Source organism: Ochotona princeps, chromosome 21, assembly GCF_030435755.1.
Source record: "Ochotona princeps isolate mOchPri1 chromosome 21, mOchPri1.hap1, whole genome shotgun sequence".
Taxonomy (NCBI): Eukaryota; Metazoa; Chordata; class Mammalia; order Lagomorpha; family Ochotonidae; genus Ochotona; species Ochotona princeps.
This window is the reverse complement of record NC_080852.1, coordinates 26,633,534-26,853,404: the sequence shown is the minus strand read 5'-3', so window position 1 is coordinate 26,853,404 and position 219,871 is coordinate 26,633,534. Positions and strand designations below refer to the sequence as shown.

The 219,871-nt window shown below is 50.1% G+C and overlaps 13 protein-coding genes, 1 long non-coding RNA gene and 2 pseudogenes across 29 annotated transcripts; 5 read left to right on the top strand and 11 right to left on the bottom strand.

Moving 5' to 3' along the window:
* Positions 1 to 5,636: 5,636 nt before the first annotated feature.
* USP19 (ubiquitin specific peptidase 19) lies at positions 5,637 to 16,539 on the bottom strand. 8 transcript variants are annotated; one of them, XM_058678670.1, is made up of 27 exons: positions 16,394 to 16,539; positions 14,826 to 15,085; positions 14,567 to 14,605; positions 14,338 to 14,466; positions 14,103 to 14,236; positions 13,726 to 14,028; positions 13,403 to 13,616; positions 13,103 to 13,259; positions 12,937 to 13,008; positions 12,725 to 12,840; positions 12,401 to 12,621; positions 12,121 to 12,316; positions 11,905 to 12,038; positions 11,647 to 11,805; positions 11,418 to 11,528; positions 10,842 to 10,952; positions 10,659 to 10,760; positions 9,952 to 10,092; positions 9,743 to 9,861; positions 9,378 to 9,515; positions 8,971 to 9,284; positions 8,751 to 8,861; positions 8,443 to 8,659; positions 8,202 to 8,354; positions 7,939 to 8,099; positions 7,680 to 7,858; positions 5,637 to 6,123 (listed from the first exon to the last, which is right to left on the bottom strand). In XM_058678670.1, exons 2-27 carry the CDS (start codon positions 14,947 to 14,949, stop codon positions 6,007 to 6,009), a joined length of 3,972 nt encoding a protein of 1,323 aa, XP_058534653.1. In that variant the 5' UTR covers positions 14,950 to 15,085; positions 16,394 to 16,539; the 3' UTR covers positions 5,637 to 6,006. The 8 variants fall into 8 exon arrangements, with proteins under 8 accessions (XP_058534653.1, XP_058534655.1, XP_058534654.1 ...); XM_058678672.1 differs by having other exon boundaries at positions 12,401 to 12,615; XM_058678671.1 differs by having other exon boundaries at positions 13,726 to 14,025.
* LOC131482839 (uncharacterized) lies at positions 15,849 to 16,738 on the top strand. Its single transcript, XR_009247344.1, has 2 exons — positions 15,849 to 16,101; positions 16,533 to 16,738. It is a non-coding gene; the product is annotated as an uncharacterized LOC131482839 (long non-coding RNA).
* Positions 16,739 to 16,741: 3 nt separating this feature from the next.
* Positions 16,742 to 27,057, bottom strand: LAMB2 (laminin subunit beta 2). Of its 2 annotated transcripts, XM_004581454.2 has the most exons (33): positions 26,929 to 27,057; positions 26,759 to 26,844; positions 26,482 to 26,660; positions 26,266 to 26,398; positions 26,108 to 26,181; positions 25,608 to 25,796; positions 25,445 to 25,508; positions 25,011 to 25,213; positions 24,801 to 24,921; positions 24,440 to 24,628; positions 24,034 to 24,213; positions 23,830 to 23,942; positions 23,447 to 23,526; positions 23,224 to 23,356; positions 22,900 to 23,055; positions 22,692 to 22,819; positions 22,017 to 22,143; positions 21,663 to 21,855; positions 21,437 to 21,580; positions 20,975 to 21,206; positions 20,709 to 20,872; positions 20,399 to 20,623; positions 20,087 to 20,304; positions 19,884 to 19,980; positions 19,409 to 19,781; positions 19,119 to 19,303; positions 18,799 to 19,040; positions 18,355 to 18,703; positions 17,827 to 18,034; positions 17,595 to 17,736; positions 17,317 to 17,493; positions 17,073 to 17,232; positions 16,742 to 16,971 (listed from the first exon to the last, which is right to left on the bottom strand). In XM_004581454.2, exons 2-33 carry the CDS (start codon positions 26,841 to 26,843, stop codon positions 16,835 to 16,837), a joined length of 5,400 nt encoding a protein of 1,799 aa, XP_004581511.2. In that variant the 5' UTR covers position 26,844; positions 26,929 to 27,057; the 3' UTR covers positions 16,742 to 16,834. The 2 variants fall into 2 exon arrangements, with proteins under 2 accessions (XP_004581511.2, XP_058534647.1); XM_058678664.1 differs by lacking the exon at positions 26,759 to 26,844 and having other exon boundaries at positions 26,929 to 26,949.
* A 17,093-nt stretch (positions 27,058 to 44,150) lies between these two features.
* On the bottom strand, positions 44,151 to 47,492 carry CCDC71 (coiled-coil domain containing 71). The gene is made up of 2 exons (XM_004581754.2): positions 47,403 to 47,492; positions 44,151 to 45,826 (listed from the first exon to the last, which is right to left on the bottom strand). Exon 2 carries the CDS (start codon positions 45,772 to 45,774, stop codon positions 44,428 to 44,430), a length of 1,347 nt encoding a protein of 448 aa, XP_004581811.2. The 5' UTR covers positions 45,775 to 45,826; positions 47,403 to 47,492; the 3' UTR covers positions 44,151 to 44,427.
* A 3,146-nt stretch (positions 47,493 to 50,638) lies between these two features.
* On the top strand, positions 50,639 to 55,486 carry KLHDC8B (kelch domain containing 8B). Its single transcript, XM_004581455.3, has 6 exons — positions 50,639 to 51,077; positions 51,964 to 52,479; positions 53,561 to 53,725; positions 54,034 to 54,258; positions 54,338 to 54,439; positions 54,637 to 55,486. Exons 2-6 carry the CDS (start codon positions 52,104 to 52,106, stop codon positions 54,831 to 54,833), a joined length of 1,065 nt encoding a protein of 354 aa, XP_004581512.2. The 5' UTR covers positions 50,639 to 51,077; positions 51,964 to 52,103; the 3' UTR covers positions 54,834 to 55,486.
* Positions 55,487 to 56,456: 970 nt separating this feature from the next.
* C21H3orf84 (chromosome 21 C3orf84 homolog) lies at positions 56,457 to 75,756 on the bottom strand. 3 transcript variants are annotated; one of them, XM_058678682.1, is made up of 5 exons: positions 75,606 to 75,756; positions 70,149 to 70,232; positions 68,190 to 68,303; positions 57,267 to 57,323; positions 56,457 to 56,877 (listed from the first exon to the last, which is right to left on the bottom strand). In XM_058678682.1, exons 2-5 carry the CDS (start codon positions 70,173 to 70,175, stop codon positions 56,464 to 56,466), a joined length of 612 nt encoding a protein of 203 aa, XP_058534665.1. In that variant the 5' UTR covers positions 70,176 to 70,232; positions 75,606 to 75,756; the 3' UTR covers positions 56,457 to 56,463. The 3 variants fall into 3 exon arrangements, with proteins under 3 accessions (XP_058534665.1, XP_058534666.1, XP_058534664.1); XM_058678683.1 differs by lacking the exon at positions 75,606 to 75,756 and adding an exon at positions 70,951 to 71,016; XM_058678681.1 differs by lacking the exon at positions 75,606 to 75,756 and having other exon boundaries at positions 70,149 to 70,333.
* Positions 61,953 to 62,247, bottom strand: LOC101524390 (10 kDa heat shock protein, mitochondrial-like; annotated as a pseudogene).
* Positions 75,757 to 75,934: 178 nt separating the features above from the next.
* Positions 75,935 to 93,174, top strand: IHO1 (interactor of HORMAD1 1). Its single transcript, XM_004581756.2, has 8 exons — positions 75,935 to 76,015; positions 79,617 to 79,688; positions 82,797 to 82,971; positions 83,709 to 83,872; positions 85,239 to 85,287; positions 85,877 to 85,964; positions 91,787 to 91,875; positions 92,092 to 93,174. The coding sequence occupies exons 2-8, from the start codon at positions 79,633 to 79,635 to the stop codon at positions 93,172 to 93,174; spliced, it is 1,704 nt and encodes a 567-aa protein (XP_004581813.2). The 5' UTR covers positions 75,935 to 76,015; positions 79,617 to 79,632.
* A 5,480-nt stretch (positions 93,175 to 98,654) lies between these two features.
* Positions 98,655 to 102,138, bottom strand: C21H3orf62 (chromosome 21 C3orf62 homolog). The gene is made up of 4 exons (XM_004581456.4): positions 101,738 to 102,138; positions 101,046 to 101,460; positions 100,206 to 100,297; positions 98,655 to 99,208 (listed from the first exon to the last, which is right to left on the bottom strand). Exons 2-4 carry the CDS (start codon positions 101,453 to 101,455, stop codon positions 98,961 to 98,963), a joined length of 750 nt encoding a protein of 249 aa, XP_004581513.2. The 5' UTR covers positions 101,456 to 101,460; positions 101,738 to 102,138; the 3' UTR covers positions 98,655 to 98,960.
* A 328-nt stretch (positions 102,139 to 102,466) lies between these two features.
* On the bottom strand, positions 102,467 to 138,318 carry USP4 (ubiquitin specific peptidase 4). Of its 2 annotated transcripts, XM_004581457.4 has the most exons (22): positions 138,136 to 138,318; positions 134,628 to 134,755; positions 131,028 to 131,158; positions 129,414 to 129,540; positions 128,854 to 128,999; positions 128,695 to 128,756; positions 123,711 to 123,851; positions 122,800 to 122,917; positions 121,302 to 121,475; positions 120,347 to 120,505; positions 116,323 to 116,547; positions 115,587 to 115,670; positions 115,042 to 115,136; positions 114,080 to 114,271; positions 112,525 to 112,613; positions 108,171 to 108,395; positions 105,864 to 105,934; positions 105,506 to 105,624; positions 105,159 to 105,308; positions 104,295 to 104,398; positions 103,433 to 103,521; positions 102,468 to 103,194 (listed from the first exon to the last, which is right to left on the bottom strand). In XM_004581457.4, exons 1-22 carry the CDS (start codon positions 138,234 to 138,236, stop codon positions 103,033 to 103,035), a joined length of 2,892 nt encoding a protein of 963 aa, XP_004581514.2. In that variant the 5' UTR covers positions 138,237 to 138,318; the 3' UTR covers positions 102,468 to 103,032. The 2 variants fall into 2 exon arrangements, with proteins under 2 accessions (XP_004581515.2, XP_004581514.2); XM_004581458.4 differs by lacking the exon at positions 123,711 to 123,851 and having other exon boundaries at positions 102,467 to 103,194.
* Positions 138,319 to 149,312: 10,994 nt separating this feature from the next.
* Positions 149,313 to 150,393, bottom strand: GPX1 (glutathione peroxidase 1). Its single transcript, XM_004581757.3, has 2 exons — positions 150,095 to 150,393; positions 149,313 to 149,859 (listed from the first exon to the last, which is right to left on the bottom strand). The coding sequence occupies exons 1-2, from the start codon at positions 150,335 to 150,337 to the stop codon at positions 149,500 to 149,502; spliced, it is 603 nt and encodes a 200-aa protein (XP_004581814.3). The 5' UTR covers positions 150,338 to 150,393; the 3' UTR covers positions 149,313 to 149,499.
* Positions 150,394 to 151,111: 718 nt separating this feature from the next.
* RHOA (ras homolog family member A) lies at positions 151,112 to 194,431 on the bottom strand. Of its 3 annotated transcripts, XM_012925960.2 has the most exons (6): positions 194,260 to 194,423; positions 188,883 to 188,960; positions 163,110 to 163,267; positions 159,553 to 159,673; positions 152,907 to 153,037; positions 151,112 to 152,347 (listed from the first exon to the last, which is right to left on the bottom strand). In XM_012925960.2, exons 3-6 carry the CDS (start codon positions 163,263 to 163,265, stop codon positions 152,174 to 152,176), a joined length of 582 nt encoding a protein of 193 aa, XP_012781414.1. In that variant the 5' UTR covers positions 163,266 to 163,267; positions 188,883 to 188,960; positions 194,260 to 194,423; the 3' UTR covers positions 151,112 to 152,173. The 3 variants fall into 3 exon arrangements, with proteins under 3 accessions (XP_012781414.1, XP_058534668.1, XP_058534667.1); XM_058678685.1 differs by lacking the exon at positions 151,112 to 152,347 and having other exon boundaries at positions 152,694 to 153,037; positions 194,260 to 194,430; XM_058678684.1 differs by lacking the exons at positions 151,112 to 152,347; positions 188,883 to 188,960 and having other exon boundaries at positions 152,694 to 153,037; positions 194,260 to 194,431.
* On the top strand, positions 179,736 to 179,863 carry LOC118760354 (small nucleolar RNA SNORA70; annotated as a pseudogene).
* Positions 194,432 to 194,634: 203 nt separating the features above from the next.
* Positions 194,635 to 196,862, top strand: TCTA (T cell leukemia translocation altered). Of its 2 annotated transcripts, none has more exons than XM_004581461.4 (3): positions 194,635 to 195,113; positions 195,435 to 195,489; positions 196,118 to 196,862. In XM_004581461.4, the coding sequence occupies exons 1-3, from the start codon at positions 194,891 to 194,893 to the stop codon at positions 196,158 to 196,160; spliced, it is 321 nt and encodes a 106-aa protein (XP_004581518.2). In that variant the 5' UTR covers positions 194,635 to 194,890; the 3' UTR covers positions 196,161 to 196,862. The 2 variants fall into 2 exon arrangements, with proteins under 2 accessions (XP_004581518.2, XP_058534669.1); XM_058678686.1 differs by having other exon boundaries at positions 194,635 to 195,135; positions 196,118 to 196,168.
* Positions 196,863 to 197,830: 968 nt separating this feature from the next.
* Positions 197,831 to 203,908, bottom strand: AMT (aminomethyltransferase). Of its 2 annotated transcripts, XM_004581462.3 has the most exons (9): positions 203,412 to 203,908; positions 203,129 to 203,296; positions 202,637 to 202,717; positions 201,667 to 201,798; positions 201,201 to 201,279; positions 200,748 to 200,893; positions 199,161 to 199,341; positions 198,739 to 198,894; positions 197,831 to 198,623 (listed from the first exon to the last, which is right to left on the bottom strand). In XM_004581462.3, exons 1-9 carry the CDS (start codon positions 203,502 to 203,504, stop codon positions 198,445 to 198,447), a joined length of 1,215 nt encoding a protein of 404 aa, XP_004581519.2. In that variant the 5' UTR covers positions 203,505 to 203,908; the 3' UTR covers positions 197,831 to 198,444. The 2 variants fall into 2 exon arrangements, with proteins under 2 accessions (XP_004581519.2, XP_058534662.1); XM_058678679.1 differs by lacking the exon at positions 201,667 to 201,798 and having other exon boundaries at positions 203,412 to 203,907.
* A 1,486-nt stretch (positions 203,909 to 205,394) lies between these two features.
* NICN1 (nicolin 1, tubulin polyglutamylase complex subunit) lies at positions 205,395 to 210,042 on the bottom strand. The gene is made up of 6 exons (XM_004581463.4): positions 209,785 to 210,042; positions 207,199 to 207,375; positions 206,835 to 206,948; positions 206,303 to 206,374; positions 206,014 to 206,118; positions 205,395 to 205,933 (listed from the first exon to the last, which is right to left on the bottom strand). The coding sequence occupies exons 1-6, from the start codon at positions 209,914 to 209,916 to the stop codon at positions 205,892 to 205,894; spliced, it is 642 nt and encodes a 213-aa protein (XP_004581520.2). The 5' UTR covers positions 209,917 to 210,042; the 3' UTR covers positions 205,395 to 205,891.
* Positions 210,043 to 219,871: the final 9,829 nt, after the last annotated feature.

Genomic DNA, 219,871 nt, shown 5'->3' with positions numbered 1-219,871 from the left:
CCCTCTCCTTGCCAAAGGGTGCATTCATGACAGACACTACAAGCTACGTAGACCTTCTGCGCCTTTTTGGAGGGTATTTGAATGAGGCTGAGACCAAGGAACTGAGGTTCTAAGGATGGCCATTGTGCTTGGAGGCATTTTCCAGTCTCCCTGGACTCAGGCCCTGCCAGCTAACCACAGCATAGAGCAGTGTCCTTTGCATATGGGGGCTGCTGGAATGATGGGCAGGGAAGCTCTCAGTCCGGAGGCGTGGGACTCTAGCTGTTGGAGGCTTTGGGGTCCCTCAGACTTCCAGACCTTCTTGAACAGGTTAGCATCCACATCCCTGTACTCTGCCTGGGACCCATCAGTGACTGAGCTTGTTGCCTGAGTGGTAAATTCTACCCATGGTCACATGTGGTGAACCTCATTGTTCTCATCTGCTCCTGTATCCTGTGGCTTCCCATTCCTCCATGGAGCCCTTCGGCTGGCCTGGACTATATCACATGAAAATAGCCAGGTGTGGGAGTTAAGCAAGGGATACCACATCCGGGCTGTGAGGATCACAGCCATGCCAGCCCTGTGCCAAGTCTGCTGCTGCTGCTGAAGCCCAACACCCATCCCCCCAAACGTGCCCATGATGAGCAGAGCCCCGTAGCATCCCTGCCACAGCTACCATCTTCTCAGCACTCAGTGCTACCAAAAGAGTTCTCTGCAGGACCTTCACCAACTCCTGTCAGCCTGGCATTGTTCCCCTTCCCTGTGAATGTTAAAGCCCAGCCCCCAACCCCCACCCCCCACAGTGCCACCAAGAATGGCATCAGTGGCAGTAGCAAGTACAAATGACTGGCCAGTCCTCTGAAGCCCTGAGATTTGCACAGAGCAGAAACATGATAGTGTATGGACTCAGCTGGTGGGAGGAGGGGGTGGCAGGTAGCCTGCCTCTGTGAGCTCCCGACACAGCCTTCAGAAAAACCCAGATGACCAAGGAGAAAAGCCTGACAGCAGCCAGCAACACCCACTGTAACAAAGAGGGAGAGCCCCAGGGGTACAGGTTTAACAGTCTAGAGACTGTTGAAGGGACAGTGCCGGTGGCCATAGCTGCCCCAGGCACAATGCCACCAAGGGGCTGAGTGTGGTGGGCTCAGGAACAGCCTGGCTGTGGAGCTGGACAGTCCTTTGAACTGTGCATGCAGCATGTGCAGACCATATCGGTCCCCCTCCCCCACCCTGCAGGCCCTGCTGCAGTAACCCCAGCTGCCAGCATCAACACATGGGTCAACAACTCCATGGCTTCCATCAAGGCCCACGCACAGTTCTCCAGGCCCTTGTCCAAAGTCAGCAGCTTGCTCCCTTAAGGGTGAATACTTCTGGAGAACAGGGCGGGGCCCAGGCCACACCCGCCACCATCATTGATTGCATGGTGGATGGGATTGGGGAGGGGCGACCTTGGGTTCTGGGGGTTAAAACTTCCAGCAGCCTGTTGGCTGCTGGTGGGTGCCAGGCCAGGATCGTCTTTATGCTTGCCACTGTATACACGCAGTGAGCTGTCCCCAGGCTTGCCTGAGCTCCAGAGGCTGCTCCGTTAATGGAGTACACTGAGAAGGGAAGTCTGGAGAACAGGCTCACCCACCACCAACACTGCAAGGTGGATGGGATTGGGGAGGGGCGACCTTGGGTTCTGGGAGTTAAAAATTCCAGCAGCCTATTGGCTGCTGGTGGGTGCCAGGCTGTGGCACCAAGCTCCGCCTGCTGGCTGCCTAGCAGCCAGTTCTGGGGTTTTGGGGCTTTGAATTGCTGCTTAGGTAGCTCCATGTTGAGCCCACTGTGCTTCTGTTTTTTTTCAAATCAATCCTGAAGACTCCAAACGACAAAGTAACTTTTCCTTTGAAGGTAAGCAAGAGTACTGAGGCCTGGTAGGTTGGAGGAGAGAGACCAGATGATCTTTCTGGATAAGACTGATATACCAGCCTCCTTTGAGTCATGTGTAGAACTTGTTATCACTGAACAATGCTGACCACCGAACATCAATCCATGCAAATGCTAAGGCTTGGGGCTTGTCTAGCAGGACCATATCCTATTACCTGACATAATGATGGATCAGGAGATGGGTTGTTAGTTATTTAAAAACAGTTTAGAGTTCTTTAAAACAGTTTGAGTTCTAGTTCATACGGTATTACGATATTATTACGCGCAGCTAATTCCAGCAACCTGGTTCTTTACCGTGAGCTGAAAACACCAGACGCAACGAGGTATCTTAGGAGGTTTATTCCAACTGGGCGGGAACGGGGTAGAGGTGGTGAAGAGGAGAAAAAAAGGGGAAGGAGAAGAGGGAAGAGGAGGCCGGAAGGGGAAGAGAAGAGAGAGAGAACTGTTGGAGAGGCTAGGAGGAAAAGGGGAAGGGGAGGGAGGCTGGGAGAGAGGAGAGCCGCACCTGGGGGCCCTTTTGTCTGCAATGTGTGGGGGGCAGGAATTGGGAGGGATTGAGGGCAGGCCCCAGGGGATTGGTGCCTGTAGGTGAATGCCTACAGGCATGATTGGTGAGTGGGTGGGGTTGGGGAAGGGGTTGAAAGATTGGGGGTGGGATTCTCAGGTGAAATGCTGGGTTACATCTGATTGGTGGATGGCTGGATTATGCTAACTTCGTGAACTGTGAGGAAGAAGAAATGGTGCTGGGTCCAGGGTGGGATATTCAGGGTGGGACATTCAAATAACTCCTTACATGGGTCATATCAGGCAGGGACATGACATCAACTAGCACATGAGAGAACCATTTCCAGGGATAGATACTGTAGGGTATGTGTGGGCCAAACCCTGTGGAAATACTAGCCCCACTGGTTAGCTCAAGAGTCGGGGTGGTGATGGACTAAGCTAGGTGTGACCAAGGAGCCTGCCATCACTCACGGGTAAAGGAACCGAACAGTCTGGATTAGTCAAGGCAGCAGTACCCATGTGCCCATCCTAAATAGGGTGTGGGGTGGGCCAGGCTGCAACGTTCACCAGCTCATACAAGGCCAATCGGAAGGCCAGACTATGCTGGACACTAGCCTAACATCCACTGGCATGTATGAGAACTGGGTTTGGGAGTGTGTCAAGTGGAGGAACTTGGGAAACTCCCCTGGTGGGTCATAGCTCCCGCTGGTGAACACATGGTCCAGACCTGGGGGTCAGACAAGCTGGGCAAAGTAGCTCCAATGGCTGGCTAAAGTGTGGGTTGGTAGTAGAATGGGATGGACTGGGCAGGAATGAACAAACCTTAGCTCACAAGCAAAATTAGAAACCAGGAAGGAGCGCAGGTCATGCCCGCACTAGGCTCTTACACATGCTGGTCTGCATGAGCCAGGGACAGCATCTAAGGCAGGGGCTGGGACAGGTGAGGGGCTGTGCCAAGCTGAGTCAGAGCAACCACTGGCATGCGCATGATCTATGGCTGGGAACAAGCCTGGCTGGGGAGTTAAGGGGACACCCTAGCTGGGTTGAAACTCCCACCAAGAAATGTGGGGGCTGGAATGGGGGCTGCGTTCTGATCTGGATATGGCTATAATCTCCCTTGGCACAAGAATTAGCTGGGACTGGACATATCAAGCCGGGCTAGACCATCTGGTGCTCTGGAGGACCAGGGGAGATGTGGGATGGACTAGGCTAGGTCTCGGCCCCTACCGAGCCGTGTGTGAGCTGTGTGTAGGTATGGAAGAGCCTTGGCTGGGCTGAAACATCCAACAGTAAGAATCAGATTGGAGGCCCGGTGGCGTGGCCTAGCAGCTAAAGTACTTGCCTTAAACATGCCCAGATCCCACATGGGCGCCGGTTCTAATCCCAGCAGCTCCACTTCCAATGCAGCTGCCTGCTTGTGGCCTGGGAAAGCAGTTGAGGACGGCCCAAAGCCTTGGGACCCTGCACCCGCGTTGGAGACCCGGAAAGAAGTTCCTGGTTGCTGGCTCCTGACTTCAGGTCGGCACAGCACTGGCCGTTGCAGCCACTTGGGGAGTGAGTCATCGGACAGAAGATCTTCCTCTCTTTGTCTCCTCCTCTCTGTACATCTGCCTTTCCAATAAAATAAATCAATCTTAAAAGAAAAAAAAAAGTCAGCTCCACCAGAAGAAGGCCAAGACCAGTCACGGGGCTAGCCTGTTCCAGTAACCCCTCTGCTCATAGTTATCTCTAACTCCACCTGGGGCCGAGTTATCTAATTCTCATGAGACTGACCCCATGAGCTTGGGAGTGTGCCTAAAGGGCTCCCCAGACCTTGCCCTACATCTGTTTCTGTCTCTTTCTCTCTCTGGCTTTTCATTTATTTGAGAGAGAAATCTCCAATCTGCTGATTCACTCGCAAGAAGCCCGCAACAGCCAGGCCTGGGTAGCTAGGCAGACATCAGGAGGCAGCTCTCCTGAGCAGTGGCAGAGCCAACTTCTTGAGCCATTACCTGCTGTCTCCTACAATGTGTATTAGCATGAAGCTGGGTGAGACGGGAGAGCCAGGACTCAAACTCAAGCATAGTAATATGAGGCCCAGGCCCACATTCCAAGATGATGTATTAACTGGCACACCCAACACCAGCCTTCTTGGAGTACATCTGCTGTCCATCTTCCTCCAGCTACAGCTGTGCACCCTACCCTCCAAGAAGTGCAGAGGGGGCAACACTGTCTGCCACAAAAGAAGGCAAGGCTGCTCAGTATCAGCCTTGTTGGCATAGTGGGTAAAGCTGCAGCTTTCATTTCTGCTATCCCATATGGCCATGGGTCCGAGTCTCAGCAGCTGCCCTTCTCACTGAGCCCTGTGCTAATGTGCCTGGGAAAACAGGGAAAGATGGCTCAAGTGCTTGGACCCCTACACCCATGTGGAAGACCCAGAAGAAGCTCCTAGATCCTGGCTTCAGGCTGACGCAGCCCTGGCCATTTTGTGGCCATTTAAGGAATGAACCAGTGGATGGAACATCTCTCTCTCCATCTGTGACTCCGCCTTTCAGATAAACAATTTTTAATTTTTTAAAGGCTTTTTGAAGATTGCCCTTGTTGTACGTACAAGATTCCAGAAGCTCTGAGGCTGGGACAGGCTACAGACGCCATGTAGGTGAATAATCTCAGGCAGTTTCCAGGAACCAGGATCTCAGAGACTTAGGCAGGAAGCAACAACCTGACAGGGCCCTGCACCCTCCCTGCAACAGGAAGTTGGACCAGACTGGCTTTGCCCCTGGTCTGCCTCTCCTGAGAAAAGCCTTCTGCTCTTCTCCCCTGAGGGAGGGAGACAGCATTAAAATACAGCTCAGACTAAAGGACTTGAGAGGAGGCGGCTCCCTGAGTCTGTGGCCAGGCCTCCAATGACCTGCTGTACAGCTGTCCGCCCACAGCTTGGGGGGGCACTGCTCCACCCCTCTGAGTGGACTGCACCTTACACTGGGCTTCACCTCAGCCCCCTCTCTCTGTTCGGGACTCAGCACCAGTGGAAACAAAGGACAGCCAGCAGCTTCCGGAGACATGACGGCACAAGAGACTGCAGGAGCCACAGTGCTGGAGCTCAGCCATTCCCCACCAGCCCTCCCAGCAGAGCATTCCAGAGCCTACCTCTCTCTCTCTCTCTCTCTCACACACACACACACACACAGTCCGAGGGTGGAAATGGGAGGGGTGGCCATAGCATGCGGTGATCAGTCACTAAGTCTGCTTATTTATTATTTATTTTTAAAATATATTTAAACAGCAGCAATCACTTCCAAAATGCAAAAAAAAATTACAGTTCTTAGAATAAAATTATAATGTTTATAATGCAGATCAGAAAGAACTGGAAGGTACAACTGAGAATCACATCACGCAGTACTTGAGGTGGCTGGAGAAGCCAAGGCCCACTGGGAGCCAAGCTGACAAGAGGTCCCAACCTGCTGAGGTGCCCACCCCCAAGTCATACCCCCAACTCCCACTGATGGAGCCAGTGTCCTCTGGGTTAAAGAAGCGACAAAAAGATGGCCCTCTGTGGAGGGGTAGGGGTGGGGGTGCCCCCAAACCCAGTCCCCCCCAATAGCCAGGGACCTGCTAATCGACCTCCTCCATGTTGCTGTAGGTGGGGGCTGGGCGGTCCACAGAGGGGGCGAAGCGTTCAGGGGCTGTCCGCGTGGGGGCCACCTCGGGAGCCTGGCCAGGGCCTAGTCCCTGCAACAGAATATGAGGACAGGGGTTGGGGGCTGCCCAGCATGCCGCCTGGCATCCCGCAGGTGCTGGCTCAGAGCCCCGGCACCCAAGGGAGGGGCCCAAGGCAGGCGCAAACAGCAGCGGCGTGGAGACAGAGAGACAAGATCGGGCCTGAACAGTCTCGCTTTATTAACACTTTAAATACAAGGAAGTAAGTTGGGGAGGGCCAAGCCCCAGGCCAAGGGTAGAGCAGCAGGAAGAGGGGACAGACAGCTCAATGGACACCCACCCTCGGATGCTGTGCCCCTGCAGGAGCCACTGTCCCCGCCCTCTCCCCCCAGGGCCCAGAGCTGGTCCCCAGCACAAAGGTGGGCTTGGTCTGCTGGGTGGGTAGGTGGGCCAGCTCCCTGCAGCTGCCCACAGAGGAGGTCATCTCCAGCGACTCTGGGACACCAGAGGGTAGAACACGTTGAGCACGAGGGCCACCAAAGCTGCCACGGTGCCCAGGACAAAGTACCGCAGGCACCCCTCATCTGCTGTGGGAGGGCCACGGGGTGGGGGGCCCACCCAGTCTTGAGGCCCCCAGGGGCCCAGGGACCCCGGTCCCTCGGGCACCGGCTCCTCCTCGGCCTCGAGCTCCTGCCAAATCCGGGAAGCCTATGGTATGCGGAAACAGCCATCAGCATCCCAGGGTGTGGGGAGGACTGAGTCCCTGACCCCTGGCCGCCACGACAGGCTTCACTGGGGAACTGAGGCTGGTCCAGACCAAGTACCAGGGAGGCAGGCAAGTGGCCAAGTGCAGGGCTGTCCAGTCCAAAGAGGACAGGGTAGAAGACTCCTGGTGGATTGTTAGACTCCCGACAGCTTGCCAATTCACATGTGGCCTCCTAGCTGGTCAGTTGGTCACTCCGGTTGTCTCACAGAGGAAAGTGACAGAGGATGCTACAGAGCTGCTAACCCCAGGTACCCTCCTAGCTTCTTGCCCACCCCCACCCATGTCTATATCCTTCCCTTGTCTTTCACCAGGATTTCTCAAGCAGGTAGAAGGAACGGAAAGGTGGCCAACAGAGAGGGGACAGTGCCCACCAACCAAGCCTGTGGGAAACTAAATCAGACAACGTGACCTCAGAGCCTATAGGCCAACAGGAATGGGTTGTGTGACCCAGCGAGTGTGACAGCCACCCAGGGCTGGAACCATCGAGACAGCCCAGGACACGGAGGTGATCACAAGTGTCCGCAGGCTGGCTTGCAGGCAATGTGCAGAGGAATGCTAGTAGAGTGTTAGGCACAGTTGGTTCACAACATGGTGCCCATTGAGGCCCACAGCAGCTGCTTGGCCTTTGCCAGGTGGGGTGACTGTGTGCCTACCAGTGGCAATATGGTGGTATACATGTCCCTTTGTGAGTGTCCTTCAGGCACAGGGATGCCTCTGAAAAAGGCTTCAATGTAAAGAAACCTATCTGCAACTCCCTTGAATCCCAACACTCAAAGGGGCTGTGGCTGGAGGACAGAAAGCTGTGTTCCCTCTCCAACCCTGCCCTCTGGTCCCAGCCTACAAAGCGCCCCCGACATCTCACCTGGCTGGCAGCAGCCTCAGCTGCAGGGCCTAGGTCTGGGTGATGCTCAGAATGCCCTGCTCTGGGGGGCCTCTCCACAGGAGAGTTCCGTCGGCGGTAGAAGAGGACATAAGCATAGCGCGTCACAACCTGGCTCTCATCTACCGTCGTCACCGTGCTGTCATCAAACAGGCGCCAGCCTAGAGCGAGGTGGGAAGAGTATGAGCACAGCCTGCACCACCAGCCCAGCACCTGTCCTGCTGGCTGTGTGTGCCCTCACCCACGTCACTGCGCTGGCTGCTACGGTCATTGGGCAGGCGGGCACAAGCAGTGTAGTGGCCGCCAATCATGCCTCCATAGTGGTTGATGACAGCGTACAGGTCATAGCTGGGCAGCTGCTCCTCCTTCTGACCAATGCAGAACTTGCTCAGGTCCAGGTTCCTGTGGTCCCCGTCGGGGAGTTGGGGAGACAATCAGTGGGGGCCCAGGATGCCCACCCTGGCCCCAATGCCCTGCCCATAGTTGCCAGGGTCCACTGCTCACCGAACAGGAAATTCCACCAAGTCGTTGATCTTGTCACGCCAGATGAAGCTGCGGAAGGAGAAGCGCTTGAGCTGCACAATGAGAACATTGGGCAGGCGCCACAGCAGCAGCTGCTTGGAGGCCTCGCGGTGCTGCTTGCACTGAGGGCAGTACCTGCCGAGAGATGGGGTGTAGAGGGGTCAAGACCAGCACATCTCCCCTCCACTCTACCCCAGCACCCTATCTGCTGCCCTGCTCTCACCAGGCCTCCTCAGGTGCCAGCACCTCAGGTCTGGTGAAGAGGTTGAGGCACTGGTCCAGGGTGAAGTGGCCAGCCCGGGCAGCCTCGCCTGCAGAGCCCGGATCCTCAGCGCATTCCAGTTCCTTGGAGGCTACCAAGACAAACTCCTGAAGGCGCTCATTGTTCCTCCAGACCAGGGCGAGGCTACAGTCGTCACCCAGCTCCAGTGGCGTGTCTCCTGGAGACAGGCACAATAGAGAGAGATCATGCATGTGTAGAGAGCAACTAGCCCAACCCACCCAATGGCGCCCACCCATAACCACAGCCACCTTTGTCCTCCAGCCGCTGCTCACGGTTGGCTGCATCAATTTTATAGATGAAAAACTGGGGGGTGTGGGCACTCATGGTTTCACTTGGGTGCTGGTAGCCAGGCACGGCAGCTGTGAGGAAGTACCATCATCAGAGTTCCTTTGTCCACTGGAGGCTACACAGGCATCACCAACCGCTCCTGTTGCCAACCCATTTCCACAGCTTCTCGCCATAACTCACCTTCAGGCCGAGACACCCTCTCTCCAGCAGGCAAAGGGCCCCCCTCCATGGGCCCACCAGCGAGCACCTCAGAAGCAATTCCACTGGTGCTAGGCCCAGGGCCCCGCTCAGGGGCTGCCCAGGCCCGGGGGACCTCTGTGTCCCCCTCAGCCACAGGGTTCACCAGCTGGAGCTCAGGCGGCTGAATGGGATCTCGCTCACTGTCCCCAGCCTCCAGGGGGCTGGGGGAGAGCAGCGTAGTACAGCCAGGCCCCTGGGATTCCAAGGCCATGCGGCCAGGCTGGAAGGGTGGCTGGAACACACTCACAGAGTACCTGGTGACGGACAAGGTAAGTAAGAATCTCTACCATCCCACTGGCACCTCAGCCCTTCCCTCTCCCTACCCTAGTCCAACCATGGGCACTCACCGGGCGTAGCCCTCTAACAGCTGAGCCAGACGGGCATACGTGAGCCGTGAGGCCGGGACACTGACAAGGAAGGGGTACCCAATGTTCTCAGGGCGACAGAGGCCTTTGTGATCAGGCCAGTGGTTTTTCTGGCAAAGCCTGGAGAGAAGGGGGACAGTAAGCATGGAGCTCTGGCTTCACCTCTTAGGACTCTGCTTTAGGGACTCTCAGGCCCTGGGAACTGAGGACACCAGCCATGCCTCCCCTTGGGGCCTGGTGAGCAGGGTGGCAGGTGGAAGGCTTAAGACCTGTTCCTCTGTGTGGAGGACAGGGTCGGGGTGCAGGTGGGTGGCCGGCAGATGGGGAGAGGTGGCGAGGATCCTCACTGGTTGCAGTAGCCCACACGGTAGCACCGGGTACAGCGCCTCAGCTTCTCCTCTTCTGACTGCTGTTTCCGCTGGCAGGCTGCGCACTTAGAGATGGGGATGCTGGGCACCTGGGGGCGCTGGGGTGGGTCAACTGGCTCAGCGAGGATAGGCATGAGAGCCTCAACCCCCCATCAGGGCCCGGGGCCTTCAGGCTAGCCTACACTCACCTGCTGCACCTCTAGCACCACTACCCTTTCCTTAGCCAGCTCGGGGGACAACAGCTCGAAGCAGAGGAGCACATCAGAGGGGGACACAGTGTCCAGTGAGTGGGAGGGCAGGAACACTCGGTGGAAGCGATTCTTAATCACCTGGGGACAGAACACCCAGATCCACGAATAGTGAGCCCCTCTCCCCAGCTCCCCCTCAGGGCACAGAGGGGACAACTGGCCTGGCCCCACCCTGGGGCTATGGTGGCGGCATATGCAGGCACCAGTCTCAATGCTCAGTACCTGGAGACCAGCCCCAAGCAGGCAGCTCCACACTGGCAATCTCCGAAGGCCTCTACACTGGTTCAAGCAGCAAGGCCCCGCTGAGATGATAACATACCAGCACAGATTTCCTCCCAATCTTGACCCCTCAGCAGAAGGGCCCTGCTACACTAGAGGTAGGAACCCTTGGGGATGTCCAGCACACAGACCCAACAAGACAGGAGAAACTTGGCAGACAGAAAAACAACCCTACCACCCAAGAACGACACGCAGTTGGGATTCTAGTAAGAGTTAATCCCGACGCTGGCCAGGAACCTGGAAGACCTGGAGTGACCCCACATCCACCAGGAGGGAGCATGCTGTCTGCTTCTGAGTGGTCAAATGTACTTGCGGGTCACACACCCAGAAACCAATGGCATACCTGGCAACGCCTCAGACAGACGTACCTCAGCCAACCGCAGGTTCTCGGGCTTCACATGGACGCTCTGAGACAGGGAGTCTAACACTTCACTCGCACTGGAGCTCTCCTTGCTAACGCTCACCAGGAACTATAGCAACGAGGCAAAGTCAGCAGGGGAGGAGGGACCAGAGTGCTGGGACAGACCCTGGCACAGGGGCCTTTGGCTCACCTTGACGGGCTTGCTGTGAGGCTCCCGGGCAAAATAAAAGACAGGGAGGACCTTCTGCTTTTGTGGCAAGGGCACCGGCAGATAGAGGAATGGGTCAAAAGTGATGGAGACCTGTGGACACAGAGGTGGCACCTGAGGGGCCGCAGGACAGGATGCTCACGTCCCTGATTCTCGGGGTCCACTCGGCTAGCCAGCTCACCCTCCAGTGCAAGGACACCGAGGGGGCAGGGAGACCTAACAAGGGAGAGTTAAGTTCTCTCTCCCTGACACTTCCCTGCTCGCCTAGCCTCTTTATGAACCTCCTCCTGTGCACCATTCCAACCACACCCATGGTCTGGCCCTACCTTCCACCTTTGCCACACCACACCTTCATGCCCAGCGATCCTTCGTTCAGTCAGGAAGCCTACCCTGCTTGACCTCCTCAGCCCATACGTAAGCCCAAGGACTCCCTGCCAACATCCTAGCTCAAACACTGCTCGCCTCACAGCATTCTGCGAGGCACAGGCCACCTGGTCCTGACCAGACCAGCAGAGCAAACTGCACCTGGGGAGGCGTCTCAAGGGGAACCCTTCCCACCTTGGCACACACAGGGCACACCAGCTTGGACTTGTACTGGCCCTGAAACAGGTCCACGATGAAGGAGTCGTTCCTCATCTTGTGTCGCTGCCAGGCTTCCTCAGCTACCACCTGAGGGGTGGTGGGCAGTGGTGAGAATGGAGATGCCCAGGGCAGGGATAGAGGGTAGGAGGTTGAGGGGGCCAAGGCAAGCGCCTGACAGACTTCCCTTCCACCTTCCCCCGCTGACCTCATCAGGCCGCCCGTCGGAGTCCACAGTCTCCGTGTAGGGCTTGTTCTGGATGCGATTCAGGTCCTCATGAAGCCCGTCTAGGAGGAAAGCCATGAACTCCTGGGCATCATGCTGTGCATAGCCTGTGAATTGGCTGGCCTTGCTTGCCACAATGGCCTGGATACAAGAGACCAAAGCGTACACCTGAGGCCTTACACACACAGCCAGCTGGCCCTTCCTGCCCTCCCCAGCCAATAGCAGTGGGCCACAGGTCACCTTCAGCTTAGAAGGCTGGAAAGCATGGTGGGTGCCCTTCCATAGCGCCCGGAGTAACACGGCAAAACCGATGGCCAGACGCCCACCAGTCCCCAGAGGGTTGTTGTAGTTGATCTCGGCCTCGAAGGAGCGGTCTAGAAATGGCAGACAGGCAAAGGCATAAGACACAAAGGCAGGCCTTCTGTCTGCAACCCAGGCCCCAGGTCCTGACCTCACCATGGAAGAAGTCCCGGAGTTCCCGAGTGTTGGAAAGAGACTGAATGACACTGTTCATGAAGCAGGTATTGCCTAAATTGACAAGGCCAGTGAAGCCGGGGAGGCAAACCTTCTTCTCCTCCTCCTCCTCCTCCTCCACGCTGTCTCCACTCACGGGGCTGTGGGGCATTGGAGGCACCATACATGTGGGTTTGGGCTGTGGGAGCAAAGGGGACATGAGAATCCAGGCCTGTGGCTCTCGGGCCTCTACTCTCAGCTGTTCCCACCACAGGATGCACACCGAGGCCAGATGAGGCTCTGGCTTTGGGGTCACGTGCTCCAAGGGAGTGCGGGCCGCCATGCCATCCAGCCCTGAGTCTTCGGATCGTGGCTTGGGTTTCTCCTTCTCCACAGCTCGGGCTTCCTCCTGGCCTGTCAGGGAATGGGGGGTACCTCCCGGCGGGGCTGAATCCAGAGGGGTTGGGCCTGTCGGCACGGCAACCTTTGCACCACCCACTGCACCTTAAAAAGGGGGAGGAAGAGGGCTGGTGGTTAGCAGCATGTGGCAGAAAAATCGGGTGCCGATCATGCAGGCCTGGACAGCGGAGGGAGCTCGTGGGCAGACCTCGTGCAGCAGGGGCCTCCAGGCCTCCCCAGCGCTGACTTTGCCGCTTTCGGAGGCAGATGTCGATTCGAGAGGCCGTGAAACAGAAAGTGCACTGCTCTGGCTCAATCAAGTTCCTGTGGGGAAAGGCAGGTGCCACAGGCGACTGGTCACATGGGCCAGGCAGAGCCCTGGGGAGAACAGGCACTCTGCGGGGGCCGGGCACCACCCACCTGAGCTTCACCTGCCAACGGAAGATGGTGTGCGGCCCACAGCCTGGGTGTAGCCTCAGGAAGTTTCCGTCCCTACACAGGCAGAGCAGGGTACGAGAAAGAGCATGAGGCCTTGCCGTCCTGCCTGGAACACACAGTCTGCCCTGCCCCCTGCCAGCTCACCCACCTGGTTTGGAAGATGAGTGTAAAGTCCTGCTCCCGGAAAAGCACCCGAGAAGTGTCCCTGCGGATCTCTTTCACATACACATGCACCACCACGGAATCCGGCCCTTTCTCATACGAGTCATTCTTGACAAATGCCAGACTCACCATGGATTCAGGCTCTATGTGGAGACCATAGCTCAGGAGTGCCACCACAGGATGGGGCCCAGGCTGCTGCTCTTCTACTCCCTAACCCCACTGCCCTCCAACCTTGCCACTAAACCCAGGTCTCTGCTTGGCTACACATCCCCAATCCCACCGTTACCATCCACCAAGGCTGCAGCATCTGCTGTAGCCATGTCCTCCTTGACATGATCGCCTTTCCCAGGGTCTCTGTTCCGTGCCACAGCCGGGGAGACCAGATCCTTTCCAGGTGAGACCATCTTCTCTCCTGCCAAAAGGGCTGAATTCTCCTCCGTGCCCAAAAGACAGGGTGGAGGGTTCAGCAGTGGTTTGTGGAGCTGCTCCTCAGTCTCAACCTGTTCATGGCAAGAACATGGGCAAGATTGGCCACTGAGTCCAGCAGGGGGCCCTGCAGCCCTTCCCCTCCCCCAGAGGGTAACACCCACAGAGGTACCCAGCTCTCACCTGGGTGGCCGGGTCAGCCAAGAAGGGTGGGGCATCACCCCGGGGTCCAGGGCCATCCCTGGGCCCCTCCCCCTCTGGCCCTCTGCAGAGATGCACAGCCCTCTTGGCGCTGGGCCCTGCCTGGGCCCCAGGGCCAGCCCCTGAGCCTACCTCACCACGGCCCTGGGCCCGCTTCTGGTTCCGGGCCTCCTGCTTAGCTCGGCGGGGCTCAGGGCCTGGCTCCAGGGGAATGGGAGACAGCTCCTGCCCATTCTCCTGGCACCTCAGCCCCGGCACCAGCTCCAGGGACCCTAGAGGTTTCTTCTGCCAAAGACACACCAATCAGATTCCATTGGTCCTTCTGGGCCCAGTCGCCCCTTCCCTGGGCCAATACTCACCAGGAGGGTAGGCCACATAAGCAGAGGAACCTTCTTGGGCAGCACCAGCTGCAGGAGGCCACCCTTACGGGGCTGGACTTTCGTGCGAGAACTTTCTATTTCAGCATAAAAGACACCACCCCACTGCCTACCACCTAGAAACAGAGCGAGCAGTAGTTGCATTGCAGGGAGGGGGTGAGGATGTATGGGGAGGTCAGACATGCCGCCATGTGGTCACCAGGGAGGTCCAACGCACCTGGCAGACGAACCACACAGTCCGTGTCTGTGAAAGCAGCATCCACCTCCTCCAGCCGCAGGGGCCCCGTACCCACACGCAGCTTGACAGTCACCTCATCGGCACTCTGCCTCCAGTCGAGCAACAGCCCTGTACGGGGAGTGGTGAAGGGGGGATCGCCAGGGGCTCAGCAAGTTCACAGACCCAGCCCTCCAGCACCCAGCACCTCGCGGCTCTATATGTCACCCACCCTCTTTGGACTGTTCCTCTCGAGCGGTGCACGGGGATCCTGTCAGCAGAGGAAAACGGGAAGACAGTGACGGGGGAGGCAGGCTCCGTGACCCCACCACCTCAACACAAAGCTCCATCAGTTCACCGATCTTGGCCAAGTACCCAGACCTCACAGCCAGGCTGCCTCCAAGCCTGCCCCAAGTCCAGCTCCAGACCCAGCCCTCAACTCCTGCGCCCAACGAGAGGGTATGGGAAGAGAGAAAGAAAGCCCCTCCCACCTCGCCTGGGGTCTCCATCCTTGCTCTCCTGATTGGCTCTATCCTTTAGCTTCTTTTTACTAGTGGCCTCCTCCAGTCCAGGGGGCCCTCTCCTCGGGCCTGTAGCACTGGCCCCGCCAGACATCTTGAGCCGCTTGGACGAAAGCCAGAGTGCCCCAGGGTCAGCAACAGCGTCCGGGTCAGCGCTGCGGCGCTTTCTTCCTGGCCCAGCTATCTTGGCAACTCTTTGTGGCCAAATTCTCCAGGAAGGAACCAACAACCTAACAGAAAGGGACTTGTGATTGCTGCGAAGGCCCCCCCACAAAATCTGCTCCCTGCCTACAGCCAGAGTTCAGCAACATGGAAAACTTTTAACCCTCCAGAGCAGGACCTCCCCACCCTCCCACATCCCTCCTTTCAAAAAAAAACAAAGTCCCCCGGCCATCCTGAGGCTACAGAGAAGAGGGCATAAAAACACGCCAAGTAGAAGACACCATTTCTGGCCAAGCCTGAGACACCTGCCGCCATGTACCCGCTGAGCTGGGAGGCTGCCAGAGGAAGGAGGCATCCTGTCTAGTGGCCTGGGACCAGGCTCCTCCTCCGGCTCCAGCCCAAGGAGTGGAGTCGGAGTGAAGCCGGCACTCACTTTTCCTCAACTCTCACTGGCTGCTTAGTCACCACCCAGGGAGAAGGAGGAGAAGAGAACTGGGCTGTGCTGGCTGCCAACAGGTCTAGCTGGGTGCTGCGTATGCTCTCGGGACTCAGGTGTCCCACCTGCCTCCGGCCACCTCGGTCATGAGCCAGTGCGGCCTTTCTTCACTCGGGATGGGTTCCTCACCCCAACTGCATACCCTCTGGGACTGGAACCTACATCCCACCTGCCTTTCCCAGACCCCCTTGCCACGCCTCCACTTGCAGCCACAGGGGGTCGCCCCTCCTAGTTTCCCACACACCTGCTGGGGGGATTCTGGCCTGTGTCTCCATCCAAAATGTTGTCAAGTGACTAGGTTGTTGTTGTTCTGAGAAAGAGTGTGTGTGTGTGCGCGCGCGCGTGGGCAGGGAACCCTTCTATGGATCAGATGTGACGCTGGGGGGGCTGGACCTTTAATGACGGCAAGTCCAGCGGGGAGGAGCAGAGACATCTGCCGTCTCCTCGAACCCTGCACCCAGCCGAAGGTCGCGATCCTCCCCCCCTGCTCCAGGGCCGCCGCCGCCCACGACGACGACGACGACGACAACGACGAGGATGACCAGGGGTGGCTTAGGGACCCGCACCGGCTTGATACCGCTGCGCGGGGTTAGTGACCACAGACCAGCGCCCCGGCTGTGACCCAGCTCCAGGCCCGCCACCACCTCCTCCAGGGAAGCGGCCCTCGCTCCACCGCCAGTCCTCCCTGAGGCGGGAGACCGGCCACGGGCGTAAGCGTAACGGCCCTGCCGGCATCGGTGGGCCCGACTCGCCACGGAGCTCGAGGGGTCGGCGCTGGCACGGCCCCCGTGACCTTGAACAGGCAGGCTGTTCTCAAGGGCCCGCGCCGCGGCCTCCCCCGCTCCGGCCGAACCGGCGAGCTGCGGCCCGCCCCACTCACCGAGCGAGACAGCCGCCGCCAGCCCCTCTGCAGGCCCTGGCAACCCGCTGTCGGTTCCGGTTCCGGCGTCAGGTCCGTTCCGGTTCCGGCACTCCCGCCACCAACCTTAGCGGCTTGTTTTGTTTCCACTTCTTCTTAGGGCCGCGCGGGAGGCGGAGCGCCAACATGGTGACGCACTTCCGGCGGGAGCCGGCCGCTTGGGGAGGACCCTCGCGTTGGAGGTGGAGCTGCAGGCCCTGGGCCTGGCTGGCCTGAGGCGCGCGGGGCTGGGGGGCCCCTGGAGACGCCCACATGTCTCACCCCCTACCCCCGCACCCCTGACGCAAATCGAGAGTCCAGACAGCACACTGGGGGTTCACACTGGTTTATTCCAAGGTCTGCCAAGATGAGAGCTCTTGGGTAATGCATGAGCAGACAGGTGTGTGGAGTGGGGGACAGGGGTCACTGGCACGTGTTGTAGATCTGGACCTGCAGGTTGATGGCTTGAAGCACGCTGCGCATTCTGGCTTCCAGCCCATCTAGCTGGGCCGCCTTGCCCTCCAGTGCCCGCTCGTTCTCTTCGTAGGTTCCCTCCAGTTCTAGGAGAGAGGTGGGGGCATCCATTGAGGTGTGTGGGTCGGATCGTTCCCACTGCCACTCTCCCCAGTGTCAGGGGCTCCCTACCAACCCTCCTGCTCACCCTGTAGCCGCTGCAGCTTGTCCTGAGCAGCCTGCAGCAGGCCTTGGGCCTCGTCCCGTAGTTGCTGTGCCCTTGCCTGAGCGGCCAGCACACCCTCTGCCTTGCGCTCTGCCAGGGCCTTCACTGTCTGGTACTGGTCACCCAGTGGGCCCTGCAGCAGCTGCAGATGCACAGGGCAGGGTTGGCTTAGGAGCCCAGGGGAAGGGGCTCAGCTGCCACACCTCCCTCTCCCATCTCTGCCTACCTGCTCAGCCTCCCGAGCCCGGCCCTGGGCACTGCCAGCTGTTTCTTCGGCTGTCGAGGCAGCGAGGCTGTTTCCTGCCCTTTTCAGTTTCAGAGCCTCCAACAGGGCATCCAGTTGCTGAGCCCGCTCACCGGCAGAGTTCAATGCCTGCTCTGTACCTGCCATCTTCTCTTGTACCTGCAGGAGAGAGTGGGGAAAGGGGAAGAGAGGTGCCCGGCGGTCAATATCTCCAGTGTGTGCCCATTACCCCACCCCACTCCTACCCTCAGACACCACACCTGGTGCAGAGTCTGCTGTGTGTCCTGTGTGTCAGCCACTGCCCCCCGGATGGCTCCCTGGGCAACACCCTGCGCCCGCTGAGCCTCCTCCAGTGCCGCTTGCACTGTCTCAGCCTTCTGTTTCTCACTCTCAGCCCGGCTCCTGGGGAAAAAAAAAAAAAAGGAGGGGTGGGTTGCAGAATCAGGGGCTTGTAGGTCTGAGGACCAGGGGCCAGGGTTGTTGGGGTCAGACCGTGCCCGCTGTGCATCCTGCAGTAGTTGCTCAGCCCGACGCACATCGCCCATGGTGCGTGCCAGGATCGTGTCCACATCTGCCAGGCTCCGGACTCGCTCGGCGATGGCACCTGCCAGGTGCTGGATCTGCTCAGGTGAAGCTGGGATGGAGAGCTCCAGCACCCGTGTGGCCACCATCTCAATGCTATCAGGATCAGCCCCCTCCTCTATGAGGACACAGGCAAGGGCTTAAGGATACAGATTGTCCAGCATGAACATGGGGACACAAATGTTGGGTTGTGGACCACACAGGGGATAGGGGGGTTGCTAACAGGAATAAGGATCTAACCACAGGGATAAGAGACTTTAGGCAAGAGGCACAGTCTCGGGGATATGGATTCAGGGGCCACATGGGGCAAGGATTCAGGGGGAGCCAGACATGGGATCATAAACACATGTCCAGGGTATGAACTATGGGAGACACAGACACAGGATGAGGACGTGGGGAGGAAACAAGCCCATGGCCTGGGCCACAGGGGAGGCTCACGGCTGAGGAAGTCCTTGACACTCTGGATGAGTTCTCGAAGTTCCTGGTTGGCTTGCTCCACCCGTCCCCTGGAGGCATTAGCCTTGTCCAGGGCTTCCTGGGCCCGCTGCTGTGCCTCGCCAGCTTGCCGACGGGTCTCAGCCACCTGGCTAAGAATGCCACCGCCTGCCACCAGTGCACGCTGCAGCTCAGCTTGGGTGTGCCGGGCCCGGCTCAGTGCCAAGTCAGCCGTGGCTGCTGCCCCACTGCAGCCGAGGCCCCCACAGCGGGGCTGCCCCTCCTCGTCCCGACAGCCTGCACCCCCGCAGGGGCTTGTAGAACAGGGAGCATCCCCGGGGGCTCCGCACACCTGCCAGGCACAAAACAGATCAGGAACCCACTGGAAAAATCTCAGTGTGCCCCCCCACACCCACCCCTTAAATGGGCTCCCAATTGCTGTCTTACCAGTTCATTGAGTCTGGTTAGGCTCAGGGCCTGGGCGCGAGAAGAGAGCTCGCCCAGGGCTTGCTGGTTAGCCAGGTATTTCCGATTGAAGTCTTCCCTCTGGGCTGCCATCAGTGTTTCTGTCCTTCGCCGGGTATCTGCCGAGTTGCTCACGGGACTGGGCACTAACAGGGCCGAGGCATTGGCACGACGCTCTGCCTCAGCAGACTGGCCATAGGCTTGGCGGATGCTGTCATAAGCACCTACATTGGGCAGAGGCGGGTGTTCAAGCTGAAGCTCCAGCCAGCCCTGCCTAAGGCTCCGTTGGGCAGTGGACTCACCCAGGAAGTTTGAGTGTTTGAGCAGGTCCAGATGCTGGTCAAGCTGCCGCAGAGTGAGATTCAAAGCAAGCCCATCGCGCTCCAGACCGCTCAGGGCATGATTAGCATTGAAGTTCTCATCCTGCACGTCAGTCAGCTCTGCCTCCAGCCGAGTAAGGTGTTCAGTGGCCTCCCCAATTTCACGCCTGTATCAGTGAAGTTGGGGTACGGGAGGGTTCTCAGAGAGGTTTCCACCCTAGTCTGCTGGGCTACTACCCCACCCCACCGCGCATCCTCAGGCCCATACTCACCGTAGCTCTTCCGTGGCCTCCACAAGTTGTGCAGCAGAAGCAGCTGAGGCATTGCGGGCACCCACAATAGTCTTCACGGTGTCCAGCTTCTCCTGCAGGTCCAAGAAGCTGCTCTCAAAGGCACCCAGCACACCCGTTTGCTGTAGCTCCTGGGCCCGCTGCTGCAGCCGCCGTGTGCGAGCAGCCAGGTCCTGTACTACACGGTCCCAGTCCCCGAAGCATGCGTGGCAGGGGTAACAGGCAGGAAAGACACCCGAGAAGCCACGGGCACACTGGTCACAGCGCACACCAGACACGCCAGGGCGGCAGCTGCAGTGGCCGGTGGAGCGGTGACACTGAGGCGTATCTATTCCCCGAGGGTCGCAATCGCAAGCTGCAGGAAAGAGCAGACCACATAATAAAAAGGCTGCCGTTAGGGAGGAAGGGAGTATCCTGGCTAGCCCATTGTCCACCATGGCCATGCTGGCTGCCTTACCACGACACTGCAGCCCGGGATCTCCCCAGTGAAGCTCTTGGCACTCTGAACAGGTCCGCCCACCAAAGCCAGGAAGGCAGTGGCACTGCCCTGTAAACTAGAGTGGGGACCGGGCAAGGCTCAGGGCCATTGCAGAGGCTGGGCCCTCAAGACCAGGCAGACAGCTAGCCCGTCACCCAGGAACACAAAGGTGGATTCCATACCTCATTACAGGTAGGACCTCTGGCCCGGCTTAAGTGGCAGGCACAAGGTTGGCAGCCATGGCCGCTGGTAAGGTTCCAAAAGTTGGGGGCACAGCGGTCGCAGCTAGGGCCCTGGACGTTGGGGAGGCATGGGCACTGCCCAGTGTTTGGGTCACAGTAACACTGGTCAGTGGACGGACACTGCCGGGGATCTGTGCCCAGCAAATTGCAGGTGCAGCCTATAGGCCAACCAAGATAGACATATAAGTCAGGAGGAGCCCCAGGCAACCGAGCCCCACCCAGACCATCCCCCTTGCACTCCCTGACACTCACGGCGACAGCTCTGCCGGGCAGCCTGCCCGTGGAAGCCAGGTTTGCAGTGGGCACAATGTGGCCCCTCTGTGTGGTGTAAACAGCGCAGGCACTGCCCCGTGCGTGGGTCACAGGCCTCAGGATCCGTGGGGTCAATGTTTCCGCTGCATTCACATGGCTGGCACTGGCCACCAGGCCTCGATGGGTCACCAAAGTGCCCAGGGGCACAAGCATCACACCGCGGTCCTGCCCACCATTAAGCGGAAAACCGTAAGAGTTCAGGCCAGCTACCTCACCCAATTCCCTACCTGCCTGCTGCCCTTGGGCTCACCTGTGTACCCAGCCTGGCAGTGGCACCTGATCTGTTGGGAGTGCCCGTCACGGTGGCAAGAAGTAGCAAAGTGCCGTTGGCTTCCAGGGCCTTCAGGGCAAGGACAGGGCCGGCACTGGCCCCCATAGGGGAGCCGGGGATCCCCGTGGAAGCCAGCCATGCACCTGCAGTGAGGAGAAAGAAGAGCTGTGTGTGTAATCTCCTAGAAAGCCTGCCACTTACCCCCTTCCCACCTTACCCCCCACCTCACAGTGCTGCAGGCCCACCTTTCACAGTGGTCACCCCCCGTGTGATCTCGGCAACCCAGGCAAGCTCCTGTGTGAGTGTCGCATTCATCTGCATGCCCATTGCAGACACACGGCCGGCAACTAGGGAATCCCCACTGGCCACGCTGGCAACGGTCACAGCGAAGTCCAAATGCACCAGTCCGGCAGGGACATTGCCCACTGGTTCCTTCACACAGGCCTCTGAGAGCTCCCTCGGGGCTGCACTGACATGCTGGGGACAGGGCAGAGGCTGAGCTGAGGGCTTGGAGCAGGGAGTTTCTGAAGGAAGTCCGGTTGGGGTCAGGAGAGGGAAGTTGGAGAGTAGAAGAGAACCCCAAGTGACTCAGCAGGGCTTAAGGCATGGGGTACCAGGCAGAGTTAGGAAGGACACAGAGCCAATGGGAGGAGGTAGAACAGGAGTAGAAAGGGGAGAGAATCAGAAGCCACAAAGCATACAGGTACCTTGACACCCAGAGGGGCCAAAGCCATAGTAGCCGGGGGCACAGTGGTCGCAGCGGCGCCCAGCCACTCCAGGTTTGCACAGACACTGGCCGCCATGTGGGTTGCACTCTGAACTCAGTGAACCTTGAGGATCACACTGACAGGCTGTGTGCAATGGCAGAGAAATCCACATCACACTGGGGTCCCCACCTCTGCTCTGCCAACCCACATGAAACCACATACTCACGCAGAGCACCATTGTAGATCAGGGAGGACAGACTGATGAGGAGGGGGCTACAGGCCTCAGAGGGGCGGCTCTTGCTGAGCATCAAGCCCTCCTCATGGCAGCGGTAGCGTTCAAAAGTGGCCCGGCGCTCCAGGGCAGCAGCGTCACCCCCACTAAACATCTCTAGCACTAGGACGCGAGGCAGCAGCACCAGCTGAAAGATGAATAAAGGACAGGGTGGCTCAGTCCCTGGAAGCCATGCTGACACTGCCACCAACCTCCCTCTGGCATCACAGATCCTTCCCTCCCACCACCACCACACGCCCAGCCCACAGGCCTGCTGTCTTGGTCAGTGTGGGCAAGGGGATTGCTCACCGAGTCAATCAGCAGGCCTGAGTAGGGGGTCTCAGGCTGGGCACTGCTTCCTGTCCGCACCAGCTTCAGAAGCAGCTTGTAGGAAATGCCAGGCTCAAGGCAGATGGGACTGGAGAACATCAGGTATCTGGGGAAAGTGGTGACAGTGTAGGGGGTCATCAGGATCTCTCTAATCCATCATTTTGGGCCTCTCCCAGCCCTTCCACAACAACTAAACTGTTGTCAAAAGCAGAGACTCCTGCTGGGTCAAGGAGAGGTGGGTCTTTATGAACATCACGGTCAGCTAAATGTTTATGGCAGGTATAGCCAGGACCGTTCTGCTATCTGCTTCCTGTGGATATAAAGAAATAGAGTGATGAAGAAGACACATGAAACAGCGCTACCTAAAATACACTAAAACATCCCTCTGGACCGGTCCCAGTCCTGCTCAGAGTGCTGTGACACAGCCATTCCCCAATGACGGACCCTCTACACAGTGATTGATGAGGGTTTCTCATTCCTTCCTGAGAGACCCCTGAGAGAGCAGGCCTTGTCCTGACTGCTTCCTCCCCATGACCAGAACCATCCGCAACAAGCCCTGACAAACAGCCATCAGGAGGAAACCTTTAAAGGAACAGGTGAGGTGCCCCACAATCCGACACCACTATGGGTGCTGCCATGAGCGAGTGAGCCCACCTGGCGTCTGGTTGCAGCATCCCTTTTATGTGATCGTCTCTGGGCAGCACATGCCCGCACATGCTTTGGGCAGACACAGGCCCTGGACGCTGCACGGTCACTTCCATCTCTGCCCACTGCTGTGGAACCTGGGGAAACAGGGTGACGATGAAGGAGAGGCTCCCACATTCAGGGATTCAGCTCTGGTTCAGTCATCACAGCATCTGACCTGGGGCTCCAAGCGTAGCAGCAGGTCATAGTCCATGGCCTTCGGCACAGAGGTCACCACAAACTCCAGCGTCTGGCCTTCTCGAAGCCGCACAAAGCCTGAGCCGGTCCAGGATGGAGTCTCCTGGGTAGTTACCAGGCGCTCCACCACATCAACCTGGGAGGCATTGAAGCCAGGGAGAGGGACTTGGGGAGGCATGGCCTTTGATATGGACAGCCCCCAACCCCTGCTGAGGCCTTGCCCAGGGCTCGAGAACACCACCCATAATCCCACCTCACTGGCCAATGTCCCCACCCACCCCCTGCCCTCTCCTGGGGTTCCCACCTGCCCTCGGATATCCTCAGCCTCCCAAGCCAGGTGATCTAGAAAGGGCCGGAAGTAGCCAGGCTGCACCTGCTCACAACGTCGCCCAATCATGTGTGGGCGGCAGCGGCACTGACCCGTGGCCTCGTCACATCTGGAGGAGGGTCATGGGTATTCAAGAAGGATCCCTGTTCCTGCCCAGGATCATTCCCCACCCTTCCAAGACCCCTCTCATGGCACTCACTGGGGGTCCAGGGCACCGCCCACATCGCAGTCACAGGGTCGGCAGCCGAGCAGGTCATGGCTGAGGCCCCAGTGGCCAGGCTGATGGACAGGAGTTGCTGAGGGCTGGACACAGATCCCCCAGCCACCCAAGAAGGAACCCAGCCATACCTCCCAGCCTCTACCATCCCTGGGTGAACACAACGCTCCCAGGTCACCCACCAGCCCCCACTCTTGGTCTTCTAAAGCTGAAGCCTTTCAGCTGGCACTGGCACCAAATGCTTAGCATCCATCCACCAGGGCATGGACATTGCTTCCTCCCCACACCACCCTCCCTAGCCCCCTGCAGCTTCCTGCTCTGAGGACGAGTCCATGACCTCAAACCCTAACCCCTTCCAGTCGCACCAGACAGCGATCACAGCCACGTCCAGTCACTAGCCGTTTGCAGAAACAGGATCCACTGTTGGGGTCACAGGGGGTGGATCCCGGCACTGTGCCCCGTGCATTACACTGACAACCTGCAGGCAAGGAGATGATCCATCAGGACTCTGGAAGGCAAGGGCAGTCGGGGTGAAAGGTCAGCCAACTATGAGGACAGGAGGCACGTACGCTGGCAGCCTTGAGGGTCACTGGTACTGAGCCCAAAGAAGCCATCCCGGCATCGCTGACAGCGAGGGCCCATCACATGTTCTTTGCAGCGACACTGGCCAGAAACCAGTCCCAGTGCAGGGTCATCATGGGAGTCACAGCGACCACCCTCTTGAGAACCCATAGGGTCACAATCACAGGCTGGGGATAAAGAAGAGGTGTAAGATTCGCTACCCAACCAGACTAGCCCCAGTCCTGGATCCCTGGTCCTCTCCTAAGTCCCAGCCCTGGATCCTGGTCCTCTCCTAAGCCCCAACCTTGGATCCCTGGTCTGGCTCTCCTCCAAGTCACCCAGCACAACCCCTGGCTCCCTAGTTCCTGCCCCTGGCTCAGCGTTCCCTCGTCCCATAGCGAATCCCATCCTCACGGCGGCACACGGCTGGGTCCCGCAGATCCTTGGTTGGGTCCCGATAGAAGAAGGGCCGGCAGAGTTCGCAGTGGTGCCCAGCTGTGTTGTGCTGACATCCATCACACACTCCTCCACTCATGTTGCCAGATGCCAGGTATATAGCCATATCAAAGTGGCATTTGTGGGCGTGCCCATGGCACTCACACTCTGGAGGGGGAGGAAGGACAAGGCAAAGGCTAGTTGTCTTGAGGGTAAGGGACCACAGGGAGCCCTTGTGCCACCTTGCATTCCTGCCTCAGGTCAGAATGTGTGGGTGGGAGCTCAGGGTCTCTGCCAGGCTACAGAATTCAGAACCTCTGTGGGCTGGGGTCTTACTCACTCCTACAAACATGACTGTGGCCATCCTCTGCCGGACGCCAGGGCAGGTCATGATAGAAATCCTGACACCGCTCACAGTTGAGGCCACGAGTGTTGTGTTTGCAGACGCAGGCCCCGTGCACCTGTGGAAGTGGGCCGGAAGGTTGTCAGCTCTGTTCATTCATACCCAGCCCTGCTGCTGGTTCTGCCCCAGCCCTCTGAAGCCCCTTACCATGCCCTCCACATGGGCTGGTGCCCCTGGTGCAGGTGCACACTCGGAGGCGTGTCCATAGCAGAAGCAGTTGCCGCGCACAACCAGCTCATACAGGGCATAATAGTATTTCTCTCGAATTTCCCGCCGTGGGTCGAGTAGGTTGTCCCCCAGTGTGTGTAGACGAGTGAGGTTCACCCGCAGGTTGGTAATCTTCAGTAAGTCTGAGTCAGGAGCAAGGGTTAGTGCCAACTGGCCAAGCAGGCCCTTGCCACCCCTAGGCCTACCTAGGGGCTGCAGTTGCCAAGGTCACCTTGAGAGACCTGTCTACTGCTACTCAAGCTAAACTGGGCTTGGCATCTGTCCCAGCAAGCACCCAAAATAGTTCCCGAGGCCCCAAATAGTTCTCAGCCGGACGCTGGGGCTGTGCCAAGCAAAAAGGGTGGGGCACTCACTCTGAACCCGAGAGCTATATGGGTCTGGGATGGGGATAGCAGGATCCAGCACACGATAAATGACCTAGAGGAGAAGGAAGCCAAGGTGGATGCTGGACCCTGATTCAAGTCCATCCTCCTCCCCTCCCCGCACCCTCTGCCCCTCTGGGACCCCAGCTCCTACCTCGCCTTCAGTGGACGGCTCAATTTCTGAATAGCGGGACTCACACACCACATCATCCCAATGCCGTGGTGGGGCTAGTGGGACTCCCGGGAAGTCAGCCCCACAGTCATAGGAGAAGTATCGGTACACACGCCAGGTGCGGCCGAAGTCGGTTGAGCGCTCCACCAGCATGGCAGCAGGGCGGAATGTCTGGGACGGCAGGACACAGCTGATCAGTGGACAACAGGACCCAAGCCCAGCCCAAGGCCATTGAGAGTCCTGCCTGCTCATCCTGGAACTGCCTCGCAAACAGGCTAATGGGGAGGACAAGGGAAAAGCCTGGGACACAGGGTGATAGCACCTGACCCCACCTGGGATGGAGACAGTAAGAAGAGCCTCTTCCCCAACCCTGTGCAACATGGGAACTGAGGGACAGTGACTTAAAGGGCTGGAGCTCTCTGTCCTCGGCAATAGGGAAACCAAGCAGGGGGATTTAGGCAGGTTCCTGGATGGGTTGGCACCTTGAAGGTCATAATCAGGTGTGTGAAATGGAACTCAGCCTCCAGGTCCAGCTGGATGGAGACCATGGAGATACCTGGCAACAGGAAGGGAAGGTCAAGGACCATAGGCGGGCAGTCCATCCCATGCCCGGCCCTGCTCACTCTGTCTGTGCCCTCACCATTCTCTGACTGCCACCAGGCTGTCCGCCGCTGTGGCGCAAAGCTGGTGACTACATTCTGGATGCGATGGCTATGCGGGTTGTCTCGAGAGAAGGGGCGCCGGGAGTCACACAGGAAACACTTCTTTTCATCCTGGGTCGGAGCGGCTATTAGGATCAGTGCTTGAGACAGGGCCAGCCCTGCCCTGTCCCCTGCACCTCCATCCTCAGCAGCACCTGCAGGTGACTGACAATGCAGTAGGGCTGGGGGCCATGCAGGCCACAGGTGGATGAGGCTGTCAGTCGGTCAGCACGGCCCACCAGCAGGTCACCGGTAGCTGGGTAGCAGCTTCCTTGAGAACAGCCAGGCATATCTGGGACCAGGGCTGGGGCCTGAGCCAGGGTGGAAGCCAGCACTGCATGGAATGGGTCACAATCAGTGCTTGCAAGGCTGTAACCTGGTTGTCCCCCTCGGTGAGGCAGAGACCCCAGCCCTCCCCAGGACCCCCCTCACCACACAGCAGCAGGCCCAGGCGAAGCTCCCAGGGTGCCCAAGGTCCCAGGCGGCCCCTCCCTTGTTCCCCAGAGGCCCACTCCATCCTGAAGAGGAAGGGAACAGAGATGGGGGGTGATGAAGCGGCCAGAGCCGGAGTCCGTCTCGTCTCTTCAGCGTCCCCTGCTGACCCTGCCGGTGTGGGTCCTGGACTGGTTCCCCTCCAGCCCCTCCGTTAGTGCCCAGGTCCGTCCAGTTGGTGTGGCTGCCGGCGGTCCCTACACCAGCCCGGACAGGGAGTCTGGCAACTTGGAGCAAAGTTGGGAAGTGGAGCAGGAAGAAAAGCCTGGAGTGGATCACAAGCAGGAGCACGACAGCGGCCAGAGGCTACCTTCAACCTGTTCCTGCCCTCCGGAAACAGCCCTCATCCTCGGAGCTCCCTCACCCACAAATGCTTATCGTGGGACCTCAGACCCAGACTTTTGCAGGGGGCAGGGAAACAGGAAAAGGTAGAAGGTTTGGTGTTTTAGGGCCCACCACGGGAAGGGGACGCAGGTTTTGGGAGTGGGGGATGGCATGGCAGGAGTAAATAAAAGGGATTTGGTCTTCGGGTGTGGAACGCAAAGCCAAGGAGTCTTTAAAAGCCACTGTCCCCTGCTTCGAAAAGCACCAAATCAAATGTTGGATACCAGGGCTCTGACATCCCGCGGGGAGGCGGACAGGGGCAGTAAAGTCTGCAGTTTGGAGCAGTTCGGATGGGGAAGAGGTGGGAAGGCCACACCCTGCCCGAGGCCAGGGTTCCCTCGATCTCCGCCGCCCCTAGTCACTCCAGCTCGCAGGCGCGAGTGCGATGCCTCCCTTTCTGGCTATGAAAATGGACTCTCGGCCACCAACCCAAAGCTTCGGCGAGCCAATCCTTATCTCGCGCTGGTCATCCGCTCCAGACCTTCCAGCCGACCGGGAGCACCGGGAGCCTTGGTTGGAATGCGGGGCCCAGAGCGCGTGCCCCACCCAGGCCCCTGGGACTGGAGTTGGGGCGGGGTCTGGTCCCTGGACCGTGTTGTGCTTGGGTCTTCTGGGCAGGGGGCCGGCTTGCTTTGGGCCGCCCCAGCTTTGAGCGTCCTGTCTGAAGGCACAGAGAAGCAGTCGAAGCTTCAGGTCCCTGAGAGAAAGCTGGGACGTGCCTGGATCTTCAGGGACTCGCCCGGTTTCACAAGCGACCAGTCAATTTGCAGGACTTATCCTTGTCTCAGTCTCCAGTAACCTTGATGGGAGCGGAGGCGTCTCAGGGATGACCCAAAACTTGAGACCAGTAAGCAATAACAGGCCCATCAGGATCAGGGACACTAGATGCCTTCAGGGAGACATCCTGGGGGTCACCTGGGGTCAGTCAGCGTCCTGGGACACTCAGTGGGGGTTCTCTGGGATCTTCAAGCCAGCAGGGTCTTCCTGAGGTCCCAGAGTCTTTCTTTGCAGACACCATGGATGGCAAGTCAGCAGGTGGAACATGCACTGGCACTCATGGACCCGTTCTCAGTTCACAGAGCTGGCAAGGTAATTTTGCCTTCTTGTCCAGTGCTAGCTCTTTCTGTGCCAGGGAATGCTCCAACCTGGGGAGCCAGGCTTGATGCCTAGACCTGACCCTCCACCCTTGCCTTAAATCTCAGTCACAATCCTGATCTCGACCCTGGTCTGAACCATAAATGAACCCTGACCCTCATCAACACTGAACACCCCCGTTCTGAATTTGATGAGCCCAGCCCTGATGCTGACATGAAACCAGAGTGCTGGGAACCCAGGTCTGACCCTTCATGACACCCCTGTTCTGACCCCAACCCAACTGCCTCCTCTCCCCTCCTCACACACACCTGCCCTGATTTGGTCCAACCATGAACCTTTGGAAGGCTTCAGATGCCCTGCGCCTGTCTTCTCTAGTGGTCCTGGGACCCTGTCATTGCCCAATCCCAGATAGCCAACAAACCTGGGCTTCCAGAGCAATTCATGCAGAAGTAGGATTGAAAGAGAATCTCTGTTCTTCTATTAATTTTTTGTTAAGTTTTAAAATTAAAGATTGGTTTAATTTATTGTCAAGGAAGATTTACAGCTTCCCGCTTGTGGCCTGAGAAAGCAGTAGAGGATGCCCCAAAACCTTGGGACCTTTCGCCCACTTGGGAGACCTGAAAGGAGTTCCTGGTTCCTGGTTCCTGGCTTTAAATCATCTCAACTCTGGCCATTGTAGCCACTTGGGGAGTGAACCAGTGGATGGAAGGTCTTTCTCTCTGTCTCTCCTTCTCTCTGTAAATCTGTCTTTCCAATAACAATAAACAAATCTTTTTTAAAAAATCCCACACCCTCTCTTCACATTTGCCACAGCTGCACCTTCCGCTCTGGGGAAGAGGATAAGGGTCTTGATGCTACGAACCTTGGGCCTGACGATCTTGCCTCTGACAACTACTGAATGGTGTATTAAGAATCACAAGAGCTGTCAAACTTTCAAGAATTTTGCAAATGAGGTAGTGAATGTCAGGTGGACTGAAATCACTCAAAGTAAGCCTACTTACACCATGGGGAACAGTCCTACAAATGATCTCCCCTAATAAATCAGACTCCCAGCCAGTTCAACACTCACCATCACACCTCAGCCCTTACAACTGTTCCTCCTCCTGGAGGAGTAACATGATAATGCCCATGATGTTCCCTGCACATACCATCAGCTCAGACCAGGCATGCCACAGACAGAGGTAGGGCCTGGAGAATGTGCTGGATGAGCTGCAACGTTGTTTACATAGGGACCAAGGCAGCCACGGCCCAGGGCCTCCTGCACTGTGTCACATCTCCTGGGTCTGGATTTGTAAGCCAGAAGGAGTGAGTCAGATGTACAATGTGTTTCCAGCAACCCCATGTCCAAGCTATGGCTTCCTGCCCCCACCCATTGTTCCTGTGGCTCTGTACCCACTCATGCTTCACTGGGGCTGGGACTGCCATATCCAGGATACAGAAGTTGCAGGAGGCAACCAGAACTCACTAATCCATGGGCAGAATTCCAGGGCAAGGAGAAATCCCACAGGGCATGGGAAGACAGGCCAGTGCAACTCCCTGACCCGTACATTCCTACAGACAAGATAGAGAACCTAGCATTTCTGATCTCTTATCACCCTGCACCCAGTCTCCCTGTAAGAGAAATTCCTTGCCTAGGAAAAATCCCCCTACTATGGCCCACATCTCCACCCACCACTCCACCTCTGACTGGACATGCCAGAAACTGTGGGTACACTAGGCAGACCCCATTGATCAATTTCTTAAGTTTCAGTTCACATGCAGGTGTCCCCTTGGGCTGGCCTATTCCCCCATCACTGCTGTTCCATCCACTGCTATGCCTAGTGTAGATATGACCTGGGCTCTATGCCTGGCCTCCTGGAAAAGCAGGGAAGCCAAGCAGGCCTGGGCCTCTGCACCTACAAATTGGTCCAGATGGGTACAGACGCATCCACACCTCCTTTCCCTGTAACAACATCTGTCTGTTTCCTGGAGCCTCCAGACACACAAGGCACCTGGTCCCTTCCTCCTGTCACAGCTTAGCCAATGCCCTCCCCTACTGCCCCTCACCTGCCATGGTCCTAGCTTAAGTTCTGCTTGCCCTCTTAGGCCAAGGCAAGACCATGACATATTCTCATTTGCAGGATGACACTTCCAGATGTTCCTGTCACAGCTGGCCCACAGCTTTCTTTCTGCTATGATCTTCTCAGTGGTCCATGGTGTCTGGACAAATGAAGTCCTTTTCTTCCTGTGAGGAGATGGAACATTAGCCCTCCATGGAGATGCTCATGGCTCCATAATTACCCAGAGAAACTTACCTGATTGGTGCCTAGACCCATTTTCAGCCAGGCCAGTATGTGACTCTGAATCTCTGACCCCAAGGAAGCTGGCTGGAGGCACCTGTGTTTTTTTTCTTTAAAACTGATTTATTTCTGGAACCAACTCAATGGCTCAACAGGCTAGGAATATTCTACCTTCTCTCCTCCTCTCTGTAAATCTACCTTTCAAGTAAAATCAATTAATTATTTTTAAAAAGATTGGTTTATGGGCCCGGCGGCGTGGCCTAGCGGCTAAAGTCCTCGCCTTGAAAGCCCTGGGATCCCATATGGGCGACGGTTCTAATCCCGGCAGCTCCACTTCCCATCCAGCTCCCTGCTTGTGGCCTGGGAAAGCAGTTGAGGACGGCCCAATGCATTGGGACACTGCACCCGCGTGGGAGACCCGGAGGATGTTCCTGGTTCCCGGCATCGGATCGGCGCACACCAGCCCGTTGCGGCTCACTTGTGGAGTGAATCCTCGGACGGAAGATCTTTCTCTCTGTCTCTCCTCCTCTGTGTATATCTGGCTGTAATAAAAATGAATAAATCTTTAAAAAAAAAAAGATTGGTTTATTTCTTTGGAAGAGTTAGAGAGAGTGAGAGCAAGAGATATTTCATCTGCTGTTTAGCTCCCACAAATGGCTTCAAAGGCCATAATTGGGCCAGGCCAAGCCAGGAACTTCCTATAAGTCTCCCATGTGGGTAGCAGGAGCCCAAGCACTTTAACCATCTTCTGCTGCTTTTTCCAAGCTATTAGCAGGGAGCTGGATCAGAGTGAAGCTGCCGGGACATGAACTGACACCTGTGTAGAATTCTGGCATCCGAGATGGCAGCTTTACCTGCAAATGGCAGCCCTTACACCCTACCTTTGGATACCAGATCCCTTGCCATAAGTCCGTATGTCTGTAAATCACTGCATATTCCTCAAGAAGGAGAGAGACTCCAGGGGTGTCTGTGCCTGCTACAGGACTACCCAAGGGCCAGTAAGACTATGCCCCATCACCCTGCACCCCAGATGGGCATCCCCTGGTATAGGGTGGACACTTGAACATTGAGACTCCTCTGCAGAGGCAGGAACCCAAGGGTGAGTCCCAGCTGTGAGTCACAGGCAACAGGCTGTGTGGAATAGACAGGGTCTGAGCAGACAGCAATGATGCTGGTTCTAGCTGCATCTTCTGGAAGCCTGAAGGACTAAAATGATCCTGTGTGTGTTAAAGGGGCACAATGGCCCCACTGAAGCCACTGTTCAGAACTGCCATGGCACTGGCACCCACCCTGACCAGAGAGGCTATACAGAAACCCACACAGAGATCCAGGAATTCTGCAGCTGTGCCAGGGGTCAACCAGGGTCAAGGGCAAGCCGGGAGGATCAGAAAGAGCCACCCGCTGTGTCCTCTCTGCAGGCATCCTCTGCCTAAGCCAGGCAGCTGTTTCCTTGCAGCTGTTTTCAGGAGTGTTTAAGTTTGGGGACAGTGGGGGAAGGCAGAAGTAATACGTGTGTTATTGTTATTGTGTGGTATAGCAAGGTATAGCGCCAGGATGCCACATTGGCGTCAGTTTAAGTTCCAGGCATTTCTGCCCCAGCTCTCTGCTAACATGCCTGGGAAAGCAGAAAAAAGGCATAACAAAACAAAACAAAAACCAAGTGCTTGGGCCCCTGAACTCAACGTAGGAGACCTGGAAGAAGCTCCTGTGTCCTGGTGTCAGCCTGGCTCAGCCCTAGCGCCTCTCCACTTGGTACCTGAGCTAGCAGAACGAAGATCTCTCTCTCTCCCTCTCTCTCTCTCTCTCTCTCTTTCCCTCTCTCTGTAACTCTGACTTTAAACCAGTAAATCTCAAATAAATGTGCTATGTTCTCCCTAGGGAAATCCCAACAGCTTCCTTGGCCTTGCCCTGGCAGTGGACTGTGGGAGGAACTCTCAGCCCTGCACTCCTGCTCCAGGCCACCACAATATCCATCCTGACACCAGCAGTACAGTGGCCCGGGAATGTTGCCCAGCAGGGACACTGCCCAGTGACCTGAGAGAAGAGCATACACCTGCTGTGTTCAGCTGGCTGGAGGCCCTGACTCCTCCCAGCACTGCTCTTGCCCCAGGCAACGCCCGCCTTTGTCCAAGGATGCAGGCCTCTCCAGTCCTGGGTTGTTCGTCCTGGCCTGCTTGAACAGTTTCCCAGATCATCAGCCTTTACCTCTAATGGACCCACTGGCTTGTCACGTCCTGGCCTGTAACCCTCTCCTCTTCTTCCTCAACTGCATATTTAGCAGAATCTCTATGCCTTCACCTTCAGCACAACTCTGACTCCCATTCTCCCCTCTCTGAAGATGTAAGAACACACCGGTGATGACATAGGGCCGGGGGCACTGCCCAACCAGCGAGGCATGATCAGCATTCCCTGAGCCCTGAGTGTGACATTCACACACTGGCAAGAGGAAGGGCAAAGTTAGAACTTCATGGTGCTTCCACAAGCCTTTTTATCTCTTTGTCCACTCAAGCTCAGAGCTTTCACTCACCAGTGATGTCCCTGTGAAGTAGAGAAGCTACAGATCAGAAACACACACAGGCCTTGGGCTTTCTGCTTGAGGTCTGTGATCCCTGCCTCCTTACCTGCCTGGTGGAGCTCCTGCAGAGGCCACCCCATATCCCAGCCCCAAGAGTCCCAGCAACTCCTCTATTCAAGGCAATCGTGTCACCTTGCACAAGGCAGAGGTGGAAGAGCAGCAAGCAGGGGGTAGGGAGCCTGGCCCCATTCCCTGCCACACCTCCTAGCATTGGCCTTCAGACTCCTTGTCCCCCTACTGCTTTCTGACCTCTTTGAAGTCTGTTTTCCCTTCCTCTCCAATGGCCTCAATCCAGCCCAGACAATGGTTTCTCTCACTTGGAATAATTTCAGCAGATTCCATCTAGGCCTTTCCCCACAGCCAATTCATTCTTCTCATGCCTCTTCCCTCTTCAAGTCTCTTGAAGCCCAGCTTCTCCTTGGATAAAAGTTAAGCCCCTCTCCAGGCCCACACAATCCTGGAAGGCCCATTATCTCTATCCTCTGCCTGCACTCTCTCCCTTGTCTGGACTTTCTGCCTACATTCCCTGCCTTCTTAGCATAACTTCAGGCCTTTGTGGCACCTGCCTCCCAGCCCCACTGTGGCAATTCTTTCCAGCCAGAATCTGTATGCACCTAATGTGGGGTGAGGCCCCAGGACCCTATGGAATCTACAGAAGGGTGGTGCTCTCCTAGTTCCTCTATAGCCATGACTTCATGGAGAAGCATGTTCCTGGGTTAGAGCAGAAGGGTTATGCAGACCCCAGCCGTGCAGAGAGAGGGGTAGAGGGAGGGTAGTTGATGAGAATGTGGTCCAGGGAAGCTCCAGTGAGTAAGACCAGTGTCTCATCCTGAAGGAAACAGACCAACTTCTTAAACCCTGCCCTGCTTTTTAAATTAAGTTCCAGGCCCGGTGCAATGGACTAGCCTTGAATGCGCTGGGATCCCATATGGGCGCCGGTTCTAATCCCGGCAGCTCCACTTCCCATCCAGCTCCCTGCTTGTGGCCTGGGAAAGCAGTCGAGGATGGCCCAATGCATTGGGACCCTGCACCCGCGTGGGAGACCCGGAGGAGGTTCCTGGTTCCTGGCTTCGGATCGGCGCACACCAGCCCGTTGCGGCTCACTTGGGGAGTGAGTCATCGGATGGAGGATCTTCCTCTCTGTCTCTCCTCTTCTCTGTATATCTGGCTTTGTAATAGAATAAAATAAATCTTTAAATAATAATAAAAAAAAAAAAAACAGAAACAAAATGCAGGGCCCGTCTCCCAAAGCAGGCAAACATGCTACTAAGGGGTCTGGGTGTGAGAAACTCCCAGGCCCAGACTACCCCAACATCTAGAACCCTCAGGATTGTGGAGACCTTCATTCCCAGACCCCAGGGATCTGTGCCCCCATCCCTCCCTGTTTTATTCCTCAGATTCCTCATCTTGGGCAGCTGAGGGATGTGATGGGTTCCCCTGACTGGGTAGAAAGCGCACTGAAGTCAGGCTATCTCTGAAGCTGGGGCTGGAGCAGCCAGGTGCAGTCCAGCAACTCGTGACCAATGGGAGAGGAGGCCAGGCCATTGTGGGGGGGACATGGGCCATTAGTGTCCTCACCATTCTGCTTCATCCTTCTCCCACACTGTCCCAGGAATGTGGGTTGTATTCAAGACAGAGAATGTTTGATGACTTTGGAGCAATTTTGCTACACATATTTCTCTTTGGAAGCTCACTCCCTCCTCTGAACCCTGAGGTCTGAAACTTGGTTTCCTTCTGGTTCTGATCATCCTGAACACTCAGGGGCAGTTGAGGATATGCTGCCTGGAGGTTCTGGTCAAGCTCAGCCTCAGCTGTGGCCTGGTCAAGGACAATGAAGAAACACCCAGATCGGAGTTCATGTCAGCAGCAGCCACAGAAGGGAGTTGGGGGTGGCCCAGGCACAGACCCTGCCTTGCAGAACCTCTAACCCAGGGGCAAGTGGAACGCTTAGTTCGTGCCCTTTGATCCTAAATCCCCAGATACCGTGCTATAGTCACCCCCAAAGCCACAATCACTGCTCCAATCCCAGAACCTCGGGCTGCAGGTGACTGAGTAGGGGCAGGGCAGAAAGATGTGGATCACAGAGGAAGGTTCAGGGTTGTTGGAAGTCACATATTTGGGCTGCCTGAGGCAGAGGAGTGAGGAAACCCAGGGTACACTTCACAGCTAGGGGTAGGTAAAAGTTAAAGACAGGGCTTGCAACATTCCAGAAGGGGATGGAATTACTTCTTGGTCTGTTTTCCTTGTCTGCTGTGAAACATGTTTAAACACTGTTGCAACATTTCTAATCACTTTCTTTTGTTCCCAAAGCTCCCACCTGTGGGTGTATGCTGGTTCAGCTAGCCAAGTTGGCATTCACCCTGATGATCAGGATCAACATGATCTTAGCCTTGTACCAATGAGCTCCTAGAAAGTCAATGTCAAGCTCCATTTCAAGGTCACAGTAGAGAGTGGTACTCATTGGAGTACCAGGGACGCTGGCCTCAGGGTTTACACTAATGGGCCAGCAGGTGGGTGGGTGGGTGGGTGGGTACATGTACTACAAGGTCAGTAATGAGGGACAGAGCAAAGAGGACATGAGGATGGAAGCCTACTCTGACAGCAGCTTTCAGGCTGAGTCCGGTTCAAGCCACAGTTACTAGGCTGGCAGGGATCACAGCACCGGTCCCAGACAAGGACTTTGCAGCAACACTGCTCAGACAGGAAGTCACAGTTCTCATTCGTATAGACATCACATGTTTCTCCTTCCAGGGCGGCCACATGGGCTCAGTCACAGTTTGAATCAGGAGTCAAAGGTGAAAGTTGAGAATCAAATCTGGAGTCACCAGAACCTGAAGAATCAAGGTCTCTTGCGTGTAGGATGGACACATGTGAGTACATGGGAACAGGGATCTCCTGGAGTTCATGGTGGAAGAAAGCCTGGCCAAGCCCACAGTGGTGCCCCGCTGTGCTATACTGACTTGCAGCACCCACACCACATTGTTCACACTGTCAGATACCCAGCCACGTCCAAGTGACAACCACGGGCACGCCTGTGGCACCCACATTTGATACAGAAACAGAGAGGCAGACATGGAATGGAATTTCTCAAGGGCAGCAAAAAGTAAGGTATTCAACCATGATAGCATGGAGTCCCCAGACTGTGCCACATGCCCTGTCAGTGCCCAGGGGGTACCAGCTGCAGGGTAGTGACAGATACAAAGCCCATGTACTGTACAGACAAGAGGGCAAAATGAGTCTGTCTTGGTCCCCAGCTTGCTTGTCAGCCCAGTAAGCAGAGAATGCCCTTTCTGTGGTCACTGCTATGGGACAAGGTGGCGGCAAGGATCCAGGGAGGAGAGAGAATCCCTGAGGGTGTATCTTCTGCAGCCAGGATATTGCTCCCGCACAACCTACTACTTTCTGGACATCCATGTTAACATGTACAGGCTTTGGAAATCTGCTTCTCTAAATGCAGTCAAGGATTTTTGTCCCCCCAACTCATCGTCTAAACCAAAAATGGGCTTTTTGTTCAAATCATATAAGATCATTTGCTTGAGTATTTATCAACTATTTTCCACGTCAGCTCCAAAGAGAGGTCCATTATCTGTCTGTTCCCCATCAAAAATTGTACAGAAGATGTCTGACAGAGATGGAGTCCAATAGGCAGTCATAAAATGACTGAATAACAAAAATTAAAAATTACTTTTAATTGGAAAGTCAGATATACAGAGAGAGGAGAGACAGAAAAGAAGATCCTCTGTCCCCTGATTCACTCCCCCAAGTGGTCACAATGGCCAGATCTGAGTTAATTCAAACCAGGAGCCCAGAGTCTCTTCCAGGTCTCCCACACGGGTGCAGGATTCCAAGGCTTTGGGCTGTCCTTGATTGCTTTCCCAGGCCACAGTTTGGGAGCTGGATGGTAAGCAGGGCTGCCTGGATTAAAACTGGCGCCCATATGAGATCCTGGGCGCATGCTAGGTGGGGATTCTAGCCACTAGGCTACCATGCTGAACCCCAAAATTATTTTTTTAAAGATTTATTTATTTATTTATTTGCAAAGTCAGATATACAGAGAGAAGGAGAGGCAGAGAAGATCTTCTGTCCAGTGATTCACTCCCACGTGGCCTCAACAGCCAGAGCTGCGCTGATCTGAAGCCAGGAGCCCAGAGCCTCTTCTGGGTCTCCTATGCAGGTTCAGGGTTCCAAGGCTTTGCGCCATCCTCGACTGTTTTCCCAGGCCACAAGCAGGGAGCTGGATGGGAAATGCCAGGATTAGAACTGGCACCCATATAGGATCCCGGCGCATTAAGGTGAGGACTTGAGCCGCTAGACCACCGGACCGGGCCCAAATTATTTTTTAATAAAAGAAATGGACACATAGATGAAGAGATGGGTCTGTGGCTCTTTTTTGCTCTATACCCTGAATTATTTACTAAGCTGTGGTGACCTTCTCTCTCTTCCTTCCCCTCTCTGAGGCAAAAGCCATAGTAGATGCACAGGTTTTCACAAAGGCTGAGGGACAAAAGCCAGCAGAGACTGCAGTCAGGGTGGTCAGGGCGTGCCTAGCAGATGTAAAGAGAAGGCTAGTGTGGATATCCCTGGCACCCTCCTAGACTGGATCTGGGCTGTCTTGCTGGATTATGTATAGCTCTGTGGCCTTCTCCAATCTTTAACAGAGGCTTCACATCCTAAAATGGCTTGGTGCCACCTAGAGGCAGCTGAAGGAAAAGGGGCAACAACCTAGGCCAGGGTCATGGATCAAGCTGGGCAGTGACGGCAGCGCTGAGTGATGTCCTCCAAGGGGAGAATGATGAGAGGTGAGAGAGGATCAGGGACGGGAGCACCCACGGGAGCAGAAATGAGGGAGCATGACGGAGCCACCACAAGAATTGAGGGACGGGACAGAGCCAGGGAACAGACCCGGTGCTCTGATAATAAGAGCAAAAAGAAGCTGTAGCAGGACAAAAACATGCAAACAAAACAGGATGGAGGCAGGGATTATGGCACACTATGACAAGCTGGAGCTCACAACACTGGGTACTAACCCCAGGCCCAACTGCTCTGCTTTGGATCCACCTTCCTGCTAATGCACCTTGGGAGGCATCAGTAGATGACTCAAGTGCTGGCTAAAGCTCCAGGTTCCGGGTGTAGGCTTAGCCCAGCCCTGGCTTTGGGGGAGGGGTATGTGGAGGGTGCACTAATGTCATTCTGCCTTTCATGTAGATGAAAATAAACTTTTTTTTTTTTAAAGGACCGTAATGGCACAGTGGGGGAATAATCCTGAGGCACTGAGCTGGCCTGCCTGTCCTGCCTTGCCCGTGCACATTCCCCAAGTAGTACCTCATTTGCTCCACTAGAGAGTGTCTGGCTTAGTCTTGACAAAGGGCAAAAAATCGGTTCTGGGGGTGATGATTCCCCCTACTATTTCCCCCAAAATGACTGGATCTAGAACTTTGAAACTACCTGGTGGGCCCAGCACGATAGCCTAGTGGCTTACATCCTCCAGAATCCCATATGCCCAGTTCTTGTCCCAGTTCCTCTACTTCCCATTCAGCTCCCTGTCTGTGGCCTGGGAAAGCAGTAGAGGACAACCCAAAGCTTAGGGACCTTGACCCGTGTGGGAGACCTGGAAGAAGCTCCTGGATCCTGGCTTTGTATTAGCTCAGCTCCAGCCATTGCAGCCACTTGAACCAGCAGACAGATCCTTCTGTATTTCCTTCTCTCTGTTTATCTTCTTTTCTGATAAAAAATAAATAAATAAATCTTTTAAAAAGAAAGAAAAATACCAGGAGGAAGCAGCAGCTTGAGGTTCCCATTTTAGTCCAGAGCCTAACCTTCTTTTAGTCTAGGCCCGTCCTTGCCCTCAGCAGAAGGCTCCATATCCAAGTGATGGTGGTCACATTTGAGGTCAATGACCCCTGAGTCGGCAGTAGGGATGCTGGGGAAGAGGCCCAAGCAGCTGTGGGCAAAGCATCAGCACACAACCCAGGTTTGGCCATGATTCCAAGTGCTCAAGGATCAAAGCTGTTGGGAGGGATGTCTGGGGAAGAAGGGAGCCATGGGTAACCAGGGGCAACCACCACTGAGGATCACTAGGTAGGAGGGCACAGGGTCAGCTGAGTAGGCCTGCAGGCTGGGGCACCCTTAAAGTCAATGAGGAGGGTAAAGCAGCAAGCAACCTTGAGGTTCAGCTGGATAGTGACGTTATCAACATTGGTGGCAAGGTGTTGTCAGAGTGACCAGCTCCAGCTCAGATCCCAAAGACACACAGGTGGGACACACTGGCCCCTAGCACTCTGGGAGATCAAATCCTCAATGCCATACCCTCACTTGGCCTGAGTGTAACAGAAGCAATTCTCAATGCTGAAAAGTGGCCAAGGAGACCAACCAGGCCTGGCCAACCTCTCTGCAATGTCACAGCACATGCTGTCCTCTCAGTTCCCCAGCAACAATCATGTCCTTTCCAGGACTGAACCTAACCATGACATCCTGAAGCTGCCATTCCCATAATCTGTGCTTCAACAGGCTAATCCTCCGCCTTGTAGTGCCAGTATCCCATATGGGTACCGGTTTGAGTCTCAGCTGTTACACTTTTTCTTTTTCAATATTTATTTTTATTGGGAAGGCAGATCAGATTTACAGAGAGGAGAGACAGAAAGATCTTGCATTCACTGGAATCACTCCCCAGATTGTAACAATGACTGGAGCTGAGCCAATCTGAAGCCAGGAGCTTCTTCTGTGTCTCCCACATGAGTGCAGGGTCCCAAGGACTTGGGCTATCCTCCACTGCTTTCCCAGGCCACAAGCATAGAGTTGGATAGGAAGTTAAACAGCCAGGGCATGAACTGGAGCTTATATTGGATCCTGGCACTTGCACGTTGAGGATTTAGCTATTGAGCCATTGCATTTGGCCCTGGCTGTACCATTTCTGCTCCAGCTCCTTGGACCCCTACACCCATGTGGGAGACCAAGAAGATGATCCTGGCTCCTAACCAGCTCAGCTCTGTCCATTGTGGACATTTGGGGAGTGAACCAGAGAACATAAGATCCTCTCTATATATACCAATTTGCCTTTCAAAAAAACCAAAAACCAAAATGTTGGGGCCCAGGGCAGTAGTCTAGCAGCTGAAGTCTTTGCCTTGCATGCACCAGGATCCCATACAGGCACCAGTTCGTGTCCTGGCTGCTCCACTTACCATCCAGCTCTCTGCTTGTGGCCTGGGAATGCAATAGACGATGGCCCAAGACGTTGGAACCCTGCACCCACATGAGATACCCAGAAGAGCCTCCTGGCTTCAGATTGGCTCAGCTCCAGCCATTGCAGCCACTTGAGGAGTGAATCAGTGAATGGAAGATCTCTCTTCTCTGTATATCTATCTGTCTTTCCAATAAAAAGAGTTCAGGCCATGGAGGTCGCAGGTGGATGAACTCCAAAAGCGCTGGCCTCAGGCAAGAATTGAGTTGCCTGACAGGTAGCAGAAACTGCCACTGGAATGGCCAAGCATCAGCAGTTGACAAATTCTGGCCAAATGTTCCAGGAGCCTGCACTGGGTATCCCATTCCATACCACACCACACCGCACCACACCCTATAGCACAGCCATGTTGCCTCTCCAGGAGATCACATCCTCATTTGTCAAATCTTCCCTCATAGACTTATGGAACAAGGCACTGAGCCCACTCTGGCCTATTTTTCTCCCACTGGGAAAACCTACATCTCACTCCTTGGTGGCAATAGCGGAAGTGGAAAGAGGACACGCAAGCAGTCCTGGGCTGCCATTAAGCCTAAAAAATACAGTGAGCTCTAAGCTGGAGCTTAGTGGACCTGGAGTGGTCTTTAAATCATTCTGCAAACTCACACTGCAGATGAAAATAGAGTTGCTAAAGCTAGTAGAATTCACGGTGGTGCAGCCACCAGACAGCTGGGAGTCGGGCAATCCTGTGAGAGGCAACACACTCAAAAGACACTTACATTGGGCTCAGTGTGGTGGCCTAACGGCTAAAGTCCTCACCTTGAACGCGCTGGAATTCCATATGGGCACCGATTCTAATCCTGGCAGCTCCACTTCCCTTCCAGCTCCCTGCTTGTGGCCTGGGAAAGCAGTCGAGGACGGTCCAAAGCTTGGGACCCTGTACCCCTGTGGGAGGCCTGGAGGAAATTCCTGGCTCCTGGCTTCGGATTGGCGCAGCACCGGCCGTTGCAGTCACTTGGGGTGTGAATCATCAGATGGAGGATCTTCCTCTCTGCCTCTCCTCCTCCGTATATCTGACTTTGCAATAAAAAATAAATCTTAAAAAAAAAAAAAAAAAAAAAAAGGACACTAACAGCAAGTGGCCAGCATGGCGGGGCACTGATTCCATTCCTGGTCACTCCGCTTCTGATCCAGGCTCCTATTAATGTGCCTGCAAAAGGAGCAGAGGCTGACCCAAGTGTTCCCCTCTGAGGAACCCTGGCAATACCCAGGGTTGAGCTAAAACTGGTCAGGCCAAAGCCAAGAGCCAGGAGCTTCATCTGAGTCTCTCATGTAGGTGCAGGGGTTCAATCACTCCGGGCTTCTGCAGCTTTCCACACACATTATCTGGGAACTGGACTGGAACTGTAATAGCTGGGACTTGTACTGATGCCCAAATGGGATGTGGTCCACAGAACCGGCTTTTCCCAGGCCGACTCTGATTTTTTTTTCCTGTCTCTGAGACCCATGAGAGCTGATTTCTCTTTGGCCCAGCTCCCTGAAAACATGCCTGGAAACGTGGCAGAAGATGGTCCAACTCTTTGGGTCTCTGCCACCCATGCAGGAGATCTGGATGGAGTTCCAGACTCCTGGATTCTGCTTGCTCCAGTCCCAGTAAACCAGCAGACGGAAAGATCTGACTCTCCTCTCTAAACTCTTCTGGCAAGTTAGCCTAGTGGCTTAAATCCTCACCTTGCAGGCATCAGGATCCCATATGGATGACAGTTTATGTCCTGGCTGTTCCACTTCCCTTCCAGCTCTCCGCTTGTGGCCTAGGAAAGCAGTTGAGGATGGTCCAAAGCCTTGACCACGTAGGAGACCTGGAAGAAGTTACTAGCTTTGGATTGGCTCAGCTCCAGCCATTGCAGCCATTTGGGAAGTGAACCAGTAGTTGGAAGATCTGTCTCTACTCTATAAATCTGACTTTCCAATAAAAATAAATAAATCTTGAAAAAAAAATAGATGCTCAAAAGCCCCAAATACAGAAGAAAGGGTGAGGGGGGACCCCCAAAAGCATAGGCCCAGGACTGAGGCATTAGTGGGACCCAAACCCACATACAATAAGGTCTGATTCAAATGACTCAACTCTGCAAGGCTTATCTTCAGGAGCCCCTGGGCAATGTGACCTGTTCCCTACCACCTCAGCCACCAGCCATTCATCCTGGAACCCAGGGAGGACCTTAAGAGAGGGGCAGCTAGCTCTGCACAGGACCCAGGCCCCTCTTTAAAACAAAGGGTTAACAGTATCTGAAATTGAGGCTAGCGCTACGGCAGATAGCCTAACACTCTAACTGCACACACCAATATCCCATATGGACACTGGTTTGAGTCTTGGCTACTCTAATTTTTAAAGATTTACTTATTTTATCGGAACCGCAGATTTATATAGACAGACAGCAAATCTTCGTTCCACTGGTTCCCTTCCCAAATGGTTGCAATGGCCAGAGCTGAGCAGACCTGAAGCAGGAGCTTCTTCCGGGTCTCCCAAATGGGTGAATGCTGTCAAGACTTTGGGCTCTCCTCGACTGCTTTCCCAGGCAACAAGCAGGGAGCTGGATGGGAAATGAAACAGCTGGCACACAAACTGGTATCCACATGGAATGCAGCAGCTTGGAGGTGGAGGACTAGCCCATTATGTAGGGCCCTGCTCTACTTCTCATCAGCTCCATTTATGGCTTAGAAGAGTCCTTAGGCCCCTGCATCCATCCAGGGGGGCCTGGAAGAAGCTCTTGATATGCTCAGCTCTGGCTATTGCTGGCATTTGGGGAGCAAACCAGCAGATGGGAGATCTCTGGTTGCCTCCCCTTCTGTGTTAAATCTTTCAGAATAATTTTTTAAATGTCTGAAATTTACAGGTCATGGGATTGGTTCTTCAGGTGGACAAAGCACACAGATCCAGGGACAAAGCATTACTGATCAGGGAGTAGGGGAATCCCTGCTAGTTCTATTACCAGGTGCCCTAACCAGGGAGTAAATTCCTGCTACAGTGAGGTGGCTTTGTGGTTCCTATTCGATGTCTCGCCCACATCCCTTGCTACCAATTGAGGCTAGAGCTAGCAGCTCTCTGCCAGTGGAGCTGAGGGAGCGAGGGAATTTAACTCCTTTAGAGCCTGACCTTACCCTAAACAAACCCAAACAAAACCCCAAAGTTCTAGCCAGAGCTGGTTGGGGGAGACATGGCCAGATGGTCCATTTGGCCCCTCAGGGGCAAAAGGCTCTCCTCTCTAGCTTATAAACCTCATAGCCCGGCCCAGCGCAGTGGCCTGGCAGCTAAAGTTGCTCACCTTGAATGTGCCAGGATCCCATATGGGTGCTGGTTCTAATCCAAGCAGCCCTGCTTCCCACCCAGTTCCCTGCTTGTGGCCTGGGAAAGCAGTGGAGTACAGCCCAAAGCCTTGGGACCCTGCACTCATGTGGGAGACCTGGAGGAGGTTCCTGGCTCCTGGCTTCAGATCAGTGCAGCACGGTCCATTGCCGTTGCTTGGGGAGAGAATCATTGGATGGAGGATCCTCCACTCTGTATATCTGACTTTGCAACAAAAAATAAATCTTAAAACAAACAAACCTCCTATCTCCCCATTCAAAGAAGGGTTATCCGAGGTCACAGCTCCTCAGCTGCCATCCTGTCCCCAGGGCATGATCCTCTCACACTAAAGCCTGTAGCAATTTCCTCTCATTTCTCCAAAGGGCTCTGGGAATACCCTCCTTCACTGGCAGAGATCACTTGCTCCAGGCTATGTCCCTGAGGCTATTTTCCCTAAAAAACCAGACACACATTAAGTGGAATGTGGGCGAGCAGACTAGAAAGTGGAAAGGTATAAAACGTGATCGATGGAACAGCAGACATAAAACTTGGAGAACAAGTCACAGTGCATTGCGCCATGAGAACACCCCTTCCGCCCACCCCACCCCACCCCTCTTCCTCCAGTTTTTGAAAGGAGGCTAGTGGCTCCAGAGGCCCTGGAGAGAGTACCCAGAGTTCTCCAGGTTGTGGAGTTCACACTGTGCCACTGGCCATGCTGACAGGCTGGGCTCTTTGCTGGGACCTGGTTGTGTGAAGGAATCAGGGCGCCGAGTGTGGCAGCAATGGCTGGAGCCGGATGACAGGAGACAGGTTCACCCGGAGGACCCGCTGTGCCCACTGCCGCACCTCCTCGTCCGAGGACATCCTGTCCACCTTGATGGCACGCAGATTGAGCAGCTTGGCTGCTCCTGGCCCCAGCCACGCCTTAGGAGATCGTGGCCCAAGTCGCCGTGTTCTCTTCTTGGGGGGAAGGTCTTTGGCCTCCTCTGCCCTTTTCCTCTTCTGTCCTGCAGTTTCACGGTGGACTTTCTGGCTCTTTCTTGCAGTCCTGGCCTTAACAGACCCCTTTGGCCTGCCTCTGCCCCTGGGCTGGATTGGAATAGCCTTGGCTTTAGCTCTGGCTCTGGCGTGTGCTGCCACGGCCCTGGCCTTAATCTGGGCTGCCTTAGCTTTGGCCCGGGCCTTGGCCACCTTGGCCCGTGTTCGAGCAGCCTTGGCTCGGGACCGGGCGGCTTTGGCCAGTGTTCGAACTAACTTGCCCTGGTCTGTTTTGGTGCCCAAGGCAGAGCCCCCTTTCACTCGCAGACCACTGAGGGACCCAGTGGCTCTGTAGGTCTTGCCACAGGACTTGGTGCCTTGTTGGGGTGTGGCCCCTGATGCTTTGCGAGTCAGACACTTAGGGCCCTTGCTTGTGGATTTTCTGGGAGCTCTGGGCCGGGGGTTCCCAGGACCCTTCCCTGAACCTTTCCGCAGTTTTAGTGGTGAGTCTGCAAGGGGGAGCTGTAGCGACTGTGCCTTGTGCTTAGTACCCAAGCAGGGCATGGGAGTCTTGAGTGGCACCAGGGCCTCAAGGACCACGGAGAGCCGCATTGCAGGGTAGACACCTGGGTAGAGGTGGGCAGGGAAGCCCACTGTGGCACCCCTGGCACGGCTGGCACTTGACTGTTTCAGGGAGCTCAGCAGCAGGTTGGTGGTAGCATGCTTGGTGAGGGCTGGTGCAGACGCCTTGGCCAGCCTGCCAGACAGCGACATGGGGAGCAGCGTGGCCCGGCCTGCAGGCAGCCGCAGAGCAGTCTGGGGAGTACTGGCTGGAGGTGCTGTGGTGGCTGGGTTGGGGGCACGAGCCTGTAGCTTCGTCTGGCTTGGGGGGCTGGCTGTGCATGAACTATAGCCATAGACATCACCACTGCGTAGAATGGTGGGCTGGAAGCCATCGTCTCGCAGGCCCTGCAGGAAGGCCACGAGCTGGGCCTCTGTGGCACTGAGATCCCGGCTCATGGGGTTAAAGACAAGCAGCGCCTCTTCCAGGGCCTTCTTTCCTGCCGTGGATATGCGCGACCATGAGTGCACAGCTTTCTCCTCCACATGCTGCACCACCACGCTCATGGCATTAGGCGCTGCCGATCTGCTTGCGTATCTGCAAACCAGCGCTCAGCACCTCCAAGGCAAGAGGAAAAGAGTCAATAAAAATGACACCGAAACATGGGGCCAGAGCCCTCAAAGGCCAGTCAGGACCCCTGTTCTCCACCACACTGTGGGCAGGGGGAAAGGATCTGGCCAGGGAGTTGCTCCCTGGTCTTGATCACTCTGGCTATGGGCCAGGCAGCTTCTCTGAGATGGGGGCTTTTAGCCATTCTGGGAGGAGTAGGGTGTGCTCTATTTCAACACTGGCAAAGCAAGTCATGATCCCTGTTTCCTGGGAGCCCAGTGCGGAAGGCCAGCTGCAGCCATGGGTGAGAAAGGACCAGATGTTAATAGACCACGGACAATGGCACATCCTCTGCCATGGGTCTGAACAGAGAACCAGGGTCCTTCCAGAGGCAACATAAAGCCAGAAGTGTTGGCCAGAGGGTCCAGGTCTACCGTGTTTCACCTCTGTGCCAAGTGCTTGCATGTGAGTGGGAGGCAGGAAGCTATCTTCCACACTTTCCAGAGAGGCCTCTTGGCAGCCCATTTCCTGCGTCCACAGTGGCAGCCCAATTCCTGGGTCTGCAGTCATGGAGACCAACTGCTTCAGCAGTGGGGAGGGGAGAAAGCCAGCCTCTTCCAAAGACACTAAATAGCTGATCAACAGCAGGTTCTCTAAGCAATCACACCAAGAACCCAAGGTGGGAAGACAATGGGAGCAGAAGGCATGCTAGGTAAAATGTGCTCAGCCAGGGAGATACCCAGAGAAGGCGCCTGCGGGAGGGCTGGGAAGGGTTCTGTAAGCAGTTCCCTAGCTACACAGGGGTATTCCATAAAAGATCAGCCAGGCCCCTAGGGCTCCGCAGCTTCTTCCTTCCGCCCTAAGGAAGGCTATGATGCTTCAAGGAAACCCCCAGGAGGGAGGGGAGGAGAGGCGCCCTGGGACTCCTTGTTTGGAAACAGTTAGGCTCCTCAGGTGTCTGGGGCGCCTCCCCTCCCTGAGGGGAATCTCCAAGTACAACCTTTGCACGTGACTTCAGTTCTTTTATTTATTTCTTTATTTATGTTGAGGGAGTTGGAGTTCCCAGGGCTGTGGACTCAGAAAGGGCCCTATCGAGATCACCCCCTGCCCTGCCCCAACCGGTCTGAGGATCCTGGGGAGGGGTCTGCTGGATGCTCCAGAGGCTGTGGGAACACAGGCTGTAACCGGGCCCCCACCCAACTTTCCTTCACACGTGCCCCGCTCCATCCCTCCCTCCGCCCCCCCTTCCCCGTCCCAGACCAGCTGGGAAAGTAGACGAGGGTGCAGAAGGCGCCGTTGAGGCGGACCGGGGGAGGGGGCCTCCTGGGGTTGGGAGGTCGCATCCCTGCAGCCCCCACCGCAGCCAAATGTGCGTGACGGACCGAAGGTGCCAGCCCGACGGGGACGGCGCAGCCCCAGGGTGGGGTCGCTGGGCGCAGGGTGGGGGTGGGGCGGGAGGACCTCGGCGGCCACTGCCGGCGGAGGACGTGGCTCTGGGCAGAGGCCGCCGCCTGGCCCCTCCGCCCGGACGCCTCGCGGGGCCGCACACCTCCGCTGCGCGGCTAGGCCCGCGGCTCCAACCTACCGGCGCCGCCGCGGGGACCCAGGACGCGCCTCTGCGCCGCCTCCGCCGCTCCAACATGGCCGCCCGCTGCGCGCCGGAAGTGCGCGTGCGCTTCCGCTTCCTGGACCCGGCCCGTCCTTGTGACCCTTGACCCCCTGCAAGACCCCATTTCTCCATCCACCCACCCCCCAAGATCTGAGAGGAATGGGACCGATGGGATCCTAGGGAGGACTGCCTGGAGGTGGTGTCCTTCAGGGACTGTGCGGAAACCTGAGGAGCCGAAAAGTTGGTCTTGGGCCCACACACCTAATGGGCCAAGAATGAGTATTCGTTGCAAAGCGTTTTTTTTTGGGGGGGGGGGCTCGTTTGTTTTGGCAGCAATGGTATTTCCTCTGAGTACGGCAGGTCCTCTTTTGTTCAGAATTGGGGCCTCCCACAAATGCCTAGAGTTGGCACATGTCCAGTGTGTCGGGCCCCAATATGCCAACATAAGCCTCGCTCTTGCCCAGGTGTGGGTGCAGGGGTCTAGGGCCCAGCCTCCGTGGCAACAAGTTGTGTCTCCAATCTTAGGGGACTCCCTGAAATAGGAGATGGAGGACTTGTCTTTTTGCCTTGCCCTGGGACCAGCAGAGAGGGGCCCACGGTATGTAGAGATCAGAGGACACCTGCCCAAATTAGCCCCAGCCCTCTGTGGCTTCAGAGAATAGTCTCCACAGTTCTGACCAAGAGCTCCACGCCACAGTTGGGTGGGAGTCCCTGTTGGGCAGATGAGGAAGTGGGGGGTGTTTGTTCTTGAGTCAGGAGGCAGAATGGTTACCACAGCTCCTGGACTTTAACCTTAGAAATCGCGCCATGTGAGGGTCACTGGATGGAGTGTTTCTCTTAGGAACTGGGTGCTAGCTCTCTCTCTCCTGCTTGTGTGACCTTGGGATCCTCCAACTGCCAACACAGAGGGGTCAGGGAAAATCTAAGGCCAAGTGTCACTACACTGAGCATGCTTGAGGCCTCATTATGGTGTCCCTTAGAGGTTCCCAGGGCCTCTCCACTGGCGGCAGGGCCTTGCTACTTTCAAGAACAGTCAAAGAAAGCAGCAGGAATGGCAAAAATCTCTCTCTCTCTTTTCTTAGGAGGTTTTTATTTCAGCAGGGCAGGAAAGGGAAGGGTGGTGGGAAAGCAAAGAGGAAAAAGGGCACAAAAATTTCTTGATGTCCTGGGGTGAGTATTCCAGGCTATTTGCCCTGGCAGAGAGAAGGGTTGGATGGGGACTCAAAGGTCAGACTCCCACGGGTCATAACCAGGAAGTTCCACTTGACACTCCCCATCCTTAACTATGGATGAGCCCTGTCTCTGGCCCTGTCCATAGTTGAGGACTGGCTGTCCACTCTGAGGACCAGTCCTACTTCACCTTCTCTACCTGCTGTGTATCGCAGCTCCTCCAAGGCTAGCCGAGTTATCTTTCTATGTGCGGGTGGGTTGGGACTGTGACACAGCAGATGCTTCTTCGAAGAGGCTGAGCCTGAGGTGTGTTGTGGAAAGGAGAGCCCTCACATCAGGGTGAAATGAATGACCAGCCAGCAATGGGAATTCCCCAACCGTCATTCCCTGTCTTTCCATTTTGGATTCTGGAGGTAGACATTACGGTTCACGGGGTAGTACAGCCTCCTCTGAGGGGATGCTGAACCTTTGGCCTCCTGGTGTCCAGTCCTTCCTGAACGGAACTCTGTGAGCATCATCAAAGCACAATCAAACTTGACTTGGACATCTCCATGAATGCTGATCCTGCAGGCATAACTGGGAGCTTACAGCATGAAGTGGGAGAGTCTATGAAGCAGAACTCAGGATCCAACCCTGGCTTTCCTTTTGTCATCTTTAATGGTCCTCAGTGGACCCTGGACCTTCATCCACCTATGCAGAACAAACTGGTGGAAATCGAGCTGTAAATGAAGGCAGTGCCTGTCCCACACTGTCCTGAGAAGGGCATGTGTGCCAGGGAGAAAAGCCAGGGCTGAGAATCAGGAGGAGTTACCAGGGGAGGGAGAGGAGAGCAAACACCCAGGAGACAGAAGAGCAGCAGGAGGAAGCTAAGGTCACCAGGCAAGGAAATGATTTAGAAAATGCCAGTACGATTTCAGGTAGGACAAGGCCCACAGGGAATCCCCTTGGTTTAGCTTTATGGGCTTGCACGGTGACTTCTGCACTGACGACAAAGTGGCAGATAAGGCTCTAGTGGAGGCTGGGAAGGCAGATGGCTTCAAGCATCTGATCAGAGAGGAGGGAAGGCAAACTAGAGGAGTTTGGGGGTGCTGGGGAGATACCTAAGCACCTAATTACTACAGAAGCATTGTGAGGTGGCTGGGGTGGCACCAGTGCCCCAAGTAAGGAGCAAGCAGGGTGGGAGGCTTCCCAGTCAGACTCTATTCTAGCTGGAAGCAACCGTGGCACCACCATGTCTACATAGGTCCTCTGCTGGCCCCCAGGAGGCCTAAAGGTTCTCTCAGGCAGGCCAGGCCATGAATGCCCTCAAATGGCTCATCAGGAATTCAGAATGGAGGACTCTGCTTCCTTGGCTCCTGGGGAGTGGCAGTCATGCCATGCGAGGCCCCTGTTATGCCTCGGTTTGCAGAATCCCCAGGAGTCGGTCCTTGTGGCCCATGGTGCCTTGCTGGATGAGGCCACTTTTGCTGGCTGCCTTCCCTGGCTCACTGCTTCTCTTCCACTGGTACTTCCACATGAACCCTACTTGTATCTCTGTTGCCATGTCTGCTCTGGGGGAGCTAAGACAGACAGTGTCTGTCTACCTCACCTCTTCCCACAGGCCACCAACTGACCTGTATTCAAGTGGAGGTGGGTAGTGGGGAGTCCACCTGGAAAACTCAGCTTATCTAAGCACCCAGGAGGCATGCTGGGCCAGAGGCTAAGTCAAGTAGACAGGCCTTTGTCACACCAGTTGGCTCTTGCCTGACCCCTTACAAACTATTCGCATGTTGGGGTCTCAGGCCAAAGTGATCCATTTGGGAGGGGTCCTGGCTTCTGACTCTTAGATCTCCACGGGTCTGAGCGACCCTTCCCTCCAAGGGCATGCAATACCCTGAGGTCTCAACTGCATTCTTTCCCACCCCACCCTGGAGTAGCCTCCAAGCACCCGCTGCACCCTATTCTGTGCCCAGGCCACACCCCCAAGCGGCCTCCAGAGGGCGCCCGCTGCGAGGCCGGTCTTTGTGCTGCTTAGTGCTCAGCAGCGCTGGCGGGGAGGGCGTCTGCCCTCAGCCCCCCAGCTTCTGCAGGGCCACTCCAGGGCCTGCGCACCCAGGCTGGCCCTGGCTCAGTGCCGCCCGCTCGCCATGCGCTTGTGCAGCTTGCTGTTTCCTCCTTTCTCCCCGCGCCCGAGGCCGGGCCCTACATCCTGGCAGGCCCCAGGGTCTGCATGCCCGTTGGCACCTCTGTACACCACTGAGGGTTGGCATGCCCAGCCCCGGCCGCGGCAAATGCAGGGTTAAGGCGGGAGGAAGGTTTCCCGAGTCTGGGGGAGGCGGGGACGAGGGGGGTAAGGGGCGGACCCCTCCGGGCCCCGCCCCGTACCGGATCCCCGCCGTAGTCTCTTCAGGCTGGAGCCCCGGCTTTCTACCCTAGCCAGAGCCGGCGTCAGCGGAGGCGGAACGGCGGGCCCCACACCCCAGCGACACCGAACCCCGGCCGGTGAGTCCTGCGGGAGCCGTGCCTGGGGGAAGTTTGGGGTGTGGGGGGCGCGTTCGCCCAGACCCGCCCCGTCCTCTCCCCTCTCCACCTCCCCACACCAACCATCTCCTCGACCTGGAAGTTTTGGGTCCAAGAGGCCCTCTTGCCAAAGATCCAGGAATGGATCTAGCCCTCGTGGGAAAAGGGAGACTGGAGAACACGGGCGGTGGGCTATGAGGGGAGCTAGGAGCCCAGTTGCTCCACTGCTGCTGGAAATGCCACTCCAGCCCTGTACTACACGACCTCCCCAACATCTGCACCCTCTTTGTAGACAGGGTGAAGTCTCTGGCCTGGGCACACCCTGACGGTGGACCTGCGGGAATTGGAACCCTAGTTGGTCCAGCTCCCCCTGGTGCTAAACACCACGGACTCTGGCTTTCTTGGGCTGGTGGGAGTGGCCGAACCCTGTGGGTGTTGTCTTGGTATCCTGGTGTCTGGCACCCAACAGCAGGGTGAGGGTCCCGCCAGTCAAGGAGAGGAGACCGTGGGACGCCTCTCATGTAGCACGGGGTGTGGACTGCTGTGGGGAAAGAAGGTGCTGGGTGGCAGGTCCTGTGTTAGTCGCTGTACCTCCCAGCCAGGCAGAATGTGTCCAAGTTGCAGGTGGCTTTTAGGGCAAGGGGGGTGTGGAAGAGAATCCCTGGTGAGGTTTTCCTTAGGAAGGAGGCCACTACTGGGTGTTTGGGGTCTGTCTGTCCCATGCCCCTATCCCCTAGCTCCCTGGGGGGAGGGAACCTCCACAGTTCAGTGCCAACCCTGGCCCTCCCCCTCCCTTTCACACCCAGACCTCAGCTGCAGGCTGCTCTGCAGGGGCTCTGACACTCCCTCTGTTTTCCTTCTCCTGCAGGTGAAGGCGAGGCCTGGTTGGGGTAGACGCTCTCCCTCCTGGCACCTCTTGGTAGAAATCAAGATGAGCCCCCACGCTGTCCCTGCACTGAGGCCTACAGCCTGAGCAGACGGCATGGCTCACCACTGGCAGTGAAGGACATGGCTGCAGGAGGTGGCCGGGCCTTCACGTGGCAGGTGTTCCCCCCTATGCCCACTTGCCGGGTGTATGGTACCGTGGCACACCAGGATGGGCACCTGCTGGTATTGGGGGGCTGTGGGCAGACTGGACTGCCCCTGGATACTGCTGAGACACTGGACATGGCCTCACACACATGGCTGGCCCTAGAGCCCTTGCCCACTGCCCGGGCTGGTGGGGCTGCTGTGGTTCTGGGCAAGCAGGTCCTAGTGGTGGGTGGCGTGGATGAAGTCCAGAGCCCAGTGGCTGCTGTGGAGGCTTACCTGGTGGATGAGGGCCGCTGGGAGCGTCGGGCCACCCTCCCTCAAGCAGCCATGGGGGTTGCGACTGTCGAGAGAGGTGAGTGGCCTCTCACGGTCTGTCAGGTGCCCTGACACCCTGTGTTCCCTCTCACTCCCAGAGGTTGGATGAGAAAAGGTTGCTTTTGCCTGGGTGCCCAAGCTGTTAACTTGCCTCCTGCGTCCCCTCCGATCTGCCCTGGATTTGCAGCAGACTTCTTTCTGGCAGTGAGATGGGCGACAGAGCTCAGGGTGGCCCCAGGATGATAGGAAGCCCAGCTGACTCCCAGCCCATTCCTCATTTCTAACTGATGGGGGTGGCCTAGTGACTTGCATAGCTATAAATAAATAGTCTGGAAGGGGGGAGGGGAGTTGGCCATGGCTTAGAGCCTAGAAAGTACATAGACTCCCCCCAACCACCTACACACACACACACACACACACACACACACACACGTGTGCTCATGCACACTAGGAATCCTGATTGATGTGGACAAAGGCCTGTGACTGGGGAGTGGTTGTCATGGAAGCCACTGGCTGACTGGTGCTTCACCCCAAACCCCCAGACATGCCCCTAGCTGACCTGGAGGGTCTGACAGAAGGCTAAACCTACTCTGGTGAAAGGGTGTGGTGGAGGGACGCTGGGAGGAGTTCTGGGCCGGAAGGTTTGTGGCCAGTGCCTCAGCCCTGCACACTCATGTCCCGGTGCCACTGCCAGCTGATCCCAAGGCCCCCTCCCTAGACTGAGCTCCATGCTGAGCAGATCCTCCTAGGCTCCTCAGCCCTGGTGGAAGCCATTCCCCTAGCCCAGCCTCTTCCTCCTCAGCAGTCCCCCCACCTTCCTCCCCACCACCACCTGTGGCCTCTAGGTCTGACCACAGGTCCAGGTCAGCCGTGCTTGGATGCCAGACTTGGTTGCCATAGCATCTCCAGGGAGACGGAGAAGGATTATAATTAGATCAGCTGCCTGCTGCTCTTCACTCTGAGGGGCCCTGGCCAGAGGAGGGAGTCGCAGCTAGCCCAGCCCCTCACTCCAGACCAGCAGACATATGGATGTCTGCCTCTCAGGCCAGAATGGAGGGCTTGGGCCAGACTGCGATTTAATCTACTTTTTTTTTTTCTCTCTCTCTTTTTCTGTACAGATGGTCTGGTATATGCCCTGGGGGGGATGGGTCCTGACACAGCCCCCCAGGCCCAGGTACGGGTATATGAGCCACGCAGGGACTGCTGGCTTTCCTTACCCTCCATGCCCACACCCTGCTACGGAGCCTCCACCTTCCTCCACGGGAACAAGATCTACGTCCTGGGTAAGGGATTGGAGGGTGTAGGAGAGCAGCCCAGCCAGCAGCCCCGAGGTCCGCACACCCATGGGTTGGCTGGGTTAGGGACCAGGCTTGGTTTGGGATGACAGGACTTGGGGAGCGTCCTGAGAGATCTAGGTGTGTTCTGGGGGCTGGAAAGCCCAATGACAATGCCTGTGGGGTAGAGGGTCCCTGCACACGAGTGCACACAGCAAGGTATAGGAAGCCAAAGCAGGCAGATAAACAACCTCATGGGGCTGAGGGGCCACCCAGCCCCTGAGACACCCTTTCAGGTACCCCAATTCTATCGCCAGGGGGCCGCCAGGGCAAGCTTCCGGTGACAGCTTTTGAATCGTTTGACCTGGAGACCCACACGTGGACCCGGCACCCAAGCTTGCCCAGCCGCCGGGCCTTTGCTGGCTCCGCCATGGCCGAGGGCAATGTCTTTAGCCTAGGTGGCCTACAACAGCCTGGACCCCATAATTTCTACTCCCGTCCCCACTTTGTCAACACTGTGGAGATGTTTGACCTGGAGCACGGTGAGCAGTGGCTGGGTCTTCTGTTCCTGTGGTGAAGGGGCATGGTGTGTGGCTGTATCTGATTTCCTTTCTCCTGCAGGGTCCTGGACCAAGCTGCCCCGCAGCTTTCGCATGAGAGACAAGAGGGCCGACTTTGTGGTTGGCAGCCTCGGGGGCCACATTGTGGCCATTGGGGGCCTGGGTAAGTAGGTGGTTGGGGGTGGGGTGTTGGCCTGGCCCGGCTGGAGTTCCCCAACAGACCCCTGAATGCAGGGCTAAGTGAACACATAGAAACATCAGCTAATCTGCTAGCTCAGTCTGTGGTCACACCTCCCAGGCCATTCTCTGGGTCCCTGGGAGCCGGAGCTCCTTACAACTTTCTGTCTCTTTTTCTTACAGGAAACCAACCATGCCCCCTGGGCTCTGTGGAGAGCTTCAGTCTTGCACGGCGACGCTGGGAGGCACTGCCTGCCATGCCCACAGCCCGCTGCTCCTGCTCTAGCCTGCGGGCTGGGCCCCGGCTGTTTGTCATCGGGGGTGTGGCCCAGGGCCCCAGCCAAGCCGTGGAGGCACTGTGTCTGTGGGATGGAGTCTAAAGGCCTGGTGAGAGCCATCCAGGGGAGCCACTGGGGTGCTGGGGGACAGGTGCCTATGGCAGGTGCCTGCAGTTCCTTTGGTGGCCAAGGGAGCTCCCTGTGGCTCTGTTGGCTAGAGAGGTGTGGGCCAGTAGGCACTTGAAATGTGGCCTTGGGGGACTTGGGTTCAGGTAGCCTTTGTCTTTCATATAGGACACATGCGTACTCACAACCTACCTTCACTACCATTCACTCATGGGCCATGCCTAGCTCAGTCCTTGCCCTAGAACCTAGTAGGTCCTTTGTCCAACTGGGAAGCAGGGAAGGGAGAGCCAGCCTGGGGCCCTGTGAGGTCAGTGCCTGTCTGGGAGATGATCTGGCCTGTCCAGCTGCCAGCCTGCCATGAGGGTGCTTGTAGACCCAGGAGTGTCCAGAGAAGAGAAGGACACAGCGGGAATAGAGGAGACTGGGGTGGGGGGGACCAGCAGAGGGCTGAGCGAATAATGGTTGGGGGCCCTTGACACTATTGGGCGAGTCATTTCACCTCTTGGTGCCTCAGCATCCTCATGTGTAAATGGGGAGCCGTGAAATCTTCCTGCCCTACCTACCTCACAGGGCTGTTGTGAGGACCAAGGGGGTTTGGATGTGTAAGTAAAAGTCCTGCTCCACTCTGCTGTGTGACTCTTGGTGTAGACACCCAAGCTGACCCATCAGCCTCTGCCCCCTTACCTCTCTGGGAGCCTCAACTCTGGCAGGAACGAGGGTCTGGGGGGGATGCTTCTTGATTCTGGTCTCTGGTGTCTTAGCTTTGGTGACCCAGAGTAACTGCTCCCTTCTATTGTGCTGGATGTTAGGGGCACCATTAGGATGATAGAAGAAGAGCTCAGACAGCAAAGGCCCTGCAGTGTGTGTAAGCCCAGGTACGATCCCTGCTCTGCTTCTGGTCCGGCTTCTGGCTGGTGCACCTGGGAAGGCAACACTAGATGGCTTCAGTGCTTGCTTGATCCCTACCACCCCCATGGGAGACCCGGAGAGAGAGGTTTTGGCATTTGGTGAGTGAACCAGTGGATGGAAGATTCTGTGCCTCTCCTCTCCCCACCACTACTCTGCTTTTAAAATAAATTATCTTTAAAAAAAAAAAAAAAAGGGAAACTGCAGCAAGGGATATAATGACATGTAGGTCCAAGTTACACAGCGTCTCCTCACCCTTCTTCCCTACCCCTATACAGACACACATGGTCCAGGGCTGCCACTGGACCAGGGCAGTGTCCCTCTGTCGCAGCTGTGGAGCAACCATCCCTTGGGCAGGGCCAGGTGGCTACTTAAGGATAGCAGCTGCCAACCCTTGCCCTTGCCCTCCAGCCTTTGCTGCCCTTTGCCGTTTGGCTCTGCTTTGCTTGCAGCTACCGTGAGTACCAAGGGTTCACAGCCAGGTTTGCCACAAGTATTTGGGTCCCTGGGACCCCATATCTTGTGTTCATAGCAACCCTCTGGACTTGTGGCCTCCTGCAGGCCTTATCCTCTAATTTAGTGGCCAGCTTCAAGGGCAGTGCCTCTTCAACACAGCATACGGATGCCATAGTGCGCATCTGTGGGATCTGGCTCTGCACCCCTGACCTTCAGGATCTGTGAGTCCAAGGAGAATCCTGGGTTAGTAGTCCTTTAATGTACGGGACCAGTCCAAACATTCTGAGACCCCTGCGTGGATGTAGTGCTGCAGCAGCCTGCGTCTTGGCACCCCCGGGAGGTCAGGTAGAGTGTCTGTCACCGAAGCCTGAGTCCCTACTTTGGGGCTGCCACAGTGGCCACCCTGAGATGGCTGACAGAAGTTCTGTTGGTAGGTGGTACTGACGTGTGGGGGACGGACCTGCACAAAGTGGACGAGGCGCTGGGGTTGCTTGCAGGGTTCAGGGGTTGTCCGGAAATCAGACTGGTAGGAGGATTCCAGAGGCCGCTGCCTGCTCAACTCCAGCTCACAGGGAGCCCAGCGCAGGAAGGTGTGCCGCTGCCATAGACGCTGCAGGTCCTTCTGTCTTCCGATACCCTGCAGCAGGCAGTAAGGACCCTTCTCAACGGTACGGGCCCTTGGCCCACAGTCTTGGCACCAGACACCCACTTGGGCCCCAAACTAAACCTGTCTACCTCATGAGGCCTGGCCTCCTTTGTTTGCTTTCTTAGAGATGCCATCCAGTTCAACTTGGAAATCTGGAGAGTCAGTGACGCCTCCCCCAGCCCTACCCAGTTACATGTACCTGCTCTGCTTTGACAGAGGGCATCCATGTAGGGAATGTGAGGAGAATGGCAATGAGGGAGAATGGTACTCCTCTGCCTGTAGAAGCAGCCATCCTCCGCCCCTCAACCCCACCTCCATCAAGGTCTTAGCTGTTCTGCCACCTTCTCTGTCCTCCACCTAGACTAGGGGGACTGGCTGCTTTCATTCTTTCCAACACTCACTTTGTCGAAGGATGTGCGGTTGTCGTGCTTGGAGAAGAAATGCTGCTGTACCGGCTCCTTGAAAAACAGTGACAAACAAGATGCATGGGGACAGTGATATCCTCCGGGTACTGTCTCAGGGCCCATACCGGAGGGAAACGGCCAGGAGCCTCCGCCACACAGGAACCACTAAACTATCAACACTCAAAGGACAGAGGCGACTTAAAGTCACACATCTCTCCTGGGATGGCTTATCCTGGAACTTGCCCTCAAACAGAAGCCTCTGGAGCTAATGGTCAGGAAGGGAGCAGAGGCATCTACCCAGGTATCTTGTCATCAAAGGGCCAGTGGTGTAGGCTTCACACTGAGCCCTTTAAATTTAGATTGCCTGCAACAAGGCTCCAGGCCTCTTCCCCTCTATGCACATGCCCTGTCAACACACCCAGGCTCCTGGCCCTGAAAGACATCTGGAAACTAAAATGTCTGTCCTTCGCTCAAATTCCTTCCTGAGCTCCAGACTCATGAGTCAAGCTCCTACTTGAGGTCTCCACGTAAGTACTTAACGGGACGTCATCTCCAGACACGTCTGAGCTCTGAATCATCCTCATGCCGTCTACCCACAGCAACACCCCTCCCCCAACTCAGACCCTGCAGCTAGGTCCTGTCAGACACCTCAGTATCCCCATGATGCTCTTCTCTCCTATCCCACACCTAATGTGCCAGAAACTCCCATCAAAAGGATGGGACCAGGATCAGACCACTCCTCAGCCTGCCTTCTGCGTCCTTGGTTCCAGGCCAAGGTAAATCATTGCAGGTGATTCCTGCCTAGTGTCCTTACTTCCAAGCTTGCCTCCCCAATCTATTGTCCTCTTAGCAGCCAGTATAATTCCTTTGGTAAGTCAAATAACACTTTAATTGCCAAAAATACACAATAGATCATGTTTTTAATGGTCAGAATCATCACATTGGTCCATGAGACCCACATGCTTTGGGTCCTTCCGGTATCACCAGCCACAGGGCCTCATGGATCCTCAGATATGTCAGGTACTGCCAACTCACGCCCTTCCACCACCATTCCTCCTGGACACACAGATAATTCCCTCTCTTCTTTTTCTTTAGAGGCTTTCCTTGCCTATATGTCAGCAGTCTGCGTTTTTCATTGCTGAATATACTGTTTGATTTTGTATTCTGATATTGCTTATGGATTGACAACTCCCATTGGAACATGAACTCCATGTATACCACGGGGATCAAAAGCTTTTGGAAAAACAATTTTTAAGAATTTTGAACAGAGCCACCAAAGCAAGAGATATAAATAAACCTCAATGTCATTTTAAAAAGTCTGTGTAAACATTTATAAAGAGTATGAAAAGCTACAGATTTGCAGAAAATATCTATGAATTATATATCCAACAAAGAATTAGTATTTAGAATATATAAAGAATTCTAACAATTTAATTAGAAAGTAGGCAAACAGGGTCTGGTGCTGTAGCCTAGTGGCTAAAGTCCTCGTCTTACATGCGCCAGGATTCCACATGGGTGCCAGTTCTTATGCTAGTGGCCCCATGTCAAATCCAGCTCCCTGCTTGTGGCTTGGGAAAGCAGTCAAGGATGGCCCAAAGCCTTGGGACCCTGCACCTGCCTGGGAGACCCAGAGGAGGCTCCAAGCTCCTGGCTTCAGATTGGCATAGCTCTGGCCATTGCGGCTGTTTGGAGAGTGAATCAACAGATGGAAGATCTTTCTGACTCCTCCTCTGTATATCTGAGTTTCCAGTAAAAATAAAATCAGTCTTTTAAAAAAATTAGGCAAACAATGTGAAGACCTTTCACCTAAAAGGCTATGTGGATGGGAAATAATACACAGAAAGATGTTCAATATCAGTCAACATTAGGAAGATGCAAATTTAAGCCACACGATATGTCACCGCATATTTATCTGAATGGCTAAAATTAAAAATAGGGATAAAAGCAAATGTCAGCAGGAATACAGGGCAACTAGATCATTCATGCATTGCTCGTGGGGATGGCATATGATCCAGTCATGCTGGAAAACAATTTGGAAGTTTAAAAGCAAAACAAACACACAAACAAAAAATGTGCCATAGAACCCCCAAAAAATCATACTCCTAAGCATTTACCCAGAGAATAAACTACCCAAATCTGTTCACAAACATTCCTATCAGAGAAGTTTGTAAGAACCAAACACCAAAATTGGTCCAAATCTTTACTAGTAGAATGGTTCAACAAACTGGTACACATGTGCCATGGACTACCACTCAGTCAGGAAAAGAAATAATCCATTTATATGTACAACTTGGGTTTAATTATACTGAGCAAAAAAGCCAATTTCCAAAGATTTCATACTATAGTATCATATTTTTTCAGTAGCACACTTTTAAAAAATGTTTATTTATTTTTATTGGAAAGTCAGATTTATTTAGAGGAGGGAAAGAAAGATCTTCTGTCCTCTGGTTCACTCCCCAAGTATCTGCTATGGCTAGAGCTGAGCTGATCTGAAGCCAGGAGTCAGGACCTTCTTCAGGATCTCCAAAGTGGGTGCAGGCTCCTGAGGCTTTGGGTTTCCTCTTTCTGCTTTGCCAGACTATAAGCAGGGGGCTGGATGGGAAGTGGAACAGCTGGGATATGACCTGGTGCCCACATGGGATCCCGGCAGATGCAAGGTGATGACTTTTAACCACTAGGCTATGGTGCTGGGCCCTTACTGGTACAAAATAATTTTTTTAAAGGTTACACTTTTTTTTTTTAAATATTTATTTTATTTTTTATTGCAAAGGCAGATATACTGGGAGGAAGAGAGACAGAGAGGAAAGATCTTGCATCTATTGATTCATTCCGCAAGTGACCACAGTGGCCGGAGCTGTGCCAATCTGAAGCCAGGAGCCAGGAGCCAGGAGCCTCCTCTGGGTCTCCCACATGGGTGCAGGGTCCCAAGACTTTGGCCCATCCTCAACTGCTTTCCCAGGCCACAAGCAGGGAGCTGGATGGGAAGCGGGATCGCCAGGATTAGAACTGGCACCCTTATGGGATCCTGGCATATGCAAGGCAAGGACTTTAGCCACTAGGCTAATGTGCCGTACCACAGTGGTACATTTTTAAAAATGGAAGAAATATCGGTGGTTAGGAATAGGGGAATGGTGAATGAGTGGGAGGCAAATGGGTATGGTAATAAAAAGACAATACAGGGCTTCTTGTAATATTGGACAGTATTTAAACTGTGGTGATGACCAGACTTACACAGCTGAAAACATTTTCTAGATCTCAACTCTCTCCCTCTCTCACACACAAACAACAGTAAGAATAAAACTGAGGACAACTGAATCAAGCTGACATGTGGCTTAAGTGTCAATGTGTTGCTTGTGATACTACATCTTCATAAAAAGTTACCATTTGGAAAAACTGGACAGAGCAGAGATGGGATCTCTCTGATGTCTTACATATGCTTATGAATCTAGAATCATCTCAGTGCTGGTATCAGCTTTTGAGAAGTCTGGGGCAGGTGCTTGTGGTACTGGTTAAGATGTAGCTCAGAATGTCCACATCCTGCAGAGGAGTGCCCTGCTCATCCTGGCTCCAGTGTCCTGCTAATGGGCACTAAATGGCAGCAGCTCACAGCCCAGGGAGTTGTGCCCTTGCAGTTCACGTGGGGAGAACTAGACGCAATGCTGAGTTTCTGCTTTCGGCCTGGGCCCATCTCAGGTGTTATAGGCACTTAGGGAGTGAACTAGCAGATGGTAGATCTATTGGTGTGTTTGTCTTTTTGCCTTTCAGATAAAATTTTAAAAAATACATCTCTAAGTTGTTAAAGAAAAATAAATAAAAATTGAGAAACAAAACTGAGTGTCTGGGCATTTAGCTTTGTAGTTATGGTGTTGGTCTTGGTTCATAGCAAGTTAAAGCCCCACTTGTGATCCATATTCCTTCTATTACACCTGGGAAGAGAGCAGAGAAGATGACCTAAGAGGTTGGATTTTTGCCACCAGGTGGATATGAAAACAGCCTGGGTCCAGATCTGCAGTTACAGCCATTTGATTTGGAGGGTCAATCAGCAGATAAAAGATCTTTCTCCTCATTCTCTCTCCCACACTCTGCTTTTCAAATACATACATAAATAACTTTTTAAAAACAACATATTTTGATGGAAGGTGGGCAGTGCCGTGATGCTTCAGCTGACTAATCCTCCATCTTTAAGCTGAGATTCTATATGGGTACCAGTTTGTGTCCTGGCTGCTCCACTTCCCTTCCAAGACCCTGCTTATGGCCTAGGCAAATGGCCCAAAGCGTTGGGACCCTGCACCCATGAGAGAGACCTGGAAGAAGCTCCAGGCTGCTCACTTCGGATCAGCACAGATCTGGCTGTTGTGGCCACTTGGGGAGTAAACCAGAGGATGGAAGATCTTTCTGTCTCTCCTTCTCCCTGGAAATCTGCATTTCTAATAAAAATAAGGAAAATGCAGCATATTATTATACCTTTGTTTAATTCGCAGCTTTGACCTCTTTTGTTTATATATTTTATTTGGACATGTTTATACTGGGGAACAATGAAACTAAAGTTTAGAGACAAACAGGTATCATTATTTTAGACAGCATCAGTTTATTATAAAAGAGACATGGCAATTATTTACATGATGAAAGAATTTAGAACTTCAATAGACTGGGCAGCTTCATGTGATGCCGTTTCAACAGAATTCAGTCTACATAATTTCCAAGAATGTTACCATCTCTAAATAGAAAACAATTCTTGTCATTTAGAAGCACTTTGGTGCCTCCATATTTTGAAAGAAGAGCTTTATCTCTTGCTTTCACACTAACTGGTTACTCTCTTTAGAGCCTGATCCCACAGCCATTATTGTTGCCTGCAACACTTTTCCTTGAGATTTTTCTGGGAGCATGTGCCTTCTTTGGTGACGGTTTCCGCAGCACTCCTTTCAACCAACACCTGGTCAAAGAGAGGAAGACACTTCCTCAGTGCTTGTCCAGCCATGGCCGTAGCTCCTGCTCTGCTCTCGTGCTGCAAGGAGACGGGTTCTGACTTCTGATTCCAACTTCTTTCTAAGGCCGGCTCTAAGGTAGCAATGATGTCTGAAATAATAGGGTTCCTGCCATTCTCATGGGAAAACTGGGTTGAGCTCCTGGCTTCAGCTTAGACCAGGTGTGGTTACTTCAGGCATTCAGAGCATGAACTAACAGATGGCAGTCAAAGTTTAAAAAAAGAGAAAAAGAAAAAGAAATTGGGGGCCAGGCACAGTAGTCTAGTGGCTAAAAGTCCTTGCCTTGCATGTGTCTAGGATCCCACGTAGGTGCCGGTTCTAATCCCCCAGCTGTTCCACTTCCCATCCAGCTCTCTGCCTGTGACCTGGGAAAGCAGTAAAAGACTGCCCAAAGCCTTGGGACCCTGAACCCACATGGGAGACTCAGAAGCAGCTCCGGGCTCCTGGCTTCAGATCAGCTCAGTTCTAGCTGTTGGGGTCACTTGGGGAGTGAATCAATGGACAGAAAAATCTCTCTTTCTCTCCTTGTCTGTGTAAATCTGACTTTCCAATAGAATAAGTCAATCTTAGTGGAAACTGTAAAAAAAAAAAAAAAATGCAGTAGGGACCTGGCGTGATAGCCTGCTGGCTAAATCCTCACCTTGTTTCCACCAAGATCCCATATGGATGTATCCCAACTGCTCCACTTCCCATCCAGCTCCCTGCTTGTGGCCTGGGAAAGCAGTCGAGGACGCCCCAAAGCCTTGGGATCCTGCACCTGCATGGGAGACCCAGAAGAAGCTCCTGGCTCCTGGCATTGGATTGGCTCAGCTCCAGCTACTGCGGCCGCTCAGGGAATAAAGTAGCAGACGGAAGATCTATCTCTTTGTATATCTTCCTTTCCAATAAAAACAAATAAATCTTTTTAAAAAGGAAATGTTCAGTTGACCCCTAGATGTCTTTACCACTTTGTAAAAATATTTAAATTTATTTTCATTTTATCTAAAAGGCAGAGGGGTAAAGGAAGAGATCTTCCCTTTGCAGTGTCACTTCGGTTGGGTCAGGCTGATGGCAGGGGCCTGGAACCCAAACTGGGACTCCCATGAGGGTGGTAGGGACCCAAGTTCTTGAGCCATCACCTGCTGCCTCCCAGGAGACTGGATCAGAAGTGGAGGAACTGGGACTCATACCAGATATTTCAATTTAGGTTGTAGGCACATTAAATGGCGATTTTACCACTTTGTCGAACGCCTGCCTTCCTTGCCCACAGAATGGCCCGCAGCTCCAAATGTGGATGCTTCTGCTGTTGGAGGCAGCTCCTCTTCAGGGAAACTCATTATTCCTGCAGTGGCAGGATCAGCTATCGCCTCCCACTGATTTGAGTTTTGTTCTCAGCACTGTGGGAGTATGGTGAGAAGAGCAGTCATTTCCTCCCCACCCAGGCAGCTCTGGGGTTTTTTTCTTTTCCTGAGGAGAATGATCACCTACATCTTTGCATTTAAGCCACTGGAGCTCCTTTTCCACTACGTGGTCTCCAGGCATGTGGGGGCCAAGGTTGGGCTTTTCCACTTAAGGAGCCTTGAAAAAGAGGTTAAGTGTTCAGGGAGGGGGTAATATCTACATCTAGAGGCTGGCTGGTCTGAAGTCAGCAGAGTGCTAAGAGGGAGCATTCTGTGGCAGGCTGGGGTTTGGGGCAGCAGCCAGGGCTCAGCAGTTGTAGGACTGTGGCTATGAATGTCTGCAATGGTGGTCTGCCCTTAGGAATGAACAGGAACCAAGTTACACTTTCCAAGAGTTATAGCAGGTGACAACTGGGATAAGCTAGCCTGGCTTAGAAGAAAAAAATGAAGGAGGAGAGAAAGGAGTTTTCTTGCATCTCAATGTCCTGGCAAACTGTCCCTGCCCCTCCCACCAGAGGAAAATGGATGCCACATCTTGCACAGGTTTAAGCAACAAAATCCTCATCAGGTAGCTGAAAGCACGTGCCGCTGGCCAGTATGCACAGTCCCGAGCAGCTTCTTTAATTAAAACAGCTTTACGTTCCCGAAAGAACCAGGAGACTTGACATTTATACAACCTGAGCCCAAGACACACCGGGCCTGGTATTTGGAGATACAACTAATGTTTGCAGATTCTTTCTGTGGAAACTTTTTACTTTAACCAGTGGCCAGAACACGTTTCCCATGTGGCCATCCCGAGGGAATGAGTTTATTAGATTCAGAGGACATTCTGGTGTCTGGGCTGACAGCTGCCTCTGCAAGCTAACTGCAGACTTTGAGCAGGAAGAGCCACGTGGCCTATTTTTTTTTTTTTTTTTTTTTAAGATTTATCTGTTAGGGGGCTGGCTTTGTGGCATAGCGAGAAAAGCTGCTACCTGCAGTGCTGGCATTCCAGATGGGTATCCTGGCTGCTCCACTTCTAACCTAACCCCCTGCTTGCTAATGAGCCTTGGAAAGCAGTGGAAGATTTCTCAAATGTTTGTGCTCCTGCACCCATGTGGAGACCCAGAAGAAGTTCTTGGCTCCCAGCTTTGGCCTGGCCCAGCCCTGACTGATGCAGCCATACAGAAAGTTAATCAGTACATGGAAAATCTCTCTCTCTCTGTTATCTCTGTGTTGCAAATAAATAGATACATCTATTTATTTATTTATTTGAAAAGCAGAGTTACAGACAGAGATTGCGAGACAAAAATCATTCATCTTTTGATTCATTTCCCAAACAGCAATAATTTGCCAGGGCTGGAGCCAAGAGGCAGGAGCTTCATCGAGTGATGGAGGTCCAAGCACCCAAGGAGCATCTCACTGCCTTTTCCAGGCCACTTGCAAGGAATTGCTATCCTTCACCTGAAGCATCAGCATCGCATGTAGGCACCAGTACATGTTCTGGATGTTCATCTTCTGATCCAGCTCTCTGCTTATGGCCTGGGAAAGCAGCAGCAGATGGCCCAAGTCCTTGGGCCTGTCACACCTGCACGGGAGACCCAGAAGAAGCTCCTGGCTTCCAGCTTCAGATCAGCTCAACTTTGGCGATTGTAGCCATTTGGTGGGAGTGAATCAGTGGATAGAAAATTCCTCTCTCTCTATTTCTCCTTCTCTGTGTGTAAAATCTGCCTTCCAAATAAAAATTAGTAAATCTTTTTTTTTTTAAGATTTACTTTTATTGGAAACTTAGATATACAGAGAGGAGGAAAGACAGAGAGGAAGAACTTATGTCCAATGATTCACTCCCCAAACAGCCACAGCAGCTGGAGCTGAGACTCTTCTGGGAGACCTGAAGCCAGGAAACCTGAGACTCTTCCGGGTCTCCCACACGGGTGCAGGGTCCCAAGGCTTTGGGCCATCCTTGACTGCTTTCCCAGGCCACAAGCAGGGAGTTGGATGGGAAGTGAGGCTGCTAGGACTAAAATCTGCGCCCATGTGGGATCTTGACGCATGCAAGCCAGCTAGGCTACAGCACCAGGCTCAAATAAGTAAATCTTAAACAAAAGAGTGGAGGAGCCAGGACACCAACCAGTATCCATATAGATATCATGTTACAGGCAGTGTTTTATCCACTGTGTGAAAACACCAGTCCCAGCTGCTGGTATCTTATGCCACAACTGGTATCTTGTACCAGTTGCTGGTAACATATGCCACAACTCTAGCCATTACAGGCTGTTTCTTTCCTTACATTGTCCCTATTCCATCACTCTCACAATGGAGGTTGCCCTGGATGGATGAATTTTTGACAACTACATTTGAGCCTACTTTGGTAAGAAGTGCAAGGTGGTCCTTCCAACTGGAAATGCTAAGAAGTTCAGGTTCCACCCGATGGCTGATTCTAGGATCTCTCAATTAGGGAAAGCATTTCTTGGGAAATCCAGTAGGACTTGTCCAGAAGCTGGGGAACCAGCAAGCACATTCTGGGCTCCCCTTTGGTCCGCTCTGTCTTCCTTCTCCCTAACCTTGCCCGGAAGGCTGACTGAGTGCCCCTCTAAGACCAGGCTCCCTTTGTCCAGTCACCAAGGAGCTCTAGGAGGTAACAGAGGGAAAGAAGGAGGTGGTACTTCCTCTCCTGGTGCTCTCTTGGGACAGCTCCTGCTTGACTCTGACCCCAGCCTTCCCTCAGTGTGGCTCTCACCACACTACTTCCCACTTAGCCCTCTAGGCTCAGCAGCAATAACCACTGGGTTTTTGTTACTGGGTTATTTAATTACTGGGCTGTTGTTGCCAACCCATGAGACCCCTTTTTCCCAAGAGCTTCTGCATCCACTCCTTCACCTTCTGTTTTGAGTTTGCTTTCATGGTTGGAACCCTGGCTGATAACACACAGGGCCTCCTTCATGTCTCTAGATAGGCAAATGGTAGAAGACCTGGGCCCTGTCTCTCTCTCCCAAAAATAAGACTTATCTTCTTTCCTTTCTTTTTTTTTAATATTTATTTTTATTGGAAATGCAGATTTACATAGAGAAGGAAAGACAAAAAGAAAGATCTTCCATCCACTGATTTGCTCCCCAAGCGGCTGCAACAGAGCCGAGCCAATCTGAACCCAGGAGCCAGGAGGCTCCCTCAGGTCTCCCACATGGGTGCAGGATCCCCAGGCCTTGAACCCTCCATTACTTTCCCAGGCCACAAGCAGGGAGCTAGAAGGAAAGTGGAACAGCTGGGACATGAATCGGTGCCCATATGGGATCCTGGCACATGCAAGGTGAAGACTCCAGCCACTAGGCTACTGCACCAGGCTTTCTTTCTTAGTTTTCTTTTCTTTCTTCCTTTTTCTTTCTTCCTTTCTTTTTTCCTTCCTTCCTTCCTTCTTTTTTTCTTTCTAAATATTTATTTTTATTGGAAAGGAAAATTTAAAGAAAGAAAGAAAGATCTTCTATTTACTGGTTCACTCTGCAAATGGCCACAACAGCCACAGCTGAGCCAATCAGGAGCAGAACCCAGAAGACCCCTAAGGGTCTCCCATGAGGGTGCACAGTCCCAAGACTTTGGGTCATCCTTCACTGCTTTCCCAAGCAGAGAACTGCCTGCTCCATGTAAGTGGAGCAGCCAGGTCACATTACCAGTACCCATGTGGAATGCTCATGCTTGCAGGTAGAGGATTAACCAGGTGATTATGCCAGCCCAAAAGCTTTTTCAAGCTACCTTAGGCTCCCTCTGCCATCCCTCCTTCCAGTCCTCTGTGACTAGATGTGTGCACTAGTACCCAGTCTCTTCCTATACCACTGCTCTGTCTGACCAAAGGAAGCCTGCTGTTCATTCTCAAAGTTTTGGACCATGAGGCCAGCTGTGGCTGGACAATGGGGTTTGGAGGCATCAATGGTGGTTGTCAGCAAAATTCAAGGCTCACTTCCTGAGTTCTAGAGGCTCTTGTCCCATAGCTACACATTCTATCTGCACCCTGGCCTTCCTCCTCTTTCCTTTATTTGTTTACTTGAAAGGCAGAGTTACAGAGAGGCAGAAACAGAGAAAGAATCTTTCCTCTGCTAGCTGATTCCCACAACAAATGGACTGGCCCAAGTCTAAGTCTGTTTGTTGGAACCAGAACTGCAGTGAGATCTTATGGGTGGGCAGGAGCCCAAGCTCTGAGGCAGCATTCACTGTTTTCCCAAGCACCTTAGCAGGGAATTAGATTGGAAGCAGAACAGTTGGGATTTAAAGTGACACATGGGAAGCCGTATCGTTAAGTGACAGCTTAATTCACTGAGTCACAAAACCAGCTGGCCCTTCCTTCCTCCTACTAGAAGGAGTAGTGAGCAAGACTGTCCAATTTGGCACCTGCCCTTCTCTGCCCTATCTGTAGGGAGAAGATCTGACAGTTCAGGAAAGAAGAGCCAAGCCCTCATGGCTTCCCCAGGGATTGGATGGTCCTGAGTGTCAGTCCTTCAGGAGGAGGGCTGGTTTTGATGCCTGTAGTGCCTGGGAAAGCAGGAAGTTGCCCAGTTACCTTCACATCCCGGGGGGTTGCCTTTTACCTGACATCGCTGCAGGAATGCTGCTGGAGGCTGGGGCTTGGCTGCAAGGCGGTATTCTCTAGCACTTTCGCTCTTGAATTGGCCTCTGTAATGCCCGTAGAAACCACTGTTGTGCTATAAGAAGGCAGAAGGTAGAAGGCAGACACACTCAAACCCCCGTTCTTGGTTCCAGATCTCAGGGTCCCCACCTGAGGATTCCAAGGAATCCAGACTAGAATCCCCTTGTGGGACTTCCTGACAGAATATAAATAATATAGAGGAGAAGGGCTAGCAAAAATGTGTTTCCATCTGTTACTGGGACAGTTGGCCCCAGCTGTGCTGACTCACCTGGGAGGGCTATGTGTGTGATGCGGGTGAGTTGGGTGAGGAGAGGCAATAGTGGTGTACGTGGTACTTCCCTACTGTGCTCAAACATCCCTGAAGTGCAAAAGTCCACTTCCTCCTCATCTATCGACAAAGTTGTGAGCACCTGTTTGCCACCCACAGTCATTCCAAAAGGAGTGTTTCACCAACAGAGAATGCCTTCTGGAGAGAACTTTAGAGAAAAGCACTGGGAGATTATGGAAATGTGCCTCCATCAGGGGTACAAGAAGGGAGTTCCACTCTGCTGACGCCGTTAGGTGGGCATCCCATGGGTAGTCACACCTGCAAGTTCTCAAGGCCTCACCTCTTTGTCTTGAGATCTGATAACGGTCTCCAATCACCCACAGTCACAACTCTGAGTGAAAAAAACCGTCTATCCTGAGCATGACCGCTGGCCATCAAGGGAGGCTACTTAACAGGCCTAGGAAGGTCTTAAGTCTTTCTTATGTCTTATGTCTTTCCATCCCTGTAAGACTATCCACCCTGCTACCATTTGTCAACCATTGCTTGTTGCCTTTTTATTGGTTCAACAGTATTTAGTGGACCTTAACTCTATTCCAGGCAGGGAGCTGGGCATGGAAAACAGGCAGTCTTGGCCCTCAGGATGTTCCCAAAGTAGAGAGCCAGTCAAATTCAAAGTCAGGTGGTAATGGAACTATAGCAGGGAGCAAAGGGGGTGTTGGACAGATGATGTGCTGTAGTTGGCTAGTGTGAGAACAGGATACATTATGGGGGACAGGCTATCAGGAAGGTCAGGAAGGCTCCAGGAATGATCTCAACAGCAGAGGAGAAAGAGGCAGCTCAGGGCTCCTCCAAGCAGCCTGGATATTGGATGAAACATCTTCTCATCCCACTCTCAGGACTTGCGCAGATTTCAGGCGCAACCATAGGCACCAATGTTATTCTAAAGTGCATTCTTGGGGCCAGCATGACGGCTCAATTGGCTAACCCTTTACCTCCAAGCACTGGCATCCCATGTGGGTGCTGCTTCATATCCCAGCTGTTCCATTTCCCATCCAGCTTCCCTGCCTGTAGCCTGGGAAAGCAGTGGAAGATGTCCCAAAGCCTTGGGACACATGGGAGACCTGGAAGAGGCTCCTAGCTCCCGGCTTTGGATCAGCTCAGCTCCGGCTATTGCAGCTATTGGGGAAGCAACTAATGGATAGAAGATTTTTGTCTCTTCTCTCTGTATATCTGCCTTTCCAATAAAATAAATAAATCTTCTTTAAAAATCTTTTAGGGCCTTGTGGCGTGGCCTAGCGGCTAAAGTCCTCGCCTTGAACGCGCCGGGATCCCACATGGGCATCGGTTCTAATCCCGGCAGCTCCACTTCCCATCCAGCTCCCTGCTTGTGGCCTGGGAAAGCAGTCGAGGACAGCCCAATGCATTGGGACCCTGCACCCGCGTTGGAGACCTGGAGGAGGTTCCTGGCTCCTGGCTCCGGATTGGCGCAGCACCGGCCGTTGTGGCTCACTTGGGGAGTGAATCATCGGACGGAAGATCTTCCTCTCCGTCTCTCCTCCTCTCTGTATATCTGACTTTGTAATAAAATAAATAAATCTTAAAAAAAAATCTTTTAAAAAAGTGTACTCTTACCCAGGAGCCTATTAAAGCACTTTGCATCTTTCCAGGAAGGGAACTGAAATGTCCACTTTTCTTCTTGTCTTTTTAAGGCTATGTCTGAGGAAAGAGATGTATAGTCAGCTTCTTGTTGCTTAGAGACAAGGCACTAGTGACTCCACAATGCTGCTGTTTGTTGAGGCAGCACCCAGTCTGGGGCTTCTTGGTGCTGCTTTTTCTTCTCCATGAGAGATAAATCTTGGCATTAGCAGGCAGGGAGGGCCCTTATGTAAGCACATTATAGGGCTCCACAGTGGAGTCACATGGACTTGCAGCCAACGCTATATTGAAAAATATTGTTGAGGCAAGCCACGTACTTTTAAAGCTATGCATTAAAAATGTTATCACCTACTTAAAAGGCAGAACAATAGGCCAAGAAGACATTCCACCTATTGATTTAGCAACGGGTCTATATGTAAACACATATACATCCATGTGGATATGTGTGTATGTAGGTAACCATCCTGCCAGGAATTAAATTTAGCAAGCATTGCATAGAGTTAGAAGAAACGTTTAAGAGGTTGATGGCTCCTAAGACTGTAGCTTCAGAATAAAGCTGTGCCCACATACCTGCTAAAGTGTACGGTTACTGGGAATGGTTATCAGGACAGATAGATGCTCCGAGGGTCACGGTGAAGGACCAAGAGTGGAACTGCGGGATACAAGGAAGAGCACACAAATGTTTGTCATCATGCTTGTCAGCCTGAGCGTCCCTTGCACACATTATTGACTTTTGTTTATGACACGGGGACAGGAACACTTCATGTCATTTACTAACCGAAAGATGCTGGCCATTTGAACGAGTTGTTGATAAGTTCAGCTGGAGTGACGACTTGATTCCTGTCATCCACATGGGAGACCTAGATTGAGATACTGGCTCTTAGCTTCAGTCTTTTCTTGCGGGGGGGGGGGGCAGATGTTACAGGTACTCAAGGTAATAGCAGATGGGAGCTCTCTGTCAAATAAAGACAATGTTTACTTTGCTTTAACATGCATTTATTTTGGGCCCGCCTTACAAGCACTAGAATCCCAAATGGGCATCAGTTCTAACCCTGGAGGCCCTGCTTCCCATCCAGCTCCCTGCTTGTGGCCTGGGAAATCAGTCGAGGACAGTCCAAAGCCTTGGGATCTTGCACCTGTGTGGAAGTCCCAGAAGAGGCTCTGGGCTCCTGACATCAGATTGGCACAGGTCCTGCCATTGCAGCTACTTGGGGAGTGAACCACCAGATGGAAGATCTTTCTCTCTGTAAACCTGACATTCCAATAAAAATAAATTAAAAATAAATAAATAAAAATAAAAAGTTCAACAATAGGAAACACTCAGACTCCAGTGGTTTTCATTGGCAGAAAACCTAATATCCAGAAAGCCTAGTGCAATTGGTCTAGAGAGATCCTCCCATATACTTATGGGTGTAAAAAGGTTCATTGTAGCATTTATATATATGCTGAGTATCCCTTATATGAAATGTTTGAACACAAAAGTGTTTTCAGATTTCAGACTTTAAAATATTGGCATATACGGGCCCGGCGGCGTGGCCTAGCGGCTAAAGTCCTCGCCTTGAAAGCCCTGGGATCCCATATGGGCGCCGGTTCTAATCCCGGCAGCTCCACTTCCCATCCAGCTCCCTGCTTGTGGCCTGGGAAAGCAGTTGAGGACGGCCCAATGCACTGGGACACTGCACCCGCGTGGGAGACCCGGAAGAGGTTCCAGGTTCCCGGCTTCGGATCGGCGCGCACCGGCCCGTTGCGGCTCACTTGGGGAGTGAATCATCGGACGGAAGATCTTCCTCTCTGTCTCTCCTCTGTATATATCTGGCTGTAATAAAATGAATAAATCTTTAAAAAAAATATATATTGGCATATACGAGGTGAGATATCCTGGGGTAAGTCTAAATATAAAATTTGCTTGTGTGGCCAGTGCTGTGACATAGCAAGCTAAGCTTCCACTTGTGGCACTGGGATCCCATATGGACACCAACTGCAGTACCATCTGCTCCACTTCCATTCCAGCTCCATGCTTACAGCCTGGGAAGGTAACAAAGGATAGCTCTTGTCCTTGGGCCCCTGTGTTCAAGTGGGAGACCCGGAGGAAGTTTCTGGCTCTTGGTTTTGGATTGGCTCAGCTCTGGCCATTGTTGCTGAAGAATGAATCAGTGGATAGAAAACCTGTTCTACTTTCTCCTTCTCTCTGTAACTCTGCCTTTCAAATAAAAATATTAAAAATTTGAGACAACGAAAATTAAAAAAAAAAAAAAAAACTGAAGCAGAGAGACGAAAAGAGAGACATCTGGGACCCCTGGTTGGTTCACTCCCCAAAAAGCCCACAATGGCTGGGGCTGCACGGGGCTAAAGTTAACAGCAAGATGCAACCCAGGCCTTCCACAAGGGTGGAAAGACCCCATTCCCTGCAGCCATCACTGTGACCTCTCAGGTCTGCATTAGCAGGAAGCTGAAGCCACAAACTGAACCTAGGAACCCCAATATGTGACATGGGTACCTTCACTGGTAGCCTAATTACCTGCTCTAAATTTTACAATATTTTTAGCAGGCCTATGTTTTGTGAACTGTCATCACATGAGTCAGGTGTGAAATGTTCCACTTGTGGTATGTCAGTACTTTAAGAAGTTTTTGGATTTTGGAACATATCAGATTTTGGGTTTTTAGGTTATGAATACTCAACCTGTGTAGGCTGAAAAAACTGTAAGCATCCTGAGGATTCATCCATAGGACAATGATGACAAAAATAAACTATGGCTGAATGGCTAAATCCTCACCTTCAAGTGCCGGGATCCCATAGGAGCACCAGTGCATGTCCTGGCTGCTCCACTTTCCTTCTAGATCCCTGCTTGTGGCCTGGGAAACCAGTGGAGGACTGCCCAATGTCTTGGGACCCTGAACTCTTTTTTTTTTAATTAATTTATTTTTATTGGAAAGTCAGATATACAAAGAGGAGGAAAGACAGAGAGGAAGATCTTCCATCGCACGCGGGTGCAGGGTCCCAAGACTTTGGGCCGTCCTCGACTGCTTTCCCAGACAACAAACAGGGAACTGGATGGGAAGTGGGGCCACTGGGATATGAACTGTTGCCCATATAGGACCCTGGCATGTGCAGGGCAAGGAATTAAGCTGCTCCATTACCTCACCGAGCCTGTGACCCTGCACTCTTATAGGAGGCCTGGAAGAAGATCCTCGTTCCTGGCTCCATATCAGCTCAGATCCAGGCATTCTGGCCATTTGGGGAGTGAACCAGAGGATGGAAGATCTTTCTCTCTGTTTCTCCTTCCTTTTTAAAATTTGATATGCCTCTCTAATAAAAATAAATCTTTAAAAATAATCTATACTCACAGAATGAAAAACTGGAGGTTACTATGAATATGTTAAAAATATTTTAATTCACAGAGATAAACCAGAAACATGTTAGAAAGTCAAGTTGTAAGGACCAATATTGGCAGGTTAAATTATTTCCTGCAGCATTAAAAAAATCTCATATGGTCATCAGTTCAAGTCCTGGCTGCTCCACTTCCTATCCAGTTCCCTGCTAATAAATTTTGTAGAACAACAGAGGATGGCACAAAAGCTTAGGCCCCTGCCATCTGCTGAAAGACCTGGATGAAGCTTTAACTTCTGGCTCTAGCCTAGCAGAGCCCTGTCTGTGGCCATTTGGGATAGAAGATCTCTTTCTACCTCTCCCTTTCTCTCTGTAACTATTTCAGATAAAACACTAATTTTAAAAAGTTTTAAAAAGATGTATGAAGCATATTGTTTAAGTGCAATCATTGGTGTGCAGTAGGTTAAGCTGCCTTTTTTGATGCTGAGTCCTCTATCAGTATGGTTCAAGTCATGGCTGGTGCTTCTGATCCAGTTCCCTGCTAATGTGCTTCAAAAGGCAGCAGAAGATAGCTCAGATGCTCGAGACCTTGTCATCCGTGAAGGAGATCCAGATAGAGTTCCTGGCTCCTGGCTTTGGCACGGGGCAAAAGAAACTCATTATGGCCATTTGGAGAGTGAGCCAGCAGATGGAAGATCTCTTCCTCTCTGCTTTTCAGATATATTATTTATTTATTATCAGAAAGACTGATTTACAGAGAGAAGGAGAGACAGAAAGATCCTCCATTGACTAGTTCATTCTCTAAGTGGCTGGAACTGAGCCAATCCGAAGCTAGGAACCAGGAGTCTCTATTGTGTCTTCAAAGCGGGTGCAGGGTCCCAAGGACTTGGCCGTCCTTGACTGCTTTCCTAGGCCACAAGCAGGGAGCTGCATAGGAAGTGGAGCAGCCAGGACACAAATCGGTACCCATATGGGATAGTGGCACCACAGGGTGAGCTATAGCACTGGCCCCTCAGATAAATAAATCTTAAAATATGGGACTTGAAAATTATATTATTTATAAAATGAAACAAATGGGCAAAAACAATGCTCTATATCAACTAAAAATATAAAGCATGCACAGAAACAAGCCAGCTTATTACAGCAATCATGTAGGGAGGAGAGTAAGGACAGTATCTTATCAGGGTCTCAAGGGAGAGACAAGAGGTTTTCAACTCCACAATCTTTTTTTTTTTATCTTTGATACTTTCTGAGATACATGTAGAATACACCTAGAAATATTGCTACCATCAAGATAGTGAACGTAACCCTCCCTCGCCTTCAAATTTCCTTCTGTCCATTGCTAATCCTTCACTATGGCTCCGTTTCTCTCAGGTAACCCCCATTCTGCTCTTCAGTGTTATGGTGTGAATTACAGAACCTACACAAATAGAACCTTACATATAAGGAAAACTGCACTGTATGTTTTCTTTGGTGTGTGATTTTTTACTTGGTGTAGTTATTTTGAGATTTACCACTATTGTCCTGTTGTATCAGTTGGTCACTCCTGTCTCTCGCCTGTAGTTTTTCCCCTCATGGATGTACCAAATCTCTCCTTCTGGCCTTGCAATCCACACACCAGATTCTTTTTTCCCCCTTACTAATATCCCTGAGACAATTCCTGTCAGGGTCACCCATGTCACAGTTTCACTCATTTTTCCTGACACCTCAGCCATGTGTGTCACAGCTGATTTCTTCCCTTGACAGTTTTCTCTGGCTTTTTTGTCGGCTTTCCCCTTACCCTGCAGGCCCAGCGTATCCCGGGCTCCACCCAATTTCATCGCCGCGATACTCCTTCACTGTGTCTGTGAATGCTATCCTGTTTCATTGATTCCAAAATCATCTCTCACCCTCAGCAGCAGTTATATCTCCCTGGCTTCGGTCCACAGTCCCTGCCCTTACGCTATTCCAGCCCCCAACAGGCCACCAACCCCTGCCACTTTCTTGCCTTTTGCCCTCTTTTTCTTCAGGGCCTCAGTTCTGTGGCTCCAGCTGAGCCTCCTATTCTAGAAGCTTCCAGTGCCCTGCCTTGGCGCACATCACCTCAGCCCCAGTCACACACTGACCTCTTGACCCCATCCCGGCGCTGTCCCCTCACAGGCGGCTCCTCCCCAGTGTCCGTTTAGAATAACCCTGTTTGCCCCACTGCCAGCGGCGTGGAGCGAGCCAGGTGAGGAGGGTCTGCCTTGAGCAGCCAAGTTTGAGAGTGGAGGTTTGAGGGCACATCCCGGAGGGCATGTACGTGAGCGCGAGGCGGCGGCATGCGCGGCGACGCAGGAAGGGGAATCCCAACCTTAAAACTTTTTCCCAGAACCGTTAAAACCGTTGGCTGGGGGTGGGGAGGGGGCGGGACCTTGGAACCGGGGCGGCATCCCCATTGGTCAAAACGCGGCCTTAGGGGGCGGGGCCGTCCGTGATTTGGCCCCCGAGGCTGGACGCGAGGCCTCCCGTCGAATCCAGGCCCGGGCTGCCACAGGTCGGGGGCGTGCCAGTCACCAGAGGTGGGGACCCGAGGGGCGTTCGCGGGGCTGCAAGGCGACTGGGGGGCGGGGTAGGGAGCCAAACGGGCGACGGAAATGGGTTTGGAATACCTGACAGTCTCACGGGGCTTCCCAGAACTTTGCCCATCTCTCCTTTCCCTGAGGCGATCAAGCAGCTCGGGTTGTCCGAGGAGACTTCAAGTCTGGCTCCTCCACGGAGGGCACTTTTCCTCAGTTTTCTCAGGGCGCTGCCCTGCTGTACCTGCTGTCTCCCCCTGGGACTCCACAAAAGCCGCAGGGACTTTGATTAGCCGGGAAAGTCCCATGGAAAATTCTGGAAGAGACCTCAGAGTGATTGAGTCCACGGGCTCCGAGCTTTGGGTCTAGGTCTGAAGAGAGACTGATGATGGTGAAAGTGGCCTGGTGGAGGCCTCACACGGCGGCCTCCGGGTTCCGGGTTCTGACTGGCCGTGCCAGGCACCTCAGGTCCGTCCTGTCCAGCTCCCTCCTGCCTTTCAAAGCCATCCTGTCAGGGCCATTCCCTTGCTTGAATGCATGCCACCGTGCCTTCTGTTTAATTCTTCCTTTATTTGACGTTTGATTCCTTATTTGAAAAGGAGAGAGCGCGAGGGCCGGGTGTGGTAGCCTAGTCCTAAAGTCCTCTTTTGCTGGGATCCCATATGGACATCGGTTCTAATCCCAGCTGCCCTGTTTCCTATCCAGCTCCCTGCTTGTGGCCTGGGAAAGCAGTAAAGGATGGCTTAAACCATTGGGACCCTGCACCTGTGTGGGAAACCCAGAAGAGGCTCCTGGATCCTGCCTCAAGATCAGCTTAGCTCCAGCCATTGCTGTGACTTGGAGATTGAACCAGCGGATGGAAGATCTTTGTCTCTCCTTTCTGTAAATCTGACTTTCCAAAATATATACATATAAAAAAAAAAAACTTAAAAAAAAAAAAGCAAAAGAAAAGGAGAGATCTTCTGTCTGCCTTTTTATTTCCACAAGTGCCAGCATCGAATGTGGGCTGACCCCTATGGGTGTCAGGGAACTAAAGTGCTTGGGTCACCAGTTGCTGCCTCCCAGGGTGCTAACAGGAAATGGCATGAGACCTGGAGCTCAGGCACTGAGCTTGCAGGCGTCCTAACGGGGTGCACCAAATTACCAGGGCCTGCATGCGTGAATAGGGATGGAGAGAAGCCATGAGGGGACAATTGTCCCCTTGGGAGTTTTTAATGTGGGAGGTTGGGTTTTCATTCACCTTGGAATCATGCCCCTTAATTACTAGCATTGTGTTAGCATCTTTCAGGAGATTTTTAGGCCAATGAGATTTCTGCCCTGTGAGAATTTGAAAGCCTGTGCACAGGTAAATGTACCAAATGCAAAGAAACCTGAGGTTGAGTGCATCGAGCTCCAGATCCTTAGAATATGTGTTTACCACAATTTTGTTAACTAAGGGAGAAAATGTTATAATCATGGACTTTTCTTTAACAGCATTAAAAACCCTCTTAAGTGTAAGTTAGGGCCTGGAACCCAGACAGACATTACAATAGTCCCCTTCCAGTCTGACCTTTCTGAGGATTCAGTGATTCATGGTCCAAAAATATTAAACAGAAAATTCCAGAAAAAAAAGTTTTCAATTGTATGCCATTCTGACTGATGAAAATGTCTGGTTTTATCCTTTGCATCATCCCTTGGGTTAGATCCATATTGTGCATAACTACCAACCCACTAGTCACTAAGATATGTCTGTGTATAACTTGCTGATTGTCCCACAGTGAGAGAAGAGTACTCATGTCAATTTATTTGTTTATTTTTTTTAAGATTTATTCATTTTATTACAGCCAGATATACACAGAGGAGGAGAGACAGAGAGGAAGATCTTCCGTCCGATGATTCATTCCCCAAGTGAGCCGCAACGGGCTGGTGCGCGCCGATCCGAAGCCGGGAACCAGGAACCTCTTCCGGGTCTCCCACACGTGGGTGCAGTGTCCCAAGGCTTTGGGCCGTCCTCGACTGCTTTCCCAGGCCTCAGGCAGGGAGCTGGATGGGAAGTGGAGCTGCCGGGATTAGAACCGGCGCCCATATGGGATCCCGGGGCTTTCAAGGCAAGGACTTTAGCCGCCAGGCCACGCCGCCGGGCCCATATGGTATCCTGGCGTGTTCAAGGTGAGGACTTTAGCTGCTAAGCCACCGCGCCGGGCCCAGATGTCAATTTAGATATCCCAAAGAGAAGCCATAAATTGTTTTACATAGACAGGTTAAAGCTCTGGATTTTGGGAAAGAAAAAAAAACCAGGTGCTGACATAATTTAGGTCTCTGTTAATTAAGAATGAATCTTCTGAGCCCGGCGGCGTGGCCTAGTGGTTAAAGTCCTTGCCTGGCTGGCCCAATGCATTGGGACACTGCACCCACGTGTGGGAGACCCGGAAGAGCTCCTGGTTCCCGGCTTCGGATCGGCACAGTACCGGCCATTGCGGCTCACTTGGGGAGTGAATCATCGGATGGAAGATCTTCCTCTCTGTCTCTCCTCCTCTGTGTATATCTGACTTTGTAATAAGATAATCTTTAAAAAAAAAAAAAAGAATGAATCTTCTGCATGAAATTGTGAAGAATAAAAATGAAATTCACAGGAGTGTTATTGTTGGACCTCAAACTACAAATGTTTATAGTTGTAGAATATGACAGGTGCTTAGTTAAGATAGAAAATAGGTCAGTACTATCTGAGGTTCCAGCAATCTACTCAAAGTCTTAGAAGATTTCCCCAAGGCTAACGGAGGATTTTCTTCTAAACTACAATCTACTGTTTGTAGAAATTCCAAATCTAGAATGAGTACTAAAAATTTTTAATTTTTACTTTGGAAAGGGCTAGGTGGACCAGAATAATGGTTCAACAGGCTAATTTTACAACTGCACTGCCGGCATCCCATATGGGCCTTAGTTCTAGTCTTGGCTGCCAGAGGACTGGAGCTTTTCTGAGTCTTCCATACAGGTGCAGGGGTTAAGGAGTTGGGCCATCTTCTGCTGCTTTCCCAGACATACTAACAGGGGGTTAGATCAGAAGTAGAGCAGCTAGGACTTGAATTGGCACATATGCCAGTGCTACAGGTAGAGACTTAATTCAACACACCATGGCACTGGCCTCTATTCAATAACTTTTTGTTTTGCAATGTTTTTCAAACATATAAAATGAGAGATCCTGAATGAGTTTCTTTTTTTTTTTTTTAAAGATTTATTCATTTTAATTACGAAGTCAGATATACAGAGAGGAGGGGAGACAGAGAGGGAGATCTTCTGTCCAATGATTCACACCCCAAGTGAGTGCAATGGCCGATGCTATGCCGATCCGAAGCCAGCAGCCAGGAGCTTCCTCTGGGTCTCCCACGCTGGTGCAGGGTCCCAAGGCCTTCCACCACTGCTTTCCCAGGCTACAAGCAGGGAACTGGAAGGTAAGTGTAGCAGCCAAAATAAGAACCCACACCCATATGGGATTCTGGACGTGCAAGGCGAGGATTTAGCCACCAGCCTATGATGCTGGGCCCAACCATTAGTAATCTTAAGGAAAAACACATTATCTTAATCTTCTGTTCTCTTTAATAGGGGATAACCAGAAGAAATGGATTTTAACGTCTGGAATATCAAAGAGATGCTCAGTATCCCTTCAGTTTCTGGGTAAGATTCTTGGTGGTGTCCTCTGATACTTAACAAGAATCTACATTTTAAGGACCCACTTCCTGTCAGGTTACAGTAACAGAGACACCTCAGATGGTCTCTTCTGCCCTTCCCTTCCTCTGTCACTTCTGTCTGTTTCTTTTCTCCCACTTTGCTGATTATGAGTTGATTTAGCTTTGTGAGTTAACTGAGGAATGAATGACTGTTACCAAGTACTGTGTCAGGGCCAGCCAGACATGATCAACTTTCAGGGAAATTCACTTCAGTATGAGGCAGCTTCTAATCAAATAGCAAGGAACAAAATCAAGAAAATAAGATTTACTTATTTTACTGAAAAGTCAGAGTTACAGAGAGAAGGAGAGAGATCTTGCATTCACTGATTCATTCCCCAAAGGTTGACAAGAGCCACAGCTGGGCCAGGCTGATCAAAGCTGAAGTTGGGAGCCAGGAGCTTCTTCCAGCTCTCCCATATGGGCATAGGGGCCTAAGGCCTTGGGACATCCTCTGTTGCTTTCCCAGGAGCACTGACAGGGAACTGGGTCAGAAATGGAGCAGCTAAGACTAGAACCAGGCGCTACAGGTGAGGGATCAGATTGTACGCCACTGCATTGGCCCCAAGATGATATTTAGATACATATTTAACTGTATAATGCAGGGTCAATATTTGGCACAGAGGGTAAAGCCATGGCCTGCAATGCCAACATTCCATATGGCACAGGTTCAACTCCCGCTGCTCCACTCTGATCCAGTTACCCGACAGTGGCCTGGAAAAAGCAGTGGAGGATGGCCCACGTGCTTGGGCACCCTCACCCTCCCAAATGTAGGAGACCCACCTGAAGCTGCTGGCTTTGGCCTGGATCCTTGGGGAATGAGGCAGAGAAGAGAAAATCACTCCATCTCTATCTCTACCTCTCTCTCTGTAATTACAACTTTCAAATAAATAAATAAGTCCTTCAGAAAAACTGTGCAGTGGAATTTGTAAGTATTGTGGATTTTAGAGCCACTTTAGTGACGACAAGGCTCAGGAAGATAATGTTCCTGCTGCTACCACACTGATGTACTTAAATTGGTATTCACAAGCCTTGAGTCAAGCAACCAAAGCTAATTTGGTGCATATGTTGCTAAAGTGCTGTGTATTCAAAAGATCCCTAATTGCTTTGGATATGCTTTTATCATTGTGAGGATTCTTACCTTCCTAAAACTTTGAAGAAAGTTGGTCAAAAATCGACAGCATTGTTCTCTTTTGCAATAAGAAAAAGAATGCATAACATTGTTGAAGAGTAAAGAAAATCTTCGTTTAATTCCAGATCAGAGCTTTAAGATGAAAGTCCTACATAAATTTCTTTTTAAAGTCTATACTTTTTTTAAGATTTATTTTTTATTGCAAAGTCAGATATACAGAGAGGAGGAGAGACAGAGAGAAAGATTTTCCTTCCGTCTGATGGTTCACTCCCCAAGTGAGCCGCAATGGCCGGTGCTGTGCCGATCCGAAGCCGGGAACCAGGAGCTCCTTCCAGGTCTCCCACACGTGGGTGCAGGGTCCCAAGACTTTAGGCCATCCTCAACTGCTTTCCCAGGCCACAAGCAGGGAGCTGGATGGGAAGTGGAGCTGCCGGGATTAGAACCGGCGCCCATATGGGGAACCAGCGCCCACATGGGATCCTGGCACGTTCAAGGCGAGGACTTTAGCCGCTAGGCCACGATGCCCCGTTCAATACCTTCTTGTAGGAATAAATGCCAGCTGTGTCCTGTGTGGCACTAAAGAAAGCCCAATAAGGGCTAGATCATCGTTACTTCTGGGCAGTAGCAATAACAATGATAAAAAGGACACTGACAATCTAAGGTGATTATAACAATCAGTCTCTTATGGATGATTGAATAATGAATTGTATCACAAGATCTTATTACAAAAGGTTCAATAACTAGGAGGTACAATAATGTAGAATTCACAAGAAAAATCCTTAAGATTTGACACCATATTATCTTCTATTAGAGCAAACATGTGCTATATGACATTTTGTGATTGGCTCATTCTCTTAGCATAATGGGTCTCCAGCTATTTTGAGCAGTGATTTCACAACCCAGATTGAATATGTGTATGCAGCCTGCTACCACTGAGTGAAAATAATTGCTCTTACCTATGCAGTACTATTAGCATTCTTTTTTTTTTATTTTTTTTAGGATTTATTTATTTTATTACAAAGTCAGATACACAGAGAGGAGGAGAGACAGAGAGGAAGATCTTCCATCCGATGATTCACTCCCCAAGTGAGCCGCAATGGCCGGTGCTGTGCCGATCCGAAGCCGGGAACCAGGAACTTCTTTCCGGGTCTCCCAAGCGGGTGCAGGGTCCCAAGGCATTGGGCCATCCTCGACTGCTTTCCCAGGCCACAAGCAGGGAGCTGGATGGGAAGTGTAGCTGCCGGGATTAGAACCGGCGCCCATATGGGATCCCGGCGCTTTCAAGGCGAGGACTTTAGCTGCTAGGCCACGCCACCGGGCCCTACTATTAGCATTCTTACGTTTTATTCATATTTTTGTACCAGCCTATAAACATATTTTTGTTTGTATTTATAATATGACGGTTCCTTTGGCTTAGACTATGTACTTATAAAAAAAAGAATATGTGAGACTGGCATGGTGGCTCAACAGGCTGACCTTCCACTCTGCGGTGCCAGCATTCCATCTAGGTGCTGGTTTGTGTCCCTGCTGCTCCACTTCCCATCCAGCTCCCTGTTTATGACCTGGGAAAGCAGTAGAGGAAAGACCAAGTCTTTGGGCCTTGCACCCACATTGGAGACTAGAAGGAGTTTCTGGCTCCTGGCTTTGGATTGGTCCAGCTCCAGCCAGTGTTGCCATTTGGGGAATAAATCAACAGATGGAAGCTCTTTCTCTCTATGAATCTGCCTTTCAAATAAAAATAAATAAAAATGAAAAAAATATGTATATACTTCTGATTAATTTTAATGTAACATGTAGGAATGGAATTATTTCTATGTACATGTGTATTAATGAAAAACATAATATTTTAAAATAAACAGTTGTGAATTATAATTTCATATGTTCAGAATTTTGTTCAAATGGTGTATTTTTCTGGTTGGATTTCAGGAATACTAGAGCACCTGCTTGGAACAATAATCAGCCTGATTATTCTAGTCTCAGCGACTCACAGTTCCTCTTCGGATCTCAGTTCTGTCCAGAAAATGCAGAGACTCTGGCAGCACCTTTGGACATCGGCACACACCTGAGACAGCACAAGCAGACGCAGCAGGCTCCTCTGGATGTGGGTCTGATGGGTCGCATCTCTGTGTCTACACGTCATAGTCATTATAGAGAGCAGTACTCGGTTGGAACGTACTTACAATTCTACAAATCTAATGATTAACAAAGAGAAAATGGGGAGTTGAAGACTTACCTTTTCTTGGGAGTCAGAAATATTTCGAGTTTTTCATTTAATTGATCTAGAATTAGATTTAATTATATACACATATTTTGGTGCATCAAATAAGGACTGATAAGAGTAGAATATGATCTAAGTATTTCAGTATAAAATTTGTGATCTACTGATCTGAAGACATAAACGTGCTCTGTAGATATTCTTAGATAAATCTTACTTGAGAATGTAGGAAGCGGCTCGGCAGTGTTCCAGCATCCCCGTTGTGCAGCCAGTGGCAAACGCATCAGTGGGGTTTCACATCACTAGTAGCTGAGAAACAATGATTTGATCAAATTTGTTAAGATGAAAATGTTAGCACATCATCTCTGAGACATAATTCTCTGATATTGCCTTGACGTTTAGGAAGCTGGTTGCAAACCATTTTATCAACATTTAAAATATTTCTTGGCTACTAAGGCAGAATTATATTGATAAAAGAGTTGCGTTATTACAGACATACCTTTGTATGCATAAAAATTAAAATATTACATGCTGTATTGTTTTTGATAACATGGTTTGCATTTAAATGTGAATCTGCATTATATAGCAAACAGTGAATGATGTCTTTTCTTATGATTTCACAGAATGAACCTAGTATTTTTGCAAAGTACCAGGCAAAACCCCTCTTGTTTGGAAGTGAGACAAAGGATGGAAGTTTATTTCCTCTTCCTCTGCTGGCTAGAAAATCAAAAGGCATCTTGGAACAGTTTGAGGAGAAAAAGAAAATGGCAAAAGATAAATATTGCAAGTAAGTAAATCCTTCAAGCTATACAGACACCTCGACTGTTCTGGAGGAAAATAACATGTCAATAATCAAATAATTGAACTTGACCTTAGTGACAGACCTATGCAAGGGTTCTTCAGAATCAGTAGAATGTGTGTGCGTGTGTGAGTGTGCAAGTGCAGTGTAAGTGGAGGAAGCAAAAGGGAGAGACACAGAAATGAATTTGCTCTTGGAATTGACTCAGGAGATTGTAGAAGCCAGGAAATCCCACAGATGTTGGTTAATATTCAAAAAGCCCCTAATACGGTCACCCAGAGGCTCAAGAACCAGGGGAGCAGATGGCTTCACTCCGGGTTTGAGTTTGGCCTTCGCAAAGACCTGAGTGGAAGTGGGTGACAGGCACCAGAGGGTGAGGGCTGAGAGCCTGGAGTCCGGGAGAAGAGCAGGAAAAAAGCCAGTCTGCCCTGCCCATGCCTTGGGGCTCTCTTTTGGTACTAGATCCACTGGGCTATATTCACCCATATTATTGGCAGTCACCTTCTTTACTCAACCTACCAAACCAAAATACACCCAGAAATAAGACTGTACCTGCTGTCTAGACAGCTCTTAGGCCTGCCAGGTTGACATGTAAATAAACCAGTATATGGCATTCTGGCCTTTAGTGCTTGTCATGTTTTCAGAAAGTATGAAGATAACTGTCACCATAGTTGCCTTTCTGGAAAATAAAAAACTGGAGAATTTCTGAGAAATGCAATGAGGATATAAATAAATAAATCTTTTTTTAAAAAGTTACCCTTTAATTTAGTTATTTTCAGTTCATTGGGATTAAGAGTTAAATAGCATTTATTTTAGGGTGAAGAATATAATGCATACATTGTTTTTTTAAATAGTTATTTTTTAAGATTTATTTTTTATTGCAAAGTCAGATATACAGAGAGGAAGATCTTCTATCTGATGATTCACTCCCCAAGTGAGCACAACGGCCGGTGCTGTGCTGATCCAAAGCCAGGAGCCAGGAGTTCTTCCAGGTCTCCCACACGGGTGCAGGGTCCCAAGGCTTTGGGCCGTCCTCAATTGCTTTCCCAGACCACAGGCCGGGAGCTGGATGGGAAGTGGAGCAGTTGGGACATGAATCAGCATCCATACAGAATCCTGGCGCTTGTAAGACTAGGACTTTAGCCACTAGGCTACCGCACCCGGCCCCCAAGTGGATTCTTAAAAAAGAGATTTGGCTGGAAATCATCCCAGAAAGCCAGTGTTCTCCCTTCCTTCTGATTAGTGTTTAGACTGCGCAAGGCGGAATCCTGTCCTACTTGTGCGCTGTCGGTTCTGCCCCATGTTGCTTGACTGTGTCCCAACGGTGTGATTTCCTTGCTCTTTCCCGTTGCAGTGAGACTCTCTGCAGCTTTGTTTCCCATGTCAGAGAAAGCATCCACAGGGTAAGTATAATTACATTTCTTTTTTTTTATATTTTATTTATTTTTATTCTTGATTACATTGTATTATGTGATACAGTTTCATTGGAACTGGGAATCACTCCACCCCTCCCCCCAAGTATAATTGCATTTCAAGGAGTGAGGATGTCTCACATTAGGAAGTTAAACAGCTGGACTAGTTTGAGTTTATAAATAGCAATCTTTTTTAAAAATATTATTTATTTGAAAGTAAGAGTCCAGAGAGGAAGAGAGAGATTTTCCACCCGCTATTTCACTCCCCAAATGGGTGCAACAACCAGAGCTGAGCTGATTGGAAGCCAGGGTCTACCTCCAGGTTGGTCTCCCACGTGGGCGCAGGGCCCAAGCATTCAGACCATCTTCCGCTGCATTTAGCAGAGCATTATAATGCAACAGCTGGGACGTGAATGGCACTCACATGGAATGCCAGCATCACAGGCAGCAGTTTAACCCACTATGCCATAGCACTGGTCCCTAGAATAGCAGCCTTTTAACTACACTTTTATGTTAAAATTGTTCAGGTTAGTAAAATAAAGCAACAGTCTGAATTCTTTCTGCTCTTTGTGGTTTCCAGTTGCAGACATCTGTGGAGAAGTCTGAAGAGCATCTCAGTGCAAGGAGCCAGACTATCCTGGATTCTCTGGAGACTGTGGTCAAGACAGGTGAGTGTCTTGGGTTTGAAGTTATCCGCAGAGAGCACTGGAGAGTGGTGACCTGGAATTTTCTGATTCATCCCAGTTTCCAGTGGTGAGGGTCCCTGGGTTTCAGATCAGAGTGTGAGTACCCAAGATTAGCCCTGAAGAGATTTAGAGCACTGAGCTAGTCCCATAGTCCACTCGGGTGATAGACCTTCCTCCCACAATGCCTTTCGAGAAGCATTAATCCTCCATCTGCCTTCCGCCTGCCTTTGGGGTAAGTAGTTCTGTGACTTCTCATCTCGCTGTCTAAAGTGAGCTGACAGTATCCCAGAGTCCCTGCTGAACTGGCTGTGCTGGCTGTGGAGACACGGAGTCCGTAGGAGAGAGAAAGGTGCTGGAGGTTAGGAGTGGGCAATGGCACAGAGGCTTGGGATGTGCATACCATATATCCAAGTGCCTGTTTCAAGTTGACTCCTCTACCTCCAATCCTTCCTGTTAATGTGTACCCTAGGAAGCAGCAGTTGCTGGCTTGTGTACTTGGGTACTTGCCACCCACATAGGAGCCCCCGAAGGAGTTCCAGGCTCCTGGTTTGTTCTGGCCCAGCCCTGGCTGTTACATGCATTTGTGGAGTCAGCCAACAAGTGGAAGATTCCGTTCTCTGGGGCCAGTGTGGCTGTCAACTGAAGCCAGCAACCCATATGACACAAGATTCATCCAGGCTGCTCCATTTCTTTTTTCTTTTTTAAAGATTTATTTATTTTTATTGGAAAGTCAGATTCACAGAGAAAGGAGAAACAGAGAGGAAGGTCTGTCAGCTAGTTCACTCCCCAGTGGCTGCAAGGTTGCATCGGTCCAAAGCCAGGAGGAGCCAGGAGCTTCCTCTGGGTCTCCCACCCAAGGACAGGGTCCCAAGGCTACAAGCAGGGAGCTGGAAAGGAAGTAGAGCAGCCAGGATATGAACTGGTATTCATATGGGATCTTGGCGCATGCAAGGCAAGTACTCTAGCCACTAGGCTACCACACCAGGTCTGGCTGCTCCACTTCTGACCCAGCTTCATGCTAATGTGCCTGGAAAGCAACAGACAGTGGCCTAACTGCTTGGATTCCTGACACCTTCAAGGAAAGCCTGGATGGAGTTTTTGGATCTTGGAATTAGTCTGCCCCAGCCCCTGACTCTTGTAATGATTTTGGGAAGAAACAAGTGGATGGAACAATTTCTCTGTGTGTCTGCCTCTTTTTCTGTAATTCTGCCTTTCAATTAAAGTAAATCTTAAAAGAGAGAGATACCATTGTCTCTGTCTTTCTCAAATAAAATGCTAATAAATAAATAAATTTTAAAGGAAGAGGTATCCCATTTACCTGCTGTTCCTCTAGCTGCCTTGGTTTCAATGAAAGCTGTTTTATAAGAGTGGAGCATCAGTCTCAATTTCAGTTATGGTCTGGGCTTCCTTAAATCCCCTATTACCCCAATTAGGGACTGACATTTGTAGAAACCATTGCCCTAGCCCTGTGAACAGGACAGCTGAGGCACAGACCTCAGGCGGATCTCTCTAGAACCATCAGTTTCTCGGCAACATGGGAAGCTGATGACTGTGCATCTGTACTTGTTTGCATTTATCCCTGTGTTGATTTTAAACAAGTTGGAGTCAATTTATTCAGATGCCATGGAATTTACAAAAATTAATGCCTTTGAGTGCCTTGAACATTAATCCCCATCTGTGAGCAAAACAGTGCTGTCCGTCTGCTGTCTTCAATCCGGGTACCCCACAATTAGGGCAACTGTGCATCTGCTCAGAAACTGCTTCTGGAATGTGTGGACTGTTACCCCCACACAATGCAGCAAAGCAAAGAGCAGAAGCAACTTCAGAACACTTCCATCGTGTAATGAGATAGAATAACTCATTTGTAGATGCCCACATGAAGTATTCTGTGTCAGTCTATTTAAAAACTGGATGAAACGGGCTGCCACTGTATGGTATAGTGGATCAGGCTGCTGTCTCAAGTGCAGGCATCCCAAATGGACACCAGTTCGAGTCCTGGCTGCTTCACTTTCAGTCCAGCTCCCTGCTGCTGTACCTGGGAGGGAAGCAGAACAAACCGGGAAAAGGGAAAAAAGGGTTGCTGAAAATGTGGGGCATCTGAGTCTCAGAAGGCAGCGTGAAAGTGTCCAAGTCTGTGAGACAAGATCCGAGACCAGATTAGAATGGAATGTGGCTTCTGGCAAACACAGGGATCCTAACTTTTGCTGTCGATAGCTGCATTTTCATCTATTAAAGAGTAAGCATGGTAGAATGACAGAAAGAGAGGGAGAAAGAGAGCTCATCCATCTTCTGTTTTACAGCCATAATATCCAGGGTTAGGCCAGGTTAAACTCAGGAAGCAGAAATTCCATCCAGATTTCCCATGTGGGGGACAGGTGCCCAAGCACTTGGGCCATCATTCACTTACTCCCTAGGTGTACTAGCAGGAAACAATGGGAAGAGGAGCAGCTGAGACTCAAACTGGTAATCCATGATGGTATGCCAGTGTTAACAAGGGGTGGTTTAACCCACGGTGCCACCTCAGTGGCCCTGGTTCCTTCATGGTAAGATTTAGGAAAGGAAGCTACCCTGAGAAGACAAAGATTAACAAACACAGTGGCAGCTCATTGATCAGTTTGTCATATTGTACTTACATAGGCACAGGTCATGCTGTACCTTGAAAACGCTCCCCCTGGGCCTGGCATGGTAGCCTAGCAGCTAAAGTCCTCATGTTACACACGTCAGGTTCTAATCCCAGCAGCTCTGCTTCCCATCCAGCTCTCTGCTTGTGGCCTGGGAAAGCAGTTGAAGATAGTTCAAAGCTTTGGGATCCTGCACCCGTGAGGGAGACATGGAAGAGTCTCCTGGCTCCTGGCTTCAGATGGGCACAGCTCTGGCCTCTGATTCAGAGAGAAGGAGCTACAGAGAGAAAAATCTACCATCGCTGGTTCACTCTCCAAATGCCTGTGAACCGATTAGTAGCTTTTCTCCAGGCCATTAGCAAGGGAGGTGGATTGGAAGTGGAGAGCTGGGACATGAACTGGTGCCTATATGGGATGTGCTGGCATCACAGGTGGAGGTTTAGGCAGCAGACCCTGAGCTCAGCATATTTTTTTTTTTTTTGCTTTTTGTTATTGGAAAGGCAGATGTATAGAGAGAAGAAGATATAGAAAGAAAGATCTTCTAGCCACTGATTCACTCACCAAGTGGCAGCAACAGCTGGAGCTGAGCAGATGCAAAACCAGGAGCCCGGAGCTTCTTCCAGTTCTCCCATATGGGTGCAGAGTTCCAAGGCTTTGGGCCGTCTTCCACTGCTTTCTCAGGTCCCAAGCAGGGAGCTGGATGGGAAGTGGAGCAGCTGGGACATGAATCGGTGCCCATATGGGATCCTGGCAGTTGCAAGGTCAAGATTTAGCCATTAGCTATCACACCAGGTCCTCCACTCAGCACATCCTGAGGTTTTCTCTACCCACTGTACTCCTCAGGAAAAGGGCAAGACACCGTGCATCTTGTGTCATTGGGCAGTTTGTGCCTGCACAGAAGGAGACCATCTATGCATCCTCCTGGGTATGGCCTGCCTGGCCAGCTGGAAACACCCTGGGAGCGTCTCCTGCAGGGGCCCCAGTGAAAGGGTTGATTGCAGAAGTGACTGTACTCCTGCAAGTCTGGAATCTCCAAAGGGAAACCTGCATCCTGTTTGGAGAAAAAGTTCCTGCTTCCTGAAACACCAGGAGGCAGACAGGAGATAGGGAGAATCTTGGAATTTTTAGATTTACAGAAAAGACAGCTACCTTCGAGGCATACTGTTTTATTACTGTCTGCATTGAAGTGATATGATCAGGACCCTCTAACATATACATTGTAAATTCCTGTTGCATGCTTTCTGATTTGTGTCACTGTTGGCCCCTAGTCATCTACTTGCTCACTGTCATGTAGCTTTGGATTTTCTGATAGATACTTTCCATAAAAACCCCACACTTATTTCATTCAGGGCGCTTCTTGCTTATCGCAAGAGGTTTCGCCTGGACTAGAAATTAAAATCATTTCACTCGTCTTGGAGTCTCACTTGAATTCATTGAACCCCAACATCCTGGTGCACAGGGTTGGCTTCTGAGGGAATGTGACCAGCCAGTATAAACGGACATGGCCCTCTGAAGGGGAGGGGGTGTAGTGGGGCCTCCCTTCCTACAGGCAATCCTCCAGCCACAGTGAGGGACCATCACGGGCCCCGCTAAACGTGCTCCTTTCCAAGGAGCCCAATAATGTTATCCTCTCCATTCAGCCCTTGTCAAATTGCTGAAATAGAAGCACATTTAAAAACAGTATCTTAACAGGAAAACAGAAATATTGTCCAGAATATGGAAATAAAGTTTAAACATCATGTTTATACCATTGCTAAAAACACCTAATGTTTGTAATTATTTTTTTAAGATTTATTTTATTTTGTTACAAAGTCAGATATACAGAGAGGAAGAGAGACAGAGAGAAAGATCTTCCATCTGATGATTCACTCCCCAAGTGAGCCGCAACGGCCAGTGCTGCGCCAATCCGAAGCCAGGAGCCAGGAATTTCCTCCAGGTTTCCCACACGGGTGCAGGATCCCAAAGCTTTGGGCTGTCCTCAACTGCTTTCCCAGGCCACAAGCAGGGAGCTGGATGGGAAATGGAGCTGCTGGGATTAGAACCAGCGCCCATATGGGATCCCGGCGCGTTCAAGGCGAGGACTTTAGCCGCTAGGCCACGCCACAAGGCCCTAATGTTTATAATTAAAACAGAAATAAAATAAGTTAATTTCTAGAGAACATGTATGTTAAATACACAAACTATTATAATTTACATGCAGATTTATTTATTTTTTATTGGAAAGTCAGCTCTACAGAGAGGAGGAGAGACAGAGAGGAAGATCTTCCATCCGTTGATTCACTCCCCAAGTGACCACAACAGCTGGAGCTGAGTCAATCCGAAGCCAGGAGCCAGGAGCTCTTCCAGGTTTCCCACACAGGTGCAGGGTTTTAAGGTTTTTGTTTGTTTGCTTTTAAGAATTTCTAAAATTGGAGATGTAGAGTTACAGAGAGAGAAGAAAAGACAGAGAGCCCTTTGATTTGCCAGTCTCTTCAAATGACTGCAATGATGGGAACTGGCTAGTGCAAAGCTGGGAGCCAGGAGTTTCTTCTTGGTCTCCTGTGTGGGTACAGGGACCCAGGCACTAAGGCCATATCCCAATGCTTTTTCAGGCCACTAGCCACTAGCAGGGAGTTGCATTGAAAGAGGAGCAGCCAGGGTTTGAACCAGTGCCCATACAGGATGCCAGTGTTCAGTGTTGTAGGCAGAGGCTTAAGCTCTTAGCACTTGCCCCAGGTTTTTTTTTTTTTTTTTAATGGCTTATTTATTTATTTGAAAGACCGAGTACAGAGAGGAAAAGGAAAGATATAAAGAGATCTTCCATCTGCTGGTTCACTTCTTAATGCCTGCAACAGTTGGGGCTAGGCCAGACCAAAACCAGGAGCCAGGAGTTCCTTCCAGATCTCCCATGTAGGTGCAGGAGCCAAGCTCTTGAGCCATCCTGTGCTGCTTCAGGCCATCATCAGAGAGATGGATGGGAAGTGGAGCAGCCGCGACTAGAATTGGTGCCCATGTGGGATCCTAGCCTCACAGGCAGAGACACGACGATTGGCCAGGCTCTTGTCAGGAAGGGAGAGATTGTGCAGAAAGCCGCCTGGCTGGGGAGCACATGGTACAAGCATTTGTCCGGTTCCTCCCTCGCCTCACTGGGCGCCATACACGTCGGGATCCCCACGAGGTGAAATGTCATTGTTTTGTGTTTAGTGCAAGAGACCGCACGGACCCAGAGTGACCTGTTAGTTGAGGCAGTTCGGGAAAAAGCCATCCTGGAGATGCAGAGGACGTTTGAGGTGGTAAGTGACAACCCCACCCTCTTTTTTTTAAGTGTATCGTTGGCTTTGAAATTTGACCCACGAAGACATCTCTAAAACTGCAAACTATCAACCAAGACCACAAGCCCCATGGGAGCAGGCCGGGTCCCCAAGTGTGACCTGCCCACCCCGACCCTCAGTTCTGCTGGCATTCTGATTTGCATACCATCACTCTGCTTTCTCACTGCCTCTCCCCAGAAACAAGCCGAGTTCACAGAGGTCAAGTCCGACTTGAAGCACCTTGAGGTCTTGGTGGCACAGCAGAGTAAGGACTTCCAGCAGCTGTGTGAACAGCTCGGCCAGTTGGATGTGCCAGGTGTGCTGGTGGAGCTGCGGAGGTGGCTCACGGAGCCTCGCCGGCCTGGGCTCCTGCGGGACAGCGCGTCTCAGACGTCACCGCTCCTGGCCCGGGGCCTCAGCTTCCCCGGGCAAGAGAATGGGGCTTCGCAGGGAGCTGGCCCTCGGCAGGCTCAGGCCCTCCCCGAGTCAGCAAACCCCAGCACGGCCTCCGTGCCGCCTGGGCAGTTTGATTTCGGGGGCCGGGGAGCGAAGATCAGTGTTCTCCTTGAAGAGGCTGCACTGCCCGAAGCTCAGCCCCACCAGAGAAAGGGGTGGGCGGAGGATGAGACAGTGCAGATCACCCACCAGGATCAAGATGCTCCTCCGAGAGGGTCCAAGAACTCTGGCTCCCACATCCCAGGCCACAGGGACCAGGTTGGCCAGGGCGCGTCACAGCTCACATCCCAGGACGCAGACACGCTGGCAACCGCCGTTAGTAGGAATGTCCCTCCAAGATGCCAGGGGGAAAGCCGGCTTTCCAGAGAGCCGCGCGACCAGCTAGGGCTTGAACAGAGAAGCGCGGCTCCCCAAACGGTGGCGGAAGGCCGCCAGCCCCAGCCCCGCGAAGTCTACAGAGGCAGGCTCCCAGTCCGGCAGTGGGAACCGGCCCCGGGCCGGATCCAGGCTTCCCGAGCTCAGCCTCCAGCCGCTGTCCCCCAGCGGCGCCCCCTGGAGCAGCGGGAGGCTGTGGGCAGCCAGGGCGGACCGGGCTCACCTGCTCAGAGCGGCAGGTTGGTGCGCAGGAGCGCGCCCAGGCCCGCCCGCGCCCGCCGCCTGCCGCGCCGCAGGTCCCCCGTTCGGGACAGCTCCCTGGAGGACCGGCAGATGCGGTGGTTCAACGAGCTGGGCATCCGATGCTCCGCAGGCCCCGCGCGCCAGGAGCCCGGGAAGCCGTTCCTCTTTGACCCGAGTTTTGATAGCAGCGACGAGGATTGCTTCTGACGGCCCAAGGCGGCCGTGGCTGCTTACTGGCAAGTCACTGCGGCCACATGGCTCCCAAACACGTGCCTGGTCTTCAATGTGTGTGCTGCACAGTGCGAGTCTGATTGTTCTTTTCTTCCACTTCAATCTATTTGCATGTTTTGCTCAGTGGCTGTGGGAGAGGGCACACTGTCGCTCCCGATGCCAGGGCAGCATGACCCAAGTGGGGGCTTGCCAGCCTCCTGCCTGCATGACCTCCTCACCCTGGCCCTGCATTGCTGCTCAAGACCAGTAGGCTGGCTTTCCACTTACACCTTGGAGACGCCTTCCTATTTTTGTAACATGTGTTTCTTTTATAAATAACTTGCTCAAAATAAAGATAATGCCTGTCAAATCTTTTGTTTTTCTTTATTGAACTGATCTCCCAGTTCAGTTTCTTAAGCTTATTTGAGAAATCAAATAGGAAACATCCAGACCATGTTTTTGTTCTCCAAGTCTCCCAGAAGATCGAGCCTTGCTGCTGTAGGGATCCTGTGGAGGGCAGCAGTCGCTCTCAGTGTTTCCCTTTCAGATAAGTGCATATCTATGTACCTATCTTATTTCTTCAGAAGGATTTCATTTTGTGTGATGAAGCCAAAGTTTAGAGTGACCAATGTTCCATGAAGCTTTTTCTGTGTGTGTGGAGTTATACGTAGGAAACTTGTTTCCTAACAAGGCTGAATGAATTAAACTTCCTCTGCCAGTCCCTGGCGACCATCAGGATAGGATGGGCTGTTTCTTATTTTAGTCCTCAGTTTTTCTCTTTGTAAATTGACTGCTGTGTTCCTGCCAGGCCTGCCTAGTGTGAGGCAGTGCAGGCCCGGCCTTGGTGACGCAGCACTCTCCGCTCTCCAGCCAGAACAGAGTGGACGCAGTGGGAGGCCCACGGTTGGGCCCAGGAGCCACCTGGGGACACCTCCCTGGGAGATGACTGCAGTCTAATTGCTTTGACTTTCAAATGTCAGCTTGTCACCTTTGGAGAGGTCTTTCCTGACCCTCACTAACCCAGGCCTCTATCCTGTTGTTCTCCATCTGAAGTTAGATGTTACTGTAATGCCTTGTCCATGCCACAGGCTCAGCAGCCAGGAGTGGCAGGTTCTTGGTATCAACATTGGTCAGTTCGCTCCTCACAGCGTGGGCTGAAGGAGGGGCCTGCTCTGCTTCCCCTGGCAATGCCCTTTTGCATATTTTGCCTCTGGAGTCTCACAGGGCTCTTGATGAACACGTCTCTCTCCCTGGCCAGATGGCAATAGCTCGCTCATCTGAAGACCAGAACGCAACCGCTTCTCCTCCCTCAAGAACACCAGGTGATTCCTACGAAGGTTGTGTGGTTTTGTAATTTTTCATATGCTAGGCCTTGGGCCAAAGCTCTCCATCACCTCAGGCATTTTCCAGTGCTTCCTTGCAAGAAACCAGATCCAGCGTCAAATAGATTTCCTGAGCAGAACTGCTCCCTCTGTAAATATTTAACTGGAGCCTGAAATATTAATATTCTCCCACATACTCCTATGGGAAAGCAAACTGCACCAGCTCAGTCAGGTCTGTCTCATATGATTGAGCTTTGTCAATACCCGTCTACACTGGGGTGCTCTGGCATCTCAAAGCCTCCTCGGCTCAGTCACATATCACTGTGGCATTTCCTGGGGGAGAGTCACCAGAGTTGCAGCCCCTGCCACAGTTTTCCTCGCTTCACTCTGAATGTCACACCTGCTGCTGGCTGGTGTTTCTGCCATCACAGCACATTGCTGGGTGTAGATGACGGACACAGCCCCCTCCTCCTTTTCCCTACCAAGTTGTTTTCCCTTCTGCCAGGTCTCCTGATCCCTTGGGGGGTCTTTGCAAGAATGCCCAGGAAGGTAAACCATGAGGGAAGCTGCAACAGGACGACCCTGAGATCCAGAGGAGCAGTGCATCCCAGGGCTGGGCTGGGTCCCCTTCCCAGCAGGAAGGCAGAGCTCATTCAGCAGAGTTCACCTGCAAGAGTCTGAAATGAGAGCCTCGCAGCTGCACAGAAAGCTAGGCCTGGGAGCAAGAGGACCCCTGCAGCGAGAAGCGGCTGAGGGCAGGAACACCCTGAAGTTAATGGCCACACTTCTTGGGTGGAGGGCTGCTGTGCTCCCCCATTGGACTGCCTCTCTCCTGGTTCCCGTCCCCTCCTTCCCAGTGTGGCCTTCAGACCTTTCCTTCCGGGAGCTTCTACAGATCAGCGCCTACCTTACCTGTTGTTATGACTACATATCTACTTACAAAGCAGGCTTCCTTGGGCCTGGCGTGGTGGCCTAGCGGCTAAAGTCCTCGCCTTGAACGCGCCTGGGATCCCATATGGGCGCCGGTTCTGGCCCCGGCAGCTCCACTTCCCATCCAGCTCCCTGCTTGTGGCCTGGGAAAGCAGTTGAGGACGGCCCAAGGCCTTGGGTTCCTGCACCCTCGTGGGAGACCTGGAGGAGGTTCCAGGTTCCTGGCTTCGGAACAACACAGCACCGGCCGTTGCGGCTCACTTGGGGAGTGAATCATCGGACGGAAGATCTTCCTCTTTGTCTCTCCTCCTCTATGTATATCCGCCTTTCCAATAAAAATAAATAAATCTTTAAAACAACAACAACAAAAAAAAACAACAAAAAAACAAAGCAGGCTTCCAGCAGTGCCAGCATGAACATCGGTGGGATGTGACCTCAGGACCTGGGATCCTCTCTCCACAGGGCCTGGGAGACCCCAGCTTCACGCATACCTTGTGCTCTGACCTAAATTTGCTGCAGCTAGCAGGTTCCAAGGCTTCTATTTATTCTATTTATTCTTGAAGCTGTCTTGTTTCTATTTTGATTCTGGTAATCCAAATTGCAGTGTGGTGTTTCCAAGGAGACAATTCAGTGATTGTTTGGCTCGCCAAGATGAGCTGCGAGGGAGAGAACCGAATGACGTCAAACGTTTTAAGAAGCTTTTCAGATGTGACCCGGGTCAAGTATGAAGTCGTCCTGAGATGGTGTGGCTTCTAGCTCCCTGAGCTCTGAACATGTTTCACGAGCTGTTCCCATCTCAGCTCCTGGGATCCCTTGAGCTAGGTCTCTGTCCACAGCACCTCACACCTGCCCTGAGCAGAGCCCCACCATCTGTCACTGAGGACCAGGACAACGTCTGTGGGGGACCTCAAGGAGCCAGAGAGCAGACAGGAGTAGCTGTCTCCTGTTCTCTGCCTCAGGAAGTGACAAGGTCCAGGTATGCCCCCTCATCATCCTGGGCCCAGCATGCCAAGCAGAAAGCTCAGCAATTCTGCTAAATATCTATTTCCATAGCAAGACATTCCTCAGTCAAGGTCCCTCCAAGGCCCCGAAGACCCAGTCCAGGTGCCAGAAACTTGGAAGGCTGCTCTGGACAGGCAGCCGAGAGGAATTCCCCACGGCTAGTTACCTTTTCACAAAAGTGGAACACCTTCCCTGCAGTTAAATGAGAAAGCTCAGGGAAAGGGGAGGGAGACTGTATAACCCCACTGATCTCCATTTTTGGTACACGCACGTTCATACACACATATTTCCACAAGTTTGCCATCCACTGCAGTTACAAAAGTGAATACAGGGCCCGGCGGCGTGGCCTAGCAGCTAAAGTCCTCGCCTTGAAAGCCCCGGGATCCCATATGGGCGCCGGTTCTAATCCCGGCAGCTCCACTTCCCATCCAGCTCCCTGCTTGTGGCCTGGGAAAGCAGTTGAGGACGGCCCAATGCATTGGGACACTGCACCCTCGTGGGAGACCCGGAAGAGGTTCCTGGTTCCCGGCTTCGGATCGGCGCGCACCAGCCCGTTGCGGCTCACTTGGGGAGTGAATCATCGGATGGAAGATCTTCCTCTCTGTCTCTCCTCTGTATATATCTGGCTGTAATAAAATGAATAAATCTTTAAAAAAAAAAAGTGAATACAATTTAAATTTTGGAATGATCTTAGATTTCTAGAGAAGTTGCCGAGATAATGAGTTCATACATGGCCTCTCCCAGCCTTCCCAAAGTTACCATCTTAGCTAATTATGGAACTGACATCAGTTCCTTTACCTAGCTCCAGGCTTCCTTTGGGTTTCAGCAGTTTGGCCATTCATGTCCTCTTACAGTTCCAGGAGATGCTCCAGGATTCCACACAGTTTTTAGTCATCCGTACCACCTCCCCTGACAGTTGTGGAGTCTTGCCATGATCTTGACAGCTGCAAGACATTGTGCAGAGTGTGCTCTGGGTCATTTGTCTTACAATTCTGGGCTTGAGATGGCGGGTCTTTGGAAAGAACACACCAGAGGGCAAGCAGCTTTCTCAGTCTCACCCCGCCCCATCTGGGTGTGTGTGGTGATGCTAACCCTCACCATCTGTGCAAGTGTACAGCTCCAGCACCAGCTTATGATTTCCCCTTTCCCTACCTTTAGTCTTTGCAAAGACTCTAACTTATGCTCAGGGGGTGGTGATGGGGCAGGGCGAGGAGGGACAGTAATTAAACCCCACCTCTTCCGTAATAGGTACACATAGACATGCCATCAGGACACCTGAGGGGTGGCCCATCAGATCAAGTAATCAGGGTCTGGCCAAGCTTGGTGGCTTCCAGGGGCAGGAGTGTGGGAAGAGGCAGCACTGACCCGGAAGATGGCCTGACAAGCAATCTTTCTCCACCTTACCTTTGTCCTCTGCCACCTGGTTTGTTCACGATTCAGGTCTGTCCATGATTCCTGTTTGAGCCCATGTTATATCCCATGTTATTAGCTAAGCCTCAGTTCCTGGAAGATCCTAAACCTTTACCCCATGGCATTCGGCCTAGGAGTAAGACACCCCTTGGGACACCTACACCTGTAGTGCCTGGGTTCCAATCTCAGCTCTGCTTCCTGCTGATGCTCCTCTGGGAGGCAGCAGGTGATGGATCAAGTTCTCTTGCTTTACCACTGACATGGGAGACCTGGACTGAAATCCCAATCCTACCCCGGCCCCAGTCAACCCCCTAGACCTTTGTGGATATCTGGGAAGTGAAGCATTGGATGCTTGTTCACTTGCTCTTTCTTGCGCAATACAGAGGTGAAACTGGAGGTGGCTCTGTGAAGGATGTGCCCGCACTGACCTGCACAGGGCAACAACTGGGCACCTCCTTCAGCCCTGCCCTGCCTTATTGGATCATCACCCCATGGAGCAGGGGGCTCGCTCAAGTGTTGGGGTTAGGGGTGCTGAGGAGGCCCCTCACCTGGGAATGCTCTGGAAAGGCGGGGCAGAGGTCCTCAAGCTGCCCTGATTTGTGTGGGGAAGGGCCTCTACAGAGGCCTGCGGGTGGATAAAGGGGGAACAGGGGAGGCGTGAGGAGAGGCAGGTCTGGGTACGAGGGTGCCCTCTGTGCCAAGCATGCAGACAAGGATGGCAGAGGGTTGGACTGAGGACCATCAGGTAAGCATTGACAGCCCACGACGGGGCCCACAGAAAAGAACATCAAGACACACAACACAGGTCCACTCCCTGTGCCCACCTTGGGGCTAGGGTATATTGAACACAAATCAAAAGGTGAAAAAAGAAAAACAACTTTCAAGATGGCAGAAGTCCAAAAACAACAAACAATAAGGAACATTTAAAACTAACATAACTACCAGAACTGAGTTATCTACCCCAACAGCGCCCCCATCATGCATGGCAAAGGCAGTGGCCACAATAGTTCTCACAACCTTGTGAACAGAACTCTCCCTGCTGAGCCCCGTGGCTGCCATTGTGGCTGCCACTGCACACCCACCCCACCCCTTAGAGGAGCTTGGCCAGGGCCACTGCCCTCACTCCATCGGGTATTTGAAGTGGCTCATCAGACTGTAGTCTTCTTCCAGGTCCAGAACAGTCTCGACGATGTTGTGCTCGTCGAAGGTGTCAGCGCCTGGGGCCCTCTCGGGACTCTCGTCCACCAGCAGGGCCCAGGCCTCCTCCTTGAAGGGTGAGTCCTGGCAGCGGCTGCACACGCGGCCCAGCTCATTCTCAAACTCCAGCTTCCCAGCCAGGTCCTCAATGGTCCGGATGCTTGTGTGGTCTTAAAATGAAAGAGATGTGCTCAGCTTTACAGGTCTAGTGAGGAGTCTCGGGGAGATACTGTGAACACGAGTCAAACAAGCACAGGACAGACGGTTGCACATTGGGACTGTGCCAGGCTGGCCAAGTGGATGCCAACTTCTGGGGGGGGTGCTTGGTGCCCTGCCCCGCCGCAGGTCCTGGCCTTACTGAGCCTGACACTCTACCAGGCCCCAGGACAAAAAGGCCTGAAATGCAGATACCTGGACTTGCTCTCAGGATTGACAAGACAGAGTGAGCACACATCCGGGATGGGGATGTGAGGAGAGGCAGGTGTGGCTACGCAGGGAGTGGTGTGAGTAACATGTACATTCAGGCTGGAGTGTGGAAGGATGGCAGAGCGACCCAGTGTGAAGCTGCTGATCCAAATGGTGCCTGAAGCTTATGCTGGCCAACAGGCACCTCTCCAGGCTCAGACAGGGGAACACCATGAGCTGTCAGAGCCAACAGCCTCAGGCAGCCGCCCCCTTAACTAGGAGCTGGGCATCTGCTGCCTGGTGGAGTCTGGTCAAATCAGGCCCAGGCAGCTCACACATTGATCTGGAGTGTCCCACATGTGTGCGGGAGGATTACATGGCTATGTCATGTGTGTGGGAGCACTATACAACTATGTCAAGGAGTATAACTGGAGGTGGTGGTAGCAGGGAGTGGTTATCCCAGGAGAGCTTTGGCTTCTACATTTTCTTCTAAACCCTGTACCGTCCACCCCTGCTGGCTTCCTCTCTTCCTTGACCTGGTTCCTGGCTCCTCCACCACTCAGCTCAACCTTCAGGTCCTGAGGGATGCAGACATCTCTGCTCCTTGGTGTCTGGGAAAAGACTTCCCATCCCTGGGCCCTCCAAGGAAGGATGGCTCCATGTGGTCCTCCATGAGCACCACCCATCAACCAAAACCCAGAGCCGATCCAGCTGGGCCACGGAGGTGTAGGCCAGAGGGCTACTGTGGCCCTTGCTACTCACCTATCATGTCCAGCAGATCCTTCGTGACCTCTGGGCTAGCACTGGTGAGAGGCAGGTTTGACTCAACGTTCAACTCTCTCTCTGCATCTTTCCTGCAGTCCCGGGGTGAGGAGAAATGTCATTAGAGCCCTTATCCAGAGAACCCTGTGGGGCAACTTCCTGCTGTAGGATCTTTGAAAAAAAAAAAAAAAAAAAAAAGGATTTGGGACTGGGGTATTTATGCTGGGACTGGCAGGTCCTGGAGGAAATGGACCAATAGCATTATTGGTGACCGGGATGTCACAGACCCCACATAACTACTCGTGGTGCTGAGCTGGGTCAAGGACTTCGCGGGTTCCAGCCTGCGGACTGGACTCATTCCGGGTTCCCATCCTCACTTCAAGTCAAGACGCCTGGACCAAGCAAGCTGGAGAAACCTGGTAGTTACAAAGGGCCTCAGGAGCCCTTCTCCTCTTGGGTGTAGGAGTGGAGCAGAGGCAGGAGTAAAGCTAGGAAGTTGAGCCACCTGCAATTCAGCCTCTCCCCACAGTGTTGGCCGACTTCAAAAAGCTCCATTATGCAGGCCCAAACACCACTTAGAGATGCGATTAAAATGTGGGTGGTGTGACAGTGTCAAGAGAGGCTCCCCACTGGGCCATTTGACACTCTCACCACCCCTTTGGGTGTTGCCCGGTATAGTTTCCAACAGTGACAATTAGGCTATTGGCCCAAAGACACATACACACACAGCGAACTACAAGTTTGCAGCAAGATTCTGAAAATGACAACTCTCCCAAGCCAGCCAGGGCTGGGCACCACAATGTCTGGGGACAAGAGGTTGGTCCCTTTGGACCCCATCACCTTATAGTCTCCTTCCGCCACAGCTCCCCATCGCCCGCTGATCTCCAGAACTGTCTTCCAGGCGCCAGCGCGCAGGGATGTATCAGCATGTTCTCCTTGCTGACCAGAGGCTTTCTTTTGGGACCCAAGGCGTGTGGTTTTGCCCCCAGTGGGACATGGGTGGGCAGCATGGCAGCGTTCTCATTCTCAGGAGCACACGGGACAGTGGTAAACGGTGCCGCGGAGGCGCAAGAAACCAGCGGGTGCCTGCGGCAGAGCAGCCGGTGCACAGGCAGGGAAAGGGTGGGCGGCGCTGCGTCCGGCTCCGGCCTCGGGGGGCCTGTGCATTCCTGGGAATGACAGACGCCCTCAAAGGCCCGGTCAATGGCTGCAGCCAGCTCCTTTCTGCATCTTCTGAGTTTCTCAGACATTTTCCCTAAAAGTGACCATGCTTTTATTACGTGCTACATTGGAAACGGGAGGGCGACACGAGGGCTGCGTTTTGGGCGGGGCTGCAGCACGCCAGGCAAGGCAGTGACCGCCTGAGCGGCAGCAGGGTTGATGACGGTTGAGGGCTGCCATCAGCGAGGGACCCCGGGGCTGCCCACCCTCCCGCCCTGGTGCCTGCCCGGTCTGGCTCGCCCCCAGGGCACCACCACTGCTGCCTCCACCCGACACCTTAGGCTGGATTCCCAAAACCACCGCGATCTCACCGTTTGGTGGCGCAGCTGTACCACGGCCCTCGCCAACGGTCACTACGCTCACCTGATCAATCCCAATCACGCGTGCCCAGACAGGAGGCCCCAACCCCCACCCTCGCTAAGGTTAAAGGTCAGATCCCAGACAACTGTTCTTCCAATCCGTAATCAGGGACGGACAGGAAGTTTCCAGGATAGAGGTTGGTCCAGCGAAGCAGAGTGCTGTGGTGGGGGTGGGGCCTCTGGGTCTGGGAGTCCGCAGGGGTGGGGAGAGCGCCGTTTCTGAGTATCAACCCCAAACCAGCAGGATCAGACTGGATGCCTTCACGCAGGCTCCCCCTGTTCCCTGTCCAGGAAGCTACAGGTGGGACCAAAGCACTCAGTGCTTGCCGTCTAACACAAGGCCCACACAGTGACCATTTCAATTCAGAGAATGGGGATATGACCTAACAAAACTGCTAGGTCTGGCCAGTGCACAGCTCAGTGGCTAAATCCTCACCTTGCATCTGCTGGAATCTCATATGGGACCGGTTCATGTCCTGGCTGCCCCACTTCCCATCCCTATTTGTGGCTTGGTAAAGCAGCAGAGGATGACTCAAAGCCTTGGGAACCTACACTGGTGTGGGAGACCTGAAAGAAGCTCCTGGCTTCAGATTGGCTCAGCTCCAACCTTTGTGGCCACTTGGGGAGTAAATCAGCAGATGGAAGATCTTTCTCTTTGTCTCTCCTCTCTGTGAACCTGCCTTTCCAATAAAAATTTAAAAACTACTTGGTTCTCTGGGAGACTGGAAACCCCAAAACCAAACATCTTCATTCCATTAAGGAGGAGAAAGAAGGCTGGAAATCCCAAGATGACTCACAGGAAAAGCCAAATGGGCTTCGGAGGCTGCTGCATCTTAGAAAATGAGAAACCCATTTTGGTGCACACGGCAAGGGAGACGTTTACTTGAAGTCAGGGTCCTGGGGGGAGACCACAGGTGGTGATGGGTCCAGGTGGTCCACGGGGGATCCTCTGCTCCCCAGGTACTCAGCAGGTCTCTGGGGATTCCCCCTGCTCCTGCCCCCTGCCTGCCACTCTGTGCAGTTCCAAGGTTTCAGACCCAAGGTCTCTCACCACCTGCTCATAAAGAAAATAATTCAGCCTCTTGCCATAGCCCTTTGGAGCAAACAGGGTCTTTTTTTTTTTCTGCTGCTCATAAAAGGGTGTTTCCTCATCTTGTTTTTGGCTGAACACTGGTAGTCTCCAGAGGGTCCCAGATGTCCCTGGGGAGGCCACCCCGTGATAGGGGTGGCCAGCAGCCAAGTGGGCCTCAGTTGGTATCCATGCTGCAAGTCTCCTCGTCTCCTGAGACCTGCTGTGAGCCACTGGGTTGCGCGTCCCCCTCGGAGCAGCCAGGAAAAGCGGCTTGCGAAGGAGTCTTACAGACCTCATCATCTCGGCGCTGGTAGAACAGCACGTAGGCAGCCTTCGTCTGCAAGACAAGCGGGGGTAGGCCTCTTACAGCCGCTGCTTGCATGGAACAGCCACCTCAAACCCTCCCACCCTTCCACCCATGGCTGCCACCTGGACACTTTGCAAGGAGGGCAGGAAGGGCTCTCTCCTGTCATGGCAGAAAGATGAAGAGCCAACTGGTGGGAGTGGGATCTTGCCCAGAGGGAGTCTGGGAGTCTCTGCAGCAGGAGGGAGATGCTGGGGTGGGGTCCACTCACCACGATCTGCTCCTCAGAGGCTGGTGACACGTTGCTATCATCGAAGTAGTACCACTTCCCATTCAGCTTGTTCTTCGCGTACGCAGTGTCTGCAAGTCAGCACAGACCCTGGCAGTCAGCAGAGCAGGAGTCTGCTGGCTTCCCAGGCAGGCACCAAACACCACCTCCACAACCCCAAGCAAAGCGAAACATGAGGAACAATAATGTACAGTTTGGGTAGGTCTGAATCAAGACAACTCACACTTTTCCCTAAACTATGCCTTCTCCTAAAGAGAAAGAATGCAGCTACAGGGGCCAAGGCTTTAAACTTTTATTTGGGGGGCCTGGCGCCGTGGCCTAGCAGCTAAAGTCCTCGCCTTGGGCGCGCCAGGATCCCATGTGGGCACCAGTTCTAATCCTGGCAAGATCTTCCTCTCTATCTCTCCTCCTCTCTGTGTATCTGACTTTGTAATGACAATAAAATAAATTTAAAAAATATTATTTAAAAAAAAAAACTTTTATTTGGGAGGTGGGGGCAGCATTGTGGCATAGCACTTAGAACTACAGCCTTCAACACTGGCATCCCACACGGGAGTCGCCAGTTTGAGTCCCAGCCACTCCACTTTCCAATCAGCACCCTACTAATTGAGCCTGGGAAAGCAGTGGAGGGCCAGACCGAGTCCCAGATTCCTGGTTTCAGCCTGTTCCGGCTCTGGTTACTGACTTTTGGGGAAGTGAAGAGGATGAAGGTCATCTCTACCTTTCAAATACATTATAAAAAATTTTATTCAATAAATAAATAAGAAAGAAGGAGCAGTAGCTGCTTAGGGCAGCGCCTGACAAGTGAGCTAAGCAGTAGGAGAGGCACAGAGGCGATACTTACAGTGGCCAACGCCCATGGCGCCATAGTGATTGGACACGGCGATGAGATCATACACGTAAGGCCTTGCCGACAGGTCGCAGACAAACTCGGACATGTTCAGCGCCCTGATCATGAAACAGAGAGTGCTCTGGGCCACTGTGCCCAACACTGTGGGAGAGGTCAGGGAGCCCAGCAAGCCCTTTTGTCTGTGACAGGCCGGACATGGGAAGGCAGGCACCAAAGCCACTGCAGAAGGAGCTGTAGGGTGCAAAGCGGGCCCTGGGCTCTGGGAAGGTGCAAGGCATGAGCAGCGTCCCAGGCATCTCCTACAGCAGCCACACGGTAGGCTGCCAGGACCAAGGCAGGCCCAGAGAGCATTTGGTCGCCAGCATTGTGGAAATTTCTAGCATGCAGGAAAGGTAGAAAGATTTCAAAACTGATGCTCCAGCACCTACATGGACCTGCCACTGAGAGAACAATTTCTCATGGATCTACCTGTTACCCATCCCAGAAAGTTTCTGAAAGTCAGCATTTTTGTAGGCAACCTCTGCTGGGTGGACTTCCTCTCTTGCCCATGTTAGCCTAAACCTCAGGCCTGGGAGGACACACCCGACAGCCAGTCCCCCTGACCTTGGTACCCAGCACAGTGGGTGTGCTGCTCCTGCTGGTGCTAGCTGCCCCAGCACCCAAAAGGAAGGGGATAAGCAGGGCGGTTAGTGGCACCAGGCTGGCAGAGGTCTCGGTCACCCCAGAGCCTGCAGGGAGAGATGAGCCGAGCCAAGCAACACACAGCCCCACTGGCACAGGTCTCCCAGGACAAGCCTTTTTGCCACTCGGTGTTCACACTGCCCCCACACCAATAGCTGAGTCTGCCGCCTCCCCCACCTGACTGGGAACTCCACGGCTGTGTCCAGCTTATCCCTCCAGTATCGGCTGTAGGAGAAGCGCTTGAGGTGGACCACCAGAATCTTGGGCAAGGACCAGAGGTCAAATTTCTTGGTGGCCTGCTGGTGCTTCTTGCAATTGGGGCAGTACCTGAATAGGAGAGAGTTCCACTCAGCAGACGACGAAATGTCATGGGGGCACCTGCCTCATGCCATGGGAGGCACAGCCAGGGTGTATGAGTGAGCGCATCGGCCTTGTGTGCAGAAGGGCAGAGAGTGGCCTGGCACAGCAAGCTGACACATCCCACCCCAGGGTTGGCCCAGGGTGTGTGTGTGGCCCCTGTGTACCAGGGGTCGTGCTCCCCGAGGGTCTCCATGGTGGTGAAGAGCTCGATGCAGTCTCTCAGGGCCACGGCAGTCTTCTTCTTTTTCTGTGGCTGCAGCATGCTCACGTGCTTCTCAAAGGCCTGTCGGGACAAAACTGGGCGTGGGGCTGGGGGCACCTAAAGAGACAGCTTCCCCTCCCCTTACCCCGCCCTCAGAACCTTTGTGTGTGGAAGGCGAAAACCTTGGTGCAACTCTGTCCTCTTGGACCCAAATCTAACCTGTTAAACTGCTCTCTGAACCCTGAGGGCGACCCTCCCTTCCACATATGCAGTTCTCAAATCGGAAGCCCGCCACCACTTGATAACCCCAGGGGACCTACCTCAGACTCCTGCTCATCATAGTAAAGGTTTCGGGTCTCACTGTCCCAATCGATGGCCAGAGTAGATCGAGCTGGGGAGGAGGACCAAGGTGTCATTTGTTATGGGATGGCCAGCAGGTGACAGGAAGGAGGACACACGCAGGCAGATCCATTACCACTTGCAGCCAGGAGCAAGGCTCTGCCTGGGCACAGCCTTCCTGCAACCCTGAACTCCTTAGCAGCTTTCCTTAGCAGTACAGGGAAGCTCCAGAAGTGTGAAATATATAGGACTCTGAAAGGGCATGGTTTCAGACAGACTCATCTAGACGGCCTATATTTATCCTCCTTTACCAACCAGAAAAAATCTCTAAGAACAGCTGAAATGAGGACGGAACTGTGGCACAGGGCTTAAGCCGTCACCTGTGTGACACTGACATCCCCAGTATGGTGGGTATCCTGGCTACTCCACTTCCGATTCAGCTCCCTGCTTACGGCCTATGAAGAACAGTGGAGGATGGTCCCTGGACCCATGTGGGAAATGTGGATGAGCTCCTGGCATCTGGCGCATGAATCAGCACATGAGCACATGAGAGGGACATCTCTGCTCCCCTTCTCTTTGTAGCAAAACAAAACAAACAAACAAAAAAAAACCAAAGCAGATGAAACAACTGGGGGCAGACACTAGGTCCTAGAATGAGAGGCTTCTGGTAGAAGGAAAACAAAATGACTGACTGCCGACTAGCTGTCGGCCTGGCCAGCAGGTTCCAGGCTGCAGTCACAGGGCGACTTGCAGAGTCCAGATGGACAGGCACCATGCCAGAAAGGGAAAAACCACCAAGCAAGACAGAGCTGCAGGGCAAGCCAGCCAAGGGGAACCAGGAACATCAACACAGCGCTTTCAGTGCTTGCTTTTATTAATTTAAAAAGGATACATAGGGACTGGGGAGCTGGGGTACAGGGCATGAAGCCCTTTGTACTGGTTCAATTCCTGGCTGCTCCACCTCCCTACTAATGTGCCTGGGAAAGCAGTGGAAGACAGCCCAAATGAGCTGGGCCCCTGCTACCCACTGGGGAGATCTAGACATAGTTCTTGCCTCCTGCCTTTGGCCTGGCCCAGCTCTGGACATTTCAGGAGTCATTTAGCAGATGGAAGGTCTCTGTCTTTTGTCTCTTTGCCTTTCAAGCAGCAGCAGCAACAACAAAAACAAAAAACATACAAAGAAAAAATGTGTCTCAAAAAATATAAGCAAGTACACAGGGCCCGGCGGCGTGGCCTAGCGGCTAAAGTCCTCGCCTTGAACGCCCCGGGATCCCATATGGGCGCCAGTTCTAATCCCGGCAGCTCCATTTCCCATCTAGCTCCCTACTTGTGGCCTGGGAAAACAGTCAAAGACGGTCCAAAGCCTTGGGACCCTGCACCCGTGTGGGACACCCAGAAAAGGTTCCTGGTTCCCAGCTTTGGATCGGCGCAGCACTGGCCGTTGCGGCTCACTTGGGGAGTGAATCATTGGACGGAAGATCTTTCTCTCCTCCTCTCTGTATATCTAATAAAAATAAAATAAAATATTTAAAAAAATATATAAGCAAGTACACAAACAGCTGGTTTACTAGTTTCTTCTCTAACAAAAGCAGCTAAAAGATACAGAAATACTTCAGTGGGACCAGCAGTGAGGCACATCAGCTAAAGCCACCACCTGCGAAGCCAGCATTCCATGTGGGAGCAGATCTGCATCGTAGCTGCCCACTTCCTTTCAGCCTGGCTCAGGCTTGGCCATTGTGGCCACTTGAGATAGCCACTTGGAGAACAATCTCACTGACAGAAAACCTTTCTGTGTCCCTTCTCATAATTCAGACTTACACATAAAAAATGAATAAAATAAGAATTTTTTAGAGAGCTGCATCTGCAAGTCCTGCATGAGGGTCCTCACTGGCTTGTCCCACACAACGCCGAACCACATAGCCGTCCTCCAGCCGTGTCACAATTCCTAAATATTCTTTCAAAACAAAACATGGAATGATTCTCTGAAGTTGAAGATGTTTAAAGAAATGTTGTTACGGGGTGGGGGGGTGGGGTGGAGAGGCTGTGCAACCGGATCAAAGCACTTGTCCCTAAAGGACGAGGAAGTAAAGGGGGCCACCTCCTCCCAGGACCTCAAGGACCATGCTGGAAGGAGGAAGGCTTTCCCCTGAAGAAGGTCATGGGACTTCCAGAGTCAGCCCACAGCCGGCCTGTTTGCCCCCGTGATTGCAAGACGAGGAAAGGGAAGCACCAAAGCAATAAGCCATCCTCCGCCCAAAGCCCGACTTAAGGCCCTGGAACGTGCTTACAGTTGAGTTTAAGCAGCTTCCCATCAGTCGCAAGGGAATTGATGTCCGCTGTTCCATAGGAGTTCACCAGACTGAAGGTGAAGAGCCTCTTGGGGCAGGCCTGGCCGGGGGCCTTCTGTGGCCTGCTCTCACAGGGCTCGCTGCCCAGCTCGTCCTCCCCACTGCCTTCTGTCTCAGACAGCTGCTCTTTGCCTTCTTCTTGATGTTCCATTTCCTCCTCTTCTCCTGATACACAAACAAAACAAGGCACATGCACCATGAGGCCGTGTCCATGTGCAAGCGCTTCTTCCTGCAAATAGACTGCACACAAGAACCTTCGCCTGCCCCCATGGCCTGTGCAAGCCACTCTAATTCATGTGTGACCCTCTCTGAAGGGGGCAGTGGCCATAGCTCTTCTGTGCTGAGGAAGTGGAGGTGCAAGTTCAGTGAGCCCCAAAGGTGCCGTGACTTGGCAGTCCTGCAGCCCAGCATGTGGGCCCCTCCTTTGTAGGTCACCAAAATTCACACAGCTCCGCTCTTTGAACTACTTCATTACGCACACAGACAGCAAAGGCCTAAACGAAACACACATTCGGCACTCGGGTTCAACTGCTGCCTGTGTCGCTGGCATTCCCTATGGACACCAATTTGAGTCCAGTTTCTTCTGCTTCCAATCCAGCTCCTTGCTAACATGCCTCGGAAGGCAGAAGATGGACAAAATCCTTGGGCTCCTGGAACCCATCGAAGACCTAGACAAACGGTCTAGCTCCTGGCTTCAGCCAGGTTTAGCCTCAAATGCTGTGTGACCTTCAGAAGACTGAACCAGCAGGATGAAAGTCCTTTCTATCCCTCTTTCTCTATATTTCTACCTTTCAAAAACAGTTCTTGAGAAAAAAAAAGTAAATGAACACAAATATTAAGTAAAAGTATTCAGTTTCCCCAGAAAACAAACAAAAATAACCACACATACCAAATGTTCCCTGAGCGAGCACTTACTGTCAATCTCTTAGGTGCGGATGGCATGCCATGCTGCGGAGCCATGGCAGATGGAGGAGAAAGGTAAAGCCTCACATCAACATTAATTCCTGTAAGGATGGGGTCCACCCAAGAGCCGACTGGAAGGGGACCAAGAAGAGCGGACACAAAACAAACTCTGGGGCGGGCACCGTGGCTCAACAGACTAATCCTCCACCTTCAAGCGTAAGCATCCAACATGGGTGCTGGTTTGTGTCCTGGTTGCTCCACTTCCCACACAGCTCCCTGTCTGTGGCCTGGGAAAACAGCAAAGGACGGTTTAAGTCCTTGGGCCCCTGCACCCACGTGGGAGACCCAAAAGAAGCTCCTGGCTTCGGACTGGCTCAGCTCCTGCCACTGCTGCCATTTGGGGAGACAACCAGTGGAAGCAAGATCTATGCCTCTGTCTCCTTCCCTCTGTAAATCTGCCTTTGCAATAAAAATGAGTAAGTATTAAAAAAAAAAAGATTTATTTTATTTTTATTAGAAAGTCAGATTTACAGAGAGGAGGAGAGACAAACAGGAAGATCTTCTGTCTGACGATTCACTCCCTAAGCGGCTCAATGGCTAGAACTGCATCGATCCGAAGCCAGAAGCCAGGAGCCTCTTTCAGGTCTCGTATGCGAGTGCAGGGTCCCAAGGCTTTGGGCTGTCCTCAACTGCTTTCCCAGGCCACAGGCAGGGAGCTGGATGGGAAGTGGGCCGCCAGGATTAGAACTGGCACCCATATGGGATCCCAGCACATTCAAGGCGAGGATTTTAACCACTAGCCTACTGCGCCGGACCCACAATAAAAATAAGAAAATCTTTAAAAAAAAAGACATCTATGAACTTAGAAAAAAACATCAGATAAAACTATAAGATAAAATCAGATAAAAAAAAAAAAAACAGGAGAGGAGGCTGCACTGTGTAGGAAGCCTGTGTGTCCCAGAGGCCCTCCCCACCCCCTCAACTCCTCTAATGGCAGCACTGCCCCTTCTACTCAGGTGAGCCAGTCCTACTCCTGCCTGCTGCCAATGTCCTGGCATCACCCGAACTCTGCCCCTGGCCATTCTATTGGTCCTGTTACCTGGACAATCTCAGAAACTGTTAATGTAGTCACAAGTTAATGTCATGCACAGTGGCATAACAGCCTAATCCTCTGCCTTGTGGTGCCAGCAACTTATATAGAGGCTGTTTAGAGTCCTGACTGCTCTACTTTGGATCCAGCTCCCTGCTTGTGGCCTAAGAAAGCTGTGTAGGACGGCCCAAGTCCTTGGGACCCCACACTGAATACAGCTCCCAGTTTTAGATCAGCTCAGCTCTGGCTGTTGTGGACATTTGAAGAATGAACCAGCACACAGAAAAACTCTTAATCTCTCCTTACCTCTCTGTAAAATATTTCAATAAAAATAAATAAATCTTCAGAATGAAAAGGCCAAGAAATGTCCACCTTAGGATGACAAGAGAAGGGAGAGTCACTTCCTAGTAGCTACTCTGAAGTCACTGGAACAAACAGCACAGGCCTTAAGGATGGCAAGCCAAGGCCAACAAGAAGCCACGGCAGCAAAGGGACACACCTGGCATGAACCAGTCTCAAGCCTGCACACCTAGTACAACTTGCTGGATTCAGAAAGCAAGCAATCTTTGTGAACAGAAGCCCAATGTGTGGAGCCCCAACATAGCAGGGATAGCTGGGACAACAGCCAGCCCTCACAGGGGTTGATAGGGACTTAGCCCCCACCCTGGGCTGGCCACTGTAACCACCTGTTCTCATTCAGCTGTATTTGCCAGTGGGAAGCAGGTGGCACCGGGCTGGTTTGCAGATGAACAAGCCAAGGTTCAGAGGAATGTAGTGACCTGTTGAAGCCCATGCCATACCTCAGACGAGGGGTCACAGGGCCCTAGCTTCTGCAGAGCCACAAGTAAGCCAAGGTCTGCTAACAGACTGCCACTGTCACTTTGAAACCTCTGCTTGTGCGACCTGTGCACAAAATACACTTTCGTTCGTCTCCTGGCCAGGGAGAACTAGTGCTGACTCTAAGATTTCTTACCCAACCTAAAATACTAAAAGGAACCTGGAACAATCAATCACTGGCAGTGTAGCCAGCAGTATTTTTCAGTTTGTTGATTTCATTTATTAACCCCCAATCCATATATATTATTTGTACGGTACAATGTGATGTTCTGATTCATGTAGACATGGGATAAAGATCAACTCAGCACATTTAACATCACCTTACACTTTTATCCTTTCCTTAGGGCATGCTCAAAAGCCTCTTTGCTAACCACTCTGACACATGATGCAGTATGGCTACCTCCACGCCCCTTGCTATGCCACACAACACCAGAACTGATTTCTCCATCTCACCATAACGCTGCACCTGCTGACCAAGCTGTTCATCCTCTCCACCCCAGGCTGCCAACCTCTGGTGAGCACTCTTTCACTCTCAACTTCAAAGAAATCCACTTCTCTAGACTGCACAGAAAGGGGGGGGTCATCATGACACTGTGGTGTTTGTCTTTCTATGCCTGACTTACTTAGCATAACGTCCCTCATGTCCAGACATGTCACTGGCCAAGAGTCAAGATGTCTAATATCAGTTCTCACTTTCAGGACCTTGTACATATTAGAGAAATCTGTACAATTAGATTTGTAACTGGTATTTTAAAGAATTAATCTGGAGGATGCTTCCAGTTTTCAAGAAATAAAACCATTGGTTCTTTCAGATCCATTGAAGAGTAACATGTGTAATGCACATGGCACATGGCTCCCAGCATAAGAAAGGGCTTTGTCAGTGCCGGGCACTCTTGAGAGGACAATGAAGGCTCAGGGTTCTCCTACTTTCCCACATGGGATTTCCCTCTCACAGCAGGAGGTGCCTGTCACCAGCCACCACCCACGGCTTCCTGAGGAGAAAGGAATAAAAGAAACACCCAGGAGAGCTGGTCCCTGCCTTCTGACAAGCTGGCAGGAATTTCTATCTTCCCTGGGGACAGAAGGCTACGCATCATGCTGTGGAAGGGCAGAAGGGCCTGGTTAGCCACGGCTATGCCATGAAGGTTATAGAGACAGTCCCGTGCTGGCTGAACGCCACACTGCAACCCCAACAGATCAAATTCAAATCTTGACTCTGCTTTGTGACCTGGGCAAGTCACTCAACCCCTGTAGGCTCAGTATACTGCAGTAAAACTCAACCCATGTCAGCAGGTGTCTAGGAAGATTCCAGGAGCTGACAAAGTAGAACAGTGACCATACAGATCTGGCTCCCAGGTCTGCTATAATAGGCAGAAGTGCCAATCAAGTGCCACAACCTTAGCATGAACTGAGGGACCCACTCAGTCCCAGGACCACCGCCCCTAGAACTGCCCCCCAGCTCACCTTCACAGTTGTCCCTGGAGCCATTGCAGGCCCCTGACTCCAAGAGTGAGCTGCCAGATTCATCAGGCAAAGGGTGTTTTATGTAGCGGCTTAAAAGAGAAAGAGCAAAACAGTTAGGTGTAACATTTCCTTGCTTTTCTCCGCAATGCAGCTAAGTAGTGCATATAATCTATTCACAAAGCAATTTTTGTAAATAAAAAGTGCTTTAAAACCACATGATGGTTCACACTAAAACACTAAGAGGAATCCACGAGACATGACATTCAATCTATTAAGCCATAAAGACTTCAAAAAACCTGTCTCCCGTCTTCTGTGAATGTCCATAACATCATCATTTTTTTTAAAGATTTATTTATTTAATTACAAAGTCAGATATACAGAGAGGAGGAGAGACAGAGAGGAAGATCTTCTGTCCGATGATTCACTCCCCAAGTGAGTGCAACGGCCGGTGCTGCGCCAATCCGAAGCCGGGAACCAGAAACCTTTTCTGGGTCTCCCACACGGGTGCAGGGTCCCAAAGCTTTGGACTGCTTTCCCAGGCCACAAGCAGGGAGCTGGATGGGAAGTGGAGCTGCCGGGATTAGAACCGGCGCCCATATGGGAACCCCGGCGCGTTCAAGGTGAGGACTTTAGCCGCTAGGCCACGCCGCCGGGCCCAACATCATCATTTTTAAGACTATTTCTCTGGGTGGGCTTTGTGGTACGGTGGGTGAAGCTGTGGCCTTGATACCAAATACCATTTCTTTTTCTTTTTTTAAAGATTTTGATTGGAAAGTCAGATTTCCAAAGAGGAGACACAGAAAGATCTTCTGTCCACTGGTTCACTTCCCAAGTGACCACAATGATCACAGCTGAACCGATTCAAAGCCAGGAGCTTCTTCCAGATCTCCCATGCAGGTGCAGGGTCCCAAGGCTTTGGGTCATCCTTTACTGCTTTCCTAGGACACAAGCAGGGAGCTGGATGGGAAGTAGAGCAGTCAGGATACGAACCAACACCCATATGGGATCCTGGCAGATGCAAGGCAAGGATTTAGCCATTTCTGATCCAGCTCCCTGCCAAAGTGCCTGAGAAAACAGCAGATGATGGTCCAAGTACCTGGGCCCCTATTACTCACATGGGAGATAACAGATGGGAGTTCTAGGCTTCTGGCTTCACAGAGCCCTGGCTGTTGTAGCCATTTGGGGAATGAATAAGCAAATGAAGATCTACCTCTCCCCTTCTGTCACTCTCTCAAAATAAATTATTTTTTAAAAAATTAAATAAACGAAGTTATTTCTCAGTAATGCTAATTACAAACTTCAGAACAGTGCAATATTTCAGAAATAGTTTTCAAACACAAAGCCTCTGAATCCCCAAATGCAGGTGGCTGACTCGATTCAGAGACTTTTGGTCACAGTATACCCGACACCCCATCCCAATAACACCTGCTGGCCCTTCTGGGTCAGACATAGTTGAGCCTAGGGGAAACACGCAGCCCATTTTACAGGGCTGCTACTACCATTAGACACCCATATTGATCTCAGAGACACACCAAATTGCATCTCTGGCACTGACCTGATCCGATCACAAACAGCCTGGTACAGAGAGTCGAGGGTGAGCTTGTGCTTAGGGACAGACACCAGCAGTGGCTGCCCGTACAGCACCACCCCGGAGGATGTGCTCGACGGCCTGGACTTCCTTTCCCTGAAGTAGATAGGAAGTGTGACCCGCTCCACACCATCCACAGAGGTGTCGCAGACCTCATACCTGTGTCGGACAGAGAGGATGTATTAACCTGTGAGCACAGAGCAGCTGCAGTGGTGGGTCTACAGGCCCTGGCACACCGAGTACACTAGCAGAAAGGCAGAGAAGCTATTTCCACCGCGCCTTCCAGAATATAAACCAAAAGTCACAGGCCCAGACATGTAATGGGGAGGTTTCTTCTTTAGATATTGCATTCCTCAGGCAAAGCCAAGACCAATCCTGAAAAGCTTCTACATTACACAAGTTTCCAAGTGAGAGTAGAGAAGGCGGGAACAGGCCACACTGAAGCAAGTAACAGTTGGGGAGCTGTAGGCAAGTTCACAACACCCCCCTCCACCAGGGATTACACCTACAATTACACAGAAAAGCCAGGAAGTAGCCCAAGACAATAAGCTGCTTCCCTCATACCCCTGCCCCCACCCACAAGAAGTGAGGAACTGGTGTGGAGCAGACAGACAGTCTGGGCACAAACTGTTTGTTTCTGAGACAGAGATGGTGTTGCCATGACACCAGCCCAAGGAGTCGCATCCCCTTCCCCTTTCTCCCACAGTTGGGATGCCTCCATGACCTGCTGCTTCACCTGCTACAGGTATTAACCACAGGTGTGTCCTTGCAGAGAAGCACCACGGGGACACACGACTTGCAGTGCCTTAAGGTGCTGATGGTGCTGGTTGCCCAGTCCGCTGCACTCCCAGGTAGCTCATTTGAGCACCACCTGCCAGGATGGCAGAACCCCTAGAACAGGTGCCCTTACTTCACAGCACAATACTCACACAAAAATGTCATCTCGAGGCATGATATGATTTAAACCTTCATCCATTTGGAAAATTTTGTGGAACCGGTGATTATACACATCTGTGACCACCATCTGGGAATTAACAGTAATAGATTACAACTACTTATAACCTAGATACAACTACTTATAACCTAGATACAAGAGGAAAGAAATGTCCAGCTCGAATGTTGTCTCTATGTGCACTCCCACAAATGGCCCCAGGACTCGGAGCTAAGGTCCAAGGGAGAAGTGGAGGCTGGGTGGCAAGGAGTGCTAATCACAGACTGGAACTTATCCAAAATCTGCTGGGGTGTTGCACAAGGCCAAAGCCTCCAGGCCAGTCCATCACACAGTGCTGGCAACATAGCTCTACCCCTTGATGCAGACCATGGTTAGTGTGACCCAAAAGCAAGAACAAAAACGATGGTGTTTCTCTGGAGCTAGGACAGCCCCAGGGCACCCAGAGCTAAGGGTATGACTGTACTGGACAGCAACTACTACCCACCCCCTGAAAAAGGAGTCTCGTTGATCGCCCGGACTTACGTTTTCTGCAGCAATGCCAGAGAGCCTGGAGAGTGCGTCGCACAGGTCTGACACGGCCCCCATCAGTGGGACAGTCACCCGGTACTGCAGGGGAGAGACAGTCAAGATAACAGGTGGGAAACAAGCTGGGAGGGGCAGGCGTGTGGAACAAGTTGCTCTTTTGGAAACAGCAGCATACAGGGAGGTCAGGGACCAGAAGAGTGAGTGGCAGAGACAACAGGCACGTGTGCATCAGTCCCTGCCTCAGGAACCAGCAGCACAGGAGCTGGGCCATCTCCTGCCCTGCCAAACACTGCCCCAGTTGTTCTTCACATGACTCTGTATGCTCCCCTTAGGTGATCCCACCCATCATCCTTTTCAGACATGAAGTTTAATGCATCCCCAGCACAGCTGCATCCCAAGATTTGCTGCTCAGACACATGTCCTGGCCTCTTGTTTGGGGCTTTTTTGGCTAACCTGAGGGTGAAGCTAAGGAAGCCTCTGGGTCCCAAACCTTCATACACAGGGCCACTTCACAGACCCACAGATTTCTTCAGTCACATGACTGGAACATGAGGAACAAAACCACCACAAGCAAGGCATATTACAGGATTGCCCAAAGGTCAGAGGGGGTCAAGTGCTGAGGGGACACAGGCAACTCACAGAGTCCCCGAGGCAACATGGCCAGAGAAAGCAGCCCCCCAGCGTCTAGAGACCACTCAAAGCAAGAATGCCATAAAGGTGTGTGCTCTATTACCTGGGTAGGCCTGCAGCGAGGGTCAGCAGGCACCAGGAAGACCTCCATGACTCGGTCTTTCTTCAAGGGCAGTGGGAGAGTAAGATAGCAAAATGGATCAAAAGTCACAGAAACCTTAGCACATTCTGGGCAAACCAAGGTAGATTTGAAGAGCCCATGGAAAGTGTCCACAATCACAGAATCATTCCGCAACCTGTGATTCTCCCAGGCTTCCTTTGCCACTACCTGCAAGAAAGGGATTAATGGGACATTGTCAGCATCTCTTGGTTCTTCTCTCTGTATCCAGGAGGATTCACAGTAAAGTCCAAGCAGGACCAGCTAGCAGTGTGGTCCAGGCCAAGAAGAGCCACCACTGCTCTTAGTGCTCCATACTCAACTTGCCAGCCTGCTCTACACCCAGGCCACCACTGAGTGGGAGTCAACACAGTAGATGGGAAATGAAGGGTCAGCATGTCATCTCAGGGAAACAGGAGGCTAGAAAGCAGTATGGGCACACAGACCTAACTCGGGCAAGGGCTGCCCCGCAGTCTTTCCGTACATCTGGTGAAGCTTGCATCTACAGTACAGCTCTGCTAACACAGTTTTTTCTTTAACATCTACATGTCACTTACAGGATTCATATTAGTTATAACAATGTGACAGCACAGCTGAAGTAATACATTCTTTCACAGAGAAGAAAACATACATACCTTATGGCACTGGGTTGAGTCTCTGTGATGCCAGCCTCATACTAATGGAGGGACATTTCATGTCCCGGCTGCTCTGCTTTTCACCCAGTTTCCTGCTAATGCAACTGTGACCTAACTACTTGGACACCTGACATATTTAGGGAAGGCCAGGACAGAGTTCCAAGTTCCTGCCTTCAGCCTGGTCCAGCCCTCGCTGTTGGGGCCATCTAGAGTGAACCGATGGAAAGATCCTCTGTCTTTCCCTCTCTCTCTGCAACTCTGACCTTCAAATAAATAAAAATTCTAAAAACTCTTTTGAAAATTTTCCCAATTTAAATAAATAATTAGGTATTTAAATGTCTACAATATATTAATTGCTGTGGTCTGTGCAGTGGATGTGGGGGACACGAAGGTGTGAAGAGTATTGTTCCATTGTAGGCTGGGCCGCAACGAATTTCCCGCTGTACGGCAGGGCCAGGCGGATGTCTCTCAAGCACCTGAATGCAGCTCCACCTTCCTCTGCATGGACACTGGGTCCACCCTGTGGAAGAATTCTAATCCATTCAGGCACTGTTTGCTACTGTGGAGTTGGCTTTTTTACTCAATGTGAGCTTGGAGTTTAATGTCAATAATGTCTTGCAAAAGGGCCTTTTATTATTCATGCTGTTTTGGCTGTCCCCATTGACTTTAAGCTAATGCAGGGACCTGTATTTAGCGTTTCCTTCTTTCCTTGATCTTTAGGTTCTCCTTTTCTTTGTAATACAAAATTGAGTTGTAGAATAAGAATGTAGTAGGAACTTCTATTGTTTTTAGGTGAAACAAATGGCAGAATTATCCTTAGAAACACCCACTTGACCATGACATAAAAAGTCTGAGCCAGAGTTTGACTGTTTCTGTATAAATAAAGCAGACAGCTTTCCCCGCAGTCCATTATGATCATGAAATCATAATGGTCCATTACTTTCCTCTTTATGCCTAATCTACGCACCCTTCCAAACTCAGCTGGAGCTGGACTTCGGTAATTAATCACCATTACTTTAAGATTTATTTATTTTTATTAGAAAGGCACATCTACAGAGATAAGGAGAGACAGAAACAAAGATCTTCCATCATCTGGTTCACGCTCCAAGTTGTGGCAATGGCCAGAGAGGAGCTGATTCAAAGCCATGAGCAGGAGTTTATTCCAGGTCTTCCACAGGGATGCAGGGCTTCAAGACCTCAGGCCATCCTCTACTACTTTTCCAGGACACAATTAGGGATCTGGATTGGAAGTAGAGCATCTGGGACATGAAAAGCACCCATAAGGATGCCAGTGCTTGCAGGCAGACCATCAGCCAATTGAGCCAATTTGCCAGCCCCACCATTAATTTTAATAATCAAGAATGGGCCCAGCGGCTAAAGTCCTCGCCTTGAACAAGCTGGGATACCATGTGGGTGCCGGTTCTAATCCCAGCTGCTCCACTTCCCATCCAGCTCCATGCTCGGGCCCTGGAAAAGCAGTCGAGGACAGCCCAAAGCTTTGGGACCCTGCACCCATGTGGGAGACCTGGAAGAGGTTCCTGGTTCCTGACTTCAGATTAGTGCAGTACCGGCCGTTGCGCTCACTTGGGGAGTGAATCATCAGAGGGAAGATCTTCCTCTCTGTCTCTCCTCCTCTCTGTACATCTGACTCTGTAATAAAGTAAATAAACCTTAAAAAAAAAAAAAAAAAAGAAAGAATGGGAGCTTGGGTCAAGCACGGCAATCTAGTGTTTAAAATCCTAGCCTTGCATGCGCTGGAATCCCATATGGGCACCGGTTCTAATCCTGGCAGCTCCACTTCCCATCCAGCTCCCTGCTTGTGGCCTGGAAAAGCAGAAGAGGATGGCCCAAAGCCTTGGGACCCTGCACCCACAGGGGAGACTTGGAAGCAGCTCTGGGTTCCTGGTTCTGATTGGCTCAGTTCCGGCTATTGCGGCCACTTAGTGAGTAAATCAGCGGAAGCAAGATCTTTTTGTCTCTCCTTTCTGTAAAGGAGTAGGGGCTAGTCAGTAGTTGGCACAATAACCTAGCAACTAAATCCTTGTTTTATATGCGCAGGGATCCCATATGGATTCCAGTTTGTGTCCCTGCTGCTCCACTTCTCTTCCAACTCCCTGCTGTGGCCTGGGAAAGCAGCAGAGGATGGCTCAAAGCCTTGGGATCATGCACCCACATGGGAGACCCAGAGGAAGCTCCTGGTTTCAGATTGGTTCAGCTCCAGCCATTGCAGCCACTTGGGGAGGGAACCAGCATATGGAATATCTTTCTTTCGGTATCTCCTTTTCTCTGCATATCTGCCTTTACAATAAAAAAAAAAATAAATCTTACAAAAAAATATTAGTGGATGGGGTCCAATGCAATGGCTCACAGTTGAATCCTCGCCTTGTACATGCCAGGATCCCATATGGATGCCAGTTTGTGTACTGGCTGCTCCACTTTGTTTCCAGTTCCCTGCTTGCTGTGGCCTGGAGGGTGATGGAGGATGGTCCAAGGCCTTGGGGCCTTGCACTCATGCATGAGGCCCAGAGGAGGCTGCCGGCTCCTTACTTCTGGCTTCTGATTGGCTCAGTTCTGGCCACTGTGGCCACTTGGGGAGTGAACCAGCAGATGGAAGATCTTTCTCTCTGTGTCTCCTTCTGTATGTGCGTTTGCCTTTCCAATAGAAATAAATTCTTAAAAAAAAAGAAAAGAAAGAAAGAAAGAAAAGAAAAGAAAAAGAATGGGAGTTGGTGCTGCGATGCCATAAGTTACACCACCATTCACAGTGCCAGCACCCTAGGGGTACCAGTTTGAGGCCCAGCTGCACTGCTCCAGTGCTCTGCTAATGGCCCTGAGAAAGAGGTGGAAGAGTCCCTGTGCTCCTGCCATCCACGTGGGAGATGCACAAGTTTCTGGCTCCTGGCTGCCACCTGGTATAGCCCCAATAGTGCCAGCCATTTAGGGAGTCAAGAGTAGATCAAAGATCTCCCTATTTTTCTATATATAATTCTGCCATTCAGATAACATATGAATCTTAAAATACAAGTAAGCCAATGGATTTGAACGGGAGTAGTAACAGTACAAAGTATGCACACTAGTGTTATCAGAACATCCTAAGTCTCTGGTTTGACAATCAAAGACCAAGTAGCAAACACTAATTTGAAGCTCATCAGGGACTGTTAAGAGTAACAAGGGTTAGTCCCTTTTTAACCTGGGATGTATTTCTTACCTAGAGGCCATGCCATTGTCACTCACAACAGCACCAGATTCCCTGGGCCTTGCTGCCCACTCAGCTACCCCCAGCATACCCCTGCACTGCCTTGAGATCCTATACTCAAAACCCACGGGGACCATACCGCATCAGGTCGCCCATTGGCATCCCTGAGCTCCAAGTAGGGCTTCTTCTTCACTCGGTTGAGATCTTCGTGTAAGCCATCCAGGAGAAAGGCTAACAGCTCCTGAGAGTCTTGCTGCTGGTAACCAGAAAACTGAGGAGCAAAGCGTCCCACTTGAGTCTGCAACAAAAGCAACTACATCAGAAGGCATGTTGTATACAGAAACAGCAAAGTCAGAAGGGAAACTGTCATCAAAAACAGCCCTGTGGGAGTGTGCATTCAGCCTGACATTTGAAATGCCCAGGTTATACAACGGAATGCCTGGGTTGTGTTCCTGACTCCAGCCCTGACTAAGCTCCAGACACCAGATATTTCTGTGAGAGAATCGGTAAATGCAAGCACTGTCTACTGGTTGCCCTCTCTACTTTCCAAACAAATGAACACTGCTAAGATGCATTTCAGATAGGGTCAGTATTGTGGCACAGGAAGACAAGCCAACACCTGCCAAGATGGCATCCCACACAGATCCTGGTTGGAGTCCCAGCTGTTGCTCTTCCCATCTAGTTCCCTGCTTATGTATCAGGAAAAACAGCAGGATATAGCCCAAGTTCTCGGACCCTGTACCCAAGTGGAAGACTCAGAAGCTCCTGGCTGTGACCTGGCCCAGGCTTGCCCTTTGCAGTCATGTAGGGAGCAAACCAACAGACAGATCACTCCTCTGTTTCTTCCTCTGATTTTTGTATATGTGCTGCCAAAGTGAGCACTGTTTCTTCTTCTAATACTTGTCTTTCAAATAGTAAATCTCAAAAATCAGACAGTGCACTCAAAATGACGAACAAAAAAAAAAGGGTATGACAATGTTGTGCCTTTTTGCAGTTTCCATCTTACTCTCAGTGCAAGTAAAGGAATGTCTCATTACATCACTAAACCACTATCCACAACACAGGAAAAAAATGAAGTATGGCTCTCCACCTACTTTGAACATGCGAGGTGCCACGTGAGTGTCCCTCCCCGACCACATCTGCTTAATGAGCTCTGCATAGGCCTCTGCAATCTCCCCTTTCATCCCAAGAGGGTTGTCTCTGTTGATTTCAGCCTCGTATTCATCTTTGAGAAAGTAGTCAGTCAGCGGGGCAGTGTTGCTCAGGCACTGGAAGAGAACAAGATCAGAGCTGAGACTCTTCTTGACTGCCCACATACACACACACACACACACACACACACACACACAATGGAACAAACTGAAGCACCATGACAGACAACCTCAACATCAAGGAGTCCCTAACAGATGCTGGGAAGGTTCCCAGCAGTGAGAAAAAGCTCCGCGGAGTGCAAGGTAAAAGACCACCTCTGTGCTAAGCTCCTACGATCACGATCTTTGAAGAGCTCAATACACTGCCTGAGACTTATCCTTGAAATCGGCTACTGGAAGGCAAAAGCTAAATATTTAATGCCCTTTTTTTAATAGAAAGGACTGGGAAATCTGAACCTTTCATGGGGTTGGCACAGTGGAATAGTGGATTGGGCCTCCACCTATAGTCCTGGCATCTCACACGTGTGACAGTCCTGGCTACTCCACCTCTGATTCAGCTCCATTAATGTGTCTAAGAAAGCAGCCAAAGATAACCCAAGAGGCCTGGTGCAACAGCTCAATTGACTAATCCACCTCCAAGTGCTGAGATATCAAATGGGCGCTAGTTCATGTCCCGGGATGCTCCATTTCCTATCCAGCTCCCTGCTTGTGGCCTGGGAGAGCCGCAGAAGATGGCCTAAAGTCTTGAGACCCTGCCCTTGCTTGGTAGGCCAGGAAGAAGCTCCTGTCTTCTGGCTTCAGATTGGCTCAGCTCCAGCTGTTGTGGCCACTTGAGGAGTGAACCTCAGATGGAAGATCTTTCTGTTTCTCCTTCTATCTGTAAATCTACCCTTCCATAAAAATAAATAAATCTTAAAAGAAAAAAAAGGGCAGTCAGTCTTGACAATGTGTCTTCTTAACTTTGCAGTTAGATCCTAGTCTATCAAAGGCTTCACATGTTACATAGTCAATAAATGCCTGATGAATTAACGAGACATCAAGGGGGAAACTAGAACTTTTTCCAGTAGGAAGTGTGAGGTGAGGTCATTATCCTTACAGGATGATCAGCAGTCAGCAAGGCACAACTTGGGTTAGCACCAACTCCTTTAAGTTCACTTCAACTCTTAAGATACCAAAGCAGGCACATAATCCAATACTTTCTAAGGATTTCACAGCCTAATGGTCAACAAAACTCAAAACCCTGAGGAAACCACACACCAACCTAAGCAGGAAGACATGGCTGCCAACACAAACACTGAGAACCATTCTAAGCCAGTCAATGGGCGGTGCCTTGATAGCGACCACTGGACGAGAGGGAGATGGTAATCCCTGGGAGAGGACCCACTCAGCACCACAGCAGCCCAAGGCAGGGTTTTATTTAGGCTACAGCTGTTCCCTTTACCTGCAGAGCGGAGTTCATAAAGCAGGTGTTCCCCAGGTTGCCAAGTCCACAGAGGCCAGGCTGGATGTGAGATGACGGAGGCTCCTGGCAGTTGTAGGAAGCTGAAAAGCCAGAGCCACTAGAAAACACAATCCGGATGAATGCTGCACACCCGTCCTACGTACAACCTTTAGAGCTCCTCAAGCTCATGTCTGGTTCAGACTGCATGCTGTATATCTCCCGTCTCCCACGGTAGTCCTCCTGCTGCTTCTGCTCTCCTAGCCCACCCTGACTTGCTAAGCTAGCAGGTATAAACACCTTAAGGAGAAAAACACTATTTGATTTTTCCTCTCTCAGGATTGGCAAATGCTCACTTTACATTCTTTCTTCCTGCAGGTTGACTGCCAAGTGATGGCACAGAAAAAATAAGATGCTGCAGCCACCACTGCCCACCAGACCGCTGCAGGCACCATTGTCCACCAGGCCACAGCCAACCCTGCCTGGACCTGAGGGTTCCCAAGCATTCACACCACATCCCTCTCCTCAGCTACCCTGTCTACAATGCATGTCAGTTATTCCAGGAAAGTTTGCAGAAAGAATCACAGCCACTCAGAGGAGGAACAGGCACGGCTCTCTCACGAGTGCAAACAGCCCCCTACAAGCATTTCGCCAAACTGGCCAGCCTAGCCCTTCACAAACAAAGGCAGTGACGTCTGAGACAACTAATGATTAAACCTGTGCAGAAGACACCAGTTTGCAGGAAGACAAGCCATGGGAGTCAAGACTAGGGAGGTGCACTTGATTGTAGGCAGGAAACTGAGGGAGAAGCCATATGCAGCATACTCTAATCCAACCACACTTTGCAGAGCAGCAAGTAAGCTCCCGGGTATCCACTGCAAAAGGAAGCAAAAGGAAAGGTCCTCCCCTCTTACCCCCTGCTGACACCGGAACCGTGCATCCCAGAGGTGTTAGTGCTATCACCGTTTGCAATGGGAGAGGCAGACATTGAGGAATAGGGACTTGCTGATGATTTTGGAGAGGTAGTAAAATTTCTGCTAGGTGCAGTGCTTGATCTAGGGAAGAGAAGCAGAAACAAGGCTACTACTTTCTTTTTTTGCAGAAAATTGGGCCCTACTTTATGCCTTAGGTAATTTCTCAAGAAACACACACTTTCCATGGTCATTCCAGAAAAACGAAAAGTCCAGTGCTGTGGCACAGAAAGTCATGCCACAGTTTGGGACACAAGCATCCCCTAATAGGGTGCCAAATCTTGTCCTGCCTGCAGTGTCCAATTTAAATGTCTGCTAATGCACCTGGGAAACAGGAGAGGCTTGCCCAAAGAACTGAGACGCAGATGAAGTGCCAGCCCATTTTAGCCCAAGCCAGATGGAAAGAGGGGTGTGTGTGTGTCTCTCTCTCCCTTTACCTTTCAAATAAATATTCAATGAACTAGCATTCCAGATGGAAAGGGGTGTGTGTGTGTGTATGTCTCCCTTTGCCTTTCAAATAAATAAATATTTAAAAAACAAAACAAATGCCTCTGGGATTTGAGATATCTACATCCCTTGTCAGAACACCTTGACATGAGTCCCAGCTCTGCTCTGCTCCCAATTCAGAATTCACCTCCCTGAAATGTTCACTCTGGGAGGCAACAGATGATGGCACAAATACTTGGGCTCCTACCACCCATGTGGGAGACATGGATTTGAACTCCTGCTCCCAAATATTTGGAGAAATAAGCCAGCAGACAGCAGGTGTCTCTGCTTCTCAAAACATTATGAGGGCCCGGCAGCGTGGCCTAGCAGCTAAAGTCCTCACCTTGAAGGCGCCGGGGTTCCCATATGGGCGCCGGTTCTAATCCCAGCAGCTCCACTTCCCATCCAACTCCCTGCTTGTGGCCTGGGAAAGCAGTTGAGGATGGCCCAAAGCATTGGGACCCTGCACCCGTGTGGGAGACCCAGAAAAGGTTTCTGGTTCCTGGCTTTGGACTGGCGCAGCACCGGCCGTTGCGCTCACTTGGGGAGTAAATCATCAGACAGAAGATCTTCCTCTCTGTCTCTCCTCCTCTTTGTATATCTGACTTTGTAATTAAATAAATAAATCTTTAAAAAAAATTATGAAAAAAAATTAGGAGAGAAAGAAAAGCTTGAGTGACAGCAAAGAAATTAATTGGTCTTCCTGGCTCATTAGACCACATGGTCATACACTGTATCTTCCAATGTAATAAACAAGGGATCCAGGTTTGATACATGAACTATAAAATCATTTTTTTAAAGATTCATTTTTATTGGAAAGACAGATTTATAGGGAGGAGACACAGAGAGGAAGATGTTCTATCTGCTGGTTCAGTCCCCAAGTGACTGCAACAGCCAGAGCTGAGCTGATCTGAAGCCAGGAGCCAGGAGGTTCTTCTGGGTCTCTCATTTGGGCGCAGGGTCCCAAGGCTTTGGGCAGTCCTCTACCACTTCCCAGGCCACAAGCAGGGAGCTGGATGGGAAATAGAGCAGCTGGGACACGAACCAGTGACCATATGGGATCCTGGCATACGCAAGGCAAGGACTTTAGTCACTAGGCTACCGTGCTAGGCCCAAAAGCACTAACTTTTAAAGTTACCAGAAAAAAAGGTATAGGAAAAGAGCAGTAGGAAAAAGTTGCCCCAAATAATGTGATGCAAATTGAAAACCTAGCTATTAAGCAAGATTTGGATTCTCTATGCCATTCTTTTTTCTCGTCAAATTTGCCAAAAGCAAATTATATTTCTTTCAAACTTGGGGTTCAGTAACTTTCAGACTCTTGGATTTGCTATTTCCACATATGTTAATTCACAAAACATGCTCTCAGTTGCGACTGGGTCTCACACCACTAACCATCTAAAACCAGATACCACACCTGTGAAATAACCCGCTGGCCAGGTCAGAGGACCCCCAGCACCCTTCTCCTGAGACAGTTCCCATTCCACCAGTTTGTCCTCTACAGAAAGGTCAGGCCCTCATAAGTTACCACCAAGGGCCAGCACTATGGTGTAGTGGGTAAAGCTACTACCTGTGTTGTCAGCTTCCCATATAGGTACCAGTGGTTCAGCACCTGTTGCTCTATTTCCTGTCCTGGGATAGCAGCAGATGACTCCAAGTCCTTGGGCCCCTGCACCCACAGGAGACTTAGAAGCAGCTCCTGGCTCCTGGCTTTCAACATGCAGGTGATGTGGTCATATAGGAAGTGAAACAGCAGATGGAGGATCTCTTACTCTCTCTCTCCCTCTCTTTTTAAGATTTTTTTTTTTTTTTTTTTATTGGAAAGGCAGATATACAGAAAGGAGGAAAGAGAGGAAGACTTCCATTCACTGGATCATTCCCCAAGTGGCTGCAACAGCCACAGCCAAAGTCAGGAGGTTCTTTCAGCTTTCCCATGTGGGTGCAGGGTACCAAATCTTTGGGCCATCCCTGACTGCTTAGTGGCTAAATCCTTGCCTTGCATGCCCCGGGATCCCATATGGGCACCAGGTTGTATACTGGCAGCCCCACTTCTCATCCTGCTCGTGGCCTGGGAAAGTAGTCAAGGACGGCCTAAAGCCTTGGGACTCTGTACGCATGTGGGAGACCCAGAAGAAACTCCTGGCTCCTGGCTTCAGATTGGCTCAGCTCCGGCCGTTGCAGCCACTTGAGGAGTGAACCAGTGGATGGAAGATCCTTCTCTCTATGTATCTGCCTTTGCAATCAAAATAAATCTTAAAAAAAAAAAAAAAAAAAAAACAGCTTCCTGCTAATGTGCACCTTGAGAAGATGTCGGGACCTTCTCAGCCTGGTCTGGCCTGGCTACTCTGTACACAGAACAAGTCTGTTTCTCGACCTTTTAAAAGGATGAATATTAAAAAGAAATATTCACAACCAGCATCCTGTGGGCTTTTGTGACATCTCTGCACCAATGCTGCCAATCCCAGAACACACAGGCCTCCTCTGCCTCAGCACGTGCTGCCACTGGCTCTAGACAAGCACAGTCTTAAGGAGACTGTGGTGTACAGCCTGAGGGATAGAGAAAAAAGGGACAGGGAAAAAGAGAAAGCTCCCAGTTTTTGTTTCCTCTCTCATGTGTGACATTTCCAGTTTCAACAAGAGGCTTTACTGCCCAGTGTATTAGTTTCCTACTGATGTTGTCACAAGTTATCAGGAATCCGCTGGTGACAAAAATCACCTACAGCTCGGGAGGTCATGAACTGGAATGGCTCTGACTTAAATAAGGGGCTGGCAGAGATGCATCCCTTGACATACGCTGTAAGGACCTCCAAATGCTGTGAACATCTGCCCATGTTCCAGCCACTGTAATTTTTCCCTCAACACACTGATTTCCTGCTGACTCCCAGAGTGCTCATTAGCAAGAAACTGGCCTAGGAAGCACAGCTGAAACTGAAGCCAGGCACAGTGATACAGGCACAGGCATCCCAAGCAACTTCTACGTCACTGAGCCAAAAACCTGGCCATAGGGTTTCTTAAGCAAGAGTCCACATCTTGGTGTCAGCAGTCTGTATAACCCTTGTGACAACTGTGAAATGTTCTGTGTCTTTGTGTGTGTTTCTGAAGAGTTGAGAGTTTCCCCAGATTTCCAATAAGATGTGAGCGTTTCACTGCATAGAGGTCACAGACCAAGGCCCCAGTGAGGGGAGAGAGCAGAGGCCAACACCATCCCTCTAGGGACTAGAACACGTACTATTTCCTCCAGCTTACGTCACAAGGAAAATGGATCACCTCTTTGTCCCCCAACCTGAGAAAGGCACAATCCAACAGATTAGGTGAACATGTCCTCAGACAGAACCAAGTTAGTGGCTGAACAATTTTCCTAGGAAGTTCTAAGGGCAACAATGATTAACAGACTACTCGGTAGAAGAGTGGGACAGAACTCACTTTCTTTTTTTTTTTTAAGATTTTATTATTATTGGAAAGCTGGATATACAGAGAGGAGGAGAGTCAGAGAGGAAGATCCTCCATCCGATGTTTCACTCCCCAAATGAGCCGCAACGGGCCGGTGCGCGCCGATCCAATGCCGGGAACCAGGAACCTCCTCCGGGTCTCCCACGCGGGTGCAGGGTCCCAAAGCCCTGGGCCGTCCTCTCCTGCTTTCCCAGGCCACAAGCAGGGAGCTGGATGGGAAGTGGAGCTGCCGGGATTAGAACCGGCGCCCATATGGGATCACGGGGCATTCAAGGCGAGGACTTTAGCCACTAGGCCACGCCGCCGGGCCCCAGAACTCACTTGTAAATCAAACAAGAGGATCTGGAGCAGTAGCCTAGTGGCTACAGTCCTTGCCTTACATGCCCGGGATCCAGTTCATGTTCCGACAGCCACGCTTCCCATTCAGCTCACTGTTTGTGGCCTGGGAAAGCAGTGGAGGATGGCCCAAAGCCTTGGGATCCTACACCCGCACAGGAGACCTAGAAGAAGCTCCTGGCTTCGGATTGGTTCAGCTCTGGTTGTTGCAGCCACTTGGGGAATGAACCACTGGATGGAAGGTCTTTCTGTCTCTCTGTAAATCTTTCCAATAAAAATAAATAAATCTTTGGAAAAAAAAAAAAGCATACAATAACCCTACCCTCTTCCACAAAAGCCTCTAAGTACAGTAGGAGAAAAGAAGAGCTTGCCAAGAACAAAGCCACTTCTGGACAGAGCAGCCTCCTCAGATGCTGGCCCCTCCTCCTTCCCGCAGGTTTCCCTTAAATGACAGTCCAAGTGCTGCTTACCAAGGGCCAGGGTCTCCATCAGGACTGTAGATGCTACATTAAAGAAACCGAGTATGATTTTGTGGCTTTGTTGTATTTTGTTTTGTTTAGCCTGATTCAGAACAACTCTTAACAGAAGACCTGCCCTGGGACAGCATGTCTCAGTTTCAGCTGAAACCCCGGCCCCAAGGGTGATGAGGTTCACTTACTTAGATTGCAGGGTCTGCCTGGGCCATGTGCCATCTTCATTCTGGGGTTCAATGACTAGCACCTGGGAGAAAGGGGAAATGAGGAGCACAGCGCGAACCACCTCACCATCACACAGCCCAAGCAGAGCTCCCTCAGAGTTTCAGCATGGGACATCCTACCTGACCCTGGTAGAGGCCGGCATCCTGGACTGTATTGTCCAGCTTGCTCAACTGCTCGTATGTGTTGCTCATGTACTTGTTCCAGAGTCGAGTTTCACGCTCCGCAGGGATGTTGAACAGCTTTCGCATCTCCTTCTCAATGGTTGCTACAAACAGGCAGAAACATAACACAAGGAGTCCTCCAGGGGCAAGGCCAAGGATAGCCACAGAAAACTTGAGGTCCTGCTGCTTCCTTACACATAGGTATCAGGGCCTTGGATCCCAAGTCCTAACTGAGCTTGGCAGCCACCTTCCCGGGACCTCCTCTCTGGCACTCACACACCCAAAAAACATTTCCCCAAGTTGCTTCTCTAAAGACATGGATTCAATTAACAGCACGGAAGCAACACAGACAATGCTTTCCCCTGGAGTTTATACAGCTCGGGTTCAAAAGCCAGTTTTGCCACTTTTTGAGATTTTTTTGAGATTTTTTTGTGACCTTTTTTTTAACTTCTCTTTTGCCCACCGCAATGCCCCACAGTCTCCCACCACACCCACAGGATCCCAGCTCAGCTGCTCACCAATGGTGTCTGCCTTGCTGAAATGGCAGCTGAGCACATTGGTGGGGTCACTGTTTTCACACAACTTCAGTTCCAGCAAGTACACCTCCACTTTGCAGTGCTTGACAAACAGGCCATGCTCCACAACCTGGCAACATCAACGCAGAGGTAGAAGCAGGTCTGTACCTGCGCAATACTGGAAGCAGTATGTTTCATCAGTAGCAGAGGTAGACACTTTATGATCAGTTTCTTGCAATAGTTTACTCAGTTTCTTGGAATAGTTTACTTTTTTTTTTTTTTTTTTTTTTTAATTTGAGAGATGGGAAATTGGGAAGGGGATAAAAGAAAAGATCAGATAGCTCCCTTCCAATGGTTCACTCTCCAAATGCCCATAATCATTAGCGGTAGTATCAAGACCAAATACTGGAGCTAGCGAATCACTCTAGGGCCCGCACGCGGGTGACAGGGGGCACCTTGACCAGCATTTTAACTGATAGCTTCAATATCTCCCAAACAATCACCAAGTTTTAAAGCCATCAGCATTTGTCCTAGGAGTTTCGGGGCCTGGCACGGTGGCTTAGCTGCTAGGGTCCTCACCTTGGTGAACCAGGATCCCATATGGGCACTGCTTCTAATCCCGGCAGCCCCGCTTCCCATCAAGCTCCCTGCTTGTGGCCTAGGAAGTCAGTCGAGGATGGCCCAAAGCCTTGGGACCCTGCACCCACATGGGAGACCTGGAGGAAGTTTCTGGCTCCTGGCTTCAGATCAGCTCAGCGCCAGCTATTGCAGCCACTTAGAGAGTAAATCATCAGATGGAGGATCTTCCTCTCGGGCTCTCCTCCTCTCTCTATAGATGTCTGACTTGGCAACAAAAACAAATAAATCTTTAAAAAGAAAAAAATCTTGTTCCAGGGGAGTGAGCACTTAGCTTAGTGGTTATGATGTTTATTTCCAACATCAGAGTACCTCATTTGATTCCCAGTTCTGGCCCCTAACTGCAGCTTCCTATTAATGCAGAACCTGAGAGATAGCAGTGATAGCTCAAGTACTGTGCCACATGTGTGGAAAACCTGGACTGCATTCTTAGCTTCCAGCAGCAGCCTTGGCCCTGCACTGGTCACTGCCAAGCAATGTGGGAAAGGAACCAGCCAGCAGAAACTCTTGACATACATGCATTATCTTCCAAAGTGAAAAAAATCAACTTTCCTCCCACACATCGGGTGACACGGAGGACTCCTTAGCAGAAAGCAGAGAGTGTTCCTCGCTGGGTTTCATGCCACACCAGGCCCCCCAGCAAGGTCTCAAGAGGTCACTTTGAATCAAAAATGGTGGATCAGAAAGGAATGACAACAACGGAGCAGTGTATTACTGAACACCACATGTCTCCACCTCAGACACCTCCCACGGCCCTGGGCAGCTCTGGTGCCTTGAAGCCACTACTACTAACACGCTGGGTGAGCAGCCTCTCCCTTCATCATTCACAACCAGAATTCCCTCATGATAAACCCAAACCAAGACCACAACCACTCTGACTCAGCCCTTTGGTGCACTTATCCTCCCAGGAAACCAATCCCAGCGAGTCCTGGGGAATGGCTGCAGACCGCAAGCAGACTGTTTGACAGTTCATGTACTCACTTTTCTGACAATGGGCTGCTGACCTTCAACACAGCCATACCAGTTTAGTAATTTATTCCAGGCCTCAGTTGGAACCAACACATAGTCTAACTCATCAATTAAGTGTTCCTTCAAGGTCTGGCTCTCAGGATCTGAAAAAAAAAAAAAAAAAAAAAAAAAACAGCACATAACCATATAACCCATTGTTCTTTTTCCCCCAGATTTTTTTGTTCATTTGTTTAACCATTATTCTCACATATTTTCCTGAAACAATAGAAGTATATAAACGGACAAGTATAAAAGTCCAAATTTGAGTCACTGGCCATAACAGAGCAGACCTGACATCTCTTCATCCTTACCCACTGTTTTTTCTTTTGTTAAAGGTTTATTTATTTTTCATTGCAAAGTCAGATATACAGAGAAGAGGAGAGACAGAGAGAAAGATCTTCTGTCCGATGATTCACTTTCCAAGCAGCTGCAACAGCTGGAGCTGCGTCGATCTGAAGCAGGGAGCCAGGAACTTCCTCCAGATCTCCCATGCGGGTGCAGGGTCCCAAGGCTTTGGGCCGTCCTCAGCTGCTTTCCCAGGCCACAAGCAGGGAGCTGGATGGAAAGTGGAGCAGCTGGAACACAAACCATGCCATATGGGATCCCGGGGCATGCAAGGTGAGGATTTAGCCACTGAGCGATCACGCAGGGCCTTCACTGATAATTTTCCCAGACATGTCATTATTACAACACTATACATCAAGTACAGAAAACTTAACTTACAATTTAATTGATTTATTTTAGAGACAGAGCAAGTTCCCATCTACTGATTCACTCACCAAACACCTACAATGGCTGGGACCAGGCCATGCTGCAGCTGGGTCTCCCACATGAGAGGCAGAGCCCCAGCGAACTGAACTGTCACTGCTATATCCAAGCACTGCTAGAGTAGGGAGCTAGACACCAAGCCCAGGTCCTCTGACACGGGAAGTGGGTGGTCTTAACTGGCATCTTATCCACTTCCACGTTATCCACTATATCCACTTCGAACTGAAAAATTTCACCCAAGTGACTATATTCACTCAAAACAGGATTTGTCAGGGCCAGTGTGATGGCTCAATTGGCTAATCCTTCACCTCCAAGCACCAGCATCTCATATCCAGTCACTCCTGCATATCCAGTTTGTGTCCAGTCTGCCCTAACTCCCACTGAGCTCCCTGTGTGTGGCCTGGGAAACCAGTAAAGAATGACTCAAGTTCGTAGGCCCTACACCCACGTGGGAGACCTGGAGGAAACACCCAGCTTCTGGTACAGACCAGTTCTGCTCCATCGTTGCAGCCATTAAGGGAATGAAGCAGTGACTGGAAAATCTTTCTCAGTAGATCTTTCTTTCCGATAAAAAGAAACCGGATTTGTCCAATGTATTCATGCTAAGAAGAGAAAACTCATATGAACCAAAAAATAAAAATTTGCCTTTCTGTCTCTCCCTGTCACCCTCAAATGAATCATTAAAAAATAAATCTGGTTGGTACAATGGGTCAGTGGTTAAACCCTCACCTTGCATGTGTCAGGATCCCATATGAGCACCAGTTTGTGTCCCGCCTGTTCTACTTTCCATCCAGCTTCTTGTTTGTGGCCTGGGAAAGCAGCTGAGGAAGGCCCAAAGCTTTGGGACACTGCACCCATGTGGGAGACCCAGAGAAGCAACTCAAGCCATTGCAGAGAAAAGGAGAGACAGAGAGAAAGATCTTCCATCTGCTGGTTCACTCCCCAAGTGGCCACAAAGGCCAGAGTGAATCCGATCCAAAGCCAGGAACCTGGAGCCTCTTCTAGGTCTCCCACATGGGTGCAGCGTCCCAAGGTTTTGGGCTGTCCTCTACTGCTTTCACAGACCACAAGCAGGGAGCTTGATGGGAAGTGGGGCCGCTGGGACATGAATTGGTGCCCATATGGGGTGCTGGCTCATGCAAGGTGAGGACCTTAGCCAATAGGCTACTGCATAGGGCCCGGACAGAAGATATTTCTATCTGTACCTCCTCCTCTCCGTATATCTTAAACAAATAAATAAAGTCTCTTCTTGTCTCTGTAAATCTGCCTCTGCTATAAAAGCAAATATTTTTTAAAAACCCTTTTAACTAAAGATGGGAAAAACAAAGTGTGAACAAAGAGCTATGTAATTCCTGAAAGCCTAGTACCTCTCTCTGACCTACGCCGAGAAACAATGATATGGTTAGTACCATTTAAGCCTCTGCTAACACAAGGACTGAACTGCAGCAGCACTGCTCACATTTCAAAATTACCAGGCTAATCTTAGGTGTGTGGGTCAAACCTCATGTTTAACCACCTTCCTGATTGTACTAGTTAGGCTTTCATTCCCACAACTAAATACCTGGTGAAGCTATTTATTACAGAAATAAAGTCTGATTGCAGCTCATGGTTGTGGAGGCTTACAGGCCAAGCCAAGCAGCTGCATTAGCCTGGGGTCTGCCGGGGCAGTGAAGCACAAAAGACACACAGAAGGATAAGTTGTGAAGCCAGGAAACAGAGAGACAGGGCCCAACTCAGCTTTCATGAGCAACCCAAGGACCTGCCTCCTAGTATTGCTGGACCAGGCCTCCACTCCTCCACACCACCAATTTATAACCATGAGGACTAAAGGTCTAGGTAAAGCAGACAGCCCAGTCTTGTTCCCATCACAGCACTGCTCACCCCATCCTACAAGAAGTGGAGTTAGGCCAAACAAGGCACAGCATAAGCTGATAGGCTGACTGTGATGCCTCAACTACCTGTGGGTAAAAGCCACCCTCTACTTAACTACAAATCACTTGGGTCAGTTTCCCCTGCAGGTTGACTGCATATCTACTGTCTACTGAACTCCGAGTTTTCTTCACATTACTTCTAGAACAAACACAGTCTCAACAAACTACACTAAGAAAATAACTAGGGCCCGGCGGTGTGGCCTAGTGGCTAAAGTCCTCACCTTGAACGCCCCGGAATCCCATATGGGCGCCGGTTCTAATCCCGGCAGCTCCACTTCCCATCCAGCTCCCTACTTGTGGCCTGGGAAAGCAGTTGAGGATGGCCCAAAGCTTTGGGACCCTGCACCCGCATGGGAGACCTGGAAGAAGTTCCTGGTTCCCGGCTTCGGACTGGCGCAGAACCGACTGTTGCGGCTCACTTGGGGAGTGAATCATTGGACAGAAGATCTTCCCCTCTGTCTCTCCTCCTCTCTGTATATCTGACTTCGTAATAAAAAATAAATAAACCTAAAAAAAAAAAAAAAAAGAAAATAACCAAAACTTCTGGTCTTTAAACTTCAAATGCAGTTTCAAAATGATACCTTACTTCTTAGCATTCCACATACTAATTCCACAGCAAATTTGCAGAGAGAGAGAGAATGAGATTGAAAACATCAGAAACTTGCTAGGGTTAGAAGAAGTTACTTGGGAAAAAGCAGCTTAATTTCACCCTAAGGGTCTCTAAGACATGGTTATCACATGCCAGCTGAGGACACTTGCTTCTGCATCATCAAGCCAGGAAGGTTGATTCAGAGTGTCCCTGTTACAGACACACATGACTTTGGGCCACTGCCCAGGAGAACAGGGAGCTTTTAGAAAGTACATGGTACTGTACCTGAAAAGAGTCCAGAGTTGTCTATCGGGCCTGGAAACAGGTTATGCTCGCCCACGTTATACACATCCCAGCTATCGAAGCCCACGTACTTCTTCCATTGCTTGAACCACCGACTGTCGATAAGATACCTAAGAGAGAGACAAAGATTGGCAGGAGCAGAAAAGCCAACACTGTTAAGCTTTTGCAGCTGCCCCCTTATTTATTTATTTTGTAGAATCTGAGAGAGTGACAGTGGGAGAGACAGAGATATTCCAGCAGCTGGCTCACTCACCAAATGGCCGCAACATTGGGGCTGGGTCAGGCCAAAAGGACTCCATCCAAGTCTCTTACATGGGTGACAGGGGCCCAAAGTATTTGGGCTGTTTCTGCTGCTATCCCAGGAGCATCAGCAGGGAGTTGCATCAATAGCCGACCAGCCAGGACTCAAACCAGCATTCTGCTATGGAAGACTGGCATTGTAGGAGGCAGCTTACCCTGCCACGCCACAATGTTGGCCCCTTCTATAATCTTTTTTTATGGTCTTTCGCATAGGGAACAAGTAACTCCCACAAAAAAACAAATTCTCAGGATCAGAAACAAGGCTAGTCCCATATAGTACCAAGTGCCTGGCCCAGGCAAAGCATCCAATAAGTGAAATGAATGTTGAATAACAGAAAATAATAGAGAAACGACTAACTTCAAAATGCTTATTTAAATGGAGTCTTGCAATGCATAAAATCATGTTTGCCTTCAAATAAGATACGTCCTTGTCCGGACAATCTGGTTACCCTGCTTTTGCTCAACATGTACAGCATAAAACTAGTTTCTTGAGGAAAATAGAATCATGACATCACTCACTTCAGTTTTCCTCTGAGGATCAAATTAGATACCCAAAAGGGTACAAACACTTGTATGTGTACCAATCCACACACACAGATAAACAACATGTGCTCAAAAAATACTAAGTTGAGGGCTCGGCAGCGTGGCTTAGTGGCTAAGGTCCTTGCCTTGATCCCATATGACCGCTGGTTCTAATCCTGGCAGCTCCACTTCCTCTCTGTCTTTCCTCCCTCCTCTCAGTATATCTGACTTTGTAATAAAAATAAAATAAATCCTTAAAAAAAAAAAAAAAAATACTAAGTTGAGGGCCTGGCGCGATAGCGTAGTGGTTAAAGTCCTCGCCTTGAACACACCGGGATCCAATATAGGTGCAGGTTCTAATCCCGACAGCCCTGCTTCCCATCCAGCTCCTTGCCTGTGGCCTGGGAATGCAGTGGAGGACAGCCCAAGACTCTGGAACCCTGCACCCGAGTGGGAGACCCGGAGAAGTCTCCTGGCTTCAGATTGGCGCAGCTCCAGCCGTTGAGGCCACTTGGGGAGTGAATCATTGGACAGAAGATCTTCCTTTCTGTCTCTCCTCTCTGTATGTCCGCCTTTCCAATGAAAAATAAATACATCTTTATAAAAAAAATATTAAGTTGAGGGCAGGCACAATGGCTCAACAGACTAATCCTCCTCCTGCTCCACTTCCCATCCAGCAACATATTACGGTCCGGAAAAGCAGTGGAGGATGGCTCAAGTCCCAGGAATCCTATACCTCATGGGAGACCTGAAAGACGCTCCTGGCTTCTGGCTTCAGGTCAGCTCAGCCCCAGCCACTGCAGCCACTTGGAAAGTGAAACAGTGGATAAAAGATCTCTCTGTCTTTCCTTCTCTGTAAAAAATCTACCTTTCCAATAAAAATAAGTAAATGTATAAAAACAAACAAAAAACTATTAAGTTGTATTTTACATTCAATTTAATGTTTTTTTCTGCTTAATTAATATAAGCAAACCTGACTATATTTGAAATGAATCATTAGGTTGTTTGAGAATTCAGGGGTTGATTTCTGTAAAGCAGCAACAATCGCACTGGTGAGGCCAGCCCTGTGGTACAACAGGTGAAGCTGCTGCATGATGCTGAACATCACATGCCAGAGTGCCAGTTTGAGTCCTGGCTGTCCTGCATTCACACCAGCTCCCTAATGTTCCTGGGGAGGCAGTGGAAGATGGCTCAGGGGCCTGGGTCCTTGCCATCTCTGTGGGAGACCCCAATGCAGTTCTGGGCTCCAGACTTCAGCCTGGACCAGCCCCAGGTATCCAGGTATCCAGGTATCTAGTCACTTGTGGCGTAAACCAATGCATGGAAAAAACCCTTCCCTGCCCATCACTCCTTTTACTTCTCAAATTTAAAAATTAAATTACAAAGGTACAATGGCGAGTGCTTCCAATTTTATGTTTAACATCAGAGGGTATCATGCGCTCCCCAAAGGCCTCAGACAATCTCTGCAATGCTCTTCCCCGGACACCTGCAGCCCGTAGCCTACGTGATTTGAATCCATCCAAGAACTTCCTCTGCTTCGGCTGAGTAGCCTTCATGTAACACCCTATGCTTGCCTCGCCTGTCACAGCTTGGGGAGCTCAAGATCAACACTGAAAAGCCCTGTTACAGGGCTGGCATTGTGGCACAGCGAGTCAAGCGGCTGCTTGAGTCACGGCATCCCGTGGAGAAGTACCAGTTTCAGTGCTGGATGCTCCTGTTTCACTCCAGCACCCTACAAACATGCATGGGAATGTTAGCAAAAGACAGCCGAGGTCCTCGGGATCTCCCGAACCAGCTCCAGGGGACACCAACGTTTGGGAAATGACCCAGCGAATGGAAGCTATTTCTCTGTCTCTTTCTTTCTCCAACATTTCTCTGCTGCCTTCCTCAAGACAGATGACACTCAATTACATTCAAAGGCAAAATCGAGTTGTCGCCTCCCACACAGGACCGCCCCCGAGGAGTCTATTTGTGGAATCTCTAAGGGTGCTTCCCACAGTCCATTCACGAAAAAAAAAGTGGAATTTTAAGAATCAGGCACATTTTTTTGTTGAAGTCCCCTGATCTTACCCCCACCCCCTTCACATTCCACAATCTATCCAGAAGCCTCCCAGCCCAGCCTAGGTTCTTTTAAAACTCTTAAACTTTTCCATCATGCTGTCGAGCTGTGGGATCTAGGCCACTGTTTCTTCCATACGCAGACGCCGTGGCCACATGATTCTGGACTTTTCCTGTCAAAAGCATCTAGGGCTCCTGGGGGGGGGGGGGTTGGACGCGCTGCAGTCCTGGACACATCTTTCCCGCAGTGTACAAGTTACAAAGTGCCAACTTCTCATCTTGGCCTCCGCCCACGGAAGCGAGATGGGCGAGGGCTGGACCCCTCGGGGGGCTAGGGCTCTCCCCCACGTTGCCCACGAGCAGCAGCCGGGCCCGCCCCCTCCTGAGCCTCCCAAAAAGAGCCAGAACCACTACCAGGGCCACGCGCGCGATCCCTGAGGCCATTCTGGGGTTCCTCTCCCAAAGGGCCGGGTGTCAGGTCACTCTTACAGGGCCAGGGACCACTGCCCCCCACGCGACTTCTATACAAGTCCTGCCCCTCAGCAGCAGCGCGCTCCCTCTCTCCCTTGTCCTGGTTCTGAGTGACAGAAGGACAGACCCCGGTGCTTACCACTGCGCCCCCCTTTGGAGCGTGGTCCTCATTAAGGCCCCGAGCTCGGACTTCTGAGTCTCGGCATCCGGTCGCTCACGGCAGCCTCCGCCTTCCGCCATCTCGTCCGCGGCCCCGGCCCAGCCGGCCCGGACATCCGCCCCACGCACAACGTGCTCTGGGACGCGCCCACGCACGTATGTACGTATGCACGCCCGTGTGCGCGCGCGGGCCCCACCTTACGCCGCGCCTGCCTGCCCAGTTTTCCTCGCCCCCCTCCCCCGCAATGTCTCCTACGCATGCGCTGTGGGGCGGGGACGCCGGCGAGACCGGGGTTGTTGAGGGGCGGGAGGAGCAGAGCGTCCGCCGGGGATGTTGGGCTCCCAGAAGGGGTTCCACTTTCTTCTACCCTGCAGGCTACACGTTAAGCGGGCTCCTCGTCAGGCACCCTTTTCTCTGCTCAAGGTGGGGCCCGCTCGGCCTCTATCCAGCCGGGTTCAGCTGAGACAAATCAGACCCCACGACCTCCCGGGCTCCCCGATCCCAGGCATGAGGGGGTTCATCTTGTTCCTAAACACAGGCCAACCAAGTGCAGGAATCCCTGGAGCTTGGTTTTCTCGTCTTCACCCTAGCTGTTCCGCTTTTAGCAAGGGACTTTGGGGGAACCCTTAGCGACCCTAAAGAAGGCCTCATCAGGGTTCCTGGGTAGTGCCAGGAACTCATACACTTTAGCAAGGCGCTCCCTGGCAGAATGTTCCGGTCCCCGGCTTAGTTCCCCTGGCGGCCCCACCTCTCTGGGCGGCTTGCCCTGTCTGGGAGAGGAGCTGCCACACAGGGGCGATCGCAAGCGGGAAAGCAGGCAGCTATGGAGGCGTTCTCCCTGTTAGGTGCTCCGGTAACTACTGCCTAAGTCTCCCTCCCCACTCCCCAAGGAAAACAGTCTTCCTAGAAGGAGAAACCCCAAACCAGGAGGCCCAGCAGTCCCCATTCTCCTGTCTAGCAGTCCCTGCTCTCAGAGGAAAAAAAAAAAAATACCAAGGAGACCCCGTTCCTGCGCTTTTATGCTTGTGCCAAGCTGTATTTGGAGATGTGACTCCCCCAGGCTATAGGAATGCCAGGCACAATCCCATCCACAAAAAGAAACCTTCATTTGAGTAGTGGGTGTGAAGAAAACACTGGAAGCTTAGAGCTGCATCTGAAAGTTATGGTGTCAGGAGCGGGGAGGGGAGAACTGACAGGGAATTTCTAGAAGGGGCAGGAGAAGATCAAAGGGTGGGCGGCCTCCTGCCGGTTTTAGCCAGCCTGAAGCACAGGTGCAGCCAGCAGTGGCAAGCAGGCTTTGGAGGAGGCATGCCACTAAGAAAATGGCTGCGAGTCCTCCCAAGGCCCACACAGAACTGTGACCAAAGAAGAGGAAACACTGGTGAGTACCTGTGGTTAGGACTAGAGGAAGGGGAGTCAGCCGAGTGAGGGTCTGGTGAGACATTTGGACAGGTTTCCTCTGTCTGCATTGGATTTGGGCTCTCTGAGGTGACTTTGCTTGGGTCATCCATCGCACACCAGTGGCCTGATGACAGAGGCCTCTTGGCACTTGGGTAGGTAACATGTGAAAGTTAACAGGGAATTCAAAGAACCTTGAATAGCCTCATATACTCTCCTGCAAGTAGAAGTAAACCAGCACTTGATGGTTCTGTATCCTGGGAGCCCAAGGTGATGACTCCTGGCAGGTGAAACTGCTTTCAATCTGTTGAGCATTAGCACCAGAGAAACACTGTTTTTGGTCATGCTCTTTGTAGGAAAAGGAAGTTCATTAGTAACATCAGTTTAGAACCTACCTCAGGCTTCCCTTTTTGTTTTTGGCAGTTTGTCCTCTACTGTTCTAGTCAGTCCTCAACAACAGTAGAAGGAGGAACATAGTCTAAGAAAAAATATTGAAACTGGTACCATGGTATAGTGGGCTAGGATTTTGCCTATGGCGCCAGCATCCCATACAGGTGCCGGTTCAACTCCTTACCCAACTTTTTCATAATACATTTAATTTATTTTTGATTATTTTTATGAAGATTAATTTATTTTTATTGCAAGGTCAGTATACAGAGAGGAAGATATTCCGTCCCATGGTTCATTCCACAAGCAGCCACAACTGCTGGAATTGAACCAATCAGGAGCCAGGAGTCTCTTCTGGGTTTCCCACATAGGTGCAGGATCCCAAGGCTTTGGGCTGTCCTCGACTACTTTCCCAGGCCACAAGCAGGGAACTAGATGGGAAGAGGGGCTGCCGGGACTAGAACTGGTGCGCATATGGGATCCTGGTGCGTTCAAGGCAAAGACGTTAGCCATTAGGCTACCAGGCTGGGCCCTGATGATTTTTGAAGATATTATTTATGTTTTAAAGATTTATTTTATTTTTATTTTACTTGGAAAGTTAGATATACAGAGAGGAGGAGACAGGAAGATTCTCTGTCCATTGATTCATGCCCCAAGGGGCCGCAAGACTGTAGCTGCACCTATCTGAAGCCAGGAGCCCAGGACTCAGGCCATCCTTGACAGCTTTCCGAGGACATAAGCAGGAAGCTGGATGGAAAGCAGGACCACTGGTGTTAGAACCAGCACCCATATGGGATCCTGATGTGTGCAAGGCAAGTACTTTAGCCACTAGCCTACTGTGCTAGTGACAGTAAAAGGCGAGGACTTTAGCCACTAGGCCATGCTGCTGGGCCCACACTTTTCAAATAGAAGTAAAATAAATCTTTAAAAATATCAAAAATACGGGCCCAGCACATGACAGCTTTTGGCCTCATTACACCTTCAAGTGAGTCCTTTCTTTGCTCTCTCTTTTTTTTTAAGATTTATTTTTGGGACTATCATGATAGCTTAGTGGCTAAAGTCCTTGCCTTGCATGTGCTGGGATACCAAATGAGCACCAGGTCATGTCCTGGCTGCTTGACTTCCCTTCTGGCTCCCTGATTTTGACCTGGGGAGCCTGCACCTGCACTGGAGACCCAGAAGAAGATCCTGGCTTTGAATCAGCTCAGCTCTGACTATCACAGCCATTTGGGGAGTGAACCAGTGGATGAAAGATCTTTCTCTGTGTCCTTCTCTCTATGAATTTGCCTTTCCAATAAAAGTAAATAAGTCTTTTGTAAAAATTAAAAAAGTAAAAAAGGGCTCAGAGCAGTAGCCTAGTGGCTAACATCCTCGCCTTGAATGCACCAGGATCCCATATGGGCGCTGGTTCTAATCCCGGCAGCTCCACTTCTCGTCTACTTCCCTGCTTGTGGCCTGGGAAAATAGTCAAGGACGGCTCAAAGCCTTGGGACCCTGCACCTTTGTGGGAAACCCGGAAGAGACTCCTGGCTCCTTGCTTCGGATTGACTCAGCTCCAGCAGTTGTGGCTGCTTGGGGAGTGAATCATCGGATGGAAGACCTTCCTCTCTGTTTATCTGACTTTGCAATAAAAGTAAATTTTAAAAAGTAAAAGAAATCATTATTATTTTTATCATATTTAAACTTTGTAAATTTTTTTTAAAGATTGTATTATTATTATTGGAAGCTGGATATACAGAGAGGAGGAGAGACAGAGAGGAAGATCTTCCATCCGATGATTCACTCCCCAAGTGAGCCGCAACGGGCCGGTGCGCGCCAGTCCGATGCCGGGAACCAGGAACCTCTTCCAGGTCTCCCACACGGGTGCAGGGTCCCAAAGCTTTGGGCAGTCCTCGACTGCTTTCCCAGGCCGCAAGCAGGGAGCTGGATGGGAAGTGGAGCTGCCAGGATTAGAACCGGCGCCCATATGGGATCCCGGGACGTTCAAGGCGAGGACTTTAGCCGCTAGGCCACACTGCTGGGCCCAAACTTTATAAATTTTTAAAAAATTGAATATTAGAAACACATGCATATCTATCCAAGTGTTTCTGCTATTGGAGGAATGATGCACTGACCCCAGAGGAAGTGGCAGGAGTGACAGCCTCAGCCCAGAGGACATGCTGTAAGCAGAAGAGAAGCCTGAGGGTACCCAGACCCCACCACTGCCCAGCCACTCCTTGACACAGGAGCCTGAGCCGGAAGAATAGAAGACAGAAGGCAGGACCAACTGGAACTGTCAACCTGAGCAGGAGAACAAGTCTCCCCGATCACTCCCTGCTTGATTTTGGGCTGGGAAGGTATAATTCATAATGTCTGAGTATGTGAACTTTAAACTGTATTTGACTTCAAATACTAACAGTTTTTGCTTTGGCTCGGGACTATAGCTTTCTCTATACTTGACTGGGCTCAACTCTGCCAAGTTACCCTGGTGCCCAGTTGGCCAGCGATCAGAGAGTTGCACATGGCCGGGTTCACAAACATGGGGCACATTTTAACCAAAAGTGGCAGTTGGAGACAAATGTTTTTGATTTCTTCTTCCCTGACTCCCTTAACTCTTCCAGGGGAAGGGTGCAAAAGTAAGGGGTGAAGTATACATGGGAGAAAGGAACTCCTACCCAGAAATTTCCAACTTTTGATAGGAAGACCGGTTTTCTGGGTAAGGTGACTGAGGCCAATACTGAGTCTCACTGAGAGGAAGTGGGAGTCTTGCTTACACTGGGAAGTCGTGCTGATGCGTGGATTCCATTCTGGTTTTGCCACCCTCCATGGCCAACCCTGTTTGGGCAGGGAGGGTGTGGTACCCTAAATCCAGGTGTGGCTACTGTCTTTTTTTTTTTTTTTCCTCTAATTCCATTCCCTTCAAGTCTAACCCTGAGTTGGTGTTTAGATGTCATTTTATGTCTTTGTTTGCCCTCTGGACAGAATGAATTCTCTGGAGGCAGAGGGAGTTTTTCAGAGACTAGTCATTTTTTTTTCCCACTTGACTAACAAAATGTGTCTCTGGCATGCTCATGGGCACTAGCATTCGAGTGTTCGTGGCATGGTTGGGGCCCAAGAGGTTCATAGGTCATTACAGTATTATGTGATTCAGGTGCCACAAGGAGCACAGTCATCCTGTAGACACACTGCTAGGAAGAACACCGAAGCTACTGATTCTGAGAGCACTGTGCACTTCAGGATGCGTTGTAAAATGTTCAGGGGATCCAGCCTTTTGGTTTCCTAGTGGACTTGGTGCACCTGTGCACATTCTCAGAGTTCCGTATCCAGGACAGCGGAGGCTGAAGTCACAGGTTGCCTTTTCCCTGTGCAGCCATAGAACCTCACCCAGAATGGGCTGCCTGCTGCCTGAGCTCTAAAGCAGTTCTCACATCCTGTTTTTTCTTTATTTTCTTTTCTTTTTTAAATGTATTCATCTATTTGAAAGACAGCATGGGAGAGACAAAGATATCATCCATCTGTTGTTTCACTCCCTAGATGGCTACAACAGTCAGGTCTGGGCTAGGCTGAAGCCAGGAGGTTCATCCAGGTCTTTCATGTGGGTGTCAGGGGTCCAAATACTTGGGCCATCTTCCACTGCTTTTCCCAGTCGCCTTAGTAAGAACCTAGATTAGAAGTAGAGCAGCTGGTTCTTGAATTAATACCCACAGAGATGCTGGTATTCCAGCTGGTGTCTTAACCTGCTCTGGCCCCAGGCTCCAGACACTTGGATCCAGTGGCCCTGTTTTGTGGTCTTGGGGGCCACAGTTACACAGCACCTGGGAGGCATTTGTCTGCAAGAGGGATGATGGGAAGGCTGCTGGTCCCTGCCAGCATACATTGTCAATCACATCACCTCAATCTTTGCACTTCCTGATGTGACCCTGCACCCACATGGGAGACCCAGAGGAGGCTCCTGGCTCCTGGCTTCGGATTGGCTCAGCTCCGCTGTTGCGGCTGCTTGGGAGTGAACCATCGGATAGAGGATCTTCCTCTGTGTATATCCGACTTTCCAATAAAAATAAATAAATCTTTTTTAAAAGTGAAAAATTCAGCATAATAATCTGACAGAGGCCACAGTCTCGTCTCTTCATATATCCATGCTGTGTCCTCTTGGGGAAAAATTTTTTTATAAAATTTTATTTATTTGAGAGACAGTTATGGAGAGCAAAAGATGAACAGAGAAAGTGATCAGTCTTCCGTCTGCTGGTTCAGGCCGAAGCGAGGAGCTTCTTTTGGGTCTCCTAATGGATACATAGGTCCAAGCAGTAGGGTCATCTTCTGTTGTTTTCTGAGGTGCCTTAGCAGGGAGCTGGATCAGAAGTGGAGCAGCCAGGACTTGAATCAGCACCATGTAGTGCAGCCAGCAGAAGCTGAACTCACTAAGTCACAATGATGGCCTCTTAGGAAAATCTTTAACCAGTGTTTTTTTTTTTTTTTTAACTCAGTATCACCCAAAAGCTAAAGTTGAAGAGATCTGTTACGCTAATCAGGCCAGAAATGCTACTCTGAAAATAAGCTTACTCTCAACATTCTTTGTGGAGCGACTTTGAAACCGTTAGAAGAAGGAAGTTATTTGACCAAGAGCTCATTGTGCAAGAGGTGCCTGACCTAATTTTATTCCATTTAATGTTTAAGAGAAAACCAAACAAAAGCAGTGTTTTTGCAAGAACTGTTGAAACAGAAGCTTTGCAGCCTCATTGAATAATAGTTGAGCCCACCCCACCCCCTTCCCAGAAGGTCTGTTGGCTGATCAATGCCCAAGGCTAAGTGTGACGGGTACTGCTTCACTTGTTCCCTGACACTGCTGAGTCACTGCCGGGTGAGGTGGGTGCTGAGCAGGGCCTACAGCAGTTAGAAGTTTGAGCAAGAGGAATGTGTGTGTGTTGGAGGAAGACATCCAGGCTCTTAGGGCTGTGCCTGAAGCAGGTGTGGGGGGAGAGGGAGGGAAAGGACTATGGACTGCTGGAATGCTCCCCAGGCAGGACCTACTACAGGGGAAGCCAGAAGTCCCCATCCCTCCCAGCCTGAGGCATAAACAGAAGGAAAAAAAAGTGGGTGAGAAGGGTGAGTCACCAGGCAGCCATGGGGCAAGAGGTTGGCGTCAGTGTGGAAAGCCCCTAGTTCCTGGGTTCCATCCTGTGGCCCAGCCTAAGTGGCCTGGGCTACCCAGCCCCCAGTGCAAGGAAGGGGAATGTGGAGTGGGCTACCCAATAGATGGGTTACTGAGTCAGACCCCAGGCTCCTGGACTCTGCAGTCCATTTTCTCTGTACATGGTCCAGGGCCCACACACAGTCACAAGTGACTGATTGATTCCTCTGCGCTGCATTCCCAGAGAAGGACTTGCTGGCCCTCTTCCAGCTTCGTCCAAGCCTGCACTGGCTGAGCCATGCTCAGTCCACAAGCACACAGGTTGATCCTTCCTTTCATTCATGTTTTCAAAAGTTTGTGAGACTCAGAGAGACAGTGAGAGCAAGAGAATTGGTTTACTCCCCACATGCCCAGGAACTTGGAACTCAGTTTGGGTCTCCCAGAAGCGGGGCAGAAACCCAATTCTTTTGAGCTGTTATCCTGTCTCCCAGGGTGGGCATTAGCAGTTAGCAGGCATCAGGAGTTTGCGGGGGGTGGTCATCAGGATAAGACCCTTCATGAAATGTCTCCCTCTGCTTCTTGGTTTTCTCCTGTCTCTCCCTAGCTGCCCCTCTCTGCCCCTGGCCAGAAGCATTAGGAACTCAGAGGCCTCCCTGGTCCCCGGGGTGGCCACTTCCTCTCCTCTTCTTTGGCTGACCTTTGCCTTTAAACTTTCCTCCTCTTTCTGAGTCTCCCTCTCTTTTTAAATAGATGAAGTGTTTTTTGTTTTGTTTTGTTTTGTTTTGTTTTTTTAAATTGCAAAGTCAGATATACAGAGAGGAGGAGAGGCAAAGAGGAAGATCTTCCCTCTGATGATTCACTCCCCAAACAACTGCAACGGCCAGTACTGCGTCGATCCAAAGCCAAAATCTAGGAACTTCTTCCAGGTCTCCGACGCAGGTGCAGGGTCCCAAAGCTTTGGGCCATCCTTGACTGCTTTCCCAGACCACAAGAAGGGAGCTGGATGGGAGGTGGGGCCACCGGGATTAGAACTGGCACCCATATGGGGTCCTCGTGCTTTCAAGGTAAGGACTTTAGCCGCTAGGCCACCACGCTGGGCCCAGTTTTTTTTGTTTGTTTTAATTTTTTTTTTAATTGGAAAGCGAGATACACAGGGAAGAGGAGACAGAGAGGAAGAACCTCTGTCTGTTGATTCACTCCCCAAGCGGCTGCAATGGCTGGTACTAAGCCAATCCAAAGCCAGGAGCCAGGAGTGACTTCTGAGTCTTCCACATGGGTGCAGGGCCCCAAGGGTTTGAGCCATCCTTGACTACTTTCCCAGGCCACAAGGGTGGGAAGCAGGGCTGCCAGGATTAGAAATGGGAGCCATATGGGATTCCAGAGCATGCAAGGCAAGAACTTTAGCCAGTAGGCTACTGCACTGGGCCCTTCCTGAGTCTTGTAAACACTGCCCCAGGTTCTACCATCTAGACACTCCATGTGACACATTTTTAAAACATGTTTTAAAATTTGAGAGGCAGAGAGAGGGATATATATGATAAGAGGTAACTACCATCCATTGATGTATGCCCCAAATACCTCTAATGACCAGAGACTGAAGCCAGGAGCCAGAAACTCAACCCAGGTCACCCACGAGAGTGGCAGGGATTCAGCTACTTGAGCTGCTGTTACCTGCCAACTACCGGCTTGTGCATTAACAGGAAATTGGAATTAAGAGAAATTAAGGCACTGTGAAATTTGATGAAAATATTCAAAGAGGCATCTTTTAAAAAGATTTATTTATTTGGGCCCAGCTCAATAGCGTAGTGGTTAAAGTCCTTGCCTTGAATGCACCAGGATCCCATATGGGCGCTGGTTCTAATCCTGGCAGCTCTACTTCCCATCCAGCTCTCTGCTTGTGGCCTCAGAAAGCAGTCGAGGACAGCCCAGAGCTTTGGGACCCTGCACCTGCATGGGAGACCTGGAAAGAAGTTCCTGGAACCTGGCTTTGGATTGGCATAGCACCGGCCCTTGTGGTCACTTAAGGAGTGTATCATCAGAGGGAAGGTCTTATCTGTCTCCCCTCCTCTCTGTACATCTGACTTTACAATAAAAATAAATAAATCTTAAAAAAATAAATAAAAAGATTTATTTATTTGAAAGATGGAGCAAAATGGAAAGAGAATCTTCATCTGCTGCTCCGCCCACACTTCCGTTTCCCATAAATGGCTATGATAGTCAGATCTGGGCCAATCTGAACCAGAAGGTAGGAACTCCATCCTTGTCTCTCACACAGGTGGCAGGGGCCCAAGTACTTGTGTTATGCAGGGCAAGTAACTGGAACTCAAGTTAGCACTCTAATATAATGGGATGCAAAGATTACAAGCAGGGGCTTAACCCACTGCACCATCCATCCCAACAAACAACATCTTGATTCTGTACCAATAATCTGCCCCATGATACAACATCTCTCTTAAAAAAAAAAAGTTATAGAGAGGGGGTGAGGGAGAGATAGGTTTTCCATCTGCTAGTTTATTCTCGGAATTACTGCAATGGCAGGGGCTGGGCTAAGTCAGACCAAAGCCAGGAGCTTCATCCGGATCTCCCACAAGGGTGCAGGGGCATGAGCACTTGGGCCATCCTATACTGCTCTCCCAGGCCTCTGAGTAGGGAATTGGATGGAAAGCGCAGCAGCCAGGACTTGAACCGGCACTGTGGGTTGACCTGCTAACGCCACAGTGCTGGCCCCAACACTTGCTCCTCTTGGTATTGTCATCTTTCAACATCTCAGGTCCTTGAATCCTTGTATTCCCTGCTTGCCTGCACCCCCGTACCCTACCCTCAAATCAGCTCTTGGCTTTACTTTAGCTCCTCTTGGCAATTTCACTATCACTTCCTCCAAGAACCGGGATTAGGTGCCTTTATTTGTTTCCAAGGCACCTTGAACTTTCAGTATTATCGTACTGTGCATTTTTCCTAATTAATGTCCTGGTGCCTTCTTGAGACACCCATAGAGTACCTGGAACAGGACTGAATGATGAGTGTTGTAGAAGGGGAGAAACGTGGCTTTGGTAAATACAGCTGTGGGACATGAGACTGAGCTGGCGTGGGCACACAGGGATTTACCTAGCCATCAAGGGCGGCATTGTTCACCCTGGTGTCAGATGCCCCTGCCTGGGCCTATGTGAATGTCCATTTGTACGATAACTGACAAATACCTGCCAGGCCCTCCCTGTGGCTCTGAGGTTATCAGCTGTTGCCTACCTGCCACTCAACTGCTGGGGAAGCTGACCAGATGCAAACTAGGTTCACAGGAGTCCCGTGGAGCCCTGAAGGGTGGGGACCCCAGGGTGCAGGACAATTTCCCCTGGATCTCCTCACCTTAGGGCACTGAGTTGGAGAGGCTTTTTAGCCAGGGTTGGTAAGTCATGGTCAGCAGGAGAGACAGCCAGGGAACTAGAGCAAGCAGGTGCAGTCTCATTCCTTCAGGATCTGAAAGCAGGTGGAGTGTGGTGGGGAAGGGCAAGGGTAGTAGTAAGGAATGCTACTTAAGGGCCAGAGGTAAAGCTGAGTTGGCAGACACACTGGGAGGGCCTTGAATCAGCAAATGCAACACAAAGGCTAGGCTGCCAGAACCTCTGGCCCACATATCCTGGGGTCCCTATCTGCTCAAGAAGCAAGACCAGGCAGAGGCCCCCTGCACTGAGATTAAAAAAAAAAAAAAAAAAAGGTCCTGTCTTTATGCTGCTGGGCCTGAGCAGAGAAGCAAAGGGAGCAAAGGGGTGGGTCACATAGCAGCAGCTGTCCTCTGAGATATGCCACCAAACTAACTGAAGGTGTCATCACACTAAAGTGTTGGGAGTCACAGGCAGCCGGTGAAACACCTATCCCCCCACTCCCATGGCATCAAAACAGCTGTTAGAACAAGGGAGCCCATGGAAAGATCTCGCACATTAGAGGGGAAGCGGCTGTCAGGAGCTCCCAGAGTTCACAAAGAGCTTGCGTGGAGTTAACACTCGCAGAGGCCACAGGTGGAATGAGGGGGTACTCTTCTGAGTTTGGTACAGCAAGGAATCCTCAGTGCAGCTTCCTTTTTTGGGCTAAGAACCTTCTGTTGCAGCTGAGCCTCAGGATGGCCCCACTGCATGTCCTGGCAGGAGAAACCCACAGGGACATTAGCCGGACTCCTCCACACATGGGAAAGGGTGGATGGTCCAGGACAGACCTGGCTAGGAAAAAGGTTTAAGAGGGCAACAGTGACATAGGACACACACACACACCAGCCTGCTGGCACTCAGCATTTTATTAATGAGGGAAACAGGGGAGGCTGGACAAATGGGACCAGCATGCCCATCTGGGGGTTTCTGGGACATCAAGCATTCCTCCATGCACGTTTTAGGAGGAACACCCTCATGGATGAAACCCCCATAGAGCAGTGGGCCACTGCCCAGCAGCCAGGAAGTGGGCAAGGCCTAGGAGCAGCGGGACTCCTGGGTCAGCAGGGCTGTGATGTCAGGCTCAATGTCGATGGTGGGAAACCGGCGGCTGTACCTACGCACCGGGACGCCGTCGGGGCCCACGAGGAACTTCTCAAAGTTCCAGGCCACATCGTTGCGGCACACCGGGGACCAGGTGATGAACTTGGGGTCGGTCATGAGCGCGGTAGGGTCGTCGCTGGGCGCAGGAAGGGCCTCCCGCAGGAAGGCAAAGAGTGGATGTGCCTTGGCGCCATTCACCTCGCACTTCTCAAAGAGCATGAAGTTGGGCTCGAACCCGCCTCCCGGTCGGACATACTTGAGCGAATTCAGGATCTCTTCGTTCTTGGCATTCTCCTGCAGGAGACACAAGGGCAGCTAGGATGCACCGGGCCAAGGAAGGTCATGGAAACTTGCAGCCACAAACAAGTTTGTGGATGAGTCATCAGGATGTGGCCTTCGTTGCCCAGGGCGGGGCTGAAATCCAGAAGAGACCAGCTTGCAAAGGGAAGTGAGCACAGGGGAGGGAGAGGAAGGCTGCCCGCCCAGCCCGCACACCCCACCACGGCTGCACGCCCCCCGCCCCGCACACCTGATGCCCAAACTGGTTGCACGGGAAGCCGAGTACCACCAGGCCCAGGGGTCCGAGGCGCTCTTGCAGCTCGTTCATCTGGGTGTAGTCCCGGACCGTAGTGCCTCAGAGCGACGCCACATTCTCAATCAGCAGCACCTTGCCGCGCAGGGAACCCAGGTTCAGGGGCTCCCCGCCGGCCAGTGGCCGCGCTGAGAAGGCGTACACCGATTGGGCAGCCGCCGCCATCTGAGCCGCACACATGGCGTCAGCGACAGAGAACCCACAGGTCCAACTCCAAACCCGCGAAAACGAGGGTGCTGGGAGGTGCTTCCTTTTAACTGGCAGCAGCAGGGCCACGTGCACAAGCACTTTTCCGGGCCCGAGGGTCCCGCCTTATCCGGCCTCCGCCCGCCCCAAAGGGCCTTGGTCCCTCCCTCTCACGCGGTTAGGACTGGCAGGATTTGGTCGTCTGGGAGGCTTGCTCCACCCAAGCCGGGAGGAGCCAGGGGCATGTCTGGTCCAGCCCTGGAGATGGCCAGCCTTGTTTGCACTGCTGAGGGCCTCATGGAGGACCCGAGTTTCTCTCGCACAAGTTCCTGGGTGTGGGGCTTCGGCAAAGGGGCCTGTCTGCCAGCGACGCAACACAAACAGCACTCTTATGGGGTACTGTGGTGCCCTGTTGTATGACATTGGCAGATGCTGCCAGGCAGGATCTGAGCAAGAGACTCCATGGTGCTAGGGCAGGTCTGGCTCTGAGCCAGCTCACTTTCCGGGTTCCGTTGGCCTCCTCCCTTTCGGGCTGTGCCCTAGGTGTGCCCAGTACCTCCCCTGGTGCCATTCCCCACTCTGTGAACATGACTGGCACAGGACACTCATCTCCGTGTTCTTGAGGAGGAGCAGTCAGGGTAGCGCTGGGTTGGGGGTGGCAAGGAAGCTGATACTTTGCTCCGGCAAAGGAACCTCTGAAGGTGGGCTGGGGTAGTCCTTCTATCCCGCCTTAGCGGCTGGGCCGAGCAACACAAACACCGAGACACACAAGTTTGGAAAACTGCCTTTATTCTATTAGTAGTTGGAAAATGTAACTGGCACACAATAAAAGTCTAGTGGGCTGGGGAAGAGAAGGCTGTGCAGCCTCTGGGGCTGAGGGCGGGGACCTCCCCTAGCAGTGAGGAGAGAGCACTGTGAATTAGAGCCAGACCCTGCAGCCCAGGAGAAGGGCTCTGCCACCTTCCAGAGTGTGACTGCTTCAGGCAGGAAACCAAATCCTACACAGCGAACCCAGCTCTGGAGAAGGACGGGGCAAGGGGGGAGGAGGGGTGGGCGTTATGGCCATCTGTCATCAGAGAAAGTGACAAAACGGGAATTTAAAAAAATCAATTTTCCATCTGACTTTATTTCCAAATACACTTTTCTTTTTTTAAAAAAACCAATACACTTTCTGTGGGGATGACAAATATCAGTATTAGGAAATCCAATTATACAAAAAATACTACATCTAGTCTGGGGTAGATATATTTATTTTTGGTAACATACATTAAGTGGCACTAATTACACAGTAACTATAAGGTAACTAACATGAAACCATGGAACTGTAACTCTGCCACAGCTGCAATGGGCTTGAGCCTTTTTGGCTGAGCATGTTAGAAAAACGGGGTGCCCACCCTAGAGTTGTGCCAAATGAAATCTGAGGGAGCTGTGCTCTGGGGGCAGTAAACTCACCAGAACACCTTGCAGCTGACAGGTGACAGGCAGGACATGTTAGTCATAAAGAAGTTACAGCCTAATTCACAAAAGTTACCAACTGTTTCTCTTCTAGAAAGAAGCAAGAAGTTAAGAAATTCCTGGAATTAGCGCCTGGTGTGTCAGGTGGGAGTGCAGCGAGGGCTGTTAGAGAGCAGTGTCAGAGGACCCTGGAGGGCCAGACGGGTTGGACATCATTAATCATCATGGCTGGCTTCTAAATACTGGTAGCAAGATGACTTCTGATTTGTAATCTCAGGTAAATTATAGATAAATGAAAAAGGCCAGTAATCATACACTAAGATTAATAAACAGCACTTCAAAATGAACCGCAGGAGGACTGCTCGCAGCAAGGCCTCACAAGACAAGGCACCCAGATTTCTTCTTCCCCCGCCGGGCCTGCAGAGCCGCTCTCGTGGCCATCTCAAACACCTCCCGCACGCCGTCTTTGGTTTTTGCTGAACACTCCATGTACCCGAAAGCGCCAATCCTGTTGGCCATATCTCTGCCTTCTTCAGGTTTTACTGGCTCCTGAAAACAAAGAACACTTTCAGCTGACACTGTTAAATCCACACAGCAGGTAGGTAGTGTGTTCAAAAGGCTCAAAGACTTTGTTAAACTGCCACAGTCCTCAGTTTGAACTGTCTGGTGAGACTGCAAAACTACCAGGCAGTGACTACTCCCTGTCCCCCGCTCTCTGGGAGGCAGGAAGTTAAGGGCTTTCTATCTGGACTCCAAATCTTGGGACTTTCTGAGCCTTCAGTTGCTCCTAATTTATCTTTAGCCTCCCATGTGCCAAAACAACACCTGAAAAGGGAAGCCAAGAGGTAGGGGGAGCCTGGCCGCCTTCCGAAACAGCTCCTTCATGGGTTGCAGTCCTCGCAGGGATGGACTACCACCCAACAGGCACCCAGCTCACAGGACCCAAGAGTCTAACAAGGGTGGCAGGCCAGGGAAGGGCTCGGAGACCACCTGGCTGGCTAGGGTTTCCTGATGGGCTCCTAGAGCAGCCACCCTGGAGGCTCTGGTTAGCAAATGCTGCAGGAAGACTGAGCCTGGACCCCCAACAGTGCCTGTCCCCAGACCATGCCTGCTTCATTTTTGCCAGCTCCCGCCGTGTGTGCTCATCGTTCCGAAGATCCTTCTTGTTCCCAACCAGTATGATGGGCACATTTGGACAGAAATGCTTGACTTCGGGGGTCCACTTCTCTGGGATATTTTCTGAAGAAAAAAATGCACAAAATTAGGGCTACCAATAATTCTACCTTGAAGATTTTTGTATAGTTCTAGTTAAATCGCAAATGTTTGCTGTTGCTTCAGAGGTGCACTGAACACATCTAAAGCAGTTTAAAAAATGAGAGAAAGGCAAAATCTAATCCCTCCCTTAGATACTGAGCCACAAGCACTTCAGGAGTGTTGGCTGGGGCCTGGCACAATGGCACAACTGGCTAATCTTCCACCTGAAAGTGCTAGGATTCCATATGTGAGGCGGATTCATGCTATGGCTTCTCTACTTCCCATCCAGCTCCCTGCCTATGGCCTGTAGAAGGCAGTAGAGGATGGCCCAAGACCTTGGAACTCTGGCACCCATTTGGGAGACCCAGAAGCAGTTCTTGGCTTTTTTTTTTTTAAAAGATTTATTCATTTTATTACAAAGTCAGATATACAGAGAGGAGGAGAGTCAGAGAGGAAGATCTTCCGTCTGATGATTCACTCCCCAAGTGAGCTGCAACGGGCCGGTGCGCGCTGATCCAATGCCGGGAACCAGGAACCTCCTCCGGGTCTCCCACACGGGTGCAGGGTCCCAAAGCCCTGGGCCGTCCTCTCCTGCTTTCCCAGGCCACAAGTAGGGAGCTGGATGGGAAGTGGAGCTGCCGGGATTAGAACCGGCGCCCATATGGGATCCCGGGGCGTTCAAGGCGAGGACTTTAGCCACTAGGCCACACCGCCGGGCCCCAGTTCTTGGCTCTTGATCAGCTCCACTCCAATCATGCCCTTTTGGGGAGTGGACCAGCAGACAGCAGCTCTTTCTTTCTGTCTCTTTGTAAATCTGAACTGCCTTTCCAATAAAAAGAAATAAATCTTTAAAACAGCAACAACAAAAATGCTGGGTGAGTATCTGCAGAGGTTGGGCCTAGATAAAGTCTCACCTGGGTTCAAATCGATCAAGAGTAACAGCATAACCAAAACCTAACCAGCTAGGTGCCTGGTTTAGTGCTGGAAAAAAAAAAAAAAACCCAACCAGCTGTGCCTTTCTGGCAATGTTTTACACATTTGCAAAGGCTGGGTATGTCCTCCACGGTAGACCAGTGTACCAGGGATCATTTAGAAAACAGACACAACAATATTTACTCTACATAGGTTGACTTTAATTGCACACACTAGAAATGCTTAGTATGACTTATCAGGTGGTACTGTTTTCTGATACTGTACGTATACATTTTTATTTATTTTACTTTAAAGTCGGAATTACAGAGAAAGGGAGAGACAGAAAGAGAGACATCTTCCATCTGCTGGTTCACTTCCTCAATAGCCACAGAGTTAGAGCTGGGCTGAGATGAAGCTGGGTATTTCTTCCAGGTCTCCCAAGCTGGAGCAAGAGCCCAAGGCCTTGGATCATCCTTTGTTGCTTTCGTAGGCTACTACCAGGGACCTAGATCAAAAGTGTAGCAGCTTGGACTGTAGCCAGTGTCCACATGGGATACTGGCACTGCAGGTAGAGATTAGCCTCCTATATCATGGCGCCTGCGCCTGAGACTGCATTTATATATCAACTGCTCACTCCCTCACTTCAAGCCATGTTGCCAAGACAATGGTTACTTAAAATATGGAAAGATGTTCTATCTTCTGGCGGATAGAGAAGCTATGTAAGTGTGGTTGGTAAAATGTCTCCTCTTTTAAGTTTTTTAAATCCATTTGAAAGGTATGAGAATCAGAGATTGAACTAGATCCTCCATCCTGATTAACTCTCCCGATGCAACAATGTTTAAGACTGCCATGCTGAAGCTAGGAGCTGGTCCCAAGGACACCAGCAGGGAACTGGATCAGAAGAGGAGCAGTTAGGTCTCAAACTGGCAATATGTGGGATGCCAGCAGCACAGGCATGGTTGTATCCACTATGCCACAATGCTTCGGGAAGATCTCTAATAATTCAGAGTTCCATGCCTTAATGTGAGATGTGTGCTCAACTACTTCCAGAGTGACTGACATCACTAAGGTGACACTGAATTCAAAGGTTTGCTCTGGAAGGAAGGGATCCCCAGACAAGTGCAGAGCCCTGGTCCTCAGAGCAGTAGAGGGACAGCATGTCCATGAACAAAGCCACGCAGCTTCAGGTGTGACCCTGACTCTCCTCATGCACCTAGGATTAGTCTTCAGTTCAGCTGCCACAGTGATCCAACCTTCTAAAAGCTTCCATCTTACTCCCAAAGGAAGAAGGGGGTCCTTAACCTCATATCCATCTCCTCTCCATTTTCTTTTTAAAGATGTATTTATTTGTTTGAAAGGCAAAACTGCAATACAGAGAAAAGGAGAGAGATCTTTCATTTGCGGGTTCACTCCCCAGATGGCCACAAAGACCAAGCCTGGGCCAGGCTAAAGCCAGTAGCCAAGAGCTTCCTAGTCCCATTGTGGTGCCCATATGGGATGCTGGTACTGCAGGCAGCAGCTTAATCTATTTGTACCAGAGTGCCAGCCCCCATAAAGCCACTTCCTTTTTTCCCTCCCTGCCTTCATCCTTTTGCCCCAGTGACATTATGCCTATCATTTCCCAGCCCCTTTGTTGGGTGTCTATGTGGACCTTCAGGCCAACTTTCAGGACACCAAGTACTGCTTCTCAGGTCCCTCAGAGGAGGTAGGACTGCAGGCAGAGGCAGCATGTGATATCAGACACTTTTATACAGGATGTAGCAATCCTCTGTGGAGGCTTAACCTACCACACACCACAGTGCTATCCCTACTGTACTTTTTTTGTTTACCACTTCCTGTTTTATTAGGTCTGTATCCCTTTATCAAAAATAAAAATTAAAGGGCCAGGGTCCAGCAACCACCGAGATCCTATAGGAGTACCCGTTCATGTCCCAGCTGCTCCACTTCCCTGATTATGGCTTGGGAAAGCAGCAGAGAATGACAGAAAGGCTTTGGACCGTGCATCTGCATGGGAGACACAGAAGTAGCTTGCTGGCTCCTGCCTTTGGTTCAGCTCAGTTCCAGCTGTTGTGGCCATTTGGGGAGTGAACCAGTAGATAGAAGATCTTCCAGTCTCTCTGTCTCTCCATAAATCTAATCTGCCCTTTCAAAACAAAGAAACAATAAATAAATGTATTTACAAAAATTATTAGAAAGAAAAGTAGGTCAGCCAGGACTTGAACCAGTATTCTGATATGGAATGCAGTGTTGCCAAGTACCCACCGTGTGCCAGTGCCAATCCCTGCTTTTATTTTAAATAATTCACTGTTAATCACCTACAATTTCTCCTATCCCCAAACAGTAATCTAACCACATCAGGGAGCGCTGCATTATAACTGTACAGTAGGGGGTAGGGGCTTTGGTTTTAGGAAATAAACTGGTGAAAAGGACTCCTTCTCTTCTCTAGACCAGATGCCAGGGAAATAAAAATCCTGCCTGCAGTCTGTTTTTGTAAGTCAAATTTATTGGAAGGGCCCGGCGGCGCGGTGGCCTAGCGGCTAAAGTCCTCGCCTTGTACGTGCCAGGATCCCACATGGGAGCTGGTTCTAATCCCGGCAGCTCCACTTCCCATCCAGCTCCCTGCTTGTGGCCTGGGAAAGCAGAAGAGGACGGCCCAAAGCTGTGGGATCCTGCACCCACGTGGGAGAACTGGAAGAGGTTCCTGGTTCCTGGCTTCGGATCAGCACAGAACCGGCCGTTGCAGCTCACTTGGGGAGTGAATCATTGGACGGAAGATCTTCCCCTGTCTTTCCTCCTCTGTGTATATCTGACTTCATAATAAAAATAAATAAATCTTTAAAAAAAATATATTGGAACAACTGAAGCTCATTCATTTATATATTTTCTATGGTTACTTCTGTGCTATAAAGGCTGAAATAGTTTTGGCAAAGTTAAATATTTGTAACAGAAGCCATATGGGTTGTAAAACCAAACATATTTATTATTTGGCCTTTTAAAGAAGTTTGTTAATCCCAGGGTTTAATTAGAATCTAGATTCTAGATCAGAGGTTCCAAAAAAATTAACTGTTATCACGGAGTCAGCCAGGAGCACCAGTGTTGCACTGTGTATAAAGATTTATCTTTTGAAGATTCACTGGCTTACTTTAAAAATAAAAAGAAAACCTGGTATTTCCATTTACTTGAAATGCAGTGATACAAAGAAAAATAAAGATACAATCACTGTTTATGCACCAAATGCCTGCATTAGCCAAGACTGGCCCAGGCTGAAGTCAGGAACTCAAGCACTTGACCCATAAGCTGCTGTCACCTCCAATGTACAAGCAGGAAGTTAGACCAAAAGCAGAGTAATGGGGTGTGGCAGCACTGTGGTTTAATGGGTTAAACCGTTGCTTGAAATGCCCGGGATTCTACATGGAAGCAGGCTTGAGGCCTGGCTTCTCTGCTTCTGATCTAGGTCCATGCTAATAGCCTGGGAAAGCAGAAGACAATGGCCCTCAACGTCTCAGGTGCCTACACCCAGCTCTCCCATGCTCTTAACTCCTGGCTTCAGGCTGGCCCTGTTCTGGCCTTTGTGGTCCTTTGGGGAAGAGAACCAGTAGATGAAAGATCTCTCTGTAATGCTGCCTTTCAAATAAGCAAATCAATCTCTAAATCAGGTTAATATTAGAGTCTCATTTTTTTGGATCCAGCTTGACCTCCCATGATGCCATTTAACTGGGGGAAAACTAAAGGGATTCTGCCATCACTCCTTAACACAGAGAAGTAATACATTTCAAAAGGCCCACAGAGAAGCTGGCCAAGTTCAGAGAGCACAGCCAAGGGGACCCACCTAGCTATTCAACCCCCATGCAGTAACAGCAAGGGAGAGCACAGCAATGTTCAGCTTCAGCCCCAATCCCTCAGTGGTGTGCACTGCAGACAGGGAGAACCAGCTCTCCTCGCTATTTACTTCCTACCTTTGTCCTATGTCCTAAGGCCTGCCCTTTGGGAAAGAAGCAGCAAGAAGCAAGATGCAGCTATTAACAGGAAGATGTCAAAAGCCACAGATCTTGTTTGAGACTAGGACAGACTTCTTTAAAAAATGAGATGGAAGGGCCCAGTGCAGTAACCTAGTGGCTAAATCCTCTCTTGGATCTGCTGGGATCCCATATGAGCACTAGCTCATATTCCAGCTGCACTACTTCCCATCCAGCTTCCTATTTGTGGCCTGGGAAAGCAGTCAAGGACAGCCCCAAGCCTTGGGAGCCTATACCCAAGTGGGAGACCCAGAAGAACTGCCTGGCTCCTGGCTATCAATCAGCTCATCTCTGGCTGTTGCAGTCAGTTGGGTAGTGAACTATTGGATGGAAGATTCTTTTTTTTTTTTATTTGAAGATTTATTTAGTTTTATTGCAAAGTCAGATATATAGAGAAATATCTTCCGTCCAATGAGTCACTCCCCAAGTGAGCACAACGGCCAATGATGCATTGTTCCGAAGCCAGGAGCCAGGAACTTCCTTCAGGTGTCCCATGTGGGTGCAGGGTCCCAAGACTTTGGGCCATCCTCTAGTGCTTGCCCAGGCCACAAGCAGGGAGCTGGATGGGAAGTGGGGCTGCCAGGATTAGAACCAGCGCCCATATGGGATACTGGCTCATTCAAGGCGAGGACTTTAGCCGCTAGGCCACTGCGCCGGGCCCAGATGGAGTATCTCTCTTCTCTGTAAATCTGACTTTCCCAGAAAAATAAATAAACCTATAAATAAATAAAAAATTAGACTGAAGAGGTCCTCATTGTTACCTTTTTCTAAAATATAATTTCTGAGCTGCACAGCACCCCTAGGGAAGTGCAATGGTCAGGTTCAAGTCTCTATAAGCGAAGGTACCTTATAAAAGGGCAACAATCAACAATAAGGCTTTAACAATAATCAGATAAAGCCAGTGTAGGGACTGGGAGGCAGCTTGCTGAACACAAAGCACTGATTAAAAATCTGAACAACCAGGGCTAGCACTGTGACATAGCAAAGTAATCCTACACCTGTGCCTCCAGATCCCATATGGCCACCGGTTCATGTCCCAGCTGCTCCACCTCCCATTCAGCTCTCTGCTTACGGTCTGCGAAGCAGCGGAGGATGGCCCAAAGCCTTGCACCCCTGTGCTCACATTGGAGTTGTGGCAGAAGCTCTTCACTTAAGACTGTCTTGGCTCAGCTCTGGCCATTGCAACCATTTGGGGAGCGAATCAGTAGAAAGAAGATTTCCTTCTCTGTAAATCTACCTTTCAAATAAAAGTTAAAACAAACAAACAAAAAATGTGCACAACCAAAAAGCCATTTTGAAATCTCAACGCACAAGATGGTTTTGCATTTCCAATCCATGCTCTTACAGGAGCGGATGCTCTTTGGACACAGTAGCCACGGAGACCTACAGTGAAAAGTGATCCATGGTCCATACTCTACAGTCCCAAGACTCTGGGACTCCAGCCACTGGTGACGCCTCCACAAGCTGAGGTCTGATGTGCAACCACTGGAGCCCCAGCAAGACTACATAAACCAGATGCCTGCCAGTCAAGTGAATAGAAAAGGACAAACAGCAAGCTGCAGGGGCACTTACCTAAACTATCAGGGCTGTCAATGGAGAAACACATCAGGATCACGTCAGTGTCTGGATAGGAGAGAGGCCTCAGGCGATCATAATCTTCCTGGCCAGCTGTGTCCCACAAAGCCAACTCTACCTGTGAGGGAGAAACAAGCGGACACGTTAGTCTCATCTCCCACTTGGAAAAAGTGACACCTACCACAATACACTCAGATGGCAGATTAGGAAGACAGAAATGCTCACTTTTATGACTCAAGGCTGAATGCAGAGGATGTATTCTTGGTGTTTCAGGTTAAAATTCTCAAACTCACAAATTTTATAAGCAACTATTTGAAATGAGCTAATAAGCAGCGTAATTCAATTGCCAAGAAAAAATAACCAGCTCTTAAGACATGTTTCTAATTCTATTAGAAAAGAAACTGAGTAGATTAGAGCACAAGTTAAATTGTAAATGACATTCCAGCAAGAAGGCAGGGAAATACCAGATTCACTTTGCCTAACACTTCCAACCCAACCATTTTATCACTCTACTCTTCAATGACAAAAACACAACAGAAATAAGACTACATTTGAATTTATGTTTGGAGCAGTGCTTTAAAAAAAAAAAAAAACATTTCTTGGGACGCCTGTATCACCTATCAATGTGTTCAGAGTCCTGGCAATTCTACCCCCAATCTGGCATTCTACAGATGTGCATCAAGGAAGGCAGATTATGGCTCCAACAGCTGGGTCTCAACCACACCTTTAGAGCAAGACTGAATTCCGAGCTCTTGGGTTGTGAATCCACTGACTGGAAGATCTCTTCCTTCCTTTCAAATAAAATGAACAAAACTAAGTAGATGGGCTGGTGTGGTGATTTAGTGAGTTAAGCTGCTGCTTACAACACAGACTACCTACACAGGAGTGTCTCTTCAACTTGTGCCTGATCTATTTCCAACCCAGTTTCCTGCTAATGCACCCAGGAAGGTTAGAGATGATGGCCCAAATACTGGCAGCCATGCCACCATTGTGGGAGAAACGGATTCAATTCCTGACTCTGGGCTTCAGCTTAGGCCAATACTGACTGTTGCAGCCATTTGGGGAATGAATTAGCAGATGGAAGCGCTCTTTTTCTGCCTTTTAAATAACCAAAAAAAAAAAAAAAAAAAATCTTAAAAAAATTGCAGCTGCTGCATTTCTGACCCACTTCCCTGCTAATGTGCCTGGGAAAGTAACAGATCATGGCCCAAGTCCTTGAGCCCCTGCGTCCATCGGTGAGACCCAGAAGCTCCTGGCTGCAGACTGACCCAGTTTTGATGTTGCAACGAATTAGCAAATGATTTCTCTCTGTAAATTGTGCCTTTTAAGTAAACAAATAAATCTTAAAAACAAAACAAAACAAAAAACAACCCTTGGGGCTTTGGTATTGTGGTACAGTAGGTTAAGCAGCAGACTGTATGCCAGATCTCACAGGAGCAATAGTTTGGGTTCTGGCAGCTCCATTTTTGATCCAAATCCCTGCTAATGGTCTGGGAAAGTAGTGGAAAGCAGTTCACGTGTTTTGGCCCTGCCACCCACATGGAAGACCCCTAAAGAAGCTCCTGGCTTCAGCCTCCGGGCCACTGAAGTTTTAGGGAATGATCTAGCAAATACAGTACCTTTTTGGGGCTGGTGCTATAGCTTGACAGGTAAAACCACCACCTGTGGCACCACCATCCCATACCGGCACCAGTTTGAGTCTCTGCTGCTCTGTTTCTGACTTAGCCCCCTGCTAATGTGCCTGAGAAAGCAGAGGAGAATTGCCCAACTTCTTGGGGTCCTGCACCAACACAGAAGACCAAGGAGAAGCTCCCGGCTTTGGAATAGCCCAGACATGACTGCTGCAGTCGCTTGGGAAGTGAACCAGAAGACTGGAAAAGATTAGCATCTTTCCATCTCTAATTGTGCCTTTTTTTTAAAAAAAAAGATTTATTCATTTTTTATTACAGCCAGATATACAGAGAGGAGGAGAGACAGTGAGGAAGATCTTCCATCCGATGATTCACTCCCCAAGTGAGCCGCAACGGGCCGATGCGCGCCAATCCGATGCCGGGAACCTGGAACCTCTTCCAGGTCTCCCACACGGGTGCAGGGTCCCAAAGCTTTGGGCCGTCCTCTCCTGCTTTCCCAGGCCACAAGCAGGGAGCTGGATGGGAAGTGGAGCTGCCGGGATTAGAACCGGCGCCCATATGGGATTCCGGGGCGTTCAAGGCGAGGACTTTAGCCGCTAGGCCACGCCGCCGGGCCCTCTAACTGTGCCTTTAAAAAAAAAAAAAAAAAAAGTAATCATTACAGCCTATTCTGTACTTGGTTAAAATGGACTCCAAGCATGGTACAGCATGGTATATTTAGATTAACTTGTGAAGTGGTTTGGTGGTTCTGTACCATACATCCCTAAAACAGGTTTAAATCACTTTGTAAATGAAGGTTCAAAGATCAGGCAGCTTACTCATGGTCACAGAACTATCCAATGCCCTGTGATGATGGATCCTGCAATTCTGAGCAAGTAGCCTAACCTATGGGAGACAAATGGTGCCACGAATTGGGCTAAGTGACTCAAGGACAGACAGGGACAGTAGGTAAAGTTAGAAAGCAAGGAATAGAGAAAGGAGATGGAATGGTAGAAGGTAATGTCTCAGTATCAACAGCATGATGATACGTGGGAAATTAGCTCTCAGAATGACATAAGGAAGGTCAGGGAAATGAATTAAAGCATAACTCTGAAAACAAAAAAGTGAACAGAATACAAAAAACATCTACTCCAAGTTGGGGGAAAAGGATCAAACAAAAACAAAAAACACACAAAAAAACCACAGACCTAAAAACCTATGCCAATTCCTAGGGTTTTCAGGACAGATACTGTGAAACATCACTGTCAATAATGGGAAATGCAAACACCCGTGGCAGGCTGTTTTATGGTTTTTATCTAAAAGGCAGTTACAGAAAGAAGAGATTCCCAGCACGTGGGCTATCCCTGCTTTTCCTAGGCCATAAGAAGGAACTGGGTGGGAAGTGAAGCAGCCAGGAAATGAAATGGTGTCAATACGGGGTGCTGGTTCCACAGGCATAGCTAAGCCTACTTTGCTAAGGCACTGGCCCCAAGTATTTTTTCTTTTTAAAAAAGAATATTTATTTTATGTCAAATAAGTGACAGCAGAATGAGAAACCTAAAAAGCAAAGATCACTAGACCTAGTAAATCTCTGAGCATTTAGTGAAATACTGACACAGTAATAATAATAATAATAAGAAGAAGAATAAAAAGTTTATCAGCAAGAAGATAATCATTTGAGGATCATTTATCTGGCAAGAAATGACACTTCTACATTAACACACCTAAAAAGGGCACATATATTAATAAGGCTGCCCTGTGTGAAACATAGTGAGTATGGATAAAGTCTGGATGATAGGAAAATGAACAAAGTGAAAAATGGATATTCTTTGCCAATGTTTTTGTTAGCATGTGTACCAGTGGCAAAAAGACCTAGATTCCTGCAGGTCTCCACTCAGCATACCATGCAAAGTTGACAGCAGCTATCACAGAATGGGTACTTACCTGTTTCCCGTCCACTTCAATATCTGCCACATAGTTCTCAAACACCGTGGGGACATAGACCTCTGGGAACTGGTCCTTGCTGAAGACTATCAGCAAGCATGTCTTGCCACAAGCACCATCACCGACAATCACCAGTTTCTTCCGGATGGCAGCCATCGCTTAAACAGAAGACAACAAGATGTTGATACAGAATGAACAGCTTCAGACTATAACATTTTTTTAAACCCATGGGGCACAAGCCTCTATTGTTTACCCAAATTAAAAATTCTAGTGCAGGCTTACACTGGGTACTTAAAGGTCATACACTAAAAACTTGAAAGGGATAGGACACAACACTTAATGCATAAAGATCGAAAGCCTTCCCCCAAAGATCAGGATCAAGACAAAAGATGTCTTTTCCCTCCCCGATTTGGCGACTACATACAGTTCTTCCATGAGAGGCAAGGGACTCGTTTGCTGAGCTATCTTTTGCTACCTTTCCACATGCAGCAAGCTGTATCAGAAGCAGAATAGTTGGGATGAGATACTGACATCACAAGCAGTGGTTTAACTTGCTGTACCACAATGACAGCCCATGACACAATCTTCTATGTGGCAAATCCCTTGAACTCCATTACTAAACCATTAGAATAGGCATGTTCAGCAAGGTTGCACAATCTAAGATGTTGAAAGTCAATGGTATTTCTTTAAGAAAAAAAAAAAAAAAACACAAAACTTTTTTTTTTCTCTCTCTCTTATTGGAAAGGCAGATATACAAAGATCTTCCATCCACTGGTTCATTCCCCAAGTGGCCAACAGCTGGAGCTGAGCTGATCTGAAGCCAGGAACTTCTTCTGGGTCTCCCATGCGGGTGCAGGGTCCTGAAGCTTTCTTCTTTCCCAGGCCACAAAGAGGGAGCTGGATTGGACACAAACTGATGCTCATATGGGATACTGGTGGATGCAAGGTGAGGATTTAGCCACTAGGCTATTGTGCTAGGCCCTCTTTAAAAAAAAAAAAAGTACGCTACCAGGGTGATTTTCTTTAAAGTATCATTTATTGGGCCCTGCGGCGGGGCCTAGCGGCTAAAGTCCTCACCTTGAACGCACTGGGATCCCATATGGGCACCGGTTCTAATCGCGGCAGCTCCAATTCCCATCCAGCTCCCTGCTTGTGGCCTGGGAAAGCAGTCCAGGACTGCCCAAAGCTTTGGGACCCTGCACCTTCGTGGGAGACCTGGAAGAGGTTCCAGGCTCCTGGCTTAGGATCGGCACAGAACCGGCCTTTGCGGTCACTTGGGGAGTGAATCATAGGATGGAAGATCTTCCTCTCTGACTCTCCTCCTCCCTGTATATGTGACTTTGTAATAAAAATAAATAAATCCTAAAAAAAAAAATCATCTTCTTTAAAAAAAAAAAAGTATCATTTATTTAGGGACCAGCCTGCCAGCCCCTCTCTCTTTCTCCCACTAGTTCACTCTCCAGGTGGCCTCAACGGCTGGAACTGAGCTGATCCAAAGGCAGGAGCTTCCTCTGGGTTTCCCTTGTAGTTACAGAACAGAGTCCCAAAGACTTGGGCCATCGAAGCCATAAGCAGGGAACTGGATCAGGAGCATAAAAGACAGGACACAAACTGGTATCCACATAAGACACAGGAGCTTTTAAGTGGATATTGGTCTGTTGAGACATCACATTGGCCCTTTGTCTGCCTTTAAAACACACATGTACCACTGGGTATAAATATTGAAACGACTTGTTTTTCTTAGGTCTAGGAAGTGATTAGCTACAAAATTTGCAGAATGGCTGGCATTGTGGCACAGCCAGTAAAGTCTACTGCCTGTCAGAATCCAATATGGACACCAATTTGAGTCACAGCACGCACAATTCAAACCTAGCTCCCCGCTAATGTGCCTAAGAAAGCAGCTTAAGTTCTTCCGTCCCTTGCTCCCATATGGGAAATACAGAAGATTATTACCTAGCCATTGTTGCTATTTGAAGGGTGAATCAGTGGTTGAAGTTCTATTTCTCTCCATTTAATATTTGAAATGATTAAAATAAATCTTTAAAAAACATACCTCTTCTCCCTAAATGCAAGTTAGGATGTCTGCCTGAGGTCAGATTTTAACTCTGGCTCCTGACTCAGGCTTCCTGCCAATGTTAGTCCTTGGAGGAAGCTGATGGCTCAAGCAATTGGGTCCCTGCCAACTCCATGAGAAACTTGCCTTCCTTGCACGAATTCGGACAGTGAACAAATCAGAGTTCTCTTGGAAAAGTAAACAAAACATACAATATTTAGGCGCTTATGTATACCCAACAATAAGAACATTCTAGGATGAAAAGGGCCAACATTGCTTCCAGACCCTCAATTTATGAACTCTCAGCACAATCTTACGCTGTTCAGTGAAAATACACCAGTGCTCAGCGAATAGATGGTTGTCATGATTGCAAAATTCTTTTCTCTGGCTCCTTTTCTCTGTAACTATCAAATTAATAAATTAAACAGTAAAAATAATGCTGCGTTGAACCCAGCTGACTATACCATAATCTCCTCTAGGCAGTCAATTCCTGTATCTCTCCCTCAGTTTTGGTTTTGGATTCCCAATCGATATGAGATATGCCTTGTTTCACTCACTTAGTCTTTCAAACTTCAAATCACATCAGGGTAGGGCCCGGCAGCTTGGTATAGAGGTTAAAGTCCTTGCCTTGAACACGCCAGGATCCCATGAAGATGCCAATTCTAATCCCGGCAGCCCCACTTCCCATCCAGCTCCCTGCTTGTGGCCTGGGAAAGCAGTAGAGGACGGCCCAATTCCTTGAGACCCTGCACCTGCGTGGGAGACCTGGGAGAGGATCTGGGCTCCTGACTTCAGATTGGCTCAGCACCGGCCACTGTGGTCACTTAGGGAGTGAATCACTGGATGGAAAATATTTCCGTCTCTCCTTCTCTCTGCATATATCTGACTTTGCAATAAAAAAAAAAATAAACTAAAAAAAATCACCTCAGGGCAAACACTTTACCTTAAATTTCTTTGTAGAAAATATAAAACTTTAGTGGGCATGCAGTAGGTGTTAGGTAAGCTTAAAGCTATTAGGCCCTGCACGGTAGTCTAGTGGCTAAAGTCCTCGCCTTGAATGCACTGGGATGCCACATGGGCGCTGGCTATAATTCCGGCAGCTCCACTTCCCATCCAGCTCCCTGCTTGTGGCCTGGGAAAGCAGTTGGACAGCCCAAAGCCTTGGTATCCCATGCCTACATGCCAGACCCAGAGGAGGTTCCTGGCTTCAGACTGGCTCAGCTCCAGCCGTTGTGGCTACTTGGGGAGTGAACCAGTGGACCGAAGAACTTCCTCTCTGTGTATCTGACTTTTCAATAAAAATTTTAAAAAGAATAATAAATCTTAAAAAAAATGAGAAGACATAAATTACCTAATTTTTATTCTCCTTTGAAATAATCCAGGGCACAGAAACTGATGGGTTTTCTGCCTAAGAAAAATAAAACAAAAGAATCTTCCTCGATGTTCAGTCTGTTAACAACATGAGGATTCATAAATCCTGTTTTTCTCACACCTGCAAAGGAGATGCCCACTTTGAATTATTTCTCAATAATTCACTGGTTTACAAAGACAAACAAAACAGGTTCCAGGTGCGTATTCCGGTTGGTGCAAGTTAAGATGCTGCTTGCAATCAGAGAACTTCTCTGAGTCCTGGCTACTCCACTTCTGACCCAGTTTCTTGTTAATGTTTGAAAAGGCAGGGCAAGGGCCCGGCGGCGTGCCCTAGCAGCTGAAGTCCTCGCCTTGAACGCGCTGGGATCCCATATGGACACTGGTTCTAATCCCGGCAGCTCCACTTCCTATCCAGCTCCCTGCTTGTGGCCTAGGAAAGCAGTCGAGGATGGCCCGAAGCCTTGGGACCCTGCACCTACATGGGAGACCCGGAGGAGGTTCCAGGTTCCCAACTTCGGACCTGTGCAGTACCGGCCGTTGTCACCTGGGGAGTGAATCATTGGATGGAAGATCTTGCTCTCTGTCTCTCCTCTTCTCTGTACATCTGACTTTGTGAAAAGGCAGGGCAAGATGTTGGTCCCTCCCTGTTGCCTCACTGCAGTCCAGGAAGTTCATTCTTATTCCTGGCTTCAGCCTATCCCAGGTCTACCTGTAGGGCCATTTCAGAAGAGAATCAGTGGGTGGAAAATCTCCCTTGTCTCTCAAATAAACAAACCTGTCTAATTGGTTTCCCACCCTCGTGTGTGTGTGTGTGTGTATAGCATATGTGTAGGTTTATGTATGTATATAATGTCTTTACATACATTCCTTTTAGAATGTCACATATACGTAACAAAATAAAAAAAAAAAAACGAATCTCAAGTATATCTGAGTAGCTATGAAGTGACCAACTCTAGTATCTACTGTGTCTGAAGTCTGTTCACCCTTGCTGGGGAACAGATGATGTCAAGTAAGGACTGCCGTCTTCAAGCTCCAGGAAATTATGATATAGAAAGAAGAATAAAGTAGTGGCCATCTCTTTTTACACCTTTTTTTCCCAACTGCAACTGATTCCACGTAGTGACTATAGCACACTTGCACTCTTGTCTGTCTTGGTCATGTGGTGGCACTTCAGAGGTAAACCATGACCACATACTAATGTGCAGTTCCTTCCATGTCACAATGCAGTCTTTGGTGATTGCCTCATGATTGTGTGACCTTAATGTTGACTCACATTTGCCTGAACAGGTTCCTGAAAGGCTGAGATGTTGTTGAAGCAGTCCATTTAGCCTAGAGGTTAGTTAAGTGAACTGGAAATCTGAGTATCTGCTGGCTTCATAAAAAACAAATATTCTAAGGCACCAGAGGTTGATTTTTTTAATCTGAAATATTTCAAAGGCAAAGAGATGTTCCATACACTGGTTCATTTCCCGAATGCTAGCAATACTTGGAGCTGGGCTATACTGAAGTCAGTAGCCCAGAACACCATCCATATCTACCATGTCACTGGTAGACACCCAAGTGCTTAACCCATTAGCTGCTAAACAGAAACCGGTTCAGAGGCAGGAACTAGAATCAGGCACTCTGAGATGAGAGCATCTCAAGTTGGCAATTTAAGTGTTACACCAAATGTTCAAACCTAGCACTAATGATTACTTTCATGTGCCATTAATTTTTTGTCAACAATTTTAAATAAGACAATCCTTTATAAGTCAAATATCTAGTCATATAAAGAATATTAATATGGCCTGCCGCAGTAGTCTAGAGGTTAAAATCCTCACCTTGAATTCACCACTGGGTTCCTGGTATGAGTGCTGGTTCATATCCCAGCTGCTCCACTTCCCATCCAGCTCCCTGATTGTGGCCTGGGAAAGCAGTCGAGGACAGCCCAAAGCCTTGGGACCCTGCACCCATGTGGGAGGCCTGCAGGAAGCTTCTGGCTCCTGGTTTTGGACTGGCTCAGCTCTGGCCATTGTGGCTACTTGCGCAGTGAACCAGCGGATGGAAGATCTTTAAGAATTTCTCCTTCTATTTGTAAATCTGCCTTTGCAGTAAAAATAAATAAATCTTTTTACAAAATTATACTATAAGTAAAAGAAGTCAGTCATTCCATTCATATAAAATATGTAGGATAGATTATCTACAGAAAGTAGGATAGTGGATACCTAGAGGTTAAGGTGGGTAGGGGAGACTCTGTTCTAAATTCAAGAAAAATTTGTGGGGTGAGAGGGTCAACTGTTTAGTAAAAAGAGCCTATTGGGGGAGTGATGCTAGAGCATGACGTGCTACATTGCTGCTTGCAATGCTGGCAACCATATCAGAGTGCTGGTTCATGTCCTCGCTACTCTGCTTCCTAACATACCTGGGAAGGCAGCGGAAGATGGCCCAAGTGTTTGGGCCCCTGGCAGCCATGTGGAAGACCAGGCTGGTGCTCCTGCCTCCTGCCTTTTGCAGCCATTTGGAAGTAAACCATCAGATGGAAAGAGTATTTTCATTGTTTTGCCTCTCAAATAAATAATCCTTGAATTAAAAAAAAAAACTACAAAAAAAGAAAAATAGAACATAAAAAAGCAAGAGCACACTAGTTTCACTTGCACTTACTGCTCAGGTGCCCTAGGCTCATCTCAGAAAGACTTACTCTTTTTTTTTTTTTAAAAAGAGAAACTTACTTAAGTTTATTATGAGATTTTTTTTTAAAGATTTATTTATTATTATTATTGGAAAGCTGGATACACAGAGAAGCAGAGACAGAGAGGAAGATCCTCCGTCCGATGATTCACTCCCCAAGTGAGCCGCAACGGGCGGTGCGCGCCAATCCAAAGCCGGTAACCAGGAACCTCTTCCAGGTCTCCCACGAGAGTGCAGGGTCCCAAAGCTTTGGGCCATCCTCAACTGCTTTTCCAGGCCACAAGCAGGGAGCTGGATGGGAAGTGGAGCTGCTGGGATTAGAACCGGCGCCCATATGGGATCCCGGGGCATTCAAGGTGAGGACTTTAGCCGCTAGGCCACGCTGCAGGGCCCAGAAAGGCTTACTCTTGAATAAACTCCTTGTGTGGCAGGATCTATTTCCAGCCACATGTCCTTAATAGATTTATTCTGAAAAAGGTCAGGATACTTCTCACTACACCTCAGGAGTGCTGTTGTGTCTGAGAATTCACCAGAATGAATAAACTACAGAAAAAGCAACGTAACCTCAAGCTACTTGAACTGATCAACCTGCCCAAGTTCGTACACTGATTTAGAAAACAGGGAAAGATTGTAAAACAGGAGCCTCTCCACCTCTTCTTCATTGGTAGACACCTGCCTGTCTAGCGTCTACAAGCTGTGAAAGGCAATCAGCTCATGTCAGGTTTCATCTTAAACTTACCTGAGATAGCTAGTTTTTGTTTTTAACAATATATTTTATTTATTTGAAAGGTAGACTTAGAGAGAGGGAGGGAGAGAAAGGAATGGAGAGTCATAGCTCTTTCACCTGTTCGTTTCCAAAGGGTTGCAACAGCTGGGACTAGAGGCCAGGACTATATTCAGTTCTTCCACATGAATGGCAGAGGCCCAGGCACTTGTTTCCCAGGTACATTTGCAGGCAGCTGGATGGGAAAGCGGAGCAGCTGCATTGTGAACCATTTATATGGAATGTCAACATTGCACATGGCAGTTTAACCTGTCCCATCAGCCCTGATGTAACTCAGTCTGAGCCAGAGAAGGTAACAAGAAAACACGGATAGAACAAAAGTCAGGGCAGGCATCTGTCCTAGAGGTTGATGCCAATTAGGATGCATGCAACCCTCATCAGAGAATTCCCTATCAGAACATCTGGTTCCAGTTTTGACTCCTCTGGTACAAGCACTATTATAGCAGAGAAAGCTATTGCCTGCGATGCTGGCATCCCATACGGGTAACCAGTTTAAGATACTACACTTCCGGGCCTGGCAGCGTGGCCTAGCGGCTAAAGTCCTCGCCTTGAACGCCCCGGGATCCCATATGGGCGCCGGTTCTAATCCCGGCAGCTCCACTTCCCATCCAGCTCCCTGCTTGTGGCCTGGGGAAAGCAGGAGAGGACGGCCCAAAGCTTTGGGACCCTGCACCTGCTTGGGAGACCTGAAGAGGTTCCAGGTTCCCGGCATCGGATTGGCGCGCACCGGCCTGTTGCGGCTCACTTGGGGAGTGAATCATCGGACGGAGGATCTTCCTCTCTGTCTCTCCTCTGTATATCTGACTTTGCAATAAAAATAAAATCTTTAAGATACTATACTTTCAACTCATCTACTTGGTAATGTGCCTGGCAAGGCAGTGGAGGACAGTCCAAGTGCTTGGGCACCAGCACCCATGTGGGAAACCTGAAAAAAGTTCCTGGCTCTGGCCTGGCCAAGACACTGCCACTGTGACTATTTGGAGAATGAACCAGTGAATGGAAGACCTCTCTCTCTGCGACCCCTCTCTCTATATCTCTGCTTTCAAATAAATCTTGGGAGGAGAGAGGGAGGGAAGGAATACACTAACAGTATTTCAAAGCAAGATTTTCTCAAGATGATATTTACACAAACATCAGGTCCTCTTTTTACTTGAGAGAGAGTGAGAAAAACTTGTCAACCACAGACTCCAGCCTTCCCCACTGCCTCCTGGGCTCTGTACTAGAGAAGATGGAGTGAAGATCTGGACATGGGAGCTCAACTCATGCACTCATACATCACATGGACATCTAACCTGGTGCCCGAACCACTAGGATAAATGCCCACCAACGTCCTTTAAAGATACATTCCAGGGCCCAGTGCAATGGCTCAGTGGCTAAATCCTTCCTTCCCTTGTAAGAGCTTGGATTCCATATGGGCACTGGTTCCAGTTTTGGATACTCCATTTCCCAACCAGCTCCCTACTTGTGGCCCGAGAAAGCAGTGAAGGATGGCACAAAGCCTTGGGATCCTGCATCTGCATGAGAGACACAGAAGCTCCAGGCTCCTGGCTTCAAATTGACTCAGTTCTGGGCATTGTGGGGAGTGAACCAGAGGATGGAAGATCTTTGTCTCTCCTCTCCATAATTCTGACCTGCCTTTCCAATAAAGAAATTGTAAAAAAATAATTCTAGTAATTAGTTCTGTCCATCCTTCCTACTTTTTTTTCCAGTTAGTCTCTCTTCTGCCCATGCCAGTTCCTTCATCAAGCCACAGGAATTGATATCAATTCTTATCTCTACAAAATCACAAATTTTGTGGAGGAAGATAGTGGAAACACAACACAATTAAGTGCTTGAATAGAAGTCTTTCTCTCTGATATGGCAGAGAGTAAAATCAAGTAATTCTGCAGAGGACTTCAGAGAAGATGATGTCTGACTTGCCCATGGGGACAAGTCCTTTGAAAGAAATGAAGAGAGATAGCTCACCCCTTGCAGTTTCTGCCAGGCATGGCCTGGACTCATCACAAACGATGAGGCCATAGCGTCTGTATTCTTGATGGACACTTGACCTCTCTCATGGATATTTTGCATGTGTTTCTAACTCACTGTTGAGTCTGGCACTGTGAGGTAAGCTAAGCTGTATCCTGGAGCAGGCATCTGGTGCTCAAGCACCAGATGCTCCATTTCTGATCTAGTTCCCTGAAAATGTTCCTGGGAAAGCAAGAGAAGATGGCCTAAGTACTTGGGGGACAGATGAATCTACTGGCTTGTGGCTCTGGTTTGGCTCAGCCCTGGCTGTTGCAGCCACTTGGAGGTGGACCAGCAAATGGAAAGCTCTCTCTGCCTCTAACTCTACCTTTCAAAAAAAAAAAAAAAAAAACATTAAAATAACAGAGGAGTGGCTCAACAATACTTTTTCTAAAAAAAATCTATTTATTTTACTTGAAATTCAGACCAAAATAAAGATACAGAAAGAGAAGGTTTCCCATCTGATGGCTACAACACCAAGATCTGGGCTCGTCCAAACCCAGGAACCAGGAGCTTCTTCTGGGTCTCCTCACGGTGCAGGAGTCCAAAGACCAGGGCCATTCCCCGCTGCTCTGACAGGTCATTAGCAGGGAGCTGAATCGTAAGTGGAGCAGCTAGGACATGAACCACAGCCCTTATGGAATTCCAGTGCTACTGAGGTTTAGCTTGCTACACAATCGTGCCAGACCCTCAGGAATACTTTCTAAGGTGAAAGAACAATTTAAGGAAATGACCAAGTAAGTAAAAGAATTCATAAAGAAAATGAAATTATGAGGCTGGAAAGATGGGTGAAGGTTAAACTAGAGCACCAGGCTAGCAACCTGAATTCTATTCTAAGGAAGGGAAAGCAACTGAACTGCTGTGATTTGATCTGTGATTTACAAAAAGGGTCTGGCAGCCACATCAAAGATACTGGGAAGGAACTGACCAAGAAGGAGAAGAGCACAGGGAGGGTCTAGCAGTGTCCAGGTGGAGACAGAGGCCTAACAGACACAATAATACAACCTATGGAGGGGTGTTCCAAAGCCCACACACATTTCCACCCATGACGTGAAAGACATCAGCATCAAGGTAAACTGTTAATCCAGGTAAAAATGCCATAGCATTGAGGTGTGTTAAATGGGGAGGAGCAGTGATGTAACTAACTGTGGTGACTCTCAGCAACAAGAGGTGGTCACGAAGAAGCCAGAGACATTTGAAGAGGACAACTGGGAGCTGTGGTGAGAAACAATGCTAACAACCTAGAAGGCAGCACTACAAAGATAAGGTCCAGATGATGAGAGGCGCCAAGAGTCCATCGGCTGGCCCATGAGGTGATTTCCAGTAACCATGTCCTTTCTCCTAGTTGCAAAAAGTGGCAGTTCACAGTAGACTAAGGAAATCTGAGCACTGAGAGATGATGTAAAACGCTTTTTTAAGAAGTTAGGAAATACATGTTACAACATAGATGAGCCCTGAGCATTACATAAGTAGTCAATGACGACAGTGAAAAAAAAAAAATAAAGCTTCTTAAATGAAATATTGCACAGTGCAAAGAGCCACCTTCAATGTTAGAGGTAATAAAAATGAGACAATTATGTTTCCCCTTCTCTAACTACACTGCTACAGATTCAGAATTAAGAAACCAAAAAAAAATTTATCTTTTTTTAAAATTTTTTACTGCAAAGGCATATTTAAAGAGAAGAAGAGACAAAGACTTTCCATCCACCAGTTTAATTCCCAGATGGCCACAATGGCCAGAGCTGAGCCGATCTGAAGCTAGGAACCAGGAGCCTCTTCCAGGTCTCCCATGCAGGTGCAGGGTTCCAAGGCTTTGGGCCGTCCTCAACTGCTTTCCAAAGCCACAAGCATTGAGCTGGATGGTAAGCGGGGCTGTCGGGATTAGAACCGGTGCTCATATTGGATGTTTGTACTTGCAGGTGAAGGATTAGCCAAATGAACCATTGCACCAGTCCCAAAAATTAAATTTAAAAAGGGGAAAGGGAGCTGAGAATATATTTGAGGGTAATGGATTTATTTTTATTGGACAGTCAGATACACAGAGAGGTGGACAGAGAAGATGATTTTCTGCACGATGATTCACTGCCCAACCATCCGCAAAAGCTGGAGATGAGGCAATCTGAAGCCAGGAGCCAGGAGCTTCTTTTGGGTCTCTGACACGGGTGCAGGGTCCCAAAGTTCTGGGACATTCTTGACTGCTTTCCCAGGCTACAAGCAGGGAGCTGGATGGGAAGCAGGGCAGCAGAGATTATAACCAGTACCCATATGGGATCCCCTCACGTGCAAGGCAAGGACTTTAGCTACTAGATTATCACACCAGGCCCAAGGTGGTAACGGATTTTTTGAAAGAAACGATTTAACCCTCCCCCCCACCCGCGACAAAATTACATTAGATAGACAGACATCAATAAGGAAAGCTTAGAACAGAGAGGAAACGGTTAGCTTGGACTCACATATACCTTACTAGTTGGGACACAAAGATTAGTTACTCTTCACTAAGGTATTGAAGATTGCTCTGCACCCCTCCTAAAACTGTTTTGTGCCTCAATTGTTAACATATGCCTTGTTAGAGTTATAAGCCTGTTTAGACTATCCTAAAATTCGCCAAGTTCAGTAAAAATCATGCTTTAATCCTATAAGATGCTAAATATAAAAATGAAAATAGGCATGAGACAGCTGAATAGTACCCTATAACCATTTTAAGGTGTATAGCAGTCGGTTGTGTATAAACTAAAATTGAAATGTCAATGAAGTAGTCACAGGATGTGGTTAAGGAACCTGCATTCTCCAACACATTGGTTATTCAATACCATGTCAATTAACTCCATAATGTTGTAAATTGTTGTTGATGTTATGTTATGGCTTTTCATTGGAGGCGATGATATTCTGCCAGCTATACATTCAGACCAGAGATGGTTTCCCAAGGAAACTGTTGAACTTATCTGGACAATAACAGGATGGACTCTATGCAGGGTACATGCTCGCAATGAAGCAATCATGACTGGATATAAACTGTACTACTGCATCAATGTGGAGGAATTCAACATGGGGGGGGGAGGGCATAGGGAGGAGATGGGTGAATCCCAGAACCTATGAAACTGTCTTAAAACGAAATTAAAAAAAAAAAAAAAAATTTATTGGGCCTGACTCTAGTCCCCGCATCCCCACTTCCCATCCAGCTCCCTGCTTGTGGCCTGGGAAAGCAGTCGAGGACACCCCAAAGCCTTGGGATCCTGCACCTGCAAGGGAGACCCAGAAGAAGCTCCTGGCTCCTGGCTTTGGATCAGCTGAGTTCCAGCCCTTTCGGCCACTTGGAGAGTGAATTGGCAGATGGAAGATCTTCTGTCTCTCCTCTCTGTAAATCAGATTTTGCAATAAAAAGACATACATAAATATATGACTACTACCTTCTTTTTACAAATCAAAGTATTGGGGCACTGCCGTGACATAGTATGACAAGCTTCCATATGGGTTCCAGTTAGAGTTCTGGTTGTTTTCACTTCCAATCAAGCTCCCTACTTATGGTCTGGGAAAGCAGCAGAGGATGGCCCAGGACTTTGGGATCCTATACCCACATGGGCGACCTGGAAGCAGCTCCTGGCTCCTGATGGGCACAGCTCTGGCTGTTGCAGCACTTTCAGGAGTAAACCAGCACTCGTAGCACTGAGCAGACGTGTGTGTTCACTGACTGACCTAAGGTTAAAATATCTAGTCTTTTTAAGCTAGTAGATAAAATGTGTTGATACATGACAGTTAAATGCTCTGACTTTTTAAAGGAAACTTTCAAAAGCTCAAATCACTAAGAATAGACACTAGTTTTCAAATTTACTTCCTTTAAGATACTTCCCTTCTCTGAAATGGCCTTTAGTTTCATTATTCAAATAGGAAGCTATTTCTTTCCAAACAAGACCTGCAAGTCTGGAACAACCTACTGCACATAAAACTCTATAGTCTCTACATTCATGTATGAATATCAAAAACGCAGGGCAGAATGGAGTGACACTTCATGTCTTATCACCTTAGAGATGGAAAAAGGCCTTGTGAAGAAAACTGGTTTTTTTTAAAGATTTATTTATTTTTACACAAAGTCAGATATACAGAGAAAAGGAGAGACAGAGAGGAAGATCTTCCATCCGATGATTCACTCCCCAAGTGAGCGCAATAGCCGGTGCTGCACCGATCCGAAGCTGGGAACCAGGAGCTCTTCCAGGTCTCCCACAAGGGTGCAGGGTCCCAAAGCATTGGGCAGTCCTCGACTGCTCTCCAAGGCCACAAGCAGGGAGCTGGATGGGAAGTGGAGCTGTCGGGATTAGAATCGGTGCCCATATGGGATCCCGGGGTGTTCAAGGCGAGGACTTTTGCCACTAGGCCACACCACCGGGCCCGAAAACTTTCTTTGATATATTTTTAGAGCTATTTTCTGCCAAAATGAACAGATTCACTGTGAAGGATCAAAAATGTTATTAATGTTTAAGTACTAAAAATTAAAAGAAATTTTTTTCCCCCAAATTGGAACAGAATCAAGGTTACCTAAATAAAATTGGAGCAAAATCAAGGTTACCTGAATACGATAGTGTTTTTCGTATAACAAGCTTTCCCAGTCTAATAACTTTTTTCCTATAGCATTTCTTTTTTATATTGTAGCAAAAGACAAAAGAGCCAGGGCCATGACTGTGGGTTAAGCCACCGTGTGACACTGGTCACCCCAACTATAGGCACCAGTTTATGTTCCAGCTCCATTACTTCTAATCCAGCTCCGTGCTAATGGACTAAGAAAAGCAGCAGCAAGCCCCCTGCCACCCACATTGGGATGAAGCTCCTGGGTTCAACCTGGCCCCAGATGTTGAGGTGTTTGGGAAGCAAACCAGTAAATAAAAGATTTCTCTCTGTCTCTCCCTTTCCTCCCCAACCTCCCTTAGTGTAACTCCGAATTTCAAATAAAAACAGAGAGAAAGGCAGAGAGCATACAGGCGGGCCTGGTGCAGCAGCCTAGTGGTGGGGTCCTTGCCTTGCATGTGCCGGAAACCCACGTGGGCCCCAGTTCTAATCCCAGCTGTCCTGCTTCTCATCAGCTCCGTGCTTGGGGCCTGGGAAAGTGGGGCTGAGGATCGCCCAAAACCTTGGAACCCTGTGACCGAGTGGGAGACCCGGAGGAGGTTCCTGGCTCTGAATTGGCGCAGCAGCGGCTGTTGCAGCCACTTGGGGAGTGAATCGGGGACAGAAGATCTTCCTCTCTGTCTCTCCTCCTCTTTGTTTATCTACCTTTCCAGTAAAAATTAATAAATCTTTAAAGAAAGAGAGGGAGGGCCTAGGAGTTGTCACCTCTGTCACCGAGTCTCCCTTATAATAATCATAATTTACTGTCCCTGGAAGATATAATTACATGGAAACTCCTATGAAACCCACAGATTCTGCATGGGTCCTGTAGACAAACATGCTCCCTTTGCTCACTCTCTCCCTCTTTTGTGAAAGGCAAAGAGAGAAAGACAAAGATCTTCTATCTGCTGCTTCTCTTCCTAATTGTCCACAATACCCAGAAACCAGGAACTAAATTCAAATCTCCATGTGGGTGCAGGGACCACCCTCTCCCGAAGTGTACATCAACAGGAAGCTAAAAGAGAAGCAGAGTTGGGATTTGAACTTGGGCAGCATGATATGGGTTGCAGGTGTCCCAAACTGCATCCTAAGCTAAGAAATCAATGAAAGTTCCCACCTGATAGATGTCTCTAGAGACCTCCAACTGATTCTGATTCACCTTCACTCAACCAGCAAAACACTGTCATCAACTTGATCACTTATCACATACTTGGGTCATATGGATACAGGTTCACAGTCCAGATACTCCACTTTTGATCCACCTCCCTGCTAATACATCTGGCCGAGTAATGTAAAAAGGCTCCTGACTCAAGCTTCCTGCAGATACTTCCTGTAAGATAGTGGTGACAGCTCAAGTAATTTACTTCCTGTCTCTCATGCAGAAAACCTTAATCGAGTTACTGGCTTCAGCGCAGCCAAGTCCTAATCATTTCTGGCATTTGGAGAGGGAACCAGAAAATAGAAGCAAATGCTCTCTTTCAAACAAATCATCCAAAAAATTATTTTATCGGGGCCCAGTGTGATGGTTAACAGCCTACTTCTCCACCTGCAAGTGCTGGAACCCCATATGGGAGCTAATTCATGTTCAGGCTGTTCCACTTTCCATTCACTTCCCTATTATTGGCCTGGGAAAGCAGCGGAGGTTGTCCCAGAGCATTGGGCACCCTGCACCCATGTGGGAGACCCAGAGGAAGTTCCTGGCTCCTGGCTTTGGGACTGTCTCAGCTTTGGCCATTGTGGCCACTTGGGGGAGTGAATCAGAGCATGCAAGATCTCCCTTTACTTGGTCTTTCAAATAAATAAATCTTGAGAGAGAGAGAGAGAAATAAACAATTCCAGCTGATATTTTTCATGGTGAATTAAAAGAAAGTAGGCTCTAGAAAGGTATCATTGGAGATTTGACATGTTCTATGGTTAAGAGCAGGACTGACAAAAACAAACTCTACAACCTAAATTAGCTGAATAATTTTGATACCATGTTTACAGTCTGTACATTTTCTTAAACACAAAGCAAAAATGCCTTTCTGCATCATGTTTAGCTTATTTTGGCATATAAGAAACCATCAGTGATGTCTGAAGTAGTGCTACTAGGTTATAACGAATGCAATATAAAGACACTTATTAGCCAAATGTTAGTTATCAACAGAAAAAATACAACTGAGCCAAGAAACAAAAATAGAAATAATTTAACTGAATAACTGTTTCTTATTCTGGATAAAGATATTCCAATATTTTGGAAAGACAATGAACAAATTTTTATGCAGATAAAATAATCATGGCTTTAGAAATTACTAATTCAGCATACTTAAGATAATTATAATTTAATATCTTAATTCTTCAAAAGGCTAATTTGCAAAAGAAACTTACATCAAGCCTGCTGTCACTTTACAAATACCCTGAGATAAAATCTGCAGCACAGCTTTGGCAATTGTAATTTTTGCTTTTTAATACATTCTTTTAGGATTCAATGTTAGAAATTTGGAAAGCCAATAGCAAATGGATGCTTCATGATAGATCAGGATGGCAAAACAGACCACTTTTTAAAAAGTAACAGTAGGGCCCAGAGCAGTGGCCTAGCGCACATGCTAGAATCCCACATGGGCGCCAGTTCTAATCCTGGCAGCTCCACTTCCCATGCAGCTCCCTGCTTGTGACCTGGGAAAGCAGAAGAGGACGGCCCAAAGCCTTGGGACCCTGCACCCATGTGGGAGACCTGGAGGAAGTTCCTGGCTCTTGGCTCCAGATTGGCACAGCACTGGCTGTTGCGCTCACTTGGGGAGTGAATCATCGGATGGAACTTCTTCCTTTGTCTCTACTCCTCTCTGTATATCCGACTTTGTAATAAAAAAAAAATTAATCTTAAAAAATAAATTAACAGTAAACAGAGGAAACAACAGATTAGAAGTCACTGAATTTATTAGTTAACTTTGTTCACATTCCCATTCCTCACTTATATAACCAAGCTGAAATTTTTTCTTTTCCCAAATTAGTTTTTATAAGTTCTCCTCAGTTGTAGGCAACCACCTAGGTTGCCTTGTACCTAGGCAAGTATTACATAGCTGGGAGAAAAGCAGCAAACAGCTGGCAAGCATCCTGGGCCTGGTTAATGCTAAATTTGCGTTAACTGAACCAGTGTTCCAGCATAATCATCTATTCTATCTTTAAATTTAATTGTCATGGGCACCTGGTGTACAATGGCTGCAAATAGCATTCTCCTTGTTAGTGCATGCAATCTGTTTCTTGTATGGGTTGCTCTAAGGGACCTCGAAGACAGTCCTTCAAAGTGGCCAATTCTGCTTCTGACCTCATGCTGTTGCTCATCTAGGCTGCAGACAGGTATGCAGGGTGCTTTTGGATAGCCCCATGGCAGTAACCAAGGTTCACATTGGCCAAGTCATCATGTTCATCCGCACCAAGCTGCAGAACAAGGAACATGTGATTGAGGCCCTATGCAGGGACAAGTTCAAGTTCCCTGGTCACTAGAAGATCCACAACTCCAAGAAGTGGGGCTTTACGAAGGTCAATGTGGATGAATTTGAAGACATGGTGCTAAGAAATGGCTCATCCCTGATAGCTGTGGGGTCAAATACATCCCCAACTCTGGTCCCTTAGACAAGTGGCAAGCTCTCCACTCGTGAGGCCTCTGCTCTTCTGCGCTCCTAAACCTGACCAAAATAAATCTTCATTGTTGACTTGTAAAAAAAAATTTATTTTATTTTATTTTATTTTAAGATATGTAGGAGGATTTGGAGCCCCAGGCTCCCAGCCTGGCACTGGGCGCCCCATGAGCTCTCAGGAGTAGGACTGTGGAATAACCAAGGAAAGAGGCAAGGGTATGTGTGGGAGAATCACAGAGGCACTATGTTGCAGGTAAGGAATGACTACTGAGGGACTTTGATCGTCAAGGCCACTGTACTTGCTGACCATGGAATGCACGTGTCAGAACTGGGCCTTTTCAGTGGCCTAGACGGAGAAGTGGATGCATCAGATACCCCAATGCACATGGCTACCATATCCTCTAGGTGCATTCCAGGGTCAGCAAGTACACTGGGACCCTGCATTCGCGTGGGAGACCTAGAGAAGGCTCATGGCTCCAATGCGGCCATTTGGGGTGTGAGCCAACTGATGGAAGATGTCTCCTATTTCTTTCTCTGTATATCTGCCTTTAAATTTATGAAATAGGGCCTGGTGTGATAGTGTAGTGGCTGACGTCCTTGCCTTGAACATGCCAGGATGTCTTATGGGCACCGGTTCTAATCCCGGCAGCTCCACTTCCCATCCAGCTCCCCTGCTTGTGGCCTGGGAAAGCAGTCTAGGACAGTCCAAAGCCTTGGGACCCTGCACCCATGTAGGAGACCTGGAGGAAGTTCCTGGCTCCAGACTGGCTCAGCTCCAGCTGCTGCAGCTGCCTGGGTAGTGAACCATTGGATGGAAGATCTTTCTGCCTCTCCTCCTCTCTGTATATCTGACTTTGCAATAAAAATAAATAAATCTTTTTTTAAATGTATGAAATAAATCTTATCAAAAATTATTTTTAATTGAAAGCCAAAGTTACATCGACAGAAGAAACAGATTTTCCACCCACTGTTTCAAAAACCAAAGGACTCAGAAGCCAGAGCTGTACCAATCCAAAGCCAACAGCCTCCTCTCAGCATCTCATGTGGATGTAGGGCCCAAGGATTTGGGCCATCTTCTACAACGTTCCCAGGCCATTAGCAAGGAGCTGGATCATAAGCAGAGCAGTCGGGACTCAAAACTGGTGCTCATATGGGATAAGAGCACCGTAAGCGGGGCTCGGCAGCGTGGCCTAGTGGCTAAGGTCCTCGCCTTGATCCCATATGGCCGCTGGTTCTAATCCCGGCGGCTCCACTTCCTCTCTGTCTCTCCTCCTCTCAGTATATCTGACTTTGTAATGGAAATAAAATAAATCTTAAAAAAAAAAAAAAAAAGAGCACCGTAAGCTTACTACATGGCAAGCATAATCTACTATGCCACCAGCAGCCCCTCTCACCTTTGTTCTAATGATTTACTGGGACACAAACTGGCCCAAATAGAGAAGCCAATGTTTCAAGCAGCAACTCTACACACTATGCCACCAGGCCAGCTCCACATTTTTATTGCTTTACTTATCACACACTTTAACTTTCCTTCCTGCCAACTCCATTAATGTATGAATCCTATTTAGGATTAGACAGGAAGCACAGGCATAAGTACCTAAGTCAGGTACTTTTTTTTTTTTCTGACAAAAATTTGTTTTTCCAGAAACAACAAAAGGTTATACAAACTAATTCATAGCAGAATTTATGAATGAAAATGGCTATAAGTATTTATATAACACTTTGTTCTAGTAGTTCAAGTACTCACCCTCAAAGAATAATATAAATTCCATATATAATAAAGTTCAAAAATCTCTAACAGGAAGTACTAAAATCCACATCCTTCTTGTGAATCCATGTGCTCTAATTATTACATATATATATATATATATTTTAATTGTAAAGCAGAAACAGAACCTCTATCCACTTGTTCACTGCCAAAATGTCCTCAACAACCAGGGAGAAGCCGGAAGTCTAGGACACAACTTGCATATTCCATGTGGATGGCAAGGACACAACTCTAAGCCATTTCCTGCTGCCTTCCAGCATGCAGCTCAGCAGGAAGCTGGAACTGGAAGTGGAGTCACAACCTGAACCCAGTCTAACACAAAACACAGGTGTCTGAAGTTGCATCTCCACCTGTTGGCTAGACGCTCACCTGCTCTTCCTTTCGACAAGTCTAACTGGCCAACTGAGTTTATAGCTACTTAGACAAATTAATGATTGGAGGCCAGCAGGGAGTGAAGCCATTGCCTTGACTCCAGCATCTCAAGCTGGAAATGCTGGTTTGAATCCTGGCTGCTCCACTTGCAACCCAGCTCCCTGATGATGTGCCGGGGAAAAACGGTCTATGACCCAAATACCTGGGCCCCTGCTACCCTCATGGGAGACCCACAAGGAGTTCTAGGTTCTCCGGTTTCCGCCAGCAGCAACCTCAGCCCTTGTGGCCATGTGGACAGAGATCTAGCAAAAAGAAAAAACTTCTCTCTCATTTTACTTTTCAAATAAATAAATCTTTAAAAAAGAAAAAGGAAACTGCATGCTTGGATGAGAAAGTGATGCAGCAAGAACTCAGGGAGACAGAAAACACTGAGAATCAGATTCAGAAATGTAAAGTGGGTTTGGAGGGGATATTTAAGTCAGGGTAGAGTCCCAAATCAGGGCAACAAGACCCTAAGGACAAAAGAAACACCTTCAGGCCCGGCACAGTGGCCTTGAACATGCCAGGATCCCATATGGGCACCGGTTCTAATCCCGGCAGCTCCACTTCCCATCCAGCTCTCTGCTTGTGGCCTGGGAAAGCAGTCGAGGACGGCCCAATGCTTTGGGACCCTGCACCTGTGTGGTAGACCTGGAAGAGGTTCCAGGTTCCTGGCTTCGGATCGGCACAGCACCGGCTATTGCGCTCACTTGCGGAGTGAATCATCAGACAGAAGATCTTCTTCTCTGTCTCTCTTCCTCTCTGTATATCTGACTTTGTAATACAGTAAATAAAAAATTAAACAAAAAAAAAGAGAGACACTTAAAGACATAGAAAAAGACATCGCCAGAAGGAAAATATGCTTTACACTTTAGAGAGCAAGTTTCAATTACAGGAAACATAGTATTATTATTTCAATGATTTATGGAAGCAATTTTCCAATAGGAACCCCCCTCCAACTGAACTATAAATGAATCCCACAAAAGCTCAAATAATGTCTTCTACCACCTCCTCCTAAGAAAAAGGTATCAGAAACACCATAAAATTGAAAATAAAGTCAAGACACATAAATTTTCCAACTCCTAAAAGGACCAAACCAACAACTTTTGTGCAAACAATAAACCTAGCTGAAAAATAAGTTAAACTCATAAATTTCTTCTTTACACCTCTCCATCCCACTATTTTCTTCATTGAAGGAAATAAATGCATATCTAAAGTAAAGAATGCACATTGCTTTATTAAGACAGAGGAAGGAAAGCTCCATGACAGCACCTTCAATTTCATATAAAAAATACAACAAACGGGCAAGCAATGGCTACGGTGGTTAACACACCAACTGAGGGCTTGGCGCTACAGCGTAGAGGTTAAAATCCTCTCCTTGAACGCACCAGGATGCCATATGGGCGCCGGTTCTAATCCCGGTGGCTCTGCTTCCCATCCAGCTCCCTACCTGTGGCCTGCGAAAGCAGTCAAGGACAGCCAAAAGCCTTGGGACCCTGCATCCCCCAAACCCCTGTGGGAGACCCGAAGAAGTTCCTGGCTTCTGGCTTCGGAATGGCTCAGCTCCAGTCGTTGCAGTCACGTGGGCAGTGAACCATCCGATAGAAAATCTTCCCTCTGTCTCTCTTCCTCTCTGTGTATATCCACCTTTCCAATAATAATAATAATAATAATAGACACCGCCTGAAATGCCCACATCCCATTCTGGAATCTCTGGTTTGAATCCTGGCTTTCCTTCTGATGCAGCTTCCTAATATACTCCTGGGAGGCAACAGACGATGGTTCAATTATTTGGATCCCTGCTGCCATGGGGGAACTGAAATGAGTTCCAGCCTCTGTGCTTCAGCGTGGCTCAGCCCCAGCAGTTGTGGGCATGTAGGGAATGAACCAATAAGTGGTGAATATCTATGTATTTTTGTCACTTAAATAAATAAAATGATGAGAAAAACTTCTTGAGGAAGAAAGTTTTTTTAAATCCATTTTTTAGTAACACATTTTTCATAAATTTTCAAAAGATATCTCACGTATGGATTTTAAAAATCTTTCTGTAATAAAAGCAACTTTTATTTATTTTATCTCTTTTGAAAAGCAGAGAGAAACGGAGAAACAGCTACAGAGTTTCCATTCGCTAGTTAAATCCTCAAATGCCTGCCAACAGCCAGGGTTGGGCAGAGATTGTCATCCAGGTCTCCTAAGTACATGAATCACCAGCTACTGCCCCCCAGGTGTGCGTTAGGAGGCAATATCCTGAATGTGCAATAGGAATACAGGATACATGCAGGAATCCCAGGATGCACCGGAATTGTCACACCAGATTCCACTCCTCGGTTTACTAATTCCACTTCCACCAACCTTCTCAAGTATCCTCAGAGCTTTTCCGAACTTATTAAAGCAGTATTCTATTCATTTTATACGTGCATTTCTGTACATCTGATGACTTTGCAATAAAAATACATAAATCTTTAAAAACAGTCTTCAACAGTTTATTAATACACTATAGATAAATGTCAAAGATGTGGCAGTGGCACATTCGGCTAATACTCTGCCTTTTGGCGCCAGAATCGCATATAGGTGCGAGTTCTTACCTAGCTGCTCCACTTTCCAATCTAGTTCTCTGCTTACGGCCTAAGAAAGCTGTGGAGGATGGCCCAAGTCCATGGGTACAGGGGACCCATGTTGGAGAACCAGAGGAGGCTCCTGGCTTTGGATTAGCTGAGTTCAGGCCGTTGCAACCATTTGGGGAGTGAACCAGCAGAGGCAAAATCTCTGTGTGCAGCCAGCCAGGAATCACTCAGCTGCTCCACTTCCAATCCAGCTCTCATAGGAGACCCAGAGTTCTTGGCTACGGGATTATGCTAGGCCCAGCCCTGACTGTAGTAGCATAAACCAGCTCTTTCTCCTTTCAAAATAACATATGACCCTTAAAAAAAAAATGAGAAAAGGCAACCAGAACAATAAAGTAACAGGATACTTATGTTAAAATTGAGTAACTTTTATTTCCTGGAAACAAGGCTGCGCTGCTGTCACCACTCCCTCTCCAAAAGTCACTGCTGATCTTTCTGGTTAGAAAATATTGTCCTTTAATCCTTAATCTCTAGCTGACTCATTTACTGCTACTAAACAGACATACCTATAGTACAAACAATAAACAATGTAACCGAACAATCAAGAAAATTAAAAACAAATGAGATAAGTGGAATGGTTAAGACAAAGAAGTGTACGGAGCTGCTACTATGGTGCAGTGGGTTATGGCACAGCTTACAAGGCTGGCATCCAATATTAGAACACCGCTGACAGGAGGAGGCTTTTATTCCAACCCTGAAGACTCCTAGATCCTCACCAAGGAGCACCGAGGACTACATCCCTACTGCCAAGGAGACCACGGGGAAATGGAGTGCCTTCGGAGACCAAGAACTCTGAGGTCAACCACCCCCATTTGGATCTACTACATGGGATGGAAGAAGCCCAAATCCTGCCTTGCAGGTTCCAACGTCATTGGAACAACAACCAGGATCCCTGAGCGGTCCGCAGAAACAGAAGAACAGTAAACTTCCTTCGGGACTAGGGAGAGGAGCTTTCCCTGGTCCTTGCCTGCTTTCAACTTTGGGTCCCCACCCCCTCTCATAATAACCATCAGGAGCGCTCCAGAAACCCCTCAAAACAAACAAACAAACAAAACTAGAATAGATAGACAAAGAACAACAAGGAAAGCTTAGAAACAGACAGGAAACGGCCAGCGGGATGCACTTATAACTCACTGGGTGGGACACAAAGATTAGTTACTCCTCACTGGGGTATGGAAGATTTCTCTGCACACCCCTCCTAAACATGCTCACCTAAACTGTTGACATATATCCTGTTAGAATTATAGAGTTAGACCACCTGAAAAACAGCCAGGTTCAGCGAAATCATGCTTCAATGCTATAAACTGATAAATACTAAAATTAAAATAGGCATGAGACAGCTGAATAGCAATCTAAGCCATTTTAAGGTGTATAGAACACGGTTGAATGTAAACCAAAATTGAAATGTCTATGGAGAAGTCATAGGTTGTGGTTGAGAACCTGCATTTTCCTATTAACATATTGGTTAATCAATACCATGTCAATTAATGCCGCAATGTTGTAAATGGTTGGAAATATTATGTTGGGACTTTTAATTGATTGGGATGATACTCTGCCGGCTCTACCTTCAGACCAGAGATGGTCTCACCAAGAAACCATTGAACTTACCAGGACAATAAGATGCTGGACTTTATGCTTGGTAAATACCTCCAATGAAAGAATGTCAACTGAATCTGAACTATGGAAATGCAACAAGGTGGAGCAATCCGCCATGGGGGGAGAGGGTGTGGGGAGGGGCAGGGGGAATCCCAGTCCATAAAAAAAAACATATATAACATAATGCCATGTAATTAGTTTAAAAAAAAAAGGAACTACAATAAAAATATGTTAAAAAAATAAAAAAAAAAGATTTGAAAACATATATGTTAAAAAAAAAAAACAAAAAACAAAAAAACACCGCTTTTAAGTCCCAACTGCTAAGCTTGCAATCCAGCTGCTTGCTAATGTGCCAGGGAAAGCAGCTGGGGATGGCGAAGAACTAGGGTTCCTGCCACTCACATGGGAGACCAGATGAAGCTACTGGCATAGGCTTGCCCAACTCTGCTTGTCATCGGCCACTTAGAGAGTGAATCAACAGATGAAAGGCTAAACTCGCTCTTTCTCTGTCACTCTAATTCTGCCTATCAAATAAATAATTTAAAAAACACAAAATCAAAACAAGTCTCTCATTTACAACTCAGGGAGAGACCAGTCAGCCTAGTGTTTGCATTTGGATCGGCTCAACTCTGGTCACTGAGGCTACAGAAGATCTTCGTATCTCCTTCTGTCTATATATCTGACTTTCCAATAAAAACAAATCTAAATGTGTGTGTGTGTGTGTGTGTGTGTGTGTATATGTAAATACACATTTATATATATATATGCATGTATTGCATGTCTGTGTGGTTTTTTTTTAAAGATTTATTTTGTTTTTATTACAAAGTCAGATATACAGAGAGGAGGAGAGACAGAGAGGAAGATCTTCCGTCCGATGGTTCACTCCCCCAGTGAGCGCAACGGCCAGTGCTGCGTCGATCCGAAGCCGGGAACCAGGAACCTCTTCCGGGTCTCCCATGCAGGTGCAGGGTCCCAATGCATTGGGGCCCTGCGGCGTGGCTTAGCGGCTGAAGTCCTCGCCTTGAACTCCCCTGGATCCCATATGGGGCGCCGGTTCTAATCCCGGCAGCTCCACTTCCCATCCAGCTCCCTGCTTGTGGCCTGGGAAAGCAGTCGAGGACGGCCCAATGCATTGGGACCCTGCACCTGCATGGGAGACCCGGAAGAGGTTCCTGGTTCCTGGCTTCGGATCGACGCAGCACTGGCCGTTGCGCTCACTGGGGGAGTGAACCATCGGACGGAAGATCTTCCTCTCTGTCTCTCCTCCTCTCTGTATATCTGACTTTGTAATAAAATAAATAAATAAATCTTTAAAAAAAAAAAAAAAGATATATACACACAAGCCCAGCGTGGTAGCCTAGTGGCTAAAGTCCTTGTCTTGAATGTGCCAGGACCCCTTATGGGCATTAGTTCTAATCCCAGCGGCCCCACTTTCCATCCAGCTCCCTGCCTGTGGCCTGGGAAAGCAGTCAAGGATGGCCTAAAGCCTTGGGACCCTGCACCCACATGGGAGACTGAAGGAAGTTCCTGGCTCCTGGCTCCTGGCTTCAGATTGGCTCAGTTCTGGCGGTTGCAGCTACTTGGGGAGTGAATCAATGAATGGAAAATCTTCCTCTGTCTCTCCTTTCTGTAATATCTGACTTCACACACACACACACACACACCCATACACACATCTTTAGGACCTGCCACCCATACTAGTGTGACTGAGTTTAACTTCAACCTTCAGCTTCCAATTCCAGCTCTCACAACACAAATTCAACAGTGATGGTACAAGTAACAGGCCCTACCACTACACAGGAGACTTGAACTGATTTCCCGGATCTGGGCTCCAGCCCTCCTCTGTAGACATTTGGGGAGTGAGCCAACAAATGGAAGCTGTCTCTCAAAATACAAAAATATTTAAAAATCAAAGCAGAGGACCCAGTGTGGTAGCCTACTGACTAAAATCCTCACCTGCATGCACCGGGATCCCATGTGAGTGCTAGGGATTCCTGTACCCGCTACTTCACTTCCCATCCAGCTCCCTGCTTGTGGCCTGGGAAAGCAGTCAAAGACAGCCCAAAGCCTTAGGACCCTGCACCCACGTGGGGGATCTGGAAGAAACTCCCTGCTTCTGGCTTCAGATTGGCTCAGCACTGGCCAGTGCGGCCACTTGGGGAGTGAACCAGTGGATAGAAGATCTTTCTGTGTCTCTTCTCTCTGTAAATCTGACTTTCCAATTAAAAAAAAAAACTAATAAATAAATAAAGCAATTTAGAAATTTTCTAGTTTCATACCTTATAGATGTACTGCAAGATCCACAGGCCTATGTGATAGAAGCTGTGCAAAGTACCTTGAATGTCTCAGACGAAAGACTATAAAAATACAGAAAATATTGGAAATTATTATCCATTTAGTTTACAAGAAAAAAAAGAAAGACATTATGTAAATAAACATGTATAAATGTTCAATGATGTAACTCTTCAGTGCACACTGCAAGAGAGGCACATGGGGCTAATGGTGTAGACAAGGTGTTAAGCCACGACATCACGACATGAATTGCCAGCATGCCATATGCATGCTGGTTCAAACCCAGATGTTCAATTTCTCTCCAAGTCCCTGCTAATGTGCCTGGGAGAGCAACATAAAATGGTCCAGACACCTGGGTCCCTACACCCAAACTGGAGACCCAGATGAAGCTCTAGGCAACTAGCTTCTGCCTGGCCACTGCAATAATTTGGGAATGAACAAGTGAAAGGAAGATTTCTCTCCACTTGCTCTGTTAACTCTGCCTTTCAAGTCAATAAATCTTCAAAACAAAAAAGGAAAAACAAGGACCAGCATGGTAACTTGATGGCTAAAATCCTCATCTTACAGGCTTCAGGATCTCATATGGATGCTGATTTGTGTTCCAGCTGCTCCACTTCCCATCCAGCTCCCTGCCTGTGGCCTGGGAAAGCAGTCAAGGACAGCCCAAAGCCTTGGGACCCTGCACCCATGTAGGAAACCAAGAAGAAGCTCCTGGCTCCTGGCTTCGGTTTGGCTCAGCTCCAGCCACTGTGGCCACTTGGGGAGTGAACCAGCAAGCAGAAGATCTGTCTATTCTTCTCTCTGTAAATCTGATTTTCCAATTAAAAAAATAAATAATTTTTAAATTCTGAAAGCTATGCATATAAGGAGAGGTCTTTAAAAACATTCATGAAAATGTGTTTTGAAAAAATTAAGCATGGACTTTCCAAAACACATTTGCACCTAAATAAAACTTTTAAAACTTATTTTTATTGAAAAGGCAATTTCGGCCCAGCGGTGTGGCCTAGCAGCTAAAGTCCTTGCCTTGAATGCCCCGGGATCCCATATGGGCGCCGGTTCTAATCCCAGCTGCTTCACTTCCCATCCAACCCCCTGCTTGTGGCCTGGGAAAGCAGTCGAGGACAGCCCAAAGCTTTGGGACCCTGCACCCGCGTGGGAGACCCGGAAGAGGTTCCTGGTTCCCGGCATAGGATCGGCGGCATGCACCGGCCCGTTGCGGCTCACTTGGGGAGTGAAACATCAGATGGAAGATCTTCCTCTCTGTCTCTCCTCCTCTCTGTATATCCGGCTTTCCAATAATAATAAAATCTTTTTTTAAAAAAAAAAGGCAGATTTACAGCAGCATTTCAGAACTATCCAAACCACTTGGACAGAACCCTTGGAATATGTAAATATTGAGACTCTGGGTTGATATCAGGTGGTGGTTCCTCATCCCTGGGTAGTGGAATGTGTGGAAAGTCATGAGTGGTTTCCCTCTTTGTCTCTTCCCTTCTCCCAGGAACAACAAAAAAATAACAAATTTGGAAGCAATGAGTTCACCTCAAGTTTCCTTAAGCATCGATCCTTCCCACCCTGATCAATCACATAATCATTATTAAAAAATGAAATTATACACACACATGGCAGATTTACAGAAAGAGGAAGAGAAAAAAAAGTTTTTCATCTGCTGGTTCTCTCCCCTGTTGTTTATAATGGCTGGAGCTCAGCAAATCCAAAACTTTTTTCAGGTCTTCCATGTGGATGTGGGGTTCTCAAGGCTTTAGGCCATCCTCCATTAATTTTCCAAGCCACAAGCAGGGAGCTGAATGGGAAATGGAATAGCTGGGACAAGAACCAGTGCCCATATGGGATGCCAGCACTACAGGATTAGCATGCTACGCCAGTGAGCAAGCCCTAAAACTTATTTTCTAATTTCATTTTCATCCAAACACCCTAATAATTTACTCACCTTCTTTAATTTAGAAGAAAAAAAATTAAGCTTATTTGCTATAAACTTCATGTTGGTTGCAATTCAATAATATATATGTATCTCATAGTTTGATTATTATTAACTCTGAAAATGTATTCAAAATCATTTGGAAAAAGCCCCAATGAAGTGACAACACCCAGAATGGCAGCCGCAGTGCCTATCTGATCATCTGTCATATGACTACCGTAATTATGAGTCTATAAGGCCTTCACTCAATACTACAACATTCCAGATTAAAAATAAGTCACTTGAAATGGGTTTTATAATAATTACTAACTTCAAACTATCCTGGAAATGTTAATTTACTTAATAGTGAGTATGCCTGCAAAAAAGCAAAGTAAGACACATATTTAACACTAACAATGTTAAATTTATTTGTTTGGGTGGGGCTGTGGCACAGTAGTTCCAATCCAGGCCCCTGCTAAGGCCCTGGTAAGTGCTAAGTTCCTGAAACCTGGACGGGACGCCCAGTCAGCAGCCGTGGCTCCTAGCCCTGGCCTAGCCAGGGCTCCTGCAGTCGTTTGGGGAGTTCATCCACCCTCTGCCTTTCAAATAAACAAAGAAATAAGCCTTTAAAAACAGAAATCAGAACTGTCACTGCAGAGCCTAGTCTGACATAACAAATGCCAATTTAAACATTTAGCTATATTAATGTCTAACTACAGGCAAACGGAGTTCCAGCAACAAGTGCATGAAAGGACAAACTAAATGGCAAGGGAGAACAAAATTCCTAGAGACCCTTTACAGCTACCAATATGTAAAGATCATTTTTTAATTCAGTTACTAGGTGTCACTTATCATTGTCACTAGCAGCTGTAATTCAGCTAAACCCAAGGTGCCATCTGTGGAAGGCCATCATGCTGAAATTCCTTCTCCAGTCTTGCAGCTGAGTTCAGCCCTCTCAGCTTTTAGCTGTGTCTTGCCAGCCCTGCTCCTATGCCCAGAAAACGCAGTGGAGGACGACCCCAACATCTCGGCCCCTGCCACCCACACAGGAGACCTAGATGGAATTCTAGACACTTCACTTCAGCCCAGCCCCACCCCAGCCATTGCAGCCATTTGTGAAGTGAACCAATGGATGGAAGATTTGTCTATATATAACCCTGCCCTGCAAATAGCTTTCTTAATCTTACAAAAAAAAAAAAAAAAAAAAAAAGGGCAACTTAAAAGACTCAGTAGCAGCTAACCCTCTGCTGTCATCACTTGTCCTCCACCCCAGCGACAAACACCTGAAGGTCTCCCTGCTTTTTCTCTAATAACTTCCACCCCCACATACCTAGAATAAACTTTTAAAGAGTTAACTGCCTGGCAGAAAAGGAACCAGAACTATGAAAATACTCCAATAGAACCAACCACTGCCACAGGCATGCGCCCAGGGGACTACCACCATGATGCATGTAGATCCTCCCCCGATCCACCCCGCAGCAGTCGCCCATGGAAGAGCCCACAGCAGCCTGAAAACACCTTATGCCGATCACTGGGCTGGGTCTGGAACAGGCCAGTCTGGACCGTGGTCATTCAAGACCCAAACACCTAAGCCAGGAATAGGCAGCCAAGGATGATATTCATCCATCTCCTTCAAATGACTGCAGTCGGACCCTCCACATATAGACTGCTAGAACTGGAACTCGTCTAGCAAATAATTTTTAGATTCTCTCAATCTATGCAAAAGCATCAAGATGTAAAGCGAACACACTAGAGGTAAGAGTCCTGAAGTGTAGCCAATTCCAAGCCAGCAGTTTTGGAAGTGTGCAGGACCTCTCTCACAGTGAAGAAAGAGTTCTGGTCTGCTTCTAACTAGACAACTCCAGAATGATCCTGGCTCATTCTGTCTCTAGAACTTAGCTTTACCTCCAGCATGACTGGCCCATAAGATGCATTTTAATTCTAAAATTCGGTATCTATGAAGATACAGGTTGACAGTTACCATCCTATTCTCTCCCGTACAGTCTTTGATCAGAACACAGGCTGTAAGCTCAGTGCTAGACTGACTAAAACCAAGCTCCACAGGATATGTTTAATGCTACAAAAAGCCATCAAGCAGACAGACACAACCTCAACTGAACCCAAACTTTTAGAATTCACTTGGGCCTAATGGATAGCACATTGCGTCTAACTGCATGTTGGCTACCAGTGAGGATGACAGGTGGCATGAACACGCTGGATTTTAAAATACATCTCCTGTTCGCAATTTTCAAAGGTGTCTAGGAGTTCAGAGGCCCTTACGGAAGAACAATTAAGAACTAGTCTTTGTAGTTCCAGTCCAAACAAGGTTGTTTGTGCTCCCCTCCCCAAATACTTCAAACAACCTCTACATCAGCCCAACCTTGTCTTTTGAACACTTGGGTGTGTGCAATACACTAAGTGGCTGAAAAAATTCTCACCACATACAGCATTAAAATAGGTTAACTTTTGAGGCCTTGTTTTAACACCCCCCAACTTCCAATTTGGTAGAGAACAATACAACCTGACTGCACACCTGCAAGACACACATATGTCAGAAGAAGGTCTTAAAGACAAAAAGAACCAAGCAAGCCCCAACAGACGCAAAATATTTCAATCAACATTACCGAAAAACCCAAGGGAAAGCAACACAGACTTTTTTGGGGGAAAAAAAAGCCATCTTCCACCATAAAGGACAAAATATTGCATCTAATCAAGCTGATGTGGGTGTAAATAACGCTGTTTAATAAAGACACCCTATTAACTGTGCATCCGACCCGTTCAGGTGAGCACCCAATCAAGGCAGTAACTTATACTAAAGCAAAACTACATATATTTTCATGCAACGTTATTTCAATCATCAAAAAGAAAAATTTTCCCCTTAGAAAACACCCTTTTACTTCCCAATGCTAACAACAGGTTTCAACAGGAGCTTTTCCCTTCAGAAAAAAACCAAGGCTACAGCATTAAAAAAAAAATCTCAAAGCACAGCTAGACGGGGTGTATAAAAGGGCGATTCACGTTTCACGTTCAATGTAAAAAGGCAAAATGGAGTTGTGAAGAGTTTCTTGCCCATTTTCAACTCGGCCAGCCCCGCGGCGCCCTGCGGCTTGCCGGGAGCCCCCGCCCAGCCCCGCGCGGCCGGGAGAGAGGAAGCTCGGCGGAGGGCGGGCGGCTGGGGCTCCGGCAGGCCCGGCCGGGCGGGGGAAGGGGCACTGGAGGCGGTGGGGCGCGCTTCCGGGGCCTGCGCGGGCGGGGCCGCGGGCTCGGGGAGCCCCGGGGCCGGAGTCCGGGGGGGCAGAGGCCGAGCAGTCGCCGGCCGGTCGGGAGAGCGCAGCAGGTGGGGCGCGGCCGCGGCGGGGCGACGGGAGGGCGGGCAGCCGGAAAAGTGCCGGGCAGGCGGGCGGGCCCGGGGTGCGCCGCGGCGCCAAGAGGGAGTCCTTCCCGCTCACCTCGGGCGACGACGACTCCGAGTCCGGCCTCTTCGCGCCGAGGGGACGCCTGTCCGCGAGTCGCAAGACCGGCGACGAGGACGGGCGGCTGGGGACGCGACGGCTCACTAACGAGAGAACCGACCGAGGACGGCGGGTGGCGGGCGGGGAGCGCGAGCGAGCGAGCGAGGGCGGGCGGTGGTGTCGACGGGAGGGCGGGGAACGACGTGCGCGTCCCCGAGCGCCCGGCGGGCTCGAGCCGGCCCTGGCCGCGGCCCCGCGCACGCGCGCGCACCCCCAGCTCAGCCACGATTGCTCAGGAACGCATCCACGCCCTACGAGCGAGCCGTTTAACCAATCCTGACGGCCGCGTGGGGCATCACGGGAACTCTGGGGCTATAAAAGACCCGGTTGCTATTTTATACTCCCGGAGTCGCTTATGCTTGAGGGGATTAGGGTGGGGCTAGGTGCGCATGCGCTGTGCTCCTACTCCGCCCCAAACTGCCAACTCTTCGCCCCAGCGAGGTAGGGCCCCCGCCCTGCCTGGTTTGACGCGTGCGCAGTCACGGAGCCTGGCTCCAGAAAACCACCTGCGCCTGCGCGGTGAGGACTACGGTGACAGTACCCCGGGGTGGGGCGCGGCGAGGCAATCATGGCGGAGTCTTGGACTGGACAGTCTTTGCAGGCTCTGCCGGCCACGGTGCTGAGCGCTCTGGGCGCCCTGGGCAGCGAGTTCCTGCGGGAGTGGGAGGCTCAGGACATGCGGGTGACCCTCTTCAAAGTGCTGCTGCTGTGGTTGGTGTTAAGTCTCCTGGGCATCCAGCTGGCGTGGGGTTTCTACGGGAACACGGTGACCGGGTTGTATCACCGCCCAGGTGAGGCTCCCCGCGAACCTCGGTGAGCTGGGCGCCCCTACTCCTACCAGTTAGGTTCCTCAGAATCCCTCTAAACTACCACTAGTCTGCCAACATCTTCATCAAAATTTGAGTAGGTACCCCAGCCATATCCTGTGATGCCAAATTCCCACCCTTCCATCCATCACCTGAACCCTCCAGACTGGGGACCCCGGTGGCCGATTTCCACACAGCAGTCCTCTGTTGCCCCTAACCTGAATTGGCCTACTACTGCCTGCCCAGACCCCCGCCTCCCACCCCAGCCTACCGCAGCTCTAGCTTTGGATGTGTTCCTGCCTTCAGGTCTAGGCGGCCAGAACGGATCCACCCCTGATGGCTCCACACATTTCCCTGCTTGGTAAGTAGATCCATCCCTCTCCCAGACCCCTCCTTTGGCAAGCAAGAGCACACACCCCTACGGCAGGGACAGAGTAGGTGATTCTCAAAGTAGCAGTGGTCTTGGGCATAAGATGCAGGTGTGACCTGGATAGGTCAGGGTTTAGGTTGGGTGTGACACTGAGGTCTGTGAAACCCATCCATGCACTGTTCAGCAACCCACGTGGAGGTGTTTGGTCAGGGAAGGTGCAAGGACTAGAGTGGAAGGAAAATAGACAAGACTGTGGAGTTTGAACATGAGAGTATGACTTAGGGACTGACTCAGGGAAGCCATGCCTTTATAAACACCTGCTTCCTGGCAGACAGATAAAGGGGTCTAGGACTGAGGGTGAGAGGTGCTACTGCCACTGTGAAGCAGCTGGGTTAGAATGGCAATGCTGTCCTAAGGTGAGAAACCAGGGGGAAAGAATGTGTCTGCACCAGCAAAGCAGGCCCCTGGTGGGCTGCAGATGAGCCAAGAGGTCTGAATTGCCATGCAGTCCTAGGGAGTCCAGCTTAGCCTCCAAGAAAAGGGGTTAGGGAGAGCCACTCGCATAAACTGCTCTGCTGCCAGTGGAATGAATAATCTCTTCTTTCTCCATCACTTTCAGGGAAACGGCAGCCAATGAACCTCTCAAAACCCATAGAGAATAAGGCCAAGCAAAGAGGTCTCCAGGATACAGGCCTGGGTCCACTGGTGCCTGTAGCAACTCCTGCAATTTCCCAGATACAAGGGGCAACATAGAATGCTCAACCTTGACACCAGGAGCGCCCAGGAATGCAGGGCTGGGCCTCCACTGCCCCTGACCCGGCCTCCAACAGCCCTAGGCACTGGGCAAGGGAAGAGGTACCTTAAAGAGACGAGGCGTGTTTGTTTTCTCCAGGGTCAGAGCACCAGGAGCCACTGCCTTTGGGTTGAGGAGGCCAACAGAGACTTTTTTCCGTCTAGGCTCTTCCCTGTCCCTCTTCTCATTCCACCGAGATGTGGCCCCACAAATATTTGTCCCTCTGAGAGGAAATCTGATTGATTAACTCAGACTTCTAAGGGAAGACTATTCTCCCCTAAACCCTGTGTTTTCTGGATTTTTTTGTTTGGATTGGCAAGGAACCAGGAAGTCCTGCCCTAGACTAGGACTTCTATTCTGTGGTTATTCATCTGGCCATTCAGGTATAAAGTGATGTGTCCTGGCCCAACTGGAGTTCTCCGCTGTGTGAGCCAGGCAATAGAAGTAGTCATATCCTGACTGTCCCAGTCATAGTTCTTTGTTCTTCTTGTGGGTGTGGGGAAGTCTGGGTACCGCCCACTAGTTGAGCCCCTGGGGTGATGACCTGCCCTCTCTGCTTCAGTGCCCCTGGGATCCTGGGTCTGTACCTGCTCCCATCCCCCCAGGGCATGCCTAAGATGTCCAGCAGCCCCAGAATGCTGTACAAGCTTGTCATTTCCCATCTTAACCTTGAACAAGAGGGGCATCTTCCTCTGAGCCCACAGACTTGTTCCTCCCTAGGAGCACCACATCTGCCCTCAGGAATCCTTAGTGGGGAAGAGCCATACTGGCCAGGGGAGCCTTCACAGGGGCAGGTGGCCAATGGCTCCATGGAAACACCTGTTCCTGAACCTTGTGATCCTGCACATGCCTCTCCCTGAGGGCCACACTTCCTCCTGCTCTGCTGGATCTCTACCTACCTCAGTACCCTGCTGCTTGTTTCCTCCCTGTCACATACCACATGTCCGTCTCGGAGCTTTTGCCTAGGCTGACTTGGTGGCAAAGGTATATCAGAAGTAGAAACACACCTAGCCCAATCACATGTACCCATTCCAGAAATAGATGTCTTCTGGCTGGCAGGATGATGGTCTCCCTGCAGAATCAAGGTCCCATATTTCAGGCTCAACTGAAGACACGGCTTATTAAACACGGAAATGCATCAGTCGTGTTGTTATTCATATGGGTCAAGAATATGCATGCACAGAGGGGACTACACAGGGAACCACCTGGACCCTGTTGCTCCTCAGGACACAGAACCAAGGTTCTGCAGAGGTAGAGGGACAGTGATGTGCCCAGTAGGGGCAATAACATTAGTTCTTACAGATATGTGCCCTCTCTAGGGGAACCTGCCCTGAGCCTGTCTTGGATGCCAGGAAGTCAGGCAATTGAGTTGGCACCCCAGCAACCCTGTGAACCAAGAACAAGAAAACCAGAGACCATAGCAAATAAGGAAGGAAGCTCATTTAATTTTTTTAGTATCAATGTCCAGGGCCAAAGGTCAGTTCAGGGTAAGGCAAGTCCAGGAAAAAGCTTGCCTGCCCGCCTGCCCGCCTGCCTGCCTGCCTGTTTGCCTGCCATGCCAGAGTCCTGGAGCTCAGAATAAGTGGCAAGCCGGCCACAGTAAAGCATGGCGAGGCCAACCTGGGAACGGGAAAGAATGAGAACATGTCCCCTCGGTCACCTCCCAAGTTCAAAGTACAAACCTAGTAGAGCCCTATTGAGCCAGCCCATGAGTCAGGCATCCTTCCTGCACAGGGAGAGTCAGCAGTTTGCATTTATGGAAAGCATACCAGAGGTGGCGGCCTAAGACTGCATTTCCCATAGTAACAACCCTTTGCATCGTGAAAAACCATGATGAGGTAGGTTGGCAGGCAGATGTATTCCTCCCTTCAGAGGTGAGCCTTGGCAAAGCAGGCAAAATGGCAACAGCTATAACTTCTTGCCTCCAAAAGACAAGAGTGGGGTCAGTGGGATCATGGGCTGAAATGGCATTGAACATAGGGTCCCAAATTGAAGTCAACCTGAGGTTGCAGAAAAACAGGTATTAAGGACCCCCCAACCAAACTAGAGCTAACTACCCACCCACTGTGAGTTCTACACTTCCTGACTAACCCTCTGTGGAATGCTTTCCAGGGCAAGACTCCTGAAGGGGAGAGTTCCCCCCTGAGCCATCCTCACTTGAGGGTATAGTAACTTGTAGGCACAAAGGGCATCTTGCTGACCATAGCCATCTGCTGCTTCCGCCGCACCTCTACCAGCAGCGTTGTTCCTGGCCGGCTGTACTCACAAGGCACATAACCCATGGCCACATTCTTCTTCAGGCAGGGCGAGGGACAGCCACTAGTCACAGCACCTATCCAGGCAGAGGCCATTTGTTAACATCACCTAGTCGAGGCCAGCCCCGTGCCCTCCACCCTCCTGAGGAAGAGACAAGGACCATCCCCCACCAGTTTCCCTCATCCACTTACCAATCTTGGTACCCTCCATGTTCAGGATGGGACTGTGTGCCCGCACAGGGGCCCCCTCACTTATCAAGCCCACACGCCTCCTCTGCACCTGGCCCTTCAGCTGGGGAACAATAACTTCAGCTCCAGGAAAGTCCATAGTGGCTCGGCGGCGCTTCCCTGGAACACAACATGCCAGACCTAAGCCACAGCCCCTAGACATGCTGGCCACAGAAGCTCATAGCTACAAGGACCCCTTCATTTGGGCTCCTTCAGGCTCTATCCCTGCACTGCGGGCAGGCCACTATTCCTCCAGAGGTTAGGCCACTAACCTCCAGAAGCTCCAAGGCTTTTAACAGCGCCATAACTGCACCTTCAGGGAACCTAAGTTACTTGCTTCAGGCCACACCTCCAGGACCCTGTCCTTTGGTGCCAACCTAGCTTACCCAATGTCCAACTGAGGCTTCCCTCCACAGGTGTAGTATGTTCATCAATATCATTCCCATACAGGCAGAGACCTGCCTCCAGGCGCAAGCTGTCTCGGGCTGCCAGTCCGGCCAGCTTCACCTCGGAGTTTTCCAGAAGAGCTGTCGCCAGGAGGACTGCCCCTGCTGCAGGCACTGAGATCTGCATGGGACACCAGACGGCAAGCAGGTGGGCAGCTGCAGTCATGTACCCTGCACTGCCCTATAACCATTCTTGTTCATTTTTGAAATATATTTTGAGGACCCAGCACAGTAGCCTGATAGCTAAAGTTCTCAGGCCTTACAAGCACCAGGATCCCGTATGGCCGCCAGTTTATATCCCAGCTGCTCCACTTCCCATCCAGCTCCCTGCTTGTGGCCTAGGAAAGCAGTAGAGGATGGGCCAAAGCCTTGAGACCCTGCACCTACAGGGAAGACCCAGAAGAAGCTCCTGACTTCTGGCTTCAGAATAACTCAGCTTTGGCCGTTGTAGCCACTTGGGGAATGAACCAGTAGATGGAAGATCTTTCTCTCTGTCTCTCCTTCTCTCTGTAAATCTCACTTTTCAATAAAAAGTTTTTAAAAAGCCTTATATATATTATATACACACATATTTTGAGAGGTAACGAAAGGAAACAAATCTTCCATCTGCTGGTTCACTCCAACAAATGCCTTCAAAAGCTGGGATCCAGTAACTCAACCTAGATCTCCCAAGTAGGTGGCAAGGACTAAAATATATGAGCCATCACTGCTGTTTTCTGTGGAGACATGTTAGCAGGAATTTGAAATTAGAAGTAGAGCCAGGGTCACAGCTTGGTAGCCTAGCAGCTAAAGTCCTCATCTTGCAATCACCAGGATCCCTATGGGTGCTAGTTGTAATCCCAGCAGCCCTGCTTCCCATCCAGCTCCCTGGCTGTAGCCAGGAAAAGCAGTTGAGGATGGCCCAAAGTCTTGGGACCCTGTACCCATGTGGGAGATCTGGAAGAAGCTCCTGGCTCCTGGCTTTGGATTGGCTGAGCTCCAGCTGTTGCGGCCACTTGGGGAGTGAATCATCAGATGGGGGATCTTTCTCTCTGTCTCTCCTCCTCTCTGTATATCTGACATTCCAATAAAAAATAAATCTTTAAAAAAAAATAGAGCCAGAACTTGAATCCAGACACTTTACCCAATGGGATACAGACATCTCAAGCTATATATTAACAAGTGTGCCAAATGCCAACCCATATATCCACTTTTTTTTATGCACTAGAAAAAAAATTTTATTTATGTATTTGATAGAGGAAGAGATAAGCAAAAATCATCCACCTGCTGAATCACTCCCCAAAAGGCTACAACAGCCGGGACTGTGTCCTGCTGAAGTCAGAAGCCTGGAAATCTAGCCTGAGTCTCCCACATAGGTGCAGAGACCCAAGCCTCAGGCCACTGCCTTCCCAGGTGCATTAGCAGGAAGCTGGATCAGAATTAGAGTAGTTGGGACTTGAACCAGCATCCAAATGGGATGCTACATCGTAGACAGAGGTCCAACTCGCCATGCCACAATGCCATCTCCAAACCCACTTCTTGACATACCTCCATACCATCCTCTCCTGTGTAGCCACAGCGGGTGACACGACAGCCAGATACTCCAAATACCTCCATCACAGCACTGGTCATGAAGGGCAGTGTCCTCAGGTCATGTCCCACGCCAGCCTGCAGTACCTGGGCAGCAGTGGGCCCTATACCCAAGGAGTCAGTGACCAAGCATCCAAATCCCAGTGCCCCTCAGAAATGGACTACAGCCTTTACTCAGGAATCAAAAAGCAAATCCAGGACAAGTACTACTCTGCCAGTAGGAGAGGGACTCTAATCCCTAGCCCAAGCATTGGAGGATTGGTGGGGGAGGGCAAAGGCCAACATGCACACTTAGAGTTACGCCACAGACAACACACACCACACCCTCCTCTTAGTATGGCCTCTGTGCTAAGTATTAGATGAACGCAGGAAAATCAAGGTTAGCTCCAAATCCAGCCTTGCCCCTCTTACCTTGCAGGGCCAGCAGGGCATTATCCATTACCTCCAGGCCCACATCACTGCCCCTGTTCTGCAGCTCCCTGACCTTGGCCTGAAAGGAAAGAGAGAAACATATTAGCCTCTGGGACCCCCATCCTAAGCACCTACCACAGGCTAGACATTACAGAGCTTGGTGTAGGAGAACAGACTCCCATCTTACCAAGTTGCAGAGCTACTAAGGGATAGGAATGATTGTAAGCCCAGGTCTACCACCTGTCACTTCTTCACCACAGGATTCTTACTTTGAGGTCAAAGCCAGCTTCTGGCTGCCTCCCTGTGTCCCCTACCACCCAGCCCTGACGTGCTCCAGGGCAGGTCTATGCAAGTCTTGCAGCCATTCATTCCTCAAAGAGCCACTTCTCCAGTCCCTGGGCCAGGCTTGCTCAGGACAACAGAGGGATGAGAAGGACAAGATACTGAGAACATAGAAGGGTTTTACCTGCATGAGGGCCAGGTCCTTATCCCGGCAGCCAGCATTGGATACCACATACAGGTATCCCTCAGAAGTGTTGGTCACAATCAGGTCGTCTACAATGCCTCCAGCCTCGTTGGTAAACAGTGACAGTGTCCCCTAGCATCAAAATGGAGCAGCTTGGCCTCCAGACCCACGAAGACATTGCCAAGAGTCATACACACACACACACACACACACACACACACATCCCTGGCTCTACTAAGCCACAGTAAACTCATGCTCAGAGTATGCAGGATGCATGGTTAGACCCAGATCTAGACTCTAATCTTCATGTACCAAGTAAACTTTACTCTCTCCCCACCTTGGGTGGGGGACTTCCCTGATTTCCTGGAAGCCTTTATTCCCCCTCCCTACTCAGTACCAAGCCCTATGTCACACTTCATCTATCACACCTAGGACTGGGTACTTTGTCCCACCTAGGCCTGGGGCGACTCAGCCAGTGTTCCAACCCCACAGCATACAAGTTTCCGAGCTCCCGTGGATGACTCTAGCACTTCACAGAGATACCCCAGTTGAAGTGCCTGAAGGTCAAGGGTCTCAAGAATCACGTGGGGATCTTTATTTTATTTATTTTTGTTTTGCTTTTTCTTCTTTTTTTCCTCAACACCTGGGAACCTTGTTAAAGGCTCTGATTGAACAAGTCTAATGCAGTTCCAGGAATATCTTCCTAGCAAGTTCCTCATAGGCAGTGAGAAGTTCAACAATACAAAAACCTTGCTTTCTGGTCTCCCAGCTTGATGTGGCAGTGGAGATAGCACCTCCCCCAGGCACAGCTGGAAATGACTCTCGGACTCTGTCCCTTAAGACAACAAAGCCTTGAGAAGGTGCATCTGACCCGTTTCTGTGCCCCACAGTCCAAGCCAGAGGAATCAACGCAGCCCAGTTGCTGGTTCATGATGGAGAACACCCACTAAGCAGAAATCAAAGGGCCCACCTGGTTTGGCTTTAGTTCTGCAATGTCTCCAACCACCAGACTTTCCATCAGTTTCACCCGGTCACGACCATGTATCTTGCTCTGGGAAAAAGATGGAAAACCACAGACCACTGGGCATCACACAGTCCCCTGTGCAGTCCAGCCCAGAAGGCACTGAGCAGTCTTTCAGTTCTACAAGTGGCAAGGCTCCACTTTCTAACTCCCCTGCATGACCCAGGACAGGGTGTGACTCAGGGGACCCAGAGGAGGACCCACACATTTCCGAAATACCCCGTTTTCCAAACCAATACCTAGCACAGAGGTTGAGAATTGGGAGTAATAGGAAGAGGGTGGACAACTTAGGGACATCCTGAGTTAATTCCCTCAGGGCCATGGCTCTTCTTGTATGGCTGTCCTTGGAACCCAGTTCCCTGGAAACACAGCTGGAGGAGTGCAGCTCAGTCAGCTGGGAGAAAGGCCTGGCCGAGAGACCAGGGAGCTGCCTTGGCTTACCTGCAGCATATGAGACACGTCAAAGAGCGAGCAGTGGTGGCGCGTGTGCAGATGCGAGGCAGTGTGACTGTCCTGGTACTGCACAGGCAGGCTCCAACCTGCGAATGCCACCATTTTCCCTCCGTGGGCCAGGTGAAAGTCATAGAGTGGCGTCCTATGGAGCACATCCTGTGGGGAGTGGAGTTTAGTACCACCAGGGTCCTAGCCCACCCCATATCCCTGCAGCCTCCCCACCTACCATCCCTCAAAGATCACCACCAAATCCCAGCACCCTCTATCCCACCTGTGCATTACTGAGTGGACGACGCAGAGCTGAGGGGAGCGCCTGCAAGCGCAAGCCCAGAAGGGACACCGTGCTCACTGCTCGTCGCTGCATTGTCGCCTACAACCCATGCAGCCGGCGCTGAGAGGCCACCAGTTTGCCAGGCACGCCGGGAGATGTAGTCCAGGCCAGAGCTCGGACAGGTCTCTCCAAGCCTGCTAAGAGGAATCAGAGGAGGGGGAGGGTTCCCCCGAGGACTGGCTGGAATTTAAAACAGCTAGAGCAGAAACTCCACACAGCAGGGAAACAGCCTTAGGCTCTTCCCCCAAAGGCTAATTGGTGGCAGAGCAGGTTGTCCAGAGCTGACTGACCAACCCAGAGCCAGGGGCAGGGGTCAAGGCCTCCCCACTGCCTCCCACCTCCAAAAGTCAAAGTTCAGCAAAAGACTGACAGGTACATTCAGAACTTCCTGCATGTAAGGTTAAATTGGGGAATGGGAAGGTGGAGGCTGACAGAGGGGCCCAGCATCCAGGTGGTAAGGATCCCAAATTCCCGCCCCTGGCAGACAAGGTAGTCGGCACAATCACATGCATTTCATTAAGTGTTTATTGATCTTGCTGCACACCAGGGCCTGTATGGGTGCTAGAGGCAGCTGTGAACGCAGTACGCACACACACACACACACACACACAGTGGCGATCATCCTTTTAGCAAAAGCTAAGTGGGACTAATAAATGCAGGTAACCACAATGTTGAACACAGAGGGTGGACACCAAAAAGTGACTTAATAAAAAGTTAAGGGCTTACTATGGTAGCCTCACCGTGCACGTGCCCAGGATCCCATATAGGTGCTGGTTCTAATCCCAGTAGCCCCACTACCCCTCTAGCTCCGTGCTTGTGGCCTGGGAAAGCAATCGAGTCAGATTTGCAGAGAAAAGGAGAGACAGAAAAGATCTTCCATTTTCTAGTTCACTCCCCAAGTGGCCACAACAGCCAGAGTTGAGCTGATCTGAAGCCAGGAGTCTGAAGCTTCCTCCAGGTCTCCCTTGCAGATGCAGGGGTCCAAGGCTTTGGCCCATCCTCTACTGTTTTCCCAGGCCACTAGCAGGGAGCTGGATGGGAAGTGGGACCACCGGGATTAGAACTGGTGCCCAAGGCCCAGCGGCATGGCCTAGCAGCTAAAGTCCTCACTTGAACGTCCCAGGATCCCATATGGACGCCAGTTCTAATCCCGGCAGCTCCACTTCCCATCCAGCTCCCTGCTTGTGGCCTGGGAAAGCAGTCCAGGACGGCCCAAAAATTTGGAACCCTGCACCCGCGTGGGAGACCTGGAAGAGGTTCCTGGTTCCTGGCTTTGGATCGGCACAGCACCGGCCCGTTGCGGCTCACTTGGGGAGTGAATCATCGGACGGAGGATCTTCCTCTCTGTCTCTCCTCCTCTCTGTATATCTGACTTTGTAATAAAATAAATATATCTTAAAAAAAAAAAAAAACTGGTGCGCATAGCAATCCTGTCATGTGCAAGGAGAGGATTTTAGCCACTAAGCTAGTGCACTGGGTCCCAAAAATATAAATCTTAAAAAATCTTTTTTGTTTAAAATATAAGGTGTTAAGCCCACGCACACCTGTCCAATTTTCTAGAAGCAAGACACTCAGCAGTACTACTTCCTACTAGCCCCTAGGCACCAAGCAAAACCAGAGGGAAGCAGGATTCTCTCCCTAGCTTAAGCACAGCCTGTGGCATTTCATGGCTGGCTTAGGGGTAACAGAAACTTCACTGGCTCTTAGAAGGCATTCATGAGAACCCTCCCTTGGGCCACACCCACAGAGTGGATCCCTCAGCCCACTGAGCATGGCAGGGACATGCAGTGTTGGGTGAAAGACAGATCTCCCATCTGCTTCTCAGGCACATCCTCTTGAACACACATCCAGGAGCAAGCCCAAGGAACCAAAGGACACAAGCTATGCAAAAGTCCCAGCTTTGCTTCCCAGGCAGGCAGCAGCAGAGTTTAAACAGGAAATTTATTTTGGTGGGCATGATACAAAGGGAAAGAGGGCCCCAATCTCCAGGGCTGCTAAGGCAGCAGCGGTCTCCCAGGGTGACATGAAGCAAATGCCAGAAGGTTCATCCCAACCCACTGCATGCAGAGTGAGGGCACAGGTGGAAGATGGGTATGGGGCAAGGGTGAAGGTTGGCAGAGGGCCCTCAGGGGTTCTTGGAGTATTTTATTTTATTTTGTTTTAGGTAGGAGAAGAAAGAAGAGTTGTGTTGCAGCCTGGTGAAGATGGAGGTGGACCCCTGCCAGGAATTTATACCAAAGCATAACAGGGAACTAACCCCTCCCCTGCCCTGAGAATCTCCAATCAGTGATGACGGCCCAGGCAGCATGGCCGTACAGTCAACACTCAGAATGCGCAGGGAAAGCACTTCAATCACTGGTGGACCAAACCCAGCCTGGATAGGCATGGGCACAGCCAAGGTCTTGGCTGTGAATCATTGCTCAGGTGTAGGAAAGCAAGTTCAGGTCGTAACAGCCATCCACCTGCAACACAAAAGACCCTCAGGCATGAGGCTCTCAGCACAGGGCAAGCCAAGGCCAAGGTGAGGGAGGCCCTCACTCACATCAAAGCGGCCGATCCTCGTGGAGCTGGGACTGGCCCGAATCATCTCTGTCAGCGCCCACATCTGCTGCACCTTGGAGGAGACGCTGCTGGGGTCCGGGAAACCCTGCTCCGAAAGGAGGCGCTGGTAACCTTAGAGCACTGGGGTGTGGATAGGGGATCACGCCGGATTTAGGACACTCCACCTCAGGCCAGTGACCTTCTCAAGATGAGCTCAGGGCCCGTTAGCAGCAGGCAGCTGACACCAGGGCCAGGGCCAAGCACACTTCTTTCATGGGGTGAAAGCTTACCTCAACGAGGGGAGCGGGCTGCTCACAGGGTGCAGGGTGAGAAAGCCACTTGGGGAAGGTCATGGAGGGGCTCTGCAAAACACAGGCCAACTGCCCTGAGCGACACCGAGCAGCAGGGAAGGGGTTCTCCAGGAGCAAGGCCACAGTCCCCAGGGGCAGAGAGAAGGAGGAGCCCCTGAAAACCTTCAGGAGGTCCAAAGGCACAGTGAGACTACCTAAACTCTCCTGCACCAGAAGGAAGCACCAGGGGCAGCAGTAGCCGCTGACAGGTCTCCCGGCACCTGAAGGCTTCCCTCAGAAGGTGGCAGGTGGCCCCCATGTTCACAGCCTTGTCTCCAATCATGAGTCTTCCAGCATTCACACCTGGCCAACCTCTCTGAATACTGTCTCCCGATCATCACCATCCTTACCCATTACTTGCCCACCAGCCCACTAGCCTAGCTCTCCCAGTCACAGTCAGGGGGATTAGGGTGGGGTGGGGAAGCCTCTTGGGGAAGGGGTGAGCCCACTCCCCTAGGCAGCAGTCACTTACTTTTGGTCCCAGCTGGTAGATCTTCAGCTCCTCCACAGTGAAAGATAGCCACAGTGGTGAGGGCTGCCGTAGAATCAGGCGCAGCTCCACCACTCGGTCCATGTCGCAAAGCATCTGATAGACAGACACAAGGATCCAGAGAGGATCCAGCCAGCCCACCACCCAGAAGCCTCCCAACCAGCCAAGAACCAAGATGCTGGCTCCCTGCTGGGCTCCTCTGGGAAGGAGAGAACAGTGGTGCTCCCTCCATGGCCCTTCCCCGAGAGCAGTAGCCCAGGTAACATCTCACTTTTCACTCCAGAAATATTATCCACAGGCCTTCTCCTCCTCAAGGTTGCCCTGGCCATGCTGGGGCCCAGCTGACCTGGTGCTGGAACAGCGATACATACTCCTGGGCTCCCTCCTCACTGTGCGGGTCGGGCATCAGGCAATGGTTCCGAAGGCAAGTCACCCATCTGCCTGGGCCATGTGTTGAGGTTTGCTGACGGAAACGGATGGTCAGGAAGGCTGTGTAGTAGTTCTTAAAGGTGATTTCCTGCAGCTGGAACACATACACACCACAAATCAGAGCCCCCAAACTAGGTTCTTTTTTTTGTTTGTTTAAGTTATACTGTAAAGACACAGTGACATTTTCATCTACTTGGCCATAGGATTGAAAATGGAGCAGCCAGGATCTGATCCCACAACCCATACAGAATGCTAGTGCCAAAGGCAAAGGTTTAGCCTACTATGCCAAGGCAGCAGTCCAAGCGGGCTGTCTTCTCTTTTAGTACTTGGTCTTGCATTCAACAGTTCCACAAGTATAACTGGGGTCCACAGACCTCTTAACTTGGCTAAAAGTCCTCCCAGTCTGAATAAATAGGTCAGACCCATAAACCATGACTGGGATCTCACCACATATCCCAGACACTGCTAGAGAGCAGAGCCCTACCCTGGAAAAGGTGGATGATGCCTGGCGGCTGAGGCCTGAGACAGGAGGCATTAGGTACAGGGAATGTCAAGGTAGCACCTGGAGAAGGACAGGAAGGTGACTGGACTCAATCAACATGACCCAACCAGGGTCAGCACTGTGGCCCATCAGGCGAATCCTCTGCCGGCTGGTGCCAGCATTCCATATGGCCACAAGTTTGTATTCCTGCTGCTCCATTTTGATCCAGCTCCCCGCTGATGGTCTGGGAAAGTAAAGGAGGAAGGCCCAGGTCTTTGGGACCCTGACTGATTGTAAGAGACCCAGAAAAAGCTTCTGGTTCCTGGCTTTGGATTCACTCAACTCTAGCCATTGCAGCCACTTGGGAAGTAAACCAACAGATGGAAGATTTTTCTCTCTGTCTTTCCTTCTCTCTGTAAATCTGTCCTTTCAATAATAATTTTTTCTTTTTTTCTTTCTTTAAAGATTTATTCATTTTTATTACAAAGCCAGACATACAGAGAGAAGGAGAGACAGAGAGGAAGATCCTGTCAGATGATTCACTCCCCAAGTGAGCCGCAACGGCCAGTACTGCGCCAATCCAAAGCCGGGAACCAGGAACCTCTTCCAGGCCTCCCAGGTTCCCAAAGCTTTGGGCCATCCTCAATTGCTTTCCCAGGCCACAAGCAGGGAGCTGGATGGGAAGTGGAGCTGCCGGGATTAGAACTGGCACCCATATGGGATCCCGGGGCGTTCAAGGTGAGGACTTTAGCTGCTAGGCCATGCCGCCGGGCCCATTTTTTTTTTTCCCAAAAAAATCACCCGGCCCAGCATGATGGCCTAGTGGCTAAAGTCCTTGCCTTGTAAGCACTGGGATCCCATATGGGCGCAGGTTCTAATCCTGGCAGCCCTCTTTCCCATCCAGCTCCCTGCTTGTGGCCTAAGAAATCGGCTGAGGACGACCCAAAGCCTTAGGATACTGAGCCTATGTAAGGGACCCAGAGGGAGCTCCAGGTTCCTGGCTTTGGATTGGCGCAACTTGTTGTGGCCGCTTGGGGAATGAATCATAGGACAGAAGATCTTCCTGTCTCTCCTCCTTTCTGTATATCTGACTTTCCAATAAAAATAAAATAAATCTTTTTAAAAAAATTACCCAACAGGGCCAGTCACAGTAGCCTAGTGGCTAAAGTCCTTGCCTTGCATGCACCAGGATCCCATATGGTCGCCAGTTCCTATCCCGGAAGCCCCACTTTCCATCCAGCTCCCTGCCTGTGGTCTGGGAAAGCAGAAGAGGATGGCCCAAAGTCTTGGGATTCTGCACCCACGTAGGAGACCCAGAAGGATCTCCTGGCTCCTGGCTTTGTACTGGCTCAGCTCAGCCTTTGCGGTCACTTGAGGAGTGAATCAGCAGGTGGAAGATCTTTCTCTTTGTCTCTCCTTCTCTCTGTAAAATGTGACTTTCCGATAAAAATAAAATAAGTCTTTTAAAAAAATCACCCAAGAAAAGTTTTAACAACACAGGTGTCTGGGCTCCACCTCAAGACAAATGTAGTGCATCAAGAGTTCCAGGGCTGGGCCCTTTAATTAAGTGTCCCAGATAATAGTAAGGAACAGGTTAGGGGAGGACACCACATGACAGCATGAGGCACAGAAGTAGGAGGGGGGCACAGGACTTGTCTGCTCACTCCTGCCGATCTGAGAATGCAAGGGACCCTGGGAACTGGAGCCACTTGGGAGGATGCAGATGAAGAAAGGTCTGCGCCTGGTCTCTGGGGGCAGGGTTGTAGCAAAGAGAGCGGATGTCCCAGGCTGTGGCCAGGGCCACAAAGATCTCCTCGCCTCTCTATGGCAGGTACGCTGTCCTTGATGCGGAAGAGATGTCAAAAAGAACACAGCGGCAGGTTCCAGTCTCTGTGCTAACCGAATAAATACATACATGAACGGTTAGCATTCGCCACGCGCCAGGGACACTGCAGGGACTCCGCCTGAGGAACGCCCTCCCAGCTCCGCCCCGCCCCGCCCCGGCAGTGAAGGCTGGCTCACCTGGAAAGGCGCGACGCTGGGAAAGGTGACATCGATGACCAACACTCCAGGCCGGCCTTGGGAAGTCCGCACGTCACCCACCTGCAGGGCTACGGTGCCTTTCACATGGCAGGGCACCAACACGCGCGACATGATGCCCGCTGCTGCAGTAACCGAGCGCAACCACCGCCGCTCGCTCGGGGGTGGGGTGGGGGCGCCAATCACTGGTCCTTTCTGGCCACTCAAGCCCAATCCCAAGAACTACAACTCCCAGGAGGCTTCGCGGCTCAGCCCGACCAGCCAGTCCTCGACGCGCGGGGCGGGCCGGAAGCCGGAAGTGCCTGCGGGCCTTCTCTTCCAGCCTTCTTCGCTGTAGGCTCCTGGGAGGCCGCGGCGCCGCCCAAAACGGTCCAGCTTGTGGAGGAGGAGTTTCTCCCATCTGAAGCCAGGAGCCTGGAGCCTCCTATGGGTCTCTGTAGGATTAGCTTGCAAAATCACTGTGCTGGCCTAATTAAAAAAAAATGTAATTTCTATTATTTGAAAGTCAGCAACAGAGAGAGAGAGGACTCTTTCATCTGCCGGTTCTCTCCCCATATGTCTGAAACAAGTAGAACTGGGTCAGGCTGAAGCCAGAAACCTGACCCAGATCTGCCGTACGGTTAGCAAGGACTCAATTAGCTACACCGGAACCTGCTGCCTCCTAGTGTGAGCCTTAACAGGAAGCCAGGACAGGAAGGGAGCCAGGAGGGACCTGATTTCATACCCTCTGTTACTGGATGCAGGCATCCCCAACGGTCTGTCTTTCTGTCTTTCCTTCTTAAGATTTATTTTTATTACAAAGTCAGATATACAGAGAGGAAGAGAGATAGAGAGGAAGATGATTACTTCCCATCTGACCGCAATGGCCAGTGCTGTTCCGATCCAAAGCCAGGAACCAGGATGCTTATTCCAGGTCTCCCACACGGATGCAGGGTCCCACGGCCTTGGACTGTCCTTTACTGCTTTCCTAAGCCACAAGCAGGGAGCTGGATGGGAAGTGGAGCTGCCGGGATTAGAACTAGCGCCCATATGGGATTCCGGTGTGGTCAGGACAAGGACTTTAGCCACTAGGCCAGCCGCACCAGGCCCTCCCCAGTGGTTTCCTAAGCACAAGGCAAAACACCTGGCCCTACTTTTAAATTTACCTTTTTTTTTTAAAGCTTTTTAAAAAATTATTAGAAAGGCAGAAACACAGAAGGAGAGACAGAAAGATCTTCCGCCTGTTGGTTCACTCTTCAAGAGACCACAATAGCCAGAGCTGAGCCAATCCAAGTCAGGATTCAGGAGCTTCCTGCAGGTCTCCCACACAGGTGCAGGGTCCCAAGGCTTCAAGCCATCCTTGACTGCTTTCCCAGGCCACAAGCAAAAAAGCTGGATGGGAAGTGAAGCAGACAGAATACAAACTGGCTTCCATATGGGATACCAGAGGATGCAAGATGAAGACAGAAAAAGAGGTTGAACAGCATAGGGTTCTTACACATTTAAGGCCAATAATTATACAGTCATGATTGGTCAGTTTAACTGTTAACTTTCAAAAAGAGCAAGTTGGCAGGCTTCTATTGGTGAGTTTGAAGCAAGCAACTTTAAAAAAAAATTTATTATATTTTGGGCAATTCTTACATAGTTAATTAGGGCATAAACGTTCAAGGGGTGCAGGAAAGTGGGTAAGACTATCATTTCCACACATTTTTACTATATCTAGGGCAAAGGGGGAGGTAAAGGGAGAGCCCCACCCTGTCCCCCACCCATCCCAGGTCCCCGATGTAGGTCATGCTCGAGGGTCTTGCTCAAATGATTTTGATAGTTCAACAGTTGTGAATTGCTGCCAGTCTCACCATTCCAAGCACAAAGAAATCGTTGCAGAGTCCACTGGTTGACACTCCAAGTGAACCAAGGTTTGATGGAAGGAACTTGCACCTAAACCCAAGATAGAGCAACTGGAAAAAGGATTGAGTTGCCCTCTCCCCATTGACCCAACTAAGAACCAGACAAAATGTGGGAAGCAATAATGTTCAGACAGTGTGAATTAGGCAACACAAGACAGCGAGCCCTGATGGACGGAAGTACTTACAAATTGGAGATATCAGATCTGCACTGGAAACTTCCAGGAGGTTCCCTTGGGAACTTCAGTTGAGTAACAACCAGCAAAAAACCTGTGAAACCACCCAAATCCTAGGAAATAACTTCTCAAAAGAATAAGATACCATCATACAAAGTAAAAAAAAAAAAAAAACTAAAATAATTAGACAAACAACAGAAAGTAGAGCTTGAAATCTGACAGGAAAGAGCTGGCGTGGATTGACTCATGCCTCGCTGGGTGGGACACAAAGATTAGTTACTCCTCACCATGGTATTGAGGATTTTCCTGCACACCCCCCCCCAAAAAAAAAATGTAAAAAAAAAAAAAAGAATAAGATACCATAATCTCTTCTTAAAGGCCAGAACTAGTCTGTTGCCACCAGCCATAGTGAAAATCCTCCCAGCTCACAGGGCACCAGGCCAAAGTCTTCACAAGAGTAGGTATAGCGGCCTGGCGTGATGCCTCAGTATCTAAATCCTTGCCTTGTACTTGCTGGGATCCCATATGAGCAATGGTTTGTGTCCCAGCTGCCTCATTTCCATCTAGCTCCCTGCCTATGAACTGGGAAAGCAGTAGAGGATGGCACAAAATCTTGAGACCTTGCATCCACAGGGGAAACCCAGAAGAAGCTCTTGGCTCCTGGCTTCAAATCAGCTTAGCTCCGGCTGTTGCAGCTGCTTGCACAGTGAACCAATGAAGGGAAGATCTTTCTCTCTGTCTCTTCTTCCCTCTGTAAATTTGGCTTTCCAATAATAACCAGTCTTTTTATTTTTTATTTTTTTATTCTTCACTTGTTCCAATAATAAGTCTTTTTTAAAAAGGCACATGGGCCTGGGGCAGTGGCCTATGGCTAAAGGCTTCTCCTTACCCACTCCAGGATCCCATATGGACACCAGTTCTAATCCCTGCAGCCCCTCTTCCCATCCAAACCCCTGCTTGTGGCCTGGGAAAGCAGTCGAGGACAGCCCAAAACCTTGTAACCCTAAACCTGCATGGGAGACCTGGAAGGAGTTCCTGACACCTGGCTTCAGTTTGGCTCAGCTCTGGCCATTGTGGTCACTTGGGGAGTGAATCAGCAGACGGAAGATCTTCCTCTCTGTCTCTGCTCCTCTCTGTATTTCTGCCTTTCCAATAAAATAAATCTTTAAAAAAATATTAATACTTAAAAAAATAAACTAAAAAAGAAAAGAAAAAAAAAACTTTAGACCTCCTCTGTCTCCCAATTCGTTTCTTACTCCATGTTCTGGCCATCTCAACTGTCCTCTTTCTTGTTCCCAGGGTCACAGATGAATTCCTACTTTTTGGCTTACTCTCTCTATTTTGTTATTTCTAAGCCTAAACATATTTGAATCTGACATCGTATTGTATGTTTAATGGTGTACATGTTGATTAAACTGCACTGTTCAAATTAAATTGAATTCATGCCTTAAATATGAGCACCTGCCATAATTTTTACATTTCTACTAGTTATGATAAAAATGTTAAAGGAACAGTTTGATTATTTTACATAACCCATATTTTACATACCAAATATGATCATTCCAACAGAAAAATACATGCTTTACGGAATGGATTTTTTCAGAGTAATCTTTTCAGAGTAAATCTTTGATATAAATGTTGCTTACACATATAACACATTGCAATTTAGACTAGCCAAATTTACGTTTTCAGTCTTCAAAATGTACACCCTGAAAAACCAAGACTTAATCTGTGTCATTCAAAGCCAAGTTTCCAGCTCCTAGAATAGGATTTGGCACATAGGTGTTCAATTAGAGTTTGTTGAAAGTGAGCGAATGGAATGGATTTGCATTCCCTGGCATCCTTGCCTGGGACTGGTGCCCAGCCCAGGAACCCCTCATCCCGTAAGTCTCATACTCTGCAATCCTCTGGCAAGTCAGGGTAGTTAGCGCCATCTGCTGGGTGACAACAAGTTACTGGGCTTTGAGAATCACCTGCTATATCTGTGGCTGGTGAAATCACATAGCCAGGAAATCAGTTCCAGGTGTTTGGACTGACTTTGCCCACTGAACCTTGGACATTCAAGTTTCCACAGGCATTTGAGCCCTTATCTCCTCATATTGCATAATCTTATTTCCTCTTCTCACAAAGACAGCTATCATATCAAGAACCCCATCACTCTGTCTCGCCTCCTTTCTATATATCTGTTATATCTGACATTCCAATAAAAAAAGGGGGGGCTGGCGTAGTAGCCTAGTGGATAAAGTCCTAACCTTGCATGTGCCAGGATCCCATATGGGTGCTGGTTCTAATCCCAGCGGCTCCACTTCCCATCCAGTTCCCTGCCTGTGGCCTGGGAAAGATGTCAAGGAAGGCCCAAAGCCTTGGGACCCTGGACCCGCATGGGAGACCTGGAAGAGGTTCCTGGCTTCAGATCGGTGCAGCTCTGGCTGTTGAGGAAGCTTGGGGGAGTGAATCATCAGATGGAGGATCTTCCTCTCTGTCTTTCCTTGCTGTATATCTGACTTTCCAATTAAAAAAAATCCCATCAATGGTGCTTGTTGTGACACAGGTAAAGTTGCTGCCTGGAACACCTGAATATCATGTTAGAGTCCTGGGTTGTGATATTGAGCCTCTGCTTCTGCCCAGCTTATTGCTAAGGCAGTTTGCGAGGTAGCAGATGATGGCCCAAGTGCTTAGGGCCCTGCGACCCACTAAGGGGTGGCCCTTGCTCCTAACTTCAGTCTAGCCAAAAACCAGCTATTGTAAACGTTTAGATAAGGAACCAACAAGTGATAAATATCAGTTTGTCTCTGTATCTCTGTCTTTCATATAAAAATATATAAGGTACAGGCCCAGCGGGATAGCCTAGTGACAAAATCCTTGCCTTGCATGTGCCGGGATCCCATATGGATGCTAGTTCGTGTCCTGACTACTCTACTTCCCATCCTGCCTGTGGCCTGGGAAAGCAATAGACAATGGCTAAAAGCAGTGGGATCTTGTGCCCAGGTGGGAGACCCAGAGCTCTTGGCTGCTGGCTTCAGATTGGCTCGGCTCCAGTTGTTGCGGCCACTTGAGGAGTGAATCAGACACAAAAAATCTCTTTTTCTATATCTCCTTCTCTCTATAAATCTATCTTTTCAATAAAAAAACTTAATAAACAAATAAATAAATAATGTGCCAAGCAATGGTGCAACACGCTAATCCTCCACTTGCAAGCACTAACATCCAACTTCTGATCTAGCTTTCTGCTGATGATCTGGAAAACAGCAGAGAATGGCTCGAGTTCTTGGGACCCTGTGTCCAGCTGGCAGACCCAGAACAAGCTTCTGGTTCCTGGCCTCAGATTGATTCAGCTCCAGCTGTTAGGGCCATTTGGGTAGTGAACTAGAATATACAAGGTCTCTCTATTTCTCATCTCTGAATAAAATCTGCCTTTCAAAAAAATGGTTAAATCTTAAAAAAAAAATAAAAATTTAAAAATATGAACCAGTATGTTTGGCCGTGTGTTAAGCTACTGCTTGGGCCTCTGCATCCCATCTTATAGTGCTTGGGATTGAGTTCAACTTCTATTTCCAAAGCAGGTTCCTGCTAATGTGCCTAGAAGGCAGCAAGTGATTGACCAAACACGGGCCCAGAGTGATAACCTAATGACTAAAATCCTCCTCTTGTATGTGCCAGGATCATAAATGGGTGCTGCTGGTTCGTGTCCCAGCTGTTCTACTTTCCTTAAAATCCCTGCTTGTGGGCTGGAAAACCAGTAGAGGATGGCCCTGCACCCACTTGGGAGACCTAGAAGAAGATCCTGGCTCCTGGCTTTTGATCAGCTCAGTTCCTCAGCTCCAGCTTAGTTCTAGCCGTTGTTGCCACTTGGGGAGTGAACCAGTGGGTGGAAGATCTTTCTGTCTCTCCTTTTCTCTGTAAATATGCCTTTCCAATCAAAATATATCTTTAAAAAATTTAACTTAAAATAAATCGCCCAAATAGTTAGGTTCCTGCAATCTATATTGGAGACCTATAATGGAGTTTCTGCTCCATGTGTTGGGAACATCTGGAAAATGAACTGGCAGATGAAACATATTTCTCTTGGTGTCACAGCTGTGGCATAGTATGTTAAGCCTCTGTCAGTGATGCTTACATACCATATGGCTACCAATTTCAGTACTGGCTGCTCCACTTCTGACCCCGCTCCCTGCCAATGTGCCTGAGCCTCTGTTCAAAGTGGGAAGCCTGGAAGCAGCTCCTGGCTCCCAGCTTTGAACCAGCTCAGCCCTGGCTGTTGTGGCTGTTGAGGGAATAAGGCAACAGATGGAAGATCTCTCTTTATCTCTTCTGCTTTCTCTATGACTCTGCAGTCCAACAAATTTTTAAAAAGAAGATTCTCTCTATATATCTCTCTTCCTCCTCTCCCTCTTTCCACTACTCTGCTTTTCCAGTAAATATTATATCTTTAAAAATAAAAAGAATCTAGGAGCCAACGCAGTACTCTAGTGACTAAAGTCATTGCCTTCCATGTGGTGAGATCCCACATGTGTGCCAGTTCATGTCCCAGTGGCCTTGCTTCCCATCCAGCTCCCTGCTTGTGGCCTGGGAAAGCAGTTGAGGATGGCCCAAAGTCTTGAAACCCTACACCCACATGGGAGACCTGCAAGAAGTTCCTGGCTCCTGGCTTCGGACTGGCTCAGCACTGGCCCGTTTTGGTCACTTGGGGAGTGAATCATCAGATGGAAGATCTTCTTCTCTGTCTCTCCTCCTCTCTGTATATCTGACTTTTCAATGAAAATAAATAAATCTTTTTAAAAAAATATTTATTGGGGCCCTGCGGCGTGGCCTAGAGGCTAAAGTCCTCACCTTGAACGCACCAGGATCCCATATGGGCACCGGTTCTAATCCCGGCAGCTCCACTTCCCATCCAGCTCCCTGCCTGTGGCCTGGGAAAGCAGTCGAGGACAGCCCAATGCATTGGGACCCTGCACCCGCGTGGGAGACCTGGAAGAGGTTCCAGGTTCCCGGCTTCAGATCGGCGCGCATTGGCCCGTTGTGGCTCACTTGGGGAGTGAATCATCGGACGGAAGATCTTCCTCTCTGTCTCTCCTTCTCTCTGTATATCTGACTTTGTAATAAGATAAATAAATCTTTAAAAAAATATATTTATTTATTTATTTATTTATTTGAATGGCAGAGTGATAGAGTAAGCAGGAAGGGGGAGAAAGAGAGAGATCTTCTATCAAGTAGCTCACTTTTCAAATGGTTCCAACAGCCAGGACTAGGCTAGGATGAAGCCAGGAAGCAGAGACTGCATTCCTGTCTTCCACAGGAGTGGCAGGAACACAAGTACTTGTGTGCTGCCCTGCTTTCCGGGCACATTAGCAGGGAGCTGAATGGGAAGTGGAGCAGCCAGACTAGAACCAGCCCTGCAATATGGGATGTGGTGTTGGAAGCAGTAGCTTAACCTGATATACCACAGCACTGACCTTTGCAATTATTTTTTTTTTTTGAGATTTTTTTAATTTTTACTCAGATAGTCAGAACTGTAGAGTCTCAAGGACTTGAGCCATCCTCCTTTGCTTTCCCAGTTCATAAGCAGGAGTTTGATTGGAAGTAGATCAGCTGGGAATAGAGCCAACTGAAGCCCTTTATGGAATGCTGGCACCACAGGGCCGAGGATTAACCTGATGTGCCACTGCATTGGCCCCACAAATAAAAATAAAATTTAAAAGACCAAAATTTAATTTAATTTAAATTTGTTTATTGTAAAGTCAGATATATGGAGAGGAGGAGAGACAGAGAAAAATATCTTCCAAGTGATGATTCACTCCCCAAGGGACCACAACAGCCAGTGCTGCACCAATCTGAAGCCAGGAGCCTGGAGCTCTTCCAGGTCTCCCATGCGGGTGCAGGATCCCAAGGCTTTGGGCCATCCGCAACTACTTTCCCAGGCCACAAGCAGGGAACTGGATGGGAAGTGGAGTTGCCAGGACACGAAGCAGCGCCCATATGGGATCCTGGCATATTCAAGGCAAGGACTTCAGCCGCTAGGCCACAGCGCCAGGCCCCCAAAATTTAATTTTAAATGTTTATCTCTTTGAAAGGCAAAAAACAGAGGGAGACAGTCAATCAGAGATCTTGCACCTATCAGCTCATTATTCAAATACCCATAATAGCTAAGATTGTACCAGGGTCCAAATTTCAGACTGGTACAATCTTAGCTATTGTGGGTATTTTGCATAGATAGCAGGGAGCAAAGTACCTGTTGCACAGTAGCAAGAGGCTGAATTGCAATTGGAGTAAGACCTCACATGGTAAGACTTTAATATGGGATGCTGGCATCCCAAGTGGCATTTAACTTCTGTGCCAAATGCCCCTCACTCAGGCCACTTTGCTAAAAGCCTCCTGCGTCCTGGGACAAACAGTCCTTTCAGAAACTGGGCTGGCAGCAGGAGTTAGCAAGAAGTGATTGGGCCCTGCGGTGTGGCCTAGAGGTTAAAGTCCTCGCCTCGAATGCCCTGGGATCCCATATGGGCACCGGTTCTAATCCCGGCAGCTCCACTTCCCATCCAGCTCCCTGCTTGTGACCTGGGAAAGCAGTTGAGGATGGCCCAAAGTCTTGAAACCCTACACCCACATGGGAGACCTGGAAGAGGTTCCTGGTTCCCGGCATCGGATCAGTGGCTCACCGGCCTGTTGTGGCTCACTTGGGGAATGAATCATCAGACGGAAGATCTTCCTCTCTGTCTCTCCTCCTCTCTATATATCTGACTTTGTAATAAAATAAGCAAATCTTTAAAAAATAATAATAATAATCCTCGTGTTCCCTTGTCCAGCTCCATCAATCACTTCTTTTTTTTTTTTTTAAAGATTTATTCATTTTATTACAGCCAGATATACACAGAGGAGGAGAGACAGAGAGGAAGATCTTCTGTCCGATGATTCACTCCCCAAGTGAGCCGCAACGGGCCAATGCGCGCCGATCTGAAGCCGGGAACCTGGAACCTCTTCCAGGTCTCCCACGTGGGTGCAGTGTCCCAATGCATTGGGCTGTCCTCGACTGCTTTCCCAGACCACAAGCAGGGAGCTGGATGGGAAGTGGAGCTGTGGGATTAGAACCGGTGCCCATATGGGATCCTAGGGCTTTCAAGGCGAGGACTTTAGCCGCTAGACCACGCCGCAGGGCCCTAATTTTTTTTTTTTAAAGATTTATTTTATTTTGTGCTCGCTTCGGCAGCACATATACTAAAATTGGAAAAAAATTTTTTATTTTTATTGCAAAGGCAGATATACAAAGAGGAGGAAAGATGAGAAGAGAATTTTCCATCTGATGGTTCACTCCCCAAGTGGCTGCAATGACGAGCTGAGCCAATCTGAAGCCAGGAACCCAGAGATTCTTCTGGGTCTTTCATGTGGGTACAGGGTCCCAAAGCTTTGGGCCATCCTCGATTGCTTTCTGAGACCACAAGCAGGGAGCTGGATGAGAAGAGGGACTGCCGGGATTAGAACTCCAGCACCCATATGGGATCCTGGTGCATTCAAAGCGTCAACCTTAGCCACTAGGCTATTGCGCTGTGCCCAACAGGAGGATTATTAAGCTTGGGACTCCAGCATCCCAGATTAGAGTATGGTTTGAGACCTGGCTGCTCTTCTTCTTCTTCTTCTTTTTTAAGATTAAACTTTTTTTTATTGCAATGTCAGATATACAGAGAGGAGGAGCGACTGAGGAAGTATCTTCTATTTCAATGAGAAATATCTTCTGTTCAATGATTCATTCCCCAAGTGACCGCAACAGCTGTCACTTCAGATCGGCAGAGACAATCTGAAGCCAGGAGCTGTTCCAAGTCTCCCATGTGGGTGCAGGATCCCAAGGCTTTGGTCCTTCCTGGACTGCTTTTCCAGGCCACAAGCAGGGAGCTGGATGGGAAGTGCAGCTGCCGGGATCAGAACCGGCGCCCATATGGGATCATGGTGCGTTCAAGGTGTGGACTTTAGCCGCTAGGCCATGCTGCCAGGCCATGGCTATTGTGCTGATCCAGCTCT

Coding starts and splice junctions, on each gene's coding strand:
- USP19 (XM_058678665.1), bottom strand. CDS start 14,949: ATGTCTGGCGGGGCCAGTGCTACAGGCCCGAGGAGAGGGCCCCCTGGA. Junction 9,862..9,951: donor TGGTGCTAGAGGTGCAGCAG/GTGAGTGTAGGC, acceptor GACCCACCCCAG/CGCCCCCAGGTGCCCAGCAT. Junction 9,516..9,742: donor CGTGTGGGCTACTGCAACCA/GTGAGGATCCTC, acceptor CCTTCTCTCCAG/GCTTTGCCAGAAAAACCACT.
- LAMB2 (XM_004581454.2), bottom strand. CDS start 26,843: ATGGAGTGGGCCTCTGGGGAACAAGGGAGGGGCCGCCTGGGACCTTGG. Junction 20,624..20,708: donor CTGCCAGGCTGGGTACACAG/GTGAGCCCAAGG, acceptor AATGGTGGGCAG/GACCGCGGTGTGATGCTTGT. Junction 19,981..20,086: donor GAGGTCCTACCTGTAATGAG/GTATGGAATCCA, acceptor TCCCCACTCTAG/TTTACAGGGCAGTGCCACTG.
- CCDC71 (XM_004581754.2), bottom strand. CDS start 45,774: ATGAGCGTGGTGGTGCAGCATGTGGAGGAGAAAGCTGTGCACTCATGG.
- KLHDC8B (XM_004581455.3), top strand. CDS start 52,104: ATGGCTGCAGGAGGTGGCCGGGCCTTCACGTGGCAGGTGTTCCCCCCT. Junction 53,726..54,033: donor GAACAAGATCTACGTCCTGG/GTAAGGGATTGG, acceptor TTCTATCGCCAG/GGGGCCGCCAGGGCAAGCTT. Junction 54,259..54,337: donor GATGTTTGACCTGGAGCACG/GTGAGCAGTGGC, acceptor TTTCTCCTGCAG/GGTCCTGGACCAAGCTGCCC.
- C21H3orf84 (XM_058678682.1), bottom strand. CDS start 70,175: ATGCAAAGTGCTTTAATAGGCTCCTGG. Junction 68,304..70,148: donor GTGCTTTAATAGGCTCCTGG/GTAAGAGTACAC, acceptor GCCTTCTTATAG/CACAACAGTGGTTTCTACGG. Junction 57,324..68,189: donor CATTCCTGCAGCGATGTCAG/GTAAAAGGCAAC, acceptor CTGTTTTTCAAG/GAGCCGGTACAGCAGCATTT.
- IHO1 (XM_004581756.2), top strand. CDS start 79,633: ATGGATTTTAACGTCTGGAATATCAAAGAGATGCTCAGTATCCCTTCA. Junction 85,288..85,876: donor TCAGAGAAAGCATCCACAGG/GTAAGTATAATT, acceptor TGTGGTTTCCAG/TTGCAGACATCTGTGGAGAA. Junction 91,876..92,091: donor TGCAGAGGACGTTTGAGGTG/GTAAGTGACAAC, acceptor GCCTCTCCCCAG/AAACAAGCCGAGTTCACAGA.
- C21H3orf62 (XM_004581456.4), bottom strand. CDS start 101,455: ATGTCTGAGAAACTCAGAAGATGCAGAAAGGAGCTGGCTGCAGCCATT. Junction 100,298..101,045: donor TGGCGGAAGGAGACTATAAG/GTGATGGGGTCC, acceptor CCGGGACTGCAG/GAAAGATGCAGAGAGAGAGT. Junction 99,209..100,205: donor GGATCTGCTGGACATGATAG/GTGAGTAGCAAG, acceptor TTTCATTTTAAG/ACCACACAAGCATCCGGACC.
- USP4 (XM_004581457.4), bottom strand. CDS start 138,236: ATGGCGGAAGGCGGAGGCTGCCGTGAGCGACCGGATGCCGAGACTCAG. Junction 128,757..128,853: donor CCGGCCTCTACCAGGGTCAG/GTAGGATGTCCC, acceptor CCTTTCTCCCAG/GTGCTAGTCATTGAACCCCA. Junction 105,625..105,863: donor ATGATGAGCAGGAGTCTGAG/GTAGGTCCCCTG, acceptor TTGTCCCGACAG/GCCTTTGAGAAGCACGTGAG.
- RHOA (XM_058678684.1), bottom strand. CDS start 163,265: ATGGCTGCCATCCGGAAGAAACTGGTGATTGTCGGTGATGGTGCTTGT. Junction 159,674..163,109: donor TTGAAGTGGACGGGAAACAG/GTAAGTACCCAT, acceptor TCTCCCTCACAG/GTAGAGTTGGCTTTGTGGGA. Junction 153,038..159,552: donor TGACAGCCCTGATAGTTTAG/GTAAGTGCCCCT, acceptor TTTTTTCTTCAG/AAAATATCCCAGAGAAGTGG.
- TCTA (XM_004581461.4), top strand. CDS start 194,891: ATGGCGGAGTCTTGGACTGGACAGTCTTTGCAGGCTCTGCCGGCCACG. Junction 195,114..195,434: donor CGGGTTGTATCACCGCCCAG/GTGAGGCTCCCC, acceptor TCCTGCCTTCAG/GTCTAGGCGGCCAGAACGGA. Junction 195,490..196,117: donor TCCACACATTTCCCTGCTTG/GTAAGTAGATCC, acceptor CATCACTTTCAG/GGAAACGGCAGCCAATGAAC.
- AMT (XM_004581462.3), bottom strand. CDS start 203,504: ATGCAGCGACGAGCAGTGAGCACGGTGTCCCTTCTGGGCTTGCGCTTG. Junction 203,297..203,411: donor GTCCACTCAGTAATGCACAG/GTGGGATAGAGG, acceptor CACTCCCCACAG/GATGTGCTCCATAGGACGCC. Junction 201,280..201,666: donor AGGACCTGGCCCTCATGCAG/GTAAAACCCTTC, acceptor CTTTCCTTTCAG/GCCAAGGTCAGGGAGCTGCA.
- NICN1 (XM_004581463.4), bottom strand. CDS start 209,916: ATGTCGCGCGTGTTGGTGCCCTGCCATGTGAAAGGCACCGTAGCCCTG. Junction 206,375..206,834: donor TCTACCAGCTGGGACCAAAA/GTAAGTGACTGC, acceptor TGTGTTTTGCAG/AGCCCCTCCATGACCTTCCC. Junction 205,934..206,013: donor CGAGGATCGGCCGCTTTGAT/GTGAGTGAGGGC, acceptor TTTGTGTTGCAG/GTGGATGGCTGTTACGACCT.